The following is a 288358-nucleotide window of genomic DNA, read 5'->3' on the forward strand; positions in this document are numbered from 1 at the left end:
CCATGAGTCTATTTTTCACTAGGCTCTATTAAAATGTAGAATATTAATCATGGAAAACAAGGTATACTTGAAAGAGAAAATTCAGAACCAATAGATTCTTAATGAAACTCAACCACTCTGTGTCCCTTGAGAACATCTTACCACTGTGGAGAAAGCACAGGCTTTGGAGCCAGTTAAACTCAGGCTTGAATCCTGACATCTGCCCTCACATTATCCTTTGAGACATCCTTGAGTAACATTCTTCAATAATGTGAATGCTAGGTTCTTTCTTCATCATGGATTTCAAAAGGAAAGTTTAAAGTGATATTCCTGTAGATTAAAATTGGTAACTGCATGTTGCTAAGAGGAATGTAAAACGGTGAAACTGTTTTTAGAAAACAGTCTGGCACCTTAATTCAAAGGTTAAATACTGAGTTAACATAAGACCCAGCATTTTCATTCCCATGATATGTACCCAATAGAACTCAAAACATAGTTCTACAAAAAACATATGCCTGAATGTTCATAGTACTATTAATAATCAAAAATGGAAATAACCTATATATCCATCAGCAGATAAGTAACAATATGATATTTACACAATGGAATATTATTCAACAATAAAAGGAAATAAGGTGTCAGTACTTGAATGAGCCTTGATGATATTACCCTAAGTGAAAGAAGCCAGTCACAAAAAATGTGTTGTATTATATGATTATATTTATTTGAAATGTTTAGAGTAGGCAGATCTATAGACAGAATATAGATCAGTGGTTGCCTAGGTCTGGGGAAGGGGAACAGAAAGTGACAAAAAATAGGTACAAGGTTTCTTTTTGATGTGATGAAATGTCCTAAAATTACACTGTATAACCTTTGCCAACAAAGAAAAGGTTCAGATCATCAAGGCTTTGGTCTTCCAGTAGTCAAGCATGGATGTGAGAGCTGGACAATAAAGAAGAAAGAGCACTGAGGAACTGATGCTTTGGAACTGTTGTGCTGCAGAAGATTCCTGCAAGTCCCTTGGACTGTAAGGAGATCAGACGAGTCTCAATCCTAAAGGAAATCAACCCTGAATACTCCTTGGAAGGACTGATACTGAAGCTGAAATCATCTGATGCGAATTTCTGACTCATTGGAAAAGACCCTGATGCTGGGAAAGATTGAAGGCAAAAGGAGAAGAGGGTGACAGAGGATGAGATGGTTAGATGGCATCATCAACTCAATGGACATGAACTTGGGCAAACTCTGGGAGATGGTGAGGGACAGGGAAGCCTGGCGTGCTGCAGTCCATGGGGTCACAGAGAGTTGGACACAACTGAGCAACTAAACAACAATAATGTACATAACTCTGACTACACTAAAAAGACATTAAATGGAATACTTTAAATGAATAAGTTTAAACAAATCATATTTCAGTAAAATTCTTTTAAAAGGTGACAATGTGCAAAATACATCAATTTATAATTTATTCATGCCAGGATAAACTTTACATGTAAACTTTTCTTTCATATTTCTAATTATATCACTCCACCATGGCTTAGCATAAAATGGAATACAGCAAACAATACTCTAAGTACTAGTTAGATGTTTTAAATCATGTTAGTAATACTAACTAATATTATTATTCATAAAAATAGCTATGAATTATACTATGTACTAGGCACAGGGCTAAGCCTTTATATTTATTAATTAAATATTCTTAATAATTTTATGAGAGGTAAGCACTCTTAATCTATTTTACATATAAGCTGGGGCTCAGAAAGTATTGATTAACTGCCTCAAATTATACCTTTGTTAAATAATAAAGTAGAAAAACCCAATGCTCAGTTCAGTTCAGTCACTCAGTCATGTCCCACTCTTTGTGACCCCATGAACTGCAGGACACCAGGCCTCCCTGTCCATAACCAACCCCCAGAGTTCACTCAAACTCATGTGCATCGAGTGGTGATACCATCCAGCCATCTCATCCTCTGTCGTCCCCTTCTCCTCCTGCCCCCAATCCCTCCCAGCATCAGAGTCTTTTCCAATGAGTCAACTCTTCGCATGAGGTGGCCAAAGTATTGGAGTTTCAGCTTCAACATCAGTCCTTCCAATGAACAGCCAGGACTGATCTCCTTTAGAGTGAACTGGTTGGATGTCCTTGCAGTCCAAGGGACACTCAAGAGTCTTCTCCAACACACAGTTCAAAAGCATCAATTCTTCAGCACTCAGCTTTCTTCACAGTCCAACTCTCACATCCATACATGACCACTGGAAAACCATAACCTTGACTAGACGGACCTTTGTTGGCAAAGTAATATCTCTGCTTTTCAATAACCCAATGCTAGCTGATTGTGTAAGTCAAACTCTTAAACAACAGGTAGCCTCCCTTTTAGTGGCCTGATGGGTGGGTATATGTAAATGGTTTTAGGATATCTGATTTAATCATATATTTACCATCTCCCTCCCCGTATTTCAGGGGATTTATATAAGCTAGACTGAAAAATATTGTTTCTTTCTGTACATTTTCAGTACCTTCAGAGAATATGAACTCTTCTGAGTTACATATTGTAGTGATATGCATACTCTTGATTACTGATTGATTTGTACAAACCAGTGTCACATCAGGAGGCTCAACAGCACACCTTTACACAGATAATAATGAAGTTTCATCATATATCCTTAACAGGATTTCCTTCACCACCATTGGGTCACCACTGCGATCCTGAGTGATGCAGCATGCTTCAGCAACACTGGCAGATCGTGTGTATGTGTGCTCAGCTGCTCAATTGTACCTGACTCTTTGCGAGCCCTGGACTGTAGCCCACCAGGCTCCTCTGTCAATGAGATTCTCCAGGCAAGAATACTGGCATGGGTTGCCATGCCCTCCTCCAGTGTGTATCCAATAACAGCCCACGTTTATGACATTGACAAACATGTTACTGATATATTATTAATAGCTGAAAAATCATTCATTTTGTTAGTTCAGAACACAGACCCAGTCATGCAGATCCCTGTTAAAATCAAACATAAGGGAGGCTGCCAGCCATCCAGAATATTTTTTCTGGTATTTTGATTCATTTGTATCATTTTCTGATATTGCTAGTGGAAAGAGTTCACTTTTAGTGCTCTCATAAGTTCTTTGTGAAATAGGAGGAAAAGGAGAGTAGAGGGAAAAGAAATGCTATCATCACACCTTAAGTGATCCCTACATAGGAACAGGAACAGGAGAGTTAAGATAAAACGATTCCCCCAAACTCTTCTTAGGTTAAATTTAAAGATGATATTGCCCTGACTCTAGCCTGGTAGGAACAAAAGGGCAAAGGCAAGTTTCTGCTAATCTGGATTCAGTTCAGTTCATTCTCTCAGTTGTGTCCAACTCTTTGTAACCCCATGGACTGCAGCACGCCAGGCTTCCCTGTCCATCACCAACTCCCGGAGACTACTCAAACTCATGTCCATTGAGTTGGTGATGCCATCCAACCATCTCATCCTCTGTCATCCCCTTCTCCTCTCACCTTCAATCCTTCCCAGAATCAGGGTCTTTTCAAATGAGTCAGCTCTTCACATCAGGTGGCCAAAGTATTGGAGTTTCAATACAATCCGGATTAGCCTACTGAAAAATTTTGAAGTAACTAGCTTGGATTTGTTTACCAGCCTGGAACCATAAACCAAGAAGCAAAGTTGAATCCTTTCAGAATGATGAGAACAGCAGAAATGACTTCAAGGTACTATTCTAAAAGCCCAAGTAAGACAAGAATCAATGAACAGGGGCAAAAGTCCAAGAGTTACAACTAGAGTCAGAAAATGGGCTAAAATGTGTCAAATTTTTTTCTTTAGAAAAAATTAGAGGGCAAAGCAGAAGCCTGGCTTAGATTTTTGCCTAGAAGCTGGGTGTTCCTGTACAACCTCAAAACAAATGGGGGTTTTTAACTCAAGACCTTGAGTCTGTTGAGGTTTCAACTGTTCAAAAGCAATATCTAAGGATGAGTCTGTGTGTTTAGTGGCAATCAGCTGTCCCTTTAACAATATTCAATCTTATCAACAAAAGGCACAATTTTGGAAGACTGGCAAGAAGTATGACAAGCTTTCAGAAGATGTTATTAACCCCAAACTGGTATAATTCCACAGTAAACTAATACAGGTGGAGAAGGAAATGGCAACCCACTCCAGTATTCTTGTCTGGAGAATCCCATTGACAGAGGAGCCTGGCAGGCTACTGTCCATAGGGAAACAAAGAGTCAGACACTACTGGAGTGACTTAGCACACACACAAAAATAATACAGTATGTATCTTAAATACATATTGTGTTTTGTTACTGAAACTCAAAAGTAACAAAAATAATCACAATACTTCCTAACACACCTTATGAAACTATAAGAATAATAAATTCATGATAATTTGAAATTAAAGCTCATGAAATTTCTGTATATGAAAGAGAAAGCTAGCTAATCTGATCACACAGACCACAGCCTTGTCTAACTGAGTGAAACTAAGCCATGCCATGTTGGGCCACACAAGATGAACGGGTCACGGTGGAGAGATCTGACAGAATGTGGTTCACTGGAGAAGGTAATGGCAAACCACTTCAGTATTCTTGCGTTGAGAACCTCATGAACAGTATGACAAGGCAAAAAGATAGAACAAGTCTTGATGACCAAGACTTATCCCTAGATAATTTTTCAATTTACATCTATTCTTTGAATTGAATAGGGAATGAGAATATTAAAACATCATACTAGTGCTCTTGTTGAAAGTAATTTTTTTTTTTCATTTGGACCCAACTAAGTAGCTTTTTCAAAGATTAGCAAATTTGTTTATAAAGTGAGATCCTAAATCAACTGAGTAAACTCAATTAACTTTTCCTGAAAGTGTATTATAAATAATTTACTGTTGATGTGACACTTTAAACCAGTTGAATAAACAACTTACTTATATTGCAAATTAGATAATTGATCCAATATTAAATAAGTTTTAAAATCAGCAAAACTTTGGTAATTATTTGTTGTTTAGCTGCTAAGTAATGTTCTACCCTTTGAGACCCCATGGACCAGGCAGGCTTAGTTAAATTAAATCTATGGAAACAATTTACTGACTATATCAGTATCATTTTGTTTATGTATGTTGGCATATTTTCTGATTTTATCAGGCATCCATGCGTTGGCTAAGTATTTTAGTTTTCAGTCAACTATAATTATTTTGTGAAGTAGGTTAATATGAAATTGTCATGAATTCCATTGAGATAAGGTCAAAATATGATTTTGTAAATTCTAGGGTATCAAGAATTATGCTGAAACACATACAAGAAAGACAGAAAAAGCAAATGATAAAAATCTGCATCGTAGAAAAATCTTGCAAAGTAAAAAGGATTTAGATGTGTCTCAACTAATTTCTTCACTGTTTCAAAATTTTAGACAATATGCACAAACTTTTTCAGCCTTATTCAACAGAAAAATAGGTTTAATAACACCTGCCTTGTTGTGTTGCTAAGAGGATTTACAATAATAAATATAAACCCCATAGCATGGCACTTAGCACATAATGAAAGCTATAGAAATTCGCTCTTGCTAACATTTGTGTGATCATCATGCTGTGAACTCATGATCAGAAATTATATATTTCATTTAAATTAGTTTTCTTAATATAATTCTGATATATTTTGTTATTAACACATAAATTCTCTTATTTTACTAGTAACGAGGTACTGAATCTTTTTCCAATTTTAATTATGGTTTCTGGGCTTGACAAAAAAACAGCCTTTCTTCAAACTACTTAGTATATACTTCAGTACCCTTTTATTTTATGTACCATGTAATATTAACATGCATCTATTTTAATAATACTTTTTAAAATATAAATTTATTTATTTTAATTGGAGGCTAATTACTTTACAATATTGTATTGGTTTTCCCATACATCAACATGAATCCATCACGGGTATACACGTGTTCCCCATCCTGAACCCCTCTCCCACTTCCCTCCTCATACCATCCCTCTGGGTCATCCCAGTGCACCAGCCCCAAGCATCCTGTATCATGCATCGAACCTGGACTGGCAATTCGTTTCATATATGATATTATACAAATTTCAATTCCATTCTCTCAAATCATCCCACCCTCTCCCTCTCCCACAGAGTCCAAAAGACTGTTCTATACATCTGTGTCTCTTTTGCTGTCTCACATACAGGGTTATTGTTACCATCTTTCTAAATTCCATATATATGCTTTAGTATACTGTATTGGTGTTTTTCTTTCTGGCTTACTTCACTCTGTATAATCAGCTCCAGTTTCATCCACCTCATTAGAACAGATTCAAATGTATTCTTTTTAATGGCTGAGTAATACTCCATTGTGTATATGTACCACAGCTTTCTTATCCATTCATCTGCTGCTGGACAGCTAGGTTGCTTCCATGTCCTGGCTATTATAAACAGTGCTGCAATGAACATTGTGGTATATGTGTCTCTTTCAGTTCTGGTTTCCTCGGTGTGTATACCCAGCACTGGGATTGCTGGGTCATAAGGCAGTTCTATTTGCAGCTTTTTAAGGAAGCTCCGCACTGTTCTCCGAAGTGGCTGTACTAGTTTGCATTCCCACCAACAGTGTAAGAGGTTCCCTTTTCTCCACACACTCTCCAGCATTTATTGCTTGTAGACATTTGTATCGCAGCCATTCTGACTGGAATGAAATGGTACCTCATTGTGGTTTTGATTTGCATTTCTCTGATAATGAGTGATGAGCATCTTTTCATGTGTTTGTTAGCCATCTGTATGTCTTCTTTGGAGAAATGACCAACCTAGATACCATATTCAAAAGCAGAGACATTACTTTGCCAACTAAGGTCCGTCTAGTCAAGGCTATGGTTTTCCAGTGATCATGTATGGATGTGAGAGTTGGACTCTGAAGAGGGCTGAGCGCCGAAGAATTAATGCTTTTGAACTGTGGTGTTGGAGAAGACTCTTGAGAGTCCCTTGGACTGCAAGGAGATCCAACCAGTCCATTCTGAAGGAGATCAGCCCTGGTATTTCTTTGGAAGGAATGATGCTAAAGCTGAAACTCCAGTACTTTGGCCACCTCATGGGAAGAGTTGACTCATTGGAAAAGACTCTGATGCTGGGAGGGATTGGGGGCAGGAGGAGAAGGGGAAGACAGAGGATGAGATGGCTGGATAGCATCACTGACTCTATGGACATGAGTCTGAGTGAACTCCGGGAGATGGTGATGTACAGGGAGGCCTGGCATGCTGCGATTCATGGGGTAATAAAAGATTCGGACATGACTGAGCTACTGAACTGAACTGATCAGGTAGATTCCCTGTCTCATCCTCTTTTGTTTAGTTTTCTGGGCATTTATCCTGTTCCTTTACCTGCTGGGTATTCCTCTGTCTCTTCATCCTGTTTATATTGCTGTTTGGGATGACCTTTCTATATTTTGGCAGTTTGTGGAGTTCTTTATTTTGGAGTTTCCTCACTATGGGTGGGTTTGTACGGGTGGCTTGTCAAGGTTTCCTGGTTAGGGAAGCCTGTGTCAGAGTTCTGGCGGGTGGAGCTTGATTTCTTCTCTCTGAAGTACAATGAAGTGTCCAGTAATGAGTTATGAGATGCCAATGGGTTTGGAGTGACTTTGGGCAGCCTATATATTGAAGCTCAGGGCTGTGTTCCTGTGTTGCTGGAGAATTTGCATGGTATGTCTTGCTCTGGAACTTGTTGGCTCTTGGGTGGTGCTTGGTTTCAGTGTAGGTATGGAGGCATTTGATGTGCTCCTGTCAATTAATGTTCCCTGGAGTCAGGAATTCTCTGGTGTTCTCAGGGTTTGGACTTAAGCCTCCTGCTTCTGGTTTTCAGTCTTATTTTTACAGTAGCCTCAAGGCTTCTCCATCTATACAGCACCATTGATAGAACATCTAGGTTAAAGATGAAAAGTTTCTCCACAGTGAGGGACAACAGAGAGGTTCACAGAGTTACATGGAGAAGAGAAGAAAGAGGAGGGCGATAGAGATGACCTGAATGAGATGAGGTGGAATCAAAAGAGGAGAGAGCAAGCTAGCAAGTAATCTTCCTTATGTGCGCTCCACAGTCTGGACTGCTCAGAGATGTTCATGGAGTTATACAGAGAAGAGAAGAGGGAGGAGGGGGACAGAGGTGGCCAGGAGGATAAAGGGGGGAATGAAAAGGAGAGAGACAGATCCAGCCAGTAATCCGTTCCCTAAGTGTTCTCCACTCTCTGGAACACACAAAGATATTCACAGAGTTGGGTAGAGAAAAGAAGGGGGAGGGAGGAGATAGAGGCGACCTGGTGGAGAAAAAGGAGAGTCCCAAGGGGGAGAGAGCAGTCAAGCCAATAATCTCACTCCCAAGTAAAAATGGGTACTGAAAATTGGGTTCTTATAAGTATAAAATTGATAACAAATACCAAAAAGCGAAGATTAAAAATCTAGAGAAGAGGTTGGATTTTCAAAAATACAATATTAAGGAACAGAAAAAAAGAAAAAAAATCACAAAAATTATTTAAAAAATATATATGTTTAGTTTCCTTTAAAAACAGGGTCTCTTTTTTTGCATAGTAATAGTAGGTTATAAAAATGAAAATTAAAGGAGTAATAGAAGACTTAAAAATAAAAAAAAATGATAGTAAATATATATCTAGGACTTTCTCTGGTGGTGTTGTGGACAGTGTTGGGTCAGTTCATTTTTGGCTAGTTCCTTGGTCTGACCTATATTTCTCAAGATCTGTAGGCCCCTTTCTATGTAGTCGGTACTAACTACAGGGTTTTAATCTATTGCACTTGTCACTTCCAAGACGGTTCCCTCTGTTTTAGCTTCTTCTGCTTGCTAGTCTCTTCAGTGTCTGATTTCCACCCTGACACAAGGGTGCGGTGGTGGACACTTTTTTAGGCTCACTTGTTCAGTCGTGCTGTGGGGAGGGAGGGACGCTGCAAACAAATAACACTGGCGTGTGCTAGCAGTGTCTCAGCCACACTGGGCCTGCCCCTGCTCACGGTGCATGTGCCCTCCCTGCCCACACTGCTCAGGCTCTAGGTTGCTCCACCTGGAACCATCCGAGGCTGGCCCTGGGCTGCATGCACCTCCCAGGTCTAAGCCGCTCAGGTTCAAGCACTCAGGTAGTCCTCTGAGGTGCAGACTCCATTGGGCCTGCGTTTTGTGCCCTTCCCAGGTCCAAGCAGCTCAGGTGATGAGGTGTTTTGTGAACGTGGTCACTACAACTTATCACCTCCCCCATCCCTGCCGCTGGGTTTTCTGGGTGTACAACTGACATGCCTTCTCAGGCGGATGTTGACCATCCAGAACCCCAAGAAGTCTTGGTTAGCAAAGAAGCCTGCTTGCAGTTTGGTAGATAATGCCTCTCTGGGGCTGCGATTGCCTTCTTCCAGCTCTAGCTACCTGTAACCAGAGGGGAATGGTCTGCAGTCGGCTTCTCTGTTCAGTCTGTTCTTGAATGGACCTGATAGTGTCTCAGGTTAGGGCTTTTTGTGTGGTTGGGTTTGCTAGCTCAAGTTAGTTTGCTCAGATTGCCCTCAGGTCATTCAGGCCCGGTCCTTACTCTAATAATGCAGCCCGCACCTCCCTGCCCAGCCCCCACTTGCTAGCGGTGGGTGCATGCATTGGCACTGCTTCTCTGCTGGGGGAGTTACTGTTGGGCATGTAATTTGTGGGTTTTAATTATTTATTTATTTTTCCACCCAGTTATGTTGCCCTCTGAGGTTCAAGGCTCGCCACAGACTCGGCAGTTGGAGTCTTTCCTGGTGTTTGGAAACTTCTCTCTTTTTAAGACTCCCTTCTAAGGACAGAGCTCCATCCCTACCTCTTTTGTCTCTCTTTTTGTCCTTTATATCTTTTTCCTATCTCTTTTGAAGACAATGGGCTGCTTTTCTGGGTTCCTATATCTGCTGCCAGCATTCAGAAGTTGTTTTGTGGAATTTACTCAGCATTTAAATGTTCTTTTGATGAATTTGTTGGGGAGAAAGTGGCGTCCCTGTCCTATTCCCCCACCATCTTCAGTTCAGTTCAGTTGCTCAGTCATGTCCGACTCTTTGCAACCCCATGAATCGCAGCACACCAGGCCTCCCTGTCCATCACCAACTCCCAGAGTTCACTCAGACTCAACGTCCATCGAGTCAGTGATGCCATCCAGCCATCTCATCCTCTGTTGTCCCCTTCTCCTCCTGCCCCCAATCCCTCCCAGCATCAGGGTCTTTTCAAATGAGTCAACTCTTCGCATGAGTTGGCCAAAGTATTGGAGTCTCAGCTTCAGCATCAGTCCTTCCAATGAACACTTTAGAACTCCTTTAGAATGGACTGGTTGGATCTCCTTGCAGTCCAAGGGACTCTCAAGAGTCTTCTCCAACATCACAGTTCAAAAGCAGCAATTCTTCAGTGCTTGGCTTTCTTCACAGTCCAACTCTCACATCCATACATGACCACAGGAAAAACCATAGCCTTGACTAGATGGAGCTTTGTGGGCAAAGCAATGTCTTTGCTTTCAATATGCTATCTAGGTTGGTCATAACTTTCCTTCCAAGGAGTAAGCGTCTTTTAATTTCATGGCTGCAATCACCATCTGCAGTGTTATGGAGACAAAGAAAATAAAGTCTGACACTGCTTCCACTATTTCCCCATCTATTTCCCATGAAGTGATGGGACCAGATGCCATGATCTTCATTTTCTGAATGTTGAGCTTTAAGCCATCTTTTTCACTCTCCACTTTCACTTACATCAAGAGGCTTTTAGTTCCTCTTCACTTTCTGCCATAAGGGTGGTGTCATCTGCATATCTGAGGTTATTGATATTTCTCCCAGCAATCTTGATTCCAGCTTGTGCTTCTTCCAGCCCAGCGTTTCTCATGATGTACACTGCACAGAAGTTAAATAAGCAGGGTGACAATATACAGTCTTGACGTACTCCTTTTCCTATTTGGAACCAGTCTGTTGTTCCATGTCTAGTTCTAACTGCTGTTTCCTGACCTGCATAAAGATTTCTCAACAGGAAGGTCAGGTGGTCTGGTTTTCCCATCTCTCTCAGAATTTTCCACTGTTTATTGTGATCCAAACAGCCAAAGGCTTTGGCATAGTCAATAAAGCAGAAATAGATGTTTTTATGGAACTCTCTTGCTTTTTCCATGATCCAGCAGATGTTGGCAATTTGATCTCTGGTTCCTCTGCCTTTTCTAAAACCAGCTTGAACATCAGGAAGTTCACGATTCACGTATTGTTGAAGCCTGGCTTGAAGAATTTTGAGCATTACTTTACTAGCATGTGAGATGAGTGCAATTGTGTGGTAGTTTGAGCATTCTTTGGCATTGCCTTTCTTTGGGATTGGAATGAAAACTGACCTTTTCCAGTCCTGTGGCCACTGCTGAGTTTTCCAAATTTGCTGGCATATTGAGTGCAGCACTTTAACAGCATCATCTTTCAGGGATTGAAATAGCTCTTACTGGAATTCCATCACCTCCATGAGCTTTGTTCATAGTGATGCTTTCTAAGGTCCACTTGACTTCACATTCCAGGATGTCTGGCTCTAGGTGAGTGATCATACCATCATGATTATCTGGGTCATGAAGATCTTTTTTGTACAGTTCTTCTGTATATTCTTGCCACCTCTTCTTAATATCTTCTGCCTCTGTTAGGTCCATACCATTTCTGTCCTTTATCGAGCCCATCTTTGCATGAAATGTTCCCTTGGTATCTCTCATTTTCTTGAAGAGATCTCTTGTCTTTCCCATTCTGTTGTTTTCTACTATTTCTTTGCATTCAGGTATGACCTAAATCAAAGAAATTTTTTTTAAAAACGCAAGCTACCTTAAAGGAATTATATTTGCCAGCACAAAGGGGATGGTGGTCCACTCTATCTATACTAGAAAAAGGGTAAATAATTAAAGTTTATGTAGAAATTTTAATCTCCTATTGACAGAAATAATTTATCTCTAATATATAGGCATACACAATGACCATGAACTTCTACTCTACTGTCCTAACTTTCTAGTGTCTGATTTTTTGAGAATATAACTGATAGATCATCTTATGTACTTACTATAATAATGGTCCCAGAGCAGCTGACCTCACACCCTCCATATACTTTTGTTCCTCCTATTTCAGTCATTGATCTTTACTTTATATACTCCTTCTAGGTTTACTATTCATGGACCTACCCACCAGAGCAAGACCCAGTTTTACTCACATCGAATCCCTCCCACCAGGGAGTTTCACAGGACACTTATCCTCATCCATCAGAGAAAAGACAGAATGAAAACCACAATCACAGAAAACTAACCAAACTGATCACATGGATCACAACCTTGTCTAACTCAATGAAACGATAAGCCATGCCATGTAGGGCCACCCAAGATGGATGGGTCATGATGGAGAGCTCTGACAAAACCTAGTCCACTGGAGAAGGCAATGGCAAATCACTTCAGTATTTTTTCCTTGAGAACCTCATGGACAGTATGAAAAGGCAAAAAGATAGGATATTAAAAATTGAGCTCCCCAGTTGGTAGGTGCCCAATATGCTATTGGAGAAGAGCAAAGAAATAGCAGCAGAAAGAATTAAGAGGCTGAGCCAAAGCTGAAACAGTGTGCAGTTGTGGATGTGTCTGGCAGTGAAACTAAAGGTTGATGCTGTAAAGAACAGTACTTCATAGGAGCCTGGAATATTAGGTCCATGAATCAAGGTAGAGTGGAAGTGGTCAGTTGGGAGATGGCAAGTGTGAGCATTGACATTTTAGGAATCAGTGACCTAAAATAGACTGGAATGGGCAGATTTAATTCAGATGACCATTATGTCTATTACTGTGAGCAAGAATCCCTTAGAAGAAAAGGAGTAGCCCTCATAGTCAACAAAAGAGTCCAAAATGCAGTGCTTGTGTGCAATCTCAAAAATGACAGAATGATATCTGTTCATTTCCAAGGCAAACCATTCAATATCAGAGTAATGCAAGTCTATGTTCCAAGCACTAATGCTGAGAAGCTGAAGCTGAACAGTTCTATGAAGACTTACAAAACCTTCCAGAACTAACACCCAGAAAAGATGTCCTCTTCATCAGGGATGGGAATTCAAATGTAGGAAGTCAAGAGATACATGGAGTAACAGGGAAGTTTCAACTTGGAGTAAAAAATGAAGCAGGGCAAAGGCTAACTGAGTTTTGCCAAGAGAATGTACTGGTCATAACAAACACCCTCTTCCAACAACACAAGAGACAACTCTACACATGGACATCACCAGATGGTCAATACCAAAATGAGATTGATTATATTCTTTGCAGTTGTGAAGATAGAGAAGCTCTATACAGTCAGCAAAAACAAGACCGGGAGATGACTGTGGCTCAGATCAAGAACCTCTTATTGAAAAATTCAAATTTAAATTGAAAAAAGTATGGAAAAGCACTAAGCCATTAAACTATGACCTAAATCAAATCTATTATAATTATATAGTGAAAGTGACAAATAGATTCAAGGTATTAGATCTGATAGAGTGCCTAAAGAATTATGGATGGACATTTGTCACACTGTACAGGAGGTGGTGATTAAAACCCTTCCCAAGATAAAGAAATGCAAAAAGGCAAAATGATTGTCTGAAGAGGCCTTGCAAATAACTGAGAAAAGCTGCTAAAGGCAAAGGAGAAAAAGGAAAGATATAAGCATCTGAATGCAGAGTTCCAAAGCATAGCAAGGAGAGATAAGAAAGCCTTTCTCAGAAAACAATGCAAAGAAATAGAAGAAAACAATAGAATGGGAAAGGCTAGAGATCTCTTTAAGAAAATTAGAGATATCAAGGGAATATTTCTTGCAAAGATGGGCTGAATAAAAGACAGAAATGGTATGGACCTAACAGAAGCAGACAATATTAAGAAGAGGTGGCAAGAATACACATAAAAGTTGTAAAAAAAAAATGATCTTAATGACCCAGATAACCACAATGGGTGGTTATCACAATGTGATTAGTCACCTAAGCCAAACATCAAGTGGGCCTTAGGAAGCATCATTAAGGACAAAGCTAGTGGAGGTGATGGAATTCCAGTTGAGCTATTTCTATCCTAAAAGATGATGCTGTGAAAGTGCTACACTCAGTATGCCAGCATATTTGGAAAACTCAGCAGTGACCACAGGTCTGGAAAAGGTCAGTTTTCATTCCAATCTCAAAGAAAGGCAATGCCAAAGAATGTTCAAACTACTGCACAATTGCACTCATCTCACATCCTGGCAAAATAATGTTCAGAATTCTCTAGGCCAGGCTTCAGCAGTACCTGAACTGAGAACTTGCAAATATTCAAACTGGATTTAGAAAAGACAGGAACCAGAGATCAAATTGCCAATATCCACTGGATCATAGAAAAAGCAAGAGAATTTCAGAAAAACACCTACTTCTTCTTCATTGACTACACTAAAGCCTTTGACTGTGTGGATCACAACAAACTGAAAAATTCTTCAAGAGATGAGAATACTAGACCACCTTGCTTACTTCCTGAGAAATCTGTATGCAGGGCAAGAGCAACAGTTAGAACCAGACATGGAACAACAGGCTGGTTCCAAATTGGGAAAGGAGTACGTCAAGGCTACATTTGTCACTCTGCTTGTTTAACTTATATGCAGAGTATATCATGAGAAATGCCAGGCTGGAAGAAGCACAAGCTGGAATCAAGATTGCCAGGAGAAATATCAATAACCTCAGATATGCAGATGACACTACCCTTATGGCAGAAAATGAAGAGGAACTTAGGAGCCTCTTGATGAACGTGAAAGAGGAGAGTGAAAAGGTTGGCTTAAAACTCAACATTCAAAACACTAAGATTATGGCATCGGGTCCCATCACATTCACATTTCCCATCACATTCATAGCAAATAGATGGGGAAACAATGGAAACAGTGAGAGATTTCATTTTCTTGGGCTCCAAAATACCTTCAGTTTGTGAATCCAGGCATGAAATTAAGACATTTGCTCCTTGGAAGAAATGCTATGATCAACATAGACAGCATATTAAAAAGCAAGGACACTACTTTGCCGACAAAGGTCTATATAGTCAAACCTATGATTTTTCCACAAGTCATGTATGGATTGGAGAGTTGGACCATAAGGAAGGCTGAACATCAAAGAATTTATGCTTTTGAACTGTGGTGTTGGAGAAGTCTTTTGAGAGTCCCTTAGACTGTAAGGAAATCAAACCTGTCAATCCTAAAGGAAATCAGTCCTGAATATTCATTAGAAGAACTGATGCTGAGGCGCCAATACTTTGGCCACCTGATGTGAAGGGTTGACTTATTCGAAAAGACCCTGATGCTGAGAAAGATTGAAGCCAGGAGGAGAAGGGGACGACAGAGGACAAGATCATTGGATGGCATCACTGACTCAATGGACATGAGTGTGAGCAAACTCTGGTGTTGGTGATGGACAGGCAAGACTGGCGTGCTGCAGTCCATGGGGTTGCAAAGGGTTGGACGTGACTGAGCAACTGAACAACAACAAAGGTGAGCTCATTAAATATAACCCACATTCTGTTATTTCCTAATTTTTTCTTTATGCTCAGACTCTTCTCAGTTCAAAATACATGTATTCAACTATCTACTAGACATTTCTGTATGGAAATCTTGAAACACTTAACAGAATTAACATATTCAAAACTGATCTTCGGATTTCCACCACCACTACTAAGATGCTATTTCTCCCACTACTGCTTTGATATCTTCTTCAGCTTTTTTATTTTGAACAAGTCAAGGTCTTTCATGCCTTGATCATCTTTCACACGTCTATAGAGCACTGCCCCCTAGTCTCTGATTCTTTCTTAAAATTCAAGGTCAGTTTTAATGCACCTTCTCAAAGACTACTTAACATAATGGTGCAGCTTCTTCTCTGAATATATCTATCTCAGTACTCTGTTTTACAGAATTTTTTTACACAAGTTTCAGATAAAAAGCAACTGATGAAATAAAATATTTATCTCCTTTATCCAACTATAAATTCTGTGAGGGCAAGGACTATATCTTTCCTGTTCAATAATCTAGCTCCAGGGTCTTTCAGGTATATAGTAGTATCTCTGAAAACATTTGTTAAATGAATAAATAAATGCAAAAAAAAAAAAGCACTCAATGACTATGTAAAATATCACAGTGAGAATGTCCTTACCAGCTACTTTCAAACTGCATCTGTACTGCATATAGGAAACCTCAACATAAAAGTCACATTACAAAGTAAATAACTCTTAACAAATGGTAACTTTCATACAATGTTCACTTTGGTTTAACTGCTTTATAGATATTAACTACTTAATCTTCTTTCAAACTTATGGGGTAGCATCTAACATCACACACACATTACAAACAAAGAAATGGGGCAGGCAGTGGGGGTGGGGGTGGTGGTAAATCTGTGTCTTGCCCAGAGTTACAGAGTTAAAAATAGAAAATCCAGGATTGGAGTGCAGGCAGTCTAGCTGCAGAGTCTGCCTGCTAGCACAACCACAATAGCTATGCCAAAATGCTTAGCTAGGTATATCTTAGCTAGGTATATAGTAATATACCTAATAGCTAGGTATATCTTAATGTTGTTGTTTTAACTTTTAATTGGCAGATAATTGGTTTACAATATTGTGTTGGTTTCTGCTGTACAACAATGTGAAATCAGCTACAAGAATGCATATATCCCCTTCCTCTCAAGCCTTCCTCACACCTTCCCATCCCCCATTTCACCCCTCTAAGTCCTCACGGAGTACCAAGTTGAGCTCCCTGTATTACCCAGCGACTTCCCACTAGCTAGCTATTTTACACATGGCAGTGTATATATGTTAATGCTACTTTCTCAGCTTGTCCCACCCTCTCCTTCCATAGCTGTGTCCATGAGTCCATTCTTTATATCCTCATCTCTATTCCTTCCCTGCAAATAGGTTCATCAGTACCGTTTTTCTAGATTCCATATATATGTGTGTTAATATATGATATTCGCTTTTCTCTTTGACTTACTACACTCTGTACGACAGATTCTAGGTTCATCCACCTCACTAAAACTGACTCAATTTCATTTAGCCTTTTTAAAAAAAAAATGTAGCTCTATTTGAATAAAAAGTGAGATGTGCAAGTAAGCCCTCGAGACTTTATCTGTGGTATAAAATGAAGCAGAATTGTATTCCTGTCCAGGCCTAACAAACTCTGCCAGGTGAGAATGTATATATTTTTCCCCTCATTGACTTAAGTGGAACCTGTTTGGTCCAGTCCTTTCTAATTAGAAAAAGCCATTTCGTCATTTAACATTTTTGCACAGTCATACATTCATCCATTACTTATCTCCAAAAGTCCTGTCAGCAAAAATTGTATCTTCCAGAAATGACAAGAAAAGCTTATAAACTTGGCCTTACATATGAAAGTTAATGGCCAAGAGCAACTGTGCTTCCTAATCCAATGCAGTCCTGAAAGAATTCTAGAATTATTGATGCCATAAAATTTATTTAATTAGAAATTCAGCATTAAGATTCGAGGAAAACTAGTAGATATTCAATCCAATTCTTGGAATAGCACTTAACCTAGTATAAAAACCTTAATGCTAAGAAATAATCCCTTTGTGTTACTTACATATAATTTTCAAGCCCAATAACCATATTTAGTGTAACACTGTGTTTTTAAGAATTTTCTTGAGAAAATGTGAATGAAAATAAACCACTATTCTGAAAGGCTTATCAAATACATCCTGTATATGCATCAAGAAAATTTTGTTTAGAATACTTCAGATGGTTAGAATTTTCTGTTTGAAGTTATTTAATCGCTATTTTATAAGCGATTGATGGTTTCCTTCATAATTTCTACTTTGTCAGGGATAAGCAGCAGTATTGTAAGGATCTTATAAGTCAAGAAAAGTAGGGCTAATCATGTACATTTCAATTGTCTTTCAGTTATATAAGTGTAAATTTAAAGCCTTAATTTAGGTCTATAAAGGATACCATCGTGGTATAAAGTTCACCATTGTCCCCCTCATTATAGTGGTCCCCAACCTCTTTGACCCCAGGGACCAGTTTCATAAAGACATTTTTCCATGGACTCTGGGGATGCTTTCGAGATGATTCAAGTGCATTATGCTTCACCTAAGATCATCAGGTACTAGACCCTGATTGGGCACTCCTGCAAAATGGCATATAATATATCCTGAGAATGGGCTTCTCAGATAGCACCCGTAGTAAAGAACCCACCTGCCAATGAAGGGGATGCAAGAGACATGGGTTCCATCTCTGGGTCAGGAAGATTGCCTAGAAGAGGAAACGGTAACCCACTCCAGTATTGTTGCGTGGAGAATCCCCATGGACTGAGGAGTCTGGAGGGCTATAGTCCATGGGGCCACAAAGAGTCAGATTCCATGGAGCTCACACACAAATATATCCTGAGAAAATTACCATTCATGGGAAATGTGGTATTAGATGTATTTATACTTTCTAATTCTCTTTTGTCAAGAAAATTGTTTCTACCAGAAGAAAGCCAGTGCAGAGTTATGAGTATAGATTAGTGTACTGAGAGTGGCACTGGAGGGGAACACAGTTGTTTAAGTTATAGTAAGTCCCCGACATGAGCAAACCTTGTAAGAATAATGCTATCAAAACGTTTCCTGTTACATTGGGCATTAGAGTTTGACTATATTAATCAGTTGGGATTCACTCAGTCTACTATCACGCTATAATAATGCTTGAAATCATTAGGAAATTATGAAAACAAAAATATGAATTGAAAATTACCAGACCAATTAATGGAATGAAAACTTTCAGAGTTTACTATTTGGGGTAGACAATCCTATGATGATCCTTGAATAATGTCCTCCTCTTGAGTGTACACAGGACCTTTCACCTGCTTGTAAAGAACAGACCATGGCAAAGGTGATGGGATATCACTCCTGTGATTATGTTATCTTGTATGGCAAAGATGAAGGGATTTGGCAGATGTAATGAAGGTCCCTAATCAACTGAATTTAAGTTAGTCAAGGAGAAACGAAGAAATTATCAGTGGAACTGTATAAACAAGTAAGCTTTTTTAACAACCAGTCTAGAGGTTTCATGAGCTTCCCTGGTAGTTCAGACAGTAAAGAATCTCCTGGGAGAACCCAGGTCTCCTGGGTCAGGAGGATCCCATGGAGAAGGGAATGGCAACCCACTTCAGTATCCTTGCCTGAAGAATCCCATGGACAGAAGAGGCCGGCAAGCTCTTCTCAGTCCATAGGGTCACAAAGAATAGGGCACGACTGATCAACTAACACTTTCACTTCTTTTTTCTAGAGGTTTGAAGTCAAAAAGATACTCTTTCTGGTGTCGAAGAAGCAACCCACCATGTTGTAAACCGCCTATGGCGAAAGGTAGCTGTTAGGAGATGAGAACCTCAGTCTTACAAGTAGACGGGATTCAATCCTGTCAATATTAAGCTTGTGAGAGGACCATAAGCTCTAGATGAGAAGCCAGCCCAAGATGACATCTTGATTTTAGCCTTGTGAGACTGAGCAGAGGACCCTGCTGATCACCACTTAGACTTCAGACGTGCAAAACAGTGACATGGTAGCTGCATATGTTTTAAGTTATGAAAGGTGTGGTTGTTATGCAGCATAGAAAACATACTGGAAGATAGAACTTCTGGAATGGAGGAGGAAGTACATCTGAAAATCTTCTCCTCCATAAAAGCAATAAAACCACTAAAGAAGATTTTCAAAATCAACTTTCAGAACTTTAAAGAAAAAAAATAAAAAAGACATACCAATCTGAGTATTGTCTACTCCAGGAAAACTGCTGAATCTCCTAAAGAACAGTCATGTTGGGTTTCCCTGATGGCTCAGTGGTAAAGAATCTGCCTGCCAATGCAGGGGACACGGGTTTGATCCATGGGTTGGGAAGATCCCACATGCCACGAAGCAACTAAACCCAGGCACTAGAACTACTAAGCCTGTGCTCTAGAGCCCAGGAGCCGCAACTACTGAAGCTTGTGCACCCTAGAGGCTATACTCCACAACAGGAGGAGCTGCCATCTGCAAGAGAAAAGCCTGAGCAATAAAGACGATCCAGCACAGCTAAAACTAGATAAATGTTTTTTAAAAAAGAGAATAGTCATGTTTTAACCTACATTAACCCCAGAACCTTCTCCGCATTTCTGGCCTTGAATAATTGGCCTTATAACTAAAATCACTATGAAAATTGCAAGATAAGCAATCACCAGCTTGGGAAAAAAGAAAACAAACAAACAGGTTTTGAACTGTTTTTAACTGAAATGCCCCATACACAGAGAACGTTCATTATTTGACCTACATAATGACTCCCTGAAAACCTACACTCGTAGGACTTGCCTTTATTTAACCAGGTTGAGAACTCTGTCACAGCAAACAACTTTTCCCTTATGTTTATTTTTGTCAGGATAAAAAGAAAATCAGTTGCAATTGTCTAACACCACACCTGCTTAAGCAGGAATAACAATGGAAGCAAATAAGAAGCTTAAAATCTGTTCTTTCTGTTTAGTTGCTCAGTCATGACTCTTTGCAACACTGTCCATGGGATTCTCCAGACAAGAATACTGGAGGGGGTTGCTATTTCCTTCTCCAGAGAATCTTTCTAACCCAGAGCCCATGTCAGCTGTGTCTCCTGCACTGCAGGTAGATTCTTTACCTGCCGAACCCTTGGGGAAGCCCAAAATGGGGGACAAAGGGAGCATTTAAAAGGAAAAGCGGTGGAATGAGATGCCTTTAAGGAAGTTTTAAAAACTGACATATTCCTGGGAATGTAAAAGGTCTTGAAAACAGGGTGATGCTGAGTAAAGGCCTGAGAGCCCCTTATTCTCCCATCTGTAGCTCACCTCCAGGATCTCCACAGGCAGGAAGTGACCACTAAGATAAGCAATGATTGCTGGGACAATTGAAGGTAGGCCCCAGCCCTCCCAGAGTTCTTAGAAAAGCATGGAAGAGTTACACTTTCGAGTTTTTTAGGGCAAATTTTAACGCAAATTTGGTCCAATCATCAACTGGCCACTAAGCTAACTGGGCAGAGAAATCAGTGGCCACACTAAAAATGTAGGCCAGCAGCAACAAATAAAGGAGTGATTGGGGGAGAGGTCTGATTTTAAGAGATATCACATTTAAACTGTCTAATTTCCAGACAAATTTCAAGACATTCCAAAAAATAAAAAAAGAAAAAAATCAGGTTGCATGGTTATACACAGGGGAAAAAAATCAGAATCTGTTACTGAAACCCAGATATTGAACTAAGATTTCAAAATCAGTTCAGTTCAGTCGCTCAGTCATGTCCGACTCTTGCGACCCCATGAATCACAGCATGCCAAGCCTCCTTGTCCATCACCAACTCCCGGAGTTTACCCAAACTCATGTCCATCGAGTCGATGATGCCATCCAGCCATCTCATCCTCTGTTGTCCCCTTCTCCTCCTGCCCCCAATCCCTCCCAGCATCAGGGTCTTTTCCAATGAGTCAACTCTTCCTATGAGGTGGCCAAAGTACTGGAGTTTCAGCTTTAGCATTAGTCCTTCCAATGAACACCCAGGACTGATCTTCTTTAGGATGGACTGGTTGGATCTCCTTGCAGTCCAAGGGACTCTTAAGAGTCTTCTCCAACACCACAGTTCAAAAGCAGCAATTCTCTGGCACTCAGCTTTCTTCATAGTCCATCCAACTCTCACATCCATACATGACTACCGGAAAAACCATAGCCTTGACTAGATGCACTTTTGAAGGCAAAATAATGTCTCTGCTTTTTAATATGCTGTCTAGGTCATAATTTTCCTTCTAAGGAGTTAAGTGTCTTTTAATTTCATGGCTGAAATCACCATCTGCAGTGATTTTGGAGCCCACAAAAATAAAGTCTGACACTGTTTCCACTGTTTTCCCATCTATTTCCCGTGAAGTGGTGGGACCAGATGCCATGATCATAGTTTTCTGAATGTTGAGCTTTAAGTCAAGGTTTTCACTCTCCTCTTTCACTTTCATCAAGTGGCTTTTAGTTCCTCTTCACTTTCTGCCTTAAGGGTGATGTCATCTGCATATCTGAGGTTATTGGTATTTCTCCCGGCAATCTTGATTCCAGCTTGTGCTTCTTCCTGCCCAGAGTTTCTCATGACATACTCTGCATATAAGTTAAATAAGCAGGGTGACAATATACAGCCTTGATGTACTCCTTTTCCTATTTGGAACCATTCATGGGGTCACAAAGAGACTTGACTGAGCAACTCGACTGAACTGAACTGAAAATAGTTAAATCCAAATATGCTAAAATATGTTAAAAGAACTAAGGGAAATCATGTCTAAAGAACAAAGAAAAATATGAGAATGGAAGAGACAGTAATTAAATAGAAATTACTTTTGAAAAGTACCAAATAATAATTCTAGAGCTGAAAAAAAAATCAAAAGTTTGCAAAAGAAAATAAAGATTAGAACAGAAATAAATGAAATGGGGGGGGGTAGGCAATAGAAACACCATTAAAACCGAAAGTGATCCTTTGAATTTCTTGTTTCCAGCACTGACACTTCCTAGCTTCAAAACCAACTATGAACCTAAGTGATCAAGACAATGTAGTTCTGATATAAGAATAGATATATATAATCAATAGAAAAAAATCAAGGAAAATGGCAAAAAAATTTTAGCTAAACAAGAAAGTGAGACAAATCACTAAAACAGGAATGAAAACAGAAGACATTACTGTCCACCTTACAGAAATAAAGATTAAGGGAATATTATGCTCAATCTTGTCAGCCAATTAAATAACTTGATAAAATGGACAAATATTTAGAAAGACAAAGTATTAAAACTGTCTGAATTAACCTATAATAAGACACTAAATTAGTAATCAAAAAATTCTCACAAAGACAGGCCTTGATGGCTTCACTGATAAATCCTGTTAAACACTTAAATTAGTAACAATTGCTCACAAACTCTTAAAAAAAGTTAAGACAGAACTCTTCCCAACTTACTTCATGAGACCAGTCTTCCTAGAGTTTTAATACTAGTCAAAGACCTCTTTAAGAAAAATACTAATATCTGTTATAAATATAGACACAAATTTTCAAAATACTAGAAAACTAAATCCAGCAATATATAAAATTTAAAAAAAATGATCAAGTGAGATTTATTCTAAGAATGTAAATCAAAATAATAACTTCTTAACACAATGGGGAGATAGTCTCTTCAACAAATGGTGCTTGGTCAACTGGATATCCAAAAAGTTTCCCGAACCTACATTATATAAAAAGTTCATGTTTGGGAGCTCATGTACACCTGTGGTGGATTCATGTCAATGTATGCCAAAACCAATACAGTATTGTAAAGTAGAATAAAGTAAAAATAAAAATTAAAAAAAAAAGAAAGTGAAGAGGAGCTAAAAAGCCTCTTGATGAAAGTGAAAGAAGAGAGCAAAAAAGTTGGCCTAAAGCTCAACATTCAGAAAACGAAGATCATAGCATCCGGTCTCATTAAAAAAAAAAAAAAAATTAGCAAAATAGGCCATAGAGCTAAATGGAAAACCCAAACTATAGAACTCTTAAAAATATGTGTCTTGTAACCTTGGATTAATGTTTCTTAAACATGACACAAAAGCATTCACACAGGTAAACTGTACTTAAAAAGTACAAAAATTCAATGGCATCATCAATAAAGTGAAAAGAAAACCCACTGAATCAGGAAATATTTGCAATTCATATAGCTTGCAAGGAGTTGGTATTCAGAACATAGAAAGAACTCACAGTAAAAAGATGAACAACCAGATTTTGAAATGAACAAATGATTTATATAGACATTTCATCAAAGACAGCACACAAATAGCCACTAAGATGAAAAGAGCTTTACCATAAGTCATTAGGGAAATGCAAATCTCAATTGTAATGAGATACTATTTTGCCACACCAGAATGGCTAAAATAAAAAGACAGTTACCAGTGTTGACAGCTCGAGCTCTGGAGAATAAATGCTTGAATTGAAATGCAAGTATTGCCATGCACTAACCAAGACCCTCAGAATAGTGGTTCAGGATCCCTTATGCCTCAGTTCTTACTGGAAAAAAAATGTTAGTAATAATCTACTTACAGACTTGTTTTAAGGTTAATTCAAATAATAAGTATAAAAAGAAAAACCAGACAGACAAAAAAGTTTTAAAGTGGTAGAAGCATATAAGGGGGCTTCCCTGGTGGCTTAGATGCTAAAGAATCTGCCTGCAATGTTACAGACCCAGGTTCAATCCCGGGGTCGGAAAGATCCCTTGAGAAGGGAATGGCAGCCCACTCCAGTATTCTTGCCTGGAGAATGCCATGGACAGAGGAGCCTGGCAGGCTACAGTCCATGGGATTGCAAAGAATCAGACATGCAGAAGTATATAAAATACTTTAAAAGTTGTAATCAAAACACCTCACAAAAAATCTTATTTCCTCCCCAAAAGAGAAACACAAAACATGAAAGCAGAAATGAGAATGGTAACATAGCTATTCAAAAAAAAAAAAAACTTTAAGAATTCTAATATTGATCTTGCCTTATCTGTATATAACAACATTTGAAAAACTGATAAAATGAATTACTAAACTGACCCTGGAATGACAAAAACTAACCAAGTTGTTTTACTAGAGAGGAAACTAGGGGGAAATAAAACTCTAAAACATTTTAAAAAGGAACAATCTATTCCTTCCACCTCCCCTCTCCCCTCCACAGTGCCATCCCCCCACCAAAAAAAAAAAAAAAAAAAATTCCAATGCCTAAATCTTTTCATAGGTACATGTTAGCAAACTTTCATGGATCAGGAAACTCCATTGTTATTTAAACCATTCAAAATATTAGATGGGAAATTCTTTATAGTACCAGCACAGAATTAATTCCAACATGACTAGCACAATAAAAGAGATCTACACAATCAATCTTATCAATAAATAATGATACAAATTCCTAAATAAAATTATAGAATTCAGTAACACCAATTGAGGTCATTTTGGGAATATCAGGATAAAATATTTGAGTGTCTATTAATGCAACTTAGCATAATACTAATTTGGAAGAAAAGACCTCTTAGAAGACAGACCTAGGCTACCCTTATATTACACAGACCTACAAACCTCAGAGTTAGCATGATATTTAATGAAGCATTATAAACATTGTAAGGTAGGTAGAATTCTAAGGTGGTTAAGATTTCTGCTCCCTTAATGTACATATCTCATGTAATTCTCTTTAATTGAATGTGGGCAGAACCTGTGTATATATAACATCATGGGATGTCATTCCCATTTTTTTTTTATTATACACCAAAGGGATTTTTCCTGGATAATTCAGGTTACCCATCAGCTGATTCTGAGCTCACAGAAAGGAGATTATTCAAGTGGGCTTATCCTGATCATGTGAGTCCTTTAACAGCACTTCCCTGAAAAAGAATGCATCTGAAGTGTGAGAGGATAGGTGGGTGAGCAAGGGGATCCAAGCAGAAACTGTGGGCTGCCCCTAGCAGCTGGGAGCTGCCACCAACTAACAACCAGAAAGAGGAAAACAGGAGTCCTTCATCCTATGCCACCAAAAACTGATTTCTACCAACAATCATGTGAGTTACAGAGGACTTCAAGTTCCAGAAATGATGTAGCTAACAACTCATAACTTATTCACAGTCCTGTAAAACTCTGAGCAGATAATCCAGCTAAGCTGTGTCCAGGTTTCTGATCCACAGAAACTATAAAATAACTTTTTGTTGCTTCAAGCCCTAAGTCTGTGATAATTTGTAATACAAAACAAAACCAATACACATTTTTCATTCAAGTTAACAAAAATGTCCAACTTGACTCCCAACTTAATATTCCTCTTGAGATAGTGTGGTAGTAGTGTTCTCTGAAAAAAATGGTCACTGTAGTCATTTTAATCCCACAGATCCTTCTAGGATTTTATCATTCCTTCATCACAGGTGATTTTTCCTGTCCTTGAAAACTTGATAGATTTGTGACTCTTCTGATGAATATCACAGAAGTGACACTGTATGAATTCTGAGGTTAGGTTCTTGGCTTTCACCGGGTTCTCTCCCTCTTGGGCCATTTCTTGGAAGCCAGCCATCATGTTGAAAAGAACCCTACTGTCCAGGCTTCTAGCCACTTTTGTGAACATGAGTAAAGCAGAGATGAGGTGTCCCTGCCAACACCTACTGCCAAAACTTCAAATTCACAAGCAAAATAATATTGTTAGTTTTTAAATTTTTTAAAAAAGCAGCAATAGATACCAGAATAAACAAAAATTTTAAATTTTTAAAGATTGAAAGGAGGCAAAGTTATATGTGAAATGGTGAATTACATTATAACAAAACATCTAAATGAGTCAACCAGAAAAATACAAAGTACCTCAAGTGGGCTTTGTGGTCATTAATTTTATGTCAAGAGGTAATAGGTGCATTCCTGGTGGCATGATAAAGAATATGCCTGCCAATGCAGGAGATATAACAGAGGTTCAATCCCTGGGTTTGGAAGATCCCCTTGGAGGAGGGCATGGAAACCCAATCCAATATTCTTGTCTGGAGAATCTCATGGACAGAGGAGCCGAGGGCTACAGTCCACAGGGTCACAAAGAATTGGACACAACTGAAGCGACTTAGCATGCAAGCACACACACACACACACACACACACACACACACACACACACACACACGCACACCCTGGTGGCTCAGCAGTATTCTCCTGCAATGCAGGCGATGCAGGTTCCATCCCTGGGTAGGAAGATCCCCTGGAGAAGGAAAAGGCAACCCACTCCAGTATTCTTGCCTGGGAAATCCCATGGATAGAGGAGCCTGGCAGGCTACAGTCCATGGGGTCCCCAAAGAGTCGGACATGACTTAGCAACTGAACAACAAATATATATATATCAGTTCTAATCTCTCGATTCATGCCACCCTCTCCTTTCTCCCATCTCTCCCCCTCCTGCTCTGTGTTCACCATGTCCACTCTCTATTCCTGCCCTGAAAACAGGTTCATCTGTACTGTTCTTCTAGATTCCACAAATATGTGATATTTGTTTTTCTGACTTACTTCACTCTCTGTGATAGACTCTAGGTCTATCCATATCTCTACAAAAAGTACAGGAAGCTCAGCTTGGTGCACTATGTTGACCTAGTTCAAGTGGGAGGGGGTGGGGTGAAAGGGAGAGCCAAGAAGGAGGGGTCATATGTATACATATAGTTGATTCACTTCATTGTATAGCAGAAACACAACATTGTAAAACAGTTATATTCCAATAAAAAAGAGGCAATAATGAATTGTAGGAATGCAGCAGTTCTTAACAGGGGTTCATCTCTCTCCCCAGCCACCAGCATCCACACACACAGGACAACTGTCAATGTCTGGAGACATTTTGCATTCGTAACTGGCAGAGTGCTATTCACATCTTGTGAGTAGAGATCAAGAATCCTGTTAAACATCTTTACATGTCCACAGTAGAGACTTCTTTGCTCCAAGATAAATGGTACCAAGCCTGAGCAAACACTAGCCTGTGTAATGGCAATGCAAAAGAATGGGCATCTTCAAGGTACAGTCAACACCCAACATCCTCAGGGGATTGCCCACCTCCCAACCCGAGGATACCACAGTCCAAGGATGCTCAAGTCCCTTATATAAAATGGCTTGGTACTATATACTGGAGAAGGAAATGGTGACTCACTCCAGTGTTCTTGCCTGGAGAATCCTATGGACAGAGGAGCCTGGTGGACTGTTGTCCATGGGGTCGCACAGAGTCAGACACAACTGAAGTGACTTAGCATGCATGCACGCGTTGGAGAAGGAAATGGCAACCCACTCCAGTATTCTTGCCTGGAGAATCCTGGGGACAGAGGAGCCCGGTGGGCTGTCATCTATGCGGTCACACAGAGTCGGATATGACTGAAGTGACTTGGCAGCAGCAGCAGCAGTACTATATACCCTCCATATGCACAGATGTGAAACCTAGGAATATAGAAGGCCAATCGTCTGTTAGAGGCAGAAGTAACAGAATGGCTTATGTGAGAACATGGAAGGGAGGAGTCATCCCTAGCTTTCTGATGATCACGAACCAGGTGGCACTAGTGGTAAAGAACCTGCCTGCCAATAGAGGAGACACAAGAGATGGTTCCAGCCACGGGTCAGGAAGATCCCCTGAAGAAGGATGGCAACCCACTCCAGTATTCATGCCTGGAAAATCCCAGGGACAGAGGAGCCTGGCCGGCTGTAGTCCATGGGGTCACAAAGAGTTGGACACGACTGAGCGACTGAGCACAAGCACAATAGATTCGTTTAATTCCAAAGCCTTTGCTTCTTACCACCAAGAACACAAAACTAAAGAGACCACAGCAGCCACAAGAGCCAGACTTTCCGAGTTATCTAGACAGCAAACCGCAGAATGAAGACTATTACTGGCTACCAGCTTCCTGACTTTTGACTGTGGTCTAGATCCGACTTCTACTGCAGTCGTATTTAAGTGCCACAGCATTTTGCTTGTGTGTGTGTGTGTGTGTGTGTGTGTATGTGTGTGTGTGTGTGTGTGTGTGTGCTTGCTTCAGATTGAATTCCTGGCTTCATGCTTGCAATCAGAGTGTCTTAATTAAATCTCTCTTGTAGATTTGAATTACTTGCCATCTGGAATGCAGCAGCAGCTCAGAGACTTTTAACTTAATTGGGGTGCAAGCCCTTTTGTTTGGCCCCCGTGCTGTTTGGCAGCCCTGGTCCTATTGCCTCTTGCCTGGGACAAGCTTCCTTTCAGACTGCAATCGGCAAAATGAGACGGCAGGCAAAGTGCTGATGCCTAAGCCACTGCAACCCAGAACCACTTAATTAATATACAGGTTTAATGCATCTGGTAATTAAAGTTTAATTCTTTAAAGATATACAATAAGAACAAGTCCTTCTGCAAGCATTTAATCCATTGTGCTGCTAAGAATAAAGTTGAAAGGGGAGTTAAAATGGGGTTACTCCTCCTTTTTAAGCATTAATTACATGCTGATCAGTAAAACAATTGTATGTGTCTTGCCCTGGCTGATTGATCACCATTCTTGCCAAGTTTTGAGCCTTCTCTTTTAGAGACAGTGCTCTTTTATCAGAAAAAACCTGTGAATACAGAGAAACCCCTATAAAAATGGTTTATCATTGAAGTATAAATGGTATTTCAAGAAATTTAAGCTATCCTCCCCCTAAAAAGCAAGTGAAACACTCAGCATGAGGCTCTAAGTTAGGCAATGAGCTAGAATCCAAATCATATTTTTATCCTCCTGAGACTCTTAGGTTTAAGTAATTTACTGAAAGAGCTCATAATATATCCCATTTGGATTTAAAAGAAAATCCACTACCTATTTAGTAAGGAAATATACAGCCTAATGGAATTTGGGATCCTAGCTATATCCTGCTTAGAACAACAACAACAAAAATAAAATGTTTCCCTGTCAAGCAAATTTGAGAAATATGCCCTTTCATATTAACTCTCCAGGAGAGACACAATTCACATTAGCATTATAAAGTTCTGAAAAAATCCTGCATTATAACTAAGAAGAATAAAATATCTTACTTTGCTCAATCTATTATTGCCAAGTCATCGAACCCTTAAAAAGTGACACATTTTATAAGATCCTTCAGGGAGGGGTAGTATTCCAACAAATATGTTTGGACAAACACATGATATATCCTTCCCAAACTTTGACATTTGTAGATAGCATATTCAAAAGCAGAGATATTACTTTGCCGACTAAGGTCCATCTAGTCAAGGCTATGGTTTTTCCTGTGGTCATGTATGGATGTGAGAGTTGGACTGTGAAGAAGGCTGAGCACCGAAGGATTGATGCTTTTGAACTGTGGTGTTGGAGAAGACTCTAGAGAGTCCCTTGGACTGCAAGGAGATACAACCAGTCCATTCTGAAGGAGATCAACCCTGGGATTTCTTTGGAAAGAATGATGCTAAAGCTGAAGCTCCAGTACTTTGGCCACCTCATGTGAAGAGTTGACTCATTGGAAAACACTCTGATGCTGGGAGGGATTGGGGGCAGGAGGAGAAGGGGACGACCAAGGATGAGATGGCTGGATGGCATCACTGACTCGATGGATGTGAGTCTAAGTGAACTCCGGGAGATGGTGATGGACAGGGAGGCCTGGCGTGCTGAGATTCATGGGGTCGCAAAGAGTCGGACACGACTGAGCGAGCGACTGAACTGAACTGATGAAAGAAAAAATATTTTAGTTGCCTCATAATAATTCACCTATTCAGTAATTACTTATGTGTACCAAAAATCATATACAAAAATTTTTATTGCAGCCTTATTTTTTAATTGGTGTATCACTGCTTTGCAACCCCATGGACTGCAGCCCACAAGTCTCCTCTGTCCATAGAATTCTCCAGGCAAGAATACTGGAGTGGGTTGCCATTTCCTCCTCCAGGCAATCTTCCTGACCCAGGGATGGAACCACTGTCTCCTGCTTTGCAGGCAGATTCTTAACCTGCTGAGCCACTGAGTAAGCTCCAATGGCTGCTTTACAATGTTGTGCTATTTTATGCTGTATAAAGTTAATCAGCTATACACATACAAACATACACACATACACACATATATATATCCCTCTTTTGCCTCCCTCTCTCATCCTACCCATCTAGGTCTCCACAGAGCACCAAGCTAAACTCCCTGTGCCGTAAAGCAGGTTCCCACTAGCTATCTCTTTTATGCATAGTAGTGTATATACTATTTTTAATGGCCCCAAATCATAAACCCTCCAGTATCCTTCAACAGTAGAATGGATCACTGTATGTGGTATAGGCAGTTAGTGAAATAGCAATGAAAATGAATCACTAATACACATGATAATAAATCACATGAACATAATATTGAATTGAAGATATGAAACATATAGCATGAAACTTTATAAAAGTTCAAAGTCAGATGTTCTGGGTTGAATTGTGCCCCTGACATCCCTTCATAATGTTGAAGTCCTAACGCCCAGTACCTCAGAATGTGACTTTGTCAACAGGGTCATAGCAGATGTAATTAAAATGAAGTCATGCTGGAGTAGCCTAGGCCCCTAATCCAACAGCAATGGTGTCCTTATAAAGGGATTCCTAGATGGCACGGTGGTAAAGAATCTACCTGCCAATGCAGGAGACACAAGACATGTAGGTTTGATTCCTGTATTAGGAAGACCCCCTAGAATAGGAAATGGCAACCCACTCCAGTATGCTTGCCTGGAGAATCCCAAGGACAAAGGAGTCTCGCGGACTGCAGTCAATGGGGCCACACAGAGTCGGACATGACTGAGCACACATATGGCCAAACCCTTATAAAAGGGGAAATTTAGACACAGAGACATATACCCAGCGGGAGATGCCAGAGATCGGGGTGATGAGTCTACAAGCCAGACTGCCAGCAAACAAGCAGAAGCCAGGGGAGAAGCATGGGCACATTCTCCCGCACCGCCTTCACAAGGAACCCACATCGCAACTTGACCTTGAACCTCTAGCCTCCTGAACGATGAGACAATATATTTCCATTGTGTAAACCACCCAGTCTGTGGTACTTTGTCATGGCAGCCCCAGCAAACTAATACAACAGGCGGATCCAATCCACGGCACTTGAAGTCAGGAGAGCCAGGTTGCAGAGAGGATACTAGTGACTCAAAGAGGATGAGGAAGATGGTGGTGGCGTGCTTCTGGGGAGCTGACAATATCTTCCTCTGGTGACATGTGATTGTCATTTTATTAAAGTGCAGTCTTCAGGATTTGTGCGCTTTCCAGTTGTGAGCTATGTCTTAATAAATATGCTTTTTTCAAGAAATATTTACCAGTGAACACAGTCCTATCCTTGAGGAACTTTTAGCCTGGAGATGAAGAGAAGGCAAAAAAAAAAGTTACAGTGGGAAAATAATTTCTGAGGGAGAGAAAGGGTTCAGGTCAAATGCAGGAGAAGCATACTCAGTCTTGGGGGTTAGGGAGCTGCAATGGATAGGATTCCTGGAGGGATCAAATGACCAGAAGCTGGGGCTGGAAGAATGAGCACCAAGTGTGAAAGGGAAGTGTGCAAAACATGCTGCAGTCAGAGCAAACAGCTTGTCCACAAAGAGGGGAATATGTAAAAGCAAAAACAGGAGAGAGCTCGACTCACGGGAGGAACTAGAAGTTTCACCGGCTAGAGCCAGTGGAAGGAGACAGCCAGCGGAGAAACAAGCAATAGCTGCAAAATGGAGGACTTTGGAAGAAGCCGTTAAGCTTTGGAGACCATCTTAATAGGAAGTCAGAGAGCTAAGTATTGTTTCTTCAGATATTAAAATGAAAATAACTGATATAAATTGATGAAAATACACCCTCCCTTTTGCCAGCTGGCATTGAACTCTGCAAATTCAGAAAATAATTCTTAATTCCAGTTAATCATAGGGTTCACACTTTATAAAGAGAATATAGACCAAAAGTGGGATGTGTTTTATACTTTTGAAAAGGAGCAACCACCTTTCACCTAGAAAACAATGTTGAGGTCAGTTCGAGACTTTGTCCTCCAACCTCCCGGCAGGTGGCCCTGTGTGGACCTCTCCCGACATTTCCCCACCCATGAACTACAGAAAAGAGAAACTCCTTTCTCCTAGGGTTGCTGAAATGATTAAATGAGATAAACAAAATATTAATTAAAATAGTAATTAAAAATTAAAATATTAATTCCCTATTGTTACCATAACAGATTACCTCAAGTTAATTGCCTAAACAAAGGCCAAGACTTTTTAATCTTACATGTGTGAAGGTACAAAGTCTGAAGAGGGTCTCCTGGATTAAAAGCAAGGTATCAACAGGCATGTTCTCCTTCCTGGAGACCTAGGGAAGAATCCCTTACCTTGCCTGGCTTCTAGGAGCTATCCACGTTCCCTCGCTCATGGGGTCCTACTTCCAGCTTCAAAGACAGCCATGGCAAGACAGGTCCTCCTCACTCCACCATCTCTCTGGTCTTCTGACTGCCATGGGAGAAGATGCTCCTTTATTTAAAGACATGTGTGACTAGATTGGGCCCACCTGAATAAACCCAGTTCAAGGCCGTTAATCTCAGTCACATGAGCAAAGCCTCACTTACCATTTAAAGCAACAGGGACACAGATTTCAGGAATTATGACATGGACTTCATGGGGTCTATATGTCTATCAAAATATTGAACAGACTGCCCAAATAAGGAAAGCTCTCAAAAAATTATCTTATTTTTAAATGTTTTAACATTTTTCTTTTTTCCAGTTTTATTGTGACATAAATGACATACAACACTATGTAAGTCCTTTATTTAAACAATCAAGTCAGTGTTAATAATCAAGTCAGGGATAACAGTCAAGTCATTGATATTGAAAAGTTTTGTTGCTGTTGTTATTCATCAAGTCATGTCCAATTCTTGGTGCCATGGACTGTAACCTGCCAGTCTCCTCTATCCATGAGATTTTTCCAGGCATGAATACTGGAGTGGGTTGCCTTTTCCTTCTCCAGAGGATCTTCCCAACCCTGGGATCGAACCCAGGTCTCCTGCATTGCAGGCAGATTCTTTACCACTGAGTCACCAGGGAAGCCCCCATGCAAAAATTACTCCAATAATATTTGAAGTCATCCTGCAAAACTAAGAGTTTTCAATATCTGATGAGACTTCTTTTGAAAATAAAATATCAATACAGATAAACTTAAATTGTGGTGAAGGAGAACAAAGTAGTTCCTGTAATAAATCATCACCATTTCCAACCTTAAATGCCAGTCCTGTATAGGAGAGGACAGTACCACTCCCAATACCAACAAAGAATTATCCAGCACAAAATGCCAATAGTGCCATGGTTGAGAAACTGTGGTGTAGAGCAATAATACTTTCAGAGCATGTTTAAATGCAAATGTTTGACAGGGAATTTACTGGCATATATGAGTAGCAGCTTCCCTGACTTCTATCCACTAGATGCTAATAGCACTCTCACCCCACCCCCTGCCCCCACCCCCAGTTGAGACAAACAAAACTATCTGCAGACACTGCCAAATGTCCCCTGGGGGTCAAAATTGCCTGCACTTGAGAGCCACTGCTCTGAACTATAATATATAAACTTTCTAGTTAATGGAGTGACATTTCAGAAACAGCACTGAAAACAAAAGCCAGAACACACTGCCAAAATATTTGTAAAAAATGAACCTACTTGTGATATATACTACATTTCATTTGCCTAGACGCATGGCACGCTAATAAAATTGAAAAGTAGGTATGTATTCTGATGCTTGCTTTTCTTAAAATGTCATTTTCTCAGCATTATTGCCTGAGCATGTAGGTGAAGTGAATAGAAAATGTAAATGGGAAGATGCAGGTGCAAAGTAACACAAGAGAGCCTGTCTTCTAATTAAGTCTTTTGAATAATCGGTACTTCTGTCTTAGACTGAACGAAGCAACACTAATAAGGACTTTTTATAAGCAGTTCCTTCTGTTGCCCCTTTTAAAGTTTCAGGCAGATGCTAAAAGGGGCCATCTTCATGAAACTGTAGAGGTTAGATAAAGAAAGTACGAGTGATTGAACGGTATTCAAGACTGAAAGAAAGAAAATGTCCCCCACAAAATCTATTGTATGTCAGACTCTGAATGTTTTCCTCTTTCATGAAATGAAGTAATTGTCTTCCATTTTTTACTCCCTCCACTCAAACAGCTTAGTTCTAGTATCTCTAGAAGTTCCACTAATGATGAACATCTGAATTTTCAAAAGAAAACAAAACACTTGGAGACTTACATGATTGAAATAAATCCTCAAATAAAACACACTATGTGCTGTGCTGTGCTTAGTCACTCAGTCGTGTCCAGCTCTTTGTGACTCCATGGATCATAGCCTGCCAGGCTCCTCTGTCCATGTGGATTCTCCAGGCAAGAATACTGGAGTGGGTTGCCATGCCCTCCTGCAGGAAACACACTATAAAACCACACCACAATGTTTCTCCTAATTGTCCAATTTATTGTTGGCTTTTCCTTTTTTATGTACCTCTTTTCTGGAATAGATTTATTTTCAGTTTTCCAATCTACTACAAGATACAATAATTATACGTACTTGTTTTGGCAATATGATCTTCAAAAATAATAAAACCAGGAAGTTAGAGTTAATAAAATAATTTTATTAACTTTATGCCTAAATTCTATATACAAAATAGCATATATACTATGAGTATTTGGTAAATATCAAATTGGACAGACTAAAATAATACATTCTGAAACTTAGCAAAACAGTGTTACTATAAACCAATTCTCCAGTAGTAGGTCTAGCCAATATAATACACAGCTATAAAAGACGTGTATATACATTGGACTTTATCCAGTAATTACTGCACATGATGAGATAGTTTGGAATATGACATTTTTTATTCACATGTTATGACCCAAATGAGAACATCTGCCCAAATGCATTATGGGCAGGCCATCTGCTGTTTGTCTGACAACCTGCCTGAAAAAACAGAAATAAAGCCTTCATACATATATGTATAAGTGGAATTTTAATAGAATATATATATAGTTTTACTAGTGATCTGAGTAATATATGTATCATAGCATTGTTCAATTTAACATTTGTTATTTTCATCACTATTATTAGACTATGTAGTTTCATTTCTTTTTTGACCACAAAGAAAGATTTTTTTTTCTCAATAGTTCCCCAGTGCATAATGGCAGGTAAGCAAGACAGACTGCAGTGAGAAAGATCCTCTCAACTGGATAATTAATATGCAGACCATAAACACTGTGACAGATTGCACTTTCAAAAATAGCTGTAACTATCTTCCAGCTTGCATACCCTTGCTTTTACAATATGACCTTGGCGCTCTTCCAGTTGAGAGATGGTGCCCGTGTCCACGCCCCTTGAATGTGCACAGGTGTGTGACTAGCTTGTAACCAACAGACGGACGTGGTGGCAGTAACGGGAGTGGCACTACATGGTTTCCAAGGCAGCTTCCGCCTTGTTCACCAAAACAATTGCTCTTGGAACCCTGAACTTATAAACTGCCCTGGTTGTGAGGAAATCAGACACTCCAAGAGGTCAAGGGTAGACACACCTGTTGGCTGACCTAGATTTGGGGTTCTGCCAGCCCAGCGGCAATGTGTGAGTGAACAACTTATCATGGGATACTAGGCTCTCGGCATCAAGCGAAACCCCTCGCCCAGCTGAGAACCCAGGCCTTGCGAGGCAGAGATATGTCATCCCCATTGTGCCTTCTAGGAATTTCTGACCCACTGAACCCATGATTACATGAAAGCTTGTTTTACATTACAGAGTTTTTGCGGGTTTGTTTCAAATCAATAGTCACTGGAACAAATGGGCTAACAACAAGCAAACATTTTACTATGATGTTCATATTAAATTTATCAAGAACAATACACAATAAATCCAATGGTAGTATTAAATTTTACTGATACTACATTGACCCAGAATGTAGACTTTACCAGTCATATTGGTGCTAATTTTTATTTTATTAAAATTATTTTAATAAGCAATAAAAATATTAAACCCTCAATCTGTAGGCCAATGCTAATTTTTAATTGCAGTTATGTTGTTTTTTTCTTTCTTAGATGAGTTAATTGAAAATAAGTTGCCTTTTAGAATGTCTTTTTACCTGGACAAAGATTTCATCAGATCTTCTAGATAGAGTGAATCACTTGTGGTTCCCTCCAAGAGTCCAAGATCAAAAGAAATTTGTTAGGCCATATTTCAACAGAGAACCTCCCCGTTATTCTCTGAGAATCTAACACTACCGACAGTTCAACAGTAGTAACACTTACCCTCTGACCTGGCTGTAAAAGTACTCCATGTTCATAATGCCTTTAAATTACTCAGTTCCAGTATTTCCTTTTAGTGGACTGATGACCCCACATCTCTAAAGCTATTTAGTATAAATGGCTTGAGTCTGGCATTTGTAGCAATTTAAACTGGGCTCAAAAGGACTAGAATTGAATCAGTAGCCTCCTCTAAGACTGAAATACTGAAGCTTAAAGCTCCGTCTGAAAGAACAATTCTAGTCAAGATCATCTTTTCCATGAGTGCCCTCCCAGCTCTGATAACCTGAGTGAGAGCTGACTGCAGAAAACTACTTACTAACTTCCTGACTGAAGTGTTCCGTGATTTAGCTAACCTCAGTGGTTTTATAGTTTGCCACAAGTTTTCTCTGAAACCTCAAAGAGCTTCCCTTGTATTTTATCATATTTAAACAAAGTACTTCTAGAGGAGATCTGAAGAGTGGATAGTATTACCTCTGAGTGAAGTGAAGTGTTAGTCACTTGGTTGTGTCTGACTCTTTACTATCCTGAGCTGTAACCCACCAGTCTCCTCTGCCCATGGGGTTTTCCAGGCAAGAATACTGGTGTGGGTAGCCATTTCCTTTTCTAGGCAATCTTTCCCACCCAGTGATCCAACTTGGGTCTCCTGCATTGCAAGTAGATTCTTTACTGTCTGAGTCACTAGGGAAGCCCAGTATTACTCTAGTTGAAGGCAAAAATTTGAGGCATCTGTGGGAAAGAATGCTTTGTCTTCTGACTCACGTTTCATGGTGTAGGAAGTTTAACTTAGAATACCACGCCCAGTCTCTTGTCCCATCCCATCATTCCCTCCTCTCCAGATGAGAATATGAAAGAACCTTCATTGGGGCTAGGATCAGGGGTAGTCGTTGTATCCATAGGAGGCATAAATCCTGGGTCTTTCCTGCTATTGTATTTACAAGGACAAGTTCTCCTAAGGGAAGACTGGAGACTTGGCAAACTTTAGGAACTGTGAGTGGATAAGTCTGACTTATTAGCCTGACTCTTGTATCAGTGATATTTTATTCCTTCCAACCTGACTTTATTCTCTTATTTGGTTTCAAATTCTGGTAGGGAACAGGAGTGTTATAACTAGTCCCCTCTACTGTCAACAGGATGAATAAATATGTCAGTCTAATTCTCTGTTACAGGAAAATTCACAGGACAGGTTTGCCAGATTCTCTCAATTCCCTCATTCTCCAGCGTTATTTCACATCATCCTTTAGATCACAGCTATGCCATATATGGTGACGTCTGTGTCTGCCCACCATTATCATTTAAGTCTGCTTATTACATCTTTCCCAAATATAATCTCTGCATATCTCCATCACAACATCTCTTATACAGACTTGATTTTTTCTTCCACCAACTTAAAGCAATTAGAGAGCAGTGAACACATCTTTTTCACTTGTGTGAACACATCATTTTCATTTGTGTGGGCCCCCATATTTAATGCAAAATACTAAACATAGAAGGCACACTATAAACACATGTTAGTTAATTTAAGGTATGAAGCATGTGGTAGGCAGAATTCTAAAGCAATCTCCCCAAGTTCCCTGTCTCCTGGTTATTCATTCTAATACTAACCTAACCATTAGTAGGAATGAACTTTGTAGAGGGAATTAAGGTTACTAATCAGCTAAGTTTAAAACAGAGAGTTGAGCATGGATTTACCGAGGTGGATCCAATAAAGAGGACAGAAGAGTCAGAGATATATAGCAGAAGAGGGAGAGAAAAGAGATATTGAAGCAAAAGGGAGGTCAAAAAAGTCTGAAGTGTGAGAATGGCTCAACCTGCTACTGTGGGTTGAAGATGAAGGAAGGTGGCCATGAGCCAAAGAATTTGGCAGCTCGTAAGGGCTGAGAACCAACTCCAGTCAGCAGTCAACAAGGAAATGACAGCCTCACTTTTGCAATCATGTGGAACAGAATTCTGCCAAACTCTAAATAAGTTTGGAAGAAACTTATCCCCAGAACCTCCAGAAAGGAAGCCACCCTGTTGACACCTTGATTTTGGCCTTTTGAAACCCAGAGTAAAGAACCAGCTGAGCCAAGTGTGCCTGGACTTGCAGTATACTGAACTATTAGATAATAAGTGGGTGGGGCTTTTTTTAAGCTGCTAATTGGTGGTAATTTGTTACAGCAGTGATAGAAAACCTATACAGAAAGTATTTACTAGGATAATAATTAATCAGTTCTGTGTAGGCTGCTACACTCAAGGGAACACTTAACAAGATAAATGTAGAAAGCTCCAAGGAATGTTTAAGACCGTGATATAGATCCAAATTGGGGCTTATCATTCTTGCTAATGGCAGTGGCTATTTACCCTCTTAATTTCTTATCAGAAGAGGAGTCTCATAATTATTGTAGCAACTTGAAAATGAATATGTTCATGTGTAAGGCAGAATTCTAAGACTATCCCTGAGATCTCTGCCCTGCCACGTACATATTCTCTCCTCTTGGATGTAGGTGGGACCTGTGAGCATTATAGGAAAGTTATTCTTCTGATTCTGTTGAGGCCTGTAAAATACATCATAGAAGACTAGAGTGGAGTTTTCCTGCGAGTTTTGATGAAAGAAGCTGCCGTGTTTTGAAAGGGCTCCATGGCTGGGACCTGAGGGAGGGCTCCGTGAACTGACAACAACCACTGATCTGTGGCCAACAATTAAATAGGGATTTCACGACTGCAAGGAACAGAATTCTCCCAATAATCTCAGTGAGCTTGAAAAAGAACTCCAAGCCCCAAAAGATAATCCAGCTCTGGCCTACGTGTTGATTTCAGTCTGATGAGACTCTGAGGAGAAAACTTAACTTGAGCAGTGCTCAGACTTCCTAACTCAAAACTGAACGATAATAAATAGGTATATTTTAAATCATGAAGTTTGTGGGGGTAATTCATTATGCAGAAATATAAAACAAATATAAATCTACTCATTTAATCCAAGCCTACCATTTTGTAAACAGTGTTATAGAGGGTGATTACCCTACAAAAGCAAAAGTGATGCTAAAGACCTGGGGTTAAAAGCCAGGTTGTGACTTCATGCATCTGGGTATTATACAACTGTTACCTTTTCAAATGGAGTATTCATGTATTCCAGATCATTCTACAACTGATTTTATCAAACTTCATCAAAATATTTGCTCTGATATTAATAAGTTACACATACAGGTTCACATACATAGGCACACCCACACACAATTACATACCAAATATGGTATTGGTATGTAATGGTATTATCTCATCCTAGGGAGCCACCTTTCTAACAAAGGACAACTAACTTGTTGGAGAGCCACTTTAGATACTTAGTGGCTTTAACTTCTACAAGACAGTTGCAATTCGGCTCCAGGAACTTTAAATTTTTGACTGTGTGTAACTAAATTGATAATCTCACTAAGATGTAAATTCCGTAATAGAAGTTTGCCTATTTAGAAGAATCTGTAGACAGCTCAGGACAGTTAAAAGACTACAGCTTAGGTGCTGTCCATAGCAAAAGGAGCATGCTCATGTAGACAGACCCATAAGACTCTTTTGCTTAAAAAAAAAAATCAACTTTCCTATGAACATTTGATAGATATGTCTCTGAGCACTGTAATGTCCATTGGCTTGAACACTGGTGCCACCAGAGGAACTGCATGTGCTTATCAAGGGCAGTCCTCCCTTAGCACTCAGGCTGAGAGTCTATGTGAGGACCATCCGTTTACTGTAAGGCTCCTCTTCGCGAGAATGACCTTGACAGCCAATTTTTGCCAGATGGAATAACAACAAATGAAGACGAGAGAACAATTCATCTGAAAAAAAAGCAGTACTCTCCTTTTCTTGTTTTTCCCCTTCAAATGTCATTAAAGCCGAATCCAAAATCTGACTCGCATGGTTATGTTTTACTTTAACAAATCAGGAAGAAATTAAACAGGACAGGGAAATGAATACAAACAGAATGTTCAAGGAAAAAAAAAATAAATTCTGTAATTAGAAAGCAGGAAGGCCAGTTATTAAGGGCAGAACCACTCACTCCAAGAAGAAGAGCCTGCTTTTAAAATAAACTGGTGTCCTTATTTCATGATTAACAGGTGGGAAAAGGGGCTCCATCTGAACTTGTTTCCTTTGACCGCCAAGATTTTGAGCTAAGATTTAAATTGGAGTATTTTTGAAATGCATTTCCATTTATTTCTGAAAGTTTCCCAATGTCAGCAACTAAACTCCTTAATTGTATAGAGTTTTAAGATGTAATGAAATGTGTATACAGTATAAAGTAATACTTCTTGGACAAGGAAGGAATGGCGAGAAAGGAAATTCACATAAATATGAATATTTTGAGGCTGGCTTATATAGCCTCACACCCCATAAATGACTCAATATGAGAAGAACTGTACCCATTTTCCAATTAAAGAATACTTGTATGCATGTGCATAAGTACAATAAACTTCTGTAAAATCTATAAATTCCTCACAAAAAATCTCCCAGCCTTTTAATTAAATTTTATTCTATTATTTCTCTTAAATCTTAGAAGAAAATATTTTCCTGTATGTATAAAAATTATATTAAGTAGCAATACTACATTCCCTAAGAAATCTGAAAAGTGTTATATCACAATTTTGTTGTGCAATAATCTTTGAAAAAGATAGCTTTTTAAGGTACTTATGCTTCTCATGAGATTTTTAATTATGATTCTAGAGACATAGAGTTTAACTTTGCTGGTAGTTTTGGTTGCTTATGAAACAAAAGTATTCATTCTCAAATATTAAAATCTCTCCCAAAAAAAGTAGTGGCATGTGTGTCACAGATTTGGGACTGTTCTGATGAGATACTTGAAATTAGCACAAATCATCACTATTATGACCATCATGTTGCAAACTATTACATATAGAATGAATAAACAATAAGGTCCTACTATACAGCACAAGAACTATATTCAGTATCCTGTAATAAACCATAATGCAAAAGAATATGAAAAAGAATATATATATGTATGTATGTATAAAACTGAATCACTTTTCCATGCAGAAACTAACACAACATTGTAAATCAACTATACCTCAATTAAAATTACAATAGAATCATCATCACATGATAACGGATGTGATAGAGTCCCATCTTCATGATGGAGTTGCTTCAGGAAACTACTTTTCTTGTGCAACTTTCTCCCACAAAATATTAGGCTGGCCAAAACATTCCTTTGGGTTTTTCCATAAGATGTTATGGGCGGGAATGAATGAAACTTTTGGCCAAACTAATACTTAACCAAAAGACCCCAAAAGATTTCCCTTTGTGTCAATGTTCAGAAATGGGATCTAGACCTATCCCCTAACCAATCATTGGCAAAAGAAGATCCTTGCTGGTTTAAATCAATCATGCCTCATCATCTGAAGTCTACTTCCCTGAGCATGCGCTTACCAATGTAATACTGAAAAAAACTGGGTATTGGGCAGGGAGAGACGACTTCATCTATCATGAAGGGAGAATTGACTGGATAGCACTGCTATTAGCAAACTCATGTGTTTGTGTGTTGTATATATGACTCGTTTTCATACAAAAACAGCACAATTAAGTAGATATGACAGGACCATACGGATATATGTGGTGTATGTGTGTGCTCAGTCGTGTCTGACTCTTAGCAACCCAATAGACTATAGCCCGTCTGGATCCTTTGTTCACGGAATGTTCCTGGCAAGAATACTGGAGTGGATTGTCATTTCCTCCTCCAGGGAATCTTCCTGACCCAGGGATCAAACTCTTGCGTCTCCTACACTGGCAGGTGGATTTTACCACTAGTGCCACATGGGAAGCCATAGGGATACGACACCTAGACTATTTCTTGCCTGGCCCTCTGAAGAAGAAGTAGCCAGTCCCCCAGGTCAGGTAATCAACAGTGTCATCAATAATTTATAGGACAAAGACAAAAAAGTTCTAGAACTACCTACTGTAATTATGCTAAGGACAAAATTGATAGGATTGTCTATAAACTACCCACAGAAAGAAAGAAAACTTATTGCTTTAAAATCTTTTTAGTTTGCAGATTTAACCAGCTCTTACCTACTGAATAGAAATGAGGCTTGGGAATGAAACTGGAATAAAGAAAAACTAGAAAACAGGTAGCACAGCCTGCATTTGGAGAGGGCAGGGGTGTTCCGTCAAGGATGTAGAAGACTCTAATTCCAAAATGACCAAGTTTCTCAGAGAAAACGTGCTGAGTCTGCAGTGTAGACCATGCCTCTTCTCTGTACCCTTGTAACCAAACCAAAACATTACTCTAAGTGTACTCTCCCAAGGGATTTTAAATAAATACAGGAGTAAGAAGAACTCAAATAAACATTAAAATCTGTCTAGCAAGATTGCCCCAGAGGATAGCAACATATTTAAAACATATTAAAATTGTTTTTCAATGGTCAGAACATGAAGCTCCTTTCCCTTCGCCAAGTAGAATACATAAGGCCAAGAAGGGGAAAGCTAAAAGGATCAGAAAAGGACTGGAAAAAACGGTGAGTCACTTTTCTCCCTCTTCCAAGATCCCCAAACACAAGCAATTGGAGAAGAAGAGGTAGACACTTCACATTTGATCAAAATGGCATGAGTTAGATATACTTTAAAAAATAAAAAAACAAAAAGCCAACGAGCTGCAAATAATTTTGATGGAGCCTATAAAACAAGGTTCGTGACATTGTACAGGAGACAGGTATCAAGACCATCCCCATGGAAAAGAAATGCAAAAAAGCAAAATGGCTGTCTGGGGAGGCTTTACAAACAGCTGTGAAAAGAAGAGAGGTGAAAAGCAAAGGAGAAAAGGAAAGATATAAGCATCTGAATGCAGAGTTCCAAAGAATAGCAAGAAGAGATAAGAAAGCCTTCTTCAGCGATCAATGCAAAGAAATAGAGGAAAACAACAGAATGGGAAAGACTAGAGATCTCTTCAAGAAAATTAGAGATACCAAGGGAATATTTCATGCAAAGATGGGCTCAATAAAAAACAGAAATGGTATGGACCTAACAGAAGCAGAAGATATTAAGAAGAGGTGGCAAGAATACACAGAAGAACTGTACAAAAAAGATCTTCATGACCCAGATAATCATGATGGTGTGATCACTCATCTAGAGCCAGACATCTTGGAATGTGAAGTCAAGTGGGCCTTAGAAAGCATCACTATGAACAAAGCTAGTGGAGGTGATGGAATTCCAGTTGAGCTATTTCAAATCCTGAAAGATGATGGGGTGAAAATGCTGCACTAAATATGCCAGCAAATTTGGAAAACTCAGCAGTGGCCACAGGACTGGAAAAGGCCAGTTTTCATTACAATCCCAAAGAAAGGCAATGCCAAAGAATGCTCAAACTACCACACAATTGCACTCATCTCACATGCTAGTAAAGTAATGCTCAAAATTCCCCAAGCCAGGCTTCAGCAATACGTGAACCGGGAACTTCCTGATGTTCAAGCTGGTTTTAGAAAAGGCAGAGGAATCAGAGATCAAATTGCCAACATCCATGGGATCATGGAAAAAGTAAGGGAGTTCCAGAAAAACATCTATTTCTGCTTGATTGACTATGCCAAAGCCTTTGACTGTGTGGATCACAATAAACTGTGGAAGATTCTGAAAGAGATGGGAATACCAGACCACCTGACCTGCCTCTTGAGAAATCTGTATGCAGGTCAGGAAGCAACAGTTAGAATTGGACATGGAACAACAGACTAGTTCCAAACAGGAAAAGGAGTACGTCAAGGCTGTATATTGTCACCCTGCTTATTTAACTTCTATGCAGAGTACATCATGAGAAATGCTGGACTGGAAGAAACACAAGCTGGAATCAAGATTGCCAGGAACAATATCAATAACCTCAGCTATGCAGATGACACCACCTTATGGCAGAAAGTGAAGAGGAACTAAAAAGTCTCTTGATGAAAGTGAAAGTGGAGAGTGAAAAAGTGGGCTTAAAGCTCAACATTCAGAATACAAAGATCGTGGCATCCGGTCCCATCACTTCATGGGAAATAGATGGGGAAACAGTAGAAACAGTGTCAGACTTTATTTTGGGGGCCTCCAAAATCACTGCAGATGGTGATTGCAGCCATGAAATTAAAAGATGCTTACTCCTTGGAAGAAAAGTTATGATCAACCTAGATAGCATATTCCAAAGCAGAGACATTACTTTGCTGACTAAGGTCTGTCTAGTCAAGGCTATGGTTTTTCCTGTGGTCATGTATGGATGTGAGTGTTGGACTGTGAAGAAGGCTGAGCACCGGAGAATTGATGCGTTTGAACTGTGGTGTTGGAGAAGACTCTTGAGAGTCTCTTGGACTGCAGGGTATCCAACCAGTCCATTCTGAAGGAGATCAGCCCTGGGATTTCCTTGGAAGGAATGATGCTAAAGCTGAAACTCTAGTACTTTGGCCACCTCATGCAAAGATTTGACTCATTGGAAAAGACTCTGATGCTGGGAGGGACTGGGGGCGGGAGGAGAAGGGGACAACAGAGGATGAGATGGCTGGATGGCATCACTGACTCGATGGACGTGAATCTGAGTGAACTCTGGGAGTTGGTGATGGACAGGGAGGCCTGGCATGCTGTGATTCATGGGGTCACAAAGAGTTGGACATGACTGAGTGACTGAACTGAACTGAACTGATAAAACAAGAGAATTCCAAAACATTCTTCTTCATAATATTTGATAGAAGATGATAATAAGAGAAAAGCTTAGGTTAACTGCTTCTTCTGATATAAAAGAGGTCAGAGATGTAAGCAAGTGATATATAGGCACAGTGATCTAATGAAACTCCATTGCCATCTTTTTATTTTTTCCTGACGTGACCACTATTCTTTTCTCAATGTGCACAATCACTCTGACTCATATAGACCCAATTCTGAGGATTAGATTAGAGGCATAGGAGTCAGTGCACATGTGGGTGTATGTGTGCATGGATGTATCAATCTCTTCAAATCATCATGATGTGAAAGAAATATCAACCATCATCTGGCTTCTTTGATCAATAAACATTCTCAAACCAGAGTCTCAGGCTCAAAACTGAAAGCTTCTGAGATTCCTTATGAAGTCTTAGAAACACAATGACATATTTCACAAAACTTGGCCAAATCCCAGGCTTGCTTTCTTGAACAAATCAACTCTGAATGAAAGAGATTTATTGCCTCCTTACAGCAATTCCCCTGTATTCTGTGCTGTAGAACCAAGCTTTAAGAAAAACCAGCTTTTGGATATCTGTCACTTAATTTTTTTTCACACACAGGTTTAAGATCATCTCAACATCATATTAAATGCTTCTTCTAATCAACAGTATTAAAGTGTTCCATTTCATTGAGATAAGTATTTACCTTTACCCACAAAATGTATTCATACTAAGTAAAAGTAGTTTTTAAAAAGATGAAAATCAGTTTTCTAAGTTTTTGTTAATGTAAAGAATAACTGAATTTAAATGAAGTCAGTCATTTATAATTAGGTTTCAAATAATTTATCTTGAAATTTTCAGTTATATTTTCACTTAAAAAATAGTCTTTTGAACTTTTATTTATTAATGTAATTCAGTATAATATTTCTTTAAGGTTTTTTATCTTTTCTATTACAGAATTCCTCTTTCTAAGTTTCTTTGCCCTGCCACCCTGAATTCAATAATATCATAGAAAGAAAATTTGGAAAACTCAGCAGTGGCCACAGGACTGGAAAAGGTCAGTTTTCATTACAATCCCAAAGAAAGGCAATGCCAAAGAATGCTCAAACTACCACACAACTGCGCTCATCTCACACGCTAGTAATGTAATGCTTAAAATTCTCCAAGCCAGGCTTCAGCAATACATGAACCATGAACTTCCAGATGTTCAAGCTGGTTTTAGAAAAGGCAGAGGAACCAGAGATCAAATTGCCAACATCCGCTGGATCATGGGTAAAGCAAGAGAGTTCCAGAAAAACATCTATTTCTACTTTATTGACTATGCCAAAGCCTTTGACTGTGTGGATCACAATAAGCTGTGCAAAATTCTGAAAGAAATGGGAATACCAGACCACCTGACCTGCCTCCTGAGGCAGGTTCAAAGTGATGCAACTTCCATGTAAACATGGCCTTAAGGTTACTTATGAATGTGAACTAAAGACTGATAACTGGAACAAACTGCACTAGTTCTTCTAACAGTGAAACAACATTTTTCTATTGCTTTATATTAATACAATATTCTACATAGCATTTCAATTCATTAAGCCAAGAGGTTTACAGAAAAAATTTCTGTGAGGCAGTACAATAAAATATTTATCAAATATGAAGAAATATCTTCTCAGATATCTAATAAATACGGTGTGATTCCTTTTACTATAAACAGTCACATGAAATTATGTAAGTATCAGCTCATTTATAAAGTAATTTTCCCTAGGGTTTACTAGTACTCAATCAATTCTGATCTCTGAAAGAGAACAAAAATATGAAATAGAAAAATGAGTAAATTAATTGGAATATCAGAATTGCTGAATTCTCTTAATTTAGTGGAATCTTAACTATAGCTCAGTTATATTTCTCCTGTTCTGTAGTCTAGTTATGAAGTGAAGTGAAGAAGTGAAGTCGCTCAGTCGTGTCCGACTCTTTGCGACCCTGTGGACTGTAGCCCACCAGGCTCCTCCATCCATGGGATTCTCCAGGCAAGAATACTGGAGTGGGTTGCCATTTCCTTCGCCAGGGGATCTTCCCAACCTAGGGATCGAATCCAGGTCTCCTGCATTGCAGGCAGATGCTTTAACCTCTGAGCCACCAGGGAAGCCGTATAGTTATACTTGGTATCAAAAATCTCAAGAATTTCTATATTTGAGCAACCCTAACACAGAAATACATGAAGAACTTAAGTATTCTGCAACCATCAAATGCAAACTAGATCCTGGCCAATCAGCCAGCTGTGTTTACCACATACTGATCTAGGCTTTCAGCCAGCTATCGTCTGGATATATTTGTCAGAAAATCGTATAACACCTGATGATTCTCCTAGCAGATCTGCATACACATTTAATAAGAAAATACCATTGAACACCAGAGAACTACAAGTTTGGAAATCTTTGGCATAGAAAATGGATGGTGGAAAGTTGAGAAGTAAAAGAAGGAAGTGGACATTTGATGGCCTCACTGTATAACATGACCTAGGTGGATTGACCATGAACGGGAATCTGGTCTTTAATCTCTCAAGGCCAGAAACTGGGACTTAATACTGTATCCAGAAATAAGTGATAAAGTCACTCTAGCTAAATTCTCATCAAAAATTATGTATAACTAAAAATATCATTTTATTCATTTGTAGTAGAGAGTATGACTTCTGAAGTCCAATTTCCTCCAATATTTTTAGCCAAATGATTAGATCAATAGGTGATCACTGCCACAGAATTAAGGCAAAGCCCAAAGAGTAATATCATGAATATTTTACTGGAGCCATGATGAGGTCTAAAATATATATAAATACACACACAGAAAAAAGAAACAAAAACCCTGCTTTGCTCATGAATGAACTGATCATGTCTCTCTTCAAATATCATGTCTCTCATCTTGGACATGGCTTAATCTGAAAGCTCAAAATTTTCCTGCCTTCAAGGACATTCTCTGTACAAGTCCATCCATTTTTCCCTTAATTACATTTTTCTAAGTAGGTCCAGAGAATATAATTTCTATTCTCAATAGATTTTTGTTTTATTCTTAAAAAAGCAAAAATGTTAAGTACTTTGGAGACATCTCCTCATAACCTTCATTATTCATTCTTCATTATATGGTCTGATCAAAATATAAGATTGAAGAATTCAAGTTTTAAGTAAAACTCAGGTCATTCACAGTAGATCAATAATATCAATACCTGGGCAACTGCCATAAACGTCTCCGCATAGCTAGTCAAAGTCAATGTAGTTTCTTGAAATGCTTCATTATCCTCATTCTCAGTGCTTGTTTCTCTGGCTTAGATTTCTTCTGCTGATTTTAAAACACAGGAATTTCCCCCAACATCACATTAACATTTCATTTTTTTTCCAATTGTTTCTCAAGGGGAATCTCCTTCAATTCTATCACCACCATACCCTGGAAGTGAAAAGTGTTAGTCACTCAGTCGTGTCCAACTCTTTGTGACCCCATGGACTCTGTCCATAGAATTCTCCAGGCAAAAATACTGGAGTGGGTAGCCATTCCCTTCTCCAGGGCTATTCCCAATCCAAGGATCAAATCCAGGTCTCCTGCACTGAAGGCAGATTCTTTACCATCTAAACCACCAAATAAGCCCTCATGACCTACAAATCTCTATTTCAAGCACTAACTTCTCTCAGGATTTCAAAATATCTAGATCACATGGATCACACTGTTATGTCCAACTTTCAATCTCCAACATAAATTCATCATTTTCCCACACTATTAAATTTTCCACATTATTAAAGGACAACAAGAATAAGAATTACAGTCCTCCCTTGGTGTCTGCAAGAGGATTGGTTCCAGGGCCTGTGTTAATAAAAAAATCTGCTTATACTCAACTCTCAGAATGAGCCCTCCACAACCACAGGTTCTGCATCACATATTCAACAAACCTCAGATTCTTTACGGAGTCTGCAGTCCACAGTCAGTTGAACCTATGAATGCAGAATCCACAGATACAGAAGGCCAACTCTATATTTATTTTTTTAAAAAAGAAATTCCAGGTATAAGTGTGAGCTTCCCACATGGCAAAGTGGTAGAGAATCCACCTGCCAATGAAGGAGATACAAGAAACACAGGTTCAATCCCTGCATCAGAAAGATCCCCTAGAGAAAGAAATAACAACCCACTCCAGTATTTTCGCCTGGATAATTCCGTGGACAGAGGAGCCTGGCAGACACCACTGAGTGACTGAGCAGACACACACATAAGTGGACGTGCTCATTGTTCAAAGGTCAGCTGTTTTTGAAGGATCCAGACACTCCTACCCGATCTCTTTTGCTCCCTCTATTTTATCTACTTTTCCTGTACTTGGGAATTTTCATATCCCAGAACAAGCAGTAAGCCATTGTCAAAAGAACGTCAAAACAATACATCTTTCATGCTTCAGAGCTTCCCCTCCACTTGGGATGGCTCTACAGGGGCTCTTCATATAACTATATGGGCCATCAGAAAAGAAAAGCCTTACTGGCAAGCTACTGACAAAGTCAAACAGTGAACAATGGTGCTTTAGAAAGGTTATATTTTACCATGTATAAAATTATTAGCATATAGAAAGGGCAATATTCCTGAGTTTACCACTGCCCCCTCTATATACATTATAGGACTTTTACACTTTGGAGATTATCAAGTTTACCCTCCTACTTTGTAACAAGGTGATTGAAGTTTAAAGAGGTTAAATAAATTATGCAAAAGTCAAGGAGCTAATTATCCATGTCTCCAAATTCTTCCATTCCTTTTTAAACTCTCCACTTACCCTCAGATGCTAGAAGAGTTTTATGAGACAATGGACTCCAAAAAGATACTTTCTTCCTAGAAATCTAGCCATTTTTATTAAATTCCTCTGGGAAGTCAGGGGAAAGGGAGATAGTTACTAATACTTTGTTTATGTGAATTTAAGTGGCAGAAGATAAGAGTTTAAGAGTGCAAAGAGATAAAGAGTGGGAAAGAGATTTGGGACAAATAATTCAATTAGATAATTGAGCCCTTTTTTGGCACCATAATCCATGGGATAGCTCTTCATTTCTCCCAAGTATTTAGAGTCATGAAGGCTGAGTGCTGAAGAATTGATGTTTTGAACTGTGGTGTTGGAGAAGATTCTTGAGAGTCCCTTGGACTACAAGGAGATCCAACCAATCTATTCTGAAGATCAGCCCTGGGATTTCTTTGGAAGGAATGATGCTAAAGCTGAAACTTCAGTACTTTGGCCATCTCATACGAAGAGTTGACTCATTGGAAAAGACTCTGATGCTGGGAGGGATTGGGGGCAGGGGGGAGAAGGGGACAACAGAGGATGAGATGGCTGGATGGTATCACTGACTCAATAGACGTGAGTCTAAGTGAACTCCGGGAGTTGGTGATGGACAGGGAGGCCTGGCATGCTGCGATTCACGGGGTCGCAAAGAGTCGGACACGACTGAGAGACTGAACTGAACTGAAACATTGGTATAGTTTCCTAGCCTCATCTTCACCTCTTTTCCTATCAATTCCTGACATTCAAGTATATTATTTTTAAAACTTTTAGGTAATAAATAATATTAACAGAATTCCCTACATAGTATGTACAGCAAACATTAAATGTATAGCCTGGGATACACATAGAAATTTATTTAATGTTTTTGGCTACAAAACTCATTGGGATTATCTCTAACCATTGACAATTTATTTAGCTTTCCAAATGGGCCTACAAAACCTCAGAGTACAAGAATATAGTTCCTAGCTTTCCCAGAATTCCACCGCACACAGGAAATCTTTAATGCAGCCAAGAGGTCTTGGTCATTGGCTCAGGTTCTGCTTTCAGATTACTTGGGCTGTGAACTTTCATGTCTCAATTTCCAATAGTAAATTTTATATTTTACATAATTTTACATAACCCCATGATATCACCTGAAAGCAGAATAGCTGTATCTCTTTCACTGATAACTGCTATTTATTTTCTCATTTTGTTTCTGTTTTGGAGAGGTGGGGAGGGGAATGGAATTAATTTCCCCTTCTACAGATTCTCCAAAGGCTCTTCACCCTATTCTATCAGTCCTGCATTGGTGACCTTCTTTACATCCTGTCCCTATGTCATAGTCTTATTATACTTTTACTTTCCAGAGAGAATAAAAATTCCTGCTTGTACTAGTGAATATCAGATTAAACTATATTTATGTAAGAGGTAACTGCCAAATGACTATAAAAGACATAGTTTTTATGTAGGTATAAACACATGCACATATACACAGACTCACATGTTTTTCATAGGTTTGTACACACACAAACACTCACACACACCAGGCTGATTATAGAATCATTATCTTCCTTAAAATACCAATAAAGAAAATAAAATAAACAATTACAGAAACCATTTGTTAACTTTTTCATTTCTACTGCAACTGCACTTAAATCCTTCCATGCCTATATCTGCAGTTGAGAGTCCTGCTCAAAGAAATGAGGCATCAGCTCCTACTTGATATATTCCTAAGTCTTGGCTGAGAGCATTTCATCAGGGATAAATTGCACCTAATGCAATCACCAGAATTAAAGCAGTTAAGAGAATGCAACTCCCTGCCAAGAAGCTCTGCCATACTGCGCTCTTGTTCGCTTGCTATTCCAGAAAGTATGTAACTAGTACTAATAAGTCACTGGCTGCAGTTCCAGAAAGAGCAGCAGGAACAAAAATGCTGACCTCGGTACATTTGTCCTCACTTTACAATCCATGAAATTCTCACTGATTGATCTACAAGGCAACGTATTCATCTATTCCATTACTGTTCTCTCCAAGAGCCTTTTAGGAACTTGCAAAATCAATGTAATTCTGTAAATAAAATGAATCTCCATCAATATGACTATAAATATGATAACAGAAAAAGTGGTCATATTTTAACTAACCAAAAAATGTGGAGGGAGTGTAATTCTAACATGATGATCCAATTTTATTCAGGAAAATAATGTAATTACCATAAGTATAATAAAGTATCACATTAATTTGAGTTTATTTAAAACTTTTATGGTTCCAGATTTTAAATTAAAGATGACTCCAAAAATTTCCCTAATTTGGACATCTGTAATTAGATTCTAAACATATATTTATAAATATGAAATAAATTAAATAAATAAGTATTTTTCAGTGGAAAATAGAATAAGAGACACGTCTTTCAATTGTTTATAATCCTGGAACTATTAGGTACTAGAAAAGATAATTTAAAATATAAGTTGTTGTATGTATGGGAAATTAATCTATTTTAGTAATGAATTTTTGTAACAGAATGCTTTTTCATAAGAAAGGCAAAATTGAACTTGGCAATATATTTTTTATTTGTGTGTAAGTTTTCAGAAAAAAAAATTTTTTTAAGTTTTTCTACTTAAATTCCCTGAGACAAATTTAGTTTTTAAGATGTTTTTTAATCAAAGAAATGTTCTTACTGTAGATAAACATAAAAATATACACTATGTATCTTTATACATGTTTGTATAATAGAGCTAGATGTGCATACACACAGTTCATAATGGTAAAGAAATGACTACCTGAATGAATGATTTCTCCTAAAAAGGCCGGTTCTGCCAGGTATATGAGGAAAGAACACAACATCTATATAATATTGCTATCATTTTAAATAAAATATGCTTACATTTTTCAGGCAAAGGCAGCATTTATTTCAGAGGTGGATGACGACTTTATTTCAGAAGGTTATCAATGAACCACGTTAGATTTACAAACTTAGTCCCAGGGTCTAGCACAAGACAAAAGTTGAAAGTAAAACTGTCCTGCAGAATAAAACTTTGGGAGTTTGAGAAAAGTAATTTGACAGAAGTGACAAAGAAAGATCTTGAGAATTTGGGGAATTAATAAAGAAAGGCACCTGCTGAAAACTGCTCTACATAGGGAGACATGAGAAAATAAGTATTTAATATACTCAGGTTGAAATTGTTGGCATATTGTAATTCTCACCCATTATCCTGAATCTTTCATTTAAAAGATGCTAAGATGCCCCTGGTGATCCGGAGGTTAAGAATCTGTCTTCCAGAACAGGGGTTGTGGGTTCAACCCCTGATCAGGGAACTAAGATCCCACACGCTACAGAGCAACTAACCCACAAGCTCTGGAGACCAAGTGCCACAACCAGTCAGAAGCCTGAACACTGCAATAATGATTCCCCATGCCACAGCCAAGGCCCAACGCAGCCAAATAAATAAGAATAATTTTTTAAAATGCTAATATTATGCTAGTTTTCATTGATTTCTTTGTAGAAGAGGCATTATGTAGAAAAAGCTGGCTAGAGAAAAAAAAGAGCAATTGCAGAAGTAATGACAGATAAATAAACAAGAATACAGTAAGAGAAAGAATTCAGAATTAGAGGTGTCTGAACAACATAAAATGCCTTGAAAATTCTCAGAAAGAATGAAGAGCAGGCTGGTTTCACACTATACATGAATGGTGGGTTTAAGCTATTTTAAATGGATATTAGAGGAAGATTTGGGGCTACCCAGGATACCCAAACATCTGTCATTCATCTTTAGTACTAAGTAGGGATATTAAGCACAAAATATTACTGTTATAAAAACTGATAATTTAATGTAATGCAAATTGTAAAAAGAGATGAGCATTTTCTGTACCTCACAGTAAGTAGCACGTAGACTTCAAATTAGGCATTTCTAATTAGATTATCACACTGAGAGAGATTATACAAAGTGCCTGTTTTAGCTCTGGCTGCTGTAACAAAGAACCGTGGACTGGGTGGCTTAAACAACAGACATGCATTTCTCACAGTTCTGGAGGTCAGGAACTCCAGAGTAGGGTGGCAGAATGGTCTGGTTCTGGTGAGGGCTTTCTTCTGCCTTGTAGATACACGGCTGCCTTCCTGCTGTGTCCTCATGTGGCAGAGGGAGAGGAAGCAAGCTCCCTGATATCTCTTATAAAGATGTCAATTCCATCAGAAGGGCTTCACTATCAGGACCTCTTCTAAATCTAATTGTTTCTCAAAGGTTCTGCTTCCAAATCACCAGGGTCTAGGGCTTCAACACATGAATTTGGGCAAGACGTGATTCAGTCAATTGCAGTGCCTAATGACAAAAACTATTTATAGATTATATATACGTATATTTACATGTATGTATACATACACACACACACACACACACACACACACATATATAGACATATTTATACGTATAGGGCTTCCCAACCCTTTAGACTGTAGCCCGTCAGGCTTCTCTGTCCATGAGATTCTCCAGGCAGGAATACTGGAATGTGTTGCCATTTCTTCTTCCAGGGGATCTTCCTGACTCAGGGATAGGACCCAGATCTCCTGGATCTCCTGCATTGCAGGTAGATTGTTCTATTGCTGAGCCATGGGGAGAGCCCCATATACAGTGCACTTGGAGAGTGTTTACCCTTCTTTCTGAGTCAGCTGAGCAACGGTGCTCAACTACTTTCAATAAAACATTGAGACTTTCCAGAAAATCAAAGATAACTACTCAGTAAGAATAGAAGTGAATCCTAATTTCAGATAAAAATATTTTAATATGGTGTTTTCAATTCATTTTTTCCATAATATTAGAAACTCAAGATTAGATTGTATTTTTGTGAGTAAAGCTAATAAACAAAGAAAATAGGCTTTAAGGTAGGGATGGTATTTAGAAACACTTTCTCATCCATTGATTCAATCAGCAAATACTTATTGAATGCCAACCATGTCTTGAATACTATATAGGGCACAAGGAAGACAAAAATAGATGAGTCTTAATTGTTCTCAAATATCTGATCCTAAGTCAGTAAAAGAATCTGCCCTAACAAAGCTGCATAATGTTTTATGATAGAGGTAGACTGGACTGCTATGACTTCTCAGAGATGATTGTAATTTATAAAATAATTCAGAAAATGAAAATCCCAAAGTAAGAGAAGGAACTGGCTAGATGAAGGAGTAAGATACAAATGGACAAAATTCAGTAGGAATATGACAGTCTACCCATTGGAGAGGGGACAATTGGGGGGAATGCTGGGGTCATTCCTCACTTTCACAAAACAACTCTGTTTTTTTCTGTCTTTTGAGCTTTATCTAACATTGTACTTCAGTGAAGTTTCATAAAAATAAAAAAGATTAAAAGCTTGTAGTAAGGAAATGTTAGGAGTTCAAAAATTGGCAAAACTAAGAGGGTATGTGTAGAACTGGCAGATTAAATTAACAGGATTTGTGAAGAACAAATTGTAAACTTGATTAAGTGAGAACTTAAGTATAATGGGATGAGATGGAACTTTCCTTTTATATAAGGATAAAAGACCCTAATCAGAACTGGCACCATCACATCTCAGTAGAAAAAAAAAGAGAGAGAGAGAGAGAGAGAGCCATTCACTTGATACTAGGTATGGTCTTATAAGCACAGCTGAGATGTGTCAAGAAGAGGCAAAATTCTTCTTATTCACAATAGTGATAAAAATCTATTGTTCCAAACTCTGCACAGTGTTAGGTGGTAGCCTGGACGGGAGGGGAGGTTTGGGGGAGAATGGATTACATGTATACGTATGGCTGAGTCCCTTCACTGCTCATCTGAAACTGGCACATCATTGTTAAGTGGCTATACCTCAATAGAGAATAAAAAGTTCAAAAGAAAAAAAAAGTTTACTGTTTCAAACAAGCTAGTAAGAAAAAAACACATTTTTCTTAACTTAGTTTTCCTCCCATATGAATCTTCTCCTTGGTGCAATATGTCCACATCTTAGGTAAACTGATAAAGGCTAACACTCTCTTGAGGAAGACAGAAATAGAATTAATGCCACTTCTCACCTCCTATAGACTGAATGCTTGTGTCTCCCCAAAATTCTTATGTTGAAATCCTACCCCACAGTGTGATGGTATTAGAAGGGGAGGCCTTTGGGAGGTGATCAGATCATGAGGGGAGAGCCTCTTGAATGGGATTAGCACTGTTACCAAAGAGACTCCAGAGAGCTCCCTTGCTCCCTTCTGACATGTTCTGCTGCTGTTGTTAAGTCTCTAAGTTGTGTCTGATTCTTTGCAACCCCAGGGACTGTAACCCTCCAGGCTCCTCCGTCTATGGAATTTCCCAGGCAAGTTTACTGGAGTGGGTAAGCCATTTCCTTCTCCAAGGGATCCTCCCAACCCAGGGAGGACGTGGCAAAAAGATCTCATCAATGAACCAGGAAGCAGGCTTTTACCATATACTGAATCTGTAGGTACTGTGGTCTTGGGTTTCCCAACCTTCAGAACTATGAAAAATACGCTTGTTTACAAGCAGTCCAGGGGCTCTCAAAGAGTCACACATGACTCAGTGACTAAACAGCAAGCTATCTAACCTAAAGTGCTCTTTTCTTAATAGCAACCTGAGAGGACCAAGATACCATCCAAGACCTCTTGTTGCTTGATCAGAAAAGAATTCCGTTAACATTTGACTGAATCTTACAGTGTCATCCAAGTTTGCAAGACTTGGATGGAATCTCCCCCTCTTGTCAGAGAGGGAGGGAATAAGAGTCCCAGCTTTTATTTATCATTTAAAAGGATAACTGATGAGGGAAAAAAAGGTAAAAGACAGTATTGGTCTTAGCCTAAAAGCTTCCACTTTCATCCTACAGAAGACTCCTCAGTCTACACTGTGCCTGTCTCTGTTCCTCAGTGTACACACTAACAGTCTGAGAGCAATGTGGCCCTTTGGCAGCAGGATCCATATTACCTGTACTATAGTCCAGTGTGTTTATTTTGAAAGAAATGAGCAAGGCAAGATGGCCTCAGGAAGTGATTATAGACTCAGAGGTACAGCTTCAGAAGTGGGGTGTCAGCTTCACAAACCATCTCTACCCTTCACTGGGTAGATTATAAAGTGAAATCACCACTGTTCATTGAGAGTATCCAAGAGATCCATGAGATGACAATGGAAAAGCAGATCATCTAAATATAAAAGCAGCAAGATTGGGAAAAGAAACAGCTGAATATCTAGATCACAAAAGAACAGTGAAAGAACCTCATCTTGAAGTTGCCAGAGGACCACTGGGAGATTTACATGGGAGAACATAGATTGAGTGTATGTGTGTGTGTGTATACATGAGAGCATTATATGTCCTCTTCCTCCATTTAGACTTACTCAGTTTGAAAATATGTATCTTGCTTAAAAAGGTTATTCCCATTGTCAAAGCTTCAGATCTATCTCTGTAGATAGACAGATAGATTGACAAATATATAGGTAAATAGATATATAATCAATATAGATGATATAGAAATAGATGCTAGATGATATAGATATAGAAATATCCAAGAACTGTGAAGAGTCTGAAATTTTAATCTCCTTGCAAAATAAATTATCCTGACAGTTTTATTAATTCTGGCAGAAGACATGAGACTCCTGGATCAGAAACAAAGGACTTTATTATTCACAGCACAGGAGGCAGAATGAGCTTTATGTTCACACAGGATCCTACAGGTACAAGGCCTAGATGAATGCTACACATAAAGTGGGTTTGTGCAGCAGATAAGGAACTCTGAGCACTTCCATGCTTATAAAGCCCCAATCTTGTAAAGGGGCTGCAAGTAAACTTGTCCAATATTCGTATTGGAAGGATGTATTTATTTTTATTATCTTGGACAGCAAACTTATCTGTTTCCTACCTCAAGGAAATGTTAATTGTCATGCAAACCTCCTGTAAATATGGTCCAAAATAAAGTTATATAAGATATACAGAAATGAAAGAGACAAATGGTGAATTATATGTGTATGTGTGTATTTCCTTCCAAATACTTTATAATTTCTAATGTTTAGTTATTTAACCCATATGAGTGTTGGAATATATTTTCTGTTACTTATAGCAAAGCATCCTAAATAAAATAGAGAAGTGAACTATTCAAGTTCTATAATTATGTATCAGTGTATACATACAATATGGAAAGAAGTCCAGAAATGATGAAGATCAAACAGTTGGCAATAGATACCTACAGAGAAGTGTCCAGAAGCAAGTGTATTCACAAGGCTTTCATATTTTTTTCAAGGGTTTATATGTTTGCCTCTTATACAAATAAAACATGGATTACATAAGTATTAGTTGGCTTTCTCTAGGTGATGCTGAAGGTTACAAAGAATCTCAAATTATCAGTACACAATATTAGTAAATCTTTATTTATAATATAATTATGCTATGGTCCTATAGCTATAGTTATCACTATGGTTCTGTTCTACTTTTCAGAAAATAGGCTGGAAAATGTCAGTTACCTGTAATATAGGTTTCTGCATAGGTCTGGCCCATATCCTATTCTCTTGTATTTCACTGGTGAAAGCAATGACTGTAAATAGAGTCAGTGAGGCAGGCTTATTAAATCTATTTTCAGGGAAGGTTAGGAAAACAATTAGGAGCAATAATAATACCACATGTAACTTTTAAGAAAAAAAAGAATTTTTAAATAATGGGAGAATAAAAGAAAGAAGAAGGGAGAAAAAAAGGGGAAATGAAGTAAGGAAAGAAGAAGTAAGATTGAGCTACTATGCTGTTAATAAGCTGGAGATCAACCAGACTGGAGACACAAAACCACTAACAAGGCTCTTCCTGTCATCTATACAAAAAAAAGGGAAAATTGCTAGGAGGCATATCCAGTAATGATGTAGGACTTGTAGAGCTATGACTTCCATCATTCTTAAAACAGAATCTAAGATAATTTTTACAATGAAAATGATGGAAAGATCAAATATTAAGTATTTTAATTATAGGATGAAATAACTGAATAAGTTGTTACTGAAGGTAAATTTTCCCTGTGTAATAATTCAAATATTTACCCGAAGCCAACATAGTAACATTTTCAACATTCTAATTTATTGGTACATTAAATAAAAGTTACAAATTGTAATGCGTAGTAAAGTTATAACAATAGACTTATATTGGCATGATTCAAATAATTTGTGATACCACTTATCTATGAAACAAATGCTGCTACCTCATTATTTTAAGATCTTGTTATGGACTGAATGTCTGTGCCCTTCCAAAACTCATATATTGAAGCCCTCATCCTCAGTGTACTGGCACTTGGAAATGGGACCTTGGGAGGTATCTAGGTCAGGAAGGCAGGGCCTTGGTCTGATATCAGTGCCCTTACAAGAAGAGACACAACAGAGCTGACCCCAGCATATGAGCATACTGTGCGAGGGTGGATACATGAGCCACCATTAGAACTCGACCATGCTGGCACCCTGATCTCAGATTTTGCCTGCATAACTGTGAGATAATGAATTTTTATAATGTAAAGCACTCAGTCTATGCAATTTTGTTATGGTATCCCAAGTCAGCTAAGATTTGTTAACAAAATAAACAGGAATACAGACACGACAGACCAAAAGCAACAAGGAACAAACCCTCCAAAGTGTTTCAATATTTGAAAGATTCAACAAGTATGTAAATAATTGGGATAAATAACACTCTTCTTTGGGAACCAAGCTGCTTTGGGAGCCAAGCCATTTTTATCTAGCCAAATAATATAAAAACCATTTGTCAAACTGGAGTGCCTAGATAATATCATATATCTTTTTACAATTTGATCTTGACTTGCCTCAACTAATTTGAAGAATAGATTTTTTTTTTTTCCAGACAGATTGGTTAATGCTTGTTACCAACAGCCGACACAATATGGTTCCTTATGCTACATTCCACTGAATGTTGAATGAATGAATGATTTCATTTTTACTTAAAGGTAGACTGTAAGTCCCCATGACTCAGTCTTGTCACCCCTCAGCTCCTGAACTAAATTTCTAAAATGCTTTTCAAGCACACAGATTCACTCTACACCCTATTTAAAGTACAGAAACACCTCCAGCTGTAATAATGTCCATTTCATTAGTTAAAAGCTGTTTTAGTATGCACAGAGATGGAGAGAAGATGGCATTAATCTTACTAGCAACCTGTGTGGATGACAGTGAGCACAAGGGATAATAATAAAGACAATAACTAACATTTATTGAACACTTCCTATGTGCCAGGTATGGCATTAAGAATTCTATAATAATTTAATTTAATTGGTAAAATTACCCTCTGTCAAAGATACAGTTATTATTACCACTTTATAAATGAATAAACTGAAGTTAAAGGAATTTAATATCTAGGTTATTTAGTATCCATCGTAGACATGATCACAAAAAAGGAAACCAAAGCTAGGAAAAAAACCAAAAACTGATTAAGACAGACACCAATTTGCTCTCTTTTCTATCTCCTTGCTGCAATGAAAATCTACGTGTAGAAAGAAACTCCTTGGCTTTCAAAAATATGTTTGTTAAAGAGCCTGTAAAAATACAGGCTCTATTAGTATCACACACACATTCATACACATACACATATACCCAATACTAGAGCTTCATTTATCACGCAACATGATGTATATAATTTTAGCCTTGCAACCACCAGGCATTCATCAGTCCCATTCCAGGAACATCACACCATTTCTGTATCATCAGAAATGTATCCAAATATGATTTCCCCAAAGATATGGCCCACAGGGAGAGTTTGATGAATGTCCTCTTGCAGAGGATCTTCAATAGATTTTTACTTCTGACTAGGCTATTTAAGTTGAGGCTCTGCTGAAGGTAAGGCGATGCCAGATGACCTGTTAGGGTCCTTTCCAAGTCTCAGGCTCTATTACAGAGATGCTAATATTCTGAGGAACTCAAGAACCTTCACCATCTATTATAGCTATTATTCAAATTCATGGCATTTCCTCTGGTGCTGTTGCATAACATTTGCTTTTTTAATACATTACATTATTCAATTCACTTCCATTTTTCTCCAGCCTACCCTCAACCCCTTCTAATAACCAAGCTTTCTTAAAGTGCTGCCAGAAGGAATAACTCTTGCAAATTAATAAGACTTGTCATAGAAAATGTCAATCTAGTATTGGAATAACAGAGCAATAAACCAAAAGCAATTCCATAAAGTAATGGTGCATGTCTAAAAAAACAAATCTGTCCTTTGTCAGGTTTGTAGTGAGTTTTGATAAGTGATCTAATTTTATTAAACTAAAAATGATTTTTATTAATATGTTTTATGCAGTAGAATTTTATTAAAATAAACTCACCACTATTTTCTTTGTTATAATTAAGAAAACTTTCTTTTTATAGAAATTAATGTTATAGAATATATAGCAATTAACAGTGAAGAAAATCCAGTAAGATATAAAACAAGTTTGTTTAATAAATATATTTCAAATATCTTAGTATATATCTCATATGGCTAAATTTGGCAACCCATGGAAGAAGTAAACAACATAAAACTACTAAACAGGGTCTAAATTATCTAAATAGATAAAAAATAAATATATTCTAATTCAAATTTACAGGGCTTGAAGAATTACGCAGTTTTATAAGTCTACAGTGAATTGCATAGTATTATCATTACTAAGGATGAAAACCATTAAGGTACTTTTATAAATGTGTATTATGGAGATGTTATATGCATATAAGCACATACATATGTATATATGTATATTTATGAGATTATATATGTGAGATTTTATTTTGATATCTTAATTGCACATATTATTGATCCTCTTAGGAAATACCACAATCCTCATACCTTATACCCCCTTCACAATAGCACTCATTTCCTCCTAAAATAGTACATATACAATTATACTTAGTATGTTGATTATTTATTGGCTAACTCCCACAAGAATATATGACCATGCAGGATGGGATCTTCTTTTAAAACTCTTTTATTATATGAAATTTTAAACATACATCAAAGTAGGTAAAATTGTATAATGTAACCCCAAGTATTCATTACCAACTTAAATATTATCAACTCATGCTTATCTTTTCACATCTATACCCATATATTCTACATATACTCTGGATTATTTTGAAATAAGTCTTGGACTACATATCATTTTATCTGTAAACAGTTTATATTGTACCTCTGTAGTCTACTCTGTAAAATATGTAATTACATATTTTAATAATGTGACAATTTTAATATGTAATATTAAAGGTTTAAATATTAAATATTAAATTTGTTAAATATTAATATATAAATATATCGAATATTTAATATGTAAAATTAATTTTAATATAATAATTTTAATTTATAATTACATGTTTTACAGAGTATCATAGATACTAAAAAAGTTACAGTAATAATTCCATCAATTAATCAGTGTTCTAAATTCACTCGTATCCCTTATTTTTTCAAATGTTTGCATGAAGATCCAAATAAGTATCATATATATATATATATATATATATATATGAATCTGAAATATACAGTGAGTATAGAACTATGCTTACTACTAGGCAAGGCACAGAAAACTTGATCTAACACAAAGGAGCTGGGTTCTGTGGGACAAGATCTTCAGAATAAGTGATAAAGAATAATCACAGACCATTTGTTGAAACATGGAGGATTTACTCTTGCGCAGGAATATACAACAGCCCCTTGGAAGATTGTCACATAATCAAAGGCAGGGATAGGGTGGTGACAAGCATCACAAGGAAAAGCAATTTGTCTTTGGCTTGTTAGTTCACAGAATGACTGAGTAGAGGCAAGTTGCTGATTCCAGTTCCCTTTACTGTGTACAGATAGTGCAGCTGAGTCACAAACTGCAGACTGTCACAAAGTTCACTGTTAGGCTGTTCTGCTGATTCTAACAAATTTTCTAAGAAGTCTTGGTCCTACCTGCACAATAATTTACAACCTCTTCCACCTTCCTGACTGGATCCTGTAGTGTTAATCTCTCAGTGTGACTCCATGGACCACCAGGCTCCTCTGTCTATGGAATTCTCTAGGCAGGAATACTGAAGTGGGTTGCCAGTCCCTTCCCCAAGGAATCTTCTCAACCCAGGGATCAAACCAAGGTCTCCTGCACTGCAGGCAGATCCTTTACCATCTGAACCACTAGGGAAGCCTGCTTCAGGTAGAAGGCAAGTCCTTTTGCTTTAACTCAATGCTCGGAGAGATTTTCTTTGTCAATATTGAAATTGCTTGATTTGTCTCTTACATCTTTTACAAGTTTCCATTCTTCTCCATACAAAATAGACAAATTGCCAATAAGCACATAAAAAGATGCCCAGCATCATAGGTCATTAAGAAAGTGTAAGTCAAAATCACAATGAGATACCACTTCATACCCTCCAGGATAGCTATAATCAAAAAGATAGTAACAAGGGCTTAGAAGGATATAGAAACATTGGAACTCCCTTATATTGCTGGTAGGAACGGTGCAGCCACTTTGGAAAATATTTTGGTACTTCTTCAAAATATTGTACATGGAGTTAGTTACCATATGACCGAACAATTTCATTCTTGGTTATCTATCCAAGAAAATGGAAAACACATCTACACAAATATTCATAGCAGTATTATTCACAATAACCAAAAAGGGAAAACAGCTTTTAATGTCTACCAACTGGTAGTCAAGTGGGCCTTGGAAAGCATCACTACAAACACAGCTAGTGGAGGTGATGGAATTCCAGTAGAGCTATTTCAAATCCTGAAAGACGATGCTGTGAAAGTGCTGCACTCAAAATGCCAGCAAAATTGGAAAACTTAGCAGTGGCCACAGGACTGGAAAAGGTCAGTTTTCATTCCAATTCCAAAGAAAGGCAATGCCAAAGAATGCTCAAACTACCGCACAATTGCACTCATCTCACATGCTAGTAAAGTAATGCTCAAAATTCTCCAAGCCAGGCTTCAGCAATACATGAACCGTGAACTTCCTGATGTTCAAGCTGGTTTTATTTTATTTTATTTTTTTTTTAGTTTTTTATTTTTTTAATTTTATAATCTTTAATTCTTACATGCATTCCCAAACGACAGAGGAACCAGAGATCAAATTGCCAACATCCGCTGGATCATGGAAAAAGCAAGAGAGTTCCAGAAAAACATCTACTTCTGCTTTATTGACTATGCCAAAGTCTTTGACTGTGTGGATCACAATAAACTGTGGAAGATTCTGAAAGAGATGGGAATACCAGGCCACCTGACCTGCCTCTTGAGAAATCTGTATGCAGGTCAGGAAGCAACAGTTAGAAGTGGACATGGAACAACAGACTGGTTCCAAATAGGAAAAGGAGTGTGTCAAGGCTGTATATTGTCACCCTGCTTATTTAACTTCTATGCAGAGTACATCATGAGAAATGCTGGACTGGAAGAAACACAAGCTGGAATCAAGATTGCCAAGAGAAATATCAATAACCTCAGATATGCAGATGACACCACCCTTATGGTAGAAAGTGAAGAGGAATTAAAAAGCCTCTTGATGAAAGTGAAAGAGGAGAGTGAAAAAGTTGGCTGAAAGCTCAACATTCAGAAAATGAAGATCATGGCATCTGGTCCCATCACTTCATGGGGAATAGATGGGGAAACAGTGGAAACAGTGTCAGACTTTATTTTGGGGGGCTCCAAAATCACTGCAGATGGTGACTGCAGCCATGAAATTAAAAGACTCTTACTCCTTGGAAGAAAAGTTATGACCAACCCAGATAGCATATTCAATACCAGAGACATTATTTTGCCAAATAAGGTCTGTCTAGTCAAGGCTATGGTTTTCCAGTAGTCATGTATGGATGTGAGAGTTGGACTGTGAAGAAGGCTGAGCACCAAAGAATTGATGCTTTTGAACTGTGGTGTTGGAGAAGACTCTTGAGAGTCCCTTGGACTGCAAGGAGATCCAACCAGTCCATTCTGAAGGAGATCAGCCCTGGGATTTCTTTGGAAGGAATGATGCTAAAGCTGAAGCTCCAGTACTTTGGCCACCTCATGAGAAGAGTTGACTCATTGGAAAAGACTCTGATGCTGGGAGGGATTGGGGGCAGGAGAAGAAGGGGACAACAGAGGATGAGATGGCTGGATGGCATCACGGACTCAATGGATGTGAGTCTGAGTGAACTCCGGGAGTTGGTGATGGACAGGGAGGCCTGGCGTGCTGCGATTCATAGGGTCTCAAAGAGTCGGACACGACTAAGTGACTGAACTGGACTGGTAACAGGTAAACAAAATGTGATCGATCCATACAATGCAATATTATTCAGCCATCAAATAGAATGAATAGATGCATGAGTACACACATCGATGTATCTTGAGAATATTAAGCTAAGTGAAATAAGCCAGGCACAAAAAGTTACATATTGTATGATTCCCTTTAAATGAATGTCCAGAATAGGCAAATCCTTGGAGATACAAAGTAAATTAGAGCTAGTCAGGGGCTATGGAAAGGGGAGCTGGGAGTGACAGTGATGAGTAAAGGTTTTCTTTGGGGTGGGGGGGGTGATGAAAATATGTCAGAATTAGAAAGTGGCGATGGTTGCTCATGTTTAAAATATGTAAAAAAAAAAAAAACCACTCAATTGTCCACCTAAAAGAATAAGTTTTATGCTATGCAAATCATATCTCAAATTTTAAAAGTACATAAAGCTAAAATGATTACACCAGTGCTATATTAGTACAATTTGAAGGAACAATAAATTAGATTCCAACATACTTTGTAAAGATTTAATATATCACAAAGGAAGCATATGTGTCTGTAAGAATATATGCCTTCATAGGAAAATACACAGAAATGTTAACAAGCATTGTGTCTATCAGTTCAGTTCAGTTCAGTTCAGTTGCTCAGTGATGTCTGACTCTTTGTGACCCCATGGACTGTAGCATGCCAGGCTTCCCTGTTCATAACCAACCCTTAGAGCTTGCGCAAACTCATGTCCATCAATTCGGTGATGCCATCCAAACATCTCATCCTCTGTCATCCCCTTCTCCTCCTGCCTTCAATCTTTCCCAGCATCAGGATCTTTTCCAATGAGTCAGTTCTTCACTTCAGGTGGCCAAAATATTGGATTTCCAGCTTCAGCATCAGTCCTTCCAATGAATATTCAGGACTGATTTCCTTTAGGATGGACTGGCTTGATCTCCTTGCAGTCCACGGGACTCTCAAGAGTCTTCTCCAACACCATAGTTCAAAAGCATCAATTCTTCAGTGCTCAGTTTTCTTTATGGCCCAACTCTCACATCCATATATGACTATTGGAAAAACCATAGCTTTGACTACACAGACCTTTGTCAGCAAAGTAATGTCTCTGCTTTTTAATATGCTATCTAGGTCGGTCATAGCTTTTCGTCCAAGGAGCAAGCATCTTTTAATTTCATGGTAGAATTTTAGATGAACTTTATTTTTCTTCTTTATACTTTCAAAATCTTCTACAATGAGTCAGAACAAAAATAAACAAATTTTTTTAAAAACAAAAATTCCCATCTGTAAATATGCATATACTGATACATATGGTAGTGTCCCACAGGTCTCTTTAGGCTGTCTTCATTTTTCTTCATGGTTTTTTCTTTTCTTCTACAGAGACTGGAAAATCTCAATGACTTATCTTCAAATTCACTGATTCTTTTTTCTGCTTGCTCAACTCTGTTGTTAAAAATCTCTAGTGAATCTTTATTTTGATTATTATACCTTTCAAGTCCCAATTTTCTATTTGGTTCCTCCTTTTTATAATTTCTCTCTCTTTGTTGATAGCCTCTATATAATGATTTCTTTCTTTTCTTTCTTTCTTTCTTTCTTTCCTCCATACAGATATCCTAGTTTTCTTCAGTTTGTTGTCTATGACTTGCTTTAGTTCTCTGAGCATACTTCAGCTAGTTGCTTTAAAGTCTGTGTCTAATAAGTCCAAAGTCACAATTTCCTCAAAGACCATATCTTTAAAAATTTTTATTTTTAATTGGAGGATAAAGCATTGCTTACAACGTTGTGTTGGTTTCTGCTGTACAACAATGTGAATCAGCTATGCATATACATATATCCCCTCCCTCTTGAGCCTCCCTCCTACTCCTTCTTTACTGCCTGCGAATGGGCCTTATTTATCTGTTCTTGAAGTGATGTCAGCAACATGGCAACATGATATGTTCCTTCTTTTCATTCTTCCTTTTAAATTGATGAATTAGATATACAATCATTAACAAAACAGCTTGATAAGTCCTAGGACTTTACACTAAGGGACTTAGAAGTCCTGCCCACCAGTGCAGCTGACAAGACAGAAAAACCTCTGTACAGGCTGAAGAACCAGGAGAGCCAACAAAATAGCCTAGGCCCTGACTGTCAGGCAAAAACTGGATGAGTCCTGACCCAGGCAGAGGGATTATATTGGAAAAGAAGCAGGTAAGCATTGCAAACCATGTTAAAAAAGACTGTGCTCAGCAGGAATTCCATCCATGAGCCTCTGAGAGTACCACCACTGGGTATCCTCTGAGCAGATCCCCCAATCCACTGAGTGCTAAGCCCATACCTCCCCTCAACTCTCTTTGTGCATGCTGCTCAGTATATCTGTGAGAGAAAGGGCTGGTAGATGGGGAGTACTTGGAAAACAGGCAGCAGTCAGTGAGCAATGCAGAAACCATAAACACGAAGTACAAACCACTTCCTCAAAAATGACAGAGAGATTTCCAGCATGATGAATTATAAGAATCAGAAAGGATATAAAGGTTTAAGAATTTAGACACAAGCAAGAGCACAAAGAGTAGAGCAGGTTCAACTTCACAAACACAGAGGCAAAACCCAGGTAATAACAATAACACAGAATATACCTTCTGCTGAAGGCAAGGAGCACAGAGTTAAGGAGGAAGCTGCTATTTCAACTGTGACAGCACCAGTACATAACTACAAGGAGTATAAAAAACCAAGGAAGTATGGCATCATGAAAAGAAAATAATAGCTCTGCAGGAATCAAGTCTAAAGACATGGAATACTGTGATTTAACTGAAAAAGAATTTTAAATTGCACTTGTGGCTCACAGGTTAAAGCGTCCACCTGCAATGCGGGAGACCCGGGTTTGATCCCTGGGTTGGGAAGATCCCCTGGAGAAGGAAATGGCAACCCACTCCAGTATTCTTGCCTGGAGAATCCCATGGACAGAGGAGCCTGGTGGGCTACAGTCCACAAGATAGCAAAGAGTCGGACACGTCTGAGCTACTTCACTTTCACTTTCTATGAAGAAGAGCAGTAAGTTACTTAAAAAACTAAGATAGGCGATTCAGTGAAATCAGGAATAAAGTATATGAACAAAATGAGCTCTTTCCCAAAGATTCTGCAATTATAATAAAGAACCAAACAGAAATTTTGGTTTGGTTGGACTGAAGAATTCATGAGGGAGATGAAGAATGCAACAGAGAGCATCTGTAGCTATTTCTGCTTTATTGACTATACCAAAGCCTTTGACGGTGTGGGTCACCACAAACTGTGGAAAATTTTGAAAGAGATGGGAATACCAGCCCACCTGACCTGCCTCTTGAGAAATCTGTATGCAGGTCAGGAAGTAACAGCTAGAACTGGACATTGAACAACAGACTGGTTCCAAATAGGGAAAGCAGTACATCAAAGTTGTATATTTGTGTCACTCTGCTTATTTATAGGCAGAGTACATCATGAAAAATGCTGGGCTGGATGAAGCACAAGCTGGAATCAAGATTGCCAGGAGAAATATCAATCACCTCAGATATGCAGATGAAACCACCCTTATGGCAGAAAGCAAAGAAGAATTAAAGAGCCTCTTGATGAAAGTGAAAGAGGACAGTGAAAAAGTTGGCTTAAAGCTCAACATTCAGAAAACTAAGATCATGGCATCCGGTTCCATCACTTCATGGGAAATAGATGAGGAAACAGTGGAAACAGTGACAGACTTTATTTTGGGGGGCTCCAAAATCACAGCAGATGGTAATTGCAGCCATGAAATTAAAAGATGCTTACTCTTTGGAAGAAAAGCTATGAGCAACCTAGACAGCATATTAAAAAGCAGAGACATTACTTTGCCAACAAAGGTCTGTCTAGTCAAGGCTATGGTTTTTCCAAAGGTCATGTATGGATGTGAGAGATCGTTGGATGGCATTACCAACTCAATGGACATGAGGTTGAGTGAACTCCGGGAGTTGGTGATGGAAAGGGAGGCCTGGAGTGCTGCAGTCCATGGAGTAGCAAAGAGTCAGACACGACTGAGTGACTGATCTGAACCGTAGCAGGGAAGATCATACAGAAAAATGAGTAAGTGACTTGGATAGGAATTTTGAAATAATACAGAAGAGACAAAAAACAGATTTAAAAAGCATGAAGATGGCCTATGTGAGCCATATAATTCCATAGAAAAGATAAATATAAGAAAAACTGGTGTCCCAGATGGAGAAGAGAAGAAGAAAGTTGTAGAGAGTTTACTTTAAAAAGTAATAGCTGAGAATTTCTCAAACTTGGTTAAAGACTTCTACATATAAGTCCATGACACTAATAGAGCCCTCTATTTTCTTAACACAAAAAGGCATTCCCCAAGACACAGTCACTGATAATGTTGAAAATTAATGATAAAGAAAAAATCTTAAAGTTAGGCAGGGGTGGAAATTTAGCCTACAATGGAAACACCGTTAGCTATGAGCAGATTTCTCAAGAAACCACAAACCAGAAGATAATGCAATGACATAATCAATGTGTTGAATGATAAAATTGCTAGCCAAGATTTTAACCACTAAAGTTATCCTTCAGTAGAAGTAAAGGCCTTCTAAGACAATAAATAGCTGAAGGAGTTTACCACCACTAGACATGTCTTGAAAAGATGCTGAAAGGAGATCTTCTAGCCAAAGCAATGAGATATTTACCAGCAAATGAAAACATATTTAGGTATTTAATATACAGACGAAGGTGAAAATATATATAGACAGGCTAAAAGTTGTAACTCTATATTAGAATGATGCTATAATAATTCAATTATAGTATAAAGGCTAAAGGAAAAGAGTAGTAAAAATAACCATAGCTACTATAAATTGTTAAGAAATACACATCAAAAGGGATAAATTATGATATTAGTAAGATAAAAGGAAGACGTAAAAGATTCATGCCTTCATAGGTAATAGACACTAAATTTCTATCAACCTGAAAATTTTATTTGTAAGTTATTTTATATAAACTGCATGGTAGCCACAATGTAAAAACCTAAAGCAAATCTACAACAGACAAAGAAATAGGAAACAGAGCATGCCACCACAGAAAATAATAAATTTAAAAAGCTAGGCAGAAAGAGAAAAAAAAATGGGAATACAAAACAACCAGAAAGAAATTATTAAAAATAATATGGCATTAGTAAGTCCTTATATACCATTAACTACTCTAAATATAATTGGTTGAATTCACCAATCAAAAGCAAAGTAGCTAGATGGGTTAAAAAATAGCACCCAACTATATGTTGCCTGGGGGCTTCCCAGGTAGTGCTAGTGGTAAAGAACCAACCTACCAATGCAGGAGATGTAAGAGACATGTGTTCAATTCCCAAGCTGGGAAGATGCCCTGGAGGGTGTGGCAAGTCACTCTAGTATTCTTGCCTGGAGAGTCCCTAGAGGAACCTGGAGGGCTACAGTCCATAAAGTTGCAAAGAGCTGGACACGACTTAAGAACTTCCTGATGTTCAAGCTGGTTTTAGAAAAGGCAGAGGAACCAGAGATCAAATTGCCAACATCCGCTGGATCATGAAAAAAGCAAAAGAGTTCCAGAAAAACATTTACTTCTGCTTTATTGACTATGCCAAAGCCTTTGACTATGTGGATCACAATAAACTGTGGAAAATTCTGAAAGACATGGGAATACCAGACCACCTAACCTGCCTCTTGAGAAATCTGTATGCAGGTCAGGAAGCAACAGTTAGAAGTGGACATGGAACAACAGACTGGTTCCAAATAGGAAAAGGAGTATGTCAAGGCTGTATATTGTCACCCTGCTTATTTAACTTCTATGCAGAGTACATCATGAGAAACGCTGAACTGGAAGAAACACAAGCTGGAATCAAGATTGCCAAGAGAAATATCAATAACCTCAGATATGCAGATGACACCACCCTTATGGCAGAAAGTGAAGAGGAACTAAAAAGCCTCTTTATGCAAGTGAAAGAGGAGAGTGAAAAAGTTGGCTTAAAGCTCAACATTCGAAGAAAACGAAGATCATGGCATCCGGTCCCATCACTTCATGGGAAATACATGGGGAAACAGTAGAAACAGCGTCAGACTTTATTTTGGGGGGGCTCCAAAATCACTGCAGATGGTGACTGCAGCCATGAAATTAAACGACGCTCACTCCCTTGGAAGAAAAGTTATGACCAACCTAGATAGCATACTCAAAAGCAGAGACATTACTTTGCCGACTAAGATCCGTCTAGTCAAGGCTATGGTTTTCCCAGTAGTCATGTATGGATGTGAGAGTGGGACTGTGAAGAAGGCTGAGCGCCAAAGAATTGATGCTTTTGAACTGTGGTGTTGGAAAGACTCTTGAGAGTCCCTTGGACTGCAAGGAGATCCAACCAGTCCATTCTGAAGGAGATCAGCCCTGGGATTTCTTTGGAAGGAATGATGCTAAAGCTGAAGCTCCAGTACTTTGGCCACTTCATGCGAAGAGTTGACTCATTGGAAAAGACTTTGATGCTGGGAGGGATTGGGGGCAGGAGGAGAAGGGGACGACTGAGGATGAGATGGCTGGATGGCATCACTGACTCAATGTACATGAATCTGAGTGAACTGCGGGAGTTGGTGATGGACAGGGAGGCCTGGCGTGCTGCAATTCATGGGGTCGCAAAGAGTCGGACATGACTGAGGGACTGAAATGAACTGAACTGAACTGAACTGAAGCAAATTAGCACGCATACACTGCCTACAAGAGACTCACTTGACTCTTAAGGATGTACATAGGCTCAAAGAGAAAGAGTGGAAAAAGATTTTCTGGGCAGGTGAAAAACAAAAAAAAGCAGAGGAAGGTGTACTAACATTAGACAAAATAGACTTTAGGCCAAAAATGGTAACAAGAGACATGCAAAGTCATTATGTACTGATAAAGGGATCAATCCATCAAGATGCTATAGCAATTGTTAATGAATATGCACTCAACATTGGAACATTTAAATATACTAACAGATATGAAGGTAGAAATGGACAATTCTATAATAGCGGGGGACGTCAATATCCCACTTTCAACAATGAATAGATCACCCATACATAAAATCAACAAGAAAATGATGGATTTGAAGCAAACATTAGACCAAACGGACCTAGCGGACATCTATAAAACAATCCATCAAACAGGAGCAAAATACACATTCTTCTCAAATGCACACAAAACATTCTCTGGAATATATCATATGATAGGATACATAATTAGTCTTAATAAATTTAAGAAGGCTGAAATTATACCAATATATATTCTGACGTCAATAGTATGAAAGCAGAAAATCTGGAAAATCTACAAATATCTAAAAACTAAACAGCACGCTGTTGAACAGCCAACAGATCAAAAAAGAAATCAAAAGAAAAATCAAATCTTATATCAAAACAAATAAAAATGGAAACACAACATATCAAAACTTATGGGACACTGAAAAAGTAGGTCTGAGAGGGAAGTTTATGGTATTAAGTACATACATTAAGAAATTAGAAAGATTACCAAAAAAAGCACACCTAATTTTATACCTCAGTTAACTAGAAAAATAAAAACAGCTTAAGTCCAAAATTAGCAGGAGGAAGAAAATACTGAAATCAAAGTGGATATAAATGAAATAGAAATCACACCAAAAAACAGAAAATATAAATAAAACTATTTTATTTTTTTCAAAGATAAAAATGACAAAACTTTAATGAGACTAAGAAAGAGAGAAGACTCCAATAAAATCAGAAATCTAAGAGGAAAAATGAAAACTGACACTACAGAAATACGTAGTATAATAAGAGACTACTATGAACAATTACAGGGTTTGCCAGGTGGCTCAGTGGTAAAGAATCTGACTGCCAATGCAGGAGCCACAGGGAGACACAGATTTAATCCCTGGGTTGGGAAGATACCCTAGGGGAGAAAATGCAACCCACTCTGGTATTCTTGCCTGGAAAAATCCCATGGACAGAGGAGCCTAGCAGGCTACAGTCCGTAGGGTCACAAAGAGTTGGCACAACTGAGCATACAAACAAAAACAGTTACATATCAACAAATTAGATAACCTGCAAGAAAAAGAGAAGTTGCTAGAACCATACAGACTACCACAAATGAGCAAGAAAAAGCAGAATGCCTGAACATGCACAGTAAGGATATTGAACCAGTAATCAAAAACCTCCCAATATAGAAGACCCCAGGACCAGATGGCTTCAATGACAAATTCTACCAAACGTTTAGAGAAGAATTAATGCCAGTCCTTCTCAAACTTTTCTAAAAACAACTGAAGAGGAGGGAGCACTTCTAAACCCATTGAACAAGACCATTATTACCTTTACCAAAGCCAAATAAGGACACCACAAGAAAAGAAAACTATAGCCCACTATTCCTAATAAACAAAGATGAAAAATGTCTCAAAAATATTAACAAACCAAATGCAAAAACTCATTAAAAGGATTATACATCATGATCAAGTGAGATTTATCTCTGGGATACAGGGGTGGTTCAACATATGAAAATCAATAAACACGGCAAACCATATTAGTAACATGAAATATGGTTTGGCTGAAGGTGACTCTACACATAGACATCATCAGATGGTCAATACTGAAATCATTGATTACATTCTTTGCAGCTGATGATGGAAAGCTTTATACAGTCAGTAAAAACAAGACCTCAAGCTGATTGTGGCTCAGATCATGCTCTCTTTATTGCAAAATTCAGGCTCAGAGTGAAGAAAGTAGGGAAAACCACAAGGGCATTCAGGTATGGCCTAAATCAAATCCCTTGTGATTATACAGTGGAGGTGACACATAGATCCAAAGGATTATATCTGGTAGACAGAGTGCCTGAAGACCCATGGACAGAAGTTCACAACATTGTATAGGAGGTGGTGACCAAAACCATATCTAAGAAAAGGACATGCAAGAAGGCAAAGTGGTTGTCTGAGGAGACCTTACAAATAGCTGCATAAAGAAGAGAAGTAAAAGGCAAAGGAGAAACAGAAAGAAATGTACACATAAATTCAGAGTTATAGAGAATAGCAAGGAGAGATAAGAAAGCCTTCTTAGGTCAAAGAAAGAAAGGAAAAACAATAAAATTGGAAAGACTAGAGCTCTCTTCAAGAAAATTGAAGATATCAAGGTTATCTTTCTATTTTATGGAAAGTCAAATAAGCAATTTCAATGGAAGTTCAATTCAGTTGCTCAGTCATGTTAGACTCTTTGTGACTCCATGGACACCTCAAACTTCCCTGTCCATCACCAAGTCCAGGAGCTTGCTCAAACTCATGCCCTTCCAGTCGGTGATGCCATCCAACCATCTCAACCTCTGTTGTACCCTTCTCCTGCTGCCTTCAATCTTTCCCAGCCTCAGGGTCTTTTCCAATCACTCAGTACTCCGGATCCAGTGGCCAAAGTATTGGAGTTTCAGCTTCAGCATCAGTCCTTCCAAAGAATATTCAGGGCTTATTTCCTTTAGGATTCACTGGTTTGATCTCCTTGCAGACCAATGGACTCTCAAGAGTCTTCTCCAACACCACAGTTCAAAAGCATCAATTATTCCATGCTTGGCTTTCTTTATAGTCCAACTCTCACATCCATACATGACTACTGGAAAAACCATAGCTTTGACTAGAGGGATCTTTGTTGGCAAAGTAATGTCTCTGCTTTTTAATATGTTGTCTAGGTTGGTCATAGCTTTTCTTTCAAGAAGCAAGTGTTTTTTAATCTCATGGCTGCAGTCACATCTGCAGTGATTTTGGAGCCCAAGAAAAGAAAGTCTGTCACTGTCTCCATTGTTTTCACATCTATTTGCCATAAAGTGATGGGACCAGATGCCATGATCTTAGTTTTTTGAATGTTGAGTTTTAAGCCAACTTTTTCACTCTCTTCTTTCACTTTCATCAAGAGGCTCTTTAGTTCTTCTTTGCTTTCTGCCATAAGGGTAGTGTCATCTGGGTATCTGAGGTTATTGATATTTCTCCCAGCAATCTTGATTCTGGCTTGTGCTTCATCCAGCCCAGCATTTGAGGATTTAATCTGAATATAAGTTAAATAAACAGGGTGACAATATACAGCCTTGACGTACTCCTTTCCCAATTTGGAACCAGTCTGTTTTACACGTTTGGTTCTAACTGTTGCTTCTTGATCAGCAAATAGATTTCTCAGGAGTCAGGTCAGGTGGTCTGGTATTCCCATCTCTTTCAGAATTTTCTACATTTTGTTGTGATTCACACAGTCAAAGGCTTTGGTGCAGTCAATAAAGCAGTAGATGTTTTTCTGGAATTCTCTTGTTTTTTTGATGATACAATGGATATTGGCAATTTGTTCTCTGGTTCCTCTGCCTTTTCTAAATCCAGCTGGACCATCTGAAAGTTCATGGATCACGTACTACTAAAGCCTGGCTTGGAGAATTTTTGAGCATTACTTTGCTAGGGTGTGAGATGAATCCAGTTGTGTGGCAGTTTGAGCATTCTTTGGCAATGGAAAGATGAATAGGATAAATTACAGAAATGGCAAGGACCTAGCAGAAGCAGAGATTAGAAGAAGTGGCTGGAATACACAGTAGAACTATACACAAAAAGATTTAATGAACTGGATAAGCAAGGTGGTATGGTCACTCACCTAGAGCAAACATCTTGGAGTGTAAAATCAAGTGGTCCTTAGGAAACTTTCTATGAACAAAGCTAGTGGAGGTGATGGAATTCCAGTTGAGCTACTTAAAATCCTAAAAGATGCTGCTGCTAAAGTGCTGCACTCAATATGCCAGGAAATTTTGAAGACTCGGGAGTGGCCACAGGGATAGAAAAGGTCAGTTTTCATTCCAATCCCAAATACAGGTAATGCCTAAAAATGTTCAAACTATGGTACAATTGTGCTCATTTCAGATACTAGAAGGTAATGCTCAAAATCCTTCAAGACTGGCTTCAAAATTACATAAACCAAGAGCTTCCAGAAGTAACAGCTGGATTTATAAAAGGCAAAGGAACCAGAGATCAAATTGCAAACATCCGTTGGATCATAGAAAAAGCAAAGGAAATAAAAAATAAAAAGTCTGCTTCATCGACTAAGCTAAAGCCCTTGACTCTGTGGATCAGAAAAAACTGTGGAAAATTCTTAAAGAGATAGGAATACCAGACCACCTTATCTGTCTCCAGAGAAACCTGTATGCTGGACAAGAAGCAACAGTTAGAACCAGACATGGAACAACAGATTGGTTCAAAATTGGGAAAGGAGTATGTCAAGGCTGCATATTGTCACCCTGCTAATGCAACTTACATACAGTGTACATCATGTGAAATGTTGGGCTGCATGACTCACAAGCTCAAATCAAGATTGAAGGGAGAAATATCAACAACCTCACATACGCAGATGATACTACTATAATGGCAGAAAATGAAGAGAAACTAAAGAGACTTTTGATGAAAGTGAAAGAGGAAAGTGAAAAAATCTGGCTTAAAACACAACATTCAAAAAGTAAGATCATGGCATCTGGTCCCATCACTTCATTGAAAAAGTGGAAACAGTGGCAGATTTAATTTTCTTGGGCTCCAAAATCACTGCAGATGGTGACTGAAGCCATGAAATTAAAAGACACTTGCTGCTTGGAAGAAAAGCTGTGACAAAACTAGACAATGTATTTAAAAGCAGAGACATTACTTTGCCAACAAAGGCCCATCTCGTCAAAGTCATGGTTTTACCGGTAGTCACGTACGATGGGAGAGCTGGAACATAAAGAAGGCTAAGTGCTGAAGAATTGATGCTTTTGAACTGTGGTGTTAGAGAAGACTCTTGAGAACCCCTTGGACTGCAAGGAGATAGAACCAGTCAATCTTAAAGCAAATCAACCCTGAATATTTGTTGGAAGGATTGATACTGAAGCTGAAGCTCCAATACTTTGGCCATTGATGCAAAGAGCCAACTCATTGGAAAAGACCCTGATGTTGGGAGAGATTGAAAGCAGGAGGAGAAGGGGATGACAGAGGATGAGATGGTTGGACCACATCACAAACTCAATGGACATGAGTTTGAACAAAATCTGGGAGATGGTGGACAGGGAAACGTGGCGTGCTGCAGTCCATTGGGTCACAGAGTGAGACATTACTGAGTGACTGAACGACAACAACTGGAACTATAAGATTTTTACTTAACAGGCCCCAGATAACACAGTGGTAAAGAATCTGCCTGCCAGTGCAGGAGACACAGGAGAGACAGGTTCAATGCCTGTGTCAGGAAGATTCCCCTGGAGAAGGAAATGGCAACTGGCTCCTGTATTCTTGCCTGGAAAATTCCATGGACAGAGGAGCCTGGTGGGCTACTGTCCATGGGGTTGTAAACAGTTGGACATGAGTGATCGTGCAGGGACCTTGCCTACTAACCTTAATCTGTATTTACTTTCCCCCATGATGAAAGAAAGATGTCTCAACAAAAACAAGAAACTTTTTGTCACCATATTATTGGGATAGACTCCTAGAAGTAGGATTGCTAGGTCAAAGGGTGAATATATATGTAGTTTTGCTGTGTTAGTTGCTCAGTCATGTCTGACTCATTGCAACCCCATGCACTGTAGTCCATCAGGCTCCTCTGCCCATGGGATTCCCCAGGCAAGAATAGTGGAGTGGGTTGCCATTCCATTCTCCAGGGGATCTTCTTGATCCCAGGTCTCCCTCATTGCTGGCAGATTCTTTATCATCTTAGCCACCAGGGAAGACCTGAAAGTGAAAGTGAAAGTTGCTCAGTCGTGTCCTACTCTTTGTGACCCCATGGACTATACAGTCCATGGAATTTTCCAGGTCGGAATACTGGAGTAGGTAGCCTTTCCCTTCTCCAGAGGATCTTCCCAACCCAGGGATCAAACCCACTTCTCCTGCACTGCAGGCGGATTCTTTACCAGCTGAGCCACAAGGGACGACCAAGAATACTGGAGTGGGCAGCCTATCCCTTCTCCAGCGGATATTCCCGACCCAGGAATCAAATTGTGGTCTCCTGCATTGCAAGCGGAATCTTTTCCAACTGAGCTATCAGGGAAGCCCCAGAAACAGTCAATTTACTGGAGTGGGTAACCTTTCCCTTCTCCAGGGGACCTCCCCATCCCAGGGATTGAACCCAGGTCTCCCACACTGTAGAGGGATTCTTTACCAGCTGAGCCTCAGGGGAAGCCCAAGGAAGACCTAGGTATTGTCAAATCCCCCTTCATAGAGATTGAACCAGTTTGCATTCCTATTACAAATACACAAGTATGTCTTTTTTCCCATTGACACACCAAAAGAATATATTGTCAAACATTTGGACTTTGCCAAAATAACCACTGAGAAATCATATCCTGTGTAGTCTTCTTTTTAATGAAAAATATATTTTTAACTTTTTATTTTATATTGGACTGCAGTCAGTTAATCACATTGTGATAATTTCAGGTACACAGCAGAGCAACTCAGCCATACATGTACATGTATCCATTTTCCCCCAAACTTTCCTCCCCAGGCTGCCATGTAACACTGAGCAGAGATCCTTGTGCTATAGAGTAGGTCCTTGTTTGTTATTCATTTTAGCTTATAGAAGTGTCTACATATTGATCTCAAATTCCCTATCTCTTCCTCTCACCCTTCCTGCAGGTAACCAAAGTTTGTTCTCTAAGTCCATGAGTCTGTTCCTATTTTCTAAATAAGTGCATTTATGCCATTTCTTTTTAGATTCTGCATATAGGGGATATCATACAATATTTCTCTTTCTCTGTTTGACTTACTTCACTCAGTATGACAGTCTGTAGGTCCTTGGTTCCCACAGAATTGCATCTAGGAGTAAAATGAACAGCCATGGATTCAGACTTCACAGTATCAAAACAGTGAGGTTCCATCATCCCCAGAGCTGCCCACTATCTGTGGGAGGTTGTAATTGGCTTGTTTGAATAATGCTATAGGTTGGCAGGGAACTGAAATGTCTACTTAGGGATAAACAGAAATGGCACCTGGTCTGCTTTATGAGAGGCTTGTTTGACCAGGAAACCTCATCCAACAGGAGCAGAGTGGTAGTCACGGGGGACTTGACGTTAGACCGAATGAGCCCCTGAAGTTTCAAGTCGGCACACAATACACAACTTTAAGAGATTACAGTAAATACCTTAAACGTAAGGTATTTAAACTACAGTATCCAGTGAGGGTGGTTGCCTGGAGGAAAAGCACATTTGAAAAGGCTCCTGAAGGAGCTCTTTGATTCATCTTTTGCTCAAGGCCACCCTACCTGTGACACATCCACCTAAGCAGTCTTGTGCATGAAAGACTTTACTCTGATGCTTTGCAGGTGTCATAGATGTCTGAAACCTTCAACATGGAAAACCAATGGCTTATCTTAGTAATCTCATACAGAAACCAAAATAAAGATCCAAATAGGCTTGTGCAAGTTGCACATATACAGATTGGTGATTAAATGAATATGTAACTGTAAGACAGAATGCATTGCTTTATATCAAATGAAAAATATAAAATGAATAATGAAACCACTTTAAACTGACAGACACCTTAAACTTGGTAAATGTTTAAGCCTCTAATGGAACAATCACTGTGGAAGAAGACAAGAAATGTACATTTATTTGATGAATGCATTTTGTAAATATCCAGTCATTAGCTTTCATAGTGTTTTATTTCTAATCTACATGTATCATGTCTTTTGTAAACCACCCTCATTCCTAGGTAAGACAATTTTCAGTGGTGGTCGAACCTTTGGTGATATTACTTCTACATCCACATTGACACTGACATTCTCTGGCATTGACAAAGCCTGTTAAAATGCTCCCCCAAAATGAGCAGAAATGTGTTGATGGGGTTTTATTGATAGTTTTGAGTTGCTGAACTTTGGCACAGACTTTTAATTAGCCATTCATGCTCACAGAGGATTTCTTCCAGAAAATGGTGCAACAATATGCTAACTTTCTGTTTGAACTGTTCAAATTAATTATCTGCCTTTGGAAGAAAACTCATATTTTACACGAATTTAATGCAGTATATGGACCTTGTCCAGTGGCTGTTAAGAAAGTATATAATTTTAAAAGATCTTTAAAAGAATATATATGCATTTTTAGTTTTGAATGCATATCATCTTACATATGTTATTTTGTTTGGAGATTTTTAATAAAAAAAATTCAACAAAAGATGGAAAATAGGATCATTTCAGCAGAAATAGTTTAGGCATTTAGAACCCCATAATTATTTTATACATCATAAAATTAAATTCTTCATGAATGGAGATTAAAGCAAAGTAATTATTTTTAGAAAATTTAAGATGACAATTGTTCTTCAAGGGCTATACAATTCACTTTCAGTAATACAACCATTCTTTATTTAACTTAGATAAACAGATTGGTTGATAAATAGAGTATCTGCTAAGTGGATACAGATAATAAAAATCTACATTCATGGAATTTACAGTTTTGAGCATGATAGGCAAAGATAATAAATGAGAAAAAAATGTTAACTACTGACTAGCACTATGCAATTATTAAAATTAAATGATAATGTTAAAAAGTGTGCTAGTTTAGATTACATGGTCAGGAAGATCTAAAAAATGGCATTTAATCTTAATTCTGACTCTTTGACAACAAGGAGATCAAACCAGTCAACACTCAAGGAAATCAACCCTGAATATTCATTGGAAGGATTGATGATGAAGCTGAAACTCCAATACTTTGGCCACCTGATGCAAAGAGCTGACTCATGGAAAAGACTCTAACACTGGGAAAGATTAAAGGCAAAAAGAAAAGGGGGCAGCAGAGGATGAGATGGTTAGATAGCATCACTGACTCAATGGACATGAATTTGAACAAACTCCAAGAGATAGTAAAGGACAGGGAAGCCTGGCATGCCTGCCGTCCATGGGACCACATATATCATCAGACATGATTTAGCGACTGAACAACATATGAAATTAGTCAGAGGAGTAAAGGTAAGCACAATCTAGATGAGATTGATAAAGCAGGGTAAGGAGTGGATTTTATTCTGTGTGATGAGTAGTAATTAAAGAGTTAAAAACAAGGATGCTGTGGTCACTCTGAATTTAAAAGGAGCCAGGATTGGAAGGCTGAAAGAGTCAAAACTGGCACATCAGTAAGGTTGTGTCCAAAAGATTGAATATGTGATTATGAGAAAGAGAGAGAAATTAAAATAACTTAATTTTTGCCTTAAGTCTTTGGGGGGACATATTCACTATGGTATTTACTGAAATAAGGAAAAAGAGTAAGGAGCAGATTTGGAGAAATAAGAAAAAGTTTGGGCCATATTATGTTTGAGATACCTCTTTACTAAATGGAAATATCAAGGGACAAGCTGGTTCAATCAGGATTTTAGATACAGTAAGGACTTGAGTCATCTTCTTGAAGATGGTATTTTAAACCATGCAAATGGATTAGACTGTTGAGAGAATGTGGATAGACCCCTGGACAGGACCCTGGAAAACTTCAAAGTCTGAGTTTGAGAGAAAGAGGAATTATCAAAGACAGAAAAGTGTAACCAATGAGTTAGGATAAAAAATAAGAGAACTTGGAAAACTTGTAAAAGTTTCAATGCTTTATAAATGCAGTCCTTGCCCTATAATTAAAGATAACTGAATGACAACTGTTTGTTTATCATGTAATCTTTCCTGCGCTCCAAGGAAATGTTATATGAACTTTGTTTTTGTTGGTGGTGACTGCACTAACGTGTGAGTGCATGTGGAAAGCACATTCAATTTGAATATAAAATTTTAGCTTTTTCTACATATGAAAGGACTAAAATGGATGAATAGTTAAACAGAGAAGCCTAGGACTAAAGTAGATGAATAGTTAAGAGAGAAGGCTCTTACATTATCAGGATATTCACAGAGGTCTTGTCCAATACTGTCTAGACCAGGTAAATCAGAAACATAATTAGCTATGGGCAGGGTAGGAAAATATTTAAATATTTGTTTACAGGCAGATGGGCTTCCCTGGTGACTCAGATGGTAAAGAATCTCCCTTCAGTGAGACCTGGGTTCAATCCCTGGGTTGGGAAGATCCCCTGGAGAAGAGAATGGCTACCCACTCCAGTATTCTTATCTGGAGAATCCCCATGGATAGAGGAGCCTGGTGGGCTAGAGTCCATGGGGTTGCAAAGAGTCGGAATGACTGAGCAACGAAGCACATACATGTAGATATGGGGCTTCCCTGGTGGCTCAGATGATAAAGAATCCACCGGTAACACAGAAGACCCAGGTTTGACCCCTGGGTTGGGAAGATCCCCTGCAGAAGGGAACAGCTACACACTCAAGTATTCTTGCCTGGAAAATTCTATGGACAGAGAAGCCTGGTGGGCTACAGTCCATGGGGTCACAGAGTTGGACATGACTGAGCAATTAACACACACACATACATGTAGATATACAGACACACATATACATTTTTTAAACAAGAAGGTATAAACAATAAACAAGTTCATTATGGTTTACAATAGTGTCTTCTGTGAGTCATTTTGACACATTGTGAGAAAAGGAGACAAGTTTAAGCTATAGCCGGCGACACAAAAAAGGTAGAACTGGCTCCCTCTCATTTCAGTTCATGGATCCATGAGCCCGATTGAAAATGAAAAGAGGACAGAGAAATGGTCACAAGAAATGAATAAATCCAACCAATATTACTAGTCTATTTTCCACCTCATACACAGGGTAAGGGCTTCTCATATGGCACAAGCGATAAAGAATCCGCCTGCTGATGCTGGAGACAAAAGAGATGCAGTTTCCATCCCTGCGTTGGGAAGATTCCCTGGAGGAGGAAATGGCAACTCACTCCAGTACTCTTGTCTGGGAAATTCCATGTACAGAGGAGCCTCGCCGGCTACAGTCCATGGTGTTGCAAAGAGTTGAACATAACTGAGCATGCACATGCTAGGCGCTAGACATAGGGTAAGTCTGTTTCTGACACAAGCAAGGTATATAACCTCATATTAGACATAGCTCCATAATTTATACTTCTAATAATACCATCAGCATAATGTAAAACAACTCTTACTTTCAAAAGTCTACAAGTATAGATTATTTTCTCCTGCTCCAGTGGTTTTAAAGACTATTCAAGAGTCTGTTAGACAATATTTTTCACCTGGGGAAAAGGTGAAAAAAATGGAAAAATAAAAACAAAAAACTGTAACCATCATCTTAGGACTTTTAAATTTCTGGATTGCACTGCCAATCATATTAGTTAATTTTAGCAGATTCTGGTGTATTTAGCCATTTTCTAAAGCAAAATTCTTTGAGGAAAAATCCTTACAAATTCAGAATCAGAAGATTTGGATCCTAGCTCCAGGTCTATCACAGTTAAACTGGATGACCCCAAATATCTCATTTTTATAACTCTAAAATAAGAGCATGGGGTTTATCAGATGATACTTGAGGTTGCTTCTAATGTTCCTTTTAATGCTCAAATCATGTTTTATAAGCTATATAAGTTCCTATTTTTTTCATCACTACTTGATGTTCTCTTTCTTCACTGTTATTACACAGTGAAGAAATCCCTAACCCCCCTACTCTGAGGTCTGGCAGTTTTTGTAAGGCAACTTCTTAATTTAAACCAACTCCGTTTCATGTTCCAAAGTTTAGAACTGTGTTCCTTGCGCTTGACCTTGACATTCTAAAGTCCTCACCACCACCTCTTCAAACAGCCAACATTACTCTTCTTCTTATGGTACATGCCTGGGTCCTTTTATTAGTAACCCCTTTCATGATCATACACATGTGAACTGTAGCTGTGAACACCACACTACAAGGGGTCAGAAGTTTGGACTGGAAATAGGAAGCCAATTCCTGAATCAGCTTCCAAACAGTTTGATAGTCTCATGGGGTAAGCAAGCAGGGTGTTACCTCAACCATACGTGGGTCCTTACCTACCACCCCAGAGCCCACCCTTGGAATCTGGGACAGAAATCAGATCAACCGTCACCTGGGGACTGGGCAGGGCAAGGGTGGGAGGAAGGGATTACAGAGGACCTGAGGAAACTTGGAGAGTGATAGATATGTTTATTATCTTGAAAGTGGTGATGCTATGATGACTGTGAGCCTATGTCAAGGTTTACCAAATTGTATACATTAAACATATGCCATGTACATTCCAATAAGGCTGTTTTTTAATAGTCATGGGATTTTAAAAATAAAATTATAAAAAATAAGGCAGAGAGAGATTGATTGATTGATTGATCTAGGAGTTAAAATTGACTGACTTGGGAGTGGTTACTGAAGAAGGCTAAGCTGACTCCCCCATCTTGCTTAGAGAACCAGGTTCTCCAAGGTAATACAGCAGATAATGCCTGTGGGACAGGGGCACAAAATTGAAGTGGAAAACGTATGTGAAGGCATCCTGAAAACTGTAGAGGTAAAAGTACCAATATAGTAAAAAGTGCCTATTTTTTTAAGATCCTGAACATATAACCATTTTAATTTTATTTAACTGTTAAAGAACACATAACATGAGATCTGTCTCATCAAATCTTAAGTGTGAAATGCATCATGATTAACTATAGACACAAGGTTGCACAGCAGACATCTAGAGTTTGTTCATTTTGCATAACTTAAACTTTATACATGGTGATTAGTAAGTCCCCATTTCAGCCTTCCTTAGCCCTGGCACCCATTATTCCACTCTTTGATTGCACAAAGTTGACTAATGTAGAGAGCTCCTATAAGCAGAATCATGTAGTGTTTGTCCTTCTGTGATTGGCTTTTTTCATTTAGCATGTCTTAAAGATTTATCTGAAGTATAGTTAACTGTCCTTTCTGTCCTTTTAAGACAGAAAAGTTATGAGAGGACGCACACAAGTAATGACTGAGTAGCGACAGAGATGAGTGCTGGGGGAATGTAGAATGTGTTGTTCTGTGATTGAGTGGTACTCGAAGCCTGCTTCATTCCTTCCTGAATTAATGACTTTAAAAATTAAAAAAAAAATCAGTCCCATATGAGCACAGTGTCAAGTTAATTACATGAAATATAAGACCTATTTAACAAGACAATGGTGCCTACTTTCACCGCTACTATTCAACATAGTTCTGGAAGATTTGGCCACAGCAATCAGAGCAGAAAAAGAAATAAAAGGAATCAAAATTGGAAAAGAAGAAGTAAAACTCTCACTGTTTGCAGATGACATGATCCTCTACATAGAAAACCCTAAAGACTCCACCAGAAAATTACTAGAGCTAATCAATGAATATAGTAAGGTTGCAGGATATAAAATCAACACACAGAAATCCCTTGCATTCCTATACACTAATAATGAGAAAGTAGAAAAAAAAATTAAGGAAACAATTCCATTCACCATTGCAATGAAAAGAATAAAATACTTAGGAATATACCTAGCTAAAGAAACTAAAAACCTGTATATAGAAAATTATAAAACACTGATGAAAGAAACAAAGAGGACACTAATAGATGGAGAAATATACCATGTTCATGGATTGCAAGAATCAATGTAGTGAAAATGAGTATACTACCCAAAGCAATCTAGAGATTCAATGCAATCCCTATCAAGCAACCAGCGGTATTTTTCACAGAGCTAGCACAAATAACTTCACAATTTGTATGGAAATACAAAAAAAACCTCGAATAGCCAAAGCAATCTTGAGAAAGAAGAATGGAACTGGAGGAATCAACTTGCCTGACTTCAGGCTCTACTACAAAGCCACAGTCATCAAGACAGTATGGTGCTGGCACAAAGATAGAAATATAGATCAATGGAACAAAATAGAAAGCCCAGAGATAAATCCACACACCTATGGACACACTATCTTCGACAAAGGGGGCAAGAATATACAATGGACTAAAGACAATCTCTTTAACAAGTAGTGCTGGGAAAACCAGTCAGTTCAGTTCAGTTCAGTCGCTCAGTCATGTCCGACCCTTTGCGACCCCATGAATCACAGCACGTCAGGCCTCCCTGTCCATCATCATCTCCCGGAGTTCACTCAGACTCACATCCATCGAGTCAGTGATGCCATCCAGCCATCTCATCCTCGGTGGTCCCCTTCTTCTCCTGCCCCCAATCCCTCCCAGCATCAGAGTCTTTTCCAATGAGTCAACTCTTCGCATGAGGTGGCCAAAGTACTGGAGTTTCAGCTTTAGCATCATTCCTTCCAAAGATCCCAGGGTGGATCTCCTTCAGAATGGACTGGTTGGATCTCCTTGCAGTCCAAGGGACTCTCAAGCGTCTTCTCCAACACCACAGTTCAAAAGCATCAATTCTTCAGCACTCAGCCTTCTTCACAGTCCAACTCTCACATCCATACATGACCACAGGAAAAACCATAGCCTTGACTAGATGGACTTTAGTCGGCAAAGTAATGTCTCTGCTTTTGAATATACTATCTAGGTTGTTCATAACTTTTCTTCCAAGGAGTAAGCATCTTTTAATTTCATGGCTGCAGTCGCCATGTGCAGTGATTTTGGAGCCCCCCAAAATAAAGTCTGACTCTGTTTCCACTGTTTCCCCATCTATTTCCCATGAAGTGATGGGACCGGATGCCATGATCTTTGTTTTCTGAATGTTGAGCTTTAAGCAAACTTTTTCACTCTTCTCTTTCACTTGCATCAAGAGGCTTTTTAGTTCCTCTTCACTTTCTGCCATAAAGGTGGTGTCATCTGCATATCTGAGGTTATTGATATTTCCCCTGGCAATCTTGATTCCAGCTTGTGTTTCTTCCAGTCCAGCGTTTCTCATGATGTACTCTGCATAGAAGTTAAATAAGCAGGGTGACAATATACAGCCTTGATGTACTCCTTTTCCTATTTGGAACCAGTCTGTTGTTCCATGTCCACTTCTAACTGTTGCTTCCTGACCTGCATATAGGTTTCTCAAGGGGCAGGTCAGGTGGTCTGGTATTTCTATCTCTTTCAGAATTTTCCACAGTATATTGTGATCCACACAGTCAAAGGCTTTGGCATAGTCAATAAAGCAGAAGTAGATGTTTTTCTGGAACTCTCTTGCTTTTTCCATGATCCAGCGGATGTTGGCAATTTGATCTCTGGTTCCTCTGCCTTTTCTGAAACCAGCTTGAACATCAGGGAGTTCATGGTTCACATATTGCTGAAGCCTGACTTGGAGAATTTTGAGCATTACTTTACTAGCATGTGAGATGAGTGCAATTGTGCGATAGTTTGAGCATTCTTTAGCATTGCCTTTCTTTGGGATTGGAATGAAAACTGACCTTTTCCACTGGTCAATCACTTGTAAAAGAATGAAACTAGATCACTTTCTAACACCATACACAAAAATAAACTCAAAATGGATTAAAGATCTAAATGTAAGATCAGAAACTATAAAACTCCTAGAGGAGAACATAGGCAAAACACTCTCCGACATAAATCACAGCAGGATCCTCTATGATCCACCTCCCAGAATCCTGGAAACAAAAGCAAAACTAAACAAATGGGATCTAATTAAAATTAAAAGCTTCTGCAAAACAAAGGAAACTAAGCAAGGTGAAAAGACAGCCTTCAGAATCAGAGAAAATAATAGCAAATGAAGGAACTGACAAACAACTAATCTCAAAAATATACAAGCATCACCTGCAGCTCAAGTCCAGAAAAATAAACGACCCAATCAAAAAATGGGCCAAAGAACTAAATAGACATTTCTCCAAAGAAGACATATGGATGGCTAACAAACACATGAAAAGATGCTCAACATCACCCATTATCAGAGAATTGCAAATCAAAACCACAATGAGGTACCATTTCACACCAGTCAGAATGGCAGTATCCAAAAGTCTACAAGAAATAAATGCTGGAGAGTGTGTGGAGAAAAGGGAACCCTCTTACACTGTTAGTGGGAATGCAAACTAGTACAGCCACTATGGAAAACAGTGTGGAGATTCCTTTAAAAATTGCAAATAGGACTGCCTTATGACCCAGCAATCCCACTGCTGGGCATACACACCGAGGAAACCAGAATTGAAAGAGACACGCGTACCCCAATGTTCATCGCAGCACTGTTTATAATAGCCAGGACATGGAAACAACCTAGCTGTCCATCAGTGGATGAATGGATAAGAAAGCTGTGGTACAGATACACAATGGAGTATTACTCAGCCATTAAAAAGAATACATTTGAGTCAGTTCTAATGAGGTGGGTGAAACTGGAGCCGATTATACAGAGTGAAGTAAGCCAAAAGAAAAACACCAATACAGTATACTAACACATATATATGGAATTTAGAAAGATGGTAATGATAACCCTCTATGCGAGAAAGCAAAAGAGACACAGATGTATAGAATGGACTTTTAGACTCTGTGCGAGAGGGAGAGGGTGGGATGATTTGGGAGAATGGCATTGAAACATGTATACTATCAGGTAAAAAATGAATCGCCAGTCTAGGTTCGATACAGGATACAGGATGCTTGGGGCTGGTGCACGGGGATGATCCAGAGAGATGATATGGGTGGGTGGTGGGAGGGGGATTCAGGATTGGGAACTCATGTACACCCGTGGCTGATTCATGTCAATGTATGTCAAAACCAATACAGTATTGTAAAGCAAAATAAAGTAAAAATAAAAAATTTTTAAAAAGAAATATAAGACCTATTTAAGTTGCACATGTTAACATTTTAGAAACATTCCAGTATTCGTGTGATCACTTTATGATCAGGAAATTGGTAGACAAAACTAATTCATAACAGAAGTTCACAACTTTTAGAATAAAGTCTTGATAATAAGATTTCTGACAAATATTTAAGGTCATCAATTAGCATTTTTTGAAGAGAGACCAGTGATTGAAAGGTGTCATCTGTCTTATTACCTGCTACCCTCGAGTTATTTGCATTCCTCTCATTCAAACTACCAACCCATTAAAGATAGAATGCTTGACTCATTTCTGCATCTCCCAGAACACCCTAAACAGAGCTTTGAATGAGTTGATATGCAGTAAATATTTATTGACCAGATTAGGAGTGATGCCCTCTCATCTAAAACAATTCATGTCAATTAATAAAAAAAAAATTTAGTTAAAGCTGTAAGTCATTAACATAGAATGTGTTTTGCTTCAAACGTATTTTTTTCATGTAATAGTTCTATTTTTAATATTTTAAATTAATTTATTTTTTATTGAAGGATAATTGCTTTACAGAATTTTGCTCTTTTCTGTCAAAACTCCACATGAATAAGCCATAGGTATACATATATCCCCCTCCCTTTGAAACTTCCTCCCATCTCCCTACCCATCCCACCCCTCTAGGTTGATATAGAGCCCCTGTTTGAGTTTCCTGAGCCATACAGCAAATTCCCGTTGGGTGTCTATCAGAAAGAGAAAGATAAATACTGTATTATAACACATATACACGGAATCCAGAAAAAAATGGCTCTGAAGAATTTACTTACAGAGCAACAATGGAGAAACAGACATAGAAAACAGACCTATGGACATGGGGAGAGGGGAGGAGAGAGTGGGATGTATGCAAAGAATAACATGGAAACTTACAGTACCAAACAATATATTTTAATAAAGAACATCTGCCTGCAATGCAGGACTCCCAGTTTCAATCCTTGGGTCGGGAAGATCCCCTAGAGAAGGAAACGGCAACCACTCCAGCATTCTTTCCTGGAGAGTTCTATGGACAGGAGAGCCTGGTGGGCTACAGTCCGTGGGATTGCAAACAGTCAGACACAACTGAGCAAGTAACACACACACATAGAGGAACACATTAATTCCCTGTTTTTTATATGTAGACACAGGTCATGTTCCCTGTTCTTGCTTATGTAAACCACCATAACACAGAGGAGGGCATGGCAACCCACACCGGTGTTTTTGCCTGGAGAATCCCCGTGGACAGAGGAGCTTGGTGGGCTACAGTCCATACAGTCATAAAGAGTCAAACAGGACTAAAGTGACTTGGCATGCTAGCACTGTAACACATATGGTATATGATTTCAGATTTTTATTTCTTTAAAATGGAGTTAAAACTTAAAGACTCCTACGAAGCAAGCCCAATGCAGAATTGGAATTAGAATTTTCTCTAAATTTCCTAAGATTTCTTGCTTAAAGTTAAAATAAAAGCAATTTGCAAACAACTTACCGTAACCAAACTTTCCAATTTCAATTTAATTTTATAATAGCAAATATCTTCATTTTAAAATTGATATTTCATTGTTTTCAGTTAAGTTCAGTCGCTCAGTCATGTCCGACTCTTTGTGACCCCATGAACCACAGCACGTCAGGCCTCCCTGTCCATCACCAACTCCCGGAGTCCACCCAAACCCATGTCCATTGAGTCGGTGATGCCATCCAATCATCTCATCCTCTGTCGTCCCCTTCTCCTCCTGCCCTCAATCTTTCCCAGCATCAAGGTCTTTTCAAATGAGTCAGCTCTTTGCATGAGGTGGCCAAAGTAATGGAGTTTCAGCTTCAACATCAGTCCTTCCAATGAACAGCCAGGACTGATCTCCTTTAGGATGGACTGGTTGGATCTCCTTGCAGTCCAAGGGACTCTCAAGAGTCTTCTCCAACACCACAGTTCAAAAGCATCAATTATTCCATGCTCAGCTTTCTTCACACTCCAACTCTCACATCCATACATGACCACTGGAAAAACCATAGACTTGACTAGGCAGACCTTTGTTGGAAAAGTAATATCTCTCCTTTTCAATATGCTGTCTAGGTTGGGTCTCCTGGCTCAGACGGTAAAGTGTCTGCCTGCAGTGCGGGAGGGGAGAAGGCAATGACACCCCACTCCAGTACTCTTGCCTGGAAAATCCCATGGATGGAGGAGCCTGGTAGGCTGCAGTCCATGGGGTCGCTAAGAGTTGGACACGACTGAGCGACTTCACTTTTCACTTTCATGCCCTGGAGAAGGAAATGGCAACCCACACCGGTGTTCTTGCCTGGAGAATCCCAGGGACGGGGGAGCCTGGTGGGCTGCTGTCTATGGGGTCACACAGAGTCGGACACGACTGAAGCAACTTAGCAGCAGCAGCAGCAGCAGCAGTGCGGGAGACCTGGGTTTGATCCCTGGGTTGGGAAGATCCCTTGGAGAAGGAAATGGCAACCCGCTCCAGTACTTTTGCCTGGCAAATTCTACTGACTGAGGAGCCTGGTAGGCCACAGTCCATGAGGTTGCAAAGAGGTGGGCACAACTGAGCGACTTCACTTTCACTTTCTTTCAGGTTGGTCAAAACTTTCCTTCCAAGGAGTAAGCTCTTTTAATTTCATGGCTGCAGTCACCATCTACAGTGATTTTGGAGCCCAGAAAAATAAAGTCAACCACTGTTTCCACTGTTTCCCCATCTGTTTCCCATGAAGTGATGAGACTGGATGCCATGATCTTCATTTTCTGAATGTTGAGCTTTAAGCCAACTTTTTCACTCTCCTCTTTCAAATTCATCAAGAGGCTCTTTAGTTCTTCTTCACTTTCTGCCATAGGGTGATGTCATCTGCATATCTGAGGTTATTGATATTTCTCCCAGCAATCTTGATTCCAGCTTGTGCTTCCTCCAGCCCAGCGTTTCTCATGATGTACTCTGCATAGAAGTTAAATAAGCAGGGTGACAATATACAGCCTTGACGTACTCCTTTTCCTATTTGGAGCCAGTCTGTTGTTCCATGTCCAGCTCTAACTGTTGCTTCCTGACCTGCATACAAATTTCTCAAGAGGCAGGTCAGGTGGTCTGGTATTCCCATCTCTTTCAGAATTTTCCACAGTTGATTGTGATCCACACAGTCAAAGGCTTTGGCATAAAGCAGAAATAGATATTTTCTGGAACTCTCTTGTTTTTTCGATGATCCAGCAGATGTTGGCAATTTGATCTCTGGTTCCTCTGCCTTTTCTAAAACCAGCTTGAACATCTGGAAGTTCACAGTTCACGTATTGCTGAAGCCTGGGTTGGAGAATTTTAAGCATCACTTTACTAGCATGTGAGATGAGTGCAATTGTTTTATTGGATATTTAATAAAAGTCACAATTATAATAAGTCATGTGTTTATTGTTTTTCTCTTCTGCTAAAATATAAGCTACATGAAGATACAAAATTCATCAGTCTTGCTCATGAGTCTATTCTGAGGGGAAATGCAGGAGCAGCGGTAGTTTCATTCATTCATTTTTAAATAAATAATTAAAATACAGTTGGTAGAAACAGGACTGGAAACAGACATAACTGACTATATTGTGTACATTAACGGAAACACGAAGGTGGCAGGAAGAGCCTCTGGGCTGTGAGCTTTCGGTTTATATCAGGCATCAGTCAGTATGTCATATGAAGGGACTAGAACTGTCATTTAATCTAGTGATGGTTATATGTTTCTTAATTTACAGAACTTCCCAATATTACACCACTTCCCAATATTCCACCACAGCATCAAGGCAAATAGCACTGTTAGCAACGTTAGAATAAACGATGCAAGAATCCTGAGACCTTCAGCTGCCCAAGTCCCTGCCCCAGCCATCCCAAGGGCTGAGGCACTCAATAACCCATCGGTGAACCCATTGCCACAGGTTGGGACGCTCTGACTCAAAACTTCTACTTTTTTGACATCTTTGGAAGTGGCCCAGACAGCATCACCTCCTACATCGTTGCTTTGCTGTTGATAGTAGAGCACTGCTACAGCCGGACAAAGTTTCCATTCCTTTCGGGGCCTAGTGTCTTGCTGGCTGACTCCTTCATGAAGTTGCTGTCAGTGTCGCCACTTACTGAAGCTCTACGTGCCTCCTCCTGCATGTCTGCTAAGTCATGTCCATAAGGCACCAGGCTTCTCTGTTCATCGGATTTTCAGGCAAGAACACTGGAGTGGGTTGCTCTTTCCTCCTCCAGGCCTTGCTGACCCAGGGATGGAAACTGCATCTCCTGCAGTGGCAGGCAAATTCTTTACCACTGAGTCACGTGGGGAGCCCTGCTGACGCTCTGGCTATCTACAAAAATGTGAGCCCGGTGCAGGGTCCTGCTGTGCCTTCCCCTGGTAATGTGCCTCCTGTTGGCATCCTTGCTCATTCAATCAGGCTACAGTGATTCCTTCCCATGCTGAGAAGGCTGATCCTTCTCTCACTGTCACTCATTCAGGACTGTCCTGCAGCAAAACTGACTGAGCCCCAAATGCTGGAGCTCTCAAGTAGGAGACATCTTTAGATGCACCTGCATCATTTTATCTAAGATGCACCCACTTTGGTGGGGTGGTGGCATCTGGATGGTGCTCCCAATCAGCTCTCCCCCATAAAGATCCAGGACCTGGTATTCATTTCAGACTCTACTTTCCAGCTTTTCTTTCCTAAAAATATGGCCTTGATTAGGGATCCCTTAGTCTATCAGAGGAATTTCTATGTTTTTAATCCTGATAGAAAAGAAAGAAAAAGGACCCAATTTTTATAAGATTGAGCATGTTCAGGGTGGCATGGTCCTAGACAGGAGCTACTTTGAATTAATCTCAAAATGAGATGGTACTGATTTGAACTAGAATGGTGGCAATAAAAATAGAGCTAGGTGGATATATAATAGAGATATTCAGAAAACAGATTCAACAGGACTTGGTGACTGGACATTGATCAAGATATGGGAGCCAGGATTTAGTTTAGGTGACTACATTGGATGCAGGTACTACTGAATGAGATAGGGATGGGGATTTGGGATAGTAAGAGAAATAGGTTTAAACGACATGTTGACTTTAACTTAAATTTGGAATATCCACATAAAGGTACCATATGGGTCAGATCTAAGGAGAAAACTGCTTCATATAAGGCACTGACATACTTGAATGAAGCCATACATAATTAAACCATGAAAAAATTAGCTCAAGAAAGTTCTGTAAATCATGTAAAAAGAAAAGAAATTTTGTCTGAACTGCTAAATAACAACAAAATTTAAGGAATAGATAGAAAAAAAGATTTAAAAAAGTATTCATAAGGGGAAAGTTTAGAAAGGTAGGAGAAATATTAAGGAACATAAAGGATAACAGTATTTCAAAAATAGTGGTCAAGAAGCTCCAATGCCACTGAAAACACCCACTGGATTCAGTTGCTGCTGCTGCTGCTAAGTTGCTTCAGTCATGTCCGACTCTGTGTGACCCCATAGACGGCAGCCCACAAGGCTCCCCCGTCCCTGGGATTCTCCAGGCAAGAACACTGGAGTGGGTTGCCATTTCCTTCTCCAATGCATGAAAGTGAAAAGTGAAAGTGAAGTCACTCATTCAGCTAGAAGATCACTAATTACTTTTCAGATCAATTAGACTGAAATGGTAGGATATTGCCTTTGTCTAACGATTCCAGGACCCACTGGTCTTAAAAGATGAAACAGACTGTGTTTGAGAGAACTGAAGGAGTATTCTTAAAATAGAACTAGCCTCAAGTTTGGGGCAATAAAAGAAAAATTCAATAAAGAAACAGAGGGTTTGTCTTTATTATCAGAAACAATAGAGAGAAGGGTGGAAAATTTGATCAGAATAACAAATTAAGTCACGGGGAAAGAACATAGAAGTGAATAGCACTGTGTGAAAAGATGAATCGGGGTTAAATTTTTGAGAAACAAAAAAGAATAGCATACAAAAAAGACATCGTGAGTTTACTTGTCTACAAGTTCTACAAATGAGTAAATTCTAGGAGAAATTAAATGGATGAGGGTGTGACAAAAGGAAAGCAAGGCAAGGCGATTCTCTGGAGTGGCCGAATAGGTGTGTCATGACCTGGTGGGGAGTTCTGCTGAGAGGAAATAGCACTGGAACTATTTTGCACATGCCTCTCACTCATGTTTATTAAATCCAGAAGCCAAAAAGGATCTTCACGACCCAGATAATCACGATGGTGTGATCACTCACCTAGAGCCAGACATCTTGGAATGTGAAGTCAAGTGGGCCTTAGAAATCATCACTATGAAAAAAGCTAGTAGAGGTGATGGAATTCCAGTTGAGCTATTTCAAATCCTGAAAGATGATGCTGTGAAAGTGCTGCACTCAATATGCCAGCAAATTTGGAAAATTCAGCAGTGGCCACAGGACTGGAAAAGGTCAGTTTTCATTCCAATCCCAAAGAAAGACAATGCCAAAGAGTGTTCAAACTACCACACAATTCTACTCATCTCACACGCTAGTAAAGTAATGCAGAAAATTCTCCAAGCCAGGCTTCAGCAATACGTGAACCGGGAACTTCCTGATGTTCAAGCTGGTTTTAGAAAAGGCAGAGGAACCAGAGATCAAATTGCCAACATCTGCTGGATCATGGAAAAAGCAAGAGAGTTCCAGAAAAACATCTACTTCTGCTTTATTGACTATGCCAAAGCCTTTGACTGTGTGGATCACAATAAACAGTGGAAAATTCTGAAGGAGATGGTAATACCAGACCACCTGACCTGCCTCTTGAGAAATCTGTATGCAAGCCAGAAAGCAACAGTTAGAACTGGACATGGAACAACAGACTGGTTCCAAATAGGAAAAGGAGTACGTCAAGGCTGTATATTGTCACCCTGCTTATTTAACTTCTATGCAGAGTACATCATGAGAAACGCTGGACTGCAAGAAACACAAGCTGGAGTCAAGATTGCCAGGAGAAATATCAATAACCTCAGACATGCAGATGACACCAACCTTATGGCAGAAAGTGAAGAGGAACTAAAAAGCCTCTTGATGGAAGTAAAAGAGGAGAGTGAAAAAGTTGGCTTAAAGCTCAACATTCAGAAAATGAAGAGTATGGCATCCAGTCCCATCACTTCATGGGAAATAGATGGGAAACAGTGGAAACAGTGGCTGACTTTATTTTGGTGGGCTCCAAAATCACTGCAGATGGTGACTGCAGCCATGAAATTAAAACACGCTGACTCTTTGGAAGAAAAGTTATGAACAACCTAGATAGTATATTCAAAAGCAGAGACATTACTTTGCCGACTAAGGTCCATCTAGTCAAGGCTATGGTTTTTCCAGTAGTCATGTATGGATGTGAGAGTTGGACTGTGAAGAAGGCTGAGCACTGAAGAATTGATGCTTTTGAACTGTGGTGTTGGAGAAGACTCTTGAGAGTCCCTTGAACTTCAAGGAGATCCAACCAGTCCATTCTGAATGTGATCAACCCTGGGATTTCTTTGGAAGGAATGATGCTAAAGCTGAAACTCCAGTACTTTGGCCACCTCATGCAAAGAGTTGACTCATTAGAAAAGACTCTGATGCTGGGAGGGATTGGGGGCAGGAGAAGAAGGGGATGACCAAGGATGAGATTGCTGGATGGCATCACTGACTTGATGAATGTGAGTCTAAGTGAACTCCGGGAGTTGGTGATGGACAGGGAGGCTTGGCGTGCTGGGATTCATGGGGTCACAAAGAGTCCAACACGACTGAGCGACTGAACTGAACTGAACTGAGAAGACTTTGATGGTAAAGAAGGTGCTGTACTCTGAATGCAGTCAGAAAAAAAATCCTGAATAATTGCATAAGACCTCAGAAAAAGTCTTTGAGTTGCAGGCTTCTAGCACAGTCTCCTGGAGAACAACAATTGGTCTTCCCTAGGTTCTTCTAATTCTTTCCTAAGTGTTCTTTCTGATTCATCTTCATCTCCTATTCCATCTTCTACCACTCTGTTATTAAGCATTCTAGAATGCAAATATGATTGCATCCGTTTCCTATTGCTTCATAACACACCACCCCATACCTCAGTGCCTTAAAACAATGGCATTTATTTAACTTAGGAACTCTTGGGAGGTTATCTGGGCTGGTTTAAGCTGGCAGGTCTTCTGCCGGCCTCATTGCCATTCAGTCAAATATTATTTGCAGTCAGCTGGGGATTGATGGTCTCACTCACATGTCTAGAAATTGGCTGATTGTCACCAGCTCTATGTTGGTCTTCCTTGGGATGACTGGAAGAACTGGAGCTCCTCTTCTTCCAGATCTATTTATTGAACTTTTACTATTATTTCAACTTTTGCCAACAAAGGTCCCTATATTCAAAGCTATGGTTTTTCCCAGAATCATACACGGATGTGAGGATTGGACCATCAAAAAGACTGAGCATCAAAGAATTGATGCTCAAATTGTGGTTCTTAAGAAAACTCTTGAGAGTCCCTTGGACTGCAAGGAGATCAAACTAGTTAATCCTAAAGGAAATCAACCTTGAATATTCATTGGAAGGATTGATGCTGAAGCTCCAATACCTTGGTCGCCTGATGCAAAGAGCTAACTCATTGGAAAAGATCCTGATGCTGTCAAAGATTGAAGGCAATGGAGAAGTGGATGGCAGAGAATAAGATGGTAGGATGGCATTACCAACTCAATGGACATGAATTTGAGCAAATTCTAAGAGATAGGGAAATATAGGGGAGCCTGGCATGCTGAAGGCCATGGAGTTGCAGTCAGACACAACTTAGCTACTAAACAACAACAAAATATCTTCAACCTAGATCAGATATCACTTCTCTGTGAAGACTTAACTGACTCTACAAAACAGGTATTACACCAATTCTCAGGACTTTTATGAGCCACCACTCATATCTCTAATAGTGATTATTTCAATGCATTGTCATTGCTATTATACATTGCTCACCAGACATTTAAGAGCAAGGACTTCATTTTTTCATTCCCTTTTCCTGTCATGGTGTTTGCCTGCATCAAAGAAACATTCAGTAAATATGGTTTGGGTAAAAGGATGTCTGATTATGTGTTGTCTTTTACCTCTTTGAGGATTCAGAGGGACTGGTGGTATGAGGAGAGCTTTGCTGAGCGAGTTGCACTCCCAGAGTGACTATAAAGTTTCCCTTTCGTGTTGAACAGATCATTGCTTTTGGTGGCAGCCAAAGAACCTGCAGGATAAGAAATAAGCTAATCTAAAATATACTGAGGGGACTTCCTTGCTGGTCCAGGGGTTAAGACTTCACCTTGCAATGCACCAGCCATGGGCTCCATCCCTCAAGGAACTAATATCCCATATGTTTCATGCATTGCAGCCAAAAAAAAAAAAAAAAGACAGATTAGAAGGAGAATGTGCTCATGCATGCTAAGTCGCTTCAGTTGTCTGACTCTTTGCAACACGCAGGGCTATAGCTCACCAGGTTCCTCTGCCCATGGAATTCTACAGGCAAGATTACTGGAGTGAGTTTCCATGCCCTCCCCTAGGGCATCTTCCCCATCCAGCAATCGAACCCATGTCTCTTAAGTCTCCTACATTGGTAGGCAGGTTCTTTACCACTAGTGCCACCTGGGAAGCCCTATAAAAATGAAATACTTTAAAAAATAAATAAAATAAAATATACTGGGACAAAAATAGAGTTACTTCATAGACATGAATGTAGACTGATTTCCTTGAAATTAATTTAAGTGGTAGTATAAATAAACAATTGATGAATCACTTACCAGTGGATAGAAGCAATATTATGAATTATTGCATATGTCACAAAAGCAAAGGTATTTTAAAACTGCCATGCCACTTTGTGATTAAAGTTTCTAAGCCAGACTACACAGCTTAAAGAAATAATACCAATCTGTCCTTTTGTAGTAGTTCAGAAAACTGATACCATAACAGGTGACATGAAATAATAGGGAAGTTAGCTCTTCTATAAGGAAAATCTGTATCATTAAATGCTAGTAGGCTCTTCATGGGTGTAGCCAACAACATCATCGTTATGGATTAGGGGCCCATACATTGCCATGTTATTGTTGTTCAGTGACTAAGTCATGTCAAACTCTGCAACCCCATGGACTACAACACACAAGGCTCCTCTGTTCTTCACTATCTCTCAGAGTTTCCTCAAATTCATGTCCATAGAGTCGATGTTACTATCTAACTATCTCATCAACTAACAAAAAGAATAACTGAAAAAATATGCGTAACTTCTTAATAAATGCATAAAGTTAGTTGAAGTTGCAAAATTAAAGCAGAAATGCAAATTGAATTTGTTTCAGCTCACCTGCCTCCATCTCTAGGTGTTTTGAATTTAGCATGAAAAGATCTACAGTCTAAGATGTGAAAGTCTCTTTCTACGTGTAGGAATCTTTTTGTGAGCTACTATAAAGAACCTCCATGAACTAGTCACGCCCTGTTGCACCAATTCATTCACTTGATGTATCTCGCAGACATGGAGAAGGTAGGTGAGTCAAAGCTCAATACTGGTTTGTAATTCTAATTTCTAGCACATTACACTTGAACACCTACCTAGCATGGCAGCTGTCCTAGCTTGAATCTAAGTGAGATGCAGACTTTACTTGAATGTCTCTAGAGAATTGACAGAGCAGGAAAAGAGTATTCTAAGGGGGCTTTTGCAAAAGAATAAATCCTGATGAAGGAAAGAGCCAAGCACAATGAGCTTACCTCAATACGGAAAAGCAGTGAAAATTAGAATCTTTGGACATCGGAAAAGTGGAAGTATCTCAAACACACTGAAGCCTCTTACTTGGATTTGCCCCATGTTCTCATGCACTATGACTCATGATACATATTTCCAAAATGAGGAATTTTAAATTATTCCAAATACCAGTGAGCAAACAACAGTGATTCCCCACCACCATTCTAAAGCATGTTACAAAAAGGCAACTTATAGCTTTGTGTTGTGAAGACTCCAATCTTCAGTGATGATGCCTGGCAAGCTTCAGTTCTAGCTTTTGACTGGGATGGCCTTGTCCCTCTCTCCTCAAATGGCTTCTTCCAATCATGTCAGCTGGGGCCCCAAAAGGAGCATTCCAAGAAGTACAAGCAGAAATTGAGGACCTTTTAAGGCCCAGCCTCAGACTCTCTACAACACCCCTTCTGCTGCATTCTGTTGGTAAACACAAGCCACAGAGCCAACTTAGGATCAAGGGGAAGGGAACTGAATAACCTTTCCATGGAAAGCATGACAAGGAATTCATGCTCATCTCCACTATGCCATGATGTGTGCTGAGTCGCTCAGTCGTGCCTGGCTCTTTGTGACCCCATGGACTGCAGCCTGCCAGGCTCCTCTGTCCATGGGATTCTCCAGGCAAGAATACTGCAGTGGGTTGCCATGCCCTCCTCAGGGGAGCTTTCTGACTCAGGGGTCAAGCTCATGTCTCTTGTGCTTCCTGCATTGGCAGGCAGATTCTTTACCTCTATAAGGCACCCCCCAGAGACTCCTGGAAATATTTGAAGAGCATTTGATATAAGGTCAATGACTTACATTAGAAAGAGGAAGGAAATGTCAGTAGAACTGGATTCTTAGTGTTAAAACACAAATTTATGTGTGGCAGTAAAGCCTGGGAAAATTAAAATAGAGCAAAGTTACTTGTAACATAGCTTTATGGTCAGTTGATTTACCCAAACTATTCAAAGTATTCATAACACCCCAAGTGCCCACTGTGTATGTCTCGGTGCCCATCCTCAGCACCAGACTCTCAGCCCAGAACCTGTCAGCAAAGCACCTGACACTTTTTTCTTTGCTGACTCTGAGGGTACTATGGTTTTATCTCCCTCCTTTCAAACACTATCTTAAGAGAGTACATTAACTCTGATCCTCCTGGCTGAGTGGAAAAACCATCTTGAGTCCGGAAAGGGTTCTATTCCTCTTACCTCTTACTTCTTGGATTTTGAGCTGTTTCCAATCACTCTACCTTGGGTCACCCAGGAGAAGAAAACTCATTTCACCCTTCCCCTTCTTGCCTTCCATGCCTTCTCATTAGTTTGACTCCTTATTGCATGCAACAGTACAAAACTCTTGCTGACATATATATATCTTTATACACATATATGGGCTTCTCTGGTGGCTCAGGGGTAAAGAATCTGCCTGCCTATGCAGGAGATGGGGGTTGGGTCTTCTGGGTTAGAAGGAAATGGCAACCTACTCCAATAGTCTTGCCTGGGAAATCCCATGGGATTGCAGAATCAGATATGACTAAGTGACTAAACAACAACATATATATATATATATATATATATATATATAGATATAGATATATATAGCAGCCCTGAACATCTAGAAAAATTTACTGAATCTCTAGAAAGGTAGGGGGGAAAAAAACAGGTATGGAAAAAAGTTAAGAATAAAATATATGAAGCAACACTCAGAACCCTAGCCTAAGTCATGCCAAAAAGTCAGATCCTTAAAATCTTAATGCCAGTCTCGGATACTTGACATCACTCCTGGAACACTACCATATATGCTCCTGGGAACCTGATTTTGTCACTACTGCTGCTGTAGCTCACAACTACCAAGTGGAATCTCCACTCCCTTTGCTTGCTTGAATCATTAAATACCCATGCGATCCCATAGTGCCTGCATCTGATAGGCTGACCCTACCTCATCTGTACCCATTTTAGCTGGAAGAAAGGCTAGACCATTTATTTTCAGATTATGTTCAGGAAGGAAGTGACTGGTGTCTACCATGACTCATGATGTGAGCAATCCCCCATAAAGAGAAATGAGATAATTGCCAGGGAATGAAACCAAAATAATTAATATAATTCACCCCTTGAACTGTTTAGTATCCACATACAACTTTCTTCAATTTTTTAAGATTTAAAAAAGTACTTTCACACAATTAATACCTTAACTATCACCTATATGCTGGAGGCACCTATAGGCCTTATTTAAGGAGGGACAATCCAAATTTTAATCAATGTTCTGCTTTAAGTCCTAGATCTCTTGCAACTTTAGGTCTTGCTATGATCCATTTCAATGTTCTGTGACACGTGTACTAAACTGTAAATGGAACAACAACCTGATATAAAAGAGTATATACCAAACTACCTGACATAAAAGGAAATAAGAGGAAACACACGTGTATTGGATCGCCAAAACGCACTTGCTGAAGTTTTTTCACTTCATCTTATGGAAAAATCCAAATGAATGTTTTGGCCAACCCCACACACACACACACACACACACACACTCACTCACACTAATGTGGTAAAGAAGAAATTTGTGGCAAAAACTATAATCCTATCTCTATAGCTATTCATAAAGACTTTTTTTAATGACTCCTTGCCTTTTTCTCCTTCTTATAATTTTTCCCAGCAGCTAGCTGGTCAGTTTTCCAGTAGAGGAATCGAATTCTAATTTCTAAAGGGCCCCGTTGGAACAGCATTAAATTTAGACCACTTGCCAAGGCAGTACTATAAAGCTGCCAAGATACCCGGTGAGTTCTATTTAGAGACTTCACATTCTTTAAAGTACATCATCTATGTTAGCACCTTTGATGGTCAAGATCAATCATTAGAGCTACATCATAGCCCTCCTTTTCAATGGATAATTTCAGTGGCTTGAGGAATCCAAAATGGTGAGGTAGAAGTTTTATCTTCTACTTTAACATAAGGGACATTTGCTGTGTCCCTTGGTAGAAGCATTTCTCCTTGAGTACAAACACCTCTGCACTAGTATAGCATTTTAGGGACAGGAAAGGAAATATTTCTAACCATAATCAGATGTTATTGAGAACACATAATACCTAGTTCCATCCACTAGTTCCTCAATACATGAGCAATACAACATCCTGTGTTAGTTGCTGGTTAAGAGTATCAATAGGGAGCTTCCCTGGTGGCTCAGTGGTAAAAAAAAAAAAAAAAAAAAAAACCCACCTGCCAAGCAGGAGACACTAGTTCGATGTCTGGGTCAGGATGATTCCCTGGAGAAGGAAATGGTAACCCACTCCAGTATTGTTTCCTGGGAAATCATGGACAGAGGAGCATGGAGGACTGCAGTCCACAGGTCACAAAGAGCAGGACATGACTTAGTGACTAAACAGCAGCAGCAGCAAGAGTATCAATGTGTCCTATAGGACAATATCCTACATACACAATTGTGACTTCTCAACAAATATGATAATCATTTGGCCATCTCCCTATTCTGAAAGATCAACAGCTACAGGGGCCCCCAATCTCCAGGCCACAGACTTGTACCTCCGGTCAGATAAGCAGCTGCATTAGATTAGAAATAAAATAAAGTGCACAATAAATGTAATGGGCTTGAATCATCCCCAACCACTCCCTGCTCCTTGGGTCCATGGAAACATTGTCTTCCATGAAACTGGTCTCTGGTGCAAAAAACTCAGAGACATGGAGTACGTGGTAAAATTTGTGAATCTGATGGAAAACCGCTCACTAAATTGAGTTCCTTGGTCAGGAGCAAGATTGTATGGATACTTCATGATGTTGTAAAAGGAAATCAGTAGGTTCATGGTTTAGCAAATGCATGAAAAGCAGGACAAGGAAATCCCAGAACAGAATAATTCTCCACAGTGGTGGAGTCATGTCTGACTCAACACCATGGACTGTAACCTGCCAGGCTCCTCTGTCCGTGGGATTGTCTAGTCAAGAATACTGGAATGGGTTGCCATTTCCTTCTCCTGGGAATTTTCCAGACTGAAGGATCAAACCCAGGTCTCCTGCATTGCAGATAGATTCTTTAACAAATAAGCCAGTGGAAATAGAAGTGTCTAAAATAATCAACCTGCAATTATATTTCTACTTTAGGGTCATATTTTCCACATACTTCTCAACAGTTTTCTCCACTAAGGGCCTACTGATGAGCTTTCATGTAGAAGCAAATAGTGTTACATCCAAACACATATTGATTATACATTTTACTTCTTCTTTTTTCATTCTCCTTTTAATTTCCTTCACTTCCCCACCAATATTAGCCATGGCCTCGTAAGCAATATAGTTACTCAGCTCAAGGCATTTTTTGTAGTCCAGGCCATATGAACAATTTGGGCTTCCCTCATGGCTCAGGTGCAATGCAGGAGACCTGGGTTCAATCCTGGGTTGGGAAGATCCCCTGCAGGAGGGCATGGCAACCCACTCCAGTATTCTTGCCTGGACAATTCCATGGACAGAAGAGCCTGGCAGACTACGGTCCATGGGGTCACAAAAGAGTCGGACACGACTGAGTGACTAAGTACAGCACAGCACAGCACTCCAGGTTCTGCCCAGTGGGAAGATTTTCATTTTCCTTCAAAGCAAACCCTGCAGTCAGCTATGATATTGCAACAATACATTTCTATCATGCTAGGCTCACTTTTCCTAGCAACTCTTCATGAGGCTAAAAGATGCAAGCTAAGGGAAAGACAGCATTATGGCAAATAGAAATATCCAAGCCACTTACATGATTATTTTTTCAGAATCCTGTTTATAACACAAAGTTTATAAGTCCTTTTTATTTTCTGAGATTTGCCTTTACCCTCTGTCACACATGTGTCTTTTCAAAATGAAAGCAGAATACATCTGATAGTTTCTGCTCTGGGAGCAGAGAAAAAAAGGGTCAGCCAGACTGAGAGTTGCATATCAGTAGCTAGGTGCTCTATTTATTTGCCCCCATTAAAAGGCCACATCTGGAAACTGTAGCTGCTACAGGAGTAACCATCCGATTAAGCTTCCAGCAATTCACTGTCATTCTCCAAGTTCATATCCAGCCCCTGTAAGCAACAGGCAAGCTGGCAGATTAAAAGCAAATGTGAAGAACTCATTACCCCTGCTCCTTTCTAAACTGAAAATGGCACTGATCCTCGTATTTCCCTTAGATGTACTATTTATTAGGGAGATGGAGCTCCAGAGGTTTCCACTTAGTCCTTTTTAGCATAATAGCTCTTGTTCTCTAGGGCAGGAAATAGAAGAATGGATTTTGCCTATCGCTAAGCATCTCCTTTACTTCTACACTTGAGTGCAGAACAATAATCACAGCGGAGCATCAAGGTCCCACAGGGCCTGGCATATGGCAGATGAACCAAGACCCCACTTGTGTCTGACTCGCAGGGCATTGTGGGCCCCCAGGAATTAGAATGAACACAAATCTAGTAATAACAACAACAACAAAAAAAACTTCTTAAGTCTTGGAATAGCCCTTTTCCTTGTGCCAGCCAAAAACCTTTGAGCTAACTGATAACTGACCACAGACCCTTGAAAAGGCTAGAAGTCGGAAACTATGTTAGTACTTTGCAGTGGTTGTATCTTCAAAGACACTATTTTTTTATTCAAGGCTTCTGGGAGTGTGAACTGACTTAAGTGTGGAAACTGGACATGGATTTATGAGTGTCAAAAGATGAATCAAGTCAGCTTTCTGTTCACCAGATCTGGAAATTTTCCATTTATACAAATCAAATACAAACTTTGGAGGTTTCCCATCCATTTTAGTCCTAGGGTCCCATGATTAATTTGGCGATACCAAAAATCCCAGTTGGACTCATCACTGTAGTCGTCAGGGAGGCTTTGCAGACTACTGCAATAACTGCAAGAAGTGGTGTAACCATGTCATAGACTTAACTATTCATAGCTGCTGCATGTGAGGAATCATGATCCAGCGATGTAAAGAACCAGAGCTACAGAGTAGCCTAGACGTTAGATATGGCGAGGTGGAAACTGCTACCTTGCATCCTGTTACCTCCACTGATGTCAGAGAACCCACTTCATGGCAATATTTCCACTGTTTTGGGCTTAGAAGAACTGTAAAAATGATCTTCAAGCACGCTTGTTAGTCACCCAATGCTTTGGGAAAGAAGTATATGCTAGGCCTTCTTATGGGACATAATTTGGGGATGGGTGGACAGGTTACATATTAATCCCTCCTTCAACATACCCATCTTTATAAGTCATTAAATTCTCTGTATTAATTCTCACAGTGTGTGTGTGTGTGTGTGTGTGTGTGTGTGTGTGTGTGTGTGTGTGCGCACTCAGTCAAGTCTGACTCTGTCACCTCATGGACTGTAGCCCACCAGGCTTCTCTGTCCATGGGATTTCTCAGGCAAGAACACTGGAGTGGGTTGCCATTTCCTTCTCCAGGGGATCTTCCTGAAGCTGTGTTTCTTGCAGCTCCTTCATTGGCAGGTGGATTCTTTACCAGCTGAACCACCAGGGAAGCCTCCAATTCTCATATTATCATCACCTAAATGAATTTTAAGTATCAACACCTGGGTCCTAATCCTGGACATTCAATGTGATTGATCTGAGTTTACTTGAGCATTGGTGTTTTCCAAACATTCCAGGGGATTCTAACACAGAGCCAAAATCCAGAACCATTGCCACCATTTCCCTATGGATATATAGCCTGAAAGCACTCTTGCTAGTAAGTTCCATAATGATCAGGATTCTTAAATCAAGGAATAGAATCCAACTCTGATTTAAGCAATGATATAATAGTGAAGTGATCAAGTACCTCACATGATTGCAGGGAACACTATATAAAACATGGTTTGGAAAAAGACACAAAGAATAAGGCAGGCATCATGCAAGATTAGCGTAAAATCCTGCAACAAAACTAGTCTGGTTTGTACATCACAGCTTACTCTATAACAACAGCGGGTCATGAGAGCTGGAGGTTGCTACTGTCCTACTCTCTGTAGCCCTGGTTCTTTATATCACTGAATCATGATTCCTGACATGGAACAACCATGACTAGCTAAGCCTATGACATGGCTATACCTCTTGTTGCCCAGAAGACTGGGAGAGGAAATATCTGCCATTTTCTATATTTTACAGGAAGGCACTCTCTGGATTGTGTCAATAATCAAGATAAATTACTCTGAAAATATCAAAACACGGTTCAGCTGCTAGGTGGCCAAAAAATGGTACATATTTCCCATATCATGTCATGACATCATAATGAAACATATCAATATGTAACACCACTAGGGAAAGAAAAATTATGTGAATAGAAAATCTTGAAACTTTTACTTCACATGTGATACACATTTAATGTTAACTATAAAAGTTTAAAATCTTTCTAAAATAGGTTATACATTCTTTCCCACTTACAGGTGACATAAAATGAAATTTAAATTTGCGTTACTGAAATCATTTGGAACAGCAATTGTTAACTTAGGGTATAAAACCATAGTTACTAAGGTCCTGATAGCCTTCTATGATCCCATTAAAAGGTCCCAAATGCTAGAGTTGTAGGGTCCTGCGCTTTATACTTTTTCTTCCCCTTGGCTTCCAGGTACTTCTATTGTGTCTGTTTTAAGTAGTCCAAATGTTTTTTAATTTTTCCTTTCTACTCTTCTGTAGGCTGGAAAAACAAGTAACTCTGAGAATTGGCCTATTAATAAATTAGAGACTTTACATGGTCTGAGCCTTGCGTATTTCTATGATTAAAGTAAAAGCAAAGATATTAGTCACTCAGTTGTGTCCAACTCTCTGTGACCCCATGGACTGTAGCCCACAAAGCTCTTCTGTTCATGGACTTCTCCAGGCAAGAATACTGGAGTGGCTTGCCATTCCCTTCTCCAGGGGATCTTCCTGACCCAGGGATCAAAGCTGGGTTACCTGCAATGCAGGCAGATTCTTTACCATCTGAGCCACCAGGAAAGTCATAAATTTACTTCTGCTATTTTGAATGCTCAGGAGGCAGTTATGTTTACTTCTGTGGATCCCAGGTAACTAGTGACATCAGGTAATAGAATCCCCACTTGCATGAAAAAGAAAAGAAAAGGAAATATTATTTGGTAAGATTCTATGAGAGCCACTTTGAAGACATAATCTCACTGGAGCTTCACAACAACTCTTTGGGGAACGTTTTACAGGAGAAAGCTGAGGCTGGAAGGTTCCAAGACAGATTAAGAAATAGAGTCTATTTCCCTTCCTTTTAAATCTTGACTGGACTTTGTGTTTTCCTTGATGAAAAGAAAGTGACAGATGGGATGTCCTGGAACTTCTAAGGCTGAGTCACAAGAAGGCGTGGGTCTCCTGCCTGGGTCCATAGGGATGTTCACTCTGGGAAAAGCTGTCTTCCACTTGAGGAGTTCAACTCCCCTGAGACTGACATGCTGAAGACGTCAGGCACTGCTGTGCTCTTCCATAGGCCTACCTGAGCCACCTTCCAGTCATCCCCAACATGGTGCCAGCCATGCACGAGAAGCCATAGGAGACCATCCACCACCCGAATACCACTGAGAGACAGCCAATGCTACTTGAAGCTAATGAAGCACCAGTCGGGCCCACCCAAATTCCTGACCTGCAAAATCATGAGGTATAACAAAAACTATTGCTTTGAGTTCCTTGGTTTCTGGGTAGGTTTTACACAGAGCAATAGATAACCAGAAAAGACATTAAGTAAATTGATTGGTTCTTTTAGCTAAAACATGTGTTCAAATCAAGAGTCAAACTCAGATTGTCTTAACATCCTTTAATTTCATAGTGGGCTTTCCAGGTGGCTCAGTGGTAAAGAATCCACCTGTGATGCAAGAGACATAGGTTTGATCCCTGACTCAAGAAGATCCCCTGGAGAAGGCAATGGCAACACTCTAGTATTCTTGCCTGGGAAATCCGATGGACAGAGGAGCCTGTGGACTATAGTTCATGGGTTCACAAAAGAGTTGGACATAACTGAGCGACTAAACAACAACAATTTCATACTGCCTCAATGAGCGACTGCTGCTGCTGCTGCTGCTGCTGCTGCTGCTGCTGCTGCTAAGTCACTTCAGTCGTATCCGACTCTGTGCGACCCCACAGACAAGAGCCCACCAGGCTCTGCCATCCCTGGGATTCTCCAGGCAAGAACACTGGAGTGGACTGCCATTTCCTTCTCCAATACCTGAAAGTGAAAAGTGAAAGTGAAGTCGCTCAGTCATGTCTGACTCTTTGCGGACCCCATGGACTGCAGCCTACCAGGCTCCTCTGTCCATGGGATTTTCCAGGCAAGAGTACTGGAGTGGGGTGCCATTGCCTTCTCCACAATGAGCGACTAGGATATTTATACTTTGAAACTATTTTTTAAATGGACAAAATGTCAAAGTATTTTTCCTGTTTAGTATCCCAATTTTGTATAAAGCTTATAGCTTAAAAAGTGTCACACTTTCTCTTATCTTTCATTCTTACAGCCATACATTGAAATAAATCCTATTGTTTCTGTTTTATAAAAGAAGAGGCCACAAACAAATGAAACTGTGTCTCCAGTCTGGGTTCCCTTACTCCAAACGGGAAACTCTTACCATTAAATTAAAATACGTTTTCATCTATTCCATACTGGGTCCTTTATAATGAAATTTTTAAAGACAAAATAATCTATCTTCAGTTTGGATTCAAGTGGAGGGCTTAGTGTTATTGCTATCTTCATGCCAAAATAAAACTTCAGGATGAGAAAGCAGAAGTTTATGCCAAGGAAATTAATGCTGTTACTTTCAGTTCCAATTCTTACTTTAAGTTTTATAGTATCCCATTTACTAAAGTTGTCCCTTCCTGTGCTAAATAGTTTCTACTCAGCTGAGAAATCCAGAAAGTGTTTCTATCAGCAAAATGTTCATTAGCCCCTTTAAATGCTAAAGTGATGTAGTTGATGGCAGTGGGCATTGATACTAAGTTCCATCCTTTCCAATTAAAATATTATATTCCTCTTCCTGATCATTCTTTTAGACCCTAGCTGATCTCTATGTTCATTTTTATGACCAGTCCTACTTGTCTAAAAACTATGAAATCAATAAATGAGCTAGACAATTATAAAGAGCAGTAGACATTTCTTTAAAGTTTCAGACTATACCTTGCCCATTTCTAGTGAGTTTTTTTTTTAAAAACATCCATTTTTCAAGATACCATTAATTGCCTTAAAACCTTTTCAAAATTGAGCAAAAGAATACATTCTAAATAAACCAGAATAAAAATAAGCTTCCATTTACACTGTTATTTATGTGGATGATGGAATAGTAGATGTCACCTACTTCCCCCTAAATCCACCTCATGACACTGATGTAGAGAACAAATATACTTCATCTCCTTGTACAGTTAAAATCTGGCCAGAACTTACAGACATTCAACGCACAGTGCACTATTCAGGAACTTACTGTGAAAAGCACATCTAGAAAACAATCAGGTAAATCAGGCAGAATCATGAAATTATTTTTTTAAAAAATGCTGGGCGTTGCTTTGGTGATTGACAAGGATAAAAACCCAGAAATTGGAAAGAACAATCTCCTATATATTGGCACTTGCCATCTACCTCTATAAGGATTAAATCATGTTCTGATTTTCAGCATCTTCTAAACGGAGTTCAGAAAAGAGGGCACTCTTCTCTGAACTTCTCAGAAATGAAGCTCTGTGTACTCGGAGAAACAGGCAGAACAGTTCTTCAGATAGTTAAATATTTTCAGGAGCCGATTTTATGAATCCAACCTTATATCTCCTCATATCTAGAAAAGCACTAAAAACCCTTTACGGTGACATATGCTTCTCAAGATTAGCAATAACCTTCATGAGACTAGCAGAAACCTGCAAAAAAAAAAAAAAAGTGCTTGATTGCATGTATTCCCCCTTCACCAAAATCACGTATATACTGGCCTTCCCCTCTGTCCCTTTGGAGCGTATCTCAGAGCTATCTTAAATGTTGTCTCCCTGGCTATCGTCCTCATTTTGCCCCAAGTAAAACTGAACTCACAACTCTCATTTTGCACATCTTTTTAAGTTGACAGTTTTGGGAAGGTCTGTTTGATTAAAGGGAAGTTTTACCCTAAGGGTAGAGAGTTAAGGAGATGAAAGTTGACATAAAATGCAAGTTGCAAAGCAGCTACACAGCTACACAAGAACTGTGATATTGAGCTTACACTCAAATATTTCTTTATCCTGGCAAGATCTGCTAAATTATGTAATATTCACCACAGTAATTCTTGGACCTGAGTAATCAACAGTTACTCATTTTCAATTGGAAATTTTCTCTTTAAATTTTCCTTCTTTTTATTCTTATTATGTTTTGGACAACTTTATCTGCTTCAATTAGATATATACTTTTCAAAACCTATTTGGACCATGACCAACTGAATATAAATTTCATGACAAAAACCAAATGTGGATTTCTCTCATTTTTCAAAGACTGCTACACAGTAATCTCATTAATGCTCCTAACCCTGGATAAGAAACTTTCTTGGGTATGCACAACATAAAAAAATCTGCAGAAAATCTATGGTAAATGGAAATAGACAGTAGTGTTGAAAAATGTAGCTATTGGGCTTCATTTCTCATCTTTCTGCTTTTCAGTATTGAAATATTTTCAATTGTTACAGTGATGCATTTCAAATGCAGGTCAACCATCCTTCATAACCACAAAAATATTCAAGTATCTACCTTCCAGATCTTTGGTTATTAGGAGGAAATCTCTACATTTAGGACTGAAAAAATTCTAAAACTGACTACAGGTTAGGAACAAAAAACAGAAAAAAAAAAATAGATGGAAGGTGAAAGTTAAGACACCATGAAGAGTTTCATTAAAAAAATAAAACTCTTTAAAACTAGAACAAAGACTGTAATGTTTTAAATCTACCTGAGAAATATATCTTTAGTCCATCTCTAGCCCAATATCCTCAATTTACTGCTGAGTAAACAGGTCACAGCAGCAGCAAACAGGTCTTAAAGCATTCATTAACTTGCCTGAAATTTCAAAAATTGGAATAAAAATTTTAAGACCACTATTTCTATATAAGATGACATTCACAAGACAAAATAAGTTTCTCAAATATAGTATATAGGTATTGTCACAAATTATTTGCATGTGTATTCAGCAGGCTTAGGAAAAATCTTGATAAAGTCCTGGTTAATCTTTCCAGTTTTTTTTCCATCTTACTTTTTTGTGTTTATCAAATCAATATGTGCATGAGATGAAAACATTAAATGATTTATACCCTAGTCCTGCTTATCCAGCTCCATCCCTTCAAAGGCAACATATTAAAACTGCTCCTATTTGTATTTTAAGTATCATTGTATCTGTAAATAATTTACTTATATTTATTTATCAACATCAGGCATTATATATGAAATTACTACCACACAAGACAACACTTCAGCTCTTATACCAACCATACACCCACCACCCACTGCCTTCTGTTCCCTATGCCAGCCTCCTGGTACAGTTATATTTCAACTTTTAGTTATGTTTGTATTTATGCTTCTGTTATATTTACATTTCTCTTTTGTTTATTCTACCAACTGCAAGCAGTATACTCCATTTCCATACTTATGAAGATATGATCACTCCTGTTCATCGCCTCACTTCTGTTTGCCCTGCACCTTCAATTTTTTTTATTCATATTTTAACTTTCTAAAGTATTAAGGATGATAATGTGTCCTTCCACCACTTTGTCTCAATATGTTGGGTATGAGAAAAACAGCATTTATATTATTCAGGCTACATAAACATTTTTCACTTAAGTTTCCATAGAGTAGGATTACTGTCCAATTTTACATCATTATTCTTTCTTTCCTTTTCCTGGAATCCCTAAAGTTTTTTATTGTTTTCTTGTATTCTCTGCCTTTGATATGTCCTTAGGTTTATCCTTAGTCTGGCATACTACTGAAGCTGTGCAATGCATGTTTCCATTTGGTTACCTTCTAGAGTTCTCCATTCTCCTGTCTCAATCACTCAAAACCTTCTGTAGTCCTGCTTCATTGAAATCTTCTGGGGATTTTCTGTCATTGCTCTTCAGAGCTATGTCTAAATGAAAGTCCTAGATCAGATGCATTATTTCTTAATTTACTCCCTCACTTTACTTAAGCACATCCTCAAGTACCAATCAAAGAAAGGATATGGAGAATTAAGTTTTCTGACGAAAATATTTTCCCATTAGAACTTAGCAATTATTGTCTCTTTATCTTCAGAAGCCAGCATCACTAGTAAGAGTTACAATTTCTATTGATTTTGACCTCTTATTGGGTGACTTTTCGAAAGATTTAGGATTATCTATTTATCTTTCTTTTAAAGAGTTTCATAGTCATATATCCAGTTCTTTTTATTTTTCCAGCATGTTTGGCATTAGTAGGCCTTAAAGAAATAGAAACATATGTCTCATCTTAGTCTCAAGAATTATAATACGATATACATTGTCTTCAATATATTATAGCCTGCTTTAATTTTCTCTGGATTTTTAAACTCTTGAGTTGATATTGTATATCTTTCATCTTTCTTTTCATGTTTCCTATCCCCTGTTTTTTATTCTTCCTGTGATAGACTTTCTTCATTTAATTTAAAGCTTTTTATGTGTGCATTTGCTCACAGTTCTTACATTCAGGTCAGGTTCAGGTCAGTCGCTCAGTCGTGTCTGACTCTCTGTGACCCCGTGAGTTGCAGCACACCAGGCCTCCCTGTCCATCACCAACTCCCACAGTTCACTCAGATTCATGTCCATCGAGTTGGTGATGCCATCCATCCATCTCATCCTCTGTTGTCCCCTTCTCCTCCTGCCCCCAATCACTCCCAGCATCAGTGTCTTTTCCAATGAGTCAATTCTTCGCATGAGGTGGCCAAAGTACTGGAGTTTCAGCTTTGGCATCATTCCTTCCAAAAGAACACCCAGGGCTGATCTCCTTCAGAATGGACTGGTTGGATCTCCTTGCAGTCCAAGGCACTCTCAAGAGTCTTCTCTAACACCATAGTTCAAAAGCATCAATTCTTCCTTCCTCAGCTTTCTTCACAGTCCAACTCTTGCATCTATATATGACCACTGGAAAAACCATAGCCTTGACTAGACAGACCTTTGTTGGCAAAGTAATGTCTCTGCTTTTCTTTTTTTTTTAATTCTTATTTTTACTTTATTTTACTTTACAATACTGTATTGGTTTTGCCATACATTGACATGAATCCACCACGGGTGTACATGAGTTCCCAAACATGAACCCCCCTCCCACCTCCCATCCCATATCATCTCTCTGGATCATCCCTGTGCACCAGCCCCAAGCATCCTGTATCCGGCATTGAACATAGACGGGTGATTCGTTTCTTACATGATAGTATACATGTTTCAATGCCATTCTCCCAAATCATCGCGCCCTCTCCCTCTCCCTCAGAATCCAAAAGTCCGCTCTATACATCTGTGTCTCTTTCTGCTTTTCAATATGCTATCTAGGTTGGCTGGGATATAATATCCTTTCAAGTGTTTTGAAGTTCTTAACTGCATTCTTTTTTTAGGTTATCTTCTATTGCCTGAAATATCTTTATTTCCCCTTGGGATGATTCTTGAGTTTGATTATCAACACACAATCAGTGTGTCCTAGGAAGACAAGTATCATATTATCTTCTCTAGTTTTTACCACTCGGCTTATTTCATTTCTGTAGAAAATAAGTCACTGTCAGTTTCTGCTTCTCTTTCATCCTTGTTTTATGTTTTCACCTTTGTTTTCCTTTTCTGGCCAGGATAAAAGTGGCAAGCTTCTAGCCACTCTCTGCGCCAGTGTAAGTGAAGTAAACTATCACATTTTATAGGCACACAGGAGCTATAATTAGTCTGTTTACACTGACCATGACTTCCCTGGTGGCTTAGAGGGTAAAGCATCCGCCTGCAATGCAGGAGACCTGGGTTCGATCGCTGGGTCGGGAAGATCCGCTGGAGAAGGAAATGGCAACCCACTCGAGTATTCTTGCTTGGAAAATCCCATAGACAGAGGAGCCTGGTAGGCTACAGTCCATGGGGCCGCAAAGAGTCGGACTTGACTGAGCAACTTCACTTTAACTTTAATGTTTATATAAGTAGTTGAGTATTTCATTATGACTTACTTAGAACCCATGCCATTCATTAATTTTACAATCCCTTAGTCTGCAACCTCCTTTCACTGTAGAACTTTTCATAGTTACCTTGTAAACTTCCTGTACTCTGGCTCAATGAGATAAACTCATTCATCTGATTTTTATTTGCATTAAATGTATTGAACTACCCTGACAGCCATCCCCCATCCTCTTCATTGCTGTAAGCTTAAAAGTGCCTTATATATTTATCATAATTTTAACAGAATCTCAGAAAGAAAAAGTATATTCCACATGGGCTCAATATCTAGCCTCGAAGTAGAAATTAAAAATTATTTAATAATCTAGAACAAATTATAGTTTGATAGAGAAGGGCAAATTACAAAATGCAACATACTCATGGGCTCTACTACAAAATAAAATACAATAGAAAATTCTAATGGTGCTTTTATATTTCAGATGCTGTGACAAATACAACTGGTTGGAGAGAAGTTTATAATACAAATTATTCCATAACTAGCATAATTTAGAGTGGACTCCCAGGTGGTGCAGTAGTAAGAATCTGCCTGCTAATGCAGGAGACACAAGAGACATGAGTTCCATCCCTGGGTGTGGAAGATACCCTGGAGGAGGAAGTGGCAACCCACTACACTATTCTTGCCTAGAAAATCGCCTTGACAGAGGGGCCTGGCGGATTACAGTCCATGGGGTCGCAAAGAGTTGGACACCACTGAGCATGCACACCTGCATGCAGCATAATTTAAGGCAATATCAAATGCAAGAAAAGCATTTTCTGCTCATTTTCAAAAATTGAGCAGAAGAGAAAATGGATTTCTAAGAAAGTTTTAAAGTTTACAAATTTAACTACAATATTAAGAATCTGATGAAACTAGAAGTATCTATGTGTTTAAAAGTGATGGAAGGAAATAGAAGACATTAATAAAACTAAGGAAATAGAGGATAACAAGGAGAAGAATTTGCCAAAAGTTAAGAATAAAATTTGGAAGGAATGGTGCTAAAGCTGAAACTCCAGTACTTTGGCCACCTCATGCGAAGAGTTGACTCATTGGAAAAGACTCTGATGCTGGGAGGAATTGGGGGCAGGAGGAGAAGGGGACGACAGAGGATGAGATGGCTGGATGGCATCACTGACTCGATGGACGTGAGTCTGAGTGAACTCCGGGAGTTGGTGATGGACAGGGAGGCCTGGCGTGCTGCAATTCATGGGCTTGCAAAGAGTTGGACACGACTGAGTGACTGAACTGAACTGAACTGAACTGAAGAATAAAATAAACAAATTAATTGAAAATAGAACATCAAGTCATCTATCTTCTGGAGTATGGATCCAGCAGGTGATGGTGAGAGACAAGACTGATAATGTAAGTTAGGACCACATTGTGGAAGACGGTGCTTATAACTGATATATATCACTGTATAAGTCTCACGTGTACACTATGATGGTCTAATCTATACTTATTGTGAAATGATTACCACAATAGGTTTAATAATATCCATAATTTCATATAGATACAATAAAAAGAATAACAATTTAAAAAAAAAATAAAATAAAATAAAACTGTAGTATGTGAGAGACCAGAGGAAATGTAGTGATTTTGCCAGACGTTCACATACTCCCTGGACAATATTCCTGGAGTATCAGGATAAGCAACTTAGTGATAAGGACTCAAAACGATATTGGAATATAATGACATATAATGACAATCATAGAAAGTTTAAGAATTATCACTATAGTTTTACATTAACAAATAGACAATAAAGATCTCAGGAGTGGTATGATCAGAAGGGAGCTTTAGTTCAGGTAATCTGGAAGCAGGATAAAAGATGGAGTAAAATGCATAAGTGTGACATTCTGGGACCCTTTAGGAGGCTATAACTAGCCTAAACTAGAAATATAAAACTCAAGTAGAACAGTACATTATGGATGGGAACATAAAATGTAAAAACAAATTCATTACAGATATTGACTATCAAATCTGATGCATAACTACACTTGGAAACTCAGGAAAAAGTGAATAATCTGTAAGACATTATGGTGCCACTGTGGGATGACAGGAAGATGTTTGTAACATTTGGTTTGGTTTAGAGCTTGTATTGCATGTAAATTTAATATTATCATTTCTTGTACTTGTAAAAATTATAATAGAGAAATGAATGAAAGCATCCTTGGGAAGATAAGATAGCAGAAAGGAGTGGATATTTTTTGTGATTAAGATGAACCCATTAATGTTTCACCAATTAACCTCAGAATTAGCAACTTTGAATGTTGTAGGGGGAGTATTACTAGATGGACACATATAGAAGTGAGAGCACAGCTCAGCAGCAGATGCTTAGGGTGTAGCTTAAGGTGAGAAAGATGGTGTAGTGGGGAGATTAGCCCTTCCCTAGGCCTGTAGCAAGGAGCTGGCTAGAAGACCATAATAATAAATCAGAGTGCTAAAGGAAACTGAGCAAACCTATGAAGTAAAATAGCATATGAAATTAGAGTATTTACATGTAAAGAGAAAGCAATCATGCTTCATTACCATAATTCAGATATTTAAATCACCTCTGAGAGTTTACTCATTACCTACACTTATTTTATCTAGAGTATCATTTGTATTAGAGAGAAGTTTATCTTTATTCAATACTTGAGATGCCATTTGATTAAGACTCATATTAGATAATTACTTAGCTTGAAAATTAATGTCAGTGGGATTCAAAGGAATAAATCTTGAAATAAGAATCAGCAGATCCAGCTTTTTTCTAATCTTCTAAGAAGCTCTGATTTTTGACAAAGTAGATATTTGCATTCATTTATTCATTTACTAGGGCTTCATTGTAGCTCAGGCCTAAAGAATTTGCTTGCAGTGCAGCAGATCTGGGTTCGATTCCCTGGTTGGGGAGATCTCCTGGAGAAGGGAATGGCAACCCACTCCAGTATTATTGTCTAGAGAATTCCATGGATGGAGGAGCCTGGCAGGCTACAGTCCATGGGGTCACAAAGAATCAGACACGACCAAGTGACTAAGCGTTCGCAGTCATTTACTAATTAACTGAATGCCTACTTCCTCTGATCCAAGTTCTAAAAGTTTATGATACATCACTGAAGGCAAATATTCCTACTCTCATGGAGACTGTATTCTCGCAGAAGAATACAGAAATTAAAAGTGAACATAATATATAAGTAAATTTGGTACATTAGACCATGCTAAGTGCTGTAGGAAAAACAATAGTGAAAGTGAAGTCGCTCAGTCATGTGCGACTCTTTGAGACCCTGTGGACTGTAGCCCACCAGGCTCCTCTATCCATGGGATTCTCCAGGCAAGAATACTGGAGTGGGTTGTCATTTCCTTCTCCAGGGCAATCTTCCCGACCCAGGGATCGAACCCAGGTTTCCCACATTGCAGGCAGACGCTTTAACCTCTGAGCCACCAGGGAATTAGAGCAAAGAAAATAGTGAATGCCAGAGCTGGGGGAATAAGTGTCAGTGTTTGGAATGGTTGAGATAGGTCTCATTTCAAGTACAACATCTGAGCAGAAACCTGAAGAAGTTAGTCATGAGGATATCCAGAAAGTGTGTGTGTCTGTGGTCAGTACATTTGAGTGGAGTGGGGAAGATGCTATTAATATTTTCATATTGTCCATAGGGTATAACTTTTCATCACAGTGGTAATAAAATTCTGACATATATTTATTTAGTATATATAAATACAGAATTATTTAGTCTCCCCATGCCTCAGTTTTCTTATCTACTGATAAAAATCAAATTAAGAAACTGAACCATATCCAAAGTTATCTAAGTCAGAAAAGCAAGGATTAAGTGGTGATGATATTCCAGAGAATATGTATAAAGTCCCTGATATAGGAAGTACTTTGACCCATTCATAAAACAGAGAAAAGGCCAGTTTCGCTGACGCAGGAACAGCATGGCGATTATCATGTAAGGCAAGACTGGAATGGAAGTGAGATCCTGGATCAGTGTTTCACAACATTAGCTGGTGGTGAATTCAAATGATCAAGTCAACATTTACATGTTTTATACAAATTAAATACATTGCACAAAAGATAAGATAATACATGTAGTAAAGGTAAATTTTATTTCCTGAAGCATCTGTTTCATGTATACTTGTTAATGCTTGTGTGAATTGGTCTCCGTATAAGCTTTCTTCTGGGGAACATACTTTAAAATAGTGGATAGAGATCATGTAGGGTCTTAAAAATGATGTTCACTTTTAGAAAGCATAACACAAAAGAGATGTCCAGACCCCATCAGGGAAGCTAAAAAAAGCAGATCTTCACATTGCAGGCAGCCGTATTTATGCACACACACCATAAGAGATCTTCCTAACAGCTCCATCAATTCAAATACATAATTGGTTTTTCATCACTAGAAGTTGTACGGTAATCTGTCAGAGATACTGTGAAAGGATTCTTGCCTACTTGTAGGACATAAACCTTAAAAAGCAAAAACCTTATAAAGTTCTGCACAGGGCATGGAGTATAAAATGATACATGGTGTCTTTCTGCATCAGGAAGCATGTGATTGATTCAGCTTTAAGTCCTGCACATAAAAAATAACAGTAAACAACCACAAAAAATGTCAAAGCGAGTGATGTAGTTCAGAGGTAGGTACGATCACTCTTAGTCAGAGTGAACCAAGGAAAGCTTGATAAGGAAAAGGGAATTTTAACTGAATCTTAAGGTGGAACTGGCCATTCATAGTTAGAAAATACAAGAGTTGCCATCACGAAGAAACAAATATACATGAGTTGTGATGAGCAGGTGCAACCTGTTTGGTGGCTATAGATAAACCCATCTGGCAAACTACTGAGGACAGGAACCTCACTGAGACCTGGCAGGTTATAAATGGGGAGCTCAAAATTGGGTCAGACTTGGTTGGACTGTATCTTGAAGTACTGACCTGATGGAAGAATTAGTTCAGGAAAAATATTTGGACAGATGTGTCCGCTGACATTAGAGACACTGTGAGAGAAAACTGAATAAATATATATATATATATATATACATATACATATAAATATACATATATATTTATGAAGGGGGTCCATCAAGGTTTAGTCAGGAAAGCAATAATATTCCAGGGATTTTAATCAGTAAGGAATAAAATACAATGGATTAGTTATTTACAAAAATTCTTGGAAGGGCCACAGGAGTGACGCTAAAAAAAAAGGAAAGGGATAAACTCTCCAGGTGACTTATGACTTTCAAAGTATTGAATATGGCAGAAATTGGAGGTAATCTAAACTTATGCTGTAAGCTGCTTATAGCACCTAAGAGAGTGATTCACAGAGGGACAACTAGAAGCCACTGAAAACGTCGCATCTATCAAAGCCTACACAGCAGCAATATGTACATTATTATTGCATACATATTCTTCAGTTCAGTTCAGTCACTCAGTCATGTCCGACTCTTTGCAACCCTATGGACTGCAACATACCAGGCTTCCCTGTCCGTCACCAACTCCTGGAGCTTACTCAAACTCATGTCCATCGAGTTGGTGATGCCATCCAACTATCTCATCCTCTGTCATCTCCTTCTCCTCCCGCCTTCAATTTTTCTCAGCATCAGGGTCTTTTCCAATGAGTTGGTTCTTTGCATCAGGTGGCCAAAGTATTGAAGTTTCAGCTTCAACATCAGTCCTTCCAATGAATATTCAGGACTGATTTCCTTTAGGATGGACTGGTTGGATTTACTGGCAGTCCAAGAGACTCTCAATAGTCTTCTCCAACATCACAGTTCAAAAGCATCAATTCTTTGGTGCTCAGCTTTCTTTATAGTCCAACTCTCACATTCATATGTGACTACTGGAAAAACCGTAGCTTTGACTAGATGGACTTTTGTTGGCAAAGTAATGCCTTTATAAAGACATTAATGTCTTTATAAAGTAATGCTTTATAATGTGCTATCTAGGTTGGTAATAACTTTTCTTCCAGGGGGCAAGGGTCTCTTAATTTCATGGCTGCAGTCACCATCTGCAGTGATTTTGGAGCCCTCCAAAATAAAGTCTCTCACTGTTTTCATTATTTTCTCATCTATTTTCCATGAAGTGATGGGACCAGATGCCATGATCTTATTTTCCTGAATGTTGAGTTTTAAGCCAACTTTTTCACTCTCCTCTTTCACTTTCATCAAGAGGCTCTTCAGTTCTTCTTCACTTTCTGCCATACATATTCTTACAGTATCTTAAAAAGAAATTCATCTAAAGGCTACTTAATGTTTCTCAGAATAGCAAATGCAAGCAAGTCAGAACAGTCTAACTGAGAAATTCTTAGTTTAAACAGCACTCCAACACTAAAATGATCACTGGTTAAAATCTGAGTTATTAAGCTTTGCTTATGGACAAGTGACTTGTGGCTAAGTCAGAAGTTATTTAGCAATTACTTCTCATTATTTTAATGACATGCATAGAGCCAGTTAAGATTTCTTGTCAGGGATGATTCCAGAAAGGCTGACTGGCAAATGAAAGCTTTCTCATCACTCAATCATTTGGAGAAGAACAGCTCTTTTCTATATAATCAATTCCATCAGCCATTATGATAGTCAATAGCTCAATGATCCATTGAGCAGTAATCAGATTCATTTGTCTCAGGCACTGAAATAAAGTCGGGTTTTTTCAACATCTCTGTTCATACATTAGTTTAATTCCATGCCTAAATGACAAAATTAAAATTTTGTCATCAGAAAATAAAATGAGCTTCTATTCAAAGCTAAACATATGAAATTTATGTTTAATTCCTTATTCTTTAAAAATAGAGGTTATTTGATAAATTGCTTCATGATAAGTTTAATTTACATACAATCTTCAGATATATAGTATATGATGTGTTACATGAGTGAATTGAATAATCAAATAAAATGACTAATTACTGATAAACACACCATGTATTGGGAGTGTCTGGATTTGAGAGGTAAAGCAAGTAACACATCCTCAGAGAAAGTCACTCTTTATCCTCAGATGCTTTTTCTACCTAAAAAATATAGACTTAGAAAGGAATGAGTTGAAATCTCAATGTGAATATTATACTTTTTAATTCAGGCAAATAATTCTGGTTGAATAGTTAGAACTCATGTGCTAAAAAGATAAACAGGGAAAAACATTTTATGGTTTAAGGTGAATAGTTTAAAGGAGATAAAATCATAGACTCTTACTGAAAGTTTAAGTCAATTTAGTATAATCATAGGAAGTATAGAAAGGCTTCATGCCATGCTATATATTATGATGCAGGAGATGGGTAATGATTAAGATAATCATTCAAGAAGACTGCAATTTATGCATTTATTAAAGAAAAACTGTAATCTGAAACTGATTCAAAATGCAACCAGCTTGACCTGCTCCTGAATTTTTTATTCACCTTCTGGATATCATTTTTTAAACTGGTTGCTTGGCATTGCTCTGATTTTCATCTAAATTTTACTTTAAAATTTTACTAAATTCTACTAACCTTGTATTCCAGATCAAAGTCCCTAATGTTTTGTCTACATCAAAAACATTTCCCAGTGCTGTGGTGTTAATGATAGATACTTCAATACAAACAGAGACTAAAGTCACAGTAAATGAGATAAATGTTACAAATCTGCACTGAGGTGGTTTGTAGTAGTTCCCCTCTGCAAAGAAATTTCTTATCTAGTGCTATTTTTCCTGAAGAGGTTATATACGGAAAAGAAGTTTCCCAAAGATCAACATATATAATTTAATAATAAATGAGGCACCAAAATATATGGAAATATTAACATTTTTCAATTGACATTATAATGAACTCTAATATAACACAGTTTAAAATTATGAGAGCTCTGAACATAAAAACAAAACTTTTGTACGGCTGTATTTGCAGGAGAGAAGGGGACAACAAAGGATGAGATGGTTGGATGGCATCACTGACTTGAACATGAGTTTGAGCAAGCTCTGGGAGTTGATGATGGACAGGGAAGCGTGGTGTGCTGCAGTACACAGGGTCACAAAGAGTCAGACACAACTGAGCAATTGAACTGATTTGGTGTAATAGCATTCCCTGGTGGGTCAGATGGTGAAGAATCTGCCTGCAGTGCAGGAATGTGGCTTCTATCCCTTGGTCAGGAAAATCCCCTGGAGAAGGGAATGGCTACCCACTCCATTATTCTTGCCTAGAGAATTCCATGGACAGAGGAGTCTGTCCACAGGCTACAGCCAATGGATTGCAAAGACTTTTACATGAGTGAGCCACTAACACATTTATTTGGCATAAGAAATCCTCCATCTTCAGAGAGGTGGCAGGCTGTGACTCTTTTGACATGCAACAGTTGGAATTCCATTTGCAAACCTACATTCATGAAACTATTTGGACAACCACTAAAGACTATTTTACCCTATGCATGGATTTTTTATTCCTTCCCGAATTTACTTTAGGTAAATATTTCTTATTCTCTGAAGAAAATACCTACAGAATCGTCCCTATGCATATTCCAAATTCCAACTTGATATTCAAGAAGACTCTTAAGAGTCTCTTGGATTGCAAAGAGATCAAACCAGTCAATCCAAAAGGAAATCAACCCTGTTATTCATTGGAAGGAGTGATGCTGAAGCTGAAGCTCCAATACGTTGGCCACCTGATGCGAAGAGCTGACTCATTGGAAAAGACTCTGATGCTGGGAAGGATGGAAGGCAAAAAGAGAGGGGGGTGCCAGAAGATAAGACAGATAGCATCACCAACTCAATGGACATGAATTTGAGCAAACTCTGGGAGATAGTGGAGAACAGAAGAGCCAGGCATACTGCAGTCCTTGGGGTTGCCAAGAGTTAGACACAACTTAGCAACTGAACAACAAAAATGAATCAGTTCAGTTCAGTTCTGTTCAGTCTCTCAGTCGTGTCCAACTCTTTGTGACCCCATGAAGAGCAGCACACCAGGCCTCCCTGTCCATCACCAACTCCCAGAGTTCACTCAGACTCATGTCCATTGAGTCGGTGATGCCATCCAGCCATCTCATCCTCGGTCGTCCCCTTCTCCTCCTGCCCCCAATCCCTCCCAGCATCAGAGTTTTTTCCAATGAGTCAACTCTTCGCATGAGGTGGCCAAAGTACTGGAGTTTCACCTTTAGCATCATTCCTTCCAAAAAATCCCTGGGCTGATCTCCTCCAGAATGGACTGATTGGATCTCCTTGCAGTTCCAGAGACTCTCAAGAGTCTTCTCCAACACCACAGTTCAAAAGCATCGATTCTTTGGCGCTCAGCTTTCTTCACAGTTCAACTCTCACATCCATACATGACCACTGGAAAAACTATAGCTTTGACTATACAGAGCTTTGTTGACAAAGTAATGTCCCTGCTTTTCAATATGCTATCTAGGTTGGTCATAACTTTTCTTCCAAGAAGTAAGCGTCTTTTAATTCCATGGCTTCAGTCACCATCTACAGTGATTTTGGAGCCCCCAAAAATAAAGTCTGACACTGTTTCCACTGTTTCCCCATCTATTTCCCATGACGTGATGGGACCAGATGCCATGATCTTAGTTTTCTGAATGTTGAGCTTTAAGCCAACTTTTTTACTCTCCTCTTTCACTTTCATCAAGAGGCTTTTGAGTTCCTCTTCACTTTCTGCCATAAGGGTGGTGTTATCTGCATATCTGAGGTGATTGATATTTCTCCCAGCAATCTTGATTCCAGCTTGCGCTTCTTCCAGCCCAGCGTTACTCATGATGTACTCTGCATAGAAGTTAAATAAGCAGGGTGACAATATACAGCCTTGATGTACTCCTTTTCCTATTTGGAGCCAGTCTGTTGTTCCATGTCCAGTTCTAACTGTTGCTTCCTGACCTGCATAGAGGTTTCTCAAGAGGCAGGTCAGCTGGCCTGGTATTCCCATCTCTTGAAGAATAATACACACCAAATTGGGACCACCCTCTATTCTCACTGAAAATAGCTTTATTTTCAGTGTTTTAAATTTTTTCTCACTGAAATAGCTTACCACTGTTAAATTTCATGTTATTAAATTTCCACATTTGGCAAAACTTATAATAATCTTTCATTTTTTAATTTATTTTAATTGGAGGATAATTGCTTTACCATGTTGTATTGATTTCTACTGTATAACAAGGTAAATCAGCCATAAATATACATATATCCCCTCCCTTTTGAACTTCCTTCACATCCCTTCATCTCATCCCTCTAGTTGTTCACAGAGCACTGGGCTGAGCTCCCTGTGTTATATAGCAACTTCCCACTCTGTTTTACACAAAACAGTGTATATATATATATATATATATATATATATATATATATATATATATATCAGTGCTACTTTCTCAATTCATCCAACGATTTACTTCCCTGACCCGACTGTGTCCACAACTCCATTCTCTACCTCTGCATCTCTATTTCTGCCCTGCAAATATGTTCATCAGCACCATTTTTCTAAATAATTTATATATATATACACATATATATATGCATTACCATATAATATTTGTTTTTCTGTTTCTTACTTACTTCACTCTGGATAAACAGGCTCTAGGTTAATACACCTCAATAAAACTTACTCAAATTCATTCCTTTTCATGGCTGAGTAATATTCCATTGAACATATATATATATATATATATATATATATGTATGTATATATGTACATATATATATATATATATATATATACACCACAACTTCATTACCCATTCATCTGTCAATGGACATCTTTGTTGCTTCTATACCCTGGCCATTGTAAATAATGCTGCAATTAACACTGAGGTTTGAGTGTGTGTGTTAGTCGTTCAGTTGTGCCCAACTCTTTGCCACCCCATGGACTGCAGCTCATCAGGCTCCTCTATCCATGGGATTTCCCAAGCAAGAACAGTGTGTCATTTTGAATTACATTTTTCTCAAGGTATGGGATTGCTGGGTCATAAGGTAGTTTTATTCCTAGTTTTTTAAAGGAATCTCCATATTTTTCTCCATAGTGGTTGTATCAATTTACATCCCCACCAACACTGCAAGAGGATTCCCTTTTCTCCACACCCTCTCCAGCATTTCTTCTTTGTAGATTTTTTGATGATGGCTGTCCTGACTGGTGTGAGGTGATACCTCATAGTAACTTTAAGTTAAATATCTCTAGTAATGAGTGCTGTTGAGCATCTCTTTATGTGTTTGTTGGTCATCTGTATGTCTTCCTCAGAGAAATGTATGTTTATGTCTTCCACTCATTTCTTGATTTGTTATTGTTATTCAGTCATTCAGTCATGTCCAACTCTTTGCAACCTATGCCAGGCTTCCCTGTCCTTCCCTATCTCCTGGAGTTTGGACAAACTCATGTCCATTGAGTTAATGATGCCATCCAACTATCTCATTCTCTGTTGTCCCCTTCTCCCCTTGCCTTCAATCTTTCTCAGCACCAAGATCTTTTCCAGTGAGCCGGCTCTTCCTATAAGGTAGCCAAAGTATTGGGGATTCAGTCTCAGCATCATTCCTTCCAATGGATATTCAAGGCTGTTTTCCTTTAAGATTGACTGCTTTGACCTCCTTGCAGCCTGAGGCACTCTCAAAAGTCTTCTCTAGCACCACAATTCCAAAGCAGCGATTCTTCAGTGCTCAGCCTTCATGTGGTCCAACTCTCACATCCATACGTGACTACTAGAAAAACCATAGTTTTGACTCTATGGACCTTTGTAGGCAAAGTAATGTCTCTGCCTTTTAATACATTCTCTAGTTTTGTCATAGCTTTCCTTCCAAGGAACAATTGTCTTTTAATCTCAGACCTGCAGTCACCATTTGCAGTGATTTTTGAGCCCAAGAAAATAAATACTGTCACTGTTTCCTCCATCTATTTGCCATGAAGTGGCATATAGACTGGATCCCATGATCTTCATTTTCTGAATGTTGAGTTTTAAGCCAGGTTTTCACTCTCCTCTTTCATTTTCATCAAGAGGCTCTTTAGTTCTTCCTTTTCTGCCACTAGGGTGGTGTCTTCTGCATATCTGAGGTTATTGATATTTCTCCTGACAATCTTGATTCTAGCTTGTGATTCATCCAGCCTGGCATTTCACATGATATACTCTGCATATAAGTTAAGTATACAGAGGGTGACAATATACAACCGTGATGAACTCCATTCCCAATTTGGAACCAGTCCATTGTTCCATGTCCAGTTCTAATTGTTGCTTCTTAAGCTGCATACATGTTTCTCAGGAGGAAGATAAGGTGGCCTGTTATTCCCATGTCTTTAAGAATTTTCCACAGTTTGTTGTGAGCCACATGTCAAAGGTTTTAGTGTAGTCAATGAAGCAGAAGTAGACATTTTTCTGGACTTCCCTTGCTTTTCTATGATCCAGTGGATGACAGCAATTTGATCTCTGGTTCCTATGCCTTCTAAATCAAGTTTGTACCTCTGGAAGTTCTCAGTTCATGTACTGTTGAAATCTGCTGCTAAGTCACTTCAGTCGTGTCCAACTCTGTGCGACCCCATAGACGGCAGCCTGCCAGGCTCCCCGGTCACTGGGATTCTCCAGGCAAGAACACTGGAGTGGGTTGCCATTTCCTTCTCCAATGCATGAAAGTGAAAAGTGAAAGTGAAGTCGCTCAATCATGTCCGACTCTTAGCGACCCCATGGACTGCAGCCCACCAGGCTCCTCTATCCATGGGATTTTCCAGGCAAGAGTACTGGAGTGGGGTGCCATTGCCTTCTCCAACCGTTGAAGCCTAGCTTGAAGGATTTGGGACATTACTTTGCTAGCATATGAAATGAACATAATCGTGCAGTAGTTTGAACATTCCTTGGCATTGCCTTTGTTTGGGATTGGAATGAAAACCGACCTTTTCCAGTCCTGTGGCCACTGCTGAGTTTTCCAAATTTGCTGGCATATTGAGTGCAGCACTTTCATAGCATCATCTTTAAGGATTTGAAATAGCTGAGCTGTAATTCCATCACCTCCACTAGGTTTGTTCATAGTGTTGTTTCCTAAGGCCCACTTCATTTCACACTCTAGGATGTCTGGCCCTAGGGGAGAGATCACACCATCATGGTTATCCATGTAATTAAAACCTTTTTTGTACAGTTCTTCTGTGTATTCCTGTCACCTTTTCTTAATATCTTCTGCTTCCATTAGGTCCATACCATTTATGTCCATTGTGTCCATCTTTGCATGAAAAGTTCCCTTGGTATCTCTAAGTTTTTTAAGTGATCTCTAGTCATTCCCATTCTATTGCTTTCCTCTATTTTTTTGTATTGTTCACTTAAGAAGGCTTTTGAGACATTTATTGATTGGATTGAGTTGTTTTTCTAATATTGAGCTTCATGAGCTGCTTGTATGTTTTGGAGATTAACCCTTTGTCAGTTGCTTCATTTGAAATTATTTTCTCCCATTCTGAGGGTTGTCTTTTCACCTCATTTATAGTTTCCTTTGCTGTGCAAAAACTTTTAAGTTTAATTAGGACCCATTTGCTTATTTCTGTTTGCTAAAGCTTATCTCCTCAATCCCCACCAGAAATTCGAAGCTCTTCTTTAGATAATGTTAAACCTTTAAAAAATAAAAAAGACTGAGGGTGGGAGAAGTTTCATCCATGTAACTGCCATTCAATCCTAAAATATATTTCTTAAACTTTCAAATACTTTATTTCCAGATGAACTGTGTGTCATTTAATGTTTGTCACTAAGCACACCATGACAGAAATTACATTGAAGAGCTTCTAACTAATCAGAAGTCTTTAAAGTTGTTTTTCAATCATGATTACAAGTTTTTTGTTGTTGTTAATTTACGATTACTATTTTGAGAACTAGAAACTTTAAGGTCTGCTAGTAGCTCAATACTCAGCATACAGTTCTTAGTTAAAACTATTAAAAAAAAATATATTTGTATAAAAGAAACACAAGCTGGAATCAAGATTGCAGGGAGAAATATCAATAACCTCAGATATGCAGATGACACCACCCTTATGGCAGAAAGTGAAGAGGAACTAAAAAGCCTCTTGATGAAAGTGAAAGAGGAGAGTGAAAAAGTTGGCTTAAAGCTCAACATTCAGAAAACGAAGATCATGGCATCTGGTCCCATCACTTCATGGGAAATAGATGGGGAAACAGTGGAAACAGTGTCAGACTTTAGTTTTTGGGCTCCAAAATCACTGCAGATGGTGACTGAAGCCATGAAATTAAGACACTTACTTCTTGGAAGAAAAGTTATGACCAACCTAGATAGCATACTCAAAAGCAGAGACATTACTTTGCTGACTAAGGTCTGTCTAGTCAAGGCTATGGTTTTTCCTGTGGTCATGTATGGATGTGAGAGTTGGACTGTGAAGAAGGCTAAGCACTGAAGAATTGATACTTTTGAACTGTGGTGTTGGAGAAGACTCTCGAGAGTCCCTTGGACTGCAAGAAGATCCAACCAGTCCATTCTGAAGGAGATCAGCCCTGGGATTTCTTTGGAAGGACTTATACTAAAGCTGAAACTCCAGTACTTTGGCCACCTCATGCAAAGAGGTGACTCATTGGAAAAGACTCTGATGCTGAGAGGGATTGGGGGCAGGAGGAGAAGGGGACGACCGAGGATGAGATGGCTGGATGGCATCACTGACTCGATGGACAAGAGTCTGAGTGAACTCCGGGAGTTGGTGATGGACAGGGAGGCCTGGCGTGCTGCGATTCATGGGGTTGCAAAGAGTCAGACATGACTGAGCAACTGAACTGACTGACTGACTGAACTGACTGTATAAACAGGTTACTATATTCTTCTATGAAAAAGCTTAAAGAATTGGTTTTAAAAACCCATAATAAAGTTTTTACCACCTGTTGACTATCAGAGTAGAAACAGTAACTGAGAAAAAGATAAGCCTTATATTTGAAGAGGGTCGTGACATATGTAATATGCATTGGTGAAAATAAAACTTACATTAGATGTTTATTATATAAAATATAGGCATGTATAATTTGCTACTAAATGAAATAACAATGTATATTCCAAAAATAAAGTCTCTTTAACCACCTGACAGTCTAGGGGAAAGAGAAGAGTCATTGAGTGCCATTAAGACAGGAAGTTACTAAAGAGTTCTCATCCTGAAATGAAATAAACACAGTTTTAGAAAGATCACTCAGACAACCACGTAGAGGATAAAACTGAAGCAGTGAGCAAAGAAGCAGAGAGGCTGATTAAGGAACTATAATCACCATCCTGAATAGGATGCTCAGGGCTGAATTAAAACAGAAATGGGCAAGAGGTGTTAACAACTGGAAAGGAAAACAATTATTCAAGAAAAATCCGCAGGTCTTTAATAACTTCTTACTGAGTAGGGAGGGGCTTCCACAGTGTCTCAACAGTAAAGTATCTGCCTACAATTCAGGAGATGTGGGAGATGTGCGTTTGATCCCTGGGTCATGAAGATGTCCTGGGGCAGGGCAAAGTAACCCATGCCAGTATCCTTGTCTGGTGAATACGATGGACAGAGGAGCCTTGTGGGCTACAGTCCATGGGGTCACAAAAAGTCAGACACAGCTGAAGTGACTGATCAAGTATGCATGCATGCACTGAGGAGAGGAAAAAGGTTCAAATAATGACTGTAATTTTACTACTTTTAAACAGTAAATATTAACATCATTTACTAAACTGAGAAACACAAAAAGAGAACATAATCTAAGTAAAGAAAAAAGTTCTATTTTAGACATATCCTCCAAGTTGCTACAATTAGAGTTTAAAGAGAGGGAGCGTTTTAGGGGTAATTGGGTACAAATGGTAGTGGGTTGGGAGACAGTTCTCCATGAATCTTTCATATTTTTGCATATCTTGGAAGCAGATGCACTGATGGCCTTTGCTCTGGACTGTATTTTCAAGGATGTTTGTGTAGCTAATAACCTTAGAAGACAGACTTCCTGTGTCTCCCTCCGAGCACAGGGAGTTTTCATTCCTATCCAGTAAAGAAAAGATAATGTCTTCTTATAGGGCAGAGATCAGGCAGACTTAGCAGCCCATTAAAAAAAATATTTGGTTTCTTCTAAGTTCAAGATTCCTTCTATAACACCATTCATAGCGTGGCCTTCTTTGTGTCATCCTATGGGAATCAGAGCTCAGAGAACAATGCAAATTCTAATTCTCTAGTCACTACCAGTGCTGTGAATAAAATGATCCCATGTCTCCAATCCAAGAGTTGCATGAAACTGTGGTAGATGAGCCAGTAATTAAAGTAAAACCTCAGGCCTTTAATAGTTGACATCTGGAAAATTTCAATATTTAAGGGTTAAAAGAAATCACCTCAATATTGAAAAGGGCTGGCCAACTAGCCAGAAAGAAACAGGAGCTTTCTTTCCAGAGAGAAGAGAATTTTCAACAATGCAGAGATGTCAAGTAAGATGAGGACTTCAAAAGGTCAATTCAATTTGGTAAAATCAACAAGAACACTATCAAGGTGAGATAGGGTGCGAGAACAGCAACCAGTGGACTGAGGGATAAAGTTTAAGGAAGGCTATAGTGAGAGCAGATTGAAACAGCTACTTAAAGAAGTGTGTTCTTGACGTAAATTGTACCAGTATTTTCTTAGGTCAGTCTCCCAGAGAAATAAAAATAAAAGCAAAAAAACAAATGGAACCAAATCAAATCTACAAGCCTTTCCTCAGCAAAGGAAACCACAAACAAAACAAAAATACAATCTATGAACTGGGATAAAATATTTGCAAATGATCCGACTGACAAAGGCTAAATTTCCAAAATATACAAAAAGGTCATATGATTCAAAAACAAAAATAAAAAAAAAAATTAAAAATGGGAAAAATACCTAAATAGACATTTCCAAAGAAGACATACAGATGGCCAAAACACACATGAAAAGATGCTCAGCATCACTAGTTAATAGAGAAATACAAATCAAAACTACAGTGAGGTATCACCTCATAACAGAATGGTTGACGTTTAAAAGTTCACAAATAATTAATGTTGGAGAGAGTGTGGAGAAAGGGAATTCACTTCTACTCTTGGTGAGAATGCAAATTGGTGCAGCCATTATGGAAAACAGTAGAAAAGTGCCTCAAAAAAGTAAAAAAAGAGTTGCCATATGATCCAACAATCCCACTCCTGGACATATGCCCAGACAAAACTACAATTTGAAAAGATACGTGCCTATTTTCACAGCAACACTACACACAATAGCCAAGACATGGAAGCAACGTAATGTCCACTGACAGACAAATGCATAAAGAAAATGTGGTACATATATACAGTGGAATATTACTCATCCATATAAAAAAATGAAATAACGCCATTTTGCAGCAACACAGATGGACCTAGAGATTATCATACTAAAGAAGTAAATTAGAAAGAGAAAGACAAATACCATAGGATATCACTTACATGAAATCTAAAATATGACATGAAACAAAAAACAGACTCACAGACATAGAGAGCAGACTTATAGCTGCCAAGGGGTGGGGGGTGGGGGGGGGAGTGACAGAAGGAAGGACTGATAGCTTAAGATTAGCAAACTAGTCTATGTGCCTGTGTGCTGTACTTCAGTCATGTCTGACTCTTTGTGAGGAGCCCACCAGGCTCCTCTGTCCATGGGATTCTCCAGGCAAGAATACTGGAGTGGGTTGCCATGCCCTCCTCCAGGGGATCTTCCCAAGCCAGGGGTTGAACCCATGTCTTCTGTAATGAGGTGCATTCTTTACAGTCTGAGCCACCAGGGAAGACCCCTACGTGCACAGCTATGTCCAAATGTCCCGTTTATATAAGGATATGGGTCATATTGCATCAAGATCCATCCTTACGACCTCATCCTAACTTGACTACATCTACAAAGATCCTACTTTCCAAAAATGTCACATTATGAGGTACTGGGGGTAGGACTTCAACATATCTTTTGAGGGGGACACAGTTCAACCCATAATAAAATTTACACTCATCTTTCAAACAGGAGTCTTCTCCCACTGACTCTGATCTCTGTCTACACTGCTTAAAAGTGACACCAACATGTGTTGAGGTAAGCCCTAATGCTGTCTGACACAAAGCAGAGCTCACTAAGTATCTTCCATGCCTCTGTATTTTTTGAATGGGGCTGCCATAACGAATAACCACAGATTAGGTTACACAACAGAAACAATAAACTTAAAACAATAGAAGTTTATTTCTTGGACTTGATCTAAAGTCGGAGACCAAGGTGTCAGCAGAGGTGGTTTCCCCGGAGGCCTCTCCTTGGCTTGAAGGTGTCCACCCATCTGCTGCCTCTGGGCACAGTCATCCCTCTATGCTTGCATGGCCCTGGTATCTGTAGGTCCAAGTTTCCTCTTTAGGATACCAGTCAAATTGGACTAGAATAGAAAGTGAAGCGAAAATGTTAGTTGCTCAGTCATGTCTGACTCTTTGAGATCCCATGGACTGTAGCCCACCAGGGTCCCCTGTCCATGGAGTTCTAGGACCCACCCTAAATTACCTCTTTAAATATTCTATCTGTAAATAAGCTTATATTCTGAAGTACTGAGGGTTAGGGCTCACCTTATGACTTTGAAGGAGGCATAATTCAGTCCATGGGACTTCCCACGTGGCTCAGTGACAAAGAAGAAAAAAGTGAAAGTGTTAATCACTCAGTAGTGTCTGACTCTGCGATGCCATGAACTGTAGCCCACCAGGCTCCTCCATCCACGGAATTCTCCAGGCAAGAATACAGGAGTGGGTTGCCATTCTTTTCTCCAGGGATCTTCCCAACCCAAGGGCTGAACTTGGGTCTCCTTTATTGCAGTCAGATTCTTTAATGTATGAGCCACAAAGAACCTGCCTGCAATGTAGGAGACGCTGGTCAATCCCTGAGTCGGGAAGATTCCTTGGAGAAGGAAATGGCAACCCACTCCAGTATTCTTGCCTGAGAAATCCCATGGACAGAGGAGCCTGGTGAGCTACAGTCGATTGCATAGCAAAAGGATTGAACATGACTTAGCAGCTTAAAAACAACAACAAACTCAGCCCAAATGGGCCCCTAAGTTATACTTCCCAGGAAAATGTGGTAAGAAGAATCCAAGCATATTTCCGTTTGGATGATAGCTGGGACTTTCTTCCTCTCCCTACCTGATTTTCTCTACCTTCATTCTAAGGTCCATTCCACAAAGTTGTTATGAGATCTCTAATCCATGGTGAAAGTACAATGGCCTCTCTCACTAATTACCAGTTCCTAGAAAAGGTCCTTAAAACATACAGCATCATTTAAAAAATAATAATACAGGCAAAAAACATTCAAATGTGAATTAAACAACAGTCAGATTTTCCCTTATTGTGGTCTAAAAATTAAACACAAAACTATGTAACCAAGAGAAAGAAAACTGCTAGAGTCCTTCTTAGAACTGAACAATTTCTGGCTTGAAAACCTTAGTTTACAGGAAAGGAAATGTTGCATATTTATGAAATAAGATTGGAAATCAAGTACATAATTTCCTAGCTTTTTACTAACCTAAAATAAAATATATGACCTTATATTTCACAGAAAATGTGATTTAGTGGCATAAATCATGAGTTGAGGGCATCAAAAAAGAAATTCCAAGTTTCCAAGTTAATTTAACTCTAACTCAGTTTTAGAGTCAGCAATCAATACCAAAATCCTCCATAACCTCCCCAACGAAATTTGCTAATGATTTATATATTGGGTGATCATTGAAATGCAACAAATATTTGCCTTTCAAATTTTCTGATGAAGTAGCTGAATTGGATTAGGTTGCTTATGTTAAATAGCAATGTATCATTATCAACTGTGAGCTTCTTCTTTCTCAAATGTGCCATCACAGCATTCATGTTTAAAAAACATTAATGCATTTCTAAATACCCTCAAGCAATTATTCAAATTTTACTTGAACTTTTCTTGCCAAGAGAAAAGAAAGTGCCTTAGTGTCTTGTATTCTATCAAATTTGCCTCCAATATTGTATTTAGTGAGTACCTCTGTAAAATAGGCACTGGTTTTGCTATAACTCTGATATTTTCCTCCTAAACTTAAAAAAAATTAATATAATGTTTGTTCACCTGGTTCTTTATTAAGGCTTCATTAGCAACTTGATTATAGTCTTAAGGAGTGCAATGCTTTGGTCAAAATTCATCACTTCTTCTTAAATAACACTCTACTCACCATCTTATCAGGAAAGAAATAACACTACTGACAACTAAATTTCAAGTCTCCAAATATCTGCGGCATTCTCCACCCTCAAATATCTTTGTGCACTAGTACTAGTCAAAGAGCTCCTTGTCTTTTGTACATTCATTTATTCGTTAAATTTACTAAATTATCATACAATTTTTAGAGTGTGTTATGAGCCAAGTATTCTGTTAGAGCTTAAAGATACAAAGATGAGAGAGAAAATATATCCCATCAGGTGGTTTTCAGTACCCTATAATGCCTGTTCTAAAGCAGAACTGACAACTGTGGACTAAACTGAAAAGTGGGCATGATTGACTACAAAGCGAACCTGGGTGTGGATGCATATGCATTTCTGCCTTTGTGTTTAAAGAGAAAGATATTGTAAGATAACCATGATATTATTAGTGGGTACAAGCATCATTCTTTTCCATGAAGTCTACTCATAAAGCTGTTCCTCAATTGGTAGTAGCAACCACATTTTTCAAGAGCCTGAGCTGTATTGGATTCACAAATGACTTCATCCACCCAACACAGACCAATGGGATAACAGCTAGCACCATATATACAAATCATTTTAAGCTATGATTCCATTTGTGTTATTAGAAATATTCTTATTTACTCTCACTGAATTGACTTAATTATAAACAATTGAAATATTAACGAGGCAGATACTCATTGCATGTTTAATTTAGAATCATTTTTATTAATTTTATCAAAAACTATCAAATCCCTAGTGTGTGTGAGGCACTGTATTAGGCCCTGGGAGTAAATTAATAAGTAAAAACTGACAGAGGGCCAGCATCCTTGGACCTCTCATGGCGAGATAGGGGTTATTTAAATGTAATACAATGTAAACTATAACTGTAATAAGTGCTGACAAAGTAAGACACTTAGAGGAACCTTTGATCCAGAGCAGGAGGCCAGTGAAGGATTCTTAGAAAAAGTGAAGACTGATCCAAATAGAAAAAGGAGTACATCAAGGCTGTATATTGTCACCCTGCTTATTTAACTTATATGCAGAGTACATAATTAGAAACGCTGGACTGGAAGAAACACAAGCTGGAATAAAGATTGCAGGGAGAAATATCAATCACCTCAGATATGCAGATGACACCACCCTTATGGCAGAAAGTGAAGAGGAACTCAAAAGCCTCTTGATGAAAGTAAAAGAGGAGAGTGAAAAAGTTGGCTTAAAGCTCAACATTCAGAAAACGAAGATCATGACATCTGGTCCCACCACTCCATGGGAAATAGATGGAGAAACAGTGGAAACAGTGTCAGGCTTTATTTTGGGGGGCTCCAAAATCACTGCAGGTGGTGACTGCAGCCATGAAATTAAAGACGCTTACTCCTTGGAAGAAAAGTTATGACCAACCTAGATAGCATATTCAAAAGCAGAGACATTACTTTGCTGACTAAGGTCCATCTAGCCAAGGCTATGGTTTTTCCAGTGGTCATGTATAGATGTGAGAGTTGGACTGTGAAGAAGGCTGAGTGCCGAAGAATTGATGCTTTTGCACTATGGTGTTGGAGAAGACTCTTGGGAGTCTCTTGGACTGCAAGGAGATCGAACGAGTCTATTCTGAAGGAGATCAACCCTGGGAATTCTTTGGAAGGAATGATACTAAAGGTGAAACTCCAGTACTTTGGCCACCTCATGTGAAGAGTTGACTCATTGGAAAAGACTTTAATGCTGGGAGGGATTGGGGGCAGGAGGAAAAGAGGACGACAGAGGATGAGATGGCTGGATGGCATCACTGACTCGATGGACACGAGTCTGAGTGAACTCCGGAAGTTGGTGATGGACAGGGAGGCCTGGCGTGCTGCGATTCATGGGGTCGCAGAGTCGGACAGGACTGAGCGACTGAACTGAACTGAACTGATCCTATAGTCTCAGGGAGGAGAAATATGTTATAAAGAACTGCTTGAATGTAATAGGTAGAGATGATTCAGAAACAGGAAATGAGCTTTAATGAGAAGTAGCCAATCACACGGAGGAAAAGTGTGGACGAAGAACAGAAAGTAAGAGTGAGAAAGGTAAAAAAAGAAGAATTAGATGCAGAAAAAGAGGATGGATGCAGGCTATGCTTGTACCAAGGGGTCATGTTCAAAATTTTGGTCTGTAGCCTACAAGCAATGGAAACCCATTAAGATATTTTTTTTTTAACTAGGTATTTCATTGAGGTATGATTGACTAAAAAAATCTGTATAATGTAATGATGAGTTTAGAGATAACTATATAGCCATGTTCATAACATTGTACAAGAGGTGGTGATCAAAACCATCCCCAAGAAAAAGAAATGCAAAAAGGCAAAATGAGAAGGCCTTTTCTGAGGAGGCCTTACACTCAGCAATGGGCACAGGACTGGAAAAGGTCAGTTTTCATTCTGATCCCAAAGAAAAACAAGGCCAAAGAATGTTTCAACTATTGCACAATTGCATTCATCTCACACACTAGCAAAGTAACGCTCAAAATTCTCCTAGCTAGGCTTCAACAGTATGCAAACCAAGAACTTCCAGATGTTCAAACTGGATTTTAAAAAGGCAGAGTAACCAGAAATCAAACTGCCAACCTCTGTTGGATCATAGAAAAAGCAAGAGAGTTCCAGAAAAACATCTACTTCTGTTTCATTGACTACACTAAAGCCTTTGATTGTGTGGATCACAATAAACTGTGGAGACTTCTTCAAGAGATGGGAATAACAGACCACCTTACCTGCCTCCTGAGAAATCTGTATGCAGGTCAAGAAATAACAGTTGGGATTGGACATGGAACAAAGAACTGGTTTCAAACTGAGAAAAGAGTATGTCAGAGGATGAGATGATTGGATGGCATCACCAACTCAATGGACATGAGTATGAGCAAGCTCTGGGAGTTGGTGATGGACACGGAAGTAAAGAGTTGGACATGACTGAACAACTGAACTGATACATCCATGAAACCATCACCACAATCAACACCATGCATATATCATGTCCAAAGTATTCCTCCTGACTTCTTTACTTCTGGAGTTTTTTTGTGATGCAAACATTTAACATAAGATCTATCTCTTAGCAAATTTTAAGTATAAAACACAGTATTGCTAACTATAAGCAATATGCTGTAAAATCAATCTCCAGAACTTACATAACTTAAACCTTGTACCCTTTGACCAAGATTCCCCCGCCCCCTAGATCCTGGCAATCAGTAGTGTACTTTCTGACTCCATTCAGTTGGGTTCAGTTCAGTCGCTCAGTCGTGTCCCACTCTTTGTGACCCCATGAAGAGCAGCATGCCAGGCCTTCCTGTCCATCACCAACTCCCAGAGTTCACTCAGACTCATGTCCATGGAGTCAGTGATGTCATCCAGCCATCTCATCCTCTGTTGTCCCCTTCTCCTTCTGCCCCCAATCCCTCCCAGCATCACAGTCTTTTCCAATGAGTCAATTCTTCGCATGAGGTGTCCAAAGTACTGGAGCTTCAGCTTTAGCATCATTCCTTCCAAAGAAATCCCAGTGTTGATCTCCTTCAGAATGGACTGGTTAGATCTCCTTGCAGTCCAAGGGACTCTCAAGAGTCTTCTCCAACACCACAGTTCAAACACATCAATTCTTCAGCGCTCAGCCTTCTTCACAGACCAACTCTCACATCCACACATGACCACTGGAAAAACCATAGCCTTGACTAAATGGACCTTAGTCAGTAAAGTAATGTCTCTGCTTTTGAATAGACTATCTAGGTTGGTCATAACTTTTCTTCCAAGGAGTAAGTGTCTTTTAATTTCATGGCTGCAGTCACCATCTACAGTGATTTTGGAGCCCCCCAAAATTAAAGCTGACACTGTTTCCACTGTTTCCCCTGTTTCCCCATCTATTTCCCATGAAGTGATGGGACCGGATCCCACGATCTTCGTTTTCTGAATGTTGAGCTTTAAGCCAACATTTTCCACTGTCCTCTTTCACTTTCATCAAGAGTCTTTTGAGTTCCTCTTCACTTTCTGCCATAAGGGTGGTGTCATTTGCGTATCTCAGGTTATTGATATTTCTCCCGGCAATCTTGATTCCAGCTTGTGTTTCTTCCAGTCCAGTGTTTCTCATGATGTACTCTGCATAGAAATTTAATAAGCAGGGTGACAATATACAGCCTTGATGCACTCCTTTTCCTATTTGGAACCAGTCTATCGTTACATGTCCAGTTCTAACTGTTGCTTCCTGACATGCATACAGATTCCTCAAGAGGCATCTTAGGTGGTCTGGTATTCCCATCTCTCTCAGAATTGTCCACAGTTTATTGTGATCCACACAGTCAAAGGCTTTGGCATAGTCAATCAAGCAGAAATAGATGTTTTTCTGGAACTCTCTTGCTTTTTCCATGATCCAGCAGATGTTGGCAATTTGATCTCTGGTTCCTCTGCCTTTTCTAAAACCAGCTTGAACATCAGGGAGTTCACTGTTCATGTATTGCTGAAGCCTGGCTTGGGGAATTTTGAGCATTACTTTACTAGCATGTGAGATGAGTGCAATTGTGCGGTAAAGTTTGAGCATTCTTTGGCATTGCCTTTCTTTTGGATTGGAATGAAAACTGACCTTTTCCAGTCCTGTGGCCACTGTTGTTTTCCAAAGTTGCTGGCATATTGAGTGTAGCACTTTCACAGCATCATCTTTCAGGATTTGAAACAGCTCAACTTGAATCCCATCACCTCCACTAGCTTTGTTCATAGTGATGCTTTCTAAGGCCCATTTTACTTCACATTCCACGATGTCTGGCTCTAGATTAGTGATCACATCATCATGATTATCTGGGTCGTGAAGATCTTTTTTGTACAGTTCTTCTGTGTATTCTTGCCACCTCTTCTTAATATCTTCTGCTTCTATTAGGTCCAGACCATTTCTGTCCTTTATCGAGCCCATCTCTGCATGAAATGTTCCCCTGGTATCTCCAATTTTCTTGAAGAGATCTCTAGTCTTTCCCATTCTGTTCTTTTCCTCTATTTCTTTGCAATGATCGCTGAGGATGGCTTTCTTATCTCTTCTTGCTATTCTCTGGAACTCTGCATTCAGATGCTTATATCTTTCCTTTTCCCCTTTGCTTTTTGCTTCTCTTCTTTTCACAGCTATTTGTAAGGCCTCCCCAGACAGCCATTTTGCTTTTTTGCATTTCTTTTCCATGGGGATGGTCTTGATCCCCGTCTCCTGTACCATGTCACGAACCTCATTCCATAGTTCATCAGGCACTCTGTTTATCAGATGTAGACCCTTAAATCTATTTCTCACTTCCACTGTATAATCATAAGGGATTAGATTTAGGTCATACCTGAATGGTCTAGAGGTTTTCCCTACTTTCTTCAATTTCAGTCTGAATTTGGCAATAAGGAGTTCATGATCTGAGCCACAGTCAGGTCCAGGTCTTGTTTTTGTTGACTGTATAGAGCTTCTCCATCTTTGGCTGCAAAGAATATAATCAATCTGATTTCGGTGTTGCCCATCTGGTGATGTCCATGTGTAGAGTCTTCTCTTGTGTTGTTGGAAGAGGGTGTTTGCTATGACCAGTGCATTTTCTTGGCAAAACTTTATTAGTCTTTGCCCTGCTTCATTCCACATTCCAAGGCCAAATTTGCCCGTTACTTCAGGTGTTTCTTGACTTCCTACTTTTGCATTCCAGTCCCCTATAATGAAAAGGACATCTTTTTTGGGTGTTAGTTCTAAAAGATCTTGTACGTTTTCATAGAACCGTTCAACTTCAGTTTCTTCGGCGTTATTGGTTGGGACATAGACTTGGATAACTATGATATTGAATGGTTTGCCTTGGAGATAAACAGAGATCATTCTGTCGTTTTTGAGATTGCAGCCAAGTACTGCATTTCAGACTCTTTTGTTGACCATGATGACTACTTTATTTCTTCTGAGGGATTCCTGCCCGCAGTAGTAGACGTAATGGTCATCTTGAGTTAAATTCACCCATTCCAGTCCATTTTAGTTCGCTGATTCCTAAAATGTTGACGTTCACCCTTGCCACCTCTTGTTTGACCACTTCCAATTTGCCTTGATTCATGGAGCTAACACTCCAGGTTCCTATGCAATATTGCTCTTTACAGCATCAAATCTTGCTTCTATCACCAGTCACATCCACAACTGGGTATTGTTTTTGCTTTGGCTCCATCCCTTCGTTCTTTCTGGAGTTGTTTCTCCACTGATCTCCAGTAGCATATTGGGCACCTAATGACCTGGGGAGTTCCTCTATTTGGTATCAACATCAGATGTTGGAGATTGTGTGTGAAATGACACAAAGACAAGACACACAAGAGAGACACAACTCCGGCCGGAGAAAAAGCTTGAGGTTTACTTTTATATAGCCCCCCTGGGCAGAATTCCAGACCATATGACTAAGCTTTCTCAGTATAGCGCATATGCATAAATGTTATTGTACAGCAAAAGGGAGTAAAATTCCGGCTTACTGAAGAGTCTGTCCAGAGCCCTTTCTTCCTTCTTATCACAAGAAGGGAATGTTTCCTCGTTTGCAAGAGACCATTAAACTCAAGGCTGTGTCCAGTCTCCTTGGCAAAACATCTTGTTTGCAAGCACGTTCGGCCCAGGCAGAGAGTCCCATCTGCAGGCACATTTCCGCTTTCCCTATTGTGGCTGCATTAACCCTTCATTCAGCCATTTTTTTTTAACTTTCACCAAACCAGCCATACATATCCTGCTGTTTTGTCACTCTGCCTTTTTTTTTTTCTCTGACATTGTAATTCCTTACATCATAAGGTAGTTTAGTTTTCCTCAAAAATCAAATGAAATGTAGTTTTCTATAGCGGATACTTTGTTTCTTTTTTCTAACTTGGGGAGGCTTTTCCTTTTAGAGTATACTTTTTCTGAGTCAAAATTAACATACCAACCCTCAAATTCTGATCAGGGTGTGGACTGCTACCTGTTATTTTCTAACATTCCAACTTTGTGCTAGTTTTCCCCTACTATTCAAAAGCAGAGCTTTCCTATAAAACCTTTCACAAGCTGAGATGGTGTGAAGGAAGGAACAATTACCTTTGGATGCATTCTGCTAATGGATGCACAGAATAAGTCAAGATAAAGCGCAAATGCTTACAGAAACTGTTTAAAGCCATGGTGGCCTATAGAGAAGCTGCGGGTAGTTCCCAGGGAAGCCGCTTGGTGGCGCCATTCTTGCTGCTCAGCATGTGCACTGCTTCTCTAAGAAAGCAAAGTCACTCAGTTGTGTCCGACTCTTTCTGACCCCATGGACTGTAACCTACCAGGTTCCTCCATCCATGGGATTTTCCAGGCAATAATACTGGAGTTGGTTGCCATTTCCTTCTCCAGGGATCTTTCTGACCCAGGGATTGAACCCAGGTCTCCTGCATTGTAGGCAGACGCTTTATCCAAGGGCTGGTTGCAAAACAAATGTTGAATAGCATTTTTGCTATTCTTTTGTCATAAAAGCAAAAATCCTCTTAAAGGTTCTTTCAGTTAGTGAAAAGAAGTATTAATGTAGATCTTTCATAAAAGCAAAATGGATAAAGCAAACTTTCAAAAAGCATGGCATGCCTGTATTTGATAAGTCTTTCCTAAACTCATAGTTATCATTTTTATGATCTGGTGATTTTTCATTTTTTTTTAAATATTCTTCCTGTTTTTCCTTGTGCTCCAATACTAACTTAGCTTGCTTTGTTTTCTATCAACACTCAATCCAGGGACTATGTCAATTATAAACAACACATTGCTACATGGCCTGTGGTTTCATGAATCTACAACCTGTGACTTCTTTTAATTATTCTTTTCTGCTAAACACTGTATTTTCATCACTTTCACTGTTTCAGATATCTAGCTTGTATGAACACTGAGGAACAATAAAACAGAATCACCATTATCCTGGGTCTTGACAAGTTTTGACATAGATAACATGGTTCAGTGTCCCATTCAAAACTGACAGCTTTTAAGTGTTTATGTCTTCACTGATGCCTACTCTGCATTCATCGAAATTATCATTGCTTCCAACACAGTTGTCTTTTGTTGGTGCTCCCTCTGTCTTATTCCCGTTCACTTCCACAACTGAAGCTGTTTGAGCTAAAGATTTCATTATAATTTCAAGACCCATATATGGCAGCTCTAACATAATTTTGTTATCTTGAGAGCTTGACTCTCTTAAAGAAACTGAAGTCTACTGTACTGACACTAACAATGACTATCTCCCTGCGAAATATTTCATCCATTTCTTTTCTTTTATCTATTATTCTTTTACCATCTTCAGCTAAACCACCCAACAGTGCTGCTTTATTACATCCCTACAAAGCATAAACTTGAGTTGTTTCCTTTCTTACATCCTGACTTTCATGTACTTGTACTGTTAGTATTTTGTATGAATTTATTGAAGGAATTACCATCAGAATCATGAAATCTTTTAGTATGAAACTCAGTTAGGCAAAGTGATTACCTGTTTACTACCTTGTTTTTTAATCACTTGACATTGGAGTAGATAAACTATGAATTGCCTTCAGATATCGACCCTTCAGATGAGTCCCAGGAACCCAGACACAGCCAAACAGTTTGACTCTGTTTCAGAGTTTCTCCATTAACAAATAGTTTGGTCAGCTTCAGTAGTGAACCCACTATCCTGCTTTCTCCTTTTGGTAAAAGGGGTAAGATTTGTTTTTTATGTTCTGTGATTCAGTGATACTTAGGTCTTCAAATTGGCATTCCTTCCTGCTTTAGGTCAGTCTGTATTCATACTCATGGTGATTCAACCAGCAGCAGAATCCTTCTATGAGGTAAATTCAGTTATCACATCTTAGCTGGTAGACTGCCATGGTGATTTGATGGCAGGTGAGCTAGTCTCCAGGTTTCTGGAGCATCACTGACCCTTTATTAAAATATTTGATTATTCTAAAATTTTAAATTGTCACCATGGTTACAGAAGAGAGAATTGAAAGGTGACAATGGACACCAAGAGATCAGTTAGGAGACTGCCACATCAAAATTAATGGGGCCTTGGGCAGGCCAAATAGGGAAAGGAGTACGTCAAGGCTGTATATTGTCATCCTGCTTGTTTAACTTATATGCACAGTATATTAGAAACACAGGGCTGGATGAAGCACAAGCTGGAATCAAGATTGCCTGGAGAAAAGTCAATAACCTCAGATATGCAGATGACACCACAATTATGGCAGAAAGTCAAGAACTATGGAGCCTCTTGATGAAAGTTAAAGAGGAGAGTGAAAAAGTTGGCTTAAAGCTCAACATTCAGAAAATGAAGATCATGGCATCTGGTCCCATCACTTCATGGGAAATAGATGGGGAAACAGTGGAAACAGTGACAGACTTTATTTTGGGGGGGGGGCTCCAAAATCACTGCAGATGGTGATTGCAGCCATGAAATTCAAAGACCCTTGCTCTTTGGAAGAAAAGTTATGACCAACCTAGACAGCATATTAAAAAGCAGAGACATTGCTTTGCCAAAAGAGTCAAAGCTAGTCAAAGCTCTGGTATTTACAGTAGTCATGTATGGATGTGAGAGTTGGAATATAAAGAAAGCTGAGTGCCAAAGAACTGATGCTTTTAAACTGTGGTTTTGGAGAAGACTCTTGGGAGTACCTTGGACTGCAAGGAGATCCAACCAGTCAATCCTAAAAGAAATCAGTCCTGAATATTCACTGGCAAGACTGATGCTGAAGTTGAGGTACCAATACTTTGGCCACCTGGTGCAAAGAACTGACTCATTAGAAAAGACCCTGATGCTGGGAAAGACTTAAGGCAGGAGGAGAAGGGGATGACAGAGGGTGAGATGGTTGGATGGCATCACCGACTCAATGGACATGAGTTGAAACTCTAGGAATTGGTGATGGACTGGGAGGCCTGGCATGCAGCAGTCCATGGGGTTGCAAAGAGTCAGACACAACTGAGCAACTAAACTGAACTGAACTGAGAAGGCCATGTCTGAAACAGGAAAGGAGAAATGTGGACAGATTTAAGTAATACTATGAATGTAAAACAGTGGATGGAGGAATGGAATATGGGGCACAAGGAAGAAAGAAGTGTCAAGAGTGAATCTGGGGTTCTGACTTATGTTATAGGATAGAGAGTGCTATTCACTGAGAGAGAGTATTGGGGAAAGACTAGGTTTTACAAGTTGGGATTGAGCAATAAAGTATAAGGTCATGAGTTTGAGTGTTTGAGTAATTGGAGGGAAGTTTAGAGGATACAAATGAAAAAGCTGACATCTGAATAAAGGTTCTGGAGATGATTTGATATGACCAGATATGTCAATCTGCTCATGTTTTCATAACAAAATATCACAAGAACAGATTGGGAGCATTTAAATAATAGACATTTATTTTATCAGTGTTATAGGTGCTAGAAATTCATGATCAAGGTTTCTGCAAATTTACTTTCTGGTGAGAGCCTTCTTCATGGCTTGTAAATGGCCTCCATCTTGAATGCATGTATCAGTTGCTCAATTGTGTATGGCTCTTTGTGACCCCACAGACTGTAAATGCCAGGCTCCGTCCATGGGATTTTTCAGGCAAGAAACTGGAATGGGTTGCCATTTTCTTTCTCCAGGGGTCTTCCCCACGCAAGGATCAAACCCATGTCCCCTGTGTCTTATGCACTGCAGGTAGATTCTTTACCTGCTGAGCCATCAGGGAAGCCCATGGTCTCTATCTTACTGTGTGCTTATGGAACCTCTCTTCTGTACATAGGAGATAGAAAAACAAAGAGAGAGAGAGAGACAAAGAGAGTTCTTTGGTGTCTTTTCTTATAAGAACACTATGAGATCCTATCTGGATCTCATTTAACCTTAATTATTTCCTTAAAGGCCCCATCTCCAAATATGGCCACACTCGAGGTTAGAATTTCAACTGAAGTAATGCAATTACTCTACAAAGCAATCTCTTACTGTCTGCACAATTCTTTACCTGCTCTTTATATGTGTCACTCTACTTTAAAATGAAGTCAAGGAAAATTTGTCCAAAATAGATATTAAGAAATAGATGTGCTTAGTCGCTCAGTTGTGTCCAAGTCTTTGTAATCCCATGGACTATAGCCCACCAAGCTCTTCTGTTCATAGGGATTCTCCAGGCAAAGAATACTTCAGTGGGTTGCCATGCCTTCCTCCAGGGGATCCTCCCAACCCAAGGGTTGCACCCAAGGCAGATTCTTTATGCCTGCAATGTGGGGAGACCCCGGTTTGATTCCTGGGTCTGGAAGATCCCCTGGAGAAGGGATAGGTTACCCACTCCTGTATTCTTGAGCTTCCCTGATGGCTCAGCTGGTAAAGAATCCACCTGCAATGAGGAGACCTGGGGTTCAATCACTGAGTTGGGAAGATCCACTGGAGAAGGGAACAGCTACCCACTCCAGTATTCTGGCCCCCATAATATTAACCTAACAAAGAAATAGATAGATGCAGGCAAAGAAATTTTCCATTTTTCTCCAGAAACACGCTGCTATTGACTTACCTTTGTAAGACTGCTTGAAGGTCCTAATATAGTCAATGACCACATGGAAGTTCAGCTTGGAAATAGTAATCTCATTTGCAGTGAAGTAAAAGTCACTCAGTCGTGTCTGACTCTGCAACCCCATGGGCTATATAGTCCATGGAATTCTCCAGGTCAGAATACTGGAGTGGCTAGTCTTTTTGCAGTGAAGTCACTGCAAAATTTTGGTCCTTCCAGCCATCACAAATTAATCAGTGTCAGTTCAGGTCAGAATTTTAATGAAAACCAAACAAAACTATTTTGGCTACTCGTGGCATTGGCAATTTGATAGGCAACACAATGTCTTCTGAAATCAGTGCAGAATTGTACCATCAGCATTTCAATAAACAGTACTTAGGTTAGCACTGCCAATATCGATGATGTAAAGATTCTACACTTGTTTGGCAAAAGAAAAAAATCTCCCCTTTGATATTTGCCAAATTTTGTATCATATTATTACATCTTTCCTCTTCCACTATATTTAGCTGTTTATCACAGCCCTCATTCCATTTCCTGAACTTTTGGGCAGAACTGTTCTGATGTAACTTATATAGTTAACTCCTTCAGGGGGAGTCTCCTTTTGTGTTCACCATCTATAGACTGTGTCACTTCTGTGTCAGTATATATAACCCATAAAGAGCTTGGGCTTGAAAACTGCTATATCAACCATGAAAATGAATACTTACCTTGAATTGATTGTAGTGTAACTAGTGAAAAGTTTAATATACTCTGCAATATTTTTATGTTTCCTCAATGTATGAAAATCTGCTTAGACATGGGCTAAAGAAAAAATTAGTATTATTTGTGAGGGTCTAAAACCCTGATTCCCTTTAGCTTAAATTTGTCTACCAGAGCAGTTAGGCTGAAAATTATGCTAACAAAATCAAAAGCAACAAATATAATTTACATGTTTCGAGGAGCATCTCTCAAAATATTGACCAGAGCTGTTTCCTTCATTCTGGACAATGGTGGCAAAATGTCTAATATGAGACACAACTATAGCTGGGCTAAATGGGAAAGATGAATCAATGCTAGTCAGAAGATGTCAATATTTTTGCATGGAAGCACACAGAATAATCTGTTTTAAACCTGGTGCACCCTTCCTAGCAAGTCTTTTTTTTTCCCCCCACTTGGTAAATTGAGGTTCTTAATATATATGGTAAAGATATCTAACAAAAACTCAGATCCAGTTAGCATTTCTAACAAAGTACAAACATAGTTTTTATAAAGAAACTGTCTGAGTATTTTATATACTGAAAGAGACCAGCCTATAAAATGCAATATTGTGAGTTAAAAAGCACTAACCTAGCATTCAGAATCCTTGGATTCAAGACTTAGTGTTTCCACCAAACAATTATGGACTGGGCACATTTCACCTATATGGAGCTTAGTTTTCTTATCTATAAAATGAAGAAAGTGGAAAAATTCTTTAAGAGATTTTCTAGAACATCCAATAAAATGAATCATGAGTACTGTAGAAAGCATAGAACTAAAGAGCCTCTTGATGAAAGTGAAAGAGGAGGGTGAAAAAGTTGACTTAAAACTCAACATTCAGAAAACTAAGATCATGGCATCTGGTCCCATCATTTCAAGGCAAAGAGATGGGGAAACAGTGGAAACAGTGGCAGACTTTATTTTGGGGGGCTCCAGAATCACTGCAGATGATGACTGCAGCCATGAAACTTAACAATGCTTGCTCCTTGGAAGAAAACTTATGGCTAACCTAGACAGCTTATGAAAAAGCAGAGACATTATTTTGCCAACAAAGGTCCATCTAGTCAAAGCTATGATTTTTCCAGTAGTCATGTATGAATGTGAGAGTTGGACTATAAAGAAAGCAACTCTTGCCAAAGAATTGATGCTTTTGAACTGTGGCATTGGAGAAGACTCTTGAGAGTCCCTTGGACTACAAGAAGACCAACCAGTCCATCCTAAAGGAGATCAGTCCTGAATATTCATTAGACGGACTGATGTTGAAGCTGAAACTCCAATACTTTGGCCATGGAAAAGACCCTGATGCTGGGAAAGATTGAAGGCAGAAGGAGAAGGGGACGACAAAGGATGAGATGGTTGGATGGCATCACCCACATGATGGACATGAGTTTGAGTAGGTTCTGGGTGTTGGTGGTGGACAGGGAAGCCTGGCATGCTGTAGTCCATGGGGTTGCAAAGAATCGGGCATGGCTGAGCAACTGAACTGATTAGAAAAATAACTTAAATGCATGCCCTACTGATGATCTCTATCCTTATATAAGTAAATGAAGATTAGCCTTTGGTACACACAAATACCAAGATTTCTGCTGATCTACTTAGCAAAGAACTACTGGTAAAGAACTATTTTATTCCTAAGAGTAATTTAAACACTCAAAAGAATCTTTACTGCCAATCAAACTTCTAGAGAAGCTGAGAACGACAGAACAGCTAAAGTGTTTTTTCCTACCTTTAGAATCATATTCAACTCTTGATTATATCTGTAACAAAAAGTGTTGAAAGTTAGTTGCTCAGTCGTGTCTGATTCTTTGTGACTCCGTGGACTGGGGCCTGCCAAGCTCCTCTGTCCATGGGATTCTCCAGGCAAGAATATTGGAGTGGGTTGTCATTTCCCTCTCTAGGGAATTTTCCTGACTTAGGGATCAAACCTGGGTCTCCTGCATTGCGGGCAGATTCTTCACTGTCTGAGCCCCCAGGAGAGCCTCATCTATTTAAGACGCTCTGTAGTTTTTACTTAGACTCTCAAGTACATATTTCATGCATATTAGATTCTAGTTTATTTTCCTGACCACTGATTTTCATTATAAGTTATTTTCAAAATTAAGAAACATTTGAAAATAACAAACAGGCTTTTCTTAACTTATTGAAACAGGAGATTCTTTTAGGCCCCAATAGTTATGGTTATGTCAAATGATTTATTTTCTTCATCAACAGCAAATTGTTTATCATTCTATCTTTCTGCTTAGACCATTAAATATTTAAGAAACTGTTAACAGGGAGTGTTTACTAAATCACTAAACCTCACTAAATCACTAAAGCAAGAGCAGCCAAACGTTTCTTAAAATCTCTGCCAGATTTATAATTTGCAAAGTCATGCTAAAAGCATTTTGGTTGGCAATTTCATTAAAGTTCTAAAATACTCTGCTACTGCACTTTTTAAATCTAGTATGACAGCTTTTAGTTTCAAATAATTTGACATTACCCCTCCAAGACATCTTTAATAACAGCACCAACAAATTAGATAGGAACACAAAGATGAAACCTTCTGACAGAGTCTGGAATCTATGTCATCTATAAATGTCCAATACCTAGTCTATTGTATAGGAGAAAAAGAGCTGTACCTAAGCCCTTAGTCAAATCTTAAGCTGAAAGCAAGTTAAGCTCACAGATATCATTTTAATTCTGAGTCTTTCAGTTCAGTTCAGTCACTCAGTTGTGTCTGACTCTTTGCGACCCCATGAATCGCAGCACGCCAGGCCTCCCTGTCCATCACCAACTCCCGGAGTTCACTCAGACTCACGTCCATCCAGTCCATGATGCCATCCAGCCCATGATGCCATCCAGCCATCTCATTCTCGGTCATCCCCTTCTCCTCCTTCCCCAATCCCTCCCAGCATCAGAGTCTTTTCCAATGAGTCAACTCTTCGCATGAGGTGGCCAAAGTACTGGAGCTTCAGCTTTAGCATCATTCCTTCCAAAGAAATCCCAGGGCTGATCTCCTTCAGAATAGACTCGTTGGATTCCTTGCAGTCCAAGGGACTCTCAAGAGTCTTCTCCAACACCACAGTTCAAAAGCATCAATTCTTTGGTGCTCAGCCTTCTTCACAGTCCAACTCTCACATCCATACATGACCACAGGAAAAACCATGGCCTTGACTAGACGGACCTTATTCGGCAAAGTAATGTCTCTGCTTTTGAATATGCTATCTAGGTTGGTCATAACTTTTCTTCCAAGGAGTAAGCATCTTTTAATTTCATGGCTGCAGTCACCATCTGCAGTGATTTTGGAGCCCCAAAAAATAAAGTCTGACACTGTTTCCACTGTTTCCCCATCTATTTCCCATGAAGTGATGGGACCAGATGCCATGATCTTCATTTTAGTTATCATTAATAAACGGATATTTTTTTCCTCCACCTTCACTTACTTTTTTCTGCTTTCATATAACGTCTGTATTTGATCATCTCTATGACACTTCTAGGATAATATAAGCACCTGAAACTCCAGGTCTCCAAAAAAAATTGAGGTAATAGGAAAGCGAAGCTGGACTTGTCTTCTCCTCTTCATCTTGCCCATCTCTCCTGCCCTCCTGAGCCCACTCTTGATACTTTCCTTCATTCCATGATGTATCTCTGCCCTCTGGCGTCACCCTCTCTGTCTTATTCCCCAGTGTCCTTTAGATCTTCAACTCTTCCAAGTGATTTGAGGTCTAAAGCTGAAGTATTGGCTGCAGTCACCATATCAAATTGTGGCAGATATCTTCAGCCTGAAATGTCAGTGTTTGGTGGTTAATTTAATATTCATTCAAAATTTAAGGTTGAAATTCAGAATATATATGTATTTAAAATTATTCTTTACAAAAAGAGAATGTTTTATTAAGTAGGGAAAAAATGAACAAATCTAAATTCACAGATCAAGGCTATGGTTTTTCCAGTTGTCATGTATGGATGTGAGAGTTGGACTATAAAGAAGGCTGAGTGCAGAAGAATTGATGCTTTTGAATTGTGGTGTTGGAGAAGACTCTTGAGAATCCCTTGGACTGCAAGGAGATCCAACCTATCCATCCTAAAGGAGATCAGTCCTGAGTGTTCATTGGAAGGACTGATGTTGAAGCTGAAACTCCAATACTTTGGCCACCTGATGTGAAGAGTTGACTCATTGGAAAAGACCCTGATGCTGGGAAAGATTGAGGGCAGGAGAAGGGGATGACAGAGGATGAGATGGTTGGATGGCACCACTGACTCAATGGACATGGATTTGGATGGACTCCGGGAGTTGGAGTTGGGTGATGGACAGGGAGGCCTGGCGGGCTGTGGTTCATGGGGTCACAAAGAGTTGGACACGACTGAGGGACTGAGCTGAACTGAACTGAAACAGATCTCAACACCTCTTCTCAAGCTCACTCCCTATGTAAATCCCTACCCCTCCTACTCCAACTCTTCCCCTCCCACATACACATACACACTCCTTCACAGCAAATGGCACTGTCATCTATAGAAATAGAGGCAACCTGAAAGTTGAGAGTTAAGGGTTTTTTTAAATATAAATTTATTTATTTTTTTTAATACTTTATTTTACTTTACAATACTGTATTGGTTTTGCCATACATTGACTTGAATCCACCATGGGTGTACATGCGTTCCCAAACATGCACCCCCCTCCCACCTCCCTCCCCATAACATCTCTCTGGGTCATCACTGTGCACCAGCCCCAAGCATGCTGTATCCTGCATCGGACATAGACTGGCAATTCGATTCTTACATGTTAGTATACATGTTACAATGCCATTCTCCCAAATCATCCCACCCTCTCCCTCTCCCTCTGAGTCCTAAAGTCCGTTATACACATCTGTGTCTTTTTTGCTGTCTTGCATACAGGGTCGTCATTGCTATCTTTCTAAATTCCATATATATGTGTTAGTATACTGTATTGGTGTTTTTCTTTCTGGCTTACTTCACTCTGTATAATTGGCTCCAGTTTCATCCATCTCATCAGAACTGATTCAAATGTATTCTTTTTAACAGCTGAGTAATACTCCATTATGTATATGTACCACAGCTTTCTTATCCATTCATCTGCTGATGGACATCTAGGTTGTTTCCATGTCCTGGCTATTATAAACAGTGCTGCGATGAACATTGGGGTACATGTGTCTCTTTCAATTCTGGCTTTATTTATTTTAATTGGAGGCTAATTACTTTACAATATTGTATTGATTTGGCATACATCAACATGAATCTGCCATGGGTATACACGTGTTCCCCATACTGAAGCCCCCTCCCACCTCCCTTCCCATGCCATCCCTCTGGGTCATCCCAGTGTACCAGCCCCAAGCATCCTGTATCCTGCATAGAACCTAGACTGGCGATTCATTTCATATATGATATTATATATGTTTCAATGCCATTCTTCCAAATCATCCCAACCTCTTCCTCTTCCGCAGAGTCCAGAAGACTCTTCTATACATCTATGTCTCTTTCGCTGTTTCGCATACAGGGTTATTCTTCAGTTCAGTTCAGTTCAGTTCAGTCACTCAGTCGTGTCCGACTTTTCGCGACCCCATGAATCACAGCACGCCAAGCCTCCCTGTCCATCACCAACTCCCAGAGTTCACACAAATTCATATCCATGGAGTCAGTGATGTCATCCAGCCATCTCATCCTCTGTCATTCCCTTCTCCTCCTGCCCCCAATCCCTCCCAGCATCAGAGTCTTTTCCAGTGAGTCAACTCTTCATATGAAGTGGCTAAAGTACTGGAGTTTCAGCTTTAGCATCATTACTTCCAAAGAACACCCAAGGCTGATCTCCTTCAGAATGGACTCGTTGGATTTCCTTTCCATTCCAAGGGACTCTCAAGAATCTTCTCCAACACCACAGTTCAAAAGCATCAATTCTTTGGCACTCAGCTTTCTTCACAGTCCAGCTCTCTCATCTATACATAACCACTGGAAAAACCATAGCCTTGACTAGACGGATCTTTGTTGGCAAAGAAATGTCTCTGCTTTTCAATACGCTATCTAGGTTGGTCATAACTTTCCTTCCAAGGAGTAAGCGTCTCTTAATTTCGTGGCTGCAGGGTTATCATTACCATCTTTCTAAATTCCATATATATGCATTAGTATACTGTATTGCTGTTTTTCTTTCTGACTTACTTCACTCGTATAATAGGCTCCAGTTTCATCCACCTCATTAGAACTGATTCAAATGTATTCTTTTTAATGGCTGAGTAATACTCCATTGTGTATATGTACCACAGCTTTCTTATCCATTCATCTGCTGATGGACATCTAGGTTGCTTCCATGTCCTGGTTATTAAAAACAGTGCTGCGATGAACATTGGGGTACACGTGTCTCTTTCAATTCTGGTTTCCTTGGTGTGTATGCCCAGGTTTTATTCAGTGGGAATGTAGGTGACCTCAAGAGAGCTGACTCTGAGGAGGCAGGGAAGGGGCCAGGCTATATACAAGTCTGCAGCAAGGGGCAGGTAATCTGAATATTAAAAGCTAACTGTTAATCAAGAGAAAATTAAATATCTCAAGTGAAGAGATTTAGCGATCTTCTAGGTATGAAAAGGTACAAGTGTCCAGGCTTGCTGAAATCATTTCTTTCAAAGGCATCTAGCTATCTGGGGCCAATCATGCTTTCTTATTCACATATTAACTCCCTGTTTACCGTATGAGAGGCAAATGTGGCAGATGGCCGCCTCCCACATCCCCCAGCTCCTCAGTGCTTGCTCAGGAAGAAGAAGCTGATGGCTTCCAAATACCCAGCTTTGTTTTCACCTGGGCTCAGAAATTTGCATTTGGAAAAGGCTTGTTTGCTGGTAGAGCGTAGAGGAGAAAATATTTCATTTCACAGCACTAATATCTACTTAGCTGCTCAAATATGGAAGTCACTCTTGGTTCTACTTACTCTAGCATCCAACTTTCCTGCAAAGCTTGTCATTTCTACCCTTCAAATATATTGGGGGTCAATCTGCTTTACACATCTTCATTGCTACTAGGTTTATCCAGTCCACCATCACCACTGCCCTTAACAACTCACTGCCTTTACATGCGTTCCTTGCGCCTACTCTGTTCCTTCCACTTCACAACAGCCAGGGTAAGGTTTTTAAAGCAGAAATAGTTTCTTACTTAAACATGTTTAAATGTTACATACTGTGATTCAGATAAAACCCAGACTCCTTGTCAAGGCTTCCAGGATCATATGAATCCAAATACTTGATGTGCCTCCATCCAGTTTCATTTCACAAATTCATTATGCTTAGACTACCTTGACCTCACTTCAGTTTGGGGTTTTTGTTATTTGTTGGCTTTTTTGTCTTTTTTCCCCCTTAAAGTTGTGTTACTTGTTTGTGTGTGTGTGTGTGTTTAACACAATCTCTCACACCTCAAAGGAAATGCCCCTCCATGGATGCTTTTCTTAAAGATCTCACCTATGCAGGTTTCCAACACTTCCTCTCTCACCCCATCCATTCATTGACCTTTATCACATGCGCTTTCATTACCTTCAAATAATTTATCATCTTATCTATAAATATGTAGCTATTTGGTTGAATTTCCCTTCATTAAGCTGTTAGTTCAATGAAAGCAACTTGATCAACTCTATGACACTCCTGGGATAATGTAATAAGCATCTGAAACTCCAGGTCTCTATTGTAGCCCTTCATCTCTATTGGATCACCTATATATCTCTATTGTATCCTCTGTGTATTTCTCAGTGCTGATTCCTAGGAAGGGTTCAACAAATATGGTTAGGTGTGTGAATTACATTGGTGTTAGGGCTAAACTGTGTCGCCCCAAAATTCATATGTTGAAGTCCTAACTCCTAGTACCTCAGAATCTTAGGAGACAAGGTCTCTAAGAAGGCAATCAAGTCAAAATAAGGCCATTAGGGTGGGTACTAATCCAATCTGACTGGTGTTCTTAAAAGAGGAAATTTGAACACAAAAAAGATAAACTAGAGATGTATGCACACAGAGAAAGGCCCATATGAGGATACAGCAAGAAGGCGGCCATCTGCAAGCCAGAGAGAGACTTCAGAAGAAATCAAATGATCTAACACCTTAATATTGGACTTCTAGCCTCCAGAACTGTAATATAATTAATTTCTATTTTTTAAGCCATCCAGTCTGTGATATTTTGTCATAGCAACCCTAGCAAACTATATAAGTGGAAATTAAAATGAAAAGATAAAACTAAATCACATTATATGAAAACAGTCATATTTTATTTGAATTTATAATTATAATAGAATGTAGTGTGAATTGCAGTTCTGTTCATTATCTAGTCAATCTGGTTAATAAAAACAGATAAATTCTATAATTTCACACTTGGATTTGGCAAACTTAAAATTTTCCAAAATAATTTCTCAAACATTACTTTTTATCTGCATAAATGACATCTTTGACTAATATTATGTTTCTAGAAGATGCTTACTTCTTGGAAGGAAAGCTATGCCAAACCTAGACAATGTATTAGAAAGCACAAACATAAGGTCCATAGAGTCAAAGCTATGGTCTTTCCAGTAGTCATGAATGGATGTGAGAATTGGACCATAAAGAAGGCTGAGCACTGAAGAACTGATGCTTTCAAATTGTGGTGCTGGAGAAGACTCTTGAGAGTCTCTTGGACAACAGGGTGATCAAACCAGTCAACCCTGAAGGAAATCAAACCTGAATACTCATTGGAAGGACTGATGCTGTTGAAGCTTCAATAATTTGGCATCTTATGCCAAGAGCCAACTCACTGGAAAAGATGCTGATGCTGGCAAAGACTGAAGGCAAAAGGAGAAGAAGGTGGCAGATGAGATGGTTGGATAGCATCACCAATTCAATAGACTTGAACTTGGGCAAACTCCAGGAGATACTGAGGGACCGGGAGACATGGCATGCTGTAGTCGGTGGGGTCTCAAAGAGTCAGACATGACTTAGTAACTGACCAATGACAAGAAAATATTTAGGTCAGCTGTATCTGTTCAACTGTTGATAAGATTATTCAAGAGTATCACCATCAGTCATTACTAAAGCTAAAATTTACAGTCTGCTCTGTTGACATTGTATAGACTATGCAAGAGCAGTGTAGTCATAAAAATTCTTCCCAAACAGAAAATAGTAATTTTATATAGTTCTATAACTGTGTTCATCTCAACTTTCAAATCTGAAATGAATTAATAATAATCAAATATTCTTTGAGCTCATCTGAAAATCATTATAAGCCGGCTTTTTTTTTTTTTCAAACTTTTGAAGTCCTAAACATTGGAACAAATCTAGTATGTCTCTATAGATCTAAAACTGTGTGTAGAGAGGGGACTTCCCTGGTGGTCTGATGGTTAAGAATCCACCATCCAAGGCAGGGGACTTGGATTCGATCCCTGCTTGGGGAACTAAGATCCCACATGCTTGGGGCCCATGCTCTGCAACTACAGAAGCCACCACTAGAGATAGCCACATGTCACAGCAAAGACTCAGAGGAGCCAAAAATTTAAAAACAAGCAAACAATAAACTGCACGTTGCCTTTCTGCCCCTCAACCTCACTACTTTAAAGATGGATGTCAAAATGGATGTCAAGATGGATGTAAATACAAAATGAATACAAAAAAATTTTTTTTCAGTCTACAGTATCATCAATATGTCTGTATAGTTCAGTTCAGTTCAGTCTCTCAGTCGTATCTGACTCTTTGCGACCTCATGAACTGCAGCACACCAGGCCTCCCTGTCCATCACCAACTCCCAGATTTCACCCAAACCCATGTCCTTTGAGTTGGTGATGCCATCCAACCATCTCATCCTCTGTTATCCCCTTCTCCTCCTGCCCTCAATGTTTCCCAGCATCAGGGTCTTCTCAAATAAGTCAGCTCTTTGCATCAGGTAGCCAAAGTTTTGGAGTTTCAGCTTCAACATCAGTCCTTCCAATGAACACCCAGGACTGATCTCCTTTAGGATGGACTGGATTGATCTCCTTGCAGTCCAAGGGACTCTCAAGAGTCTTCTCCAACACAACATTTCAAAAGCATCAATTTTTCAGTGCTCAGCTTTCTTCACAGTCCAACTCTCACATCTATACATGACCACTGTAAACACCATAGCCTTGACCAAGCAGACCTTTGTGGGCAATATTTCTGCTTTTTAATAAGCTATGTAGGTTGGTCATAACTTTCCTTCCAAAGAGTAAGCATCTTTTAGTTTCATGGCTGCAATCACCATCTGCAGTGATTTTGGAGCCCAGAAAAATAAAGTCAGCCACTGTTTCCCCATCTATTTGCCATGAAGTGATGGGACCACAGCCCAACTCTCACATCCATACATGACCACTGGAAAAACCATAGCCTTGACTAGATGGAGCTTTGTTGGCAAACTAATGTCCCTGCTTTTCAATATGCTATCTAGGTTGGTTATAACTTTTCTTCCAAAGAGTAAGCGTCTTTTAATTTCATGGCTGCAGTCACCATCTGCAGTGATTTTGGAGCACCCCAAAATAAAGTCTGACACAGTTTCCACTGTTTCTCCATCTATTTCCCATGAAGTGATGGGACCAGATGCCATGATCTTCGTTTTCTGAATGTTGAGCTTTAGGCCAACTTTTTCACTCTCCACTTTCACTTTCATCAAGAGGCTTTTGAGTTCCTCTTCACTTTCTGCCATAAGGGTGATGTCATCTGCATATCTGAGGTGATTGATATTTCTCCCAGCAATCTTGATTCCAGCTTGTGTTTCTTCCAGCCCAGAGTTTCTCATGATGTACTCTGCATAGAAGCTAAATAAGCAGGGTGACAATATACAGCCTTGACGTATTCCTTTTCCTATTTGAAACCAGTCTGTTGCTCAATGTCCAGTTCTAACTGTTGCTTCCTGATCTGCATACAGATTTCTCAATGGAGAATTGATGCTTTGGAACTATGGTGTTGGAGAAGACTCTTGAAATTCCCTTGGACTGCAAGGAGATCCAACCAGTCCATTCTGAAGGAGATCAGCCCTGGGATTTCTTTGGAAGGAATGATGCCAAAGCTGAAACTCCAGTACTTACACCACCTCATGCAAAGAGTTGACTCATTGGAGAAGACTCTGATGCTGGGAGGGACTGGGGGCAGGAGAAAAAGGGGATGACAGAGGATGAGATGGCTGGATGGCATCACTGACTCGATGGACATGAGTCTGAGTGAACTCTGGGAGTTGGTGATGGACAGGGAGGCCTGGCGTGCTGCAATTCATGGGGTCGCAAAGAGTCGGACACGACTGAGCGACTGAACTGAACTGATGGGACCACATGCCATGATCTTAGTTTTCTGAATGTTGAACATTAAGCCAACTTTTTCACTCTTCTTTCACTTTCATCAAGAGGCTCTTTAGTTCTTCTTCATTTTCTGCTGTAAGGGTGGTGTCATCTGCATATCTGAGGTTATTGATATTTCTCCTGATGCTGATAATTACTCCTCATTTGAAAGCATTATTCTATCACTTTGCATGCCATTCACTTTGTAGTTCAATTATAAAGAGTTTGTCATAGATTTAATATACCTATATAGAAATCTTGCCATTTTTTACACATAGTTTAATGGGTATCAGAATTTTTGTTTCTCTTTTTCGTTTGGCATTACATTTTTCAGCTCTTGTTATCTACCACTCTTAAGTATAGGATTTTTCTAAATTCATGAATATGAAGGTAATATATCAAGCAAGATACAGCTACAAAAGGTCATAGATCTTCATCTTTATGCCTATTTCCAGTCTCTCTCTCTCTCTCTTTCTCTCCTCTACCCAAATTACCTCATCAGGAATTATGTCACTTTACAAAGCAAAAATAATTTAAAATTTACAGAATCCCATATTATATTAACAAAAATTTCAGAATTGCATAAATGACAAGAAACATATTCAAGTTCATCCATAATTTCCAGTTCTCCTATTTGGAATTTCAGGAAAAAAATTTAAACTCCGTTATCATTAACAGAATCAATTTCTCCTTTTTTTCCCAGAAAACGGAACTTTTAAGTTTGGCCTCTTTCACCTGATTACACAGGTACCCATGTCAACTCCTTCCTCCATAAACAGCTTCATATAACGAAATGCAGCTAACCCCTGGACTCCTCACAAGCATGGAACATAGTAACTATTCATCAATGGGTTAGAGGAAAAATGTGATATTTTCCTATAGACTGTGGAGACACAGCACAACCAATACAATGAAAGAGCTGGTGGCTACTTTTCCAAGAGTGGAGGTTAGAGTTATAGAGTCCATGTCACATCTATTTTTTAAAATGGCCTTCTGTCCTCTGTACTCAATTGTGTTGCCTCATACATTTTTGCCATCCTCACCTCCACCAAATCGCTGTAAGTCAAACCTGGTGGCACAATGTCTAAGCTGGTAGCTTTTCTCCAAGATTCTTTCTATTTCAGTTTCCTTTGCAAGGAGATCAGATACCCATACTCTTAGCAGACATAATAACTCAGCTTAATTCTAGTCAAAATGAGACAGAAAGGTCACTATATGTGGCATTCTAGCTTTCTCTGGTCTTGATGATTTTATATTTATTGCAATGTGAATGCAGGGAGGGCCAGTGGTGTATTCCTCCCTACTATCACTGCTATCTCCTGCCCAAGCAAAAATAACTCAAGCAATCTAAAGTAATGGTGTCCATGCATGCTAAGTCGCTCCAGTCATGTCCTACTCTTTTCAAGCCTATGAACTGTAGTCTGCCAGGCTCCTCTGTCCAAGGGATTCTCCAGGAAGAATACTGGAGTGGGTTGTCATGACCTCCCTCCTCCAGAGAATCTTCCCAACCCAGGGATTAAACCCTTTTCTCTCATGTGACCTGCATTGGCAGGCGGGTTCTTTACCACTGAGCCACCTGGGAAGCCACAGAGTAAAAGTATTAGCATATAAATTTAGAAACCATAGAAAGGAGCATAACATATTTTAATAATAGAAGATATTCTATTTTAATATAAAAGCCCACACTCACATTTTGAGTGGGGAAGAGGACACCATATTCATAGCTGTGGCCTCCACACCTGGTACTTTCATTTTACATTAAACAATCTCTCTCACAATTATCACTGCCAGGCCTCCTATATATCAGCTATCACTATGGCATCAAAGCAGTGTAGTTAATCTAATTAGGCAATATTCAATTACCTCTGTTACGGAAAAAAGATACACTTTCTCTTTCTGCCAGAGTCATTATTGATTAAATGGAGTAGGGTTAGAAAGAGCATCGAGAAGTCCAGATTTTTAGGCTTCTTGAGCCAAGATTAAAGTAGAGTTTGGGCTAAAAGTTGATTCTTGCATTTTCTCTAGTTGGTGGATTAAGCACTTAAGCAAATCATGAAGTTCAGAGAATTGCTTACATGGGGGGTGGGGGGATCACTTTCCATGCTGAAGTGCAAGTTACCCTAAACTTCCAAAGATACTCTCTGAGCTGTAGATTTGTATAGAAAGATGAAATTTGGAGACATGAAAAATAGCTCAGCTCTTGGAACCTTGCCCTTAAAGAACAGAAGTCCACTTAACAATAAATGAAGGCAAGAATTAATCACTGCAGTGATTAATTATGATAGCAATTATGATATCAGTGATAGCAATTATGGAGTGATGTCCCCAAGAGACATCATCTTGTGAAAACTAAACTAAGAAAATCAAGACATCATGAATAAAGGACACATTCATTTATTCCAAGGAGCGGTGCCTGCATGGGCACAGGAGGGCCGAGAGGAGCTACTCCAAGTTCAAGGTCAGGAGGGGTGGCTGTGAGGAGATACCCCTCATCCAAGGTAAGGAGCAGCAGCTGCACTTTGTTGGAGCAGCCGTGAAGAGATACCCCATGTCCAAGGTAAGACAAACACAAGTAAGATGGTAGGTGTTGAGAGAGGCATCAGAGGGCAGACACAAACCATAATCACAGAAAACTAGTCAATCTAATCACATGGACCACAGCCTTGTCTAACTCAATGAAACTAAGCCATGCCATGTGGGGCCACCCAATACGGGTGGGTCATGGTGGAGAGGTCTGAAAGAATGTGGTCCACTGGAGAAGGGAATGGCAAACCACTTCAGTATTCTTGCCTTGAGAACCCCATGAACAGTATGAAAAGGCAAAATGATAGGATACTGAAAGAGGAACTCTCCAAGTCGGTAAGTGCCCAATATGCTACTGGAGATCAGTGGAGAAATAACTCCAGAAAGAATGAAGGGATGGAGCCAAAGCAAAAATAATACCCAGTTGTGGACATGTGCTGGGGTCCAGCCCCAGTGGATCCAGGGAATTCGAAGGTAGGGACGGCGTTGGCGTCCTTGGAAAAATACATATTTATTCACAGATATATAGAGAGATTGGAAATGGATAGTGTGGTAGGAAAATTAGTGGAGAAAAAGAGGCTGAATAACTTGGCTACATGGAATAGCATCCATGCTTCAGATGGGAATTCAGCCAGAAAAACAGGGAGCAAGAAAGAAACGACATGGGGGATCAGTCTTTCCAGAAACTGATCTGATTTCTTTATTTTGGGGTTTGCTTATACACCTTTTGTTACCTATAGGGATGGATACAGAGTCACATGGGGGTCAGCAGTCCTGACCTTTATCAAAATCAGGTGCTTCACATAAAAAGGTTTTAGGGATTTTATGATCCTTTCTTTCTAATAACTAAAATCTTATTTTTTCCAAGGATGTTTTTTCTTAAACCAAGCACCACCCTCCAAATAAAGTTACATTCCTATAGGGTGAGGATGTAGTGAGTTACAGTCAAGAAAGGAATTCATTTAACCCAAGGTTAACATGATTAATCTTAAAGGTTAATACTTATTTCTCCTATATGCTTAAAGGTTAATACTTATTTCTCCTATATATTCATTATATTCGTTATAAGGGCAGGGAATATGGAGATTTAGCAGCAAACATAGGCCAACAAATGAAAATCCTTTCACCAATGCTCCCCTCAAGATCTATTTAGTCTTAAGATAGTGATAAAGTTACATTTTACATAGCAAGGACACAGTGATTTATAACAAAGTACAGTGATCTATTACAAAAGAGAAAATTCATTAACTCAAAAAGTCTAGTATTGCTAACCTTAAAAAACTACTATATTTCCTTTTCTATATTCCAAATACATTGATTAATATATTCCCAGGTGCCTAAGGATATGGAGGCCTGGCGGCAATCATTGACTCAACAATGAGAAAAGCCCTATGCTAATTAAGACTTTCAAAATACTCCAAAACTCTCTGTGCTGCTTATGGTTAAGAGGCAGAAAACAATCATGTGAGTAGCGGCAGGAGTATGGATAATCCTGTCACACAAGTTAGTCTGTCAGCAGAGAGGTTTGACCTGAGACATCCTTGTCCCACCCAGAGCAGGGAATTAGCAGCAATTATTGGCACAACAAATGAAAAACCCTTCACCAATATAATTCCTAACCAACCCACTATACTAATAATTTCCAACTCCTCAAAAGAATTTGCCTTTAGTAAGTCTAAAACATCTCGTGCCTCTCAGATTGGGAGGCTGTAAACAATCACATGTGGCTGGACGAACCTATACAGGTGGGCCAGATAACCTTCAGAGGAGTCCGTAAGCTGAAACACTCTTGTCACACCCAGGATTTTTTATTGCCTTGGAGCTGCACATTTACTCCTTCTCCGAGAAAAACGGTTATGGGGGAGAGCATAAAACAGACTCTGGTTTTGGGGTAGATGCTCGGGAACAGGGGGTTTCCTGAGGCTTGATCACGCCTTTGCGTATGCCAAGCTTCCTTCCTCATGACCTTTGCCATGGGCGGAGTTCCTCACGCTGGCCCCCCGACAGACATGACTGGTGATAGAAGCAAGGTCCGATGCTATAAAGAGCAATATTGCATAGGAACCTGGAATGTCAGTTCCATGAATCAAGGCAAATTGGAAGTGGTCAAACAAGAGATGGCAAGAGTGAACGTCGACATTCTAGGAATCAGTGAACTAAAATGGACTGGAATGGGTAAATTTAAGTCAGATGACCATTTTATCTACTACTGTGGGCAGGAATCCCTTAGAAGAAATGGAGTAGCCATGATAGTCAACAAAAGAGTCTGAAATGCAGTACCTGGATGCAATCTCAAAAACGACAGAATGATGTCTGTTCATTTCCAAGGCAAACCATTCAATATCACAGTAATCCAAGTCTAAGCCCCAACCAGTAACACTGAAGAAGCTGAAGTAGAACAGTTTTATGAAGACCTACAAGACCTTTTAGAACTAACACCCAAAAAAGATGTCCTTTTCATTATATGGGACTAGAATGGAAAAGTAGGAAGTCAAGAAACACTGAACTGAACTGAAATGAACTCATTTTTGAGCAATATACAGGTAAAATTAATCAGACTTTTAGAATACACTGTCTCAACAAAGGCTGCTTAAATAATGTTCGCATTTGGATTTTCAAGCCTTGTGTGCATGCCCAGTCGCTCAGTAGTGTCTGACTCTTTGTGACCCTATGGACTGTAGCCTGGTAGACTCCTGTCCATGGGATTCTCCAGGCAAGAATGGTGGAGTGGGTTGCTATGCCTGCCTCCAGGGGATCTTCCCAATTCAGAGATAGAACCAGTGTCTCTTTCAGGCAAGTACTAGTGCCACCTAGAAAGCCTTTTTAAGCCTTAGTCACGCCCCAGGGGAACTCCTGATTGCTAACCTCAATAGTAGGTACATTTTCCTCTACTAATGATTTACACTTCAGTAAACAATTTTACCAGGGCTTCTCAAGTGGTGCTCGCCTGCCAAGGTAAGAGATGTAAGAGACTCAGGTTCAATCCCTAGGTCAGAAAGGTCCCCTAGAGGAGGGCACATCAACCCACACCAGTATTCTTCCCTGGAGAATCCCATGGACAGAGGAGCCTGGCTTCCTCAGAAGGCTCTAGGAGAGAAGTTTTCCTTGCCACCTTCTAGCTCTGGTGACTCCAAGCAGTCCTCGGCTTTTGGCAGTTTAACTCCAATATCTGCCTCCAGCCTTCTTCTCTGTCTCTGTCATCTCTCTGTCTGCTGTATGCACTTTATACTGCATTAAAGGCCACACATTTAATCCAAAATAATCTCGTCTCATTATCTTTAATTTATGTGCTTGTGCAGAGACTCTTTTTCTAAATAAGGTCATATCACAGGTTCTAGGACACAGGCATGTCTGTTTTGGAAATCACCATTCAACTCACTACACCAAAAGTTTTTCATTTTTAGGCCTTTGTAAGTCTTTTTATTTTATTTTTGACTGAAGTACAGTTGATTTGCAATATTATGTTACTTTTAGGAGTATAGTATAGTGATTCAGTATTTTACAGAGTATACTTCATTAAAAGTTGCCACAATATAATAGCTATAATTCTCTGTGCTACAAATATATCCTGTTGCTTATCTCTTTTACACATAACAGTTTGTATCTCTTAATCCCATACCCTTATTTTCCCATCCCACTTCCCATCTCCCCTTTGGTAATCATAAGGTTGTTTTCTATGTCTGTGAGTCTGTTCCTGTTTTACATCTACATTCACTTGTATTATTTTTAGATTCCACACATAACTGATATCATAAAGTACCTTTCTCGGTCTGACTTATTTAATTAAGAGTAATATTCTCTGTGTCCATCCATATTGATGCAAAAAGCAGAATGTCATTCTTTTATGGCTAAGTAATATCCCATTGTACATATAATACATACCACATCTTCTTTATCCATTCATCTCATGATGGACATTTGGCTCTTTTAAATATTATTTCTGCAGCTTGGAGAATTTTCCTCTGGATATTTTGCTTTCTCATCCAGGTCTCAGGCTTCCCACTTGGCACAGTGGTAAAGAATCTGCTTGCCAATGCAGGAGGTACAAGAGACATGGGTTCAATCCCAGGATTGGGAAGATACCCTGGATGAGGAAACAGCAATCTGCTCCGGTATTCTTGCCATGGAGAACTCCATGGACAGAGGAGCCTGGTGGGTTATAGTCCATGGGGTTACAAAGAGTTGGACATGATTGAGCAACTGAATCCAGCAGGTTTCAGTCAGCTCAGATGTTATACACTATCTTTACTCAGTTCTTCCTTGCCCACCCTACCCAAAACTGCTTCTCTTCATTGTTTTTTCCCCATTACGATGTTTGTTCTTTTTTTAATATAAATTTATTTATTTTAATTGGAGGTTAATTACTTTACAGTATTATATTGGTTTTGCCATACATCAACATGAATCTGCCACAGGTATACACATGTTCCCCATCCTGAAGCCCCCTCCTTCCTCCCTCCCTGTACCATCCCTCTGGGTCGTCTCAGTGCACTAGCCCCAAGCATCCAGTATCATGCATTGATTCGTTGCATAACATATTTTATTTGGACTGGCGATTCATTTCATATATGATATTATACATATTTCAATGCCATTCTCCCAAATCATCCCACCCTCTCCCTCTCCCACAGTCCAAAAGACTGTTCTCTATACATCTGTGTCTCTTTTGATGTCTCACATACAGGGTTATTGTTACCATTTTTCTAAATTCCATATATATGCGTTAGTATACTGTATTGGTGTTTTTCTTTCTGGCTTACTTCACTCTGTATAATCTGCTCCAGTTTCATTCACCTCATTAGAACTGATTCAAATGTATTCTTTTTAATGGCTGAGGAATATTCCATTGTATATGTGTACCACAGCTTTCTTACCCATTCATCTGCTGATGGACATCTAGGTTGCTTCCATGTCCTGGCTATTATAAACAGTGCTGTGGTGAACATTGGGGTACACATGTCTCTTTCAGTTCTGGTTTCCTTGGTGTGTATGCTCAGCACTGGGATTGCTGGGTCATATGTCAGTTCTATTTCCAGTTTTTTAAGGAACCTCCACACTGTTCTCCATAGTGGCGGTACTAGTTTGCATTCCCACTAACAGTGTAAGAGGATTCCCTTTTCTCCATACCCTCTCCAGCATTTATTGCTTGTAGACTTTTGGATCGCAGCCATTCTGACTGGTGTGAAATGGTACCTCATTGTGGTTTTGATTTGCATTTCTCTGATAATGAGTGATGTTGAGCATCTTTTCATGTATTTGTTAGCCATCTGTATGTCTTCTTTGGAGAAATGTCTGTATAGTTATTTGGCCCATTTTTTGATTGAGTCGTTTATTTTTCCAGAATTGAGCTGCAGGAGTTGCTTGTATATTTTTGAGATTAGTTGCTTGTCAGTTGCTTCATTTGCTATTATTTTCTCCCATTCTGAAGGCTGTCTTTTCACCTTGCTTATAGTTTCCTTCATTGTGCAGAAGCTTTTAATTTTAATTAGATCCCATTTGTTTATTTTTGCTTTTATTTCCAATAATCTGGGAGGTGGGTCATAGAGGATCCTACAGTGATTTATGTCGAGAGTGTTTTGCCTATGTTCTCCTCTAGGAGTTTTATAATTTCTGGTCTTACATTTAGATCTTTAATCCATTTTGAGTTTATTTTTGTGTATGGTGTTACAAAGTGTTCTAGTTTCATTCTTTTACGAGTGGTTGACCAGTTTTCCCAGCACCTCTTGTTAAAGAGATTGTCTTTTCTCCATTGTATATTCTTGCCTCCTTTGTCGAAGATAAGGTGTCTGTAGGTGTGTGGGTTTATCTCTGGGCTTTCTATTTTGTTCCATTGATCTATATTTCTGTCTTTGTGCCAGTACCATACTGTCTTGATGACTGTGGCTTTGTAGTAGAGCCTGAAGTCAGGCAGGTTGATTCCTCCAGTTCTATTCTTCTTTCTCAAGATCGCTTTGGCTATTCGAGGGTTTTTTTTTTTTTTTGTATTTCCATACAAATTGTGAAATTATTTGTTCTACTCTGTGAAAAATACCTTTGGTAGCTTGATAGGGATTCCATTGAATCTATAGATTGCTTTGGGTAGTATACTCTTTTTAACTATATTGATTCTCCCAATCCATGACATTGGTATATTTCTTCATCTATTAGTATCCTCTTTGATTTCTTTCACCAGTGCTTTACAGTTTTCTATACACAGGTCTTTAGTTTCTTTAGGTAGATATATTCCTAAGTATTTTATTCTTTTCATTGCAATGGTGAATGGAATTGTTTCCTTAATTTCTCTTTCTATTTTCTCATTGTTAGTGCATAGGAATGCAAGGGATTTCTGTGTGTTGATTTTATATCCTGCAACTTTACTATATTCATTGATAAGTTCTAGTAACTTTCTGATGGAGTCTTTAGGGTTTTCTATGTAGAGGATCATGTCATCTGCAAACAGTGAGAGTTTTACTTCTTCTTTTCCAATTTGGATTCCTTTTATTTCTTTTTCTGCTCTGATTGCTGTGGCCAAAACTTCCAGAACTATGTTGAATAGTAGTGGTGAGAGTGGGCACCCTTGTCTTGTTCCTGACTTTAGCAGAAATGCTTTCAATTTTTCACCATTGAGGATAATGTTTGCTGTGGTTTTGTCATATATAGCTTTTATTATGTTGAGGCATGTTCCTTCTATTCCTGCTTTCTGGAGAGTTTTTATCATAAATGGATGTTGAATTTTGTCAAAGGCATTCTCTGCATCTACTGAGATAATAATATGGCTTTTATTTTTCAATATTTGCGGATATTGAAGAATCCTTGCATCCCTGGGATAAAGCCCACTTGGTCCTGGTTGTATGATCTTTTTAATGTGTTGTTGGAGTCTGATTGCCAGAATTTTGTTAAGGATTTTTGCATCTATGTTCATCAGTGATATTGGCCTGTAGTTTTCTTTTCTTGTGGCATCTTTGTCAGGTTTTGGTATTAGGGTGATGGTGGCCTCATAGAATGAGTTTGGAAGTTTACCTTCCTCTGCAATTTTCTGGAAGAGTTTGAGTAGGGTAGGTGTTAGCTCTTCTCAAAATTTTTGGCTGTGAAGCCATCTGGACCTGGGCTCTTTTTTTTGCTGGAAGATTTCTGATTACTGTTTCAATTTCCGTGCTGTGGTGGGTCTGTTAAGATTTTCTATTTCTTGCTGGCTCAGTTTTGAAAAGTTGTACTTTTCTAAGAATTTGTCCATTTTTTCCACATTGTCCATTTTATTGGTATATGATTGCTGATAGTAGTCTCTTATGATCCTTTGTATTTCTGTGTTGTCTGTTGTGATCTCTCCATTTTCATTTCTAATTTTATTGATTTGATTTTTCTCCCTTTGTTTCTTGATGAGTCTGGCTAATGGTTTGTCAATTTTATTTATCCTTTCAAAGAACCAGCTTTTGGTTTTGTTAATTTTTGCTATGGTCTCTTTTGTTTCTTTTGCATTTATTTCTGCCCTAATTTTTAAGATTTCTTCCCTTCTACTAACCCTGGAATTCTTCATTTCATCCTTTTCTAGTTGCTTTAGGCATAGAGTTAGGTTATTTAATTTGACTTTTTTCTTGTTTCTTGATGTATGCCTGTATTGCTATGAACTTTCCCCTTAGCACTGCTTTTACAGTGTCCCACAAGTTTTGGGTTGTTGTGTTTTCATTTTCATTCGTTTCTATGCATATTTTGATTTCTTTTTTGATTTTTTCTGTGATTTGTTGGTTATTCAGAAGCGTGTTGTTCAGCCTCCATATGCTGGAATTTTTAATAGTTTTTCTTCTGTAACTGAGATCTAATCTTACTGCATTATGGTCAGAACAGTGCTTGGAATGATTTCAAGTTTTTTGAATTTACCAAAACTAGATTTATGGCCCAGGATGTGATCTATCGTGGAGAAGGTTCCGTGTGTGCTTGAGAAAAAGGTGAAATTCATTGTTTTGGGATGAAATGACCTATAGATATCACCTAGGTTTAACTGGTCTATTGTATCATTTAAAGTTTGTGTTTCCTTGTTAATTTTCTGTTTAGCTGATCTATCCATAGGTGTGAGTGGGGTATTAAAGTCTCCCACTATTATTGTGTTATTGTTCATTTCCCCTTTCATACTTGTTAGCATTTGCCTTATGTATTGTGGTGCTCCTATATTGGGTGCATATATATTTAAAATTGTTATATCTTCTTCTTGGATTGATCCTTTGATCATTATGTAATGTCCTTCTTTGCCTCTTTTCACAGCCTTTGTTTTAAAGTCTATTTTATCAGATATGAGTATTGCTACTCTTGCTTTCTTTTGGTCTCTATTTGCGTGGAATATCTTTTCCAGCCCTTCACTTTCAGTCTGTATGTGTCCCTTGTTTTGAGGTGGGTCTCTTGTAGACAACATATATAGGGTTTTGTTTTTGTATCCATTCAGCCAGTCTTTGTCTTTTGGTTGGGGCATTCAACACATTTACATTTAGGGTAATTATTGATAAGTATGATCCTGTTGCCATTTATTTTATTGTTTTGGGTTTGGGTTTATACACCCTTTTTGTGTTTCCTGTCTAGAGAGCATCCTTTAGCATTTTTTGGAGAGCTGGTTTGGTGGTGCTGAATTCTCTCATCTTTTGTTTGTCTGTAAAGCTTTTGATTTCTCCTTCATATTTGAATGAGATCCTTGCTGGGTACAGTAATCTGGGCTGTAGGTTATTGTCTTTCATCACTTTAAGTATGTCTTGCCATTCTCTCCTGGCCTGAAGAGTTTCTATTGAAAGATCAGCTGTTATCCTTATGGGAATCCCCTTGTGTGTTATTTGTTGTTTTTCCCTTGCTGCTTTTAAGATTTGTTCTTTGTGTTTGATCTTTGTTAATTTGATTAATATGTTTCTTGGGGTGTTTCACCTTGGGTTTATCCTGTTTGGGACTCTCTGGGTTTCTTGTACTTGGGTGATTATTTCCTTCCCCATTTTAGGGAAGTTTTCAACTATTATCTGCTTAAGTATTTTCACACTGTCTTTCTTTTTGTCTTCTTCTGGGACTCCTGATTCGAATTTTGGGGCATTTAACAGTGTCCTGGAGGTCTCTGAGATTGTCCTCATTTCTTTTAATTTGTTTTTCTTTTTTCCTGTTTAACTTATTTCTACCATTCTATCTTCTACTTCACTAATCCTATCTTCTGCCTCCATTATTCTACTATTTGTTGACTCCAGAGTGTTTTTGATCTCATTTATTGCATTATTCATTATATATTGACTCTTTTTTATTTCTCTAGGTCCTTGTTAAACCTTCTTTGCATCTTCTCAATCCTTCTCTCCAGGCTATTTGTCTGTGATTCCATTTTTATTTCAAGATTTTTGATCATTTTCATTATCGTTATTCAGGATTATTTATTAGGTAGATTCCCTATCTCTTCCTCTTTTGTTTGGTTTGGTAGGCATTTATCCTGTTCCTTTACCTGCTGGGTATTCCTCTGTCTCTTCATCTTGTTTATATTGCTGAGTTTGGGGTGGCCTTTCTGTATTCTGGCAGTTGGTGGAGTTCTCTTTATTGTGGAGTTCCCTCACTGTGAGTGGGGTTGTACAGGTGGCTTGTCAAGGTTTCTTGGTTAGGGAAGCTTTTGTCGGTGTTCTGGTGGGTAGAGCTGGATTTCTTCCCTCTGGAGTGCAGTGAAGCATCCAATAATGAGTTATGAGATGTCAATGGTTTTGGAGTAACTTTGGGCAGCCTGTATATTGGAGATCAGGGGTGTGTTCCTGTGTTGCTGGAGAATTTGCATGGTATGTCTTGCTCTGGAACTTGTTGGCCCTCGGGTGGTGCTTGGTTTCAGTGTAGGTGTGGAGGCATTTGATGAGCTCCTGTCAATTAATGTTCCCTGGAGTCAGGAGTTCTCTGGTGTTCTCAGGGTTTGGACTTAAGCCTCCTGCTTCTGGTTTTCAGTCTTATTTTTACAGTAGTCTCAAGACTTCTCCTTCTATACACCAACACTGATAAAACATCCAGGTTAAAGATGAAAAGTTTCTCCACAGTGAGGGACACCTAAAGAGGTTCACAGAGTTACATGGAGAAGAGAAGAGGAAGGGGGAGTTAGAGGTGACCTGAATGAGATGAAGTGGAATCAATAGAGGAGAGAGCAAGCTAGCCAGTAATCACTTCCTTATGTGTGCTCCACAGTCTGGACTGCTGAGATGTTCATGGAGTTATACAGAGAAGAGAAGAGGGAGGAAGGAGACAGAGGTGGCCAGGAGGATAAAAGGGGGGAATGAAAAGGAAGGAGACAGATCCAGCCAGTAATCAGTTCCCTAAGTGTTCTCCACCATCTAGAACACACAGAAATTCACAGCGTTGGGTAGAAAAGAGAGGGGATAGGGAGGAGACACAGGCGACCCAGTGGAGAAAAAGGGGAGTCCAAAGGAGGAGAGACCAGTCAAGCCAGTAATCTCGCTCCCAAGTAAAAATGGGTACTGAAGATTGGATTCTTAAAGGTATAAAATTGACAACAAATACCAAAAAGCAAAGAGTAAAAATCTACAGTAGAGTTTGGAATTTCAAAAATACAATATTAAAGAAAAGAGGAAAAAAGAGAAAAAAAAGTCACAAAAATTATAAAAATATATATACATATATGAAGTTTCTTTTAAAAAATAGGGTCTTTTTTTGCAAATTAATAGTAGGTTATAAAAGTGAAAATTAAAGGAGTAACAGAGGACTTAAATTTTTTTAATTAAAAAAAAAGCATGATCGTAAAAATAGTAAAAATATTTCTAGGACTTTCTCTGGTGGTGTTGTGGGTATTGTGGGGTCAGTTCATTTCGGATAGTTCCTTGGTCCGGCTTATATTTCTCAAGATCTGTAGGCTCCTTCCTATGTAGTTGGTACTAATGACAGGGTTTTAGTCTATTGCACCTGTCACTTCCAAGCGCTTCCCTCTGTTTTAGCTTCTTCTGTTTGCTGGTCTCTTCAGTGTCTGATTTCCACCCAGACACAAAGTGGGCGGTGGTGGACACTTTTTTAAGCTCAGTTGTTCAGTTGCAATGTGGGGAGGGAGGGACGCTGCAAACAAATAACACTGGCATGTGCTCGCAGTGCCTCAGCCACACTGGGCCTGCCCCTGCTCACGGCGCATGTACCCTCCCTGCCCACACTGCTCAGGCTCTAGGTTGCTTCACTGGAACTGTCCGAGGCCAGCCCTTGGCTACATGCACTTCCCAGGTCTAAGCCGCTCAGGTTTAGGCACTCAGGTAGTCCTCAGAGGTGCAGAGTCGGTTGGGCCTGCGTTTTGTGCCCTTCCCCGGTCCAAGCAGCTCAGGTGATGAGGTGTTTGGCGGGTGTGGTCGCTGCGACTTATCGCCTCCCCTGTCCCTGCCGCTCGGTTTTCTGGTTGAACAACCGGTGCACCTTCTCAGGTGGATGTTGACCGTCCAGAACGCCAAGAAGTCTTAGTTAGCAAAGAAGCCTGCTTACAGTTTTGTAGATAATGTCTCTCTGGGGCTGCGATTACCCCCTTCTGGCTCTGGCTGCCTGTCACCAGAGGGGCATGTTTTGCAGCCGGCTATCTCTGTTCAGTTCTTTGTTCTGTGCACAGGCCTGGCGGTGTCTTAGGTTAGGGCTGGCTTTTTGCATGGTAGTTATCCGACAGTCTGGTTTGCTAGCCCAAGTTAGTTCAGTCAGTTTGCGCTCAGGGCATTCAGGCCAGATCCTTACTCTAAGCAATGCAGCCCACACCTCCCTGCCCAGCCCCTGCTTGCTAGTGGCGGGTGCAGGCATCTGCACTGCTTCTCCACTGGGGGAGTTACCGTTGAGCTCATAATCTGTGGGTTTTAATTATTTATTTTTCCTCCCTGTTATGTTGCCCTCTGTGCTTCCAAGGCTCACCACAGACTTGGCAGTGAGAGTTTTCCTGGTGTTTGGAAACTTCTCTCTTTTTGAGACTCCCTTCCTAGGACAGAGCTCCATCCCCACCTGTTTTGTCTCTTTTTGTGTCTTTTTTATTTTTTCCTACCTCCTTTCGAAGACAATGAGCTGCTTTTCTGGGCGCCTGATGTTCTCTGCCGGCATTCAGAAGTTGTTTTGTGTAATTTACTCAGCATTTAAATGTTCTTTAGATGAATTTGTGGGGGAGAAAGTGGTCTCCCTGTCCTATTCCTCTGCCATCTTAGGACCGCCCCATGTTTATCTTATCACAACATTCTTCTAAATCTGGAGGTTTTGTCCTTTTTATTTACTTCTTTTCACTCTCTCACTCCATGCTGCTGCTGCTGCTAAGTCGCTTCAGTCGTGTTCGACTCCATGCGACTCCATAGATGGCAGCCCACCAGGCTCCCTCATCCCTGGGATTCTCCAGGCAAGAACACTGGAGTGGGTTGCCATTTCCTTCTCCAATGCATGAAAGTGAAAAGTCAAAGTAAAGTCGCTCAGTTGTGTCCGTCTCTTAGCGACCCCAAAGACTGCAGCCCACCAGGCTCCTCCATCCATGGGATTTTCCAGGCAAGAGTACTGGAGTGGGGTGCCATTGGCTTCTCCATAAGCATACAAAATCTGTCTGTTTTACTTATTGCCAAGTCCCTGGTATCTAGATCAGTGCCCAGCATGTAATAGCTGCTCAGTAAATATTAATCATGGAGAAGGCAATGGTCAATACTGAAATCAGACTTATTACTTTCTTTGCACCCAAAGATGGGGAAGCTCTATACGGTCACCAAAACAAACTGGGAGCTGACTGTGGCTCAGATCATGAACTCCTTATTGCCAAATTCAGACTTAAATTGAAGAAAGTAGGGAAAACCACTAGACCATTCAGGTATGAACTAAATCAAATCCATTATGATTTTACAGTGAAAGTGACAAATAGATTCAAGGGCTTAGATCTGACAGAGTGCCTGAAGAACTATGGACAGAGGTTCGTGACACTGTATTGGAGGCAGTAATCAAGACCATCCCCAAGAAAAAGAAATGCAAAAAGGCAAATTGTTGTCTGAGGAGGCCTTACAAACAGCTGAGAAAAGAAGAGAAGCTAAGGGCAATGGAGAAAAGGGAAGATATACCCATTTGAATGCAGAGATCCAAAGAATAGCAAGGAGAGATGAGAAAGACTTCCTCAGTGCTCAATGCAAAGACATCAAGGAATACAATAGAATGAGAAAGACTAAAGATTAATTACTTCAAGAAAATTAGAGATACCAATGGACTATTTCATGCAAACATGGGCACAATAAAGGACAGAAATGGTATGGACTTAACAGAAGCAGAAGCTATTAAGAAAAGGTGGCAAAAATACACAAAAGAACTATATAAAAAAGATTTTCATGACCCAGATAACCATGATGGTGTGATCACTCACCCAGAGCCAGACATCCTGGAATGTGAAGTCAAACGGGCCTTAGGAAGCATCACTATGAATAAAGCTAGTGGAGGTGATATTGCACAATGCTAGTTTTTAATGAAAGTATAAGAGCATTTAACTTGTATGCTAAATCGTCAACATCATACAAATTGGTTTGGAAGCTCATACACTCATGTGTATTCATTCATACCAGAAAAGTGGAAAGAGCACAAAAGTAACTCAACTATTTTTATTTCACTTCTTAATACATGCAGATCTCACCTACAATTTCTACATCTGACTACTGATGAGTGAAAAAAAAAAGATTGAAAGGAAAGGAAATTGCAGGCTGCTCTTTCTTTAAACTTTTATGTCATCATTTTCATCATAAATTGTTGGCTATAAAGAGAAGTAGCATGAGTAAGAAGGAACATAATAGGGTTCTGTGGTCATTTGTGTTTCTCTTCTTTCTGCTTTTTAAGCAAGTTCTGGCTAGAACAAAATCATGGTCTCTTGGCATCCTATTTCCTCAGTGCAGCTAACAAGCTTTGAGTCTCTTTGAAGTCCTATACACTAAAGTCCACTGGAATTCTATGCTTATGGAGCATCCTGGATACAACATGAGGATGGAGAGTCAAGAAATAGTGGACACATATACCGTATGTATCTCCTCTGCTCACAGACATGTTCCATTGTCCCATCAGACTTCACTTACAAAGCACAACTGCAAAGATAATATCATTGAGAATTTCAAGACTGCAGTAACAGAGCATTACACCAAGGATGGGTCCCTTTTAAGTGTGGGCTTTTTGTGACTGTACAGATCAAGCGACCCTGAACTCAGTCCTGCAATGAATAGTCTGGTTCTTCTAGGCCAACCTGCTCCTACAGTGGACCTGGATTCATCTGGCAATCATCTCAGTGACCTAAATCATTAAGAGAATTTAAACAGCTTCTCTTGCTCCAAATCTATGAGGCAATCTTACAATTGTAATTTGCCATCTCATATAGACATTTCTCCAAGTCGCAAGGAGCAATTTAAATTACCCACTATAGTTTAACATTGTCATTTTGCTGTATGCATAAGACTATTGTGAATTTAGTTAAGAAAGAAAATGGCCAGAACCTGGTCATCTGCATTTCCACATCCAAGTCATCACCCTAGATCCATATCTCCATTATTTCACCTTGTACTCCAGAGAATTTTTCTCTTAAAATATTTCACATGGAAGTTTACTAATATCAGATAATATTAGTAATGTGATATGAAGCTCATTTTAAACCAAATGCTTAACTTCTTGGTAGACTATTGGATATATGGAATAAAGGAAAGATCAGCCATATATGATTTAGATTGTTCCCAGATCTTCTTCATACTGGCTGGGTAACAATGGCAAGTTTTATAACTCCTCCCATTCTTCAAATTTCTCATCGGCAAAATGAGAATTTTAGAGTAAAAAATCCCTCACATTCCATTCTTATTTAGAATTCTATGATTCCTCAGTACCAAACAAACACACACAAAAATACACAAAGAAACCAACACCAAAAAAAAAAAAAATGTGCTATAGTTCTGAGGCATGTAATACCTCCTACAGATCCTGTGGTCCCAAACATGAGGCCATAACAGTCAAGTGGGGTAAGAGTGTTTTCACGGGAAGGTCGATAGAATAGAGCCATTCAACCAAGACCTGGTTAATAAATGTGTATTCATATGTATGCCATGCTCTGAAAATTCTTTTTGGGAAAAACAGTAAATATTACTTCCTGAATGAAAACTGAAATCTTTGAAATAGAAGATATTTCCAGATGCTTTTCAACAGGGATGTTTGTGGATATTTTAAAAACCTTAGATGGGATTTTAAGTGTATACTTGTCCCTCAAACCTCTATGTAGACCTCACTGTCTATTGGCTTCTGTGATAGTCTGTCTAACATTTTGGGCAAGAATGAAAAGCAATATTTTTCTACTTCTCTAAAATCTGAGTTCCTTTTTTAATGTTCAACTTCCCATACTACATTGTCCAAATCTAAACCACATAAGGTAGCTTTCTCTCACAAAGTTATTGCTAAACTGTAGTGAGTAGGTTTTACATTGCCTCCCTTTGACATGTAAAAACACACATGTAATATCATAAAATTTTGCCACTAAAGTAGACTTAACTGAGCCATTTCTCTGATACTCAGTAATGAATCATAAACCAAGTCATTTAACTTCTGTGAGGCTTAGCTTACTAATTTTTTAAAGAAAAAAGCCTGGACTAGATGACTCAGTTATTCGAATTTATTCTATTGAGTTTATTCTAAAATTCTAAGAATTTTTGCCAACAAAGGTCCATATAGTCAAAGCTATGGTTTTTCCAGTGCAATGATGTAACAGTTGGACCATAAGGAAGGCTGAGTGCCAAAGAACTGATGTTTTCAAACTGTCGTGCTGAAGAAGACTCTTGAGAGTCCCTTGGATAACAAAGAGATCAAACTGGTCAATCCTAAAGGAAATCAACCCTGAATATTCATTGGAAGACTGATGCTGAAGCTGAAGCTCCAATACTTTGGCCACTTGATGAAAAGAGCCAACTCATTGGAAAAAACCCTTATGCTGAGAACGATTGAGGGTAAGAGGAGAAGGGGGTAATAGAGGATGAGATGGTTGGATGGCATCACTGACTCAGTAGACATGAGTTTCAGCAAACTCCAAGAGACAGTGAAGGACAAGGAAGTCTGGTGTGCTGCAGTTCATGGGGTCACAAAGACTCAGACACAACTTAGTGACTGAACAGCAACAAGAATCTATAGCTGCTAATTTATATTTTCTGCCATTTTGAAATTTTTAAATTTTTATTTATTTGCTTATTTTTGGCTGTGCTGGGTCTTCATTGCTCCACAGGTTTTTCTCTAGTTGCACCAAGCAGGGTCTACTCTCTTTTTGCAGTGCATGGGCTTCTCATTTCAATGGCTTCTCTTGTTGCAGAGCACAAGATCTAGGGCGCATGGGTTTCAATAGTTGTAGCTCCCAGGCCCTAGAGCACAGGCTTAACAATTGTGGCACAAAGGCTTAGTGGCTCCACAGTTTGTGGGATCTTCCCAGATCAGGGATTGAACCCACATCTTCAGCATTAGCAGGCAGATTCCTTTTCACTGGGCCATCAGGGAAGCCCTCATTTTGAATTTTTGATTAATAATTTATTCTTAAATTACATTCAGATTGTTATGATTATAAAAATACATTTGTATGACTTGAACTTGGATCTTAAAATATAACCCAAGTCTATACATATTTCAGTACATAAGATAATGTTACATATTTCAGTACATAAGATAATGTTCAATACATAAGATAATGTTAACAAATAGGATTTCATTTCCAAAATAACAACTAATATTGGCTAAGTGCTTTACATTAATGTATTTATATATTTTAAATACTCAAAATCTGTTTTGACACGGATATAGTTATTTCTATTGTACAGGTAAGAAAAGTGAGGCTTAGAGAGGTTAAGGAATTTACCCAAAGCCCCAAAGCCAATGACTGATCAAGTCAGGATTCCAACATTATCCCTCTCTCCATAGGTCACCCTTGCAGTTGAGTCAAGATTATGCCTCCTATATCTCTATGACACTCAAAAACAACAACAAAGGAATAAAATGACTTTCTAACCACAGGTCAAATAAAATTAATGCAAGCATGCAGATTTTTAGCCTATAAGGCAAAAGTATTTTATATATATATATATATATATATATATATATATAAAGCCTGCAGTCATCAGTTTTTTCTTTAAATAAATGTGAGGAGAGGAAGAAATTATCACAGTTAAAGCAAGCTGAAGAGCACTTAAAACTCAAATCATATGACAAGAGTGGTTGTAAAGCTTAATTATTTATTTCCTGCTTTCAATTGGATCTAAAGCATGTATTACTAAGTTTAGTAGGCAATTTATTACAAATATAATAAAAAGAACAGAAAAGTAAGGAAATAAAGAGATATCATTCATTAAGTGTTCTCTACTTAAAGTACATCATGTCCTTTCTATACCACTGGTAACAACAAAAGAAAGCTGTATCTGGAGTAACAGGTTCTTTGGCTAACATTCAAGATACATTAAAATTAAACACCCTCAATTAATAAAATGAAATGAAATTTGATTGCCTATAACAGTCTTTTATGGAAAAAATAATAATAGCCTGCAACTTAGGAGAAGTAGTGTGAAATATGTCTGTAAACCACTAGGAAGCCTGTTGTTACAAAACTCTGAAATGCTGATGTAGCCCTGGGATCAGCAAATATATGATCTTATTGCAGATATTCAAGGCTCACAGCAGTTCAACAGAAAATTAATTAGTATCACCTCAACATAAATCTCAACAGTATTAGCTAAAATGCCAATTTTGTATTCACTTTTCATTAAAGCCAAAAATACTAATTAAAATTGATTTTTGCCTGTGCTTTGGTAAACGGCTGCCAGTTAATGGCTTTCAGTTGTAATGCAGACCTTTACTTAAATTAATTTTGTATGTTGTCTCCTTCCTTTTTATAAAGATAATAAAGTGTGAAAGGATAGGTGATGAGGGTGCAGAAAAGGGCAGTTCACATGCGGGAGGAAGAGCAAAGCATGAAGAATTCTGGGGCTTTTGCTAACTCTAGCATGACCATGCTCCTTTATGAGCTATTTTTAAATATGCGATTTCATAGGCAAAAATAAATAAGGCTCCTTATCATATAAGTGATAAGAATTCATTCTTATAAGTTGATTGAATGATTAACATATTTTTTTAAAGAATTTTCTGAGTAAAGTCATATCCTTATTTGTGTAATGTAATCCATCTGTGGCTTCCCGGGGGTCGCTAGTGGTGAAGAACCCACCAGCCAATGCAGGAGATGCAAGAAATGCAGGTTCAACTCCTGGATTGGGAAGATCCCCTGGAGTAAGAAATGGCACCCCACTCCAATATTCTTGCCTGGAAAATTCCATAGGCAGAGGAGCCTGGTGGGCTACAGTCCATGGGGCCACAAAGAGTCAGTCATGAGAAACTGAGCACATCTATTTGTAAAAATAAACAAACAACAACAACAAACATGACCATGAACTTGGCCCATGTTTGGAGGATCCTTTGGAACCAATCAAGAATAATTTAAGTCTCCATATCTCTTTCATTAGTGCTAAATAGAAAAAGAACAAAACATAAATCACTTAAACATTAATCAACAAAGGTTTTAAATATTCTTTTAACTTTTTAATTAATAAAAACAATTGATACCATGCCAGTGTTGGGTTTTGGGGCCATCAGGATTGGATATATGAGTAGGAGGTGTTGAATTTTTCCAATAAGTAACAAGGTTTAGTGAGTCACTTATAGTCAGGTTCTCTGAGGAGCCACAACTTAGAACCAGAAGCCACAAGGGCAAATCAAGTTCAGAGTTCTAGAGTGGCATGGACACAGAATGAAAAGTTGTCCAATATTTCTGGATTTAGATTAAGTATATGACAAATATACATAAAGGAGATCCTAAACAAGAAGACCAGTTTCAAGAGTCTAAGAATCAATAAGCATAGGCAGTAATCCATCTTAATTACTATTTTTGGCTTTCATGAAAAGTGATTATAAATTTAAGATAGAACCTTAAAATCTTATATTAAATACTAAGATTCCTAAGAGGTAGGAGCAAAATGTATTCATGGTGCGCAGATTCAGGGACCTTCATGGAACCTGTGTCATTTTCTAAAGAACTCTGGGAACTTGGGACCTTACCCCTACTTTCACCCCTAACTATTACAACTACAGATTTATACTTTCTATTCCATTCTCACACAAAAGCAAAACATATATCTTCTTAAAATGTTATGAGGATAGAAATTTTAATAAACAAATATACTCTGAGTTAGTAAATAATAGTTGTAAATCTCTCAGGTTCATTTTCAATGTGTTTACACAAAGGATAATTATTTAGTATGCCCTTGACATTAGGGAAGCATAAATCCCAACCATTATGAATGCCCAAAATCAGAATTATCACTACACCAAACAGATGCCATCCTAAGATGGGATAAAATATGACTTAATATTTCAGTTTGGACCATGAATTTATAAAAAGGAAGTCATTTGGGGCTTTCCAGAGACTTACCTAGGGGCAAGTCTTAAGATCTCTTTATGCAGATATATTTTGCTTACATAGCTAGGATCATAATTTAGATTCTGATTTCTAAGCATGTCCTTTGGACAGCAAGGAGATCATACCAGCCAATCCTAAAAGAAATCAACCCTGAATATTCATTGGAAGGACTGATGCTAAAGCCAAAGCTCCAATACTTTGGCCACCTGAGGTGAAAAGCCGACTTATTGGAAAAGACCCTGATGCTGGGAAAGACTGAGGGCAGGAGGAGAAGGGGACGACAGAGGATGAGATGGTTGGATGGCATCACCAACTCAATGGACATGAGTTTGAGCAAACTCTGGAAGATAGTGAAGGATAAGGAAGCCTAGTATGCTGCAGTCCATGGGGTTTCAAAGAGTGGGACACAACTGAGTGACTAACACACACACACACACACACACACACACACAGACAATATTCCATTGTATGCAGACTTTTAGCTCTATATTATTTTAAATGAGACATCTTTGAACTAACCTTGTATGTAATGGTCTTGATTCTCTTTTTCTATCTTGAGTTCTTCTCAAAATGTTCTTATGGTCCCTTCTGTAAATATATTCTTGTTGTCTCTGTCTCACCAGTTCATTAGAAGTGGAGAGTTAAGTGAAAGAATTTTGATAACTGCAAAATAAAAATGGGTTATCACTCACAGATTTACCCTGCTCTGAGTAAACAACTATGTTCTAATCATTCCCCAAGTCATAGTGATTTGTTCCCTGTGGTCTGAGCTTATAGGACTATTACCTAGTGCCGTCTCACCACAAATAAATCTACACATTGATTATTAAAGTTGCAAAACTGCTTTATCACAGGATACTACAGGAGGGATCAATTGTTAACATCACATGAAGAAATTAAGAAAGTGAAGACAGAGAAGTAACAGGAGTACCTGTGAAAAATAATTATTTTTGAATCATGGACATTAATAAATCAATGAGTGGGTCATGAAATCAATCATTTAGTTATGATTATCATTTTAAAATATGAAATAGAATAAATAGGAAGAACAGAAAAATAAAACTGTATTGCTCATATTAAGATGAAGTACAAGTGTGTGTTTGCATGGGGTATGTGTTCTGGGTTTGCTGCTGCTGCTGCTAAGTCACTTTAGTTGTGTCCAACTTTGTGTGACCCCATAGACGGCAGCCCACCAGGTCCCTCTGTCCCTGACATTCTCCAGGCAAGAACACTGGAGTGGGTTGCCATTTCCTTCTCCATTGCATGAAAGTGAAAATTAAAAGTGAAGTCGCTCAGTCATGTCTGACTCTTAGCAGCTCCATGGACTGCAGTGCACCAGGCTCCTCCATCCATGGGATTTTCCAGGCAAGAGTACTGGAGTGGGGTGCCATCACATTCTCCATTTCTGGGTCTATTTAATGCTTATTTCTGTTGGTGAAAGAAAGTGAAAGTCACTCAGTCATGTCCGGCTTTTGCAACCCCAAGGACTATACAGTCCATGGAATTCTCCAGGTCAGAATACTGGAGTGGGTAGCCTTTTCCTTCTCCAGGGGATCTTCCCAACCCAAGGATCAAACCCAGGGATCAAACCCAGGTCTCCCACATTGCAGGCGGATGCTTTACCAGCTGAGCCACAAGGGAAGCCCATTTCTATTGGTGGGTGATGGGCAAAAGATAATTTGCCAAAATGTGATTTCAGTTTGGGTTCTCTTTTTGTTTCTTCCTTGAACATTGATGTGGTTTTAAAAAGCAAATACTATACATATACTTCCCTAATCTCTACAAAAGTATTTATGGAATTTCCTAAGAGGTGACTTACATCAACCTAATTCACTATTTACTGTGTCTGCATATTACTTCCTAGTATGGATGTAGGATTGTTTGACTGTTCACCTATTTGAGTAATTTACTGTTTTTCTAGTTTTGTGATTAACAATCCTATCAAAGACATCCTTAACAAGTCCTTACCTATTGTGACTTTATTTGGGCTGGATACCCACAAATAGGAATGCACATCACACGGTTTACAAACTGACATCTGGAGTGATACTATAACATCCTTTTATCTTGTTCTAGACTTGCTTTACTTCTGGCTTGAAGTTTTTTAATCTTTGCTGAAATGGTTTTTTACCTTTCCTTCAGAATCTGGGTGTACCAGTCTGGATTCTTGGTTATATACCAAGAGAAATCAACTTGTATAACAAAACAATAATATCTGGTTGGAAAGTACATCAGTCACTAACACAACTGAGAGAAAACTGGAATTCAAGACTCAGAACAAGGGAAGAGTGTGTCCAAGTCTCACCATGGTACAGTTTAATGAAAAGGTATCTCAGGGAGCACTAGTGGTAAAGAACCTGCCTACCAATGCAATGCAGGAGACATAGCGGCATGGGTTCAATCCCTGGGTCAGGAAGATCCCCTGGAGAAGGGCAGGGAAACCCACTCCAGTATTCTTGCCTGGAGAATCCCACGGACAGAGGAGCCTGGAAGGCTTCAGTCCATGGGGTCGCAAAGAGTCTGACAAGACTGAAGTGACTTAGCATGCACTCGTGGGATTTCACAGTCTCCACCAGAATTAGTATTTAACACTGAAACTTAAAACTCTTTAACTGTCTATAGTCTATGTCCCTCCCCTAAAGATTTCAAAGCCAAAGTAGAGAACCCACTTGTATGAGCCTATGACGCAGGCCACCTCACTGATTCTAGGGATCCATCAAAAGGACTTTATGTCCAACCCAGTTCTCTGTAAAGTAAGCAAAGTGAGCCTCCTACTCATTTTCTGATGCCTTTCAAATGTATTAGAGTTCACAGCTTGCATTACCCAGGATCTATTTACAAACATCATATTTACCATTTCAAAGGAAAAATTTTAATGATACAATTAAATGTTTCTGGCATAGTCACAAAAGGATCTCCTCCTCCCAAAACCTCATGAGTTACTTCATCCAGATTATCATCCTCTCTATAGTTTTATCACTGCTTTATGTGGATATTCTATAATCAGTGAAATAAACTGTTAATTTCACCATAACCAACTCCCTTAAATTAGAATAGGAAAATAAAATGACCAGAAGAAATTGAAAACTAGTTCAACTAACTAAAATATTCAAAACACAATGACCTATAAAATATAAGCACTATACTCCCTTTTTAAAATAGGCCTTTGCTAATTAAGATTCTTTACTTAGTAAGATATCTCAAAGTTCTACTCCTTATGGAAGAGAACTTTTACAGATCATCTTCAGTGTGGTAACAACTCCCCAATCACAGAACCTTGGAAAAACAAACATGTATTTCTCCATCAAGTTACATGAAAGTGGCAAGTCATACGTGGGTAGGCACCAGATCTGTTCCATGTCTCTTCTTTCTTAGACCCAGGCTGGAGGAGAAATCATCCAGTCCTTTCCTGATCCATTCACTCTTCTCTCTCCTCAATTCATCAACACTTCCCTCCCCAGTCTCCAATTAAGCTTTCACCCTTATCTCTCAAATGAGAATACTTCTGTTAAGCATAAACAACACTACAGTGAGATAAATGAGGCAATAAAATGTGTACCTTGTGTTGGGTACAAAATGCAAGAGGCAATAAAAATTCATCTATGCAGATAAATAATTCTCAGGGAATATTTCAATGTCAAAATTAATGCCAAAGGTCACAGTGAAATAATCAAACGTTTAAAAGACAGGCTCAGTATTACTGATATTTCCGTTTGCCTCAGTCTCCAATATGGCTTAGCATGGTATTGTTACAATTCTTTCATTTTCTAAACTTTGAATATTGCATTCCCTTTGGATTTTGCATTAATTTTTTTAAATTGTGTATTAAGATATCATTTAATTGCATTAAAATACTGAGATTTTTGGCAACCAACGCAAATGCCTCACTTGGCTTACCCTAGTCCTGGCCCTGATATTAAAATTACCAGTGACACAAATATGACTGAAACTAGTGACTCAGTCCTCAGGTCTTATCTTACTTGACCTGTGAGCAGCATTTGATATGGCCAATCACTGTCTTCTTTAAATAAATTCTGCATATAACTTCTAGGACACAAGTCTCTCAGATCTTCTCCCATCTCACTGGGCACTCTCTTCGTGTCCTTTGCTCATTCACCCACACTCTTTTAACATTGGAGGGCCCAGGTTTCCATTCTCGGATCTTTTCTCTTCATTTATTTCTACTCAATCCCTAAAGTATCTAATTGAGTTCTACAGCTTTAAAAATCGCTTTTAGTTTAAAAATTCAAATTTATATGTCATCTTGGTCTATTCCAGCTGCTCTAGCAAAATTCCAGAGATTGAGTGGGTTACAAATGACGGAATTTCATTTCTCACAGTTCTGGAGGCTAGAAAATCTGAGATCAGGATGTCAGCATGGCAGGGTTCTGGAGAAGGCCGTCAATCAGGTTGCAGATCGCTGACTTCTCACTGCGTCATCATAGGGTGGGAGGGGCTAGATGACCCCCTGGAGCCCCTTTCATAAGAGCCAATCATAAGAGTTTTTACAATCCCAACCATAAGGGTTCTACCCTCTTGCTCTAAGTACCTCCCAGAGGTCCTACCTCCTAATACCATCCCACTGGAGGTTATGGTTTTAGCATACGAAATGGGGGGCACAAGTATTCAGACCATTGCACCCTGAAGTTCAGACTAGCACATCCAACTGCCTCTTGGTCACCATCTTGTTCCCCTGCTTGTTTGCTTTCAGATTCATTCCCTGACTTCTCCTGTTTCCTTCCTTTTGGGCTTCCAGACCCTTTCAGCTAGTGGATGGCACTGGCAGAAGCCTGGAGGGCAGAAGTAAAATAAAAGCAGACAGGAAAAAAATAATAATAAATAAATGAATTTTTAAAAAAGCAACAAGTGCTACTACTTCATTGTCAGCTCCAGCTGGAGCTCCTTCATCCACTGGGATGCTCCCATCTTGGCTCTATATCCATGATGGCTCCAATTTTTTCCCAGTTTTACTGAGAAATAATTGACACATACCAGTGTGTAGGTTTACATCATGCTGATTTGATTTAAATGTAATATAAAATAATTACCATTAGTTACATCCTTCTTCTCGGACAGATATAGTGAGGAAAAAGAGAAAAAAAGGAAAACAAATTCACCTTGTGATAAGAACCCATAGGATTTTCTCTCTCAACAATTTTCCTATAAATTATAATTTTTGACTCTGGAAATGCCCACTCTCTTTAGAGGTTCCTCCAGCCCAAAGAGTGGTAGCTATTTCCTGATGTGGCTAATCTCAGGTCAAAAACTTTAATTATTGTCTTTCTTTTATTTCACAAATTCAAACTATCAAGAAAATTGTCTGGCTTTACTCTAAAAATGTATCCAGAGTGTGATTATCTCTCACTATCTCCCACTACTACCAACCTGTTTTAAGACACAATCACCTCTCGTCTTAATCATTGCCCTTTTAGCCTCCTAACTTTATTCTATTTTCCACCTAGTGTATTCGTTATACTTCAGCCAACAGTGGGCCTTTTAAAATATAACCTGGATCATGTCAAACTTCATAAAATGATCTGTTTGCCAACTCACTTAAAAGATGGCCTGTGATGCCCAAAATGATCTACTGCCTGTATTTCTAGGGCCACCTCATTTGCTATGTATCAGCTACTCTTACCACCTTGAAATTCAGGCCACTGCTTTTATAGTCTTTACATTTCTTCTTCCTTATACTTGAAAAATTCCCCCCCCCAGATATTTTTATGATGTACATCCTCTCTTCCATCAGGCTTCCACTGGTATAGTTCAAACTAACATCCAACACTGTTACAAGGTCCCATCCTCTGACCTCTCTGATTTCCCTTGAGCTTTTTTTCTGTATAGCATATACCAGAATTTGATATATGATGTATTTACATGCTATTATTTTCATCATCAGTTTCTCCTCTTCATGTTAGCTCAAAAGGACAGGAACTTGTTCTTCCTTTCATTTTTAGTATTTAGAAAGATGACTGACACAGAATTGACCCTCAATAGCTATTTTAAATGAATTAATTAATAACAGGCACTTGTTATACCACTCCAATTAAGATAACCTCTTTTCAGTTCCAACCAATATAATGTAATCAATATAGTAAAACTATATGTTGGTGGAATCCTGAGTCAAATTTTGAAGATGTAATGATAACTTTTGAAAGTCCTGCTATCTTCCAGTCAGTGGAATAAAAGAAATAAGAAAAATAATTTTTCAGATAACTAATTACATACCAGGTGTCAGGGTACATTGATTTGCTCCACTAAGGAGACCACATTTGAAACAGCAGCTGTAATTGAAGTAACCACCTGGCAATTTCTGGAACTCATCTATCTTTAGCAGCAGCCATATTGTAAAGATAAATGAGGATGGAGTAGAAATCAACTGCCCACATCTTTTAAGGATGTGATTGTGACACTAACCTCTGCTCTTCCACAGGGATGCACTATTGCTTGGGTCAAAATTCTATTTATCAGCTAACTTTCCATAAGGGCCTACATCGCCTGGCAGTCTGCAGTAGCACTGTGAACTCCTAGAAATTAGTTTGCACTCACAAGCACTGTCAACTAATCATAAATGTGACACAGTCGTGATGGGAAGTGGAAAGAGGATAATGTAGAGAATCCTAGAATGAAGAGTCTCACTATGTGTTTGTTTTTCCTCAAAAGCACTTTAAACTCCCTTCACTTGTAGATACTGGTTCAATGGATTGATCATTTGATGATGAGAAGAGGGATGTACATTCTCTAAAAACTGATTCATCAGGCCTCAGTTCAGATCAACCAGCATCTTAATGGACTTCCTTCCTACCTAACATGGGATGCAGGCAAGCCATTCCAACACCACACTAACTTTGTTCCTCATGAGAAGTGAGACTCCTTGTCCTCCCCAGAATTCAACTATCAAGGAATCGGTTTCACCTCCAACATCTCGCTATGTGTCCAGCCTACAGGGAGCAACCTCTAAAGCCCCTTTCCAAAGTAATAGCATTTTTTACTCACAAATTTATTTTTTTCAAGGTCTTGGTAAAATATATTCTGAGCCACACTAGATCATGTTAGATAAATTCACCCCATCACCTTAGTCTCCTGAAGTCTTTGAACTTCTTCTCCATTAATATCAAGTTTCTGGCATCTCTCCTTCATTAAATATGCATCATCATTAAGTACAGGTTGCAATTTGTATTTGAAAACTGATCAAGCAAACAATTTTTAAAATTCTCAAAAAATAAAAATAAATAAATAAAATAAAATAATTCTGAGTGAAAATGAGGAAAGTTACCTTAGTAAAGAATCTCCCAAAGATTAAAAACTTATGACATCTTTGGGCACAAAAAGCATAACTTTTTCAGGAAGGCTTGCATTGATTGGCATGACTGACTTAACAGAGATGGCAATTTAAGATTTGCAAAGAACTTCATGTCATTAGCACTCAATATGCCAGCAAATCTGGAAAACTCAGCAGTGGCCACAGGACTGGAAAAGGTCGGTTTTCATTCCAATCCCAAACAAAGGCAATGCCAAAGTATACTCAAACTACTGAGCAATTGCACTCATCTCACACACTAGCAAAGTAATGCTCAAAATTCTCCAAGTCAGGCTTCAACAATACATGAACCATGAACTTCCAGACATTTAAGCTGGATTTAGAAAAGGCAGAAGAACCAGAGATCAAATTGCAAACATCTGTTAGATCATGAAAAAAGCAAGAGAGTTCCAGAAAAACATCTACTTCTGCTTTATTGACTATACCAAAGCCTTTGACCATGTGGCTCACAAAAAACTGCGGAAAATTCTTGAAGAGATAGGAATACCAGACTACCTTACCTGCTTCCTTGAAATATGTATGCAGATCAAGAAGCAATAGTTAGAACTGAACATAGAACAAACAACAGACTGGTTACAACTCGGGAAATGAGTACATCAATTCTGTATAGTGTCACCCTGCTTATTTAACTTATGTGCAGAGTATATCATGTGAAATGCCAGGCTACATGAAGCACAAGCTGGAATCAAGATTGCTGGGAGAAATATCAATAACCTCAGATATGCAGATGACACCACCCTTACGGCAGAAAGCAAAAAATAACTAAAGAACCTCTTGATGAAAGTGAAAGAGGAGAGAGAAAAAGTTGGCTTTAAAACTCAGCATTCAGAAAACTAAGATCATGGCATCTGGTCCCATCACTTCGTGGCAAATAGATGGGGAAACAATGGAAACAATGACAGACTTTATTTTTGGGGCCTCCAAAATCACTGTAGATGGTGACTGCAGCCATGAAATTCAAAGACGCTTGCTTCTTGGAATAAAAGCTATGACCAACCTAAACAGCATATTAAAAAGCAGAGACATTACTTTCCCAACAAAGGTCTGTCTAGTCAAAGCTATGGTTTTTCCAGTAATCATGGAAGGATGTGAGAGTTGGACTATAAAGAAAGCTGAGTGCCAAAGAATTGACAATTGATGCTTTGGGACTGTGGTGTTGGAGAAGACTCTTGAGAATCCCTTTGAATGCAAAGAGAGCCAACCAGTCCATCCTAAAGGAAATCAGTCCTGAATATTCATTGGAAGAACAGATGCTGAAGCTGAAACTCCAATAGTTTGGCCACCTGATGCGAAAAACCAAATCATTGGAAAAGACCTTGATGCTGGGAAAGATTGAAGACAGGAGAAGAAGGGGATGACAGAGGATGAGATGGTTGGATGGCATCACAATGCGATAGACATGAGCTTGAGTAGGCTCGAGGAGATGGTGATGGACAGGGAAGCCTGGCGTGCTGCAGTCCATGGGGCCACAAAGAGTCCAACATGACTGAGCGACTGAAGTGAACTGAACTCACATCATCATATATATTTCCATACCAATTCTCAGTTTCCAGACCTTTTTATAAGTGATATCATGGACCAAAAAGTCAGCTGATATAGTAATTTAGTAACTAATTGGATCAAAGTATACATTTGGGTCCTGATTAACTCAGCCCTATGGCTTCAAAAGGTTAGTGAATCTTTGAAAAAGTCATAGAACATCAATGCCTTGAGCTGAGAACCTAGGCACTTACAATTGTCATTCTACCTTTCTGACTTGTCCAGTACTGTTAGAAAAAGCCACCCAACCTCACAGTCCTTGATTTCTTTTTACCTATCCTATTTTTCTAAGGCAAGAGACACTGAATTTTTGAAGGATTTGCTTTCAAAGGATACTTTAACATAATTGACAACAGGTAAAAGTTAATTTAGTTTAAATAACTATATCACTAATGCATATAATGAATTTCCAAATTATTTTTTCAGGAATCTTAAAAATATTCTCATCGCTTTTAGTCCCAACTATGTCATTTCCCTGGTGGCTCAGAGATTAAAGAGTCTTCCTCCAATGCAGGAGACCCAGGTTCGATCCCTGGGTCGGGAAGACCCCCTGGAGAAGGAAATGGTAACCCACTCTGGTATTCCTGCCTGAAGAATCCCACGGACAGAGAAGCCTGGTAGGCTACAGTCCACGGGGTCATAGATAGTCGAACACAACTGAGTGACTTCACTTTCACTTTCATGTTATATTCTACTTATTTCCACTCCTGGTAATAATTTCTGTATTCTTGGTTATGAGCAAGATCTTACTCTGGGGAGTGGGCAAGATAGCAGAGTAGGAGGACCCTGGGCTCAACCCATGGGCCCACCAAAGCTACAGCTGTTTACAGAGCAACTATCAATGAGGATGACAAGACTAGCAGGAAAGATTTTTCACAGCTAATAATATAAAGAAGGAACCACAATGAGAGGGGTAGGAGGGGCAGAGAAACAGTATAGTCAAGACCCACACGCCAGGATAGGTGACCCACAAACAGGAGGACAGGTGAAACTGCGAAGGTTCTTCCCAAGGAGAATGAGGTCTAAGCCCTACACTGGACTCCTTAGTCCATGGATACTGCACCAGGAAGACAAGTCTCCAGAATGTTTGACTTTGAGGGCCAACAGAGCTTGCATATGGGAGAGCCAGAAGGCAACAGGAAACAAAGACTCCACTTTCAAATGGCTTCCCTGGTGGCTCAGACAATACAGAATCTGCCTGCAATGTGGGAGGACCAGAGTTTGATCCCTGGATTTGGAAGATCCCCTGGAAAAGAAAATGACAACACACTCCAGCATTTTTGCCTGGAAAATCCCATGGACAGAGGAGCCTAGTGGCTCCTCATATAGTCCATGGGGTCACAAAGAGTTGGATATGACAGAGTGACTAACATACACACTCAAAGGTCACAGGCATAATCTTACACACTCTGAGGCCTAGCATAGAGGCAGTAATTTAATAAAAGCCTGAATCAGACCAACTTGCTAATCTTGAAGAGCTTCTCAAAGAAGCAACAGGTCAGTAGGACTCCCTTGAAGACACAGGTGCTGGAGGCAGCTGTTTTGGGGAGGTTGTTCTATCATAAAGACACGGGCACTGGCAAACATTATGTTGGAATTCTAGCTCTAGCTTATTAGTACTGGGACCCGGCCCTGCCCACTAAGCTGGTTTACCCAGTCTAAGACCCCACAAGCAGAGCAGCCAGTTCTGTGGGGACCCAGCAACATCCACAGGCAGGCTGAGACCAACACGAGAACTCCCAAGCCCCCAGCTCTGCCCAGAATGGAGTGTATTACTGGGGTCTATAGGGCAACTCCAACATAAGGCCACTTCTCCAAGATAGAGAAAGGTAAACAATCTACTGAATACATACAAATAGATACAAAGAATTAGGCAAAATGAGGTTGTAAAGGAATATGTTTCAAACAAAGGAAAAAGATAAAACTCTAGAAGAACTAAGCAAACTGGATGAAACTATCTACCTAATACAGAGATCAAGGTAATGATCTTAAAGACGTTCAGTGAACTTAGAAGGATGGATGATCAGGGTGAGAAGCTTTACAGAGAGTTAGAAATATAAAGAGGAATTGAATAGAGCTGAAGAATACAATAACTAATTGAAAAATTAACTAGAAGAATTCAACAGTACATTAGATGATACAAAGGAAAGGTTCAGGGAACTAGGAGACACAGTAGTGGAAATTCACCCAAGCCAAGAGAAAAGAAAACAAAGATCAAAAAATGAGGACACTTTGAGACCTCTGAAACAACATCAAGCATACTAAAGTTCACATTTTGGGGGTGTCAGAAGGGGAAGAGGGAGAGAAATGTCAGAGAATATATTTGAAGATATAATAGCTGAAAACTTTCCTAACCTGGGGAAGGAAACAGACATCCAGTTCCAGGAAAACATAGAGTATCAAAAAATATCACCCCAAAAAGATCCACATCAAGGCACATTGTAATTAAAATGGCAAAATTTAAAGATAAAGAGAGAATATTAAAGGCAGCAAGAGAAAAGCAAACCGTTATATACAAAAAAACACCCATAGATTGTCAGATAAATTTTCAGCAGAAACTTTGCTGACCAGAAAAGAGTGGCCCAATATAATTAAAATTATGAAAGAAAAGAAAGAAAGGGAGAAAAATAACACAGCCAAGAATACTCTAACCAAAAAGCTCTCTTTTAAAGAGAAATAAAGAGTTTTATATAAAAGCTAAGAACTCAGCACCACTAAACTAGCTTTACAAGAAATGTTTGAGGGACTTCTCTAAGTGAAAAAGAAAAGGCTAAAACTAAAAATCTGACAATTATAGGAGGAAAAAATCACATTAGTAAAGGCAAATATACAGTAAAGATAATAGTTCAAACACTTATTAAGCTAGTAGGAAAACAATAAAAAGACAAAACATAAAAGATGTAAAACATGTTGTCAAAAATATTAAATTGGGGGAGTAAAAATGTAGGGCTGTTAGAATCAATTTAGATTTAAAAGATTATCAATTTAATTAATTAATTATATATATGTGTGTGTGTGTGTGTGTGTGTGTGTGTGTGTGTGTGTTGTGTGTGTTTATTTCTCCTGGTAACCACAAACCAAAAATCTGTAATAGATATACAAAAAAGAAAAAGGAATCCAAATATAAAATTAAAGATAATAATCAAATCACAAGGGAAGAGAGCAAAAGAAGGTGAAATGAATAAAAAAGAACTACAGAAACAATGAATGAAATAGCAATAAGTATCTGTCAAATAATTAAATATAAATGGACTAAATGCTCCAAACAAAGAGATAGAATGGCTAAATAGATACAAAAACAAGACTCATTTATATACTGGCTACAAGAGACTCACTTCATATCTAAAGACACAAACAGACTGAGTGAAGGGATGGAAAAAGGTATTCCACGCAAATGGAAACAGAAAGCTAGAGTAACAATACTTGGAAATGAAAGTGAAAGTCACTCAGCCACTAAGTTGGTCTGACTCTTTGCGACCCTATGGACTGTAGCCTGCCAGGCTCCTCTGTCCATGGAATTATCTATACAAAATACTGGAGTGGGTAGCCATTCCCTTCTCAAACGGATCTTCCTAACTCTGGGATCAAAATAACCTTTAAAATAAAAGCTGTAAGAAGAGACAAAGAAGGATATAACATAATGATAAAGGGAACAATCAGCAAGAAGATATAACAATTACATCCACATATCTATATATACATATATGTATGTGCATGCTCAGTTGCTTTAGTCATGTCTCTTTGCGACCCTATGAACTGTAGCCCACCAGACTCTGTCCATGGGATTCTCCAGGCAAGGATACCAGAGTGGGTTGTCATGCCCTCCTTCAGGGGATCTTCTCGACCCAGGGATCGAACCCGCATCTCCTGTGTCTCCTGCATTGCAGGTGGATTCTTTACCACTGAGCCACCAGGGAAGCCCCAATTTGTCTACACATGTGCGCACACACACATACACACACACACACACATATATATATGGCCCCAACACAGAATACCTAAACATGGAGGGCAAATATTAACAAATATAATAAAAGAAAATGACAGTAACACAATAACAGTAGGAAACTTCAACACCCCACTTTTACCAATAAACAGATCATCCAGATATAATATCAATATGGAAACACTAGCCTTAGAGAATACACTACAGCAGAGGAACTTCAGAAATATGTATAGAATGTTTCATCCAAAAGCAGTAGAATAGGCATTCTTTTCAAGTGCACATAGAACATTATACAGGATGTATATCACCTGCAAGACAACAAAACAAGTCTCAATAAAATTGAGAAGGCTGAAATCATATCAGCATCTTTTCCAGTCAGAATGTTATGAGACTAGTAAACAATAATAACAAGAAAACTGCAAAAACAACCCCACAAACATGTGGAGGCTAAATATTATGTTACCAGCCAACCAATGGGTCATTGAGGAAATCAAAGAAGAAATAAAAAATAACTGGAGACAAATGAAAACAGAAACACAGTGATCCAAAATCTGTGGGATGTACAAAAGTGGTTCAAAGAGGAAAGTTTATATTGATACAAGCCTACCTCTGGAAACAAGAAAAGTTTCAAATAAACAATCTAACCTTATGCTTAAAGGAACCAGAAAAAGACGAACAAACAAAACCCAAAATTGGTAGAATGAAAGAAATTATGAAGATCAGAGCAAAAATAAATGAAACAGAGACTTAAAAAAGGGTGAGGGTAGAATTAATGAAACAAAGAGCTGGTTTTTTGCAATGATAAACAAAATGATAAGTGTTTAGACAAATTCATCAAGAAAAAAACTCCCTCATTGACAGAATTAAAATGAAATCAGATGAAAAGAAGTTATAAATAATGCCAAGGAAGTACAAAGAATCATAAAATGCTACTATGAACAACAATATGCCAATGGACAGCCTAGAAGAAATGGATAATTTCCCAGAAATGTGAAATCTCCCAAAATTAATCAAGAAGGAATGGAATTACCGGTTAATTACAGACCAATATCAGTAATGAAACTGAGTTAGTAACTAAAAAAACTTCCAGCAAACAAAAGTCTAGGACCAGATGACTTCAGAGCTTAAAAGCACCAAATATTTAAAGGAGGAGTTAATGCCTATACCTCTCAACCTATTCCAAAAATTTGAAGAAAGGATGCTTCCAAACTCATTCTATGAGGCCAGTATGATACCAAACCCAGAGACAATACAAAAAAAGAAAATTATAAGCCAATATCCTTGATGAACATAGATGCAAAAATTCTCAACAAAGTATCTGCAAACTGAATTAAACAATAAATTAAAAGGATCATACATCGTGATCAAGTAAGATTTATATCAGGGATACAAGTATGGTTCAATATCCACAAATAAGTGTGATATTCCACATCAACAAATTGAAGATTAAAAATCACATGATTATCTCAATAGATTCAGAAAATGCATTTGACAAGATTCAATATCCATTTATCATAAAAACTCTCAACAAAGTGGGTATGAGGGGAATATGCTGTAATATAATAAAGCCACATATGATAAGCCTACAGAAAAAATCGTACTCAATAATGAAAATCTGAATGCATTTCTGTTGGGCTCAAAAATAAGAAAAGCATGCTCACTCTTGTAATTTTTTTTAACACGGTATTGGAAGTCCTAATCACAGAAATCAGACAAGAAAAAGAGATAAAATGCATGGAAATTAGAAAGAAAGAAGTAAAACTGTCATTATTTGGAAATGACATTATACTACATTTAAAAAATGATGAAGTCTACCCAAAACCTCTTGGAACTAATAAATGAATTCAGTTAATTTGAAGGATACAGAATTAGTATACAGAAATCTGTCACATTTCTATACACTAACAGCAAACTATCATAAGGAGAAATTAAGAAAACAATCCTATTTACAATCACATCAAAATGAATATACACCTAGTAATAAACCTACTAAGGTGATGAAAGACCTGTACTCCAAGAACTATAAGACACTTATGAAGGAAATTGAAGACAATGTAAATAAATGAAAACATATATTGTGTTCATGGATTAAAAGAATTAATACTGCAAAAATTAAAATACTACCCAAAACAATCCATAGATTCAACGCAAACCCTATCAAAATAACCAATGGCCTTTGTCACAGCACTAAAACATAGAATACTGAAATTTGTATGAACACACCAAAGACCGTGGAAAGCCAAAACAACCTTGAGGAAGAAGAACAAACTTGATGTATCACATTCCCTGATTTCAAACTATACTATAAAGCTATAGTAATCAAGACGGTATGATACTGATATAAAAAAAAGACACACTGATCAATGCTACAGAAAAAGAGCTCAAAAATGAGTCCACACTTATATGATCAATATATCTATGACATGGAGGTGGCAAGAATATACAATGGGGAAAAGACAGATTCCTCAGTAAGTGGTGCTGGGTAACATAGATAGCTGCATAGATAGCAAGAAATAAAACAGGGCTAGTTTCTCACAATATAGACAAAAACAAATTTAAAATATATTAAAGACATAAATGTAAGACCTGAAGCCATAAAACTCCTAGAAGAAAACATAATGCCCTTTGACATTAGCTTTAGCAGTATATTTTGGATTTGTCACTGAAGACAAAGGAAATAAAAGCAAAAATAAACAAATGTGACATCAAATTAAAAAGTTTTTACACAGCTACTAAAATTATTTTGCAGCCTACTGAATGAAGGAAGACATTTACAAACAGTATAGCTGACAGGGGGTTAACATTCAAAATAAACAAAGAATTCATACAACTCAACATAAAAAAAAAAAAACCTGATTAAGAAATAAGCAGAGGGTTGGAACAGACATTTTCCCATAGAAGACATAGAGAAGGCCAAGACACATGAAAAGATGCTCAGCACCACTAATCATCAGAGAAATGCAAATCAAACCCACAATAACATATCACCTCACACTTGTCCAAACGGCTATTATCAAAAAATAACAACTGTTGACAAGCATATGGAGAAAGAGAACTTGTGCCCTTTGGTGGGAATGAAAATTGGTGCATTTGGTATGGAAAACAGTATGGAGGTTCATAAAATATATATATATATATATATATATATATACACACACACATATATATATATATAACTACTTTCTAATCCAGAAATTGTACTTCCAAAGGAAATTAAAACACTAACTTGAAAAAATATACTAACCTGATGTTCATTGCAGCATTATTCAAAATAGCCAAGACCAAAAAAGCAACCTAACTGCCTATCAGTAGAGGAAGGGGTAAAGAGGATGTGCTTTCCGTATGCAATTGAACTTACTCAGTCATTAAAAAAAAAAAGAATGAAATCTTGCCATTGGTAGTAAAATGGATGGATCTACAGGGCATTATGTTAAGTGAGTCAGACAGACAAAGACAAATACCACATGATTTCGGTTTTTATACGAAGTCTAAGAAACAAATGAACAAACATAACAAAACAGAAACAGTCTCAGATACAGAGAATAAACAGGTGGTTGTCAGAGGGAAGGGGTGTGGAGAAATGAGAGAAATAGGTGATGGAGATTAAGAGGTACAAACTTCCAGTTACAAAATGAATGGGTCACGAGTTGAAATGTACAGTGGAGGGAATATAGGCAGTAGTTATGTATTATCCTTGTATGGTGACAGAGAGTAACTAGACTTACTGTGGTGATCACTGCATAATGCATAGAAACACTGGATCACCATGTTGTGTACCAGGAACTAACATAGTGCTGTAGGTCAAATGTACTTTAAAAAAAAAAAAAAGTAATAAAACTGATAATGTCCATTACCTATAAAAAAATAAAATAAAAAATAAAAAGGAAAAAAAAAACCTCATAGAAAGAGAATCAAATTTGTGGCTATGAAAGATATGTTAGGGAGAGGGTAAATGGGATGAAGGTGATCAAAAGGTACAAACTTCCACTTATAAGAAATGTTGAGAGAGGAATTGGTCTCCTTATGGGAAGTAGAATGTATTTGAGATCCCCTCCACTACATGGGAAGAATTTCAAATTCAAGATAACCATAAATAAACAGATAGCCTACCAGGCTCCTCCCACCATGGGATTCTTCAGGCAAGAGTAGTGAAGTGGGTTGCCATTTCCTTCTCTGGGGGATCTTCTAGACCCAGGGATTGAACCCGGGTCTCCTGAATTCCAGGCAGACGCTTTAACCTCTGAGCCACCAGCTAAGCCCCAAATAAATAAACAGATACAAAGACCTAACTAAATTTACATATACATAAAATATCTTATATTTATCTATAATAATACATACAAAGTCCCCTTGAATTGTTGCCTTTCTTCTTATGAAAGCAAGCAATGGTTATTGCGATCATAATTAAAATTCCAAAATATTTGTGTATTAATTCACATCTCTACATTCAGTGGGCTTCCCTGGTGGTTCAAACAGTAAAGAATCTGCAGCAATGAAAGAGACCCAGGTTCGATCCCTGTGTAGGGAAGATCTCCTGAAGAAGGAAACAGCAACCCACTCCAGTATCTTTGCCAGGCGAATCCATGGACAGAGGAGCATGGTGGGTTACGGTCCATGGGGTCTCAAAGAGTTGGATATGACTGAGATACTAACACTTTCACTTTCACTACATTCAGTGAAAGTTACTTTTCACTGAAAAAGTTTAAAACATACACAGATGGCTTAATCTGCCTTCACTGCAGATTCAACAAAGTGAAACATGTTGATAAATAAAGTATCTGGTGACAACATAGTGTGGTTGTAAGATCATAATTTAAGGTAGAAATTCCTACCACCCGCTCCTAGTAGCTTGGTTGAACACATGCCTACAATCAGACAAGTTTATGACATTTTATATATTTAAAGTTGAGATCCCTATAAATCTATATCTTTAGGAGAGATGCTATTGATTTATTTACACCCAACTGAAAGTGATATCTCATTTCATTTCTTTTGATGTGAAAGAAGGTAAAGAGACCATAAGAATGCATTAAATGATTTTTAAAAGTAAGAAAGGAAATAAGGCATAATGAAGAACATTACATGCTTAGCCCACTTAATTTTTTATGTCAGGTTCTAAATCAGACCAGAACCAAAAAATGAGAGAAGACTGAATTTATAAAATTGCATTTCATATTTTATTTTATCAAAAGAATATATGTTAGCTATTTATCTTAGGTGATAAAGTATATATCCATCTTTAAATTGGGCTGAGCTAAATAAATGACTTTAAAATCATTTATTCAACAATACGCTAAGTCCCCTATATACGAACCTTCAAGCTGCAAACTTTCAAAGATGCGAACGTGTGTTGGCATCTCCAATCATGTAAGTTAGTTCCCATGTCTTTCATACATTGTCATGTGCATGCATCCTCTACAATTGGTTGTGATTTTGTGTACTTTACTCTACAGTACTATATAGAGCACAGTGGTACAGTGTCTTTGCTCTTCTGTCCCTGGGATTCTCCAGGCAAGAACACAGGAGTGGGTTGCCATTTCCTTCTCCAATGCATGAGAGTGAAAAGTGAAAGTGAAGTTGCTCAGTCGTGTCCAACTTCACAATCCCATGGGCTGCAGCCCACCAGGCTCCTCCATCCTGGGATTTTCCAGGCAAGAGTACTGGAGTGGGGTGCCACTGCCTTCTCCGAGGACATTCAGAAGCAACTGCAAAAGAAGTGAAGATATAGCTGATACTGCTAAGAAGCACCAGCTGTTATAATGTACTACTGTACTTTTCAAGGTACTTTACTATAAGATTAAAAATGTTTTCTTTATCTTTTTGTTTTTATGCATTATTTCTGTCAAAAGTATTATAAACCTATTATAGTACATTACTGTGTTAGTTGGGTGTCTATGGAATTTTGTTGGACTTATGAAAAAACTGGACTTATGAACTTGCTCTCGGAGTGGAACTTGTTCATATGTAGGGACTACTGTATTCAACAAATACTTATTGGGCATATATTATGTAGTGGTAACTGTCTAGGCACTGGATATAAAACAGTTAAGAAGACAAACCTAGTTCTTGATCTTATGAAGCTTCTATGTAAAAAGAGACAATAAACAAGTTATATAGATAATAGAGCTAGGCAGATGATATATAGATAGATAGGATAGATGAATAGATAGACTGCTATGAAGAAGATTGGAAATAAGATGCTGTGATGGAGAATAACACATAGGAAAGGTAGCTAATTTACTTGACAGAAACAAAAATTTTCCTACAGATAGAAAACATCTAAGACCTAAAATATGAAATTTCTTACATTTTTGTATTTTTATTAAAATAGATTAGAGGAGCTAAAATGCCACTGGGATCACATAAAGTTACAGAATAGAGGATCAAGCTAAGAAAGAACAAGGTAGTGGTTAATATTAAAAGGCATCATCATACTTTAAGTGTTTGCTTTCCAACCCTCAAAATGAAATTCTCATTGTCTAAGTTATCTAACATCTGTAAATCATGCCAAATGTTAAGTAACTCGCATGAGATTCTTCTCTGTAACTGCAGAGCAACAATATCATCAATAATAATTTGTATTTCCTTTATTTCAATGATGCCCAAATTAGTTGGGTTTGCATCAATGTAGTTTAATTACTGCTATAAGAAAAGTAATGAAAAGGGATGCTATTTCTGGAAAGAACTTTTTAAAGGTATTACTTGCTTTGTACTTGAGTTTCCTTTGTTGAAACAGAATTAAAGAAATAAATGTTGTGAGACTCAATTTTAAACCACATACATTTCAAGAACTGTAATTTTGAAATTTGTCAAAAAATTAATGATTGTCTTTAACCTTTTGAAGATAAAATACCTGCAGGCTCCTTGCAGTTAGCAAGCCCTCTCTTCCACAACACCTTGCACATAGTCGGTATTCAATAAATGCTTACTTAAGACTGATTTAAAGGAATCAAATGGATTCCATTTATATAAAACATCCTTTGACTCCTTTTAATCAGTGTCACACAAAAGAAGAAACAATTTTGATGTGTGAAGAAAGGCAAGGAGTGCTTTTTCAGAATATTAATGCACACAATGGAGGGAAGTCACATTTGTTACAACCTTGCCATAAAGTGGAGCTGCAATCACACATCTGTTCCATCTGCCATCAATTAGTTTGATGAAAACAGACTAACAGTGTGGTAGTGATTAGCAGGAAAGATTAAATTCACTTCAGTTTTAATTATAAATCTTTGCCCTTAAAGTTTTATTGGCTTGAAAGAACTCCTACTGTTCCCTTGTTTTTCCTCCACAGCTGATGTGCATTTTATTGTTACTCATTTTAATGCATTTTATTTGGTACTTATTTCTAACTACAGACTTTATCTACAAATGTTACTGTTATGCCCATATGCCACAATAAGCATAACTAAAACTATTCACATCTTACTAACTCAAGTACAAATGATCTTTAGTAGCAAGCACAGCATCTATTATATGCAGAGAACTCTGAGGTTAATATATTTGTCACTCAGATTGTGTCATTCATTGACTAATTCATTTGTTTATTCATTCAGTTCAGTTCAGTCACTCAGTCGTCTCCGACTACTTGCAACCCCATGAACCACAGCACGCGAGGCCTCCCTGTCCATCACCAACCCCCGGAGTTCACCCAAACTCATATATTGATTCAGTGATGTCAACTAACCATCTCATCCTCTGTCTTTCCCTTCTCCCCCTGCCCTCAATCTTTCCCAGCATCAGGGTCTTTTCAAATGAGTCAGTTCTTCGCATCAGGTGGCCAAAGTATTGGAGTTTCAGTTTCAGCATCAGTCCCACCAATGAAAACCCAGAACTCATCTCTTTAAGGATGCTCCTTGCAGTCCAAGGGACTCTCAAGAGTCTTCTCCAACACCACAGTTCAAAAGCATCAATTCTTTGGCGCTCAGCTTTCTTTATGGTCCAACTCTCACATCCATACATAACTACTGGAAAAACCATAGCCTTGCCTAGACAGACCTTTATGGAAAAAGTAATGTCTCTGCTTTTTAATATGCTGTCTATGTTGATCATAACTTTCCTTCCAAGGAGTAAGCATCTTTTAATTTCATGGCTGCAATCACCATCTGCAGTGATTTTGGAGCCCCCCAAAATAAAGTCAGCCATTGTTTCCACTGTTTCCCCATCTATTTCCCATGAAGTGATGGGACCAGATGCCATGATCTTCATTTTCTGAATGTTGGGCTTTAAGCCAACTTTTTCACTCTCCTCTTTCATCAAGAGGCTCTTTAGTTCTTCTTCACTTTCTATCTGCTTATCTGAGGTTACTGATGTTTCTCCCGTCAAACTTGAGTCCAGCTTGTGCTTCCTCCAGCCCAAAGTTTCCCATGATGTACTCTGCACAGAAGTTAAATAAGCAGGGTGACAAGCCTTGACATATTCCTTTTCCTATTTGGAACCAGTCTGTTGTTCCATGTCCAGTTCTAACTGTTGCTTCCTAACCTGCATACAGGTTTCTCAAGAGGCAGGACAGGTGGTCTGGTATTCCCATCTCTTTCAGAATTTTCCACAGTTTCTTGTGATCCACACAGTCAAAAGCTTTAGCATAGTCAATAAAGCAGAAATAGATGTTTTTCTGGAACTCTCTTGCTTTTTCAATAATCGAGGAGATGTTGGCAATTAGGTCTCTGGTTCCTCTGTGTTTTCTAAAACCAGCTTGAACATCTGGAAGTTCAAGGTTCACATACTGCTGAAGCCTGGCTTGGAGAATTTTGAGCATTACTTTACTAGCATGTGAGATGAGAGCAATTGTGCAATAGTCTGAACATTCTTTGGCATTGCTTTTCTTTGGGATTGGAATGAAAATTGACCTTTTCCAGTCCTGTGGCCACTGCTGAGTTTTCCAAATTTGCTGGCCTATTGAGTGCACTGTCACAGCATCATCTTTTAGGATTTTAAATAACTCAACTGAAATTCCATCACCTCCACTAGCCTTGTTTATAGTGATGCTTCCTAAAGCCCACTTGACTTCACATTCCAGGATGTCTGACTGTATGTGAGTGATCATATCATCATGATTATCTGGGTCATGAAGATCTTTTTTGTACAGTTCTTCTGTGTATTCTTGCCATTTATTCATTCAGCAAATATTAATTTATTTGCTTATTATGTTCCAGGCACTGATTCAGGTGACATATTTTATTTTCTTGGGTTCCAAAATCACTGTGGACAGTGACTGAAGCCATGAAATCAAAAGATGCTTCCTCCTTAGAAGGAAAGTTATTACAAACCTAAACAGAGTATTAAAAAGCAGAGCCATCACTGCAGACAAAGGTCCATATAGTCAAAGCTATGGTGCTATCACTGACTCAATGAATATGAGTTTGAGCAAACTCAGGGAGATAGTGAAGGACAGGGAAGCCTCATGGGTCACAAAGATCATGATCAGATCATGGGGTCACAAAAGTCAGTGACTGAACAGCAACGGTTTTTCCAGTAGTCAGGTACAGATGTGAGAGTGGAACCATTAAGAAGACTGAGTGGTGAAGAACTGATGCTTTTGAATTGTGGTGCTGAAGAAGACTCTTGAGAGTCCCTTGGACAGCAAGCAGATCAAACCAGTCAATCGTAAAGGAAATCAATGAGCCAGAATACTCACTGGAAGGACTGATGCTGAAGCTGAAGTCCTTTGGCCACAGGATGAGAAGAACTGACTCAATGGAAAAGACCTTGAAGCTGTGAAAGATCGAAGGAAAAAGTAGAGATGGTGGTGGCAGAGAATGAAATGGTTAGATACATCACTAATTCAATGGACATGAATCTGCACAAACTCTGGGAGACAGTGAAGGACAGGGGAGCCTGGTGTGCTATAATCCATGAGGCTGCAAAGAGTTGGACATCACAGCAAGTGAACAACAACAAATAAGTGCTTAAGATACATAAGTGAACAACAACAAGAAACAGAAATTTCTGACCTCACAGAACCAATATTATAGTAGCTGGATTTAAACCCATAACAAATGGGCTAAATTGTGTCCCTTAAAAGTCATATGTTGAAGTTCTAATCTTCAGTACCTCAGATCTAACTGTATTGAGAGGAAAGATCTTTAAAGAGGTCATTAAATTAAAATGAGGTCTTTAGAGTAGGCCCTAATTCAGTATGACTGGTGTCTTTATAAACAGAAGAAATTTGGACACAGACTTGTATAAAGAGGAAAGACTATGTGAGGTCTAAGGGAGAAGACAGCTATCTACAAATAAAGAGAGAGGCCTCAAAATGAAATCAACTCTGTCAACCACTTGATCTCAGGCTTCTAGCCTCCAGACTGTGGGAAAATAAATTTCTCTTGTTTAAGACACCCATTCTGTAGTATTTTTACAACAGCCCTAGCAAACTAATATGGCAATAACCAAAACAAAGCTTAAAGAAATAAATTATGTCATTTAGAAAGGAATACAATGTTCAAAAAAAAAAAAAAAGACAGAGAGCAACAAAACAGAACTGTGAAGTAGGGGGCACCTTCATTTACTTCCATCTCTGAGAAAGTCACTATGAAGTGTGCACACTCACCAATTCTACAAAACTAAGATCACCGCCAGAAGGGTTCTTGGTAAGGGAAAAGAAATGTTCTCATAAATTCTTACCAGTTATGTTTCTGCTATCATTCTCCCCTTGTCAATAGCCACACAGCAAAGTCTGATGCTTATGAGTATGTTTTTTTTTTATATATATATATTTTTTTTTTAATTTTAAAATCTTTAATTCTTACATGCATTCCCAAACATGAATCCCCTCCCACCTCCCTCCCCATAACATCGTTCTGGGTCATCCCCATGCACCAGCCCCAAGCATGCTGCATCCTGCGTCAGACATAGACTGGCGATTCAATTCACATGATAGTATACATGTTAGAATGTCATTCTCCCAAATCATCCCACCCTCTCTCTCTCCCTCTGAGTCCAAAAGTCCGTTATACACATCTGTGTCTCTTTCCCTGTCTTGCATACAGGGTCGTCATTGCCATCGTACTAAATTCCATATATATGTGTTAGTATACTGTATTGGTGTTTTTCTTTCTGGCTTACTTCACTCTGTATAATCGGCTCCAGTTTCATCCATCTCAACAGAACTGATTCAAATGAATTCTTTTTAACGGCTGAGTAATACTCCATTGTGTATATGTACCACCGCTTTCTTATCCATTCATCTGCTGATGGACATCTAGGTTGTTTCCATGTCCTGGCTATTATAAACAGTGCTGCGATGAACATTGGGGTACATGTGTCTCTTTCAATTCTGGTTTCCTCGGTGTGTATGCCCAGAAGTGGGATTGCTGGGTCATAAGGTAGTTCTATTTGCAATTTTTAAGGAATCTCCACACTGTTCTCCATAGTGGCTGTACTAGTTTGCATTCCCACCAACAGTGTAGGAGGGTTCCCTTTTCTCCACACCCTCTCCAGCATTTATTGCTTGCAGATTTTTGGATCGCAGCCATTCTGACTGGTGTGAAGTGGTACCTCATTGTGGTTTTGATTTGCATTTCTCTAATAATGAGTGATGTTGAGCATCTTTTCATGTGTTTGTTAGCCATCCGTATGTCTTCTTTGGAGAAATGTCTATTTAGTTCTTTGGCCCATTTTTGATAGGGTCGTTTATTTTTCTGGAGTTGAGCTGCAGAAGTTGCTTGTATATTTTGAGATTAGTTGTTTGTCAGTTGCTTCATTTGCTATTATTTTCTCCCATTCAGAAGGCTGTCTTTTCACCTTGCTTATATTTTCCTTTGTTGTGCAGAAGCTTTTAATTTTAATTAGATCCCATTTGTTTATTTTTGCTTTTATTTCCAGAATTCTGGGAGGTGGATCATAGAGGATCCTGCTGTGATTTATGTCTGAGAGTGTTTTGCCTATGTTCTCCTCTAGGAGTTTTATAGTTTCTGATCTTACATTTAGATCTTTAATCCATTTTGAGTTTATTTTTGTGTGCGGTGTTAGAAAGTGATCTAGTTTCATTCTTTTACAAGTGGTTGACCAGTTTTCCCAGCACCACTTGTTAAAGAGATTGTCTTTACTCCATTGTATATTCTTGCCTCCTTTGTCAAAGACAAGGTGTCCATATGTGTGTGGATTTATCTCTGGGCTTTCTATTTTGTTCCATTGATCTATATGTCTGTCTTTGTGCCAGTACCATACTGTCTTGATGACTGTGGCTTTGTAGTAGAGCCTGAGGTCAGGCAAGTTGATTCCTCCAGTTCCATTCTTTTTTCTCAAGATTGCTTTGGCTATTCGAGGTTTTTTGTATTTCCATACAAATCTTGAAATTATTTGTTCTAGTTCTGTGAAAAATGTGGCTGGTAGCTTGATAGGGATTGCATTGAATTTGTAAATTGCTTTGGGTAGTATACTCATTTTCACTATATTGATTCTTCCAATCCATGAACATCGTATATTTCTCCATCTATTAGTGTCCTCTTTGATTTCTTTCATCAGTGTTTTATAGTTTTCTATATATAGGTCTTTAGTTTCTTTAGGAAGATATATTCCTAAGTATTTTATTCTTTTCGTTGCAATGGTGAATGGAATTGTTTCCTTAATTTCTTTTCTACTTTCTCATTATTAGTGTATAGGAATGCAAGGGATTTCTGTGTGTTGATTTTATATCCTGCAACTTTACTATATTCATTGATGAGCTCTAGTAATTTTCTGGTGGAGTCTTTAGGGTTTTCCATGTAGAGGATCATGTCATCTGCAAACAGTGAGAGTTTTACTTCTTCTTTTCCAATGTGGATTCCTTGTATTTCTTTTTCTGCTCTGATTGCTGTGGCCAAAACTTCCAGAACTATGTTGAATAGTAGCGGTGAAAGTGGACACCCTTGTCTTGTTCCTGACTTTAGGGAAATGCTTTCAATTTTTCACCATTGAGGATAATGTTTGCTGTGGGTTTGTCATAGATAGCTTTTATTATGTTGAGGTATGTTCCTTCTATTCCTGCTTTCTGGAGAGTTTTTATCATAAATGGATGTTGAATTTTGTCAAAGGCCTTCTCTGCATCTATTGAGATAATCATATGGTTTTTATTTTCAATTTGTTAATGTGGTGAATTACATTGATTGATTTGCGGATATTGAAGAATCCTTGCATCCCTGGGATAAAGCCCACTTGGTCATGGTGTATGATCTTTTTAATGTGTTGTTGGATTCTGATTGCTAGAATTTTGTTGAGGATTTTTGCATCTATGTTCATCAGAGATATTGGCCTCTACTTTTCTTTTTTTGTGACATCTTTGTCAGGTTTTGGTATTAGGGTGATGGTGGCCTCATAGAATGAGTTTGGAAGTTTACCTTCCTCTGCAATTTTCTGGAAGAGTTTGAGTAGGATAGGTGTTAGCTCTTCTCGAAATTTTTGGTAGAATTCAGCTGTGAAGCCATCTGGACCTGGGCTTTTGTTTGCTGGAAGATTTCTGATTACCGTATCAATTTCCGTGCTTGTGATGGGTCTGTTAAGATTTTCTATTTCTTCCTGGTTCAGTTTTGGAAATTGTACTTTTCTAAGAATTTGTCCATTTCTTCCACGTTGTCCATTTTATTGGCATACAACTGCTGATAGTAGTCTCTTATGATCCTTTGTATTTCTGTGTTGTCTGTTGTGATCTCTCCATTTTCATTTCTAATTTTATTGATTTGATTTTTCTCTCTTTGCTTCTTGATGAGTCTGGCTAATGGTTTGTCAATTTTATTTATCCTTTCAAAGAACCAGCTTTTGGCTTTGTTGATTTTTGCTATGGTCTCTTTTGTTTCTTTTGCATTTATTTCTGCCCTAATTTTTAAGATTTCTTTCCTTCTACTAACTCTGGGGTTCTCCAACTCTTCCTTTTCTAGTTGCTTTAGTTGTAGAGTTAGGTTATTTATTTGACTTTTTCTTGTTTCTTGAGGTATGCCTGTATTGCTATGAACTTTCCTCCTAGCACTGCTTTTATAGTGTCCCACAGGTTTTGGGTTGTTGTGTTTTCATTTTCATTAGTTTCTATGCATATTTTGATTTCTTTTTTATTTCTTCTGTGATTTGTTGGTTATTCAGAAGTGTGTTGTTCAACCTCCATATGTTGGAATTTTTAATAGTTTTTCTCCTGTAATTGAGATCTAATCTTAATGCATTATGGTCAGAAAAGATGCTTGGAATGATTTCAATTTTTTGAATTTATCAAGTTTAGATTTATGGCCCAGGATGTGATCTATCCTGGAGAAGGTTCCATGAGCACTTGAAAAAAGGTGAAATTCGTTGTTTTGGGGTGAAATGTCCTATAGATATCAATTAGGTCTAACTGATCTAATGTATCATTTAAAGTTTGCATTTCTTTGTTAATTTTCTGTTTAGTTGATCTGTCCATAGGTGTGAGTGGGGTATTAAAGTCTCCCACTATTATTGTGTTATTGTTGATTTCCCCTTTCATACTTGTTAGCATTTGTCTTACATATTGTGGTGCTCCTATATTGGGTGCATATATATTTATAATTGTTATATCTTCTTCTTGGATTGTTCCTTTGATCATTATGTAGTGGCCTTCTTTGTCTCTTTTCACAGCCTTTGTTTTAAAGTCTATTTTATCGGACATGAGTATTGCCACTCCTGCTTTCTTTTGGTCTCTATTCGCGTGGTATATCTTTTTCCAGCCCTTCACTTTCAGTCTGTATGTGTCCCTTGTTTTGAGGTGGGTCTCTTGTAAGCAGCATATAGAGGGGTCTTGTTTTTGTATCCATTCTGCCAGTCTTTGTCTTTTGGTTGGGGCGTTCAACCCATTTACGTTTAAGGTAATTATTGATAAGTATGATCCCGTTGCCATTTACTTTATTGTTTTGGGTTCGGGTTTATACACCCTTTTCGTGTTTCCTGTCTAGAGGATATCCTTTAGAATTTGTTGGAGAGCTGGTTTGGTGGTGCTGAATTCTCTCAGCTTTTGCTTGTCTGTAAAGCTTTTGATTTCTCCTTCGTATTTGAATGAGATCCTTGCTGGGTACAGTAATGTGGGCTGTAGGTTATTGTCTTTCATCACTTTAAGTATGTCTTGCCATTCCCTCCTGGCCTGAAGAGTTTCTATTGACAGATCAGCTGTTATCCTTATGGGAATCCCCTTGTGTGTTATTTGTTGTTTTTCCCTTGCTGCTTTTAATATTTGTTCTTTGTGTTTGATCTTTGTTAATTTGATTAATATGTGTCTTGGTGTGTTTCGCCTTGGGTTTATCCTATTTGGGACTCTCTGTGTTTCTTGGACTTGGTGATTATTTCCTTCCCATTTTGGGGAAGTTTTCAACTATTATCTCCTCAAGGATTTTCTCATGATCTTTCTTTCTGTCTTCTTCTTCTGGGACTCCTATAATTCGAATGTTGGAGCGTTTCATATTGTCCTGGAGGTCTCTGAGATTGTCCTCGTTTCTTTTAATTCGTTTTTCTTGTTTCCTCTCTGATTCATTTATTTCTACCATTCTATCTTCTATTTCACTAATCCTATCTTCTGCCTCCGTTATTCTACTATTTGTTGCCTCCAGAGTGTTTCTGATCTCATTTATTGTGTTATTCATTATATTTTGACTCTTTTTTATTTCTTCTAGGTCCTTGTTAAACCTTTCTTGCATCTTCTCAATCCTTGTCTCTAGGCTATTTATCTGTGTTTCCATTTTGATTTCAAGATTTTGGATCATTTTCACTATCAGTATTCGGAATTCCTTCTCCGGTAGATTCCCTACTTCTTCCTCTTTTGTTTGGTTTGGTGAGCAACTCTCCTGTTCCTTTACCTGCTGAGTATTCCTCTGTCTCTTCATCTTGGTTATATTGCTGCGTTTGGGGTGGGCTTTTTATATTCTGATAATTTGTGGAGTTCTCTTTATTATTGAGCTTCCTCACTTTGGGTGAGGTTCTATCAGTGGGTTGTCAAGGTTTCCTGGTTAGGGAGGCTTGTGTTGGAGTTTTGGTGGGTGGAGCTGGGTTTCTTCTCTCTGGAGTGCAGTGGAGTGACCCGTAATGGGTTATGAGACATCAAAGGTTTTGGGATAATTTTGAGCTGCCTGTATATTGAGGCTCAGGGGAGTGTTCCTGTGTTGCTGGAGAATTTGGGTGGTATGTCTTGTTTTGGAACTTGTTGGCCCTTGGGTGGAGCTTGGTTTCAGTGTAGGTATGAAGGCATTTGATGAGCTCCTATTGCTTAATGTTCCCTGAATTCAAGAGTTCTCTAATGTTTTCAGGCTTTGGGTTTAAGCTTCCTGCTTCTGGTTTTCAGTTTTATTTTTACAGTAGCCTCTAGACTTCTCCATCTATACAGCACTAATGATAAAACATCTAGGTTAAAGATGAAAAGTTTCTCCACATTGAGGGACACTCAGAGAGGTTCACTGAGTTACAAGGAGAAGAGAAGATGGAGGGGGTAGTTAGAGGTAACTGGAATGAGATGCGGTGAGATCAAGAGAGGAGAGAGCAAGCTAGCCAGTAGTCACTTCCTTATGTGTGCTCTATAGTCTGGACCGCTCAGAGGTATTTACAGAGTTATACGGGGAAGAGGAGAGGGAGGAAGTAGACAGAGGTGACCAGGAGGATAAGAGAGAGGAATGAGTAGGAGAGAGACAAATCCTGCCAGTAACCAGTTCCTTAGGTGTTCTCTACCATCTGGAACACACAGAGATTCACAGAGTTGGATAGAGAAGAGATGGGGGAGAAAAGAGACAGAGGCCACCTGGTGGAGAAAAAGGAGAGGCCAGAGGAGGAGAGAGTGGTCAAGCCAGTAATCTCGCTCTCAGGTAAACTTGGGTAGTGAAGTTTGGGTTTTTAAATGTACAAAATTGACAACAAAAACCTAAGAGCAAAGATTAAAAATCTGGAGTAGAGGTTGGATTTTCAAAGATACAATATTAAAGAAAAGCAGAAGGAAAAAGGAAGAAAGAGGAAAAAAAAGAATTATTAAAAAACAAATAAACAAAAACAAAACAAAACAAAACACCAACAACCATCCAAAGAGTATATATGATGTTTGCCTTAAAAAAAAAAAAAAAAAACTCTTTTTTTTTAAAAAATAGTAATACTAGGTTATAGAAATAAAAATTAGAGGAGAAATAGAAGAGTTAACAATTAAAAAAAAGCTCGGAAAAAAATGAAAAAAAAAAAAAGCAAAAAGCAGAAAAAAATAAAAAAGAATGATTTTAAAAATATTAAAAAATTAAAAATATATCTGGCTCTTCTCTGATGTTATGGGCCGTGTGGGCTCACTTCCAAGGTGGTTCCCTCTGTTTAACTTCTTCTGTTTGCTGGTTTTTAGGCTCACTAGTTCAGTCGCGCTGTGGGGAGGGGGGATGCTGCAAACAAATAGCACTGTCGTGTGCACACAGTATTTCTGCCCCTCTTGACCTGTCCTTTCTCACGGCGCACAAACCGCTCCGGCTCTACGATGCTCAGCCGGGAACCGTCTGGGGCCGGCCCTAGGCTGCGTGCACTTCCCCGGTCCAAGCCGCTCAGGTTCGGCCCTCAGGCAGCCCTCAGAGGCACAAATGCGGCTGGGACTGCGCTTTGTGCCCTTCCCAGGTCCGAGTAGCTCAGGAGTTTGGCGAGCGCGATCGCCGCGGCTTGTCACCTTTTCCGCCGCTGCCGCTCAGCTCTCTGGGTGGACCGCTGGCGCACCCCGTGAGGCAGACTGTGACTGTCCAGCACCCCCAGAAGTCTTAGCAAAGGAGCCTGCTTGCAGTTAGGTAAGTAAAGTCTCTCCGGGTCTGCAATTGCCCCTTTCCAGTCCTTACGGCTCTGGCTGGCTGTCCCCGGCGGGGAATGGTCTGCAGCCGGCTTTTTCCGCTCCGTCCTTTGTTCTGTGCTCGGTCCTGGCGGTGTCTTATGTTCGAGCTTTTCGCGTGGTAGCTATCCCACAGTCTGGTTTGCTAGCCCAAGTTAGATCGTTCTGGTTGCGCGTGGGGCGTTCCTGCCCGATTCTTACAAAGCTCTGCAGCTCGCGCCTCCCGCGCGTCCCTGCCCTGCCCCCACTTCCCAATGGCGGATGCAGGCGTCTGTGCTGCTTTTCCGCTGGGGGAGTTACTGGTGGGCTTGTAATCTCTTGGTTTTAATTATTTATCTATTTTTCCTTCCTGTTATGTCGCCCTCTGTGTTTCCAAGGCTCGCCACAGACTCGGCAGGGAGAGTGTTTCCTGGTGTTTGGAAACCTCTCTTCTTAAAATTCCCTTCCCAGGACGGGCTTCCCTTCCCGGGACGGAGCTCCCTCCCCACCTCCTTTGTCTCCTTTTTCGTCTTTTATATTTTTTCCTACCTGTTTTTGAAGACAATGGTCTGCTTTTCTGGTTGCCTGATGTCCTCTGCCAGCCTACAGAAGTTGTTTTGTGGAGTTTGCTTGGCGTTGAAATGTTCTTTTGAGGAATTTGTGAGGGAGAACGTGATCTTCCCGTCCTATTCCTCCGCCATCTTTCCATTCATTCTATGAGTATGTTTTACAGCATCAAAATTTTCTTGCATGCAAGCTAAGTCACTTCGGTTGTATCCAACTCTTCGCAAACCCCATGGACCTTCGCCCACCAGGTTCCTCTGTCCATCAGATTTTCCAGGCAAGAATACTGCAGTGGCTTGCCATTTTCTCCTCGAGGGGATCTTCCTGACCCAGGGTTAGAACCCACGTCTCTTACGTCTTCTGCATTGGCAAGTGAGTTCTTTACCACTGGTGCCACCTATGCTTAATATGTCAAGGTTAAGCTGGCTAAGTAACCAGTTTTTGGAACAGACTGATATTTTAACTTCTTATTTGATAAAATTATTTAGAAAATACATAAATGTCAGCTTTTAAATATTATATTTTTACTGTGCTTTGAATCCAAAACTCCATATTTCTAAACTTCATATAGCAGAAATTACAGACAACATAGACACTTCAAAAACTGTGAGAAGTTTTTTCGCCTTAATTTTAAAAGTAGAAGCAGAAATTTTCTTGTGGGTAGAGTCTTTTGGGCTCTGGGAAATAACACGGCTGTGCAGACTTAGTCAAGCAAATGTAAGCCACAGGATAGATACATTCACTGTTCCTGAGGTTAGACCAGACATTTAGCTAAGTAATGCAAATACATATAGTTCAATCTTATGAAATATTCTATTTAAACTGTAAAATTCTCTGGGTCACTGAGTGATGACCAGTGCAGAAGTAAGTCTTGGAAGAAAATCCACAACTCCATAAACTTCTATGAGTTAGCCAAAACAGTCCCATGGCATTACCTCTCTGCAGAGATGTTTCCAGGAGCATGACTTTCAATAAAATAGAACTTCCAAAGACTGGCAAAATGCTTCATGATATCGCCAAAGAATGATGTAAGGAGTGATTCAGTGGATTTGGCCACTGTCACTCCCCTCCTCCTCCACCACATGAGATGCACTTTGCCAGTTCCAGAAAAGAGTTTCCCATAGCTTTGCTCTCTTCAGAATTGCCTCTTTTCAATTAGCCATGGAAGCAAAGGAGCCAAATGTCCTTTCTGATGGCATCCTCAGATTTGTGCACCAATCAAGCAGAATTTCATTCTTCTCAATTTTTATGTGCCTTGCTTGTACAGTCCTAAGTAAACCAGTTTAGAAACTTTAATTCACCTGAACTTCTAAATCTCAAAGAATGCATCAAGACTCAGGAGTTGTGCCTGCCCCTATTTTTTCTCTATTATCATGCCCACAGTTCTATCTGCCAGAGTATAAAGTTCACAGTCAAAGGAAAGACAGGATACCCGTTGTCCCTAGGCAAACAAATGAAGTCATGTCTTTATTATCATGGTAAGAAATAGGTCCAAAATCTACTTAAAGTGTTTAAATTTTTACTTTTTAATTTGCAACTAAGTTAATTGGGAATAAATAAAGTAAGGAGATAGATGGAAATGCAGCAAAAAAAGTCACATGAGAGTTTCTGGCCAACAAATTTCAGCATAATGAACAAATACATATTTGAAAATCATAGGTCAGCCAAAGTTATTCTCACGGGGGAAAAAAAAAAAGCTGTCTCCTGCCTTCTCTTTTACCATGGCTAATTACTAGTTTTTCATGCTTTTGGAAACTAGATATTTTGTGCCCTTTCAACTCCTTTCCAAGGCACGTTTATATTACACAGCAATTCTTTCCAGGAAAGTCATATGTATACTGCTTTATTGATCCTCACAGCCTCCGTATGAAAAAGAGCAATGCAATGTAAAAATATTTACATTTTGTAGGTCAAGAATATCAATGTCACATAAGGGGTAAGGGTAAAGGTAATTCCTGCTTTAAACCCTACATCTTCTGACTCCCACCCACCACCACTCTGATTAGTCAAGAAGGGACAATAGGGATTTCGCTGGTGGTCCAGTGGCTAAGACTCTGTAGTCCCAGTGCAGTGGGGGAGGGCTGGGTTTAATCCTGGTCAGGGAACTAGATCCCAAATCCTGCAACTAAGACCTGGAGCATCCAAATAAATACATATTTTATTTTAAATAGAAGAGACAATAAGCTAGAGTATATGTGCCAAAGATGGTCTGGGGAACAAGTTCAGAAGAATGTCAGATGCTGGCCTGCCCCAGCCAGCTGTGTCTCTATAGACAAGAGTTAGACCAGATGTGCAGCCAAGAACTCTACATATCTTGACACTTGGCTGCTCTTCATTCCTGATTAGGCTCAAGGCTCCACACACTGGCAGCCTCTTTCTTGCCCATGCTCAGCTCTGTCCTGACCCACGCTTTTCCCAGCCCTGCCTGCTACTGCCTCCGCCGGGCATCCTGCATCCTGTAGGTTACCAGCTGGAACTGGCAACCAACTGGCCACCCAGTTGTTCGCAGTAGCTTGGCCTCTGCACTACCTCCCCATGTGAGCAGCTCCAGCTGGGGAATCTCTGTAGCAGGACAGCCCCCGACTCTTTTATCCTCAGCTGATCCCAGCCAGTTTCTGCAGCTAAGCAAGCAGGCTCATTTCTGTCCTGATGGAGGCCAACCCCAAGGATACTAGTAAAGTGGCTAGTAGTGCTCCTTGCCATTCCAGAACTCACCATGGCCCATTCTTGCTCTAAATGGCTATCAAGCGACTTCCCCCAGGATCCAGTGGTTAAGACTCCACACTTTCAATGCAGGGGTTGTGAGTTTGATCCCTGGTCAGAGAAATGAGATCCCACATGTTGCATGGTGCAGCCAAAAAAAAAAGTAGCTGTCAAATAACTCCTGTAAAACTTTTAGTTAGGCATTTAGACAATAGACTTATGACCTTAATCTGTGCCTTCCTCCCTCTTTCATCAGTCCTGCCTTCCTAGGCTTGTACTCACTCAGTCATGTCCAACTCTTATTGAGCCCATGGCTGGTAGTCTGCCAGGCTCCTCCGTCCATGGGATTCCCTAGGCAAGAATACTGGAATGGGATGCCCTTTCCTACTCCAGAGGATCTTCCCAACTCAGGGATCAAACACGTGTCTCTTGCATCTGCATTGACAGGTGGATTCTTTACCACTGAGCCACCTGAGAAGTTTAGAAAATTATTGAACTTAGAATAAAGAAATCAGGTTCAAAGGGAACCTGAGAGATTAACCTCTCAGAACCTCTGTTCTGAGGTTCTGAAAAACATCATGTTTATTAGAGATGCAACAACACCTAAGAGCTTCTCCATACAAGTTAACAAAAATTTGGATCGAACTGAATATAGAAAAGCATTTCTAGGCAAAAATAATCAACCAATAAGTAAAATTATGCTTTTGAATTGTGGTACTGGAGAAGACTCTTGAGTCCCTGGGGTGCAAGGAGATCAAATCAGTCAATCATTAAGAAAATCACCTTGAATATTCATTGGAAGGACTGATACTGAAGCTGATGCTCCAGTACTTTGGCCAACTGATGCAAAGAGACCCCTCATTGGAAGAGACCTGTAGATTACCTGTAGATATTGGAAAAGATTGAGGGCAGGAGGAGAAAGGGGCAACAGGGAATGAGAGGGTTGGATAGCATCAACGAATCAATGGACATGAGTTTGAGCAAACTCTGCGAAATAGTGAAGGACAGGGAACCTGGTGCGCTGCAGTCCATGGGGTTGCAAAGAGTCAGACCCAACTTAGCAACTAAACAACAATATTATACATTCTCCCACTACTTACCACTCACAAAGGGGGGCTTTTTATTTTTTACTCTGAGGTCTTGGGGAAAGCACAGAGACTTAGTATACACCCTCTAAACAGCTCTGTTACTCGAGCTATCAATTCTGTCACTCTAAAATCAAGTCATTAAATTAAGCTATATAAGATGCATATTAAGCAACTTTTAGTCAACATCACTGGGGATCAAGGTGAAAAATACATAGATGTTTCATTTAACATATAATTTAGAATCTGGGGCCCCTTCTATCTAGAATAACCTGCTTACTCTACTCCAATGGGGCAAGAAGAGTAAGCCTCAAGTTATTGCTTCTCATCCTAAAGGAAAATAGCCACTGGACAAGGTGAACTAGAATTGGAATAAAAAAAAAAGCTGGTGAAGAGAGTGAATGCCATAAAGCTTAATTTCTGATGCATATGCATGGGGCTCCTCCCTCCCTCTGGGTGCTCAGTCATGTCTGACTCTTTGCAATCTCATGGACTGTAGCCTGCCAGGTTCCTCTGTCCATGGGATTATCCCAGCAAGAATGCTGAAGTAGGTTGCTATTCCCTCCTAAGGGATATTCCCAACCCAGGAATTGAACCCACATCTCCTGTGGCTCCTGCGTTGGCAAGCAGATTCTTTACTACTGAGCCAACTGGGAAGGCCATATACCTGGAGTACTGGAAGCAAATGAGGAATCTCTTGACCATCACTTAGTTCCATGGAAAACACGTTCTTCTGACTTTGCCCTTACCTCTCTGGCTGCTGCTTTTCAGTCTCATTTGCTCAAACTTCCCCCTCTGGTTGTTCTGTAAATATCGGTGGTGCATGGGGATGACCCACAGAGATGTTATGGGGAGGGAGGTGGGAGGGGTGTTCATGTTTGGGAACACATGTAAGAATTACAGATTTTAAAAATTTAAAAAAAAAAGAAACAAATGGAAAAAAAAATATCGGTATTCCTGAGTTCAGTATTCTTGTCTCTTCTAACTACATTCAGACATAATCAACGTAATCTAAAGCCACAGTATTAAATGCCTCCTATATCCTGACAAGATGGAGAAGATGGTTAAATAGCATCATTGACTCAATGGATTTGAATCTGAGCAAACGCTGGGAAATAGTGGAGGATAGAGAAGCCTGGTGTGCTGTAGTCCATGAGGTTGCAAAGAGTCAGACAGGACTTAGCAACTGAATAACAACAACAACATATGCTGACAAACTCCAAACATGTCTCTAGCCCCCACCTCTTGACATCCCACCAGAGCTCTATGGTGGAGAAATCTGTATTTCAAAAATAAAACCTAAAACAATGCCATGAATTCCTCACCCCTCCTCCAGTTCACTTCTTAAATCTTCCTCATTTCATTAAAATGCACCTTCTTTCACTCAAATGCTCAGCCAAAAAAATCTAGGAGTCATTCTTGATTCTACCTTCCTTTCCATGTCTCACAGCCAATCCATAAACAAATTTTATCAATTCTATCTTTAAAATATTTTCCAAGTCTGACCACATCCCATTACTTCCAGTGCTACCAACCTGGACCATGCTGTCATGATTTCATACCCGGATTATTTCAATAACATGCCAACTCATCTGATCCTTCTTTGACCTCTTATGGTCTATTTTTTACACAGTAGGCAAGATGAGATTTTAAAACAAACATCATATCAAGTTTATGCTCAAAATCCTAACATGTTTTCCCTTTACATTTATAATATACGTGGCATTTTAAGCTCCAGTTCCTTTGACCACATCTCTTAAAACCTTATCTCAGATGTTTGTAGTACTCATTTCATTCAAAATTATGACCAAATTTCACCATATTAGAGAGGTTTTTTTTGTTTTTTTAATCACTGTTTAAGCTAGCTTTCCTTTATCATTCACTATTTATCTTGCTTCATGGTTTTTTTGTGTTGACTTATATTTTATATTTATTGATGTGCTTGTGCTAAGTCACTTCAGTCACGTCTGACTCTGTCACCCCATGGACTGTAGCCTGCCAGGTTCCTCTGTCCATGGGATTCTCCAGGCAAGAATACTGGGGTGGGTAGCCATTCCCTTCTTCAGGGGACCTTCTTGACCCAAGGATCCAACCCTCATCTCTCATGTCTCCTGCACTGGCAGGCAGGTTCTTACCACTAGCACCACCTAGTGTATTTAGTGGCTCGGAGGTTAAAGCATCTGCCTCCAATGTGGGAGACCCAGGTTCGATCCCTGGGTTGGGAGGATCCCCTGGAGAAGGAAATGGCAACCCACTCCAGTATTCTTGCCTGGAGAATCCCATGGACAGAGGAGCCTGGTAGGCTACAGTCCATGGGGTCGCAAAGAGTCGGACACGACTGAGCGACTTCACTCACTCACTCACTCACTCACTCACTGTTTATTTATGATCCACCTCCTCCTCTAGAATGTAAACTCCATGAGGTCAACAACTTTGTCTATCTTATTCACTGCTGGTTTGCAATATTTAAAATAGTGTAAGGCACGCAACAAATATTTGTTTATTGAATGATGTCTACTCCAGCTGCCATGACAAAACACATAGTCTTGGTGGCTTAAATCAAAAATAATAATAATATTTATCACAGCTTTGAAGGCTAGAACCCCAAAATCAAGATTCCAGCTGATTTGGTTTTGGTGAGAGCTCTTTTCCTGGCTTGCATACAACTGCCTTCTAGCTATATCTCACGTGACTTTTCCTTGGTATGTACACAGAGTTGAGGGAGACTTTAGGGTATCTCTTCTTATAAATATACTAATCCTATCAGATCTAGGCCTCATCCTTGTGACTTCATTTAACTTTAATTCCTTAAAGACCCATATCCAAAAAGATCCACCCGGGAGATTCGTGCTTCGATATAATGAATTTTGTAAGGATATAAATATTAAGTTCATAACAAATGAAGTAAAAACAATTAGCATTGAAGAAGAAACCAGTGTTCCATCCTAAGAGCAACTAAAGAGCATAAAGAATAAAATTTAATTTAAAAAAAATCTCTCAGAATCAGAAAGGTAAAAATAAAAGGATAGAGGGCTTGGTTTCATGCCTTATCATAAATTACTTATGTAAATGATGGATGGTGATTAAAGATAAAAATTCAGGTAGACTAAGTTTGATATATGTATTAGGATACTAATGTAATTTGAAAGCACTTAAAGAGAGGAAAAAATTTAACTAGTGCTTGTAGCTGTCAGTCATATTGTCAGAACTTTTTTTATCTCCTCTTTATTCCTGTAACAAGTTTCTTGACCTCAGAGAAGGCAATGGCAACCCACTCCAGTACTCTTGCCTGGAAAATCCCATGGATGGAGGAGCCTGGTAGGCTGCAGTCCATGGAGTCGCTAAGAGTCAGACACGATCACTTTCACTTTTCACTTTCATGCATTGGAGAAGGAAATGGCAACCCACTCCGGTGTTCTTGCCTGGAGAATCCCAGGGACGGCGGGGCCTGGTGGACTGCCGTCTATGGGGTCGCACAGAGTTGGACACAACTGAAGCGACATAGCAGCAGCAGGAGTTTCTTGACCTAGTTTTTGCTTAGCAAACTTGAGAGCTTCCTAGGTGAGATCTGAAATTGTCCCTTCTCTGAGGGTAAGGAAAGAGGAGGACCACCCCCAGATTGTTAGGGGTTTTAATAAGCAAGGGAGCTCACATACAAGACTTGTCTCACACAGATGTGTATAACGGACTTTTGGACTCAGAGGGAGAGGGAGAGGGTGGGATGATTTGGGAGAATGACATTCTAACATGTATACTATCATGTAAGAATTGAGTCGCCAGTCTATGTCTGACGCAGGATGCAGCATGCTTGGGGCTGGTGCATGGGGATGACCCAGAGAGATGTTATGGGGAGGGAGGTGGGAGGGGGGTTCATGTTTGGGAACGCATTTAAGAATTAAAGATTTTAAAATTTAAAAAAAATAAAAAACTAAAAAAAAAAAAAAAAAAAAAGACTTGTCTCAGGCAGCATCAAGACAAGTAGGTCTCAGCCTACACTGGCCAGAATCTAAAAAGCTTATACAGAGGCCTTAACTAGGTTCAATAATGGAATCAGTCCAGATGGTCTCAACAACAAATTACTCTTCCAAAGCTGTGTGCTTGAAGTGGCTCATAGTATGGGAGTGAATGTTGGGCTGAATGTACAAAGGACAAGTGAGGGGGTGAGGACCCTCCAGCTGCCTGGGTCTGCTCCTGGGTCACATTCTCTTGATGACCTCTTTCAACATCTAGGAAACAATTTTTCAAATTGATGTTATTAAAGGGATTCATAATATACTCTAAATGAACAAAAACCCTCAGTTATTTCTTAAATATTCCACAACACTTTATCAGTCTTTTTGCTCCATGTAAACAATTTCAAAACTGCTTCTTGAGAGGGGAAAAAAGAAATGATGAACTTAAACAGAAAATACCCCAGAAGTCCAAAAAAAAAAAGCAAAAAGGCAAAATGGTTGTCTGAGGAGACCCCACAAATAGCTGAGAAAAGACGAGAAGCCAAAGGCAAAGAAGAAAAGGAAAGATATACCCACCTGAATGCAGAGTTTCAAAGAATAGCAAGGAGAGAAAAGAAAGCCTTCCTTGGTGATCAATGCAAAGAAATAGAGGAAAACAATAGAATGCTAAAAACTAAAGATCTCTTCTGCAAAATTAGAGATACCAAGGGAAAATGTCATGCAAAGATGAGCACAATAAAGGACAGGAAAGGTATGGACCTAATAGAAGCAGAAGATATTAAAGAGAGGTGGCAAGAATACACAGAAGAACTATACAAAAAAAAACCCTTCATGACGCAGATAACCATGATGGTGTGATCACTCACTCACCTCAAGCTAGACATCCTGGAGTGCAAGTCAAGTGGGCCTTAGGAAGCATCACTACGAACAAAGCTAGTGGAAGTGATGGAATTCCAGTTGAGCTATTTCGAATCCTCAAAGATGATGCTATGAAAGTGCTACAGTCAATATGCCAGCAAATTTGGAAAACTCAGCAGTGGCCACAGGACTGGAAAAGGTCAGTTTTCATTCCAATCCCAAAGAAAGGCAATGCCAAGTAGTTTGAATATTCAAACTACTGCACAATTGCACTCATCTCACAGGCTACCAAAGGAATGCTCACAATTCTCCAACTTAGGTCTCAATAGTATGAAAACTGAGAGCTTCCAGATGTTCAAGCTGGATTTAGAAAAATCAGAGGAACCACACATCAAATTGCCAACATCCACTGGATGATAGAAAAGCAAGAGAATTCAAGAAAAACATCTATTTCTGCTTCATTGACTATGCTAAAGACTTTGACTGTGTGGATCACAACAAACTGTGGAAAATTCTTCAAGAGATGGGAATACCAGACCACCTGAACTGCCTCCTGAGAAATCTGTATGCAGGTCAAGAAGCAACAGTTAAAACCATACATGGAACAACTGACTGGTTCCAAATTGGGAAAGGAGTACATCAAGGCTGTATATCATCACCCTGCTTATTTAACTTACATGTAGCGTACATCATGAGAAATGCCAGGCTGGACGAAGCACAGCTGGAATCAAGATTGCTGGGAAAAATGTCAATAACCTCAGATAGGCAGATGACACCACCCTTTGGCAGAAAACAAAGAGGAATTAAAGAGCCTCTTACTGAAAGTGAAAGAGGAGAATGAAAAGCTCATTCAAAAAACAAAGATCATGGCATCTGGTCCAATCACTTCATGGAAAATAGATGGGAAAACAATGGAAACAGTGACAGACTTTATTTTCTTGGGCTCCAAAATCACTACAGATTGTGACTGCAACCATGAAATTAAAAGACACTTGTTCCTTGGAAGAAAAGCTATGACAAACCTAGACAGCATATTAAAAGCAGAGACATTATTAACAAAGTTCCGTCTAGTCAAAGCTATGATTTTTCCAGTAGTCCTGTATGGATGTGAGAGTTGGGCCATAAAGAAAGCTGAGCACTGAAAAATTGATACTTTTGAACTGTGGTGTTGGATAAGACTCTTGAGAGTCCCTTGGACTGCAATGAGATCAAGCCAGTCAATCCTAAAGGAAATCAATCCTGAATGTCCTGAATATTCATTGGAAGGACTGATGCTAAAGCTCTAAAACTTTGGCCACCTGATATGAAGAACTGACTCATTGGGAAAGACCCTGATGCTGGGAAAGACCGAAGTCAGGAGGAGAAGGGGATGACAGAGGATGAGATGGTTGGATGGGATCAGTGACTCAATGGACATGAATTTGAGCAAGTTCTGGGAGTTGGTGATGGACAGGGAAGCCTGATGTGCTGCAGTCCATGGGGTGACAAAGAGTAGGACACAACTGAGCAACTGAAATGAACTGAACTGAACTGTGTCTCATTTGAGGGCAGCACGCTTGACACTGACTAACAGCCCACAGTGTAACTTGGGTTGTGAGCTCTGTTCAATAGGATTAACCTAGCTGGTTGTTAACTAATTGAGCTCAGCAATTCTCTTAGAGAGTTGGAAGATGAGACAGTCAAAGGGAAATCCAGGAAGAATGATGAAGAGGAATACCAGGAGAGACAGAAGACTGTTTAGGGAGGTTGTTGGTCAGATTTCCATTTGTAAAATATGGCTTCCTGACAAGCACCCAAATTCCACCACTTGCATATTATTTCTTTTCACCTAACTTGGGGAACTAATAAGGTTGTTTCAATGATTACCCATGTTCATTAGGTAAGCTTCCTAGAAATTACACATTTCAACACACAAAACTTACTTTCACACAATGTACTTTTCACACAAAGTTCACAAAGTACACCTCCTTACCAGCTTAGTCTTGTTGTCAGGAAAGAAAACAAATGATCATTTAATCAGCTCTCAATAATATATTGTTAAGGCTGAATGTTACCAGTTATCATGTTACCATATTCCTAGTAACCATGGTAAACGTTCAGTATTGGGTAACACTGTGGATAAGAGTATTTCCTCTGTTTGAGGAAATAACCATCTAGCTTGTGCCCACAGAGCCTGGATATATGTTTTGAGCAAACTCCTTTGTCTCCATCCCCAAAGGTCGCACTAGTGGTAAAGAACCCATCTGTCAATGCAGGAAACATAAGAGATGAAGGTTTGATCCCTGGGTTGGGAAGATCCCCTGGAAAAGAGCATGGCAACCCACTCCAGTATTCTTGCCTGGAGAATCCCATGGACAGAGGAGCCTGGTGGGCTACAGTCCACAGGGTTGCAAAGAGTCAGACACGACTGAAGCTATTTAACATGCATATACACACACCGAAAGCAGTGAGATGGAGATTCAGTACCAGGAAGTTTTCATTCCAGTCCTATTATTAAGAAGCATGAGATTGGTATTCACGATACTTGTGTATCACTTGGCACTGTTTGGGTAGTAAAGAATAGAGGAAACAGAAGACTACTCATTCAACCTCTCTCAATAACTTAGTGTCTTAAAAATTCCATCAAGGTAGACATAAATCATTCCTAATTTTACAAGGCCCTAAACCCGGAGTACTAAGGAGTCCTGAGAGGGTAGCAAGAGCAGTTCAAACAATGACTATGGATAGCTAACAATTGGCAGTACTTGGAGAAATTCTTAGAGATGATCACGCTTGAACTATCTTTGAATGACCAGCACAGACAATTAGAGCCAAGTTGCACCCTAAATAATCTCTTAGTTTGTGTTCCCCTAGAGCAGACACTGAAACAAGGAATTGAGTAAAAATAGTTCATTTGCAGATGATCCTAAGACACACACTTAACAGAAGTGAGAATATAAGCTAGGGAAGGAAGCCAGTATGTTATTGATCAGGTTACCTCTGCAGGAAAATCTGAAACAAATTACATAAGAAATCTCAAAACTAAATAGATTCCCACCGTAGTGGTTTGGGATGTACAGTCCTTGACTCCCTGAGATAGTAACTAGAACTCTCAACAAGCTTTTACACTGATATTATATCCTGAATGCCACATTCAGTATGCTATTTTTCATTCATTCACCCACTCATTTATTCATTCATTCATACATTTTTATTAAACAACCACATTTCCACCACAGCCACACTTGCAGATGTAATTAAGGTTACGCAATGACTCAAGCGGACAATTTTTATCTATAAGTCCTGTAGCCTGGAAACCCAACACACTAGTATTCTTTTCTATCTCTTTTGAATGTTTTTTCATAGTAACTAACCTTTAGGAGTTCTCATAGGAGGAGAAAAAAAAAAATAATGTAAGATGTTCTGTGACAAGAGTACATAGAACTGAAATTTAAGACTTCTCCTGGGAACTTCTCTGGCAGTCCAGTGGTTAGGACTTCACCTTCCAATGCAGAGGTTACTAGTTCAATCCCTTGTCTGGGAGCTAAGATCACACATTCTTCACAAGCAAAATAACAAAATATAAAACAGAAGCACTGTAACAAATTCAGTAAAGACATTAAAAATGGTCCATACAAAAAAATCTTTTTTTAATTTAATTTTATTTTATTTTTTAGTTTTTTATTTTTTAAATTTTAAAATCTTTAATTCTTACATGCGTTCCCAAACATGAACCCCCCTCCCACCTCCCTCCCCATAACATCTTTCTGGGTCATCCCCATGCACCAGCCCCAAGCATGCTGTATCCTGCGTCAGACATAGACTGGCAATTCAATTCTTACATGATAGTATACATGTTAGAATGTCATTCTCCCAAATCATCCCACCCTCTCCCTCTCCCTCTGAGTCCCAAAGTCCGTTATACACATCTGTGTCTTTTTTCCTGTCTTGCATACAGGGTCGTCATTGCCATCTTCCTAAATTCCATATATATGTGTTAGTATACTGTATTGGTGTTTTTCTTTCTGGCTTACTTCACTCTGTATAATCAGCTCCAGTTTCATCCATCTCATCAGAACTGATTCAAATGAATTCTTTTTAACGGCTGAGTAATACTCCATTGTGTATATGTACCACAGCTTTCTTATCCATTCATCTGCTGATGGACATCTAGGTTGTTTCCATGTCCTGGCTATTATAAACAGTGCTGCGATGAACATTGGGGTACATGTGTCTCTTTCCATTCTGGTTTCCTTGGTGTGTATGCCCAGCAGTGGGATTGCTGGGTCATAAGGTAGTTCTATTTGCAATTTTTAAGGAATCTCCACACTGTTCTCCATAGTGGCTGTACTAGTTTGCATTCCCACCAGCAGTGTAGGAGGGTTCCTTTTCTCCACACCCTCTCCAGGATATATTGCTTGCAGATTTTTGGATCGCAGACATTCTGACTGGTGTGAAGTGGTACCTCATACCAGCCACATTTTTCACAGAACTAGAACAAACAATTTCAAGATTTGTATGGAAATACAAAAAACCTCGAATAGCCAAAGCAATCTTGAGAAAGAAGAATGGAACTGGAGGAATCAACTTGCCTGACTTCAGGCTCTACTACAAAGCCACAGTCATCAAGACAGTATGGTACTGGCACAAAGACAGACATATAGATCAATGGAACAAAATAGAAAGCCCAGAGATAAATCCACACACATATGGACACCTTATCTTTGACAAAGGAGGCAAGAATATACAATGGAGTAAAGACAATCTCTTTAACAAGTGGTGCTGGGAAAACTGGTCAACCACTTGTAAAAGAATGAAACTAGATCACTTTCTAACACCGCACACAAAAATAAACTCAAAATGGATTAAAGATCTAAATGTAAGATCAGAAACTATAAAACCCCTAGAGGAGAACATAGGCAAAACACTCTCCGACATACATCACAGCAGGATCCTCTATGACCCACCTCCCAGAATTCTGGAAATAGAAGCAAAAATAAACAAATGGGATCTAATTAAAATTAAAAGCTTCTGCACAACAAAGGAAAATATAAGCAAGGTGAAAAGACAGCCTTCTGAATGGGAGAAAATAATAGCAAATGAAGCAACTGACAAACAACTAATCTCAAAAATATACAAGCAACTTATGCAGCTCAATTCCAGAAAAATAAACGACCCAATCAAAAAATGGGCCAAAGAACTAAATAGACATTTCTCCAAAGAAGACATACGAATGGCTAACAAACACATGAAAAGATGCTCAACATCACTCATTATTAGAGAAATGCAAATCAAAAAAATCTTTTAAAAAATAAAATAAAAAAGACCTCTGTTTTATTTCTAATACTTCTTCTTTTTTTGTTGTTTTATTTTATTTTATTATTTTTAATATAAATTTATTTATTTTAATTGGAGGTTAATTACTTTTATACCTGTGGTGGATTCATGTTGATGTATGGCAAAATCCAATAATTCTTCTTAATAATCAGTAAACTTGGACCAGTCAGTTAAGCTTCTTTGGGCTTCAATTTCCTCAAATATACAATTACCTGCTCAAAGTATGACAGTTAAGTTAGCCTATGTGCATTAGTAAAGGTGATACAGAGAGCTTTAAGATTGTTTGAAGAGATATTCTTTAACATGTTTCAGCAGACAAGGGATAGATCATAGGAATGCACTGTAAAGATTAATCTAGGGTATCATTTGGACAGAGAGAAAGTCAGAGGTTATTGGAATAATCTAAGGTGAAAAGAGGGCCTGACATGAAAAAGGTCAATAGAAATTAAAAGATAGAGGGAAATGATGTATTTATTAAAGGAAATATTGTCTTCTCTGAAAAACAAACAGGAATACCATGAGAAGCCCTGTAGAATGTTCATGTAGAATAGAATAGCAACGTGCAACATACTCTGTCTATAAAATCTTCAAAATCTTCCTTGGCAACCTGCTTTACTGAAATGTCATTGTCTTTTGTATCATCACAGCTTAAGAGAAAAAAAAAATATATATATATATATACATATATATATTCCTATTACATGAGCTTTAAAACTTTCTGACATGTAACAAAAGTGTAGATGAGTTATTCATAGCAGAACTGCAAAGACTAAAGTTCTGCTTGAGAAAATGAAAACAGCAGAGTCTTTTAAAAATAAAAATATTGCCTTTCAGAAAGAGTTGTAGCAGACTTGAACTATTTGGGACAAGTTTTCTTCTTTTTATCAGTGGGAGAAGAAAGTTTTTAGTAAGAGAAAATAATAATTATGCAAAGTTATATATTTATATCCTCCCCCTCCAAAAAAAAAAAAAAAAACAAAACAGTTGAAGACACAAAGCCTGTGTCTTCAAAACCCAAGCTCCCAATTTTATCTTTAAGTACACATTTCTGCTTTCTCTTCTTGCCTGGCTGTCTACACTGTAGTAGTGATTACAGCCAACTATCTACTGTACTTATTCCTAAAAGAAACACTGGGGAAAACAGAAGTGTTATTTTACTTTTTTTTCAAAAAACAATTTTTATTTGCTTCTAAGTTAATATTTAACAAGATCATTAAATATTTGGACAAAAATATATAATTTGTTTCTCCCTGTTTACTTATCCTTACTATCACACATTTGCCATAGTACAGAGTAAATATGGAAACTGGTAGCATTACATCCAACATAGATAACAAACCTGAACATTCTCTCTAAATATTTTGCCATACTAAAAATCCTAGTGACTTAAAAAAGCACTTTGGTTGAAACATTCACATAAATGTTCAGAAGTCATTATATCTTCTAAGAACATTAGAAAGTGGTCCTTGTTCATACTTATATTGTCAAAGAACTTTTGCTTCCTGAAAGCTAGACTAAATCATATGTTTTTCATTTCATCTTGCTTAAATAAACAGAGTTGTCAAGATTTGATGGATATTTCATAATGATGGTACTAAAAAGCTTAAGTGGAAGCATTTGAAAATCTCAAAAATTTTAGGCTTTGCTTTAAAAGCAAGTTTATTTTTAAGTATTTTGTTTCTGTCTCCCTCAATAGCTGGTATTTGAGCGCTTTGTTTTTCCCAATTATAACCCACAAATGATTCACATTATTTTAAAAAATAAAATAAAACCTTACCTGGGGGAGAAAGAGAGCACAAATTACCTTTGTGAAAAAGTGGACTCCTGATTAAATAAAAACAACTTTGTAAAAGAAGGTGTAGAAGACTGGAATTTTGAGAAGGAATCAGTGGAACTACTAAGAAGAATTAAATATGGGACACAGATGAAGAAGCAAATAAGTTGCAGTGATAATTTGTCAAGATCTTTACCAGATGAATCTTCTCCAGTTACTTGTGGGAATATTTGGCCCACCAGGTGAATTCCCTGAGTTAATCACTTTTCTTTTTAACCACTTTTCTTTTTAACAATTCTAACAATGAACAGTCCAAGTTTTGACCATATGGGAATGTGAATGTGGAAGTGATTTCAGAGTAATGTAGATCATGTCTGCATGTCTGGCTGGACTTATTTGCCCCATGTGCATTCCTTCAAGTTTAACTGTGACTCCAGTGGTGTTCTTTTGAAAGGTAAGCCAGACAACTATTCCAATATATTGTGAATTTCTATTAGGTTGTACACCATTAAGAGTAAATTTGAACTCTTTAAGTTATAGGTTATTTTTCATATTCATCTCATTTTACACTTTGTTATATAACTGAATTATACATAGCATTTTTTAAATAAAATTTATGAGTATAATTTATGAGTAAGGATCCAATTAATTATGCTCATTGGGCATATAGTAATTATTCCTCAACTCCAAGATTTGTACTTTCAGGGGGAAAAAATGCATCTCTTTGCTTTATTTTTAGTTTGTTTTAAAATGAAATATCTGTTAAGCACAAGTTCGAAGTGAGGGAAACTAGAGAAAAATCAAACATATAGTCCAACTGCCACATTTTTAGCTATATAGTTTAAAACACATAAATAAATGGCCATTGGACCTAAGATGAATGGAATTGTATTCATGAAGAGAACCATGAAAAGAGTTTGGACTCAACTATTATGGAAAAAATATGAGAAGGTAATGCTTCAAAAAAACAAAAAATCAGAAAATCAATGTACCAAATAGTATGATGATTTTTTTTCTCTTTTACTCATCACAAAATTATATGCAAAAAGTATGTCTGAAACCCAATATTATCTTAAAGTGAACATATCTAAAAACCAATATTGTTTTAAAGTGGGGTTTTTTTTTTAAATTTCAAAAACATCAGTAATTGGAGTGTGTTTTGGGGACTTTTTATCTATTTTAATGAAACTTTTCCAAGAGTAACCAGACTAGGCTAATTTTTAGTCATTTACCTGGAACCAATATGCCAACAGAGTAACATAAAATATGATTTAGCCATCCTTATCATTATAAAAATTGGAACAATTTACACAGGGGAAATTGTAAGACTTAAATAGAAAATGTTTCCCAGCTTAATGTGTTATAATACCTCTAGCAAAGCATTTTTCACTGGAACAATAACTCCTTGTGACTCTTTCCCTCATTTTCTTCGAAACAAATGTACTTACTTAAAACTACACAGTGTAATAATAGATGTGTGCATGGATTTTAAATTCATGAAATTACTATTAAAACTCAAAGAATTATCCCACTATTCTTTGATCAATTTTCAACTGTTCTGAACTTTGTATTAGGATTTTTCTTGAACCAATACTGATCCAAAATATATTTATTCACTGACACAACTCTGATGTGGAAAATATAGACTCTCTGACTATCTAAAATCTCTAGTTAAGTTCTATGGGTGATGCCACCATATCTTTTGTATAAACTGAAAAACCTTCAAGGAAGTATTTCACCAATACAACTTCTGCTACATGGTTCACTTCTTTGCTATAACTTGTTTGAGGATAACAAATAGTGGACTCAATTTAAGAAGTTTCTGGGTTCTCTTAGGGACTGTGGAATGCCTTAGGCTAATTTAGACAGTGTACGCAATCAACAAATGCCAATATTTTCTCACATCAGTATTTCTGAAACACTAATTACAATGAATGCACCTAATCAAAACTGGAAGTTATTCCTGCAGATTTGAACTCAAAGTGTTTATGAAAATCAGTACAAATACCAGGGTGTGGAGGCTTCCCAGGTGGCATGGTGGTAAAGAATTTGTCTGTCCATGCAGGAGACATAAGAGAAGTGGGTTCAATCCCTCGGTCAGGAATACCCCCTGGAGGAAGAAATGGCAACTCAACCCAGTATACTTTCCTGGAAAATTCCATGGACAGAGGAGCCAGGGGGGCTACATTTCATGGGGTTACAAAAAGCTGGACTCAACTGAGCGAATAAGTACTCACCCACAGATACCAGGCTATCAGCTTGGTGAGGACCTATATTCCAAGTACATTATTCACTGTCTGGCTTATTAGTGAAAGCAAAAGTCACTCAATCATATCTGACTCTTTGCAACCCCATGGACTATACAGTCCATGGAATTCTCCAGGCCAGAATACTGGAGTGGGTAGCATTTCCTTTCTCCAGGGGATCTTGCTAACCCAGGGATCGAACCCAGGTTTCTTGCATTGCAGGCAGATTCTTTACCAGCTGAGCCACAAGGGAAGCCCAAGAAGACTGGAGTGGGTATCCTATCCCTTCTCCAGCAGATCTTCCAGACACAGGAATCAAACCGGGGTCTCTTGCATTGCAGGCAGATTCTTTACCAACTGAGCTATCAGGGAAGCCGGCTCATAATTAATTGGCTCATAATTAAGTATACAGTAAATACCTACTGGAAATTAAATGAAAAGATATTTCATTGGTAAAAATACATTACTTTCCATAACAGATGACGTATTTGAATTGTCAGCACCTTGAAAAGTCATTCAAAAAGACTGTAAGAAGGCCTCAGCCCACCTCCAGATCAGCACACTTCTCCAGTCTGATGCCTGACAATGATTGTTTAACTTGATATTTTAGACAACTACCTCATACTTTTCCATTTTTTCCCTTGAATTTTTTTCCCAATTTTACTCAACATATATTCTCTGACAATCTACTATATATACAATATTTGCCATAGAAATTTTTTAAATATTTTGATTTTTCAATCTGCATACATCTACACAACGTATTTGTGTTTAATGATTCCACTGAACCCCAATTTAGGGGAAAAAGGCTCTTTGTCATACACTGATAGGCTCACAGTTGCATCTGTAGCTTTAAGCCAAGAATTGCTAGTCGATGGCCACTTTTGAAGTGTCAGACTGAAGGCACTAAACTTGCTTAAGTGCTTCACAGGGCTGCCAAATTGCATAAGGGTGGCAGAGTTGACGGGGTGGCGGGGAAGGGACATTATAATTCTGCCACCAGTTTCCTGGTAGTGAAGTTTTAAGTACTGGAAAGAGTTACCATGAATGTATATAAAACCATTTTAGGAAATCTCTCTCACTGGAAAGATAACCCTTGGCGAGATGGTCTAGAGGGTAATCTTATCATTTTAGCCTAAAACACCACTAGTTCTGATTCTAAGAATGGAAAGAATATTCTAAACAACAATTATGATTTTATCATTTTTAGCACTGAGTGACTGTATGGAATCTACATGAAGTATAGCTATGACTGAACTGCTTCTGCGTGTTCAGACCTCAGTGCTTCCGAGTATGCTGTTGCTGTTCACTCGCTCAGTCATGTCCAGCTCTTTTGTGACCCCATGGGCTGCAGCAAGCCAGGCTTCCCAGTCCTTCACCATCTCCAGGAGTTTGCTCAAACTCATGTCCATTGCGTTGGTGATACCATCCAACCATCTCATTCTCTGCTGCCCCCTTGTCCTCCTGCCTTCGATCTTTCCCAGAATCGGGGTCTTTTCCAATAGGTCAGCTCTTCGCATCAGGTGGCCAAAGTTTTAGAGCTTTAGCTTCAGCATCAGTCCTTCCAATGAATATCCAGGGTTGATTTCCTTTAGAATTGACCGTTTTGATCTCCTTGCAGTCCAAGGGATTCTCAAGAGTCTTCTCCAACACCACAGATGTGTAAAACAAGCAACAGAGGTGACAGTAATGTATGTGAGAAGGCCTGTGCTTGTTCCCATCTGGGCACAGACACGTGCTGAGGGAGCTCCATGTTTCCTAGAGTGAATGTGGATCCTGTCAGCTCCTAAAAGAGCCCAACCCTTCAAACAAGGGCCAGTCAAGCTATTCATGGTGCCTCAGAAAGATGAAATATAACTTACATAAAGGCGCTTATGACCTAGAGGAGTGCCTGTTCCTTTGTTCTCTTCTGAATCCAATGCTGTCTCCAGATAACTTTAACACAGATCTTTTTAGATCTGTGGGTTACAACCAACTTACAGAAATCTCTAAAGAAGGCTATTTTAAATTGCCTTTTAAATATTCATTACCAATATGGAGTGAAATTTGGAGCCTTTATTTTATTTCATTTTAATTGTATAGGCCATGTACAAAGGAAAATTTTTCTTTCTTTATAAATGTTTACTGGAGTATAGTTGATTTACAATGCTTTTTAGTTTCAGGTGTACAGCAAAGTGAATCAGTTATACCTATACATATATCCACTCTTTTTTTCAGATTATTTTTTTATATAGGTCATTATAGAATATTGAGTACAGTTCTCTGTGCTATACAATAGGTTCTTATTAGTTATCTATCTTACATATTGTAACGTGGATATATCAATTACAATCTCCAAATTTATTCCTCCCTCCTTTATCCCCTGGTAATTATAAGTTTGTTTTCTACATCTTTTATAGCACTTACTCTATGCTAGGCACAGTTCTAACATGTCTCATAAACACTGCTCCTTTAATGATTATAATGACCCCAGGAGTTAGGTAATATTATTGCTTTTCCTACTTTACAAATAAAGAAACTGAGGCAAGGAGAGTGAATGTACAACTTGCCCAAGTCATGCTGCAAGGAAATGGCAGGGGTAAAATCCAGCTGATCCACCCCCAGAATAAATGCTTTGCTCATTTACTTTATGAGCAGGCTCATAAATGCTTTGCTATACCTATCCTGCTGCTGCTACTGCTGCTAAGTAGCTTCAGTCGTGTCTGACTCTGTGTGATCCCATAGAAGGAAGCCCACTAGGATCTCCCTGTCCCTGGGATTCTCCAGGCAAGAATACTGGAGTGGGTTGACATTTCCTTCTCCAATGCATGAAAGTGAAAAGTGAAAGTGAAGTCGCTCAGTCATTTCCGACTCTCAGTGAACCCATGGACTGCAGTCTACCAGGCTCCTCAGTCCATGGGATTTTCCAGGCAAGAGTACTGGAGTGGGGTACCATTGCCTTCTACGACACCTATCCTAGCTGATTGCTGTTAAGATTAATGGCACTTGCACCTGAATTTGAATCCATACTCTGCCACTGGTTAACTATTTGACCAAGTATTTGCTTCCTCTCTCTGTAAAATGGGAATAACATGGCCTACTCATTGGAAAAGACTCTGATGCTGGGAGGGATTGGGGGCAGGAGGAAAAGGGGATGACAGAGGATGAGATGGCTGGATGGCATCACTGACTCAATGGACATGAGGTTGAGTAAACTCCCAGAGTTGGTGATGGACAGGGAGGCCTGGCGTGCTGCGATTCACAGGGTCGCAAAGAGTTGGACACAACCGAGCAACTGAACTAAACTAAACTAAACTAACTCAAATGAAAAGGACTGAAGTAAAGCTAAATTCAGCCTACTCCCTGGCACCTAGAAGGCATAGCCACAATTGAGTGTTGCTAGTTTTATCACATCATTGCCAAAGGTGTTGGCAGGATATTTTCACACAAATAGAAATAGCATCAACTACTATGTTTAGGACATCTAATATAGTTTCAACAATTCTTTATTTCATTTAATCTTTGCAAAAAAAAAAATGTTACAAGGAAAAGATGCTTCCTGTTTCACATAATTAAAAACATATGTTGCCAAAATTGAGTAATAAACTTGAGAACTCATATCTATATACTGGAAGAGTTTGTGTGGTTTTTTGAAAAGGAGAAGAAAATGAATTGGAGGCCAGTGAAGTGACTGCTTCTGTATGTGTGAGTAAATGGATTTTAAAATAAACAAAAAAAATGAATTTATAAGCTGTAAAAACTTAATTGTCCTCACTTGACCTGATCTTTTCCATTTAGTTCAAATGATATTATGTTTGATTACCTAAAAGCCACTGGTACATATTTCAGGTACATCAACAAACATAATATAACACCATTCTATTTTAATCTTCCCAAGAGTATTTCTGCTGTAACTGATTTTTTCAAAATCCTTGAGGAAGATTTACTGTAGTAGAAGTAGAGTATGCTAATACATATTGATTTAGACCTTTGACACCACTCAAACAGTTGAAGCTAAAACCTTCTTCTTTTAAAAGCCTATTTACATATTGTTCTTGATTACAAGAGTATATTGTCTTTTCCAGTATCCATTAAACATGCTAAGTAATTAAAAATATAGTCAACTGTCTCCTTAAGCTAGCAAAACTATAAGGAAATAGAAGAAAATTTACTGACCTGTCTTTTCTCAGGACAATAATGCTTTGCTTAGGTTCGGCTTTCAAAAATTTTTATTTATTATTTTTCTAAGAAATAGGGAGACAAACTAAATATTTCTTTTAGCCAGTAAACTGTGTACTCTTCCATAAGACAAAATTCAAAAAAATTTTCCTGTATTTTGAGTTACATATAGAATAACTGCCATCCACCCCTTCAATATACAACATGTTATTAAATGAACATGTATTATTAAATGAAATAACATAAGTAAAGTGCCTAACAGTCTTCTCATCACTTAGAAATCAATCAATATTGGCTTTTATTTTTAATACTATGCTTTAGATTGCTAAAATATTATTTTTCTGAAGTCTTTATGATGTACCAGTGTAAGCAGTATGCTGCTGCTGCTGCTGCTATGTCGCTTCAGTCGTGTCCGACTCTGTGCGACCCCATAGACAGCAGCCCACCAGGATCTCCCATCCCTGGGATTCTCCAGGCAAGAACACTGGAGTGGGTTGCCATTTCTTTCTCCAATGCATGAAAGTGAAAAGTGAAAGTGAAGTTGCTCAGTCGAGTCTGACTCTTAGTGACCCCATGGACTGCAGCCTACCAGGCTCCTCTGTCCATGCGATTCTCCAGGCCGGAGTCCTGGAGTGGGGTGCTATTGCCTTCTCCCTGTAAGCAGTATAAAAAGTCTTTAATTTAGGTGAAAGGGATCTTTACTAAGACGTTTGTCATTGCATGTTATCTGCCATTTGAAAAAACTTGGTATGCACTGGACAGCAATCTGCCAACATTAAGGCAGAAAAGAGAAATGCATCAGAAGCTAGATAAAGCTGATGACGGTAAACATCCAGGGCTTTTGATTTTAACAGCACTCTGTCCCCTACCAAAGAGAGTGCATTGTACTGAAAGTAGCCTCCCAAAATTCACATGATGAAAGCTTAACTCCCACTATGATGGTATTAGGAGGTCATTAGGGCATGAGGATGTTTCCCTCATGAATGAGATTGGTGCCCTTATAAAAGAGACTCCAGAGAGTTTGGTCTCTAGCCCTCTTTCTGCTATGTGAGAATACAATATGGAGATGACTGGCTGTATTTTGGAAAGGGGCCTTACCAGAACCTAACTATATGAATACCCAATCTTGGACTTGTAGCTTCCAGAACCGTGAGAAATAAATTTATGCTGTTTATGTCAGCCACCAAGTCTATGGTACTTTGTTAATAGCAGTTCAAAATAAGACTGAGTGTACTGATCCTAAAAACATTGTGTCTTTGATCCCCAGAAGGCCTATCTATTATCAGTATATATTTCAGTGGCCCCTATAAAAAGCTTACAGTGGGAGAGAGGATGTCTTCCACAGTACAAGGGTGTCTATCTGGGTCTGAGTGTTGGAGTCAGGCCAAGGAGAAGGGTGCTTTCCTTGGGGGGTAAAGTACACATGATAAATTCTTGGAGAACCTAGTTTAAGGCCATTTGCAGATCAGAACTTCATGTATTTCACATGTCTCGGAACAGCTATCTTACTATTCAAAGCCAGCATGTGAGGAAAAGGCTTAAAAACTGAAAATAAATTTTTTTTAATTAAGACAGAAATAAGTATAAAATTTATAACAAAGTTAAAAAGAAAATGGGCTTCCAAGGTGGCTCTGGTAGTAAAGAACACTCCTGCTAATGCAGGAGACAAGAGACTCAGGTTTGATCCCTGGGTTGGAACAACCCCTGGAGGAGGGCATGACAACCCTCTCTGGTATTCTTACCTAGAGAATCCCACGGTCAGAGGGGTCTGGCTGGCTATGATCAATAGGATCACAAAGAGTTGGGCATGACTGAAGAGGCTTGGCACTAAGAAAAAACTGACAGAAATTAGAACTAAGTTCTTCTTGGCATCTTTAAGCTTGGATTTCATCTGTTAGGAGTCATTTCTATCTTTGCTTTAGCAGTAGCATGAAAACCATAATCTTTAAGGAAGAATAAAGACCTAAGGTCAATATTAACTTTAAATCATTTAATTCATATAACTTGACAGGTCTAAAAAAACAATTAGGCAGAATCATAAATTGATGTGTTATTATGTTGCTGTTCAGTCACTAACTTGTGTCTGAATCTTTGCAACTCCGTGGACTGCAGCACACCAGGCTCCTCTGTCCTCCACTATCTTCTGGAGTTTGCTCAAATTCATGCCCATCGAGTCAGTGATGCTATCTAACCATCTCATCCTCTGCTGCCAACTTCTCCTTTTGTCTTCAGTCTTTCTCAGCATCAGGATCTTCTCCAGTGAGTCAGTGCTTCACATCAGGTGGCCAAAGTGTTAGAGCTTCAGCTTTAGCAACAGTCCTTCCAATGCGTATTCACAGTTGCTTTCCTTTAGGATTGACTGCTTTGATCTCCTTGCTGTCCAAGAGACTCTCAAGAGTATTCTCCAGCACCACAGTTCTAAAGCATCAATTCTTTGGTGCTCAGCCTTCTTTGTGGGCCATCTCTTATATCTGTACATGACTACTGGAAAAACCATAGCTTTGACTATATGGACCTTTGTTGGCAAAGTGGTATCTCTGCTTTTTAATATTCTATCTAGGTTTGTCATAGCTTTCTTCCAATGAACAAGCGTCTTTTAATTTCATGGCTGCAATCACTATCTGCAGTGATGCTGGAGTACAAGAAAAGAAAATCTGTTGCTGCTTCCACTTTTTCCCCTTCTATTTGCCATGAAGTGATGGGAACAGATGCCATGGTCTTTGTTTTCTAATGTGTTATTATACTTACGGCAAATGGACTATATTCATATATTTTCTATAAAAGTGACCTATTTTTAAATTATTAAATTTGCTTTTGCTTTGCTTTTGCAAATAAATAACAATAGACTGAATCACTTTATTTTATACTAGAAACTAACAGCTGGTCAGGAAACAACAGTTAGAACTGGACATGGAACAACAGACTGGTTTCAAATAGGAAAAGGAGTACGTCAAGGCTGTATATTGTCACCCTGATATGCAGAGTACATCATGAGAAATGCTGGACTGGAAGAAACACAAGCTGGAATCAAGATTGCCAGGAGAAATATCAATAATCTCAGATATGCAGATGACACCACCCTTATGGCAGAAAGTGAAGAGGAGCTAAAAGCCTCTTGATGAAAGTGAAAGAAGAGAGTGAAAAAGTTGGCCTAAAGCTCAACATTCAGAAAACTAAGATCATGGCATCTGGTCCCATCACTTCATGGGAAATAGATGGGGAAACAGTGGAAACAGTGTCACACTTTATTTTGGGGGGTCCAAAATCACTGCAGATGGTGACTGCAGCCATGAAATTAAAAGACGCTTACTCCTTGGAAGGAAAGTTATGATCAACCTAGATAGCATATTCAAAAGCAGAGACATTACTTTGCCAACTAAGGTCTGTCTAGTCAAGGCTATGGTTTTTCCAGTAGTCATGCATAGATGTGAGAGTTGGACTGTGAAGAAGGCTGAGTGCCAAAGAACTGATGCTTTTGAGCTGTGGTGTTGGAGAAGACTCTTGAGAGTCCCTTGGACTGCAAGGACATCCAACCAGTCCTTTCTGAAGGAGATCAGCCCTGGGATTTCCTTGGAAGGAATGATGCTAAAGCTGAAACTCTAGTACTTTGGCCACCTCATGCGAAGAGTTGACTCATTGGAAAAGACTGTGATGCTGGGAGGGATTGGGGGCAGGAGGAGAAGGGGGTGACAGAGGATGAGGTGGCTGAATGGCATCACGGACTTGATGGACGTGAGTCTGAGTGAACTCTGGGAGTTGGTGATGGACAGGAGGGCCTGGCATGCTGTGATTCATGGGGTCACAAAGAGTCGGACATGACTGAGCAAATGAACTGAACTGAGAAACTAACAGAACATTGTAAATCAACTGTACTTCAGTAAAAATTAAAATCTTAAAGAGAGGATTGTGGAAAATAATCAATGGGAAGATGAGGCTAATTTCATGGCACAAATTTTCTCCATTCTCTTCCTAGGCTTTTCTAACAACTCATGAAGAACCAACACATCACAGTGTAATATATCCCCCACAGTCCACAACATAGGTACCAAATGTATTTGTTGACAGTAAAAACATATGTCTGTTCAACAGTCCCCAAATAATCCTTAGCATGATGGATCTGAATAGCCATTATAGCTTTAACTGGTAAGTGAGGCATTTCATTACATGGTACTTCTAACAAAAAGAAAGACATCCTTATGGTCCATTTGCCTAGAGCCTCATGGACTCTTTAAATATACCACCAGGAAAGTTTGTCTTGTAGGCAGCAAGGCCAATAAAACTGAATCCTGGCACATTATCAGACCTTATCAAAATTCCCTGAAGTGGATGGCCCTTGTTCTCATATATTCTGCCTCCACTTACTGAAAATGCCCTCTTGGTTTCAACTTATAGTCAAATCATTTGACTGTTTAATTTTACTCTGCCTTACCTTGCTTGCATTTGTTCCATGGTGTGTGGTAACAGGACTTGTACTTCAACCCCCTTTCCATGCTAGATGGTTGACCATGCCCAAGACTTCCAAATAGCCTCTTGCTTCCTGTCTGGGTTCTGACTCTAATTAATAATCAACTGAATTACTAATGTTTTAGCTCATTTGAGTATTTCCTCTTTAAAAACCAAAGCAAAGAGACAGAGTATGCTAAACTAATCTTTAGGATCAGGTTGCAGTCTATTTTTCAGGCAGTTCAAACTTGAAAGCTGAAACCTATCTCAGGAAAGGGAAAAAAAGCTGTTCTGAGAGCAAGGTATGGGTTTTGAACTTTCACCCTTGCTATTTTTGATAATTAATATGAGTATGTATCACAGTGCTGTCAGCAGAACCACATTTCCCTTTCTTGCCCATGAGACCTCTTTCATAATTCATTACTGGTGTGGGGAAGCTAAGGAAGCCCTTTCTCTATAGAATGAGGAAAAAGACTTTATAGAAAATCAAGTGAACCTTTTTCTTATTCCCCAAAGAAGCTTTTAACATTCACGAGAGAGAAAGAACTAATGTGTTTTTCATAGTTGAACATACCATGACAAAAATATAGATAAAAAAGGGGAATTCCTGGAACAAGAGATACAAATGGGAGCAGCAATAAGTAGCTAATGAAATATCTGGCTCAGTTAAGTAGTTACCAAAGTTCGTGTAGGACATAGGGAAACCAAAAAAGACAAACAGAAGAGCACTCTGCACCCCAAAATATATTAAGACTGAAACTCTATTAAAGTTTTATTATAGTCACATATTTTTCACAGGCCAAGGGCCAAGGCCATGAGATTCTTCCATACATTCAGCAAATGTCTAGTACATTTCAACCTGTTGGTGTGTTTAGGAAGATCCTAAGACAGGGAATGTTAAAATAAGACTCAGTATCAGCTATGACTAAGCATGCATTGGTGCTAAGTCACTTCAGTCATGTCTGACTCTGTGACCCTATGGACTGTAGCCTGGAAGGCTCCTTTGTCCATGGGATTATCCAGGCAAGAGTACTGGAGTGGGTTGCCTTGCCACTGGAAGATCCCCCTCCAGGGGATCTGCCTGACCCAGGAATCAAACCCGCGTCTCTTATGTCTCCTGTATTGGCAGGAAGGTTCTTTACCACTAATGACCCCTGGGAAGTCTATGACTAAGGCCCTAAGTCAAAAATATAAATTAATTTAATATTATAAATCAACTACAGTTTAATAAAATACACACACACACATATGTATAATTACCATCATATTCCAAACGGAGTTGCTAGTCCACCAAAATATAACAATATTTGAAAAGGACACAGTCAAAACTCAGTTTTTGCAACTTTTATTTTAGCACCCACTTTGTGTTTTAAGCAGCTGAAACTAGGTATTTGAAACATAGAATTTCTTTTGAAAAAAACAAAAAAAAACTATTGGAGTGCTATGACTGCTTCTTTCTCCTCTGCTATGAAGGAGAAGAGGCTATGTTTCTCTCCTTCACCTGAGCATGATAAAAAAAAATTCCAAAGGTCTGTCTGGAAAAGCTAATATATGTCCCAGGTAGAAATCAACCATCCATGTCCAGAGACATCAGAGGAGAGAATCCTGGTTGAGAAAAGGTCTACAAAGTTTCTACAACCCATCCTTTTCCATCTGCCCAGCCCAAAGAATACTGATGGCAAGACACACCAAGTAAAATCTTCCCTGCTCCTTCGTCTGCATGATCCTGGTGGAGGCAGAAACACACACAGCAAAAAAAGGAAGGAGAGAGACTGTTGTGGGAGAAGGCAAGGAAGCTGGTTGTGCGCAACCTCCTTGTGCAGGTTCTGAGCTCAGCAGGTCAGGAGAAGGGAAGAAGCTTTGACTTAAAACACAACTATTTTATTACTACACACATCCAGACATACCAATGATAGAAACGAAGTTATCTGGAAGATGAAAGTGACCTGAGATTTTCTCCAGGGGGAGCAGAATAACTAGTCCCAGAGAGTGTTCTTGCATTTTCTATGCAGGAAAGAAAGGACTACAGAAGATCTACATAACAGAGTTCATAGTAAAATATCTGCAGCTTTCAAGACAGAAAACTTACAGTGATTCTCACTATGCCTTTTCCCAAGCATTGCTAAGAGTGGACATACAGAGACAAAAACAGAGATTGAGAGACAAAGAGAGGCAGAGAAAGAAAAGAAAGGAGAAGAGAGGAGAGGGAAGAAATGGAATATTTTCTTTTTATTTTATATATTTTATTTTTATATTAAATAAATGTTAACGTATACTATTTACAGCTTCAGCATCAGTGCTTCCAATGAGTACTCAGGGCTGATTTCCTTTAAGATTAACTGGTTTGTCCCATATAATTGCACTCATCTCACACGCTAGCAAAGTAATGCTCAAAATTCTTCAAGCAAGGCTTCAGTAGTACCTGAACCAAGAACTTCCAGATGTTCAGGTTGGATTTAGAAAAGGCAGAGGAACCAGAGATTAAATTGCCAACATCCATTGGATCACAGAAAACTCAAGAGAGGTCCAGAAAAATATCTACTTCTGCTTTATTGACTATACCAAAACCTTTGATTGTGTGGATCACAACAAACTACAGAAAATTCTTCAAGAGATGGGAATACCAGACCATACCACCTTACCTGCCTCCTGAGAAACCTGTATGTAGGTCAAGAAGCAAGAGTTAGAACCGGACATGGAACAATAGACTTGTTCAAAATTGGGAAAGGAGTACGTCAAGGATGTATATTGTCACTCTGCTTATTTAACTTATACGCAGAGTAAATCAGGTGAAATGCCAGGCTGGATGAAGCACAATTTGGAATCAAGATTGCCGGGAGAAATATCAAAAACTTCAGAAATGCAGATGATACCACCTTTATGGCAGAAAGTGAAGAAAAGCCTCTTGATAAAAGTGAAAGAGGAAAGTAAAAAAGCTGACTTAAAACTCAACATTCAAAAAATGAAGATAATGGCATCTGGTCCCATGACTTCATGGCAAATAGATGGGGAAACAATGTAAACAATGACAGACTTTCTTTTCTTGGGGTCCAAAAACACTGGAGATGGTGACTGCAGCCACAAAATTAAAAGACGCTTCCTCCTTGGAAGAAAAGTTATGACCAACCTAGACAGAATGTTATAAAGCAGAGACATTACTTTGCCAACAAAGGTCTGTCTGGTCAAAGCTATGGTTTTTCCAGCAGTCATGTATGGATGTGAGAGTTGGACTATAAAGAAAGCTGAGGGCCGAAGAATTGATGCTTTTGGACTGTGGTGTTGGAGAAGACTCTTGAGAGTCCCTTGGACTGCAAGGAGATCAAACCAGTCCATCCTAAAGGAAATCAGTCCTGAATATTCATTGGAAGGACTGATGCTGAGGCTGGAGCTCCAATACTTTGGCCACCTGATGCAAAGACGTGACTAATTAGAAAAGATCCTGATGCTGGAAAAGATTGAAGGCAGGAGGAGAAGGGGATGACAGAGGATGAGATGGTTGGATGGCATCACTGACTCGATGGACATGAGTTTGAGCAGGCTCTGGGAGTTGGTGATGGACAGAGAAGCCTGTGCTGCAGTCCATGGGGTCACAAAGAGTCAGAAACAACTGAGAGACTGAACTGAGCTAATACAACAGAATCATGTGCAGGGCTTCTTAAAATAGATGGCTACTGTCCATCCCCTCGGAGAAGGCAATGGCACCCCAGTCCAGTACTCTCACCTGGAAAATTCCATGGATGGAGGAGCCTGGGAGGCTGCAGTCCATGGGGTTGCTAGGAGTTGGACACGACGGAGCAACTTCACTTTCACTTTTCACTTTCATGCATTGGAGAAGGAAATGGCAACCCACTCCAGTGTTCTTGCCTGGAGAATCCCAGGGATGTGAGAACCTGGTGGGCTGCCGTCTCTGGGGTCACACAGTGTCGGACACAACTGAAGCGACTTAGCAGCAGCAGCAGCAGTCCATCCCCTAGAACATCTAATTCCCTTAAGGTAGGACCCAGGAATTTGCATTCCTGACAAGTTCCCAGGAAATGCCAATTTGCTAGGAGCACATTTTGAGCATTACTGCCCAACAAGTCCTGCCACATGTGCGGAAGAAACCATGTAAAAGAATGTTTCAGCACTGTTTGTAGTTAAGAATTGTAAAGACCTTAAAGGTACTTCACGGAAGAATGACTAAATACATTGTTTTCTTCCTACAATGGAATTTTCTATAGCTGTTAAAAGGAACTAGTCATAAACATATCAAATGAAAAACCTCACAAAACATAATGTTGAGGACCCAAAATAATAGGGCCCATCCTTTGATCTTAGTGGTAAGATTAAATATAGAAATGGCACATACAACAAGACAGATGAGAAAGAAAAACATAGGGCCCTCAGGAAAAACAATGCATTTCAGAAGAAATTTTACCATATGACATATTAAATATTAAAATATGAATAAATAATCAATTATTTTTTTAAAGATTGACTGGTTTGATCTCCTTGCTGTCCAAGAAACTCTCAAGAGTCTTCGCCAACACCACAGTTCAAAGGCATCAATTTTTCTGTTGCAGAAGCTCAAGCACCGATATTTTGGTCACCTGATGCAAACAGCTGCTTCATTAGAAAAGACACTGATGCTGGGAAAGATTGAATACAGAAGGAGAAGAGGATATCAGAGGATGAGTTGGCTGGATGGCATCATTGATGTAATGCACATGAACTTAGGCAAAATCCAGTAGATGGTGAGGGACAAGGAAGCCTGGCGTGCTTCATTTCAAGGTATCGCAAAGAGTTGGACACAACTGGGTGACTGATGAACAATAACGACATATGGCATTTTATAGTTTTATATTTGGGCTTCCCTGGTGGCTCAGATGATGAAGAATCTGCCTGCAATGCAGGAGACCCAGATTCAATCCCTGGGTTGGGAAGATACCCTGAAGAAGGGGATGGCTACCCACTCCAGTATTCTTGCCTGGAGAATTCCATGGATAGAGGAGTCCATGGAGTTGCAAAGAGTCAGACATGGCTGAGTGACTAACACTTTCATTTTCAAATTATATTTCTATGTTTATTAAAATACATTGTACACACACATATATAATGGTTTGGCTACAATTAAAATTAAAATCAACTATGGGTAACAATAGCATTTCGTGAAGAGTTTTAGGAGGCCTGAAACTTCCCAAAGTCTTATGTACTGTTATTCTCCTCAGCAAGGACCATAAGGGAGCTACAAAGAGCTCTGTAGGAGACAAAGATCTTGTTAAATTTTAATCTGCACTCTTTCTCTTGTTATGTTTACCAAGAAGAATCAAGAGGTTTCCAGAAATGTTTATATGTTTATCCTCCTCCCCCCCCCCACCGCAACACACACACATTCTTCAATTCTTTCATAAATGGAACCTTAATGAGTTTGTAGAATACTCACTGTTTAGTCCATGGCACCTATTTGTTTTTGTAAAATGGAATGAATTTACTATAGGTTGTAAATAACCTCAAAAGCCTTGAATTAATTGACACATCATGGGTCCCTCTGTTAGCTAATAAGAGTTTGGCTCTCAATGCAGGATGGTACAAAATAAAATGAACTCAAGGAGATTCAAATCCAAATACATAGCACTGCTTGTTTTGTGTTTGGTTACATTTAATTATGACATAAAAATGATTTACAAATAGTCAAATGCTATTTTGTAATTCTAATATAAATCTTGTAAGTATTAAATATTTGGTTATGTGTTTCTCAGAGTTTTAGAGCATTTGGATTAAACATAGTCTATGTGTACATATCTGGGGGTAGGAAGGAACTCCTTGAGTGCTCCTAGTCTATTAGATAAAACCATAGCATTTTAAAGTTGGGAGAAACTTAATGTCCTCTTTATCAACACTTCATTTGACAGATGAGACTCAAACAGAAATGAGTGATTTCATCAAATTCCCACCAAAGGGCCCTAGGAGAGCCAGGAAAGATTTTCAGGTTAGTGATTTTCCTATAAGAGCATGCTGAGCGCTGAAGAATTGATGCTTTTGAACTGTGGTGTTGGAGAAGACTCTTGAGAGTCCCTTGGACTGCAAGGACATCCAACCAGTCCATTCGGAAGGAGATCAGCCCTGGGATTTCTTTGGAAGGACTAATGCTAAAGCTGAAACTCCAGTACTTTGGCCACCTCATGTGAAGAGCTGACTCATTGGAAAAGACTCTGATGCTGGGAGAGATTGAGGGCAGGAGGAGAAGGGGGCGACAGAGGATGAGATGGCTGGATGGCATCACGGACTCAATGGACGTGAGTTTGGGTGAACTCCGGGAGTTGGTGATGGACAGGGAGGCCTGGAGTGCTGCAATTCATGGGGTCGCAAAGAGTCAGACACGACTGAGCGACTGAACTGAACTGTACTGAACTGATGTCTAATCTTTGCTTCTATTTTACTCTTGGATATAAAACCAATGACCTTAGCTTCCAAGTTCTTTAAAACAGTCAAACAAAAATAGTATTTGTAACATGAAAGTCAAAGACTAATAATCTTATCCATACTGTTTTATTTTCAGATTCTTCCTTTTCTTAATTTCAATCGGCTTCAGCATATATTAGTCTTCTCCTGTATATTTACATGTAAGTTCTCCAATGTGTTTTTGGTGTTGAACCTTTACAAAGCATGGGTTAAATTTTTCCATAGGAACTAACAGCCAACATGCCAACTAGCTATATCCAGGTAGATGGCACAGGCTTAGCAGAACTGGAAGCCTGAGTAGTCAGTGAAATTTGAATGTCACATTGTATCAGCAAACTTAATAAGATACATGACTTCCATCTGTGAGTTATTCCTAAAACACCAAATGTTCCACTTTTCTCATGACTTCACATACCAAGAGGATTCAGGTAAGGCAAAACTTAATGCTTTTTGCAACTGCTAGAAATTTTCATCCTCTACATTGTGCCAATAATACTGTTTCATAATTATACTTTACATAATGTTTTTTAAAGGATTTGGAGGCAGATAAATAACTTCCTTTGAGGCCAGATGCCTTGTATTCACATCAAAGGGTTTGCCCCAATACATTCCTCCCCCTGCAAGTTAGGTCTTCCTCAGAGTCAAGAAGCGGGGGATAGGTTATAAGTATAATGTCAGGTGGCTTATGATTTGTTTTAATGACAAGCAGTGGGATGCTTGTTATTCACATTAAATACATAATAGACAAAGCAGGTGGTGCAGTTTTTGTTCCTGATAGATCATAAGAGACTGAAAAACAATGATGTTTTATTCTATAGTATGTTTCCCTTCAAGTTCTCTCTCCTGAATCAAAGAATATTTGTGCTACTGTGATTTAAAATACTGCATGGGTAGCTTTTTGTGTTTTTATTAAGTCAGTGTTAGAAGAAAACCGATTATGAATACATATTACTTTTTAAATGTTCTCCCTTGGCAAGAGTCTGGATGGATGCTCTGGTTACCTAGGAGATGAAGACAAAATGAAAATTGATTGATTTATCAAATTGATTGTGAGCTGAGCTTCCTGTGGCAGCTGTAAATGCTGCACACGAAATGTAGCTGCTTGGAAGTGATTTTTTCTTTTAATTTGGCACATTGGTAATAATGCCATATAGATTACTAGGTAGAATAAAGTGGCTATATTTTACTAGAAAATGCAGTATTGAATGATTATCCTAATGATTACAGTTGGGAAAGATATTTTTTCAAGGTAATTATAGCCTGGATGTTTGTTTTAATGCAGTCACTAAAAATGACTGCATTGGTGACAGTAGAATTCTATATGTGGTGGGAGCCCTGTTGCTGCTTCCTTTTCAATAGTAATAAACATGACTTCTGTTGGCTGAGATTAGACTAGTGGGAAAGAAATTTAATGGATCTTACTGTAAAAGCAGCTATAACCTCCACCCCTTCTGTTCCTCTATTCTTCGTGCAATTTTTCTATACAATTAGGCAGAACAAGCTACAAATAGAAAGAATTTTCATTTTCTGAGCTCTGCTAACTTCTCATAGAGATCTGCTCTCTCTTTTTAAAAGAGCACTTCTCTCCCTCCAACTTTGCCATTTTGTGGTGTCCTCTTATTACCTACAGTCCTCTACCAACCACCCAACTATTAAAATTGCTGTGTCCAGTGTCTAAGAATGGTCATAGTCTTGCTCTTATACAATAATCCAGATGGGAATAACATGCAAATTAAAACATTGCTAGGCTATAATAGTTTAAGGAGTTGTTCCTCTAAGAGTTATTTTCCTTGTGTTGGAGAAAGAGCCTTAAACCAAAAGAAACGACCTCAGAGTGGAAGGTGTCCTCTCTTCTAAGATAAATTATCATAGGAACCTTCCTTTCACTCCTCAATTCACACCCCACAGTCCCCATAAAATTGCAATATGTGAGCCAGAACAATTTATCTCAGGAACTAATTGACTACTGGACCAAAAAGAAGGACAAACAACTGGAATTTTCCCTCTCTCACTGTAGAAATACCATTCTCCCATGACTGTGTGATTCTGTGAGAACTTCCAGTAAATGCAGACCATTGCCAGGTTTGCTACTAATTGGTGAAAATGAACAGGTAAATAGCAAATCCCAGATGATATGAGTGGTGGAGTTGAGGAACAGATAACTCAATGTTGGAAGAGGCAATTGTCCATAAAGTAATGCTCCTATAATCATGAAGAAAGAGTCCTAAAAGGGCAATAAAATGAAACACTGGGTTTAAGGAAAGATAAATAAAAATCACTGATGGAAATAAAACAAGAGGCAAAAATGTAGTACTACCCACGTTTCCAGATAGGAAGCATTTATATTGTAAATATATGAGCTTTCTCCAAATTAATCTATAAATACATAATTACTTATAAGTAATTTAATGCAATCCTGATCAAAATCCAAATGAGAGTTTTTCTTTGGAATGAGAAACTAGGACTCAATTTCATCTCAAAATTTGTGAAAACAAGGATTAATAATAAACTTTCTCTACTAGATATTATATTATAAAGTTATAATAAATAGTGCAATATTGCTCCCAAACTTGACAACTTAGTAATAGAAACCACAGACTCCATATATGTACGGATCAAATTAAGGATGTAGTAAATGATAGTTGAAGTATTTCATATTAGTGAAGAATCAACATGAAAGCAGATAAATTAGATATCCTGAGCATAACCATTTATTTTTATTATGTATTTATTTATTTTAATTGGAGGCTAAACTTTACAATATTGTATTGGTTTTGCCCATACATCAACATGAATCTGTCATGGGTATATACGTGTTCCCCATCCTAAATACCCCTCCCACCTCCATCCCCGTACCATCCCTCTGGGTCATACCAGTGCACCAGCCCCAAGCATCCTGTATCATGCATCAAACCTGGACTGGTGATTCATTTCATATATGATATTATATATGTTTCAATGCCATTCTCCCAAATCATCCCACCTTCGCCCTCTCCCACAGAGTCTAAAAGACTGTTCTATACATCTGTGTCTCTTTTGATGTCTCACATACAGGGTTATCATTACCATCTTTCTAAATTCCATATATATGCATTAGTATACTGTATTGCTCTTTTTATTTCTGGCTTACTTCACTCTGTACAATAGACTCCAGTTTTATCCATCTTATTTGAATTGATTCAAATGTATTCTTTTTAATGGCTGAGGAATACCCCATTGTGTACATGTACCACAGCTTTCTTATCCATTCATCTGTTGATGGACATCTATGTTGTTTCCATGTCCTGGCTATTATAAACAGTGCTGCGATGAACATTGGGGTACACATGTCTCTTTCAATTCTGGTTTCCTTGGTGTGTATGCCCAGTAGTAGGATTGCTGGGTCATTAGTCAGTTCTATTTCCAGTTTTTTAAGGAATCTCCACACTGTTCTCCATAGTGGCTGTACTAGTTTGCATTCCCAGCAACAGTGCAAGAGGGTTCCCTTTCTCCACACCCTCTCCAGCATTTATTGCTTGTAGACTTTTGGATCACAGCCATTCTGACTGGTGTGAAATAGCACCTCATTGTGGGTTTGATTTGCATTTCTCTGATAATGAGTGATGTTGAGCATCTTTTCATGTGTTTGTTAGCCATCTGTATGTCTTCTTTGGAGAAATGTCTATTTAGTTCTTTGGCCCATTTTTTTGATTGGGTGGTTTATTTTTCCAGAATTGAGCTGCAGGAGTTGCTTGTATATTTTTGAGATTAGTTGTTTGTCAGTTGCTTCATTTGCTATTATTTTCTCTGATTCTGAAGGCTGTCTTTTCACCTTGCTTATAGTTTCCTTTGTTGTGCAGAAGCTTTTAATTTTAATTAGGTCCCATTTGTTTACTTTTGCTTTTATTTCCAATAATCTGAGAGGTGTGTCATAGAGGAGCCTGCTGTGATTTATGTCAGAGAGTGTTTTGCCTATGTTCTTTCTAGGAGTTTTCTAGTTTCTGGTCTTACGTTTAAATCTTTAATCCATTTTGAGTTTATTTTTATGTATGGTGTTAGAAAGTGTTCTAGTTTCATTCTTTTGCAAGAATGAAAACAAGTGGATGACCAGTTTTCCCAGCACCACTTGTTAAAGAGACTGTCTATAATCCATTGTATATTCTTGCTTCCTTTGTCAAAGATAAGGTGTCCATAGGTGTGTGAATTTATCTCTGGGCTTTCTATTTTTTTCCATTGATCTATATTTCTGTCTTTGTGCCAGTACCATACTGTCTTGATGACTGTGGCTTTGTAGTAGAGCCTGAAGTCAGGCTGGTTGATTCCTCCAGTTCCATTCTTCTTTCTCAAGATTGCTTTGTCTATTCGAGGTTTTTTTTGTATTTCCATAAAAATTGTGAAATTATTTGTTCTAGCTCTGTGAAAAATACCGCTGGTAGCTTGATAGGGATTGCATTGAATCTGTAGATTGCTTTGGGTAGTATACTCATTTTCACTATATTGATTCTTCCGATCCATGAACATGGTATATTTCTCCATCTATTAGTGTCCTCTTTGATTTCTTTCATCAGTGTTTTATAGTTTTCTATATATAGGTCTTTAGGTAGATATATTACTAAGTATTGTATTCTTTTAGTTGAAATGGTGAATGGAATTGATTCCTCACTTTCTCTTGCTATTTTCTCATTATTAGTGTATAGGAATGCAAGGGATTTCTGTGTGTTGATTTTATATCTTTCAACTTTACTATATTCATTGATTAGTTCTAGTAATTTTCTGGTGGAGTCTTTAGGGTTTTCTATGTAGAGGATCATGTTATCTGCAAACAGTGAGAATTTTACTTCTTCTTTTCCAACTTGGATTCCTTTTATTTCTTTTTCTCTGAGCAGAAATATTTATATTCACACTTCCACCATGATATAAAAGTAAATCAGAATCAAGTACAAATGGTAAAATAAAACCTATAAACTAGAAGAAAATCTACAGGTATATTGATATAAACTTAGGGTGAGGAAGCCTTTCTATAAATGCTACCAAAAAGCAAAATCCATGAAGAAAAAAAATAGTATAAATAAAACTATGTAAAAAGTCAATTTTAAAAAGTATAAACAAACCACATATGACAAAACCAAAAATAAAAAACTGTCACTACATCAAAGCCTAACAGTTTTGCCAAAAGAATGCACTGGTCATAGCAAACACCTTCTTCCAACAATGTAAGTGATGACTCTACAGATGAACATCACTGGATGCTCAATACAGAAATCAGATTGAGTATATTCTTTTGCAGCCAAAGATGGAGAAGCTCTATACGGTCACCTAAAACATACTGGGAGCTGACTATGGCTCAGATCATGAACTCCTTATTGCCAAATTCAGACTTAAATTGAAGAAAGTAGGGAAAACCACTCGACCATTCAGGTATGACCTAAATCAAATCCCTTATGATTATACAGTGGAAGTGATAAATAAATTCAAGGGATTAGATCTGATAGACAGAGTACCTGAAGAGCTATAGATGGAGGTTCATGACATTGTACAAGAGGGGCTGATCAAGATCATCCCCAAGGAAAAAAAACTGCAGAAAGGCAAAATGATTGTCTGGGGAGTCCCTACAAATAGCTGAGAAAAGAAGAGATGCTAAAGGCAAAGGAGGAAAGGAAAGATATAAGCATTTGAATGCAGAATTCCAAAGAATAGCAAGGAGAGATAAGAAAGCCTTCCTCAGTGATCAGTGCAATGAAATAGAAGAAAACAATAGAATGGTGAAAACTAGAGATCTCTTCAAGAAAAAAAAAATATAGATATCAAGGGAACATTTCGTGCAAAGATGGGCACAATAAAGGACAGACATGGTATGGACCTAACAGAAGCAGAAGATATTAAGAAGACATAGCAAGGATATACAGAAGAACTATACAAAAAAGATCTTCATGACCCAGATAACCACAATGTAGTGATCACTGGACTAGAGCTAGATATCCTGGAATGCAAAGTCAATTTGGCCTTAGGAAGCATCACTACGAACAAAGCTAGTGGAGGTGATGGAATGTCAGCTGAGCTATTTCAAATCCTCAAAGATGATGCTGTGAAAGTGCTGCACTCAATATGCCAGCAAATTTGGAAAACTCAGCAGTGGCCACAGGACTGGAAAAGGTCAGTTTTCATTCCAATCCCAAAGAAAGGCGATGTCAAAGAATGCTCAAACTACTACATGATTGCATTCATCTCACACTCTAGCAAAGTAATGTTCAAAATTCCCCAAGCCAGGCTTCAACAGTACATGAACTGTGAACTTCCAGATGTTCAAGCTGGTTTTAGAAAAGGCAGAGGAATCAGCGATCAAATTGCCATCATCCATTGGATCAATGAGAAAGCAAGAGAGTCCCAGAAAAGCATCTACTTCTGCTTCATTGACTACACCAAAGCCTCACTGTGTGAATCACAGCAAACTGGAAAATTCTTCAAGAGATAGGAACACCAGACCACCTTACCTGCCTCCTGAGAAATCTGTATGCAGGTCAAGAAGCAACAAATAGAACTGAACATGGAATAAGAGACTTGTTCCAAATTGGGAATGGAATATATCAAGGCTGTATATTGTCACCCTGCTTATTTAACTTATATGCAGAGCACATCATGTGAAATGCCGCGCTGAATGAAGTACAAGCTGGACTCAAGATTGCAGGGAGAAATAACAATAACCTCAGATATGCAGACAACACCACCCTTATGGCAGAAAGTGAAGAACTAAAGAGTCTCTTGTTGAACATGAAAGAGGAGAGTGAAAAAGCTGGCTTAAAACTCAACATTCAGAAAACAATGATCATGGCATCTGGTCCCATTTCTTCATGGCAAATAGATGGGGAAACAATGGAAACAGTGAGCGATTTTATTTTCTTGGGCTCCAAAATTACTGCAGATAGTGACTGCAGCCGTGAAATCAAAAGACACTTGCTCCTTGAAAGAAAAGCTATGACCAACCTAGACAACATATTAAAAAGCAGACACATTACTTTGCCTACAAAGGTCCATCTAGTCAAAGCTATGGTTTTTCCAGTATTCATGTATGGATGCGAGAGTTGGACCATAAAGAAATCTGAGCGCCTAAGAATTGATGCTTTTGATCTGTGGTGCTGGAGAAGACTCTTGAGAGTCCCTTGGACTGCAAGATCAAACTAGATCATCCTAAAGGAAATCAGTCCTGACTATTCATTGGAAGGACTGATGCTGAAGCTGAACCTCCAATACTTTGACCACCTGATGTGAAGAACTGACTCCTTGTAAAAGACACTGACGCTGTGCCAGAAGCCACCACGGGAGATCCCAACCATAACAAAGGTCATGCAGATAAGACTTGATAGGCAAATCAGGATTCAAGGGGCTCCCCGGACCTGCTCGAGCATCTACCCCAAAACCAGAATCTGTCTGTCTTACTATTTTATGCCTTTCACCAACTCTTCTGACATTAACAGGGGCCTATCCCCGACCAACTTTCTCTGGAGAAAATCAACTTAGGGCTCTAGCTAATAAGTCTCCTGGACATGAGAAGAATATTACAAATCAAACCCCCTCTGTTAGCATTCTATCTTGCTTGGCAGGTTTATCCAGACTCTTGCAGCTATGCATATGATTGTTCACAGCCTCCCAACTGTGAGAGGCACAGTAAGCCTAAAACATAGAGCCTTTTAAAGAGTTTAAAACGATTAGAGTAGTACTGGTGTAGGATTTCATTATTGGGCCAATGCTTGCTGCCAAGTTCCCATATCCCTTATCCACTGTGCACCTGGGAGTGCATTAGTTAACTTAGTTGGAATGTAAGAAAAACAAGTGTAGCCTTGAAATTAACCACATCAGACCTTTGAGCTAACTGGTTCTTTCTTTCTTATAACTCACTGCACCTTTGCTCTGTGAGAAATGTAACTCTGTTTAGCATTTTCTGAGGCTGACATAGATTAGAAATATAAAGAAAAAACATTTCAAGAGAAAATAAGTTTTCTGGTTGAGCAGCCTTTATCAAAAGAGGGTCACAAAATGTTCACAGGCCTCCAAGGCCAGAAGATAATGTACACAACATTGTTTATGGGAAAGGTATGCAGAAAAAATCCTGGTTTTGATAAAGACAAAACAGATGTAATGTTTGGGCTGACTCTGTATGACCTTGCATCTTTCATTTCCCTCTATGTACAAGTCAAGGTATAAAAGTCCCTTTTGAAAATAAAATGATGGACCAGGATCAGTTCCATGAAAGCCTGGTTCCCCCGTGTTTTTCTTTCTTTCTCTCCTCTATTTTCTTATCTGCAACATTCTTTCTTTATCTCTCTCTAAATCATTCTCTTCACTGGCACTGTTTCTCCTGAGGGTTCCCATGGATCCTGTGGGGGCTGGACCCTGGCAATGCTGGGAAAGATTGAAGGCAGGAGGAGAAGAGGATGACAGAGGATGCGATGGTTGGATGGCATCACCGATTCGATGGACATGAGTTTGAGCAGGATCCGGGAGTTGATGATGGACAGAGAAGAGTGGCTTCTGCAGTCCACGGGGTCACAGAGTTGGACATGACTGAGTGACTGAACTGACATCAAACCAAAAACTTTCTGCACAGCCTAGGAAACCAAATAAAAATGCAACAATAGAATGGGAAAAAAATTATATATCCTGAGCAGAAATATTTATATTCATACTTCTACCATGATATCAAAATAAATCAGAATCAAGTACAGATGGTATTGATATTTGCAAATCACATAACCACTTTTTCAAAATATATATGGAACTCATGCAACTTAATACAAAAAGTAATAATAACCTGATTAAAAAGTAGGCTGAGGAACTCAATAGTCATTTCTCCAAAGAAGATATATGAATGGTCAATAGGTATCTAATATCACTAAACATCATTTCAGTTCAGTTCAGTCACTCAGTCGTGTCCGACTCTTTGCGACCCCACAAATTGCAGCATGCCAGGCCTCTCTGTCCATCACAAACTCCCAGAGTTCACCCAAACTCACGTCCATCGAGTCTGTGATGCCATCCAGCCATCTCATCCTCTGTCGTCCCCTTCTCCTCCTGCCCCCAATCCCTCCCAGCATCAGAGTCTTTTCCAATGAGTCAACTCTTCACATGAGGTGGCCAAAGTACTAGAGTTTCAGCTTTAGCATCAGTCCTTCCAAAGAAATCCCAGGGCTGATCTCCTTTAGAATGGACTGGTTGGATCTCCCTGTAGTCCAAGGGACTCTTAAGAGTCTTCTACAACACTACAGTTCAAAAGCATCAGCTTTTTGGTGCTCAGCTTTCTTCCCAGTCCAACTCTCGCATCCATACATGACCACTGGAGAAACCATAGCCTTAACTAGACAGACCTTTGTTGGTCAAGTAATGTCTCTGCTTTTCAATATGCTGTTTAGGTTGGTCATAACTTTCCTTCCAAGGAGTAAGCATCTTTTAATCATCAGGGAAATACAAATCAAAACTATCACCTCATACTAGTTAGGACATCTACTATCAAAAAAAAAAAAAAGGATCACAAATATTCACAAAGATATGGAAGAAAGAGAACCCTTGTGCACAGCTGATAGAAATGCAAACTGGCACAGTCACTATGGAAAGAGTATGAAAGGTCCTCAAAAATTAATATGAAAAACTACCTTATGACCCAACAATCCCACTTCTGGGAATATAGCTAAAGGAGACAAAATCATCTCTCAAAGAAGTATCTGTATTCCCATATTCATTGCAGCATTATTTACAATAAATCAAGATATGGAAATGACCTAAGTGTGTATCACTGGATGAATGGATAAGGAATATGAGATGCATAGATAGATACAGATATACATATAGACATAAGGATATTTAGCAATTGCCCATAAAACAATACTCTGATACAATGAGAAAAGATTGCTAAAAAGGCAATAAAATAAAATGTTGGGTTTAAAGAAAGAAAAATATAAGATTTTTGTAAATACATATACATACATATAATTCAGCTGTAAAAGAGAAAAAAGTGTTGCCATATGTGACATCATGGATAAAACTCAACAGTATCATTCTAAGTACAGTAAGTCAGACAGAGAAAGACTATTGTATGATATCATTTACATGTGAAAACAAAATAAAGGCAGGAAAGTTAGACAAAGTGTACAAATATTCAATTATATAAGATGAATAAGTTCTGAAAATCTAATTTACAACATGGTGACCACAGGTAATAGTACTATACACTTTAAATTTGCTGAGAGAGTAGATCTTAAGCATTTGGCCAAGAAAAGGTAATTATGAGTTGATGTCTTAATCAAATTGCTTTGATTGTGGGAATCACTTCACGTGTATATACATAGGTATAAAACTATGACAATGTACATGTTGACCATGTTACAATTTTATTCATCAATTATACATTGATAAAGCTAGAAAATAAAGAGAAAACACAAACAAAGTGAGTAAAGACAACTAACCAATAATATTCATATGCAAAAGGCAAATAATAAACTGGAAATATTTTATATTTGTGATAAAGAGGTAACATCATTTGTATATAGAGATCTTATAAAGTATTTTTTAATTCCAATAAAATGCAAGCAAATAAACCAGCATTTCATAAAATATGAAATACAAATTGGCATTTAATATGTGAAATGTCAATCAGCAATAAGGAAATGCAAATTAAGCAACAATTAAGATATTATGTTTTGTCTACTCAATTAACTGAGATGAAAAACCAATGACAAAATGCAGTCTGGGTGAAGACATAGGGAAATGAGTTATCTCAGGCACTGCAAAAGTGGTACAAACAAGTACAGTAAATCTGGAGGAAACTTTATAATATTAACCTAAAACTTTAAATATGTTTACCCCCTAAATGGGCTTCCCAGTTGACTCAGATGGTAAAGAATCCACCCACAGTGTGGCAGATCCGGATTCAATCCCTGGGTCAAGAAGATCCTCTGGAGACACAAATGGCAGCCCACTCCAGTATTCTTGCCTGAAGAATTCCATGGACAGAGGAGCCTGGAGGGCTACAGTTCACAGGGTTTCAAAGACTTGGACATGACTGTGCAATTAACACACACACACACACACACACACATCCTAAATAGAAAACATCATTTTTAGAAATTCATCTCAAGTAAATAACCAGACAAGTTTATAAGATGTATGTATGAATTTCCTAAAATAATCATAAACAATGTAAAACAAAAATTATGTATGTCCTAAAGATGAAGATTTTATTATATAATGCATAGTGCATGTGCTTCCCAGGTGGCAGTAGTGGCAAATAACCACTAGCAGTCTCATAATGAAGGAGACATAAAAATCATGGGTTCGATCACTGGGTGAGGAAGATCCCCTGGCAACCTACTTCAGTATTCTTGCCAGGAGAATCCCGCTGACTGAGAAGCCTGGTGGGCGATAGTCTGTGGGGTTGCAAAGAGTTGAACACCACTGAAACCATTTTTCATGCACACATAGTACATCCACACAATGTAGTATTATAAAGCCACTATAAAAGTTAATATTGATTTTATGGTTATAGCCACAGAAAAGTGTTTATTAACATGTTTGAGGTTAAAAAATAAAGCAACTTAAGTGGTACTTTTTTTATAGACATAGAAAAAACAATTCAAAAGTTCATATGGAGCCATGAAGGATAGAAAATAGTCAAATCAATCTTGAGAATAAAGAACAAAGCTGGAGGCATCACGTCTTGATTTCAAAATATATTACAAAGTTATGGTAATCAAAAAAGTATGATACAAGCGTAATGGTGGACATATAGTCAATGAAACAGAATAGAGAACGCCCAAATAAACCCGTGCATATAAGATCAAGCGACCATCAATAAAGATGCAAAAAAATACACAATGGGAAAAGGATAGTCCCTTCAACAAATGGTGTTGGAAAGGGTGGGAAGAACTAAGAGAATGACAGTGGATGAACAGATAAAGAAACTGTGGTATATACGTACAATGGAATATTTGTTGTTGTTGTTTAGTCACTAAGTCATGTCCAAATCTTTTGCATCCACCAGATGCCTCTGCCCATGGGATTTCCCAGGCAAGAGTACTGGCATAGGTTGCCAATTCCTTCTCCAGAAGATCGTCCCGATCCAGGGATTGAACATCTCCTACATGGAGGCAGATTCTTTTCTGCTGAGCCACCAGGGAAACCCAATGGAATATTATTCACCCTTTAAAAGAAGGAAATCCTGCAATACACAACAGTGATGAAGCTTGTAGACACAATGCTAAGGGAAATAAACCATTACATAAGAACAAACACCACATTATTTCACTCCAATGATATATCTAAAGTGTTCAGACTCATAGAATAAGAGAGCGGAATGGTGGGTTCCAGGTGCAGAGGATAGAAGAAATGGAAAATGCCAATCAATGGGCATAAACCTCTAGAGATTTGCTGTAAACACTGTGCTTAAAATTAATAATACTGTATTGTACACTTAAATATTTGTTAAGAGAATTGGTCTCATGTTAAGTGTTCTTATCATAATTTTTTAAATGATAAAATTAAACTTTAAAAATTTAAATAAAAAGAAAATGTTGAAAAATAAAGTAGATTAGGAAAAATATATGTTATAAATTTGTCACGCAAGTGTATGTTCCTCAGTTCTTTGTCTCGTCACAACAAAGATTTGGAGTGAGGGACATTAAAGCCCCCCTCGGCGTGTCACAGCTCTCAGGTCTTGGATAGACCGTGTTATAGCTCTTAGACAAATCAGTGTTATAGCTCAGTGTTACAGCTCTATTTTATTTAGAAGATAGCAGGAAAATCCATCTTTGAGGCATGAGGGCACGTGGATCCAAAGACACGAAGAGATGAGCGCCCCAGTACACAGGAGAAAGACAGAGCTAGCTTTGGCTCCTCTATTTATATGTTTATCTCTCCTTGGGCCTGTCCCATGTAAATTGGGCCAGCCAGGAGTGTTGTTTGTTTTACCTGAGGTCCTCACTCCAGTCCTCCGACTTTCTTTTGTTCTATTTTTGTGGGCTTTTCCCTTCCTTGTCTTTTTAGCCACCACCATTTTGGACTCCTTTTCCCTATTCTACCTACCTAAAAAATTTATACAAGTATGTATATACTTGAAGGTACATAGGTGAAAGAATATTTATTACATTTAAGTCAAAATTGGTATAAAATATGTATACGACGGTGTATGCTTTACATGTAAACACTAAGTGGTTAGATTGTGGTTGGCTTTCATCTTCTTTTTAATCCTTTAGCTTTGTTTCAAAATATTTTTAAAAGCATGCATCTTTTTTATAATCAGAAAAGTAATTAATAAAATATTCCTATAAATAATATCATTCCTTAGTGGGATAAAAAATGAGGTTATATTTTAGTCTAAATATTACATTCCATTTGCTGTGTATCTATTTAGGCTTAAAAGTTCAGAAACTTTATATTGCTCATGCCACAAATTTAGTCCTTCTCAAAAATCTTTTGCTTTCTTCAAAAAAATCTTCATTTATGGAACACCTTTTTAATACTTTTAAACGCATGTAAGAATTAAAGATTTTAAAATTTAAAAAATAAAAAACTAAAATAAAAAAAATAAAAAATAAAATAAAATTTAAATAATTACAAAAAAATAAAAAATAAAGAAAAAGTTATAAATACCTGTATATCTCAAATAAGGTTTTCAGTAGAGGATCAGAGCAGCCTAGACTGTATGATTCCCACCTCTCACAAAGAAATTCAGAGATACAGCTTTTCTTATAGGGAGTAAAACAGTGCCAGCAAACACCCACATACTTACAAAAAACTTGAGTTGAGGGAAAAAAAAAAAAGTTGTCTGTTTAGAGTATGTTAAATACTCAAGAAGTGAATTTTCATTTGATTCTCCCTCCAATGTGATATGGTACTACTAACAAGTCTTTCTGAAGACAGTAAAGAGTTCCTTCATATCACCCAGCCTGGAAGATATGCCGTTGTCAACTATGCAGAATTAGAAACATCTCTACAAAGACTAATAATAAAAAGACCCTTAAGAAATACTTGAGCTTTTGTCACATGTTTTTATAATTTGACTTTTACATTTTCCTTTAATTTTCTTCTTTCATAGTTAGTTCTTATGCTAGTAAATAATAGAACCATTATAGGATATTTTATTAATCTGCCATTCTTTTAGCCTTCCCTAATATTCCTCTACTCAGTATTTTAAAAATGCATTGTAAATAGATAAGTTGCTTAGCCACTCATAAAAACAAAAGGTGTTTAGTATGAGGTAAAGCCACAGACTAAACCTGTAGCTCTGAATTAGGTCCATGAGTCTCTCTCTACTTACACATCACATGTGCTTTTCTCAGACTCATCGCACTGTGCAGATACAATTTGCAAATGTTTGATTTATTGTTTTTCCTTCCTTTTCCCCCAAGCTCAGTTGACTGTTATTTCTGTTGGCTCCTCAAGGTGCCTTGGGACAACTGATATTTGCCAGACTTAACCTGAACCCTACAAGTTACAAGAGCTTGGAGACCTCACTATTTCCATGGAAACTCAAATCAGATTGCCAAAAATGAGGTTAGTCACTTAAAAATCATATTATTTTTAAAGAAACAAATACTGCCCACCACCACCATATAATTTGAAAGAGTGTTTTGTTGAAACCCATTTTCTTGTTTTTAAGGATTAAATACTTGTTGCCATGGTAGCAGATTAATAAACTACAAAGATAGAGCTGAGTTCTAAAAGCTCCTACTGACAACAACACCTACACCCTCTGAGTCCATTGTGCTCAGGAAGCTACCTGCAGTATGGGGCTCTAAACATGGTTTCTTAAATAATAATAAAGAACGACTTTGTTTCTATACATATATGTTTCCCACAAATGGAATACATTGATTAAATAGTGATAGGAGGATGTTTGTAATAATGACATTAATAATAAGTACTTATAATTAACTGTCTACAGTGGGACCAAAAATGTTCAAGGTGGTTGTTGTTGTTTAGTCACTTAGTCATGTCCAACTCTTTGTGACTGTAGGCCCCCAGGATCCCCCTGTCCATGGGATCTCCCAGGCACAAATACTGGAGTGGCTTGCCATTTCCTTCTCCACGGGATCTTCCCAACCAGATGATCTCCAGTCCTCACTATTAATAACTCCATTTTCTCATGGAAGGTTTCACAGGTAGAGACAAGGTAGCCATGATTTTTAACTCAACTCTGTCCTGGTTTGGGGCCAAGGTTTGTCTCTTATTCTTTTCAAAGTGCAGCAGGGAACAGGAACAGAATATTTAATTCCTGCCCTCACTGCCAACACAGGTGTATGTATGCCCACATAGTCATACCACACAATGCATGCAGGTGATTCAATCCAGATATAGTGAATGAGGTAAGAAGAAATTGAACCTCATCTTTTAATGCTTAATATTTTTAGTTCTTAACAGTGTTTAAGCACTGTTAGCTCCTTCTCCAATCAGGTCATAAAAAGAATGTCTAGGTGCCCCTGAAGCCCAAACATGGATCCTAATCTCCCAAGCCTACAACCTTTCAATGGAGTTAAATGCAATATTGCTTCCCACATTACACCTCACCTCACCTTCTCACCACCAACTATAACCTAACATATAAACTAAACAATGCCTAGAGTAGAGGCTTTATATATAACATAGGTGTGCTGATTTAAATGAACTAATAACTTCTTTGAAATTCTTAGTCAAATAATGAAAGTATTGGTCAATTGTTGATTGTAGCAAGAACTGAACAGACACATTATTTTACCCTGAAATAATATTTTTCTGGTTTACTTGAGAGTGTACACTTCTACTGTGCCCTCAAAGGCATAGGTGACCACACATTGTTCAGAAAATTAAGATAGGGACAGTCATGCTCATTATGTCTTACTTGAAATTAATTCTGTCAGAGTTAAAAATAAACCCCCAAAAGCTCTGCAGACATACTTAGTAGAAATTGGATCCATCTCAACATAAAATAGCTGTCTTCCACATTTTTTCTCAGGCAAAATGTAGATGGGAACCTGACATAGCAGATTTTGTCTCCAGGCGAAATGAAATGGATGATTTTAATGTCAGTATAGGAAAAAGAGATGGGGCAGTTCCCCAAAGAGCAACTCGGTGCTCACTTTTAATTTATGTCAATATTTTTCTATTGAAGTAGGAAAGGAAGCCATAGAAGAGTACATTTTTTGGAGGAGCAGAGTTGAGGCATTGCTGACATCACAATCACACACTATTTAACCTTTAACTATTTGGATTCTTTGCCGTACTGCTAAGGTTATTTCTAAATTAAAGAGCTTAGAAAGCACGACATCAAAGGCCTAGGTGACATTTAATTTGAAGATACAATTACAGTGTTTCCTAAAATCATAGGGACCTCTCCAAAGACCAAACACTCTGAAAAGCAATTCAAAACCTCATTCCTCAAGGAAAACGTGGTTTTTCCAAATATATATATATAATGTTGCCATTTGTAACTTATTACTGCCAACAAGCTGCTCCATCAATTTTCAGATCTTTAGAAGTGATACTTAGAAATTTCCAAACCTCTGTGCTCATCCATGATGTTAATCACCACAGTAATCCAAATAAAACTACAATAAACCAGAAATCTGTAGCAATCAAGGAAAATGTATTCCAAATGGGTAAACAAAAAAAAATCCAAATTTTAATTACACTTGCCCAGGTATAAATTAGAACTAAGAAAGTAAGACCAGCCTACACCAAAAATGGAAGATAAACCCTAAACTATAGTTCTGTATATTTATTTACCCACAAATTCTAATTAAGCAGGTAAACAATCATTAAACAGAGATCCCTGGACTTACAATAAATATTATCTTTAAAAATGTCAAGAATTCCCTCAAATACACTTCCAAAGCGAGAAAAGTTTCTCCCTCTTTTACTTCCTCTTCTGTCTACAGTAGGTAGTAGTCACCCAAAACGTCCATGACCTAACCCTTGGAACCTATGGGTATGTTATGTTACATGGCAAAAGGTACTCAGCAGATGTAATTTTAATCTTTAAATTAAAAAGATTACCCTGAATTTTCTCAGCCATCTCAATCTAATCTCACAAGCTCTACAAAGTAGAGAAGTTCTCCAGCTGGAAGGAGATGAAGAAGGCAAATGAGAATCCAAGCATGAGGATTCAATAGACTGTTGGTGTTTCTGAGATCCATCTCTTGCTATTCCTGGCAGATGCAAAATAGCAGAGGGTAAAGAATAAAGGGGAAGAAAAAGGTGAGCCAAGTTCTTTAACCTCCTCAAACTTTAGTTTCCTCAGCTATAAATTGGAGAGAAAGTCAGTTTCCTGACAAGTTGAGGAATGAATAAAGGGTTTAATAAATGTAAAAACGTGTAGAAAATGCTTACTCCATCTCAGTCTCCTCTTCCACAGTCTCTTTTAACACTTTCTGGAGGTTGCAATCCCAAGTTCAAGAAACATTATTTCAACCACTCCATCCCTAGGTAGCTGCACAAAGCAATGAAAGTTTATAGGACAAACTTGATCAAAGTGATTTAAATCTTCCTGGAAAGTATTTCCAAGGACTATCCCATGGAATTCAGGCCTGAGGTCACATAAGAACTGATAATGATTCCCAACAACTCAGATAAAAGGAAAGGATATTCTTATAATGTCAAATTTATATTGATCTTCTTACAGTCTGAATAACAAAAATAACTTTTGAAATAATTTTAATAAATTATAAAAACAGAATATCTCAAAAAGAAAAAAGAGCATAAAAAGCAAAAGGAGTAACTAAGGACAGGAGTAGTAAGAACTGAACATAGATAATCTACCTAATTCTAGTGCAGAAAATTGCAGTGTAGAATATATGCTGACAGTATTATAGCTGAAGAGATGGTAGGAAACAATTAGCAATAACTTTTGTAAGTAAACTGGTTGAACTGGGTGAATTGATTATTAGATGAATTGATTAATGGGAGAATTGATTCTCAGAGATCAGCCAGATTCTCAGATTCTTGACCAGCATCTCACTGGTACACGAAAGATGCTCAATACATATTTGTTGAATAAATGGTGAATACTAGTATCATATTTGGCCTTAAATTGATCTTTAAAATTCCTGGAATCATGTTATTATGCTAAAAATGAAAATAATCAATTATCTACCCACCTCTTTTCCAAACTTCTAACCAACAGTATTTGTTGCAGTTGTTGTTTAGTTGCTAAGTTGTGTCCAACTCTGTTCCATGACCCCGTGAACTATAGTCCGCTAGTCACCTCTGTCCATGAGATTTCCCAGACCAGAATACTGGAGTGGGTAGCCATTTCTTCTCCAGGGAATCTTCCTGACCCAGGAATTGAACTTGCCTTTCCTATGTTGGTGGGCAGATTCTTTACCACTTAACCACCAGATTATAGAAACTTAAAAAAACCACACTAAGTAAAATTTTACTTTTAATCTATCAGTTTTACAGTTTTGGCAAGTTAACAAAGTTCATCTCTCATAGAAACTTTACATGATAAAATATAACATAGTATCTCTGAAAATATAACTAACTAATATAACTACATTAAGTCTGAGAATCATTCACAACTCAAAATTATTTTAAAATTTGTACTGTGCATGTGTGTGCAATTGCTCAGTCATGTCAGTTCTTTGTGACCCCACAGACTGCAGTCCACCAAGCTCCACTTTTCATGGGATTTTTTAGGCAAGAATACTGGAGTGGGTTGCCATTTTCTCCTCCAGAAAATGTGTACTAGACTTTCACGTGACAGTCGTTCAGTCGTGTCTGACTCTTTGCAGCCTCATGGACTATACAGTCTGTGGAATTCTGCAGGCCAGAATACTGGAGTGGGTAGCCTTTCACTTCTCCAGGGGATCTTCCCAACCCAGGGATCCAACCCAGCCTTCCGCATTGCAGGCAGATTCTTTACCAGCAGAGCCACCAGGGAAGCTCAAGAAGACTGGAATCGTTAGCCTATCCCGACCCAGGAATCGAACCAGGGGTCTCCTGCATTGCAGGCAAATTCTTTATCAACTTAGCTATCAGGGAAGCACAGATCAAACATCCAAAATACTTGCTGACTTGATAATTTAGGGTTATAATAAAGAGTGTAAATATTGAGGGCCATTTGTGTCCCTTGACTTTATTAGTGACTGACTATGCCTGCATGCTAAGTCATTTACGTCATGCCCTGCTCTTTGTGGTGACCTCACAAACTGTAGCCCGCCAGGCCCATCTATCCATGGACTTCTCCAGGCAAGAATATTTGAGTGGGTTTCCAAGCCCTCCTCCAGGGGATCTTCCCAACCCAGGGATTGAATGCACATCTCCTATGCCTCTTGTATTAGCAGGTGGATTCTTTACCACTAGTGCCACATGGGAAGACCATACTTCAACATAAGAATCACAGATTTTTAGCTGTTCTAGCAAGGGAGTCATGTGAGTGTGGGAAGAGATGACCTCAGTGAGGAAATGACACTTAAGATGACACTAGCCCTCAAAAGTTGGGAGTTTCCCAGTAAACAGTGAAGGAGGAGCACTCTTGGCAGAATATTCCATAAGGATCACTGGATTCAAGTCCTCAAGGTCAGGAAAACTAGATTGGGTTTAAGGAACTGAAAAGTGTTCAGTATGCCAAGAATGTGATGTATGAAGGGGAAAAAAAAATTACAACGTAGGAATGAAAATCTGTAGGAGGAATCAGCCACTGCGAGGCTTTGTGAGATATTTTAAACCAATTAGATTTCCTTTCCTGAGGTATAGAAGAAAACCTACGTTTGGATATGCATATTTCTTTTAAATTTTTCTTTTAGTTTATATTTATATTTTAATGACCTTATTGTTTCTTTATTTTTAAGAATGGGTTTAAATTTTTATGAATAATAACATATCTACCACCTATTAACATACATTCCATAGTAAGTAATGTGAAGAAAATGTCACTGGCCTTTCTAAATGCAAGTTCAAATGACTGTCTTAAACAATTAATAGAATAGATCACTCTATATTAAAAGGATAGTTTAGCTGCCTCAGCAGTCATATATCTTCTCTATAAAATTGTTTGATATTTGGCAATACCAGTGGCAAGAATACACAGAAGAACTGTACAAAAAAGATCTTCACCATTGATCACTCACCTAGAGCCAGATATCCTGGAATCTGAAGTCAAGTGGGCCTTAGAAAGCATCACTACGAACAAAGCTAGTGGAGGTGATGGAATTCCAGTTGAGCTATTTCAAATCCTCAAAGATGATGCTGTGAAAGTGAGGCACTCAATATGCCAGCAAATTTGGAAAACTCAGCAATGGCCACAGGACTGGAAAAGGTCAGTTTTCATTCCAATGCCAAAGAAAGGCAATGCTGAAGAATGCTCAAACTACCACACAATTGCACTCATCTCACATGCTAGTAAAGTAATGTTCAAAATTCTCCAAGCCAGGCTTCAGCAATCCGTGAATTGGTAACTTTCAGATGTTCAAGCTGGTTTTAGGAAAGGCAGAGGAGCCAGAGATCAAATTGCCAACATCTGCTGGATCATGGAAAAAGCAAGAGAGTTCCAGAAAAACATCTATTTCTGATTTATTGACTATGCCAAAGCCTTTGACTGTGTGGATCACAATAAACTGTGGAAAATTATGAAAGAGATGGGAATACCAGACCACCTAACCTGCCTCTTGAGAAATCTGCATGCAGGTCAGGAAGCAACCATTAGAACTGGACATGGAACAACAGACTGGTTCCAAATAGGAAAAGGAGTATGTCGAGGCTGTATATTGTCACCCTGCTTATTTAACTTATATGCAGAGTACATCATGAGAAATACTGGGCTGGAAGAAACACAAGCTGGAATCAAGATCTTCGGGAGAAATATCAATAACCTCAGATATGCAGATGACACCACCTTTATGGCAGAAAGTGAAGAGGAACTAAAAAGCCTCTTGATGAAAGTGAAAGAGAAGAGTGAAAAAGTTTGCTTAAAGCTCAACATTCAGAAAACGAAGATCATGGTATCTGGTCCCATCACTTCATGGGAAATAGATGGGGAAACAGTGGAAACAGTGTCAGACTTTATTTTGGGGGGCTCCAAAATCACTGCACATGGCGACTGCAGCCATGAAATTAAAAGATGCTTACTCCTTGGAAGGAAAGTTATGACCAACCTAGATAGCATATTAAAAAACACAGAGACATTGCTTTACCAACAAAGGTCCGTCTAGTCAACGCTATGGTTTTTCCAGTGTAATGTGAGAGTTGGACTGAGAAGAAAGCTGAGCACCAAAAAATTGATGCTTTTGAATTGTAGTGTTGGAGAAGACTCTTGACAATCCCTTGGACTGCAAGGAGATCCAACCAGTCCATCCTAAAGGAGATCAGTCCTGACTATTCACTGGAGGGATTTATGCTGAAGCTGAAACTCCAATACTTTGGCCACCTCATGCAAAGAGTTGACTCATTGGAAAAGACTCTGATGCTGGGAAGGATTGGGGGCAGGAAGAGAAGGGGACGACAGAGGATGAGATGGCTGGATGGCATCACCAACTCGATGGACATGAGTTTGAGTAAACTCCTGGAGTTGGTGATGGACAGGAAGGCCTGGCATGCTACGATTCATGGGGTCGCAAAGAGTCGGACATGACTGAGTGACTGAATTGAACTGAACTGATTCTAATGTAATTATTCCTCTACATTTATTGACTCATTAATGAGCCTTTCAATAGTGATTAAAGATGTTTTGTTTTTCAAGGAATTATCTCTTTTGATGTATTTTTATCAAAATAATCTTCAAACATCTAACATACAATATAAGATAACCCCAATTTCAAGACTTTATAATCAATGTTCATAAAGACAATTTTATCAAAAACACTTTTTAGAATATTTTCTTCTCCAGTGAATGGCCCAAGTGGAAGAATTTGGTACTACTTCAATAAATTGTATTTATACTAAAGAGTCTATAGACCAAAGAGGCATTCAACCTACTTGAATCCCTACTAATCAGATTATTTATTATAAATGTCATTTTGGTTCATCATATTTGTTTGTTGTTATTGTTGTTGTTTTATAACATTATTTTTCAAAGACTTTAGGAAAATTCAAAATGGTATGAGATGGGTAGGAAAGTATAAGCAGTCATAATGAGAAATAAAAATGAGAACAAGGTACATCCATTGCTGGGAGAATCTCACTGTGGGACGGAAGAACAGACAGGCCATTGCTATTTCTCATTACATTTATTGAAAGTGGATTTTATATAAATCTACCCTATGTATATTTTCCCAACCCATCCCTTAACTTATATCTCCAGGACTAGATATTGTTGAGAAGAAAAGAGGAAGAAGGAGAAGAGGCTGGGAATAAAGAGAAGAGTTTCACTAATTCCTTAGTCCAGGATGTATTTTAGTAACTTAGTAAGAAGTTTGTGTATTTCCTGGGACAGAATCCTTGGAAGATGCCTAATAATGAGATATGGAGCTTCTGGATAAGTACCAATAATGCCACTGGGGAGGCATGTCTTGGTCTGAATTAACATTCCAGAGAAAGCCTTATTCTCTTTAAGTAAAGCATTATTCAGTACATCACTTATGAAATGCATGGTAGCAACCACACACCTACTTTATTATTAGAGGAAATGTTGAGGTTTGGCAGAATTCCTACCTTCTGCTGCTTTTAGGAAAAAACTGAGGAATAAGACAGAGGAGAAAGATAGATGGATGGAAATTAAAATTTGGCTTTATTTTTATAAGCTTTTTGGAAAATATGGATTTAGTTCTTTAATCAAAAGGCTTACTATCTTCCCTCCTCCCACAGTACCACCACCCATAAGACACATAGATACTTTATACTTGAGGAAGTCCAGCAAAGAAAATTTTGAATCTAAAGAATAGATGCACTTATGCAAAATGGGTCACTCACACTGGCCTAGGGCAATGTGAGTAGGAAAAGCAAATTAAGCCCAGGGTACAATAAAGAAAATAGATCCAGATGCCATCTATCAACTAAGAAACTCACTTCATCTCATGTATTGAAATGAACAGTGGGTGGAGCAAGAGGCCAAAGCCTTTTGGGTCTTCTTTTTTCCCTTTTTGCCTGCATGCTCAGTGGTGTCTGACTCTTCGCCACCCCATGGACTATAGCCCGCCAGGCTCCCCTGTCCATGGGATTTTCCAGGCAAAGAATACAGGAGCGGGTTGCCATTTCATCCTCCAGGGGATCTTCACAGGAATTGAACCTGTGTCTACTGCATCTCCTCCATTGGCAGGCAGATTCTAGCAAAAACCTCTCCACAGAAAAACATGCAGCAAATGGAAAGAAGGTTAAATTCATCTGAGGCCTAAACAGTATATCCCAAGAATTCTCCAGATGTTAAAAATCAAGGAACCATAAGATTGTGTTCACTTTCAGTTAAGTTCAGTTGCTCAGTCGTGTCTGACTCTTTGTGACCCCGTGGACTGCAGCACACCAGGCTTCCCTGTCGATCACCAACTCCCAGAGCTTGCTCAAACTCATGTCCATTGAGTCAGTGATGCCATCCAATCATCTCATCCTCTATTGTCCCCTTCTCCTGCCTTCAATCTTTTCCAGCATCAGGGTCTTTTCCAAGGAGTCAGTTCTTGGCATCAGGTGGCCAAAGCATTGGAGTTTCAGCTTCAGCATAAATCCCTCCAGTGAATAGTCAGGACTGATCTCCTTTAGGATGGACTGGTTTGATCTCTTTGTGTCCACTTTAGGACATCAAAATTCATAATCAAGATTTGATTTATATCAGTTCCCCAAAGAACTCTCCAAGGTATTGTATACCATTATTTAAAACACTGTACTGTATCTCCCTGATTCCGGAAAAAGGAAGGAAAAGCCTCTTCCGTACTTTCTTTAACTTGCTCAAAAAACAATGATGTATTTAAATAGTTAATATTAATTTTCTCATCATAAAATTTATATTCACTAAGAGGAAAAAAACTAGAATTTCATCAAAAAGTAAAATGTAACATAAGCCAAAATGTATTTCCTAATAAAAACATAATTCAGCATTTAAGCTGATGAGTCACTAGTTCTGTAGCTGCTTGTGGATTTATTTTATATAACATTTTAATGTAAATAGCTGGCATTTTGAATGGTATTCATGATGCAATCTTAGCATACCTTCTCCTCTTTACTTCACATTTTCCAGTGTGAGTCTATAGAATTAGTCCATAGAATTCTCCAGGCCAGAATTAGTCCATAGTCCATAGAATTCTCCAGGCCAGAATACTGGAATTAGTAAGCTATTCCCTTCTCCAGGGGATCTTCCCAACCCAAGGGTCAAACCCAGGTGTCCCGCATTGCAGGCAGATTCTTTACCATATGAGCTATCAAGGATGCCCTTCCATCTATTCACTATTCTCTCCTTTAACGCGAAAAATATAAATTTATAAAATTTAAGATATCAAATAAGTGTTGACTATTTAATTTTAAGAGCTTCTGGTTCAATCTCTGGGTCAGGAAGATCCCCTGTAGGAAGGCATGGCAACCCACTCTAGTATTCTTGCCTGGGAAATCCCATAGACAGAGGAGCCTGGTGGGCTACAGTCCATAGTGCTGCAAAGAGTCGGACACAACTGAAGCGACTTAGCACACACACATACATTCAATTTCTAAATTACCACAAAGTGTTCCACAATTATAATTTATGCAATGGAATTATCTATTTTTTTCTTTTGATAACCTAAGAAACCAATGAATGTTTAAGATATAATGAATTTTGAGAAGAAAATTATTCAAGATCTTGACATTTAAAACAACTATTTACCCTTTAGGGCTCCCCCGGTGGTTCAGTGGTAAAGAATCTGCCTATCAATGGAGGAGGCACAAAAGACGCGGATTCAATCCCTAGATCAGAAAGATTCCCTGAATTAGGAAATGGCAACCCGGTCCAGTATTCTTGCTGGTAAGTGCCATGGACAGAGGAACCTGGTGGGCTACAGTCAGTCTATGGGGTCACAATCAGTCAGACACAAATGAGTAACTGAGTACATTTACCGTTTTCAACCTATGAATTGGAAGGTTTCAGGGGAGCAACAGCTTAATTTAATCATGTTGAGCAAAAGAATCAATTGACACTTTTAAAAGAGGCAACTTAAACAGATAACCCTAGGTGTCCACATTCCTGGACTTTATCACTTTCTGGACAGTTACAAAAAGACCATTGATGGCTCTTGACAAGCTATGCACTCTGGAGCATACAGAACCTTTATTTTTAAAGGTCTTTTGATTTCTAAAGTTGAAAGACATTCAGTAACAATCACTGAGTTCTGAAATGACACAAGCATGCCATTAGGTGCATGGGAATCATCAGTGAGAATAAGATAAAGATTTCTTCTTCCATCTAAGATGAAAGCCCTAAGTGATGAGAAATTCTAAATGAACTCTGCTCTGATCTCATTAGCTACCATTTTGTAAATGTTTATTGGGTATCGCAAGAGGAAGGAAAAAGGGAATTCAAAGCTGACAATGCATAGGTCTTCCTTCATTAAAAAAATAATAATAATGGCTCAGTCATCCCTGACTCTTTATGATCCCGTGGACTGTAGCACTCCAGGCTCCTCTGTCTATGGAATTCTCCAGGTAAGAATACTGGAGTGGGGAGCCATTCCCATTAGGATTACCCCAATTTTGTTGGAGGTAAATATGATAAATAACAGTATCATAGAAATGGTACTCCACAACAGGCACCAATAATGTGTTTTGTGTTGTATCTCTGATTTTTTTAAACAAGGCTTCGAAGGGTACTTAGAAAACTAGTTATCTGGAGAAAGGACTGGCTCCCAAATGTGAGCCATCCTCTAAAATGAGAGGCTGATTAGGAGATTAGGGGTTGATTAGGCTTATGGTATTAGTCAGCTGACAACAGAGATTTCAACAAGTAAGAACACGTGATTTAATTATAATGGTTGACATAGACATGATACCATAAAACTCCTAGAAGAGAACATAGGCAAAACATTATCTGATATAAACCGTATCAATGTTTTCTTAGGTCAGTCTACCAAGGCAAGAGAAACAAAATAAAAAATAGAGTGTTCCCTGGTTGCCTAATGGTTAGGATTCTAGATTTTCACTGCCACAGCCCAGGTTCAGTCCCAGGTTGGGGAACTGAGATTCTGCAAGCCACACAGTATGGCCAAAATAAATAAATAAATAAAAGCAAAAATAAACAAAGTCGGGACCTTATCAAACTTACAAGCTTTTGTTCAGCAATGTGTTAGTCACTCAGTCATGTCCGACTCTTTGTGACCCAATGAACTGTAGCCCACCAGGCTCCTATGTCCATGGAATTCTCTAGGCAAGAATACTGGAGTGGGTTGCCATTTCCTTCTCCAAGGGATCTTCCCAACCCAGGGAATGAACCCGGGTTTCCTATATTGCAGGCAGATTGTTTACTGTCTGAGCCACCAGGAAGCCCTTTGACAGCAAAGGAAACCATAAACAAAATGAAAAGACAATCTGTGAACTGACAGAAAATATTTGCAAATGATATGACCAACAAGGGCTTAATTACTAAAGCATAAAACAGTTCAAACAACTCAAAAGCAACAACAACAAAACACCCAATAAGAAAGAAATGGGCAGAAGATTTAAACAGACATTTCTCTATTTTGTTTAAGAAGACACACAGGTGGCAAATAGGCATATGGAAAGACACTCAACATCACTAATTATATGAAAAATGCAAATTAAAACTAGAGTAAGATATCAACTCACACCAGTCAGAATGGCCATCATTTAAAAGTCTACAAATAAAAAATGCTAGAGAGGATGTGGAGAAAAGGAAACCCTCCCACAGTGTTGGGAATATAAGAGCAACCACTATCTAGAACAATAAGGAGGTTCCTTAAAAAATCAAAATTATTAATAGAGTCCCAATATGATCCTGAAATCCCACTTGTCAGCATATACCCAGACAAAATTGTAATTTGAAAAGATAGATATATCCCAATATTCACAGAAGTACTGTTTACAATAGGCAAGACATAGGGATAGCCTAAATTTCCATCAACAAATGAACAGATAAATATGTGGTATATGTATGTATATATTTCCATTCGTCCGTGTGTTTATATATACATACACACACACACATACACACACATATATATAGTGGAATATTACTCAGTCATAAAAAAGAATGAAATAATGTCATTTGGAGGGACCTAGAGATTATCATAGTAAGCAAAGTACATCAGGAAGAAAAAGAAATATACAATATTCTATCATCTTTGGAATGTAAAATATGACACAAAAAAATTTATCTGTGAAACAGAAATACTCAGAGAGACAGAGAACAGACCTGTAGCTGCCAAGGGGGAGCAGGATGGGAAGGGCTGGATTGGAAGTTTGGGATAAGCAGATGAAACTATTCTATATATGTATAACTGAATAACTTTGCTATACACCAGAAACTAACACAGCATTATAAATCAACTATACTTCAGTATCAGTCAGTCAATCAGTTCAGTCGCTAAGTCGTGTCCGACTCTTTGTGATCCCATGAATCGCAGCACACCAGGCCTCCCTGTCCATCACCAACTCCTGGAGTTCACTCAGACTCACTTCCATTGAGTCAGTGATGCCATCCAGCCATCTCATCCTCTGTCATCCCTTTCTCCTCCTGCCCCAAATCCCTCCCAGCATCAGAGTCTTTTCCAATGAGTCAACTCTTCCCATGAGGTGGCCAAAGTACTGGAGCTTCAGCTTTAGCATCATTCCTTCCAAAAGAACACCCAGGGCTGATCTCCTTCCGAATGGACTGGTTGGATGTCCTTGCAGTCCAAGGGACTCTCAAGAGTCTTCTCCAACACCACAGTTCAAAAGCATCAATTCTTCAACACTCAGCTTTCTTCACAGTCCAACTCTCGCATCCATACATGACCACTGGAAAAACCATAGCCTTGACTAGACGGACCTTTGTTGGCAAAGTAATGTCTCTGCTTTTGAATATGCTATCTAAGTTGGTCATAACTTTTCTTCCAAGAAGTAAGCGTCTTTTAATTTCATGGCTGCAGTCACCATCTGCAGTGATTTTGGAGCCCAAAAAAATAAACTGTGACACTGTTTCCACTGTTTCCCCATCTATTTCCCATGAAGTGATGGGACCAGATGCCATGATCTTAGTTTTCTGAATGTTGACCATTAAGCCAACTTTTTCACTCTCCTCTTTCACTCTCATCAAGAGGCTTTTTAGTTCTTCTTCACTTTCTGCCATAAGAGTGGTATCATCTGCATATCTGAGGATATTGATATTTCTCCCAGCAATCTTAATTTCAGCTTGTGCTTCTTCCAGTCCAGCACTTCTCATGATGAACTCTGCATACTTCAGTATAATAAATTTAAAAAGAAAACAAATACAATCATTTATGCACAGAGCCAACACAAATGATCTAATCTTAGAAGCAGAAGCATATATGGGTAAATGTACAGAGAAAGACAGACAGTAAAAACTAATACAAACAGAGCAAGGAGACAGGCAGAAAGAATGTGGGCACTGCACAATGCAAGCTATCAAGATCCTAAACCACGTGTGGGACTCAGAGCACCTGATCTTCCTTGAGAAACAGTCAATAGAAGACAGGTCTCAGACCTTGAACGACCACCTTGTCGGTGCCCCTGAAGGCCAATTCCTGGAAATGGCACTTGAAGCTAGAACTGGATCTATCAACCCAAGTTTTTAACAGACAGAAGTACACCGTTCTTGTTGGCGAGAAGGTTCTGGAACATAGGGTTTCTAAGTCTAAAAGAAGAAATTCTTCATCTAAAAGAAGAATTATAGGACAATCTAATTTTTAATAAAAGGAAACTATAGGCAAAATGATTATCTGCCTCTCAGTTTGGAACCAGGACCAAATGCAAACAAAAGCACATCAATTCCAGCCACCTTTCATGCAAAGGAGGAAGAAACCAGGTACCAAGTATGATGTATAACATTTGAGTTTTATACAAAGCCCTTCTACATACACAGAGGACACAGAAGATCACGGAAAAAGAAATTATTAACACCACGGTAAAGCATCTGTCTACAATGCGGGAGACCCACGTTCGATCCTTGGGTCGAGAAGATCCCCTGGAGAAGGAAATGGCAATCCACTCAAGTACTATTGCCTGGAAAATCCCATGGACAGAGGAGCCAGGTAGGCTACAGTCCATGGCGTTGCAAAGAGTCAGACACGACTAAGCGATTTCACTTTCACAAACTACTAACACCAAAAAAGCATGACTGGCCAGAAACTGGATAAACCCCTGGCTTTGAGCAGCAGAGGAGCTGAAAGTGAAAAGCAATGGGCAACTGTCCACGCTGGAAATAAAACACATGTTCCCAAGGGACCTGAACTAAAGACAGGATGGCCTCTAAAGCATCTGGGAAGAAGTCCAATGTGGGGGAAGGGGCACCAAGCAATTTCACACCAAGCGATTTTCCAGCACCAGTTGGGTGTCCAACATGGTAAGTCACTTCACTCATGTCTGACTCTGTGACTTTGTGGACTGTAGCCTGCCAGGCTCCTCTGTCCATAGGATTCTCCAGGCAAGAATACTGGGGTGGGTAGCCATTTTATTTTCCAGGGGATCTTCCAGACAGAGGGATCTAGCCTAGGTCTCCTGCACTGCAGGGGGACTCTACCATCTAAGCCACCAGGGAAGCCACAGTTCTGACACAATCCACCCAGAGAGCAAGCATGAGATTTCACAGGTATTGGCATCAGTCCCACAAGACTGCTCACTGCCTGCATTCAGATGCCAGTTATATTCCAGGTTACCACCTGTGCTTTTGGCCAACTATAGATTAGAGGTTCCCACCATCCCTTGTTGTGCAGTTCACTAGCTCAGTCATGTCCAACTCTTTGCGGCCCCCTGAATCGCAGCATACCAGGCCTCCCTGTCCATCACCAACTCCCAGAATTCACTCAGACTCACGTCCATCGAGTCAGTGATGCCATCCAGCCATCTCATCCTCTGTCGTCCCTTTCTCCTCCTGCCCTCAATCCCTCCCAGCATCAGAGTCTTTTCCACTGAGTCAACCCTTTGCATGAGGTGGCCAAAGTACTGGAGCTTCAGCTTTAGCATCATTCCTTCCAAGGAAATCCCAGGGCTGATCTCCTTCAGAATGGACTGGTTGGATCTTCTTGCAGTCCAAGGGATACTGAGGAGTCTTCTCCAACACCACAGTTCAAAAGCATCAATTCTTCATTGCTCAGCCTTCTTCACAGTCCAACTCTCACATCCATACATGACCACTGGAAAAACCATAGTCTTGACTAGATGGGACCTGGTTGGCAAAGTAATGTCTCTGCTTTTGAATATGCTATCTAGATTGGTCATAACTTTTCTTCCAAGGAGTAAGTGTCTTTTAATTTCATGGCAGCAGTCACCATCTGCAGTGATTTTGGAGCCCCCGAAAATAAAGTGTGACACTGTTTCCACTGTTTCCCCATCTATTTCCCATGAAGTGATGGGACCAGATGTCATGATCTTAGTTTTCTGAATGTTGAGCTTTAAGCCAAATTTTTCACTCTCCTCTTTCACTTTCAACAGGAGGCTTTTGAGTTCCTCTTCACTTTCTGCCATAAGGGTGGTGTCATCTGCATATCTGAGGTTATTGATATTTCTCCCGAAGATCTTGATTCCAGCTTGTGCTTCTTCCAGCCCCATACTTCTCATGATGTACTCTGTATATAAGTTAAACAAGCAGGGTGACAATATACAGCCTTGACGTACTGCTTTTCCTATTTGGAACCAGTCTGTTGTTCCATGTCCAGTTCTAACTGTTGCTTCCTGACCTGCATACAGATTTCTCAAGAGGTAGGTCTGGTGGTCTGGTATTCCCATCTCTTGAAGAATTTTCCACAGTTTATTGTGATCCACACAGTCAAAGGCTTTGGCATAGTCAATAAAGCAGAAATAGATGTTTTTCTGGAACTCTCTTGCTTTTTCAATGATCCAGCAGATATTGGCAATTTGATCTCTGGTTCCTCTGCCTTTCCTAAAACCAGTTTGAACATCTGGAAGTTCATGGTTCACGTATTGCTGAAGAATGGCTTGGAGAATTCTGAGCATTACTTTACCAGCATGTGAGATGAGTGCAATTGTGTGATAGTTTGAGCATTCTTTGACATTGCCTTTCTTTGGGATTGTATGAAAACTGACCTTTTCCAGTCCTGTGACCATTGCTGAGTTTTCCAAATTTGCTGGCATATTGAGTGCAGCACTTTCACAGCATCATCTTTCAGGATTTGAAATAGCTCAACTGGAATTCCATCACCTCCACTAGCTTTGTTCGTAGTGATGCTTTCTAAGGCCCACTTGACTTCAGATTCCAGGATATCTGGTGAGTGATCACACCATCATGATTATCTTGGTCTTGAAGATCTTTTTTGTACAGTTCTGTGTATTCTTGCCACCTCTTCTTAATATCTTCTGCTTCTGTTAGGTCCAGACCACTTCTGTCCTATAACGAGCACATCTTTGCATGAAATATTCCCTTGGTAGCTCTAATTTTCTTGAAGAACTCTCTAGTCTTTCCCATTCTGTTCTTTTCCTCTATTTCTTTGCATTGATCACTGAGGATGGCTTTCTTATCTCTTCTTGCTATTCTTTGGAACTCTGCATTCAGATGCTTCTATCTTTCCTTTTCTCTTTTGCTTTTTGCTTCTCTTCTTTTCACAGCTATTTGTAAGGCCTCCTCAGACAGCCATTTTCCTCTTTTGCATTTCTTTTCCATGGGGATGGTCTTGATCCCTGTCTCCTGTACAATGTCACGAACCTCATTCCATAGTTCATCAGGCACTCTATCTATCAGCTCTAGTCCCTTAAATCTATTTCTCACTTCCACTGTATAATCATAAGGGATTTAATTTAGGTCATACCTGAATGGTCTAGCGGTTTTCCCTACTTTCTTCAATTTAAGTCTGAATTTGGCAATAAGGAGTTCATGATCTGAGCCACAGTCAGCTCCCAGTCTTATTTTTGTTGATTATATAGAGCTTCTCCATTGTTGGCTGCAAAGAATATAATCAATCTGATTTTGATGTTGACCATCTGGTGATGTCCATGTGTAGAGTCTTCTCTTGTGTTGTTAGAAGAGGGTGTTTGCTGTGACCAGTGCATTTTCTTGGCAAAACTCTATTAGTCTTTGCCCTGCTTCATTCCATATTCCAAGGCCAAATTTGCTTGTTACTCCAGGTGGTTCTTGACTTCCTATTTTTGCATTACAGTCGCCTATAGTGAAAAAGAGTGCCAAGAGTGCCAGGCTGTGACTGCGCAGGCACAGTGGAGAGGAGCTACCCCACGCCCGAGGCCAGGGGCGGCGGCCAGGAGGAGCAACCCCAAGTCGAAGGAGCAGTGGATGCGCGGGTGCAGGAGGGCTGAGAGGAGCTATTTCACGTCAAGGTCAGAAAGGGCAGCAGTGAGGAGATACCCCTCATCCAAGGTAAGGAGTAGCAGCGGCACTTTGCTGGAGCAGCTGTGAAGAGATACACCACATCCAAGGTAAGTGAAACCCAAGATGGTAGGTGTTGCAAGAGGGTATCAGAGGGCAGACACACTGAAACCATAATCACAGAAAACTAGTCAATCTATTCACACTAGGACCACAGCCTTGTCTAACTCAATGAAACTAAGCCATGCCCATGGGGCCACCCAAGACAGGCGGGTCATGGTGAAGAAGTCTGACAGAATGTGGTCCACTGGAGAAGGGAATGGCAAACCACTTCAGTATTCTTGCCTTGAGAACCCCATGAACAATATGAAAAGGCAAAATGATAGGATACTGAAAGAGGAACTCCCCAGGCTGGTAGGTGCCCAATATGCTACTGGAGATCAGTGGAGAAATAACTCCAGAAAGAATGAAAGGATGGAGTCAAAGCAAAAACAACACACAGTTGTAGGTGTGACTGGTGATAGAAGCAAGGTCTGACGCTGTAATGAGCAATATTGCATAGGAATCTGGAATGTCAGGTTCATGAATCAAGGCAAACTGAAAGTGGTCAAACAGGAGATGGCAAGAGTGAACATTGACATTTTGGGAATCAGCGAACTAAACTGTACTGGAATGGGTGAGTTTAACTCAGATGACCATTATATCTACTACTGCAGGCAGGAATCACTTAGAAGAAATGGAGTAGCCATCACGGTCAACAAGAGTCTGAAATGCAGTACATGGATGCAATCTCAAAATGACAGAATGATCTCTGTTTGTTTCCAAGGCAAACCATTCAATATCACAGTAATCCAAGTCTATGCCCCAACCAGTAACGCTGAAGAAGCTGAAGTTGAACAGTTCTATGAAGACCTATAAGACGTTTTTTAGAACTAACACCCCTTGCTGAGGTGTGATTAATTTGTGAGTACTAAATTTATATGCAGAGTACATCATGAGCAACGCTGGGCTGGACGAAGCACAAGCTGGAATCAAGATTGCCAGGAGAAAGATCAATAACCTCAGATATGCAGATGACACCACTCTTATGGCAGAAAGTGAAGAAGAACTAAAGAGCCTCTTGATGAAAGTGAAAGAGGAGAGTGAAAAAGTTGGCTTAAAGCTCAACATTCAGAAAACGAAGATCATGGCATCCGGTCCCATCACTTCATGGCAAATAGATGGGGAAACAGTGGAAACAGGGGCTGACTTTATTTTTCTGGACTCCAAAATCACTGTAGATGGTGACTGCAGCCATGAAATTAAAAGACACTTACTCCTTGGAAGGAAAGTTTTAACCAATCTAGACAGCATATTAAAAAGCAGAAACATTTACTTTACCAACAGAGGTCCGTCTAGTCAACGGCATGATTTTTCCAGTGGTCATGTATGGATGTGAGTGTTGAACTATAAAGAAAGCTGAGCGCCGAAGAATTGACTTTTTAACTGTGGTGTTGGAGAAGATTCCTGAGAGTCCCTTGGACTGCAAGGAGATCCAACCAGTCCATCCTAAAGGAGATCAGTCCTGGGTGTTCATTGAAAGGACTGATGCTGAAACTGAAACTCGAATACTTTGGACACATGATGTGAAGAGCTGATTCATTGGAAAAGACCCTGACGCTGGGACAGATTGAGAGCAGGAGGAGAAGGGACCGACAGAGGATTAGATGGTTGGATGGCATCACTGACTCGATGGACATGGGTTTGGGTGAACTTCTGGAGTTGGTGATGGACAGGGAGGCCTGGCGTGCTGCAATTCATGGGGTCACAGAGAGTCGGACATGACTGAGTGACTGAACTGAACTGAACTGAGTTCACAGAATTTAGGAAACTACTTACCAGATGACTAGTTCATTACAAAGTGTATATTAAAGGATATAAATCAACAGCCAAAGAGGCACATAGGGCAATGTATGTAGGAAGGGGCACATGGCTTCTATACTCTCTGATCATACCACACTCCCCTAATCTTCACATATTCTCCAACATGGAAGCCCTCCAAACCCCATCCTTGAGGTTTCTATGAAATTCCAAATATTTCAGGAAGTGTGCCAGAAATTGGGCCAAGGACCAAATGTACATTTCTTACAATCACAAGGTCACTCATACCTCATGATGGAGAAATTTAGTCATGAATGCTGCCTGATGTTGATATTGGAGCATAGGCAGATTTTTAGGAAAATTCCTGCAACTGTTCAGGGCAAACATCGTTTTCACATAGACATTGGTCCATTCGTGGGTTCTGAATGGACCTAGATTGAACTATGGAGTTAAATGACCATCTGATTTGTGTCAAGCAACAAGGTAGGCATTGGTCCTTGAATAGTCCTTGAGTATTTGAATGTTGATTTGATTAACTGACTGATTGACCCTGGACCACTGGAAATAAGTTTAAGAAAGACTCCAGTTTCAGGAAGAATGAAAACTGTATTTGTACTTCTTTAATTTCAACCATACATCTATTGAAAGCAGAGGTATGTGGACAAGTAGCAATAATATTGTTATGGGTAGAACACATTTTAAAGAACACAGTAGAGCCTACTGGGCTCATTCAGTTCAGCAAATTTTAGAGCTTGAAATTAATCCAGGAGTCCCTGTTGCTGCTAAGTTGCTTCAGTCATGTCCGACTCTGTGCGACCCCATAGATGGCAGCCCACCAGGCTCCCCCGTCCCTGGGACTCTCCAGGCAAGAACACTGGAGTGGATTGCCATTTCCTTCTCCCTAGCTGCGTAAAAAAACCCAGGCTCCTAGGGAGAAACTGAAGAGAAATTTAGGTCAAAATGTAAACATACCCTAAGGCTAGAATTAAGATACTCCACAAAAAAGAGGATATTATAGAGTGTGCCAAGAAGGAAAAGACTTTTTCTTAATTTTTTTTTTATTTTTAGTACAGGAAAGTAAAAGGATAAGATTCACTTCTGGAACGTAGGTTTGTAGTCCCTAAAAATATACTCCCTTATATTGCTAACAAGTGCACTTATATTGTTAACAAGTCCTACTTCAACTCTTTGGCACAAGTACCTCAATAACTGGAGAAATGAAACTTCCATGGTCAAAAGAAGCTATGATTATTTGCCAGCCACATGAAGAAACATCTTTTCACTGCTGAGGGCAAACAGACTTCTTTGGGACTTTCTGCATTATCAGACACTAGAGCAAATGGAAATCATGGCCATCAGTAGCAACAGAAGCCCAGGCAGGAGTCACTCCAAGGAATTACTGAAAATAAACTGACTGCCTAAGGACTCACCCTACTTTAGGCCCTTTTCTCCTCTCATTGAAGTGCATTACCCTGACTCTACAAAAGATGATGGGAAAAGTCTGTGAGAAAATCCTGGAGTTGTGGATAAAACAATAAACAAGCAAAGCAACCAATTCAGACACTAACATCCAGCCCCGTACTTCTGGATTATAATCCACATCTTCAGTACTTTACATGTAGTTGAAGTGACCTGAGCAATAAGAGCTAGAGAAGTGAGGACTCAACCAATCTTACATCACAGTACATCAATCGAAAAGCCTTTTTAAACTCTAAGAAATATTAAGAGGTAAATAATCTTTCTTTCTTCCTGCCTCTGTTAACTAGCTCTTGTGTACTCCTTCAAATTCCTCCTCTTAGTGATATCCACTGTGGCCCTAATTTGCAACTGTATTTCTACAATCACTGCCAAGATGAAACAATGCTTTCTTCAGGGGACCTAAAGAAAGTTTAATTCAGATGAGTCATGGGCCTAAGTATATTGTCGGAAACCAGGAGTGCTAACTCTCCATCATTTCTTATCAAATCAGAGCCTGATAGATAATGAGAGATATGCAGATATGAATCCCATAAAGCACACAAAATATTAAAATGTGTAAGAAATCATATTTTAATAATGACATATATCAGAGCTAAGAATTCCAATATTTCCCAGTTTTATGTTGCCAAAGTCAGTCTCCTAAATTTTTTCTTTAGTCTGAGCTTCCTTTGATAGTCATTTATGTGTGTGCCCAGTGTTTAACTGTCTGTTAATAAAATAATTAAGTATTTTTAAATTTGATATGTCTTGGTCAAATAACAATTAATTTTTTTTTGTAACAAGGTGACCCTGGGTCTTTCATGTATCCATGATTTTTTTTCCCCTTTACTAATTTTCATTTTGTTCCTTTTCAATGTGATGTTCCTTTCACAACACAATGCTAGGCATTGAGATACAATGGTGAATAAGATGTGGACCCCTTGCTCAAGAAACTCGAAATCTAGCAGAAGAAAGTGATGTGCAACCATCTACAAGTTAAGAATTAAAACAATTACATCATAAAGGTATAAACAATTTACAACAGAAGCCCAAGGGAAATAGCAGTTTGCTATAATGGAGGAGAGAAAGACAGAGGTGAATTTGAAGACTGAATAATGTCATCAAATATTAAAATAATCATAATGATGATGATAGAAGAAGAAAGAATGGGGAAGAAGAGGAGGGGAAAAGGGAGAGGGAGAAGAAGAAAAAGAAGAGGAGGAGGAAGAAGAGAGGAAGCAAAGTAAAAGCACATACAGCAAAATAGAAAGATGTGGCTGGGCCACTTCTTGTGTGGAGAGATGAGATCAAGGTGAGACCAAATGGACCCCAGCACGTGGTGAATGCTGAATTTGAAACTAGTGAGCTTGATGAAAGTGAAAGTCTCTCAGTTGTGTCCAGCTCTTTGCAACCCCATGTACTGTACAGTCCATGGAATTCTCCAGGCCATAGTACTGGAGTGGGTAGCCCTTCTCTTCTCCAGGGGATCTTCCCAACCCAGGGATTGAACCCAGGTCTCCCACATTGCAGCCGGATTCTTTACCAGCTTAGCCACCAGGGAACCTAAGAATACTGGAGTGGGTAGCCTATCCCTTCTCCAGCAGATATTCCAGACCCACAAATCAACCTGGGGTCTCTTGCTTTGCAGGCAGATACTCTACCAGCTGAGCTACCAAGGAAGCCCAAGTGAACTTGATATTTGTCATCAAACTGTTGGAAGACTTTGGAGGTTTGTAAGGTAGAGAATAACAGGATGTGCCATCTTATGTTTTAGGAAGAAACTTTATGACTGGTGTCTTTATGTTTATCATCAGACACTAGAGCAAATGGAAATCATGGCTATCAGCAGCAACAGAAGCCCAGGCAGGAGTCACTCCAAGGAATTACTGAAAATAAACTGACTGCCTAAGGACTCACCCTACTTTAGGCCCTTTTCTCCTCTCATTGAAGTGCATTACCCTGACTCTACAAAAGATGATGGGAAAAGTCTGTGAGAAAATCCTGGAGTTGTGGATAAAACAACTGAGTGTGCATGTTTTCAGGAGGAAAGGGGTCTACACAAAACTATCGCTAATTTGAGACAATGTAAATGGGGAATTTATAGTTTTAGAGATGTCAAGTAGATAAACTTTTACAGACAAAATTAAAATGCAAATTTAATTATTCTATGTATATTCTTTTCTGAAGTATGAGTCTAAATGAAGCAGAAATTTTCAAACTGTTGTTTACTGATTGTTTCCAGATGTTCTTGGCTTTTATCTTATTTGCCTACATGTAACAAAGAAAAGTGCTAAACAAGACCAGGGGAAAATCAGCAGTTGTGGACCTAACATATCTGTGGCATCAAGTTTCATGTTTCAACGTAGATCCAGGAAATCAGAAATAGACCACACAACGCAAAAGTCCTTTAAGATATCCAGACAGACATTGATTATGTTAAACATATCACAAATGAAGCAGCAATGTTTATAGATGTTTAAAATTGGTTAAACCAGGAATTCTTTGTCTGGAAAATCATCCTTAACCTGGTAGAAAAAAAGAATTCAAAACAAACCTTTTAAACAAACACTGAAACAGACTAGAACTAATTCTTACATAAAAGAAAATACTACCCACAAATAAGTGTACCCACTTTCTCTGAAAAAGAAAAATATTCCCCTCTAGAATATACCTACCAAGTCACTTCCCTTGAACTCCCTAATAAATCAAACTATTGACTTTTATTTTTTAAACTAAAATAAATTTTCTTTGGTTTGGGCATTTTCATGTACACATTTTAAGTATGTGTGTGTGCATGCTTGTGTCTGTGTGTGTATTCCTTCTACAGCTAGTCTTTCTGCACTTTTAATTATCTTTTATTCTTTTTGGATAAATGTCATGGCTTTTTTCAGGTCATTCACATGTAAAATATGAAGCACATGTACCTATCATTCTCTAAATGTAATGGATTTGATACATAAAAGACAATCTTTTAATTTTATTCCAACTTCAAAGGTAGCTTTTCTCTCTTAATGGAATTTCAAAACATGAATGTCATGTTAATTTGTACAATCTCTGATTTAACAAGTCTCTTGATTAAATACTTTCACAGCCAAAGATGAATAACAGGGTGTGACTATGCACTCTGAATGCATTTTCCCGTAACTGTGTGTGTTTGTGATTTTTTAGCAAGTTGTTTCTATGGATGGGAGAATAAACGCTATTAAAAGATTAAATATAAAGTGATTTCACTTTAGCCAACTGCTCTTTATTTTTCTGGTGCTTTTCTTTAAGTATTATTGCAAAAGGTCATGAAGGAGTGAAATGAAAGTAGGGACATAAGAGAGATGGTGCAGCATGGGGGCTTATCTTCAGCTGTATTTTAGAGAGAAGCCAAACAGAGATTGGGCTTCCCTGGTGGCTCAGATGGTAAAGAATCTGCCTTCAATGAAGGTGACCTGGGTTCGATCTCTGGGTTGGGAAAACCCCCTGGAGAAGGGCATGGCAACCCACTCCAGTATTCTTGCCTGGAGAATCCTATGGACAGTGAAGCCTGGCAGGCTACAGTCCATGGGGTTGCAAAGAGTTGGACACAACTGAGTGACTTTCACTTTCATACAAGATGCAGAAGCCAAAGGTAGAGGAGAAAGAGGTCTTTTTCTGGTCAGAAAGATGATAACTATGATGGTACCAACTTCTGGAATTTTCCCAGTCTGACATTTTTCTATGTAAATACTAGTAAAGTCTATCTGACAAGTAGATTAGCAACTTAGAATTGGTTTTTATCCAACTCAATGTTGGGACATAAACTCTGAAGTAAATAGCCATGGATGCCTGCAGTGGCACCCCTGGCATATACGACAGAATAAAAGGATGAATGAAGGGAACACTTTTGTTAACACTTTTGAGAAGAATAAGGTAAGGTTGAGTTGACTACCTTTCCAGGAAGGAAGTGTTACTTCTTAGCAATTCTCACCAGATTTATTAACTGCAAGCTACGCTTGTGACAACGTAATTTATTTTCTCAAAGCCATTTTTGTATTTCAGGGAAAGAAAATACTATTTTATAAACTGGGCAACTCTCCAGTTTTTCTGAAAGTTTCCTTTTAATGGTCACATCTGGCAATAACATAGGTCCCATGCCCAGGTATTAATATTATGTATAATTACTCACAGATGGCCAATGAGCCACCCCGCCACAGAGAGCACAGACAAATACTCTGGGTCAGCTTGCCCATCTGCAACAAACTTCTATAACACAACTCTAGAGAATCCATGTTGCAGGATCACTGCCCAAATCCACTTTCAGTTCCTGAGAAAACTGCTTTCAGATAAAAAATGGGAATAAATTAAAACTCTGACTTCTTATCCAGCATAATGAAATAGAATTGATTATATTCTCAGTTCTTCATATTGGAATACAAAAGTTTAATTTACAAGGAAAAAATTTTCTATTTAGCTACTTATGTGCCTCAAAGGACAAAATAAATAAATAAACCCAAATATTTTAGGATAAGCTTAGGTTACAACTTTGAGAAAGGATAAACATTCTTGATTCTCATTGTTGAGAAAAGTATAGAGAAATTGCAAGTTATTTCTGCTTTCCCACACCATTAAAAATAGAACTCTATACACTTATTACCCATTGATCTCTGAAGTAATCCAGCCCCACGTTGGGAACACCCTGAATTTATTGGTGTGGTTTGATCTACCCAGGACCAGGAAACTGCCTAGAAACTTCTATTCATGGAATTGAATTTGTCTTAATTCCAATTCTCTTTAACATCTCCAGCTCTTTTGATGTGGTCACATTAAAGACCAAAGAAGAAACAGTGAAAACCTTAGGGGAAGCAAACAGTAGGCCCTTTTATCTTCTTCAAATAAGTCCATTCACTGTTGTCTATTCTTTTCATAAGCTCTCATACACTGAGAATTTATCACCCAAAGCTTGTTGATATTTGCAAAGCTCTGTTACTATCCATTTGTCTTCCTTTAACAAAAAACCATAGTAGCAACATAATCCCATCCCTAAGACATATTTTAAAGGTTTTGTTAAGCGGTGTGTTTGTAGCCCCTTCACTGGAGATGGCTCTCAGGAATTAAAAATCACAGTTTAAGGACTGTGATGAGTTAGTAAATCAGACTTCTCTTTGCTCAGAAGCAAGCATAAGGATCAGCTGGGGGTAGGTAAGTTAAATGATACTCTCTCCCTAGTCACTGCTTCATTTACTGATCTTGTTTGAATGCTTGCCCACAACATTTTCCCTGGACACCTCTGAAAGGATTTTAAATAAGGATGCTTTTCCTTGAGCCATCTGGCAGCTTCCTGGAAAGCAACAGTGCAAGATGTCCCTATTCAGAGATTGATTAGATTCCCAGAGGAACCTTTCAAAGCTGGTCATTTACAACAAGATGCTCACTGCGGCCAAACTTGCCTTTAGGTAGCTCTAGCTGAACTGATACCAATACAGGCAATCGGCACTTCAAAGTTAATGAGCTCAATTCGCAGACGTAAAGAAGCAGTAAAAGTACAGGCCATAAAAACATTGAAGTCTTAGGCAAAAGAATTTCCCCAAAAGGTGAACATTCAGATACAGGGTCCTGTTCACTCAATGAGCATTTATGGAGCACCCACTGTGCAGCAGACATTCCTAGGTACTGAGATTCCAGGGATGACAGAGACACAGACTTTGCACCCCAGAAGCTTATGATCTTGTAACAGAGAGAGCCATATAAACAAATATATTGCAGTTTAGTTTGAAGGTTATTGAAATAATACATAAGTAAAACATGAAATATGAAGTTCTGAACTAATCCCAGTGGAAACCCAGCAAAAAGGAGAGTACAAACAAGAGACATACATAAATACTATTTTTTGCAGACTAACTAGATGCGGGAGGTGTGGAGAGAAAAGCATCAGGTTTGGGAAACAGTGCAAGGAGCAGGAAGGATACAGCAGAAGTGAAGGCTGGAGGAGAGACACAGACTGAGGAGCCACTCAGTGCATCAGAAGGGGTTAAAGTCAGGCAAAGAGGAGCTAGTGTATTACCCTATAAGGAAAAGAAAAGACAAAGGACAGATTCTGAACCACACCAAGTTTTAGGGGATAACAGAATAAGAGCATCTGGTGAAGAAGACTGAAAAGCAACAGTTGGTGAGAAAGGCGATGAAAATATAGTGGCCATGGAGATGTCAAAAACAAAGTTTCAAAACAGGGAGCAGTCAATTGTATCAAATGTCTCAGAAAAGTTAAGACGGAGACTGAAAAATATTTCTCGGATTCGAATATTAAGAAAATGTTACTGGACTTGACCAGAGCAGTCAAGAGAGCCTTGAAATCAGTATCACAGGCTGGGCATTTCAATGTTTGGGAAGTCATTAATCATCTAACATAACCTTAACTAGAGAACTTAACAGATCACACTGGCTGAGAAACTGGAATATCTGTTTATCTAGTGATTAGTTTCAGCTTTTACACAGAAAAATTCAGGTGAGCGATGAGAGACACTGTCTTGTCAACTTGCCCATTGTATTCTAAATCCAATAACTTAAATACTACCAGTGCTGCTGTGCAGGGTCTTGGGAAGACTCTGCGGCCAGCATTAACCCTTTGTTTGCTGTACCATAGTCTAGGGTATCCCCTGAGGGGAAGGACTAGGGCTCTGGGTTGGAGGATGAAGTAGAGAGGACGTAGTAGCTTTTTTTAACCAACGATGTAGAAACATATTGATATTTTACCAGCCCATAAGGCTATATCAGTATGTATATAGTGATTATCAACCCTCAGATAACTAATAAACAAAACTGATCACACAGATAATTTCAACTTGAAATTGTTAGCTTTTTAACCCTAAAGTAGTAAGTGGTAACATATCTTTTTCAATTTACTTGTGTATCCTATATGCAATGTATACATGCTACATATGTGTTGCATTCTTTCAGAACACAACATGGTTTAGACAACGAACAATCTAAAACAGGTAGAAGATCAGCCTCTGTGACCCTACATTCCATTCAGGGAAATAAATTGGGTATAGCTAAAACAACTGGCAAAAATTACTAACATCTAAACAACAGTGTGACAATGCTGGACTTTTTGGTGGTGCAGTGGATAAGAATCTACCTGCCAGTGTAGGGGATACAGGTTTGATCCCTGGTCCAGAAGATTCCACACACAATGAGGCAACCAAACCCATGAGCCACAACTACTGAAGCCATCGGGTCGAGAGCCCATGCTCTACAACAAGAGAAGTCCTCCCACCCTGCCACAACTAGAGAAAGCTGGCACACAACCAAAACTAAATTTTAAAAAAATAGTGTGGTGATGAGAAAAAAAAATTAATATAAATTCCAGTAGAGAAAATCTCAAGGGAGTGATAAGAATGATATAATATTGTTTAAAGAACTTTCCGGAGAAGGCAATGGCACCCCACTACAGTGTTCTTGCCTGGAGAATCCCAGGGCTGGGGGAGCCTGGTGGGCTGCCATCTCTGGGGTCGCACAGAGTCAGACATGACTGAAGTAACTTAGCAGCAGCAGCAGCAAAGAACTTTCAGAGGTGAGGCTTGTACTGAAAATTAGAGTATTTGTAAATATAGTTGTAAATACAGTTGAAACTCTATTTCCTCTATAGTCATATTTATCACAAAGTAAACAGAAGTGAAAATTTAGAGTCAGATGGTAGAGTCAAACAAGCCCTTGACTCAACAGACCAGAACCCCATGGCTTTCTCTGTGCTACTTTATGGTGAGACCCTGGAGAAGGCATCTACCTTTCTTCTTTTTTGTTCTCAACTGGCTTTTTATGTAAAAGGACTCTTCAGATTATCTGTTTTCCAATGTCTCCTCCAGTTCCTGGGAATATGATCTGTTAGTTCTCAGATTCTAAGTCCCCTCTGGTTGAAGAACAAGGCCAGCATTAGCACCAAGTGATTGTGTGTTTGAACCACTGAAGAGTAGATTAAAATGAAGAATTACCTGCAGGGATCCGAGAAGAGCATCATGAAGAGCAGAGATGCCAGATATACACATTCAACTCTGCTACATCATCCAACACAGGGTGGGCTTCTCTGCCAATCTTCACCCCATAATTATCTGTTCCCTTATTGCCTCCTCACTGTTCACCAATCATGATGTCAGTGCTGACATCACTGAAGTTTTTGATAATACTGTAGAACACAGCCACTATTATCTTTTAAAGGGCAGTAATTCCACTTTAATTTCCTGAAAATTCTAACTATGATTATACCAAATATACTGGTTATAACACTGGATTACCTTTTTTAAACTGAAACTACCATGTTAAAATAACAGCTGAGGCTGTCCAAAATATAGGAAAATAATTTTCTCTCTTTTCTGATAAGGCCTACTTACTTTCTCTAAATGATAAATATAAATGCCAACTGACTCAGACCATGGACTGTTAACTTTTGGAAAGTAAAAGAGGAAAATATGGTAATTTTCTATGAGTGAGTTAAACATATTCTTTACAATAACAGACTGTTTTCTTGATTGTAATAAATACTGTAGTCTATGACTCTTCACTTTTTCCTTTTTTATTTACCTCATCTTTATATGGTAAAAGAGAATTCTCTCAAGTTAATACTCGTGATCAAAATCCATAACTTTCATCAAAACTCAACAGTATAGAATCTCTTGAAGATCTTTTCTGAATTTCAAATGGCTCGTTGTTTTAGAAAAGGAATTTCCTTAAACTGTGTTCT

Source organism: Ovis aries, chromosome 1 (assembly GCF_016772045.2).
Source record: "Ovis aries strain OAR_USU_Benz2616 breed Rambouillet chromosome 1, ARS-UI_Ramb_v3.0, whole genome shotgun sequence".
NCBI lineage: Eukaryota > Metazoa > Chordata > Mammalia > Artiodactyla > Bovidae > Ovis > Ovis aries.